Genomic DNA, 245,734 nt, shown 5'->3' with positions numbered 1-245,734 from the left:
TAACCAGACCCCTGACCGGTTCGGTTTTAAAAACCATGCAAAGGCTGGCAAGAGGAACCATGATCTTGATATGAGAGGGAGGTCTTTTATGGTTAGACAAACACATAGTATAGGGATGGCAATTTTCCCCATCCCCGATAGGTACCCGACTACATGGGGTTGGGGATGGGGATTGCTTTGGCGGGGCAGGGACGAGGACGAGGATGGGGACGGGGATTAATAGGGATCCCCGACTGAGATCGAGGTTGGGAATGGGGAATGAGGCCCCTGCCCTGCACCGACCCCGATTATATATATATTAAATATTATTCGTATTAAATATGTACTGCTATATATATGATATTATTTCTATTATATATATCAAAATATATTTAAAATATTCTTTATATTTTAAAATTTTTATTTATTTTAAAAATTTACTGCCAACTAAAAAAGTTCGGAGATTTGGGTCCTCGTTGGGGATTGGGGATAGAGGACAATATTTACCCCTGACAATAGGGTCGAGGTCGGGGACAGGGACAAGGAATATGATCCCCGCCTCAAACCCACCCCATTGACATTCCTAAGATAGTATGGAATTTGGTGATACCATTTGTCTTTATTTTTGAAAATTCAAATAATTAATAGGGTAAAAGAGACTTTTTGATGATTATGTTAGGGTTAACTTTGACAAGGGAAGTGATCTTAGTCTAATTTGAAAAGAGCTGAGAGGTTTCAACATTTAGGCCTCGTTCACTTTTTGGTAAGTGTGTTTACCTATGTTCTTTTATTTCTTAGGTAAATAAGATAATGACCGTTTTAGCCATGAAAAAATCATTATTAAAATGAGCAATTTTGTCCCATCCATGTATTGACAACTTTTCTCCTAAGTTTTAAAGTTACTTACCCACCTATGTAAGTGATAACCAATGAAAATATTTTTTTTCCATAGACCCTATATAAATATAAAAAAATAGAACCAATTTTCCCCATTTCAAAATCTAAAAATACGAACTGGCCCTTAGGAGAAACGTCAAGGAAGGTTTACATGTTTTACCTACCTACAAGTCAGTGAATTACAATAAGCTGAAGTTTTGCCTACCCTATTAACCCTACTATGGCTTGTATGGGCTTTAGGTATCATTCTTCCTAGATTGATAGCCCACAATTGCTGAAAAAATAAAACATTCCAGCCTGGCCAATAGTGGGTTGGGATCGCCTATACCCATTGTTGTCACTTAGTTACCAAGTGTCATTCATTTCCCATTCCCAACCATTTTCCTTCCAACCAAAAGCATAACCTAAAGGATAATCTTCAAGGACAGTGCAAAAACTATTATAGACCTCCCATTGGTGGGCTCACAGCTTCGCAAACTAAAAGCACTATTGTTAATTGTAGTGATATACTTGGAATTAGACTAGATTTATCAATGAACTTTACTTATCGTGACAATAACGGTGCAATGCATTTTATAGCTAGACATGCTTTAAAATGTTCTAGGTTGGTCATTTGTTTCTCTTCCTTTCCATGCCTTTTCTTAAAAGTTAAAACCAAACAAACCTAAAGGGTAGTGCAAAAACTATAGTAGACCTTCTATTGGTGGGCCTACAACTTGGCAAATCAAAATCACTATTGTTGATTATAGTGATATACTTGGAGCTCGATCAAATTTATGGTGAATTTTACTCAACGTGACAATAATAGTGTAACATATTTTATAGCTAGACATGCTTTTGAATGTTATGGGTAATGGTGGATTCGAGCCAATATGAGCTGAAATACCTAGCTATTTGAAATGTTAGGCTCGAGCTTGAAACTTGAACTCAAATTTGGCTTGGCTCAAAAGCTCATAAGTTTGAGCTTGTTTCGGCTTGAATTTGACTATGAGCCAAGCTTGGTATAAAAAAATTAAAATTAATCATATAAAAAAATATTTTTTTAATTTTGCATATACAAAATTAAGAATTACAAAAAATATTTATTATCATACATATAAAAATAAAAAATTTATATATAATATTTATGACTTTTTACAATAAAAATAACAAGGTTTACTCAATTGGCAAATTCAGTTAACTTTACAAATTAATGTTGAATTACGTTAGTGGGAAAAAATATTTTTTTAGGACAAAATAATCCCTACATTGTGACTTTTGTCTTGCTCGTTATCCTGCCTTTCTATTTGTGAATTACTCATTCACAGGTGCGCACCGAATTTTAAAATGTGTCTCTTCAAATTCAAATTTAATTTTTAAATAAATTGTTTTCTTTTTTCGTGTCTCTTCTTCCTCCTTGTGCCTCTTCGAACAGGTGCACTGTTCTGAAGAGGCTCTTGTCTGAAAGGACACATCTGTGTCCATTCGGGTCTGAGACCAATCTATAAAAGGGTGATGGTCGACCCAGTCTACACACACACACACACCATTTTTCGACATTCTTGTTTTCTCTGAGAAATCTAAGCATCAATCTTCAGTGGTTCACGGAGGTCTGGTAAGCGAGTGCACGCCTACCAGTGGCCTATGGGCTGTTTTATCTTGGCGACTGGTTTGCGATCACCCGGCAGCACCATAGGGGGAAAATACGGTTTTAAGGAGAGTGACCAAGTGACACGACTCAGCCTTCCATCTTCCTGCAATTCCCAGTTTCGAGTTCCTGCAACAACTTCACACCACTGCAACTTCTGTTTGGAAAGCGATTATCGATAAGTTCCATCTGCTCTCTTTACTGCTTTTACAACATTCTTAAAACCGTATTTATGGAACCTATCTCTGCTAGCCCCTTCATGAGTATACCTGTTCATAGGCCGGGTCGGGCCGGGCTTTGACTCTTTATTAACAGAAAAATGTTAGGCCCGAGCCCGAGCCTGGCCCGACCAACGGGCCTACAACTTGGGCCTGAGCCCGGCCCTGATAAAAGCCCGAAGCCCGAGTCCGAGCCCGAAGCCCGACCTAATAAAAGAAATTCAAAATTTTCCCTATTCAAATGGACATTTTCTATTTTAATTTAGATGTTTTTTTCCCCTATTTAAATGAACATGGGCCTATAAGTGAATCAACAACATTCTCAAATCAAAAAATTTATTCAAATGGACATCACATAAGGTTTTTACTTAGGTTTAACTATAGGTCGGGCCGGGTTTACTTAGGTTTAACTATAGGTCGGGCCGGACCGGGCTATTTTGGCAAAGCTCGAGCCCGGCTCGAATTTTATGCGGGTCGGGCTTTTTGGCCCAAGGTTAAGCCCGCAGGCCAAAAAGCCTGTTTAAGCCCATCTGGGGGTCGGGTCGGGCCGGGCCGGCCCGTCAAGCCACCCGGCCCATGAATAGGTTTATCATGAGGAACCAGATACTGTTAACAGTTCCTGATTTCTCTAAAATTGAACCCTTCAATGGAACCAACTACAAGCGTTGGAGACAACGCCTGTTGTTTGCCTTAGAACAATTAGGGGTAGCTTTCGCTTTGACTAAACCGAACCCATTAAACATGGAAGAACCATCCCGTTCTGTTGTTGCAAAACATTGGACTACAGTCGACCACCTCTACACCAACCATATCCTAAATTACTTCTCCAATGAACTGTACAATGTTTGTTCTTCCTATAATTATGCTTATGAAATCTGAAATGCATTGGACACTAAGTATGCTCTAGAAAATGCTGGAAATAAAAAATATGTAATTGTCAACTTCCTGCACTTCACCATGAAAGAAGACATGGACGTGTCTACCCAAATAGATGAGTTCCAGGTTCTTGTGGGGGAACTGGCAAAGGAAGGCATGGTACTGCCAGATGAATTCATTGTTGGTTCTCTCATAAAGAAACTGCCATATACATGGAATGATTTCAAGACCAGTATGAAGCATAAGAGAAATGACACTACTTTGGACCAAGTAGTGGTCCGAATTAAGATAGAAGAAAAGAACAGAAAGAAAGATGATGACCAGTTTTCCAAAACCAATCTGGTGGAGGAAAAGACTACAAAATTCAAAAAGAACATGAATGTGAAAAATGATCAAAAATTCAAGAAACAACAAAAGAAAGGAAACTGCTATATATGTGGCAAACCCGAACATTACAAGAATGACTGCCGGTACCGAAAGAAGAAGGACTTTGGGAAACCGAAAGTCAATCTGACTGAGGATGCTATCACAGTAGTGGTAACTGAGGTAAACTTAGTTGATAAGCCGAAGGAGTGGGTACTGGACATTGTTGCTATCAAGCACATATGTGGGGACTGCAATTCCTTCTATGAGTATACAACTCTGTTTGAAGGAGAGCAAGTCTTCATGGGAAACTCACAAACTTCGAAGGTCATTGGCAAAGGAAAGGTGCTCCTGAAACTAACTTCAGGAAAAATCCTAATGCTGAATGATGTACTGCATGTGCCGGAGATCCGACGAAACTTGGTATCGGGAGCACTCCTCAACAAAGTATGACTAAAACTCACATTTGAAGCAGACAAGGCCGTGTTGACTAAAAATAATGTATTTATTGAAAAATGATACAATGTAAGAGGGTTTTGTACTGAATGTTTTTTATATTATTATGAATAAAACCGCTTCTTCTGCTTATATTGTTGAATCTTTTAATATTTGGCATGTTAGAATAGGACATCGTAGTGATCCTTATTTAAAATGTTTATATAAATTAGGAGTTTTAAATGTTCCTATTAATTTTACAAATGAAAAATGTTAAGTATGTGTAGAAACAAAATTTACTAAGAAACCTCATAAAAGTATATAAAGAGAAACTGAATTGTTACATTTTATACACAGTGATCTAGGAGACCTTAAATGTCATGAAGCTAGAGGAGGAAAAAGATACTATATAACTTTTACAGATGACTTCTCTAGATACCAGTTAAGAAAAAAACTGAAGTAGAAATAAAAAGACTTAACTGAAGTAGAAAATCGGTTAAGAAAGAAAATAAAAAGACTTAGAACAGATAGAGGAACTGAGTAAGTATGATGGACAAGCCATTAGAAAATTTTTTGAAGAAAATAGAATCATACATGAAACCACAGCTCCCTATCAACCAAAATCTAATGAAGTTGCAGAAAGACTTAACAGAACACTAAAAGAAATGATGAATGCAATGCTAATTAGTTCAAGTGCACATCTGAATTTGTGGGGGGAAGCAATACTAACGACTTGTCACTTATAAAATAGAATACCACGTAAGAAGAAATGACAGATTCCCTTTGAACTTTGGTATAACAGAAAACCTAGTTTGAACTATCTAAAAGTTTGGGGCTGCCTAGCAAAGGTTTGACTACCTGAACCTAAAAGAAAGAAATCATGACCGAAAACCTATGACTGTGTGTTCATTGGCTATGCACAAAACAGTGCGGCTTATCGGTTCCTTATAATTAAAACAATTGAAAATGTTGTCGAAAATGACACAATAATAGAGTCCTGAGATGCAGGGTTCTTTGAGCACATCTTCCCTTGGAGAAAAGAAACATTAAATAGGGAACATTCCCAAAACCAAGTTAGAAACCAAGAACAAGTGAGTACTCAAGGAATCAATACTTCACTTAGGAAAAACCCAGACTTAAGGAGGAATAAAAGACAAAGAAAATAAACAAACTTGGGTGACGGAATGTTCACATTTCTGGTGGACAATGACCTAGTAACCTATAAGGAAGCTGTAACTTCACCTGATGCAGTATTTTGGAAAGAAGCCATAAAAAGTGAAAGACTCTTTAGTCATTAATCACACTTGGGAACTTGTAGATCTCCCACCTGGAACTAAAGCACTAGATTATAAATGGATTTTTTAGAAAAAATTAAAACCAGATGGCACAATAGATAAATTCAAGGTCAGGTTAGTTGCTAAGAGGTTCAGACAAAAGAAAGTTGTAGACTTCTTTGACACCTACTCCCCGGTTGCAAGATTAACAACAATTAGGGTTTTGTTTGTTATAGCATCCATTTACAAACTAGTAGTTCATCAAATGGATGTGAAAACATCTTTCTTAAATGGGGAATTAGAGGAAAAAATTTACATTAGGCAATATGAAGGGTTCATAATGACAGGACAATAAAATAAAGTATGTAAATTAATTAAGTCTCTGTATGACTTAAAATAAGCTCCCAAACAATGGCATGAAAAATTTGATAATGTGTTAGTAACTAATGGATATAACAGAAATGATTTTGATACATGTGTCTATAGCAAATTTGAAAATAATATATGAGTCATGATCTACCTATATGTTGATGATATGTTAATAATGGGAACTAGTATAGATGTAGTAAAGGAAACAAAACAATTTTTTATGTCCAAATTTGATACCAAGGACTTGGGTGAGGCTGATGTAATCTTGGAGATTAAAATCCATAAAGAACAAGGAAACTTTATTCTCTCCCAATCACATTATGTAGAGTATTCTTAGGAATTTTGGACACTATGATTGTAAACTGGTTAAAACACCTCTTGACTGTAGTATTCACTTAAAGAAACATGTAGGAGAACCTGTTTCACAAAAAGAGTATGCAAGTATAATTGGACTTGTATCTTATTTAATGAACTGTATAAGACCAGGCATAGCTATAACTGTGGGAAATTAAGTTAGCATGCTCATAATCTCGGAAATGAAGCTTTAGTAAGATTATTAAAATATTTAAAAGGAACCATAAATTTTGGTTTACACTACTCAGGTTTTCCTCCTGTTTTAGAAGGATTTACTGATGCGAATTGGATTTCATATTCAAAGGATAGTACTTCTATCAGTGGATATGTGTTTACTCTAGATGGAAGAGCAGTATCATGGAAATCGGTAAAACAGTCATGCAATACAAGTTCAACAATGGATGTCGAGTTCATTGCACTAGAATTGGTGGGGTCCGAGGCAGAGTGGCTAAGGAACTTGTTGGCAGATATATCACTTTGGTCGTGGCCGGTTCCATCCATATTTCTCCATTGTGATAGCCAAGCAGCAATAGCAAGAGCCAAGAACCAGACGTACAATGGTAAAAGAAGGCATATCCGCTTAAGGCATAACCTGATAAGACAATACCTCAGTGAAGGTACAATCGCTCTGAATTTTGTAAGGTCTGAAAAGAACCTAGCAGATTCATTAACCAAACCACAAACTTTTAAGGTGGTTTATGAGGCATCGATAGGAATGGGGTTGAAGCCCGTTACGAAGTCATTAGTGACGGACACCCAACCTATGTGAAAGGAGATCCCTGGAATTAGGTTGAATGGGTAAAAATGAATCACTAGATGACTTGGGAAAGCACTATCATTTGTGTCCCATTTCAGATGTCGAGGTAAGGTCGTGCTCACTACAGATTGAGGAGGTTGAGCATGAGGCTCTTAATCAGTTAGGAATAGTGTGAGCAGTGCACACTAATAACTGACCTAAGTGAGTGTGAAGTTCTAAGAGAGATCTAGGGTTGACTCTCGAAAACACTCATAATTCCAGGAGGGGAACAAGGCCAAAATGTTTCAAAACAAAAGAACCACTAAAGTACTGGTGAGTTGAGTTGGTTGCCGGTTAGCTAGTTACGATAAAGAGGAAAGATTGAAGGAGTCTGACTCCACCCGTACTCAATAACATAGCCTGTCATACCTAAGTGTTGATTGAAGTCCAAAAACAACACCATGAATACTTTTATCACTGCGATGCTCAAATTGTTCGATCTTCTTGTAATTTTGAATTTTGTGGGGGATTGTTGGAGGAGGATTAAAATTTACAATAATCTCTCTCCTCCCTCTCTTGTTTTTTGTCATTTTCTTCCTTGAATGACTCTTTATCCCACATTGCTTGGGAAAGGAGTGGGAATGGAGTATATTTGTAGTTTTGCTCCCTCTATGGGTATGGACCCATAGGAAGAGAGGACTATAGATATTCCATGCATGTAAGGGGGTGCTTTTCACATCCGTGCCGCCGAATCGGGTCGGGGCGAGGTGTGGGCGCGTGTGCGTGTACACGCGTTGTACCAAATCATTTTGTTTTATCCGAATTACACCTTTTCAATTTTAAAACGTGTCTCTTCTAATTCAAATTTAATTTTTAAATAAATTATTTTCTTTTTTCGTGTCTCTTTGACGGGTTGTCGAAGCCCTCAAAATTAATACTAGTCCCACAATAAAATATTTGCAGTAAAAGTGGTACTAGGTCGAATCCCACTGGGAGCTAAACAATAATCTCTTAGCCGAATGGATAATATAATTGAGTGGGAAAATTTAATAACTAAAATTAAAAGAATAAGAAAGCAATAACAAACTAAACAAATAAGAGAAAATCAGTCTTACCGAATTCTGGTTCAAGGGTTTGGGTTGAATCGATTGGCCATCGATCCTAGGTAAATTTCAGCATTCTTGCCATTCAAGCATTTAACCTTAGATTTATTAGGATAGCCATAATAAACCTTGTGTTTTCCTAATTCAGTTGGCCAAACCCGGCATTCGATTAACCTTTATCACCACTCAACTGGGTACGATTGCGTTCCATGTTAAACAGTGATAGCATTAAGATTTGTGAAAACAGTTAAACCAAAATAACAATAATTGAGATAGCTGCAATTACTGAATCTTGTTCCATCGATTTCTTTAGGTTGAACCATGTTAAAACATTGGTCAAAGGCTGTCACGAACAATTGACCCAAAAAGATATCAACCTAATTGCTACTTGTACCATTATTCGTGACAATTACGGATCACCGAAATCATGGATAGCAGTAGGAAAATCAACATTAATTCAGTTTGTCAAACTAATTAACATCAACATCCAATAAAGATATGCACAAGAATCAATGAATACTTGAATTAAAGCAAGAAAATAAATTAACTACAGAACCTCACGATGACACAATCGAACCTCCCCCTTTGAACCAGAAAAAAGAAGCTTAGCTACTCGTGATCTGCGCAATCTCCATGCTTTGCTTCTCCATAGCCGAACTGCCTTCTTGAGCTTCTTAGTCTTCTTTATGATCTCTTGGATCTGAGAGTGAGTGATGCTAGAGCTGGTTCGCCCCCCTCTTTATATAGCCAAAGGAGATGGCTGTTTTCCAACTCCTTCTAGGAGATCATCTTATCTTTAGGGAGTATTGATCTTCTTTGAACTAATCCTATCCTATCTCTTATCTAATCCCCAACCTTCTTATCTTTATAAGATTACATTCAAAGTTTAGATCTAATAAGACTCTCTCCCTCTTGGGAGATTACATTCGAATTAGGACTCTAGACTCTTGCATCCGAGTTGGGCTTCTCTGCTACTTGGGCTGCTTCCAGGTTCTTCTGCGAGTTGGGCTTCAGTTGTTAAATGGGCCTGGCTGCGAACTTGTTCCGACTTCATGCCCGGTTTCGTACTCGATGCGGATCGAATCAGTCAAATCCCAAAACATAAAAGTTGTGGGCCTTTCTTTCTTCTTTCTAATGCTTCTTGAATTGCCCAATTCGGAGTCCGGAATTGTGAGTTAGGCCCAGATCACTGATTGTCGCCGAAACTGTGCAAAATCACTCGAATTGGCATGTTTCCTTCCAATTGCCTTCTTTATTGCCCTGAATCGAAATACAAGAATAATGAGTGCATTTAAGTATTAAAATAATGTAAAAAGATGAAAATTAGGGGACAAAAATAGGGTTCTTTTCAGTCTCATCACTCTTCTTCCTCCTTGTGCCTCTTCGAACAGGTGCACTCTTCTTTCTCCTTGTGCCTCTTCGAACAGGTGCATTGTTATGAAGTGACTCCTGTCTGAAATGACACATCTGTGTCCATTCGGGTCTGAGACTAATCTATAAAAGGGTGATGGTCGACATTCTTGTTTTCTTTGAGAAATTTGAGCATCAATCTTCAATGGTTCGTGGAGGTTTGGTAAGCGAGTGCACACCTATTAGTGGCCTATGGGTTGTTTTATCTTGGCGATCGATTTGCAATCACCCGGATACATCATAGGGGAAAAATACGGTTTTAAGGAAAGTGACCAAGTGGCACGACTCAGCCCTCCATCTTCCTACAATTCCCAGTTTCGAGTTCCTGCAACAACTTCACACCACTGCAACTTTGGTTTGGAAAGCAATTATCGATAAGTTCCATCTCCTCTCTTTACTGTTTTTACAACACTACTCCATCCAAATCAGAATAGTTGAACAAATAATAAAATCAATGTTTCTCTGTACCTGGCGAAATAAATGATGGGAAGTTTTTCATTGTAAGTCCCGACAATGGTGTTGAGAACACTTCAATGCTATGGTGGCTACCAATGCTAAAATCGTCATGGACAGAAAAAAAGAAGACATCAGTGACATATGATCCAATGACCACCGAATTCTAAACAATCGACACCAAGTTGTTTTGAGCCTTTGAGGTAGGGATCTATGTCGTTGTGGACTTGCAGGTGGGTTTTATGTCCCAAGGAAACGAACAGAGGGAATTGGGGAAGGATTTTTGAGAGGGATAATCTTCTCCAATATAAATTAGTTTTTGTCTTGCTTACTTGAGTTGGCATTATTTCCAAAAAATAATTGATTTGTCAATTTTGTAAAATTTATCACTTGTTTTGTAAAATGTCCTAATATCTATTATCATACATATAAATTTGTTTTTTATTTTATATACAAAAAATAAGAATTATAAAAATCATTTATAATATATGTATGCATACATATAATAAAAATTATGTTATATATAGGCTTGATTAGGCTTGCAAGTCTCACGAGTCGAGCTCGAATAGCTTGTAAAAAGCTCAATTCATTTGCACCCCTAGTTATAGGATTGTTACATGGTCTTCTTAGCCATAAGCAACCCATAGTAGATTGCGTTATTTCCAGTTCAGCTGAAGTCCCAAGAACAGTGGAACCATTTTGGCATAGAGAAATCATTAGTCATCATCTTATTATATGGTGGAACTGAGACTTGCCATGTTAGGCTCATTGGACAAGTCTATTGAGCAGTATTTTGTTTGATATTGCCATTACTATATCTATACTATATATAAAAGTGTGAATGCAATGTAAAACTATTTTGGACTAAAATTACCCTTTACTTATTTGTTTGAGAAAGGGTATAAAAGTCATTTTATTATATATTTAATGCCAACTTTAATGGCTACTAAAATGCCCATAATTGTGTATTTAATCCATATCTAATGGTAATGTTGAAAATGTAACTTCAATTATTACTTCCCACCTCATTTAATCCCCTCTCATTAAGTCTTATACTTAAATTATTAACTCCCATTTTCTCTTATTAAATTAGATATGTGTCAATATTTTTAACAATGTAAATCGGTATATTTTACAACTGACTCAAAAATAAAACAATTTTTAATCCAAGTGATGGTAAGCAATTCAACCATCAGAATCAAATTGATCAACCAGCGTAGTCATAGTTAGGTAATAAAAACTTTAAAATGAAAATAAATATAGAAACTTACAAAAAATGTAGAAAAAATTAGACACATTTATGATATTTTATTAATAAAATAAAAAAAACAAGTGTAATAAACAATAATTATTTTTATTGGCAATGGAAATGAAATACATAGTTTAGAACTGATCATAAATGAAATTATTTTATTGTTTGGCAAATATCAACAGTTCAAATTTTGGGTGAAACATGTTAACCTTTAATGTCATAAATAAACAATAAAGGTTAATAAAATATAAAAATACATAAATTTTGCAAAAAAAAATTAGGCACATGCATAATATCATATTAAACAAAAAGTAAGTGTTATATATTGGAATTTTTTTACACACAAAAATAAAAAACAAAACATTATAGAAAAATTTGAAAACATCTATAATTCTATAATTACACTACTATTAAAAATATGAATAAGATTGTAGAACTTTCTTTTGAGTAAAATACTCATTTCTGAATTTAGTCCCTATTTAATTATGAGGTTTAAATTGTAAATTGAACTACTACTTTTCACCCATTAAATTCCCTCTATTTAAATCTTACATTTTTTTGACAAATGAACCAAAAAAAAGATACACAAAAAAGATTAAATATTACAAGAAGAAGAATCTAGCCAAGCAAGTAGGCCTATCAATGATACTTGAAACTTCACAACTCATTATCACATATTTGGATGAGGTGTTTATGCAATCATATTTGGATTTTCAATCAACATCTGATTAATAATTAAAAACAAAAAATAAAATACATAAAATTTATAGACAAATTTGGATACATTATTACCATCATTATCATCATCTAAAATTACCACGTGCACACTTACTAGTAAATAAATGTTTTCCAATGATTGACTCTTTATCACACATACATCTCTATATACAAATCTAATGGTCGTAGAAGCATAGACCCCTCTCTCTCCACCTAGGGGTGTTAATGGATCGGTTTTGGGTTGAACCTGATTGAAATCAAAATCAATTTGAACATATTGAATTGGAACACTCCACATTATTGGTCCAAAGTATTTATTGGATTGGATTGGATCTGGTCCATCCATAAAAGATTTATATTGGATTGGGTCATTGAGCAAATGTCTCATCCATTGAATAGATTGAATTGGACTGATATAAAATGGTCCAAAATATTCATCATATTGGACTTGACCTAGTCCATCTGCAATGGGCTCATATTGGACCAAATCGGGTCCAATTGACACTCCTATCTCCACCCCCTAACTAGGGTTTATGGGTATTTTATGGTGTATATCCATCTTTGTTGGCACGAGTTGCGCTGCAATACATTTATACTGTTATACACCACATAGGAAGTCAATTCAATATGGGTTGGACTATTATGTGGATCTAAGTATTCATTCCGTTGTTGATATATCCCTAGGGCAAGCCAGGCACGGGTCCATTCCACGGGCCCAAAAGTTGCTCAGTGGATCAAATCGGAGCAGACCCGGCACGAAAGCCACACGGGCCTGCCATTCATTCATATCAAGCACTGCCTTAATGCCTTTTACTTTCTCAGTTTCTTGCACAGAAAGTTTTTTTATTCCACTCCCCTGCTAATTTTTATCAGAGAAAAACGCAAAGCCCTAAAGTCTAATTACAGATCAAGGAACTCGACCATGAGTCGTGGAAGTGGATCTGGTTATGACCGTCATATAACGATCTTCTCCCCTGAAGGTCGTCTATTTCAAGTCGGTAAGCATTGTCGTCCATCACTGCAGTTTACTTTTGGAAATTTCACATAAAAAATGGTGAAGAAGTTAGGGTTCCCAACATATTGAACAAATGTATTTTATTTGATTTTGTTTGAGATCTACATTCTAGCATTTCGAAACTGCTTGATTTTCTTACAGGATTTGTAGCTCCCTCCCCAATCCAAAGAGTATAGAAATTAAATATTTTGGTATTTGTGTATTTGAATGGACGAACAGAGTATGCTTTTAAGGCGGTAAAGGCTTCCGGGATCACCTCGATTGGTGTTCGAGGAAAGGATTCAGTATGCGTTGTCACACAGAAGAAGGTCCCGGTAGGTGCTATTTGGTAGATTGTCTGGAAATTACCGAATTCACAGTCTGAAAGATTGTGTATAATTATTTATCAAAAAAAAAAAAAAGATTGTGTATAGTTCAGTTCTTGGTTTCTGATGCAGGACAAGCTTTTGGATCAGACTAGCGTTACACATCTTTTCGCCATTACCAAGTACCTTGGATTATTAGCCACTGGAATGACAGGTTTACTCCTTAAGATTTTTTTTTTTTTTTTTTCTGAATAACTAGTTGTTTGAAATTTGAATTATAAGGGATGGCCATTTAAAGCAATATGTTGGGGTTTTAGCGATGTCCTGAAGCACGAGACTGTTGTCGTTTCTGTTTTCCCATTTATTTATTTTTTCCCAATTGAAAATCGGAGGGTTCATAAATCCCAATTATTTGTGGATAGCCACGTGAATACTGTCATGTTGTGTGCTCTATCAAGTGCAATTCTTTTTCTTTTTTGTCAAATTATGTCTTTAAATCATTATTCAGAGCATATTTTTCTTTTGTCTTCCCATATAGAACATTCTTTTTGCACCAATTCACACCTTACCGGTGTAGTCATTGGTTGTCCATGCACATAGCCAAATTAGTCAACTTTCCCTCGCATTGTCACTAACTCGAGTTACTTCCAACTCCTCTATTATGCATTTATTTCTGATTGTGTCCTGTCTAGTCTTGCCATTCACCCTTCTTAGCATCATTGTATCAGCTACACTCATTTTTGAACATATTTTTTGTTACTCAACACTCTCTCCCATATGGAAATGCTGTTCTTTCTCCTTTTCTATCCTAATGATATCAATTTTCCTAATTGAAATCATTTCGTTCCCAAAACCTGCCAGATGACTTCTATAGTGACCCTATCGCGTGTTCTTTTTAGGTCAATGAATACTGAGTGGAGTTTTCTCTTCTGTTCCCTGTCCCCTAAATTTTCTGTTGATATCCTAAGCAAAAAGATAGCTTCCATAGCTGATCTCTCTGGCATGAATCTAGATTTATTCTAATATACTTGTTTCATGTTTTAACCATTTCTGAATCCTCCTAATAGCATGACATAAAAAATTTAAAATATGCTCCCAGGAATAAGACATAGCATGTCTAACTACAGTATTAGACTATTAATAAGTACAAATAAACAACATAGTCAGTAACCAAACAAGAAAGTAAAATTTAAAATTTGTATGTTGCCTATAAATTATAAGATCAAATTAAAATTTTGTACTGGGTATTGCTTGGTGAGTTGAACATTTTCTTTTTCATTAATTATATTCTCATTACCAGCTGATGCAAGAACCTTAGTTCAACAAGCAAGAAATGAAGCAGCTGAGTTCCGTTTCAGATATGGATATGAGATGCCTGTGGATGTATTGTCCAAGTGGTATGCTAACATTTCTCTGTATTGCCAAAAAAATTACATATTGTATTCTTAGCAGAACCATTATTTGGTGTTCAGAATAACTAACTATCTTCCGTTAACCATTTTTTCTACTATTGAGCCTAAAATACTTGTACATTTGAAGGACTTGTATGATTGTCTAGAATGAGATTATGAGAAATGAATTCTATCTGTTTCATTATGTAGACTGACCAGCTGGTACATCTTTTGTATGAATGTTGTCCTTTTAACTTTATACTCCTACAAATATGATAACAATCTTTTACCTACCAAAGAAAAGGAGATATGTATTTTAGAAAGAAAATGATCACTGGTGAAAGTTCCTCTAAAGACCAACAATAATATGCAAAAGCTATTATCCATATCATTTTCCATCCAATCATATAATTATGATGGTTAGCTAGATGTGAGTAATGCATTGTATAAACCAAATCACAATACTTTTCTTTTATATGTGCTGTGGCTGATCAATGCTTGTCAGTGGCTCATGTCCAAGTGCCCTTTTGCATGTCTCATGTGTTTACATGTTGGATATTCCTAAGTTCCTAATGAGTAGCAAATTCCATAACTTGCACATGGTTTGCTTCTATAAAGTTCTTGTAGGGTATCATGGATGACTCACTTAAATGGCCTAACCAGCCAATTTTGTCAGATCCTTTTTTAAACAATTATGGTAGATTACTTTTGATGAATAACCAAATAAATCACGTCAGGAATCATCATTTATGGTAAATTGACAGTCCCAGAAGGTTATATGATTTTTGGGTTCTACAGAAGGTTTGATTTCTAGGATTATTGATCTGTCATATGGTTGGTCTCCAGATTTCCAACCATTTGGTCCATGTTAGATTTTGCTTTCTGATGATCCTGACAACTAGATGCTGAGACTGTAAATGTCAGAAAAGGTCCAACCTTTTACCTTGACTATAAAAAAGAAGCTCCAACCATTTTTACATGTGACCATGCTATAGGTGCTATGGTAAAATCTCAGGCTGAAAGGCATGAATAACAGGTTTGAGTCTGTTTTGTGCAAAAATATCCAGGACCAGCATTGGATAATGGCCTTTTTTACCATGCTATTGGTAAATGTCCCAATTGTAGCATGTCAATCAGCTAAAATTTTCACAACAAATCACCTGATCGAATGAATTACCTCTTGCTAATATTCATAGGAAAAATCTGCTGCCAATTGCAAACAACCAACATGAAAATATTGAGCTGCCATTAGAGTGAGTGGCAAAATTGAGGACATGTTTCTGTTGGGATAAGAAACCACCACAACATACCAATATAAAAAAAAAAGAAGCCACCACAGCATTACTAGATAAAGGGAATAGTGAATCACTTCTTTCAGTTATGTTTGAGAGGGGGGTTGATTGAGTTATGTTAGAGAGAGGAAGGGGAACCAACACTTGTGAGCTATGGGGTTGAGAGGGGTCCACTTTAAGAAGAAAGGGTCGGTGGATTTAGGTAGGAGAGATCTGTGGGCTAAGTTGAAAGTTTTAGGGGGGGGGTTAATTTGGGAAGGCTTAAAAGATTTTGGAGGAGTTCAAATGGTTTGATTAGGTGGAATAGGGGCAGTAAAAAGGAAGGGGATGGCAGATTCTTTAGCAAAACAGGGAGTTTATAGACAACAACTTTTCTCGGCCTTGTTGTAACACATTGTGAAGGATTAGCTGTGTTTTCTGTTTTTTCTGCAATCCTGTAACTGTTTTCATCACAATTATTAATAAAATTAATCTTTCCTTGCTGATAAAAAAGGAAGGGGCCTCATGTGAGAAGAGGGTTTGGGTTATAACAAGGGTTGGGTCTGGAGAGAAAGAAGTGCAAGTGGCAAAGAGTTCTGAGGTCATGGAAGATAAATGATCTAAGTCTATAGCAATGTTTAGTGCTTTAGAAGTCTCTGCTAGGAAGGATGAAGAGACCACTCTATGTGGAGTTTCTGGTGGTTCTAGATCACGAGACCGCTGTCTGGCCTTGATCTAGTTGGGCTTTTTCCTTTGGATTTAGTTGCTTGTTGTCTTGAATGTGGTTCAGCTTCTTCAGAGATATCACTGAAGCAGGTGAGGGAGGATATCACATGCAATTAAGGGAATGATCATTTTGACGTGGAGGACAATGTTGTCGAAGGAGTATCAATGAAAACCTAATTGAAGAAGTGATAGTTGGAACTTCTAAGGATTGGAGTCGATTTGGGTAGGAAAAGGTTGGTGTCTAATTGTGTAGTTACTGGTGATTTTGGTGGCTGTGAAGAAACCTAGTGTAAGTATGTAATTTGTCATCATTAGAATTGTAATAGAAACCTTGGATAAGAACCACATAGAGAAACCCCAGACAAAGAGAGCGTTGTGATCAAGTTGGGGAAGACGATAAACACAATGTCCAAGGTACCAAAGCAACCGAGACATCTCTGTAATAGCATGACGACACTTTACAAAGGCAATGTAGGGCTAATACACTTGCGATGAGCACAAAATGCTATCCCAATGTTTTAAAAGTGTAAGGCACAAAAAAAGCGCTAGGGTCAATTGGTGCTCGAGGCACGTGCCTTTTTGAAGCAAGGCGCAAAAATAAAAAATATGCTAAAAAATAAAAAAATGTCAAAAAAATCAAAAAACAAAAAATATTAATAAAAATATAAATTTTAAATTTTAAAATTTAAAATAAATGTTTTAAAAAGCCTTTTATCTAAAATTAAAATACATTAACATAACATGTAAAGCATATTCAAATGTGAATTTAAAAAAAAATCAGACATATAAAACATTTTCAAGCATGTAAAACTCACAATCTCTTTTTTCCCCTCAATTGCATTACTTAAATTAGCTAATGTGGTGTAAAACATGTTACATTCTTGATTCTACGAGCCACCTTTATGCCACGCCCCTTGAGGCAAGCCCAAACAAGTCCATGTTAGAGTCCTAAATTCTTAGTTCTCACACAAAAAATAATGATTTTATAATTTTAATTGCTTTTTAAGAAGATATTTTAGTAGGATGAATGAATGAACAACATTACCAAATTATAAAATCATTATTTTTTGTGTGAGAACTGAGAATTTAGGATCCTAACATGGACTTGTTTGGGCTTTCCTTGAGGGGTTTGGCACGGGGGTATCCGCCCCCAGCCCAGCTGCTAGGTTAAAAAAAGCGACAAACTGGTGCGCCTTTTGAAAGGACTACACCTTAGGACTTGGGTGAGGCACCTACCCTAAAGTGTGCCTCACCTGTGCACCTAGGCACGCCTTTTAAATCACTGTGCTATCCAGGACTTGCGATGAGCACAAAACGCCATCCAAGATTTGCGATGAACATAAAGTGCCGTTCGAGATCTGTGATGAGCATAAGGTACCATTTGGGACTTGTGATGAGCATAACACGACATTACAGGTTTGTGATGGACACAAAACATCATCTGCACCTTGCGATGAGCATAAAGCATCATTCAAAACTCACAATGAGCATAGAATAGTAGCACACGGTTGTGGTGAATGGTAGATGAAGCTCAAAACTGGCAATACCTATTCACAGTCGACTTACGCCTTTCCTGGCCACAAGCTATGACGAGGCGCCTCGAGGATGACTAATGGGACGCTCGAATATGTCAGCTGATCAAAGACCTTGTTCTCGACATGTGGTCGTGAGAGAACCCATGAATGGATGTAGCCAACACGTGCTATGTGAGAATCCTCAAGAAAACAGAAACTTTATTCCTAGAGGATCTCGTTGGACATATGGCGAAACCCTAGTGGAGTTCGTTAGATAGCTGACGTTAGAGCAAAAAGATCGCCTTCCCTAATAGGAAAAGTTCTCTTTTGGACTCTTCTCTTTATAGTCTCGGGAATCTCTCTATAAAAAGGGGAAGAGACAAGCACTAGGACACGAGAATTCTCAGAATTCACTAATTGAAAACCCTTTAGCCTTTTCTCCAGAGAATTAAGCCTACCTGCAATCCTGACTTGAGACCAATCCCATCTTTGTCATTCAAGGAGACCAATTTCTATAAGGATCAAGTAAGTTTCATCTTGTGCATGTTACTTAGGTTTTCTCACAGTTGAAAGATGGATTTGTTGGGGCTGGCCCTAGTAATAGGTATAAAAGAGTCTTCATAAGAGCCATGATTCATTAACTCTCGACGAGTCCAGGAGTCAGAATATCGTTTCTCAGAGTTCTAATGAAGGGGAGTTGAAGAGGAATGGAATTCTAGAGGTGAAGGAAAAGGAGCATATTGGTGAAACTGTGAGGACTGATGGAGAATTGAACTCAGATGTAGAGAAGAGGAAGAATGGAGGATTGAAATTAAGGAATCTCATTGAGAGGGATGTGGAAGTGGGAAAAGCTTTGGGTCTTTTCAGGCAGTGAGACCTTTGTAAGAAGGGTTTTTGAAGAGTTTAAGAAACAGAAAAAGGAAGAAGGTTGTAATAGTACCATTCCAAAGGAAGGACAGGAAGAGGTTCTTGATGTAGAGGAGTAATATTGGTTGATGGAAGGAGGTTGAGGAGGTAGTTTCTTCAGGTTTTTAGCGGAGGTGGTTGGATGCTTGTTTGAAAAGGTTTAAAAAGGGCTGGTTTGGAGATGATTTCTTCTTGAGAATGTATGTTTTTGCTTTTGTTTGGTTTTCGGAAGGTGGAGTTTGTTTTTGGTCTGGGTTTTATGTTTGTAAGGTTGCATTTTTGTTGGTTATTGTAGTGGTGATTTCTTATCACCTTTCTCTTATAAATGCTTTTTTCTTTTCAATGAAATATTTATTTTACTATAAAAAATCATATGTTAAATAACTTAAATTTGCTGTTGTTTTCTTTTTCTCTTTTTCTATGTTAGCACAGGTGGTTAGTGTCCTGTATAATCTATCTTTTGGACCCAAAAGATAAAATGATTATAGCATGTAAGCGGTTTACTTAAAGAAATCATTGCTGACTTGTCCTGCCTTTAAACTTCCACCCTCCCTTGTGAAGAAAATGACTACGAGTATCCAAGCTAAACTAAGCCAAGACATTCTCTCTTGGCTATTCTGTAAAAAAGTAATAGAAGCCAGGAGAAAGAAGGAATGACTTCCAACCTCTATTGATTGACTTATGTTGGATTCCTTGGATGTTTCTTCAGGATTGCAGACAAATCACAGATATATACTCAACATGCCTATATGAGACCTCTTGGAGTAGGTATACTTTTGGTCTTTTACACATGTGCATAATAATATGCATCCTATATCGTCAAGCTTTATTTAACAATTTATTCATGTGTTTAATTATTTGTTATCTGAATTTCCTATTTCTGTTGTTTACCTTCTTGACATTTCCTTTTTTTTTTTTTATTTTCCCTTCTGTATCTGCATTATGAAGCTGCTATGGTTTTGGGTATTGATGAAGAAAATGGGCCTCAACTCTTCAAGTGTGATCCAGCTGGCCACTTTTTTGGTCATAAGGTATTTGTGGTTTTGTTCCTTTCACTTAACAAGATACTTATTTCTTTCTTTATGTTTTCTTACTCTTTGGTATGAATTTATTTCAAATATGAAGCTGGGGGTACAATGTTTTGCTCTACTAAATCCGATCTTCATCTAGTTTCTTGTCCATTAATATGCTTTGGGGAAATATGAAAGAGCTACTTTGTTCTGCCATAAATCCAGTACCAACAAATTTCTGAGTAAGAGGCCCATAAGGACATGGGTAGAAGTAATGAGAAATGATTTAAGCGCCAATAATTTAACAATTGTTATGGCATTAAGCAGAATGGAATGGTGAAAAGGGATTCATTAGCCAACCCCATATAGTTGGGATAAGGGTTGAATGATGATGGTGAAACTGAATGACTTATTGCTTTTAGTTAATAATTGTCAAGGAAGTTGTGAGCTCCTTAGTGGCTGAAGCTGAAGTTGGGGTTGACTTTTATATCCTCAGTCATTATCAAATGGCCCCTCAATATCTATTGGCTGGCATTCAGCCTGCCAAAACAGTTATAATCAGTGTTTAGAAAACTGTGACCAGGAGCTTGGGCGGTTTAGTCATACCCAATAACTACTTTTGATAAAAAAACTGGGGAAAACCGGCTGATCGAACGGTTAACCGGAAAACCAGTGAACCAGTCCCGGTTTCATGAAAGTGCCCAGGCCCTTTAATAATTGAAATTTTAAAATGCATTTGATAAGACTTGAACCCTAGTCGTTTGCTTTAAAAATTAAGGAACTTGCGATCTATCAACCATATTTAAATGTATTAAAAGTTGGGGTAAATTACAAAGACCCCCCTGTACTATGGGGTATGTGACAAAGACCCCTCTGTACTTTGTTTTGCAACAAGGACCCCCTTGTACTATGACCATGAGACAAAGACCCCCTTCCGTTTGCATTCCGTCCAGAAAGGCCGTTGTAATATTTTTTTAATCTCTATACTACCCTTGTAATAACTATTCTGACGAGAAAAAATACTGTTTATCTTCCCCAACCTCACTTTCTCTCTCCTGATCTCTCTTCTTCTCCTTTGTCGGCCCTATCGCCGTTTTGTTTCTGTAATTTCGTTCCCTCTACGAGTTTTATTCTTCAGTACCAGGTCAAGATGCTCCACATTTCTCTCTTTTCTCCCCCCTGTTTTTCTTTCAAGTCGTTAACAGCAGTAGGAAACAACTGGTTCAGCGGTGACAGAGGTCGCGACAACTGTGGGAAGGAGATGAAATAGAAGAAGAAAACGAATCCTGGAAATCAGTGATGGGTTTGAAGGCAGAGGCGGTTGTGGAAGTGGAGGAGCCATGGAGGAATCGAAGGTCGACATGGATTAACAGAGGAGTCTTCAAAAGAGGGACGCAACTACTTTCTACCCTCTATTTCTGCAAGTACAAGAGTAAACATAAACTATACTCACAAGTTGCCGTTGTCGTTGCCAACCTTGCATCTATTACCACCTCCACCCGACGAGTATCCGCTGGATTTCGAGATGCAAGTGACCATTGCTCGCTATCCTACTGCACGGATGGTCTAATTGATGCCATCATGGGGTCCATCGGGATTACCATATCCAACAACTACTTTTCCCATCACAATGATGTAATATTGCTTGGACACAACGATGAGTATTTGCTGGATATCGGGATGCAAGTGACCATTGCGTTCAATCACTTCGGTGAGGGGCTCATACAGAGAATGCCTAGGTGTAGGCATGGCTACATCCACATCGTTAGCAACGATTTCACACAGTGGTAGATGTACGCAATCGACGGTAGTGCCAATCCCACCATCAACAGTCAGGGCAACCGCTACATTGTGCTGTCGAACCCAGATGCCAAGGAGGTACAGTAGTAACAGTACTACAAACTACAATATTAGGGATTTATCGATACCATGCGCCCTTGTTGCCGTGTTTTTGCTAACGTGCACTTTGTGGTGTGGGTCGGGTCGGAGCAGGTGACAAAGCGGGTGGATACGGATGAGGGCAAGTGGACGAGTTGGAACTGGAGGACGGAGGGCGACATAATGGTAAATGGAGCGTTCTTTGTGCCATCCAGGGAGGGTATGGGGGCGAAGTACGCCAAGGCGTTGAGGGTGGAGCCCAAATCGGCTAGGCTCATTGACCAGTTAACCATGAATGTCGATGCCTTTGGAGGAGGTATGCCTTTTCTCTCTTCTTGGGTTGTTCACTCCTCGGCGATGACAGAGGAGTCTTCAAAAGAGGGATGCCACTGCAATCCTCCGCCGGTGGAAGCGGAGGCGTCGGTGATGGGTTTGAATCCGCCGCCGCTTCAATCCTTTGATCTCATGTTTCCTTCCACTCTTTCAGTAGAGATTTCTTGCCAAAGTTATCGTTTTACCTCTTCATCAGAGATACTTCTTTTGGGTGTTATTTTCTTGCTGGAATTGAAAGGTAAGAGAGGACGGTGAGGGAGGGGAAAAGAAGAGAAGAAAGGGAAAACAATAGGTTAAATAGGTTTTAAGAGAAAAAGGGCAAAAAAAAGAAAATAGAAAAAGTTTAATGGGGTATTTTGGTAATTTAACGCATTCCGTCATCTGACTTGACGGTCAAGGGGGTCTTTGTCTCATGGTCATAGTACAGGGAGGTCTTTGTCGCAAAACAAAGTATGGGGGGGTCTTTGTAAATTGTAATTTACCCTAAAAGTTATAAAATATATTATATAGTATTTATATAATCCGTAGTATGTATATATATATATATACATGTCATCACGGTTCGACCCTGGTTGAACCTTTGACCCATGAACCTCTCCCTTCTCCAGTTCTATGTCCGGTCTGGTTCTCTGAATATTGGTTATAATTGTATATACCTTTCCAAATGAGCGTATAATCATGTAAATCTGTGTGCATATTAGTGAAGTGGTTAAATCCATGGGCATTTAATTATTTAAGCCCTTTTGATGAGCATATAGTTATATAAGCACATAACGTTGAGGCAGTGTTTTATACTTTCCATGATTTCACCCTAATCAAACATGGGTGTCATAGTTAATTATTCCTAACCAGCCCCATGATCCATGAGAAACGGATCTCATAGATGGACCTCATAGTTTCACTTGTTTCTTCCCCTTACAGGTTGGGGACTCTAGATCCTTTGTTACTTGGGAAAAAAGGGAACCAATGCCCGTACAGGAAGGCCTGAAATTTATATAAGGAGTGAAAGGGTTACAAGGAATAATTTGGTTTGTGGGGCTCTGCGGGTAAATTGTAATTCGGGATACTTACTCTTCATCATGCTGTCTTAATCTGCCATCCTGTGGACTCTCTGGAAGGAAAGAAACAACCAAATCTTTGATAACAATTATTCTGATGTAACTTCAGTTAGAAACAAGGTTTTAGGCTTTGTGTGTTCCTGGTTAAGTGTACAAAGGGCATTCATGAGTGTCCAGCTTCTCTCTCTTTTTTTTTTGCAAGCTGGACCTTTCTTTCGTTGAATCTTTTGTATATTCCCAATGTACAGGCTCTCATTCTACATGGGCTGATGTTTCTTGATTTCTCTCATATTTAATACAATACAATACAATACTTGATCTGTTTCAGAGAAGAAAAAGCTGTTGTAGTTATCTCCATTATTCTAAACATTCTGGAATGCTTTGAGTGCTTTCAATTTTCTACATTAATGTACCTATGATGATTTGCTGTTTCTGTTTAGAAGGACTCTATATACATTTCTTTGAATGAAATCAAGAGGAATTTCACATTTGTAATTGTTTTAAGTTGGCTACTAAGTTGACGCATTTGGAACCTTATTTTGATTTAACATGTACATAAGCACAAATGTCTGATCTACCTACTTCTTTATCAGGCTACAAGTGCTGGCTTAAAAGAACAAGAGGCAATTAATTTCTTAGAGAAGAAAATGAAGAATGATCCTGCATTCTCCTACGAGGAGACCGTACAGGTAAGCTGTCTTTCTTAATGAATTTTTACATGTATACTGGTCATTTAGGCATCTCCAAGGTGGCATCTTACAAGTTGAACAATCTAGAAGAGCTAGGGCAGGCCAAAATACATGGATTGAAGTAGTGAGAAATGATTCGAGGACACATAATTTAACAATGGGCATGGTCCCGAACAGAGTGGAATGGGTGGAACAGGATTCATGAAGCCAACCCCATATAGGTGGGACTAGATTTTTCGTCCTGGCATTTACCCAAACAATTGTACTAGTGAATTGGTGTTTGGATATCTACCATGTCCTGGGTTTTGATGGTTTTGAACATTTTGCCAGGGCAACTGCCTGGTTGAACCACCAAATCTGCCACCTGACCATCTTTATGGGTCAATGTCCAGTTAAGTTTTTAAAAGGCTGGTTGGGGCATGGCTTTGTTAAGTTGTTTGTTTCTTCTAAAGGGAGAAAGAAAGGCTTTGTCCTGATTCTTTCAGAATTATATCGGGAGTTGCCTTTTAGTCAAGGTTCAAAATTTCGATACGGTACACCCTGTATCGGGCTATCATATCGTATCTTTTGGGTCCCAATACACCTGTTTACAGGTGTTTCGGGACCCCACTTTTTTTAATGAAAAATAAATGTATTTAACTCCTCAAAAACCAATTTTTGAAAAAAAAACCATGTTTCCACGTGTATCAAAGTACCGATACACAGGCGTGATACATTGAACCATGCTTTTAGTTTCTTCAGAACTTTTTTATTTGAATAAGTAATTCATTTCCTTATTAGAAGAATGCTGTTATTACATAGAGCCATCATACAACAAGGTGCTATATTAGGAGCATTACTTCAACATAAAAGCTAGAGTTTCCTCAGCTGTCACCCCTCTAAGGTCTGCTTAACCAATCCTGAACAACACCATACGACTTCCAAAAATCTCCAGTCCAATATCTATGAGCTGAAATTGCAGTGCTGAAAAAGCTGATGGGATGACACATCTAGCTTCCTTCAAAGTGCATGACTCAGGTACTGTAATTCCATACCTCTTGCTATTGGTTTGTCTTTGATTGGGCTTTTGAATACCTCTTTATATTTCTCTCCTTCATACCTCTGCTATGAATAGTCCATAGTCCATACCCCTTCATATAAAAGAGGTATGGACTTACAGGACCTGACTCCTGAGTCATGCACTTTGAAGGAAGGTAGATGTTTCATGCCATGATCTTTTTCAGCACTGCGATTTCAGCTCCTGCTATTAGACATATGGACTATTCATAGCAAGAGGTATGAAGGAGAGAAATATAAAGAGGATATACAAGAAAAGGAGGGTTTTGATACAAAAGGCCAAAAGCCCATTCAAGACATATTTAAGCTGTTAGAACTATTCAAACAATTTCTCTCCAGACCCAATTTAGCTAAGAAATCAACTATTTGATTCAGATTTCCCGGAATCCATCTATAGTAGCAGCCAAGGGAAACAGTATTTAATGCAGGAAATGAGCCAGCCTCCATGGACTTGTCCCAATATTCATTGCCCAGCCAAACACAATCCTAGAATCCCCCTCTACAAGCAAGGGACCAGAGATAAGATCTTTGGCAAATCTGAGACCTTCAAGAAGGGCTTGAACTTCAGCTTCAGATACATCCCTTGCAGTGACAGAACCACTAATAGCCCTAATCAGAATTCTATCAGCTCTCAAGATAACCCCTCCCAATTCCAGCCTTCACCAGTGTTTCTCAAACTACCATCAAACTGCAAGATGAAAGCAGTAGGTCTTGTGGGAAAGATCATTAGTTCTTTCATATAATACTTCATTTGCATGATACCAAGATCTTCTTGCTGATGCACTAGCAAGAGAAGGGGCTGGTTGCTAGTCAGGTTTTACCTGGTCCAATAGCTCATATGATTTTGTAGTAGTCTTGTATCTTTTTTTCTGGCATGTCAGAAGTTGATGTTTTCTATTTTAAAGAAAGTCTTTCATTTTTTTTTTTGATATCTTCTGAAGGGCTACACAATGGGGGGGTAGCCCATCCCCCAACCCAGGTGCAGGCAGGATTCGATCCCAAGTCTCCGCTACGACCAGCAGGCGATCTTACCAACCAGCTGGTTGGCACCTTTCCAGATGTTTTCTATTTCCCCCTGCTATTTCTTTTATCAGGGTCTTTTTCTGACTAATACAATTCAACAGGCGTTTTAGTGATGAAAAAACAAGTAGTTTGAATTTTCGAGTATACTGGACATGCCATTAGATCCTTGAGTAATTGAGCTTTTGGCCAATTAAACTTGATATTTCATTCTTGAGTGAACTCAACAAAATTTCCATGGTACTGGGTTTTCTTTTTTAGAGAATATGTGTTGGTTCTTAGTCGTTTTTCCCGTAAATGGTTCTTTATTGAATTACACATTTTATTAGCTTTAACTTTTAATTGATATTTTACTAATATTATTTTACATATAAATTGTAGTTCATTTATCAAGTTATACATGACTATCTAGTTGTATTCAAGCATCTAATATTGCCACTTTTTCTATATTTCAGACTGCAATTTCTGCTCTGCAATCAGTTTTACAAGAGGATTTCAAGGCCACTGAAATTGAGGTATCAACTTCTTTTGTTCATTCAACTCATTGGTAGTGTAAGCAAAATTTTCATGATCCAGTTCTTTGTATTGGTAATATTACATTTGGTGTTATGGACTCCCCATGATTTATGATTCCTGTGAAAAGGGGTATTAATGCTCTGTCTAGGTAGTTGTCTTAAAACACTGAGTAGATTATTCACTTATTTTCTGTTGCAAAGTTTTTCACCACTTGTTTACTTCTTTATCTCTTGCTGGATAATGATGCAAGTCCTTATGTTGTGTTTCTTGTTTTCTACTAGACAAGAGTTTGTTGAAATTCTGGGGCTATCAATTTAGGCTTTCTCAAAAAAACTTGTCATGAATAATCTGTTTTTTTTTTTTTTAATTTTCAAAAACTGCATCCACTCAATGCTCCTTCTGTTTTGTTATACAGTTATGTATCATAATATGCTTTTGCTGATGCGGCAGATTATTTTTTGTTTTTGAAAAAAAATCGTACATATTGGGGACCACATCTAAATTTCTGTGTCAACCCGTCAATCCAACACCCTTTCCCTGCATTAGGTTCTGGGTTTCTTTCCTTAATGCTGACATGATGGTCGTCCAGATGCAAAAGGAACCTGTTGATGTGTTCCCTCAATTTGTTCTTTTTTGGTTTTTATCTTGACCTGTGCCTGATTTTCTAATTCTTGACCTTCTCATTTTTCAGTTCACATGGGTGGGAATCCCCACACCCCAAGAAAAGAAAGGGTTGGGGAAATGATCCAAAAGAAAATTTATGCCTGGTCTTAAAACTAACTAGATTGACAATTGTCTGATCAATGCTGTTATTTGGAATTTGGATGAAGGAAGAAATTGTTAATTGTAGCAACTAGCAACAAGCCCTATTGGTTCTAAAGATCCAGTTGCATCTCTTGTTCCGTTTGGATCAGTTCCACCCATTCTCGTTAATGGGGAAGTCATGATGTACATATGTAATATGACCTACATGGGCAGATAATACACTGGATTATTCCCTAGCATCACTACTAGTAGGTGAATGATTATAGAAATGGAATATTGTCTTGAATTTATTTGCATGTGTGCGTTTTATGGAGAAAATTACATGCAATCACCTTGGACATTTGGATGTTTATAGGTGGGAGTCGTTAGAAAGGAAAATCCAGTTTTCAGAGTGTTGTCCACGGAGGAGATTGATGAGCATTTGACAGCCATAAGTGAGCGTGACTGAGTCGCTGAGTATGTACCAGAGCTACATGGCATAAACTCTCCTGCAGGTTGATTAAAGACAAATCTGTTATTTTTTTGTTGTTACCATAATTATTGATGTTGAATCCAAACTGGCAATTTAAGATTTCCTGATCCTATTATCAGAGAACATTTTCATGATCTTCGGGCATAACCCTTCTGTAAACTTGTTCACCGGAAATTTTACTTTTGGCATAGGCGATTGCATTAGAATCTAGTGGTGCAAGTCTTTTGGGCAATGCGTGGAAAACGAAATCTACCAAACTCGGTGGGTTTCTTTCTTTGATAAATAAAAAGACGACACAAACTGTTCTATACATAAAGCTGGGCTGCCCCTCCAAATACAATCCTGACTAGTAACTTTTTAGAATAAGTCAATGCTGCAACAACATTCTTGGCATTAGACAAAATAGGGATGGATTTCCTTTGATTATCCTTATTCATACCAAGGGCTTTCCATATTGTTCCACATTCAGACTCCGCAGGGTCATAAGAACCCAAAATACTACTTGTAGCCAAAACAAAATTTTTATTTTTATCAAAAACACAAATTCCACAGATAATAAATCCCATCTATCCACACCCTCATTACACTTGGGGCTTGTTCGTTTGTTCTCAAGTTTGATATCTGAAAGTGTAATAAGTACATTAAGAGGGATATTGGTATTCGTGAGTTTTTTGTTTTATGAACTCTAAATGTTGTTTTGAATTCTAAATTTTGAAAATTACTAAATATCCATTTTGACCCATATATGAGAATTTTTGTTTATCTTTTTTATGGGTTTCACTAGAAAACAAAAATTGTATGAATGCATTTTAAGAGATAAGAGGAAATATACAATCATTTTTCTCTTATGTTGCGTCCTGTAGAGATGTAAAATCAAACCAGGGTAAAACTTTACACTCCGATTCGATTTTGTATGCATTTGGTAGAGGTGTCAAAGTCCAATCTTGTTAGTGTTTTCATCGAAAATCAGTGGAAACTTTACATAGATAAAGTCGATGTAAAACTTTACCTTCCTCTTCCTCTATCCAACGGTTACCTTGCGTTTCCTATCCAACGGCTACATGTCTTTGTTCGATGGAAGAAGAGAGTGAACTAGTTCAACGGTAGCATCCCCTTAACCCTTCTGTTTTCGTTCTGCCTCGTCTCTCTTCAATATCACTCATTAGTCTTTAGTCATCGAGAACATATATTTCATTTTTTACAGCTAAATCCGGCCTCGACAGGCCGCTTCTTAACATTTTGTCTTAAACCAGCATTCTCCGGTCAGTGCGTCGTGCAGCTCCGGACCCGAATGTCACGCCTTTGCAATGAACTTTTTTCGGCGAAAATGACACTTTTCATTTTTCTCCTTGTCTCATTGGAAGTTTGCTTTTCGGAATCTGTCAACTCCTTGCCTATTGATGCAATGTCGCTTCTCAACTTCAAGAGCTCTATTTCTTTCGATCCATTGAACCTCCTTTCTGACTGGAATCCTGTGACAAACCACTGCGATTGGTATGGAGTTCAATGCAGTCCATTTTCTAGTAGTCATTGCTCTGGATCTTACGAGGACTTTGACTACCCCTTCAAGGGAGTTCTACAATTCAACCACAAGAGACAATAGGCTCGTGGAACCCTGGCTCCGTCAATCGGGAACCTGATGCAACTTCGGGTGTTGTCCATTCCTTATAATGCATTCCATGGCGAGATTCCGACCGTGATAGGAAGACTTGCGTTTCTTGAAATCCTTGAGCTTCAAGGAAATAACTTCTTTGGATGGAAGATTGGTGGCAGTCACCGTCGGGTCTTGAAGTTGAAGGTAAGAAAAGGGAAGAGGATGTCGTGGGAGTGGCGGAGATGTCAGAACATAGCTCACCGGTATCTATGGCCGTTGCTCACTCATGCCTATTAGTGCATACAACATTGCTTCACCTTTTTCGGTTGAGACCTAGATTGAAAATTTATACCATAGAAAACCAAGATCAATGTAAATTTTCAAAATCAACTGGTCTTAATTTCTATCCATCACTAAACCGATTTATATTTTTTATGTAAGATTTGAATTTACACATTAAACAAATGCAGCCTTAAAATTAAAAGATTTTTTTTTAAAGATAAGAGTTAAGAGCACTTAATTATGTAATCCTAACGATCCAAATCCAAGTCAATATTAGAATACTGAAGAGCGGAAACCAAAACAGAATCCTTTAATTGCACCCTACCATTAAACAAACACCTCCACCTATAATGTTAATATTCGTTCATATGCATTGACATCAATTCTGAGATGACACGTGGAGCTGAGATTTGTTGGGGGTGGATTTAAGAGTAAAAACCCCTAATACATGTACGGATAATATTGATTGTAAGTGGCCTTGAATATAATGTGATCACGATCTTGTGAGAACTGATACATGTACGGATAATATTCTCACTGCACGGCTGAACGTGATGCGAGGTTTAGTGTGAGTGAGGATCAAATCCGGTCGGCGGTCTCCCATTAATACGCCGCGCTATGATTTTAATTCGGTCATATTGACCCATATCCACCTACATCATTGTCCCACAAGCGACAAGGTGAGATGATTATACAGTACGAAGCTGCAGTCTTCTGATGGAGAAATTTCCGGTTTCCACGATGCTACTGAACTTCGAAAAGTTCGTGTATCAAGTATCAACCCCATACGGAGCTACAGTAATTTTGTATTAGGTTTGGGTAGCGTGTATAAGGAGCTTGCATTTCATGCGCCACCGTCGTGCATGATAAATTCATAATTCAGGAAATGTGAGTACTTAATGTTTGCAATAAATTCAATTCATTACATCAGTTGCTTTTTTAGTTATTCATGATAACATCTTTTCAATGCAAAGGACTGAATTCGATCTGTTGGTTAGTCATGAAAAAATATTTCTAATGCAAAAATTCGGATCCAGGCCATATAAAAAGGTTTTCACACTGTATTTACAACCACTTGTAATTATTTTTTCATAGATGATCGGACCTCGATCCTATTTTGTCTTTATTTCGGAAATTTGGATTAGATAAGATAATCGGATTCAATTAAAAATGATATAGGTTTCTCCATATATATATATATATATGTTATTTATTTATAAATATGTTATTTTATTATTTTTTATATTCTTCATTTTTTGTATAAAAACATGTATATACATGATGAAAATAGTTGAAAAATGTTTTTTTTTTTGTTTTTCTTTATTTAAACTATTATATTTATTTTTTCTTTTAATAATTTATTAAAATTTTAATTAGATTGGATCGGATCATATTCGGTATCCGACATCTTTATTGGATTCAAATCCGAATCAATATTTGTGAGATTCGATCGGGTCAAATCTGATTCGATCCATTTGCATCCCTATTCATAGGGAGATATTTCCAATTCACAACTATAAGTGATTGCGAGTATGGTGTGAGCACCGTTTATGTGAGGACTGAATCTGATCTCCTAATACATGGTTCCGATGTTCTGTGAAGAAGGTATGAGGAAAGTGTAAATCCAAATTCTGGTAATGTTAAGTAGTGGGCTAACACAATTTATTGTACCTTGTTAATATCTTAGTGCCATTTTGATCATTAGACAAGTCCTCTGATGAGGTCCATTTGAACCCTAGCCTTTGAAGTTTGACCTAATGAATTTGGATTTGCTCCTCAAAGAGTCCTCCTAACACCATACTCAAAGCACATTGCAATCTTGTATTGAGAACATTTCCCTTGATTCTATGAATGACAAAATACATGTGTGAGAGATATTCCTAATTCACGGCTGAATTTGTTATGAGATTGGTCTAAGGAGCTTATGTGAGGAGCATATCCAATCGTTGGCCTAATCCATCAAGTCAAAAAACAAATGGGAAAATTCCTGAACAGTACCTTTAACTTTGGGGGTTGTGTCAAGTCAGTCTCCAAACTTCAAAATGTGTCTCTATAGTATCATGAACTTTAAAATTGTGTCTAATAGGTCACTACCATTAGTTGACCGTTAGTCAACACCATCACGTGACATCAGGTGCACATTAAATAATTTCAAGATGGCAAAATTACCAATTCGGTTACAGTTGATTGTCTGGTTACAATTGATTGTTGAATGGGGAAATGAGAGCTTTAACAGTTAATCAATGTCTAGTTTGATAACCCTTCTTCCCCTTTCCTTCTTCTAACACTTAAACGAAATGGGTAAAATGGTTAGAAAAATATCACAAGGAGTAATTTTGCCATTTTGAAATTATTTAATGCGCACCTCATGTCACGTGATGGTATTGACTAACGGTCAACTAACAATAGAAACTTATTAGATACAATTTGAAAGTTTAGGATACTGTAGAGACACGTTTTGAAGTTTGGGGACTGACATGACACAACCCCCAAAGTTCAGGTAATGCTTAGGAATTTTCCCAAAACAAATACATATTGCCTATACGAAAGACACTGTGCAAATTATATCTCTTAGGCCCCGTTCGCTTTTCGGTAAGTTACTTACCCGGGTAAGTGCATTTACCTATATTATTTTATTTCCCATGTAAATAAGGGAATGACCATTTTAGCCATAAAAATCTATTATTAAATGGGGCATTTTTGTCCCATTCAAGTGTTGGTAATTTTTCCCCTAGGTGGGAAAGTTATTTACCCACCTAAGAGATGGGTATCATTTACCTAGGAAAATAAACTTTCACTGATCCCTACATAAATCTGAAAAAAGAACATGGGATTCTTAGTCAGTGGGAATCAAAATCTCATTGACCAACTTTCCATCCTCTCAAAATCCAGAAAAACAACGCCCCCTTAGGGGGAAAAACTTCTCTTATTAAATTTGATTTTAATCCCTTGTATATAAAACACAAAAAGGTTCATTTCTAATCTGAATATAAACGAATTAAATTTGAACCCAAATAAAACCGATCCATTGTCCATTGTTAAAACTTCATAGTCTAGTTTAATAAAAAAAATTAGGGTCCATTTGGTGAATAGGGATCTTGAATCTAAATAAGAATGGTCCAATTATTTTGTTGAGTGAAATTGGAATCCCATTTCCATTTTTTATGTAATGATATAGAGCATTCTGATTTTGATTCCAATTCAGACTGTAAACCAAATAAACCCTTATCGGGGCTTAATTGAACACAAAGGTTGGAGGATGGGCTACGCGAGATGGAGTTTGCATCAACACCCCACAGTCGGGCACCCCACAGGTGCCCCACACAAGGTAACAGGGACACCTGTCCTCCCGCACGAGCTCAATCTTTATACATGCAGAGCTAATACATGCTAGCTAACGGGGATCCCATTCCTACTTGTCCCTCTTTTTTGACTCAAACTCGGAGGAGAACCTCTGTTTACCATCCTTCTGTCTCCGATCGAAATCTACTGATTTTTTCAGACGCCAGCATTCATTCCACCGTCTGAAGGTAATCATCACTCATGTATTCTTATTATTTTTCTTTCTTTCAGCTCAATCTGGAAGGAGTACAAATATAAATATTTTGCATTCTACATATTTGTATTTGTACTGCCTCCAAACTTGAGCCTTCACCGCAAAACATATGAGGGAAGGTTTTTTATCACCACCGGCAAGGTGGAATGAATTCAACCCCTGTATTGAAGCACCACTTGCCGTTGTTCCAATGATGGAAGCCGTAATCGAGAAAAGTGAGGAGAAACTAAAGAGCCCAATCCCATGTATCCAGTTGTGGCAAAGCTATGAATTGTTCAAATCTAGTGTTTTGGTTGCGATTGTGAAGTTCAATCTCAAGGTCTTCATCGGAAAAAATAGTAGATTTTGATCGGAGATGGAAGGACGGTAAATAGGGGTTTTCCTCCAAATCCAAGTCAAAAAGAGAGGGTCGGGTTGGGTCGATTTATTGAGATTTTCCAATCGATCCGACCTGGTCGGGTTACCTGAAATTGAAATCGAAATTGACCCTATGTTAAGCAAAACCGACCTAGTCAGTTTAAGTCGAGTTGGGTCGGTTTCGGCTCTAAGTTCAACCATGGTAATAAATTGGTAGATTGGAGAAAGAAGACTGAAATTTGATGTAAAAAATGGCACCTAATTCTATTAGAGAAAGAAGATTGAAATTGGTAGGGGGCGGACCAAGTTAGAATAGAAGTTATCAGGAAAATAGAAAGTCAAACTGTATTAGAGAAAGAATACTGAAATTTGTATATTTCAAGAAACCTTCTAATTTAAGTAAAAAAGGACACATAATTCTAATTGTAATTAGTTGCCTATTTGGTGTAAAAGACCATAAAAACTAGGATCCTTTGATTATTTTGTTTATACTTTTCCAAAAAAATTCCTTGTCTAGTTGTCTTACAATACTTGCCATTAATGTCATTCCTAACTAGAAGACTAGAAATTAAGTTAGGTTGTAACTAGGATAGAGACAACTTAGTTAAGTAGGAACTAAGTAGATTGTCACTACTAACTACTAAGTCGGTTTGGTTTCAGTTTTCACATATGAAAATCGAAACCGACCCGAACCATCGGTTTATGATTTTTTTACAACCTGAAACCGACCGATGCTAAAGAAAACCCGGACGACTCAGGTTGGGTCGGTTTGGGTCTTCTTATGAACAGCCATACTTCTTTCATTGTGTGGGGCACCAGTGAGGCGCTAGGCAGTAGGGCACTGATGCAAACTCCCTAAGATTGGCTTCAGTCAGGGCAAGCCCATGCTCACACCATCTCAACAGTCTTTTGCAACCTTGTATTAAGAATATCTCCCCATGAAATAAATCACAATAGAACAGAGATATTTCCAATGCAAGGCTATAAAGGCTGTTCGAACGGATGTTGCATGATGGAAGCCGAACTTAGGCTACCCGCATTGTGTGAAATCACATCAGTGCCCTATAGTGTGTGCCCCACATACACATCTCAACATGCCCTGGGAATATCTCCTATATTTATCATCGGAAGATGTTTATAATACAAGGTTGGGATGTACTATGGGACGCTAATGTGAACTCCCACTGTGTAGCCCTTAAAAAAGAAATTAAAAAGAAAAAGAATTGAATGATTGTGAGAAATGTGTATTTTATGACTGGTTTGAGACATTTCGTAGCTCGCTAAACCACCATTGAGTTTAACTAATCCACTATCTTCAAGTTCAAAGCATCGGTGCATCCGTATGATCGCCTTTAGTGAACCACTAAACGGAACTGAATGGTTGAAATTACAGATGAACTTGCAGATACGTGGGAAACCTAGGTCACGTGCCTACTGTCAGCAAATGCACGTGCAACATGAGTGTAAATCGGACCGGGCCGCTTGGGGCTTGGCACAATTTTGGACCGGCTTGGCCCGACACAACACGAAGGCTAACGGGTTGTGCCAGGCCTGGCATGGAGGTCCATGTTGTGCTGGGCCAAGGGTTCGAGGCCCATGGGCCGGCACAACACAGCCTGCGCAGGCCCGTAATGGGCCACACTCGGCCCGCTCAAGAATATAGCAGTTGGGCCCCCCTCCCAAAGGGGCCCAACGACTAGTTTCAACTTTTGGGGGGGTTTATAGAAATACCCCCCAATAGCTATAAACAACCATATTAGGCGGGTATTTCTGTATTTTGCTTATGGAGGGTTGAAAAATGACATAAATGCCCCCCAACAGCTATATAACAACTAGTTTAGGGGGGCATTTTGGGTAAAGTTGTAAGTAACTTTACAATGACCAAAATACCCCTCCCAACAACTAAATAATAGATAGTTTTTTGGGTAATTGAATTATGTTCAATTCCTATAAATAGCCCTATCCTCCACCATTCTCATCACACCAATTTAACAATTCTCTTAATTCTCTCTCCCTCTCTCTCTCTCTCATACTCATACATTCTCAATTATCTGCAATCTGAGAAATTCTAATTAGCTAATTGTTTGATTCTGCATTCTCCAATTCTCAAGTCCCAACTTTATCGAAGTTTTCACTTTCAACAAGAATAGTGCTTGCTCAAGTAGCTTAAGTATCTCAATTCAAGAGGCTTGGACATTGAAAGGCTTCAACCGTTGAAATCAAGTTGGGATTTTGAACTGGCGATTCAGGTAAGTCGAATTAGATTAATTTTTATCTTTTTAGAATTTAAAAAAAATGGTCGGCCCTTTTCAAAACTGATTCCCTAACATGTTCACCATGGTTGACATTCAATCGCATCACGATAGTATTAGTGTTAGCACTGATGCCAATGTGTTTGATGTCGATGGAAGTGGAACTCTCACCCCCAATAGTAGTAATACTATGGGAAAAAGGAGGGCTTCTAAGCTAAGTAGCCTGGTTTGGAAAAATTTCAAAGTAGAGGATGTTGAGGGGAAGAGGAAAAGGGTCGTTTGCCAAAAATGTAGGAAAGACTTTAGTTATTGTAGCAAGGGTGGTACGAGTCATTTGAACAGACATCTGTTCACACGTAAGGAAGAGGAAGATGAAGGGAGAAAAACAACTCAAACACAGATTGGGAATGTGACTAGTTTTGGTACTTTTAGATATTTACAAGAAAAAATGAGACAAGAACTTGCTAAGTATATTGTACATGCAGAACAACCATTTATGTTAACTGAAGATCCAAAGCTAGAAACATGGTTGCGTAGTTCTGTAAACCCACAATATAAAAAAGTTTATAGGAATACTATAAGAACTGCTGCTTTAAAATTTTTATGTGCATATGAACAAAATTTAATTTCTTTGTTAGCAAATCTTAATTATAAAGTTGCAATTACTTCGAATATTTGAACATCCAAATTTAATATTAGTTATATTTGTGTTACCGGCCATTTCATTTATGAAAATTGGCTTTTGAATAAAAGAATTTTAAGTCTTACTAGGCTTGAATGGCCACATAGTGGCCCAACTATCACTGCAAGTATTTTAAATACTTTGCATGCTTATGGATATTAGTTTTGATAATGCTAGCAATAATGATTTTGCAATAAATATTTTAAAATCTCAATTAAAATCATGCTTAAATGTTAAATTATTTCATATTAGATGTGCATGTCACATCTTAAATTTATGTATTCAAGATGCTTTGAATATTATTTCAAATTATATTTCAAAAATTAGAAATTGTATTATATAAAAAGCTCAAGGGCAAGAAAACAAGAATTTAAATATTTATGCCAAAATTATGGTTTAAAATATAAACATTTTATATTAGATGTAATACCTATGCTATGTTAGAAAGTTGTATATCTCATAAACAAATTCTTTTTTATTTTTATAATTTAAAAATGCCTAATGATATGATATTTGAGGAAGACTGGGAAATGGCAATCTGTATAAGAGATTTTTTAAAATATTTTTATGATGCAATAAATGAATTATCTGGAATTTATTATCTAACTAGTTGTAATTTACCATATCAATTAATGATAATTAGTGGTTGTTTTGTCAAATATAAAAATAATCCATAATTTCAATGTATTGTTGAAATTATGGAAAATAAATTTAAAAAATATTGGGAGAACATTTCTCCCCTTTATTGTTTAGCTACAATATTAGACCCGAGGATTAGGAAAGATGGTTTAGATATTTTACTTGGAACATATTATGAAAATATGAATATTGATATAGGAAATAAAAAAGAATAAATTAATAATTTATTATTTGAAATGTATAGTTTGTATGAATATGAAGTTGTAAGAAATATTCCTACAACTTGATCATCTTCTTCTTCCTCTCCTTCTGACTTTGAGTCCAGTAATAGAAGAGAAAAGCTTTTTTATTTAATAAGTAGAAGGTAGAAATTTGCTAGTTCTACAACAAGTTCATTTACTAAACTTATTTTTTATTTGCAAGCAAATTTTTCTAATTGAGGTGAAGTATCAAATAATTTTGATATTTTAGCCCGGTGGAGTGAACACTTAAAAAATTATCCGGTTCTCGCCGCCATGACACGTGATCTATAAACCCCTTCGGTGTCTACAGTTCCATCGGAGTCTTGTTTTAGTACAGGTCCCAGGGTGCTGGATGACAAAAGAAGCTGCATGAACGATGAGAGCATAGAGATGTGCATCTGCTTTAAGGATTGGCTAGATGCTGAAGATAGATTACAAGACAAGGGAGGGCATGATACAACACTAGACATTTCACCCGAAGCAGATGATGAAAGTCATGAATGATGATTCCTGAATTTGACTACTTGTACAATTTTTCATTTTTTCAAATTATTGTCAAATTTTTAAATTTTATTTAATTTATTTGATATATTTTTTAATTTTTTAACAATGTAATTTTGTAATTTCAATTTGTAACCATATTGTACTTTTTATATCTTATTAACTTATTCCATTTTTACATTTCATTCATCCAAGTATGCAATGATCCAATCATTGTATTTGTAATTCACTAATTTGTACCATTCAAATTTAAATGAAATAAAATTCCTATTTTTTCTTCCAGTTTGTTATCCCATCATTCTTATTTCAATTTGGTTAAGTTTTTTTTCATTTATATATTAAATAACTTAGATTTCTCGTTGCTTAATTTTTTAAATAGTTTATAATTCTCAAAGTTCATAGGAAAGTTAAATATTTTAGTTTTACAATTTTACTTAGAAAAAAAATCAAAAATTTCAAAAAAAAAGAAAAAGAAAAACAATGCAGCTCGGTTCGGCTTAGGCCCAAGGTCCGCCCTGTGGCCCAGCCTGGCACAGTCCAAATCCACGGCACGGCCTGCAGCCCAGCCCAACCCAGGCCCGCTGACCCCCAAAATTTTTACCGGAAAGAACGTCATGACCCACTTTACACATCTAGGTCTAACTCTTCTGTATCTCCGGGGCTCGGTCCCCAAGCGTTAGTCGCTTGGCAAGACTGTGACGGTGGACCCGGGCCTTTTCCTAAAGCAACTGATCCACACCCATAGGAAGCTGCCGTGGGACCCGCACTGCAAAAAAAGCCCAACACAACGAGGACTGTATTGTTTTAGGGAAGCATCTAAAAGAGGCCCCTAATTTCCCCAAATTATCCATTTTACCCCTGACTAAACAAAGAAAATCATTTCGCCATTAATGTACACCGTTCGTTTTTATGCAAAACCGATTGATTCTTAACTCATTTTCAAGAAGCAAATAGAATCTGATACACCGAGGCATATTCAGTAATTACTTCGTACAAGAAATCTCCAAACAAAAGATTCAACATCATTCCCCGGAATTCAAATGACCCAAAAGTTGTAATAAAGCCTAAAGCGACAAAATTCCGTCGTCGAAACGGATTTGCAATACCCAAATTGCCCTCATTTCGTTGAAGTAAATGTAGTGCCCCGTACCCCATCTTATCCGGTTTATTTCTGTCCTCCAAAGGAATTCCAAATGTTATCGATAGAAGATGGATTAAAATTTTAAAAGAAAGGGAAAACTTTCTTGGGTTTCTTTTTCCATTGCATGTTTTGGGTTGAACTCAGGCTTATCCGATACATTCCAAGAAGAGAATACGTCCAAATATTCAGTAAAATAGATGCTAAGACAAAAGATTCTCTAGAAATTGTTTGGTGGCAAGAAATTTGTGGACCGATCACTTGTCCTCAACTCTTGGTGACCTAGCACCTACCTGGCTGTTGATTGATGTGAATCCCTGATTGGATTCACTCTGAATCTATCGGTTGTTTTAGGTCACTCCGAGATAAATGTGATTACAATAGACGTTACAAGGCCTAAATATAGTTAAGGATTAAAATATTGATACATCTTTAAATAGGAATTGGTATATATTGATAGGGCAAATATCAATTTATTTTATTTTATAAGTAATAGAAGATTTCATCTATTATTATAAAGTTTTAAAATCGTATATGTATTAATATATTCAAGCATATTTAAGTACATTGTATATACGGTATATTTTAATCTTTGAGAGAAGGGACACCCAGGTTAAAACTTTATATGGTATGAGCTTTTTAAAATTTAATAGAAAATGACAGGGAATTGATGTATGTGGTCTTGATGTATGTTCCTATTTATTAACCAGTTGAAAATATGGCCCTTTAAAATAATTATTGTGAGACTTTGACTGCTTAGGCCCTATGACTCTTTAGTTCTAAAGTAAACATACTATATTGAAACCAAATTTACTAATATTAATTTTATGTAGATACAAACAGACATTATTGTATGAATATCTTACTTGGGTAGATCTATATATTAAATCTAATTATAAACAAAACATATTAAATTTGAATTGCTATTCAGACTCGAAATCAGACAAATGAGTGCAATTGTTGAAGGAATTATTTACTTATTGTCGTCCCATTCACATTACCCCCTGCACGGCTGCACCCATGGACGATGTCCTATGGTCAACCTTATATTAATGTTTTTAAAACTGGCTTGCGTGTTGACCCACACAAAGCCTCCCGGTTCATAATTGGCCTGATTTGACTGTCATATTAGCTCAAAACCATAAATAGATCGCTAATCATAGAATACAGGAAAAATGGCAAAATAATAAAACAAAACCGTTAAACTGTTCAAGCAATTCACCATTCAGCCACCATTTTGACAAAAGTCATTTCTATAAGGAATTATATAAACTTTAAAAACAATTTATAAGGATTAAAGTATTGATATGATATTTACATCGTTGTATCTAGACATATATGAATACATTCGTACAGAGATTTTATTTTTAAATATTGAATACCCTTTAACATCTATAAAATTAAAGAAAAAAAGGAAAAAGCATCAATTAAATCGATATACATTACCAACTGGTTTATTCCAGCATTAATGTGGAATCGAATTAAAGGGATGAAGAGGGAGGTTTATTATTAATAGCACCGAATAAAAAAATAACATTAAATACCCATTTGAAGATGTCAAAATCACTGTTTTTAAAATCGGATCGGATCGGATAGTTGGACTAGAAAACCGGGAATTGATCATTTGATCGGTTCTATTTTCCTCTAAAATTGCTTTTTTTTTCCTAAAATCGTTGATTTTGGTTAGTAAACCGTTGAACTGGCCGGTTAACCGTTTGAATGATTTTGATCGTTTTTCAATTTTTTATTTTTTTTTGTCAGAACAGGCCAACCGTTCAAACCAGTAACCGGACCCCTGACCGGTTCTATCACCGGGTTGTTTTTAAAAACCATGGTCAAAATAATTAGTGAGAAACCACCACTGTCTTAAAAATTTAGGATGGATGATATCTCCTACTACAGCATTTAAAAATAAGGGTTTTTAGCAGAAAATGACAATTTTTTGCCTTGAATATCAATAAAATATAATATTTTTATAAAATAACCAAAGTAGAGTAACTTTTGAAAAATATTAAGAAAGGGCAATGACACTGTTCATTGTCTTCCTCTTCTTCTGCGTCTGTGATTATTTTGAAAAATATCACCGAAGCTTCAAAAGTTTCAGGCCTCTTATCTCTCTTATGAAGGTTCAAAAGTTTCATAAAGATCCAGGAAGCTTCAAGTTCTCAAAAGTCCCACATTGGGTTTGAGGTCATCTCGAGCAGGTCCCCGTCTCTCATGGCGTCGCGTGTTGAAGCTTCATGATTCATAAATATCTCGCGTGCTGAAACTTCCTGATTCAGAAATTGGAAAACTCGAAACTTCCTGGATCTGAAAACCAACTTGCATTCTTTACACCACGTGTGTTGTAAGATCTGTTTTTCCTCTTCAGTCTTCTCCTCTGCAACAACATCGAATCCAGGGAGAAACGAAAAGAGAGAGATAATCTCACACCCCATGTGATGCTCAACTTCAAGAGAATGGTGTCACCGCGATTCCGGAATAGTAACCGTGAAGATGAACGCGCCTGTGCCCTGCTCCGCCTCTCGCATGAACAGTGTATTCGGATAAATAAGAGGCAGAAGAAGAAAATGAACAGTATTACTGTCCTTCTTTATATATATATATATTTTAAGTTACTATATTTTGATTATTTTATAAAAATATTACTTTTTATGGATATTCAAGACAAAAAATTGCTCTTATAAAAACCCTTAAAAAAACAAAAGAAATAACATTTCATGAAAAAAATATTCGTATTGAAACTTGAAAGGTCCTGATCCAATTGAATCCGATTCAATTAACTGGTCTGGCCGGTTTTCAAAACATTGCCTTGGGCGAGTGGTCAGTGAACGCCCATTATTTAATCCATATCCAGCTACGTGGATTAATGCAAGTCCATGATTTCTAGTTTGTCCACCCATAAGACACGTACTTAGGTATAATATTATTTTCCACAATCAAATAATAAAAATTAGAAATGTTCCAACTCTTAAGATCTGTTTGTTTGAACTTTTGAAGATCTACGATTTCTTTTTTATTCATTTTGTACTACGTAGGGTGTCAATTGGATTGGATTTGGTCCAATCCGATCCACTCCAATGTGAGTCTATTATAAACAGATCAGGTCCAATCCAATCCAATGAATGTTTTAGACTAATTTGAACCGGTCAAATTTAATGTCTGGACCATCCAATCTGTTCAAATTCATTTTGGTTTAGATTAGTTTCAACCCAAACCCAATCTATTGACATATATATTCTTATCTTATATTAATGGACCAGATATCGGCTTAATCCAATCCAATCCAATATAAATTTGTTATAGACGGACCAGGTCCAATCCAATCTAATAAATGTTTTGGACCGAATTGGTCTAATTCAATATGCCTTATCGGTTCGTTCAATTCATCCAAATTGATTTTGGATTGGATGTGGTCCAATCCAAAACGGTCCACTGACACGTATATGCACGTGAGTCACGTCTTCAGTTACCTTAATTAAGCAAAACTTAAATGCGTCTAAGCTACCATTAAGCAACAACATCATATCAACTCTTACACGTGGATCAAACGTCTATAATTCATGGAGTCACCACGTGTACGGCTAATGTTAAACCAGATTTAATAATTTAGTCGCATGTAACTAAAGTGTGAATCCTAGGAATTGGTATCTGCGGCTCACATCGCTCCTCACACCGACCTCACGATATATCCTAACCTTACATCGGAAACATCTCTCGTTTTTGTATTATTATTCATGGTATATATTTCCAATATACGGTGGGATGTTGCTTACTGGCTTTGAAATAGGTGTGAGCAGCGTGAAAAGCAGATCCGGACTCCGATCCGAGAACTTGATAGCTGTTTACTGTTTTTGTAGCCGAAAACCATTCATTTTCTCACTTATATTCGTGGCTCCCACAGTTTTAAAAACAGCTATCAAGTTCTAAAGATAATCTTGCACCGCATATTTCATACGTGGCGGGTCTAGTTTTATGATGAGTGATGAGACCCAGTTTCGTGATGAGATGTTCGAAGGTATTTGGTGAGACCGGATCTGCTCCTCGCATCTGGCGTCTCACAGGCGCTTTACACACACACGGTGGATGTGCCTGTGAGGCGCCAATTTATCAGGAGCAGATGCCGCTTGATTGGCAGAGATCGCAAGTCCCAACTCATCAAGTTAAGTTAATGCGATATTGAACTAGCTTAGGTTGGAAAGAGACTGACAGAATTCCAGATCGTTATTTACCGTTTTTACCGGTTGGTAACGGTGGCGCCGGATTTAATGAGTAGGGTTGAAGCTAATGAATTCCATTATTTAATGGAACCGAAAACGGAATAAGCGTGGCAGTACCGAAATATTCGGGTATTAGGAGGGGACTTCCGGTAAAGCACTGGGGTATAAAGGAGTGGGAAATTTCAAGAGGAGTCCAGCGAAGCATACGTTGTTGGACTTGTCGAGACTGTGTTGCCCAAAAGGAGAAAGCGGAGCAAGAAAAACTATTAGACATTTAGACCGTCTAAAGGTGGAAGAAAGAAACTGAAAGAAAGATTAGGAAGAGATACACAGAGAGTGAGTGGGAGCTCAGTGGATTCAGAAGAACTATCTATACGCTTCATCGTTCGGTCTCGAGATTTTGTTGTACGCTTTCTGCTCTGTTTAATCTACCAAAATTTCCTTATTTGTTCAATTACAAGCAATTTCTTAGAGTTTTGTACGATCTATTGGTGTAATTGAACTATTTTGATCTTCGACTCTCAATGGAAGTTTTTACTTTGAAACCTGTGATTAAGCGATGCTTTCAAGGATCAAATTTTATTGCCTTCTTTTCTTTTCTTTTTTTTTTTGTGAAAATGTGAACTCCGACAATGAGAATGATAGATCTCGTGACTGTTGAGTAGGTAATTGTCATTTGTCAAAGTCACCGATATTCTTGAGATTATTTTTGTTTCTTTTTTTACCGATATTACGAGTGTTTCGAATTTAAAGTTAAGCAGAACATTCATGAGTAATTCTTTTCCTATGAATTAGGTAGGAATTTTAAATGTCTGATCTGCAATGCATGGGCAGCTGGACTTCTAGTACGAATCTCATGGTTAATACTACTCTATGTGCATTGCGGATTGGCTTTTGTATCTTTTGCTCTCCTTCTCAAATACGCTTATTTCTAGTGCTCTACAGTTCTTGACAAATTTCAATTGCAAAGGCAATAACTGATAACACACAAACAAACAACATGTTCTGAGATTGCAGTGGACAAGATAAGGTTCAATGTCTACATTATCTCAGGCCATGAGATTTGAGCTATAGTGAAACCCATTACTCATCCCTTGTAATGATGGTCATTTTACCTCAGGATGCATTTATGTATAACTCGCCAGGTGTGATAAATCTCATTTAGTCTCAAGGAGGCAGAATAGGCAAAGATCTGCAATGTTTATCCTGTATTTGTGGTATTGGTGCTTAGTATACTTACATAGGTTGCTCTTAATGTTTTAAAAGCGCAAGGTGCTACTGCACAAGAAAAGCACAAGGTGAGACGCTTTTTTGGAACAGAGTACTGATTTTTGAAAAAACTCCAAGAAAATATAAAATCAGTAATACGTAAAAAATGCAAACCTGAATTTTAAAAGAAATTAAATGTTTTTGAAAAAGCCTATTGACTTTAAATTAAAATAAATAAGCATGACATATAAAACATATTTAAAGTGAAAGCAGATATATATGGACCGCACCAAAGTGTTTCAAGTACTCAACAATTCAAGCATGTGAAACTTTCAATTTGGTTATTTATTTCCTAGTTGCATTACTTCAAGCAACTAGTGTGATGCTAAACATCTTGCATTCCTGATCCTAGGATGTTGGCTCACCGCTTCTATTATAAAGGCCCCTTTCTCAAGCAATTTTATGCAGGGGCTTGGGGGCAGCATCCCTGACCTAAATTTTTGTCCTGTATATATAGAAGGGTTGATTTTGTGAATTTAGTTGCAGTTCTATTATAGGATTAGGGAATCAGATATTAGTTATATTATTGCTGCTTTTTTGTAGAAATTTTGCTATTGAGATCCTGTTAGCAAGAACTAAGGCTCTAGGTCTTTGAAAGGTCTTTATTTTTGTTTATTTTAAAATTTAATAGACCACTGTTAGTGTATAAACAACAATAAAAAGTTATCTAGAAGTTGATAACTCATTGCAAAGTTATAAAACATAAAGGAATCTAAAAACTAACAAAGAAGGCATATTTAACAAGGCATATGCACTTGGGTTGGGGCGTAAGATGCACCAAGCATGTGCCTTTTGAAAGGGGCTGCACCTAGGTTCAAGTGAGGCACATATCTTAAAATATGCCTCACCTGTGTGCCTAGGGGGGCAGGTGTGCCTTTTAAAATACTGGTCCAACTTATATACAATAATCACAAGATGACTTTCTGCTGAAGTTGGGTCCATGGGTGAGTTCTAAAATAATCATTTGATTGACTAGATAGATGGAATTATTGTCCAAATTCTTTTTTGGTATAATTAAGATATTTTTTTGAAATCTTAAGGTAAAAAAAAAAGACTAAATCACCCTGAATATATAATTTAGAGGTTCACTAACTATACAAGTGGTGTTGTCTCATTATTTTCCATGAATTATTGCTGAAAGGGGCTGAAACTTGCATGGGTTATTCAATAATTTTTTTGGGTTCCTCTAAGAGGATTAGTCCTTGAAGTGTCAAAGCAGATTGTTAACCTTTGAACTTCCAAGTTGGAAATGTTTCAGAACTAATGGAAATGAAACATGGGAAAGGAGAATATACAAAATATAGTACACAATCTAACATCTTTTTATGCATGCATGTTATAGACTAAATGTCTAAGCATACCCACCATAAACAAAATGGAAGAACTGGAACAGAATAGGATGCATGGCTCTATGATATCCATGAAATTTTGGTCTTCCATGCTACACGAATTCCAAGATATGAGAAGCAATGGACTTTCAATTTAGTTTGTAAGAGATATTGAACATCTGATCACTGTAGACAGATTGCTTGTTGAGAATAGCTGATTTTAGCTTATGAATTTTCCCTCCTATCTAACAGTGAAATTCTTTTGCTATTATTTAAAAAGGGTCATTTGATTTTAGAGTATAAGCCTTAATTATTTAATTTTTATATTTGTCTTTTTTTCATTAGTGTGGTACTCATTAGTCCATAAAAAGTTTCTTGTATATGAGATTTGTAGTTTCAAAGTTTCATTAAAAAATTGGATTTATCTGTTTTTTCCCGTCCAAGTGGTAAGGCCAAGCCTATTGGCCCAATTGTTTCCTACTTTTTTTCGTCTAAATTTCTATGTTTATTTTTTCTTTTTGTACTTGAATGGGCTATGTTCATGTTATGGGTTTGAAAATAGTTTGTACTTGATACTATCTTTAGAGTATAAGCCTTAATTATTTAATTTTTATATTTGTCTTTTTTTCATTAGTGTGGTACTCATTAGTCTATAAAAAGTTTCTTGTATATGAGATTTGTAGTTTCAAAGTTTCATTAAAAAAATGGATTTATCTGTTTTTTCCTGTCCAAGTGGTAAGGCCAAGCCTATTGGCCCAATTGTTTCCTACTTTTTTTCGTCTAAATTTCTATGTTTTTTTTTTTTTTTTTCTTTTTGTACTTGAATGGGCTATGTTCATGTTATGGGTTTGAAAATAGTTTGTACTTGATACTATCTTTAGAGTTAAGCCTTAATTATTTAATTTTTATATTTGTCTTTTTTTCATTAGTGTGGTACTCATTAGTCTATAAAAGGTTTCTTGTATATGAGATTTGTAGTTTCAAAGTTTCATTAAAAAATTGGATTTATCTGTTTTTTCCTGTCCAAGTGGTAAGGCCAAGCTTATTGGTCCAATTGTTTCCTGCTTTTTTTCGTCTAAATTTCTATGTTTATTTTTTCTTTTTGTACTTGAATGGGCTATGTTCATGTTATGGGTTTGAAAATAGTTTGTACTTGATACCATCTTTAGTTTTGACATTGTTATCATCTGATTAGTGTTTGTTCCATTTTGTAGGCTGTGGTCAGTACTTGCATCCTTGGTTATGCTATTGTTGCAACTGCAAATTTTAATTTTTTTCACTGGATGTCTTAATTGAAGGATACATGCTGCTACAAATGGTACAAGGGGATTGTAGCCTTAACAACTTCACTGTCATTCTCAGATCTGTCGGGGCCTTCTGTGGAGATTGGTTTAAAATTACTCCCCTGCATCAATGTAGATGTTAAGTAGTGCAACTGTTCTGAGTCTGAATGGAGACCAATGTTTATATGTTGTTTTGTATGCGTGCAAGTGAAATAGTTAGACTTCTGGTACTTTTGGTGTTCTTCTGAACGGTAATGCATCCAGTGCTGAACCATGGGTACTTCTGTTTCTACATTCTGTCAGGTCTTCTTCTCATCTCCATGCTTTTCCTCAGTTCAGGGCATTATATGAGTGAAGGAATTGAAGTAGAAACATTGTTGCATGATTATTTTGAATCATTTCTAAGCAATGAATATGAGAGAAGATCCTTTCACTATATGAAGCTGTCAACATCTCTTTCTCCATTGAATAATTCAGTGTCTTGTGAGGATTTGAAAGGCGTTGGATCGTTGAACACGACCTGCCTGCTAAGTTCAAATCTGTATCTTGACAATGATCTTCATGTAATTGGAACGGGAAACCTAGAGATCCTCCCTCATGTTTCTATTATCTGTCCTATTGAAGGCTGTTTGATTAGTTTCAACATATCTGGAAATGTTAAAGTGGGCCAATATGCTGCTCTTATTGCCGGCTCTGTAATTGTTTATGCCACAAATCTGACTCTGGATTACCATTCAACTATTAACACAACGTCCTTGGGAGGGTCACCACCTTCTCAAACTAGTGGTACACCAATTGGCTATGATGGAGCTGGTGGAGGGCATGGAGGTCGAGGTGCTTCCTGTCTGAAAAATAACAGGACAAATCTTTGGGGTGGGGATGTTTATGCTTGGTCTACTTTGTCTCATCCATGGAGTTATGGAAGTAAGGGGGGCAGCACATCTGCTGAAAAAAAATTTGGAGGGAATGGGGGAGGCCGAGTCATGCTTAAAGTGAAGGATGTATTATATGTGAATGGATCTGTTACAGCTGATGGAGGTGAAGGGGGGCTTAAAGGGGGAGGTGGGTCAGGTGGAAGTATCATTATACAGGCTCTGAAGTTGTAAGTGTACTGCCATTTTTTCTAAGATCCTTGTCATGCTTGTACTTCTTGGTATCTACCTATCTATTTATTTACACTCAAAGTCTTTCTTTTTTTTGTCTTTTTATATGTATGGTATTTTTTTATTGGAAACGATTACTTTCATTAAGGAAATTAAAGAAATACAACTGTCAACCACCCAGAACTAGGTGTTGACCCCATGATAAACAAATAACAACACAGCCCAGAACAAATTCTCCCTAAAAACCCCTTGTTAGTTGGAACTACATCCACTGGCCATGGGTATATTTGTAATTTTATATGTATGGTATGAGCATAGGTATATTTGTAATTTTATATGTATGGTATGAGCATAGGTATATTTGTAATTTTTTGTGTTTATTTTCAGAACTACAGATATTAGGGAAAGTTGGAGTATGTGTGTGTTGAAGGTGGGATTCGATCTGAGGTTAGTTGGAACTATATCTGCTGACTTTACCAGATGAGACAGCTAGCACCTTCCCCTTTATATCCCTCCACATACACACAAAATAAAAGCTTGCCATCTGGAGGCTAAAGAACACTGGAACATGAAACATGTCAATAATGCAGATGCTAAATTATGGGCAAAACATTCTTGGTTTTATGTATGGGATTGCAGCATGCAAGTTGTTGCAAACTATAATATCTTAGACTTGACGATTATCCAAGGTTCAAAATATTGATATGCCCTGATATGGTGGAAGGGGTGTATCAATACTTTTAACCTTTTGCTTTTTATTTTTTATTTTTCTCAAAATTTCAAAAATGGTTTTTTTTTAATGTTATTCAACTATTAGAAAAAGCTTTCTTAAAATCTACTAAAATCAGCATATCGGTCATGAAAATATACGATATGATATGCCTGATTCGGCATATATTGTATCGAAAATTTGAACTTTGAGACTATCATACGTCATTTTATGAAGCTGCCAAGGATATGGAAGTAGATTTTACTTCTTTTTGGGGATGTAGAAATTCATAAAGTTGTTATAACATTACATGTAAAGACGAATAATCAGAATTTGTAAAACTCTTGATAGTAGTTGACATCTTGATGGAAATCAAACTACCAGCACTGGTAGGGAACTAGGGATAGGAAGAAAAGGAAATAGAAGAAAAATAAGATAAAAAACTTACAAGAAAATGATGGGACTTTGACTCATAGAGTTTGTCTTGATTTTTGCTTTATAACCTATCATAACTTCGTCAGTTGTGTGAGTTAAATCTCATCAAGTGGTGTTAGGTTCAGCAGGTAAGGAGAAGAAGAAGAAGAATGGCCTATTATTACTTCCAATTACAACAATTGCCCCTCTTTGCAAAGCTCACATAATAAAATATAAAAATATTAAAATAACAGCTTCCTAAAACTCTACAAACTCTTAAAACAAATTCTATAAACTACCACGGGACATCCCACACTAACTGTTTTTTTGGTACTAAATAAAAAAGAAAATTTTATTAATCAAATAAAAGATTACATCCAAAGCCAATGATGAGGAATCACCTCAAGACAAAAGAAACAAAAGAAAAAGTACAAGATTTTGATCTCCCAAGATCAAGATCTAAAACAGACCAAAATTACCAATTTAATGCCCTAATATACCCTTACAATGGTTTTATAAAGAACAAACAGAAAACTTGTCCTCTTTTTACCAGAATGACACAGGAATTAGAATCCGACATGTGTCCAGGAGTCTGACTCAGCAAGATGAAGAAACAATTACTCATGAATAATTGGTTATGTCTATTAGAAAAGTATGGACTATTAAAATAGTCCATATTTTATTTTGAATTTTAACATTATAAACCCTATAGAAAAAGGTATTAAAGATTATCTTTGTTACTCGATAACATTTAATAAGAAATATGATATTTATTATGTATGCTAACTGTTCATTTATGTTGAATAAGCAAGGAGAATAAAGAAACATGTCAAATAGGAGTTCCCTTCTGGAATTCATGGAGTGTCAGAGTTTGATGCATATATGGAACAAACATTTCATCCACTTGGGAGAGTGCATGCAACACTGTTTTTACCTAATTGAAGACTTAACTAAACGTCACTTATTCCTCAACCAAAACTGATGAAACTGGAACCAATAATACTATACCCTTGGGAAATTCAACCTGTGTGGCCCACTGATCAAACAGTCGACTTTAACCATTGACCAAAACCTGCAGTCTTCAAAAAAGCAGCTCCAAAGGTATGTCCAGAAAACGTACTTGTGCTCATTTGATTTGGCTGAAACTTGGTGAATATTTAGTAAATCAAGAGTTCTAACCTGTGAAAAAATCCACCAAAACCTTACTGCTTGGGACTATTAGGCTGGACTGTAGGAAAGACTCCTGTGCAACTTCAGCCACTCTTCTCAACCTTTTCCCCTGGGATTTAATTGAGACAGGACTAAACCCACCTGCAACATATACCTTTGTCTTTAGGGAGTTTTTTTACCAATATTTTCATGACTTCTTTTAAGATTCAGATTTTTTGTTTTTGGTTCTAAAAATGTTTCTGTATGCATATTTACTTTCGATAGATGTCTAGATTACTAATGGCTTGAATTAGAACATTATTTTTCATATTTTGTGGTGGTGGTCAATTAATTTCCAATCTATCATTTCTTGAAAAATAATGTTAGAAATTCAACTTGTTGAACTGAAAAGCTATTATTCATACACACAACATTTAAGTAACAAGTGTGACTACCATAGGACTATAACAGGAATGTCATAAAATTTGATTTCCCATTACCTGATTCATGCAACTATGGAGTGATGAGAAGTTTTGTAATCTGACATTAAGAGGAGAGAAACTTAGCTGCTTGTTTATGGATATCTTTTTCTTTTTAACTTTAAATGTCCATGTTGTTCCTCTCATCTTTCATTATCCAACCTTTAGTATTGTGTTCTAGTTTGCCATTTCCTTTATATTACTAATAATGTAAGAACACTTTGATTTTCCAAAGAACTTCTGATTCACTTGGTTCACTATTTGCCTTGCTTTAATTTGTGCATTGTGTTAAATTGGTCAGGAAAGGAACTGGTACTATTAGTGCAGCAGGTGGTAGAGGATGGGGTGGAGGTGGAGGTGGAAGAATATCTCTGGACTGCTACAGCATACAAGATGTAAAGATCACTGTGCATGGTTTGTATTGACTACAGAAATGCCATTTACATACACACGTATATTTCTGGTTACCTATCATAAAAGGGTAAATTACAGGCAGCCACCCTGTACTTAGGGTCTAGTTACACTTAGCCCCCAAGCTTTGTTTTGTGACAAAGACCTATCTATTCTTCTGGATTCCAGCACTTTGCCCCCATTCCATCAGTTAACTTCACAGAAGATTCCCATGTGGCTGAAATGTGCTTGTTTAAATATTTATAAAACCCCAAACTACCTGTGTTATTTTATGAGACTATTTTGCCTTGTTATCTAAGTTTTTTTTTTTAATAAAATCCTATCTCTTACTTGTTTCTCCCATCTTTCTCTCAGCAGAATTCACCTTGAGAATGATTAGCTCTGTTTCTTCTTTGATGAGGGTTTGGAAGCACAGCAACCCAGTCCAAAAGTGATACTGTGCTTTAGCATGCCCATTTTTGTCATTTTGATAGCTTTTACTCTTAGCCCATTGAATCTCGATTTGGAAATTTAGTAGCTTTACCTTCACTGTGAACCCCATTAATGGAGTAAGGGGAAATTTGGGGGGAGGAGGGTCTTTGTTGCAAAACAAAGTTCAGGGGGCTAAGTGTCACCACCCCCTAAGTGCAGAGTGGCAGTTGTAATTTCCCCCCAAAAAAGGAAAAATAGTTGGTGGTATAAAGAGCATTTTCTTTGCAAAAGGCTTCTATTTCTGCCATTCTTATCTAAGTAGTTCTTTACAGAACCTTGTGGTTTCCCCGAAAAGTTACATATTAGAACTTGATAACTGATCTATTGATTTACTTAATTAGATCTATTTGTATCTTTATCTCTGATAGTCTGATTTTGTAAATTTGTGGTTTTTTGGGTATTTGTTTTGTACTTCTTTGCTTTGAACTTGTTGGGTTGGATCTCCTCTGTTTGAGAACTTTTGTATTGTATTATGTCCTTATTTTCATTCTTATTATAAAATTTTCAATTATCAATTAAAAACAATAACACATTCTGTTGTAAAATTGTTATCCCTTGACTGATAAAAACATAAAAAGTATATTAAGACAGAGGTTTTTATCCTTCTCTATTTGGCTTGTTCTTGATCTTTCTTTAGGAGATAACAGACATCTAGCTGCGGCTAAGCTTTCTGTCTTTTGGGGTTAGAGGTAAAACTTTTAGGGAGTTTCTCCTTTATTCCCTTTGGTGGATTCTATTTGGATGAAGAAGGAATTTCCATTTTTTATCCATAACATATGATCAAAACTCAAATGTAGTACAGTTATTTTCTTTCACTGGGTTCCTAGAGTTTGATGCCTTAGCAGAACAACTGGCTAGAGGAGGGGTTTGTTGGGGATAATTGTATTGGGGTTTAAACCCCTAGGTAAAATCTGGGTTTTTGGGACTGGTTGTGTGCACTTATAAGGGAAAGTAGCATGAGGTCTAGCTCTTAGTTTCTTCTTTTATTTTCTACATTTGGGATGATTAAAAGTCTTTCTTTTGTTTCTGTGTTTTCTTCATCTTATATTTTCTTACAAGATTCTGACAGTCCACTTGATGTATGGAACTGTTTGAGATTAGATGCAAACCAGAAAATAAACAAACAAGAGAGGAAGAGAAGAGAGAGCTGGCGGCAATGAGTGTTAGAGAGTAAGAGGTTCGAACATAACCTCCCTCTAACACTCTAAACATCTTATTAAGAAGTTAATCTTTGACAAATTACAGAGAGGCCCTTGAGTGGGCAGGAAAATACAAAAAACAGAACATTACAGAGTATGGGCCCAGAATAAGGCCCATAACAGAGAGAAACATAACATAACATAACATGAAATGACAGTCTATGGGCCATTCGGCCCATCTCCTCTACAGGACATATAAATGAATAGTTGATTTAATTCAAGTAGTTGGGCAGTGTTTTAAAATTTTAAGGCATGCACCTTGCTTCAACCCAGGTGCAGCCCTTTTCAAAAGGTGTGTGCCTGGTGTGCTTGGTGCTTCTTGCACCTTGGCTAGGTTCACTCTTTTTATGAGTTTGCTTGTTTGGTTATTTTATACATTCTTCTATGTTTTACACCTTTGTAATGGTCTATTAACTTCTAAATTGCCTTTTATGTGTTTCATACCTCCCTTGCAATGGCTGATTTGGCCTTGCCACAAGGGGCCTTAAAGAGATCAGTGTGAAGGCCCCAAACTCCTAGGATTAGGAATGGCCGAATGAAAGACATCTAACATTATACTAGCTACTTGAATTAATGCAACTAGAAGATTGACAAACAAGTTAATGGTTTCACACGCTTGAATTGTTGAGTGCTTGAGGTACTTTATTATGGTCAGCATTTGTTTGCTTTCACTTTCACTTGAGATTGTTTTATATGTTATGCTTACATATTTTGGTTTGAGTTAATAAACTTTTTGAAACATTTAATTTCTTTTAAAATTCAAGTTTCCTTTGTTATGGTCAGCATTTGTTAATAACATTATTCTGCTTTCTTTCATCCAAGTGTGTGCCTTGCCTTGCACCTTGTATGCTAGTTCTAGAAGGCCCTCGTGATTTTCTTGAGCCTCTTGCTTTTAAAGCACTGGTGTTGGGGTTTAATATTTTTTTATTTGTTTGTAGTATATATATTATATATATTGTATACATACATACATACACACACACACACACTCATCAAAAAATTCTGTTGTTTCTACCTATTTCCTAAAATTTTCATGTGTTTCCTAATTGTATTTCTTGTATTCCAGGCATTGATCCCATTGGCAAGTTCTAATGTTTTAATGGTTGAAGATTGGTAGTAGTACTATGCCAATGAGTTCCTAATTATGTCCGTGGGTTCATGCCAACACCATCTGACTTCTGTTTCATATGTTTTTATCTATCTTATATGAGACTAATATTTCCATGTGGTTTGCATCTGCAACTATTTTGCCTTTAACTGGATGTCTCTTTTGATTTGTGAGAAACATATTTAATTCATATGCATCTAATATCAGGTATACTTTTACTAGGCCATGCTATTTAGAATAAAGTTTTATCTCCAGATATTTTTCTTTTATAAATAAAAGTTTCTGTTGTTTTGATTTAGAGTGTGTATATTTTATGTTTACTCAGGTGGTGAGAGTATTGGCTGTCCTGGGAATGCTGGTGCAGCAGGCACTTCCTTTGATGCGACTTTATTGAGTTTAAGGGTTGGCAATGACAATGTCACAACACAAACAGAAACTCCTTTGCTGGATTTCCCTACAAGTCCACTATGGTCAAATGTTTATGTTGAGAATAATGCAAAAGTTTTGGTTCCTCTTCTTTGGACCAGAGTTCAGGTCATCAGTCTCTAGTCCCTTATGTTATTTCTTAATCTATCACATGATTTTATTAATGTGCTTGCTCTCTTATAAATTGTCTAGACAGTGGTGCACAATTAGATGTTGTCTCATGGGATGATGGATATGGCACTGCACAGAACAGAATGGTGAAACAGGATTCATGTAGCCGACCCCATATAGTTGGGACAAGGTTTAGATAATGATGATGACTTTTGATCAGTGACAATGAATTTCATTGATCACCAAAAGGCAAGACCTGCAACAGGCTGAGCTACAACCAGTCCGAAAAAAAAAAATAAAGCAGTTAATCCGTAACCTTAAGGGTTAAGGCTACTCCTGGAGCTTATTTTTATTATGTCATCATACTGATCATTTGTTTGGTGTTTCAGTATTGACCATAGAACTTAGTGAGTGCAGGATTGTTCATTTTTCTTTTACCCTTGGTATACCCCGTTTGCAGTTTCTGTTTTATTTTATTTTTTTAAAATTTTTATTTATTATTAAATCATATCTTAGTAGTTGAGTGTTTCCTAAACATATACCGAAGGAGGTAAGGCGGTGTATGTTTTTTGCTGATAAAATAGTAGTAATTGATGAAACTAGAGAAGAATCCAAAGCAAAATTGGATATATGGACAAATGCCTTATAAATAAGAGGTTTTAAAACAAGTGGGACTAAAACAGAATATATGCAATGTAAATTTAATAATAATAGGAGAAAAAATAAGGTACAATTAGGATTGGAGATCAAGAGATATTTCAATGTGATCTTTTTACATTACCTTGATTTGATAATTCTTAAGAAAGGAGAGATTGAAGTGGATGCCGCCCATAGAATTAGAGTGAGATGGGCGAAATGTAGGGGTGCTGGGTGCATCTGGAATTCTATTTGATTGGAGATGACATTGGAGAGTGGATCAATGGTAGTAATTGAACTTTGAACATGGGAGATATAGGTTCAAATCTTACTAACTGAATATCCTATGTCATAGGAGAATGCCACTTAGGCAAAAGGAAGATTTTATAAAATGGTAATAAGGCCAATAATGTTGTATGCAGTGTTTTAAAAGCGCAAGGTGCAAAAAAGGCGCAGGGGTCAATTTGTGCCTGAGGTGCAAGGTGCAAGGTGCAAGGCGAGGCGCGTGTCTTTTTGAAGCAAGGCGCAAAAATACAAAAAGATCGCTAAGAAATAAAAAAATGTCAGAAAATTCAAAAAAATGCCAAAAAATATTAAACATAACATTACTAAAAAATATAAAGTTAAAATTTAAAATAATGTTTTAAAAAATCTATTATATAAAATTAATATACATAAACATAAGATGTAAAGCTTATTCAAATGAGAATTTAAAAATAAAATCAAACATATAAAACATTTTCAAGCATGTAAAACCTCTAATCTCTTTTTTCACTCAATTGCAGTACTTCACATAGCTAATGTAATGTAAAACATATTACATTCCTGATTCTACGAGCTGCCTTTGTGCCATGCCCCTTGAGGCAATTAAAAAGCAATGTTGTTCATTCATTCATCCTAATAAAATGTCTTCTTAAAAAGCAATTAAAACTATAAAATCATTATTTTTTCCGTGAAAACTAAGAATTTAAGACCTAACAAGGACTTATTTGGGCTTGCCTCGAGGGGCGTGGCATGGGGGTCCGGGGGCGGAGCCCCTGGCCCAGCCGTTATGTTAAAAAAAATCAAAAAAGCGCCAAATTTTCAAAAGGTGCACGCCTGGGCTGAGGCACAAGGCGCATCAGGCGCACGCCTAGGCGCACCAGGCGTGTGCCTTTTGAAAGGGCTGCACCTAGGACTTAGGCGAGGCGCATTTCAGGTATGCGCCTCGCCTGTGCGCCTAGGCACGCCTTTAAATCACTGGTTGTATGAACTGAGTTTGGGCTAAGAAAAAATAACATGTCCAAAAAATGAGTGGGAAAACTAGAAAAGATAAGATCAGAAATGAACTTATTTGAAGGAACCTAGGAGTAGCTCTGATAGGTGATAAAATGAGGGAAAGTAGTCTAAGATAGTTGGGTCACATTAAGAGAAGATCATCTACAGTATCAGTGAGAAGAAGTGATTTATTACAAGTTGAAGGGTTTAGAAGAACTAGGGGCAGACCAAAAAGGACATGGGTTGAAGTAGCAAGTATTGAGTGATCTTGGGCTGTAGGGACATTGTGGGCCTTTAATTTATTTTATTTTTTGTTATTAGTTATTGGGCTGATTGTATATGGGTCCACTTGGGCCATTTTTGTTCTTTTTTATTGCTGTTATCTACTAGGGGCAGATTGTTCAGTGTACTTATTTTTATGATCAGTTCGATAATAAGGGAGTGGGGACTGCTAGACAGCCCACAATCGGATTTTCCCTCTCAACCTATTCTTTTCTTTTCTCCTCTTCCTCTCCTGTGCTCTGTACCTTTTTCTTCTTACATTTGTGCATCAATCTCTGATGATTTGAAGGATTATTACTGGTCTGAATCAAATCGGTAAGAAAGAATTTAAGGGCCCATAACTTAACAATGGATATGACAGTGGACAGAGCAGAATGGAGGTACAGGATTCATGTAGCTAACCCCTATATAGTTGGGACAAGACTTAGTTGAATGTTTCCTGGCTTAAAGGCCTTATGTGTCTTTCTTGACAAATTTCAGCACACAAATTTTGTGGGAAGTAACATGAAAAAGGTGTTGAGTTAGTTTTCAGATCATGTTTTTGCTTTTCTCCATGGTATACCCCTTCCTATCTAACCAACCATTTGTTAGTAGTTGAGTATTGCTTGGGTCAAAGGCTTTATGTCTTCCCCTTTTCTGTCATAGTTCACTGCCCCAAACATTTCTGGAAGCAATATGAAAAAGGTGTAATTTTTCTTCCTCTTCCTTAGATATTTACAATCGTCCTGGTTCAAGGTTCTTCTATGTATTCTGTATAAATCAGAAATAAAGAAGAAAAAAGAAGGAAAAGAAGAGAGAGAGAAGAAGAATGTGGAATAGAGAAAAAGAGAAGAAAAACCAGTCCAATCACAGGTTGAGAGAACTAATTTTGAATTAGGGCTGGTGTTCCCCTCTAATGATAATCAATATATAAACACGAGTTACAAAAATACTAAATTACCCTCATAAGGAATTAAATGTTAAGGACCCAGATATCCTTACCCCTAACATTTGTTTCTCTCTGTTAGAGTTAGCCGAATAAGGGTAGATTAGTCAACTCACCTTGGTTAAGTTATGAGCTCATGTGGCAGTCTTATTAGAGGTTCTCTGTCCCATACTTAAGTAGGGGCAGTTTAGTCCTTGTACATTTAATTAGAAGCCTAATCACTATTAAGAGGTCGACTGATAGGGTTTAGCTATCAGGTTCGACAGTTCTTTCATCTTCTTCTTCTTCTTTTTCTTCTTCTCCTTCTCTTTCTTCTTCTTCTTACTGGTTCGGACTACTGTAGCAACAGTAGAAACATGGTATCAGAGCGTGACAACTTCAGTTCGTGACCTGTTTCAGTTCGTGACAACTTCAGTTCGTGCTTCAGTTCTCTCCTTTTTCTTCTCTGGGCTGTCAATGGAGAAAAGTGGTTCGTCCCAGGCCTGAAACATCACAACTCTTCTTTTTTCTGGTGCACAGAACCTCATTTCCTAAGAAAACAACTTCAGCAGTGAATGGTTGGCTGAAGCTCTCAAACGAAGGTTGGTTATCTCTCCTCTGTGTGCTGTTGGTATTTCTGGGTTGAAAATCTTCAAGAACTTGAGAGGACTGATCAGAACCTAGAGAACTAGGTTGGTTGTTGCCCTGGTTCTTGGAAAAATTCCAAGAACAGGCTGTTTTACAGTGACCAAATGGTGTAAGGGCTGCTACTGTAGGTGGCCGAATGGTGCAAGGTGTAATGCAATGGTACTAGTTGAGTTTTTGTTGGTCTTGTGGTGCCCTCTTAAAAGCGTTAAAGCAGGTCTGTATTGTGTGTGACAGCTATGGCTGTGTGGTGGTGCTTGTGATGCACAAACTCTGTTGAGTAGTTGTAAGAGAGCTTGCATGTGGTTAGTAAGTGCTGAATTAATGTCGGTGTAGTCTGTGTTTTTTTTGTGAAATCAGTAGTGGTGTGGATAAGAACAAAGGTGTGTGTATCTATCATTGTGTTTAGGGACTGCTGTAGGTTCTGGAACATCAAACTCTTGACAGCAACACTTAGTTGGTGATTGGGAATTCAGATTAGAGGCAGCATTGAAAGAGTATCATGGCAGCAATGGGAGATGGCTGTAGTGATTAGAAACCTAGTGTGGTGGTTTCCTCTGACTATCTAGGTGTACAGATGACTTCAATTAAACTGAATGGTGAGAACTATGTTCCATGGGCCAAGTCGGTGGAAGTTTTTCTCAAGGCAAAGAGAAAAGTGAAGCATGTGAAAGAAGATAAACCACCGGCTGACTCTCCAGGGTTTGATGATTGGGAACAGGAGGATGCTCAAATCATGACATGGCTATGGAACAGTATGGAACCCAAAATAAGTGCCAACTTCATGTTCTTAGATACAACTAAGGACATATGAGAACATGCCAAGAAGCTGTATTCTGGGCAAGATAATACTACAAGGGTATATTAGCTCTATCAGGAGTACTTTGGTCTGCAACAAGGAAATAAAACCCTAGAAGAGTACTATGCCAGTATGAAGAACCTCAGAAATGAGCTCAATGTCTATCATCCTCTCACTCCAGATGTTAAGGTTCAGCAACAACAGAGGGAACAACTAGATGTCACAAGGTTCTTAGTGGGGTTGAAATCAGAGTATGAACCAGTTAGGGCCCAAATATTGGGGGGCTCTACCCTTCCTACACTTGAGGAAGTGTTTGCTCGGCTTTGCAGGATTTCTTTGGGACAGACAGAGAATCCCACACAATCTGATAGATAAGCTTTTGTGACAGTCAGAGGAGGTGGACGTGGTACGAAAGGGGGAGGACATGCCTCCCGAGGAGGTCGTGACTTAGGGGGAGGCCGTGGCAAAGAAAAAGGCATCTCTACAAGGAATTGTACCCACTGTGGCAGGGAAGGACATTTCGTAAATTTCTGTTATGATCTTCATGGCCGCCCTCCCTCTAAATGGGCCAATCATGCTGTTGCTGGTGGGGTTGATGTCAGTGATAATCAACAGGCAGACCTAACTCCTTCCACATCTACATCTGTTTCCGGAAGGGAGATGGTGAGTGTACCGCGTGATGAGTATGAGCGGTTCCTTCAGTCCATTTCACAGCACACTACTGCTACTCTTGCCCACTCAGGTATAGCTTGCCTGTCATCTAAAACCTCTCCTTGGATTATTGACTCTGGAGCCTCTGATCACATGACCGAGACTCCAGGTGTGTTATCTTCTCTCTCTGAAACTTCCACATCTCAAACTGTTACCCTTGCCAATGGTTCCTCCTCTCCCATCTGTGGTGTTGGCATTGTTGACATGGCTTCTCTTTCTTTATCATCTGTTCTGTATGTCCCTAAGTTTCCATTCAATCTTATGTTAGTAAATTAACCAAGACTCTTAACTGTTCTGTTACTTTTTTCCCTTCCTCTTGTGTTTTTCAGGATCTCAGGACGGGGAAGAAGATTGGTGGGGGGCATGAAGCTGGTGGATTGTATTATCTTGACGGTAGTGGATCGTCAGTTGCACTTCAGACTTCACTCACTCCTCTACAGTGGCATTGTCGACTGGGACATCCTTCTCTCAAGGCACTCAAGATACTAGTTCCGTCTTTGAGTCATTTGTCAGTGTTACAGTGTGAGTTGTGTCAGTTTGGGAAACATCGTCGTGTTTCCTTCAGTCCTAGAGTTGAAAGTCGTATGTTGAGTCATTTTTCTTTGGTTCATTCAGATGTTTGGGGCCCGATCAAAATAGAGTTTTATAATGGTTACAAGTATTTTGTCACTTTTATTGATGATTGTTCAAGAATGACATGGATTTATTTAATGAAAGAAAGGAGTGAATTATTTTCCATTTTTCAAAAATTCCATGCTGAAATACGTACACAATTTGGTGTTCCAATCAAAGTTCTTCGCTTAGATAATGGTCGTGAATATTTTCTAACTTCCTTTCAACAGTATTTAGAACAACATGGCATCATTCATCAAACTTCTTGTGCATCCACTCCTCAACAAAATGGGGTGGCTGAACGGAAGAACCGTCATCTCCTTGAAACAGCTCGGTCTATTCTTCATCATATGAGTGTTCCTAAACGGTTTTGGAGTGATGTTGTACTTACTGCGTGTTTCTTCATTAATCGGATGCCTTCCTTTATTCTTCATGGTCGGTCTCCCTTCTCTATCTTGTTCCTCACCTTGTCTCCCTTTCCATTAACACCTCGTATCTTTGGCTGTGTGTGCTTTATTCACAATCTGAGTCCTGGATTAGACAAGTTGGATGCACGCTCCATTAAGTGTGTCTTTCTTGGCTACTCTCGGACTAAAAAAGGGTACAAGTGTTACAATCCCATTACTCGGAAGTGCTATGTCTGTCCTGATGTCACATTTTTTGAGTCTGCTCCCTTCTTCTCAGGAACTGAAGCATCTTCGTCTCCACCATTACTTCCTCTTCCTCTTCCGGTCAATGATCCCGTTCCGGGTGTTCCTGTTGGAGTTGACTCGTCACCTCATCCAGTGCAGATCCCTACTGAACGACCACCAATTCGGCAAGTGTATACACGTTGAACGACACCGGCCCCTCCTCCAGCTTCTACCTTGTCCGCAGATCCTGTCGTTGCTCCTGTTGCTGAACCCTCAGGACTTGACCTACCCATTGCCTTACGGAAAGGTAAACGTAGTTCTACTCTCCATCTCATTTCCAATTTTGTTTAAGTATCTTGCCTTTCCGCCTCACATCGCCAGTTTGTTTCACTATTGTCATCTATTTCCATACCTAACAATGTCCAAGAGGCTCTTAGTTCACCTGGGTGGAGGCAGGCAATGGAGGAGGAACTCTCTGCTCTTCAGCATACTCACACGTGGGAGCTCACTACTATTCCTCCTAGTAAGCATGTTGTGGGTTGTAAATGGGTGTATACTGTTAAATACTTGCCAGATGGTAGTGTGGAGCGTCTGAAAGCCAGACTTTTTGCTAAAGGGTATTCACAGTTGTATGGAGTGGACTATATGGAGACCTCTCCAGTGGCTAAGATTAGCTCTGTCCGTGTGTTAATTTCCCTGGCAGTTATGTATGATTGGCCCTTATTTCAACTTGACATAAAAAATGCCATCCTTCATGGTGACCTTATAGAGGAGGTATATATGGAGCAACCACCTGGGTTTGTTGCTCAGGGGGAGGCTGGTAAGGTGTGCAGACTGAAAAAGGCAATTTATGGGTTGAAACAATCGCCTTGTGCTTGGTTCGGGAAGTTTAGTGAAGTGGTGAAGAATTTTGGAATGAAACAATGCCAGGTTGATCACTCAGTGTTCAGCTATGACTCAGAAGCTAGAAAGATTTTATTAGTGGTCTATGTGGATGATATTGTCATAACTGGTAGTAACAAATTGGGGATCGACAAACTCAAGGTCTTTCTGCAAAATCATTTTCAAACAAAAGACTTTGGGACATTGAAGTATTTCTTGGGTATAGAAGTTGCTAGATCAAGACAAGGTGTAAACCTGTGCCAAAGAAAATATGTTCTCGATCTATTGGACGAAACAGGACTGTTAGGTGCAAAACCGGTTGAGATTCCTATGGAACCAAATGTTAAGTTGAGCAGTGATACAGGGGAAATATTTGATGATCCTGGAAGGCATAGACGACTAGTGGGGAAGCTGAATTATTTGACTATCACGAGACCAGACATCTCCTTTGCAGTCAGTGTGGTGAGCCAATTTTTGCAGAACCCTCGTATATCTCATTGGGATGCAGTTCTTAGAATTGTAAGATATTTGAAGGGAGCTCCGGGCCTTGGGCTATTGTATAAACCAGGAGGAAAACTTGAAGTAGTTGGGTACACGGATGCAGATTGGGCGGGCTCTGTGTCTGATAGAAGATCTACTACAGGTTACTGCACATTTCTTGGAGGAAATCTTGTGACGTGGAAGAGTAAAAAGCAGACGGTTGTGGCTAGAAGCAGTGCTGAAGCGGAGTACAGAGCCATGACACACACTACATGTGAATTAGTGTGGTTGAGGAATCTCCTACAAGAAATCGGGTTCTACATGGATAAACCTATGAAGTTGTACTGTTACAATCAAGCTGCGCTCCATATCTCATCCAACCCTGTTTTTCATGAGAGAACAAAGCACATAGAGATTGATTGCCACTTTGTGAGGGAGAAGGTTCTTACTGGAGAGATAAGCACAGAACATGTAAGCTCAGGTGATCAGTGGGCAGATTTGTTTACATATATATGTAACAAGCTGTAGGCTCAGGGAGAGTGAACTATATATGTAACAAGCTGGGATTATATGACATATATTCTCCAGCTTGAGGGGGAGTGTTAGAGTTAGCCGAATAAGGGTAGATTAGTCAACTCACCTTGGTTAAGTTATGAGCTTATGTGGCAGTCTTATTAGAGGTTCTCTGTCCCATACTTAAGTAGGGGCAGTTTAGTCCTTGTACATTTAATTAGAAGCCTAATATCACTATTAAGAGGTCGACTGATAGGGTTTAGCTATCTGGTTCGACAGTTCTTTCATCTTCTTCTTCTTCTCTTCATCTTCTTCTTCTCTTCATCTTCTTCTTCTCCTTCTCTTTTTTCTTCTCCTTACTGGTTCGGACTACTGTAGCAACAGTAGAAACACTCTCCAAATACCCTCATTCTCTCTACAATCTCTACATTCTGTTAAGTTTCTCCCAACAAGTTTGTTTTTTTTTTTTTTTTTTTTTTTGGATCAGTTTCTTCCAACAAGTTTCAGTATACAAATTCATTTCTGGTTCTCACAAATAAGACTTTATGCAACACCTGAAGTTTCTTTTAGGTTTTATGTGCTATTTAATTTATTGGTTTTTCTTAGTGGGCTAAGTGATATTAATCCTTCAAAACGGTTAAGGCCACTTTAAGTGGGTCAACAAATCAGCAAAGGCTTTGGCTAATGCCTTTATCCAAGCAAGGGGTGTCAAGGGAGAAATATTTATTGGGTTAATTTGTACTCATAAGATGATTGTGGGGTTTGGCTCCAGTTTAGATCTGTGCACTGCTAATTAAATTTTCTCAATTAATACAAGCTATCTATTACCAATCAAAAAAGGTTATATTTTATTATTTACTATTTATTATTAGACTTGGGAGGGCCCAGATTTGTTTCATATCTCTTCTTTAGATAACTAGTCATATTTTAGATGCCACCATGTTTTGTATAAAGAGGAATTTTTCTTAAGATTAAACAAGGAGGTCCAGATTTATTGTCATTATGCAATGTAGAAATGGTATTGTAATGTTCTTTGCATGGTTGTTATTAAAAAGATAATACATAAATCCTCTCATTTTAAGCATCCTTTTATATGCTTCAGAATCTTTGCAGCTTCACTCCACTTGTTGTAACTGGTAATATAAATAAGCGATTCTAGGTCCTAGAGGCCGAAGAACTGGATTCATTTCTCCATATGCTGTAAGCTCTTGTACTCCATCTTGATGAGTAACTTTATTATTATTGAATTCAATTCTTTTTATCTAAAGGTGAGAGGCCAAATCAGTGTTCTCTGTGGGGGTAGCATCAGCTTTGGATTGTCTGACTATCCAGTGTCAGAATTTGAGCTTGTAGCAGAAGAACTTCTAATGAGTGATTCCATCATCAAGGTATCCAACCTTCTTTATTGTGTTCTATTTTTCTTAATTGTTCGATAACTTAAATGTTTATTGTTTGGTGTTTATATAAAAGTTTTCTATATGGTCTATTTCTATTATTAATTATTGCATTTTGTGCCGTCATATAAGATGCAAAGATCCTTGTTTGAATTGAAGTCATTTGTTTTATTGACCACTCCTCTTGAGATCTTTTAATCAATCCATCCAACTTAATATGATTAATTCACAATAAATGCTTCTATTTTTTTAGAATTAGTGACAAGATCAAGCAATTTTAGTCCGCCTTTAATTTGTTAAAGAAGTCATCCATAAATTCTACATCAGTTATATTCCTTTTTTTTTTTGATAATTGAAATAATTTTATTAATCAGCAATAGACAATAGTACAAAGTCCCCAAGGAAAGGCACGAGTTGCAACCCCTCCGGGCTAGTTAAGTACAAATTTCCAAATTAATAACAACTTGCATAGAAGCACAAAAAAGATCTTCCCTAGAAATCCCCTGTTTGGTTAAAGCATCAACCAAAGAATTAGCAGACCTACTAACCCATTTTACCTCAACTCTCATATTGCTATCTTTGTAGCCCCAAATGGTGGTATCCAAGTTTAGGATTCACCTTGTTACCACCTGAGAGTCCCCTTCAACTAGGAGATGCTCCACCTCAAGCTGGTTGGTGATCTGAATTCCTTGTATTGCAGCAAGGATTTCTGCCCTTGTGGAATCCCCCACTCCCACCGGTCCTGAGAATTGGGAAATTATGTTGCTGTCCTTATTTCTCAGGATACCCCCTATACCTGAAGGCCTGGGGTTGCCTTGGCTGTTTCCATCAAAGTTCAGCTTGATGACACCTTCCAAAGGTGGAATCCATTCTGACAGAATTCTATCCTTCTTTGTTGAAGTGTTAGCTATTACTAGCCAATTCCTCCACAAGTCATTAAAGATATCCACAGTTTTCGGCCATTGGATTGCTCTTGTTAGGATACAATCCTTCATTTCATCTAACCCTCTTTCCTTCTCTAAGAAAATTCTTGCCTTCCTTTCCTCCCAAAGAGTCCACTGAGTGGCTGCCCTGACACATTTCCACATGACCATACCTCTTCTAGTGTGCCAAACAAAGACAGATGGGTTGAATAACAAGCTTAAATCAGAAGGCATAGACCACCTACCTCCAAATAAACAAAGGCTCCACCTCCATATAGCTGTAGCAAAGGAACAAGAGATAAGCAAATGGAAACAGTCATCGTTCTCGGCCTTACACAAGGAACACCAATTTGGGGAAAGACAAAGCGAGGGTCTCTTTTTCTGTAAGTTTTCCAAAGTATTGATTTTCCCATAGAAGACTTCCCAGTAGAATACAACAATTTTTGGGGGAATAGGTCACGCCCAGACTTCTTTGACAGGGAATCCTTGGGAAATGGGGTTAGAACTGAGGGATTTTAGAAAAGAAGAGCAAGTAAAAGTACCTTTTGGAAGAGGAGTCCAAACCCTTTGATCAGAAAAAGTGGGGTCCAAGCAAACGGATTCTAGTAAACGAATTAGCTCAATAACACAACTCGACTCACCATCCCTTAACCCTCTACGAAACCCAAAGTCCCAGTTTAAAGATAAGGGGTTTAACGGGCTCGGGAGAAAGTCCTTCCATATGCTACAGTGGAAACAAAAAGAGTTAGGATTTGTAAACAGTAGTGTCTTGTGTTGCAAATCTTCTAAGAAACCTGAGGAAAATGGATAAGAAAGAAAAGGAAGTATAAGAGAAGAAGGGAAGGAAGAGAAAGAGAACCAAGTGATCGAAAAATGCACAATCTTTCGCCTCTCCAAAAACAACCATCTATTGATTACTTAATGCGCAATTACAAAACTACCCTAAAAGTAGGAGAAAATACATTTGCAACCAACTAGGGTGTATGACATGTGTACATGGACTTAAACATTGAGCTGAATTTGCAAAAGATTGCCAATCTCAGTCCTTTTAATTGATAAGGTTTCTTTTGGACTCCAGATAATCCTCTTGCAATCTTAATTTTCAAATTAAGGAAAACTACACAAATCTCTCTACGAAACCTATAAGAATCATTCAAATAGATCAAGAGACATCTTTACATTCTCAGGGAGTCTAGTGGTTCTTTTTAGTGGGATTGTTATTCTTTGGTTATACTTAGTATCTTCTTTTTGATAGATTTAACAAAAAGAAATTGTTAAATACAATTTATCACATTTCTTGTAAAAGCTATAAAGTTAAAATGAAAAAAAAAAGGAAAAGCAAACATGCATGAGATATTTGTTTATGGATGTAGATAAATGATAGTATAGGATCTAGTATTGAATCAATTCAGTTTTTGAAAATTCATTTTGACCAAAGATGCTCTAAGTACAAGATACCTTGGAGGACACAAAAACGGGGGTTGTTTAAACTCAAATTTGCTTTTAAATGCTAGGTATTGTTGCAAAAGAATATGCCATCCTTTTCTTTATTGGTTCTCTGATTCTTTGTTTTTTAATGGATGAAGGTATATGGTGCATTCAGGATGGCTGTCAAGATGTTACTTATGTGGAACTCAAAAATTCAAATAGATGGTGGGGGGAATGATAATGTTGCTACATCTGTTCTTGAAGTCCGGAATCTTGTTGTTCTCAGGGTATTGTAATTATTGATTTAGATAAATATACATGGTCTGTTTTTCTCTTAGCTTTTTAAGTGCTGTGATTTAAAATCCTTTTTTCTGGCAGGAAAATTCCATCATTAGTTCAAACGCAAACTTGGGCGTCTATGGTCAAGGGCTTTTGAGGTTGACTGGTCATGGTGATGCAATCAAAGGCCAGAGACTTTCCTTGTCACTATTTTATAACATAACTGTAAGATGTTAATCTATGGGAAGGCCTTGGTACTGGTTCAATTATGACATCAGTATGTCACACAGTTTGCCATGTTTTTCTGAAATAGTCATAATGAAGCATCTTGTTTCTGAAATGCTAATGCAAATGTATTTTGCATTAGATTATTATACATTTGTATTCTAATGCTCTTAACAAATAGAAAAATGGAAAAAGATGATTAATGAAAGATCTAGAAATCACACAAGGTGAGATCTCTGCAATATGTTTCATACAGAGACAAAATGAGAAGTTGAGAATTATTGTATACAGAATGTGAAAGGTATATGTACATGTCTGTATAGATATCTATGGAATAGGTTTTTTAGTCAGGTCATGGAGTATACTTTTTTTTTTTTTTGATAAATATCATGGAGTATACTTTCCCTAAACAACATAGGAGTCTTGCACATGGAAAATGAGTTTGGAGCCCAAAAGGACTCCCCATGATCCTTTGACAATACTTTGTGCATGGAGCAACTTTTGGTGTAAAAGACCTAGTACATAAGCCCTTTTTTGCAAGCCTTAGGAAAAACAATAAAGAACTTGGAAGGCATTGAACTAAACAAACAGCAAAAAAAGGGGGACCAATGTTGAAAAAAAACAGAAATGTTAAGATTAACTTGGGGGCTCAATGAAAAGGCGGGTAGTGTTGGAGGCCCCTCAAGGGGAGGGAAAAATTTTAAGTGAGGTTTAGGGTCCTGGGGTTTTCTTGATTTTGTTTGAATGGAGTTGAGAATCTTATCTTGAAATGTCAGAGGTTTAGGGTCGGGAAGGCGGAGGATGGTAGTGCGTGATTTTGTCAAGCGGTTCAAATCTCAAGTAGTTCTCATTCAAGAATCTAAATTAGATCAGGTGGATGCCTCTACAATTCACAGTATTTGGTGGAATGGGCAGGTGAAGTGGCTTTCAAAACCAGTGGTTGGGGGCTTGATAATCATGTGGGACCCGACAAAATGTAGTGTCAAGTCTCACAAAATTGGTACCTTCTCAATCTTGGTTGTCATGGAACTGGAGAATGGGGGGGGGGTATGTCAAATCACAAATGTCTATGGTCCTACAGAAAATAGCCAAAGAAGTGAGCTCTGGGAGGATTTAGCAACCTCTAGAGGGCATCTTGATCCCTGGGGATTTTAATGTGACTTTGTCCGCTGAAGAGAAAAACACAAGGGGTAGAAGATCAAGGGCAATGAATATGTTTGCTGATTTTATTAACAGGTTTGAGTTAATGGACTTGCTGCTGGTGGGTGCTAATTTTACCTGGACAAACAACCAGGATTCTCCTACATTGGTCCGATTGGATAGATTTCTGATTTCCTCTGATTGGGATGAGTTGTTTCCCTCCTTCAGTTGCTCTTCCCAGTCCTGTCTCAAACCATAGCCCAGTTCAGTTAAATTATGGCTCTCTAGAGAAAATCAAGGTCCCCTTCAGATTTGAAAATGTCTGGTTTGAGGAAGAAGGTTTCCTACCCTTGTTGGACAAAATATGAAAGAATGTCAAGTGAATGGCACTAGTTCCACATTTTAGCCCCAAAACTGGGGATAATTAAAGAAAAAATCAGAATTTGGAATCTGGAGAATAGACTGTCTTTGGAAACTGAAAAAAAAAGCATGTCTCAGTGTGATTGAAGAGGTGGATAGAGATGAAGAAGCTGGTCAGATTTCTCAAGATCAAAGGCTGAAAAGGTGTCAAGCCAAGGTAACTTTTGATAAACTAGCTGTTAAAGATGAAATTAGGTGGAGACAGAGCTAAATCTACTTGGCTTAAGGTGGGGGCTAAGAATAGCGGCTTCTTTCACAAAATGGCCAATGCTCGAAATAGAGTTAAGAAGATCTGTAAGTTAGAGAGTGGGGGCAGAATAGGTGACTTGGCTGCTGAAATTAAAGCTTTGGCTTCTTTTTATAAGAAGTTATATAAAGAACCCTGGCCGGTTAGACCTCTTCCTGTTCACACCCATTTCAAAAGGCTCTCTGATGAACAGAAAGCTTTTCTAGAAAGACCTTTCACTGAAATGAAAGTTAAAGAAGCAATTAATAAGATGGAGGCAGAGAAATATCCCGGGCCAGATGGCTTGACAAACCTGTTTTATGTGAAGTGTTGGGAGTTCATCAAGCAAGATGTGCTGAATGTGTTCCATAATTTCCATAGTAGTGCCTCCTTGCAAAGAAGTTTAAATGCCACTTTTATTTCTCTCAATCCTAAAGTGGCCAGGGCTGTTAACATCAAGGACTTTAGACCTGTTAGTCTTCTCAATAGCTTTTATAAAATTCTGGCATAAGTTCTGGCTGAGAGGATGAAAAGGGCCTTGTCTAGTGTGATATCTGAAAGTCAAAGTGCTTTTGTTCCTGGTAGACAGATGCTGGACAATGTTCTTATTGCCAATGAGCTCATTGATTCTAGGAGAAGATTTGGGACACCAGGCCTGATTTGTAATTTGGATATTGAGAAAGCTTATGACCATGTGAATTGGAGATGTTTGGACCAATGTTTTAAAATGTGGAGGTGTTCCATTACCTAGAGGTGTGAGGCATAGTTCAGAAGGCAAGAGGCATAAGCCTCCCGAACACAAGGAGGCTTTAAGAGGAGGGGGGTTAGGAGGAGGAAGGGGGATCTCATTTTTTTCTTTATTTTTAATAAAAGTCTTTTATATGAAGAAGAATAAAGATGCATAACATTAGTTGAAAGGGGGGGGGGGTCTTGTCGAAGCGGAGGTGAGCTTGCTTCGCTTGCTCGCCGGAGTGGAGCAAGACCCTCCTAACTAAAAAAAAAACAAATTGGGCTGCATTGAAAAGGGGGTGGGGAGCTTCGCCCCCCAGCCGAAGGGGCAGGGGGCAAACTGTTATGGGCCCGGGCGTAGGATCTCGTCACGGGGAGAACCTCTTGCTTCCCCTTGCGCCTTCCCTTGCGTGCAGACCCTACTGTGGAAAACCGAATGGGTGATTTGTCCAAGAGACCACCCGAACTCTCCTCACTCTTCTCTTCACTGGAAAACTGAATGCTTTATTCCAATTCACAGCTCCTTAAATAGGAGATTACAAGAGGGGGGTTCCTTGTTGTATTCGGCTAGGCTAGGATAATCCCTCTCTAAATCAAACTCAAACTCCTACTTCTAATGGTAAACAAAACTCTTACTAAGATCATAAGATAAGATAAGGATATGGGATGAGCTGTCCTGTGGGCCCCTCCTTATTGCTGCTGCCGGCGGCGGTGGTAAGCCTTTCTACGAATGCATCCATAACACAAACCACTTTCTTTCCCCTTTTCTTTTCTTCCCTTCCCTTTCCTTTTCTCTTTTTTTCTTCTTTTTCTTTCCCTTCCCTTTCTTTTCTTTTCCTTTCCTTTCCTTTTTTTTTTCTTTTTTCTATCTTTTTATTTAAGATGTGCATGAGGCGTACGCCTCTAGCACGCCTTCCCCTTTTCAATGCAGCCCAATTTGTTTTTTTGAGTTTGGGGGGGGGAGATGTTGCACATGTTACCGTTTGCAGATGGCACTTTGTGTTTTATTGACGTTTCCCTGTCCAATTCAGCAGCAACAGTGTTGTTATCAATTCGGCAGATTAGATCAAATTATCTTATCTTATTAGATTAGATTGCCTTATCTTATTAGATTAGAATTAAGAGAGACTTATCTTATCAGTCTTATCTTATCAAGATAGAATAGATTGCCTTATCCTATTAGATTAGAATTAAGGGAGGCTTATCTTATCTTATCAGTCTTATCTTATCAAGATAGAGTCTCCCTAATCAGCAAGGAGTCTCCCTAAGAGCAGGACTCTTACCTCTTGTAATCTCCTATTTAAGGAGCTGCTATTATTCAATAAAGGCATCGAATATTCAGTCAAGAAGAGAGTAAGGAGAGTTGGTGATCTCTTGAACAAATCACCATCAAGGCGCCAAGATAGGTACCTCAAGAAAAGGAAGCGACAAAGGGGAAACAAGAGGGTTTTCCCGTGGACCGACCCGTGACGAGATCCTATTCCCGAGCCCTTAACAATTTGGTATCAGAGCAAGGCGTCATGGGTGATCTGGAGCAGTTGCTGTCCAGGGTCCACGAACTAGAGCACTGGCTCTTGGAGACCAGCTTGGAAGTACGTGAAATCAAAGACGAAGTCATGGAGTTACGACGTCTGATGGAGTTATTCCTTTCTTGCAAGGAGAGGAACACAGAAGGGGCGGCAACCACTAGCGGCTGCCGACCGAATTTGTCCGAGTCGTTCGATGAGCAACAGATCATTACCCAGGGGGCCACGGTCATTCCCAAATATAGCAGATTGGAATTTCCGTCGTACAACGACACCGGAGATCCCTTGGGTTGGCTGTACTGATGCGAGCAGTTTTTTCGCAATCAACGGACGGACAACCGAGACAAGGTAAGCCTAGCTACTTTTCACCTGACGGAGGAAGCACAACTCTGGTTCTATCGATTGGAACAAGAAGAACCGGGCTCAGTTGGACCCAGTTCAAATCCTACTGCCTTCTTAGGTTTGGGCCCCCACTGACAAGCAACCCCCCTTAGGCGAGCTGATCAACCTTAAACATGAAGGAATGGTAGGATCCATCTAATGGATGCCAAAAAGGCGGAATGGGTGGGCGAATTTCAAAAAATTTTCTACCTTCCTCCAATTGGAAATCGTATTCCCTAAATTTAGAATACCATATTCAAGGATCTTACTTGAACCACAATCGAACCAGATCTGAACCAAAAAGGTAAAAGGGAAGAATATACCTGATCCGGAGAAGCAGTATCTCCCAAAGTTGGTGTTCACGCCCAAAGAAGAAACCAAGATCCGCTCCTGCTGAAGATGACATAGCTGTGGATGGAACGGAACCAGCAGGGTGCGTCCTACACACTGGATCCTTTGCAAGAATCCTCTGGAAACTCTGAACACCGAATATTTTTCAGTCTTTCCTGCAAGACTGATGTCAAGAACTGATTTCTTGACTTCCTATTGCTGCAAAGATCGAATCTTGCAAGAGGGAATGGCGGCGGCAGGAGGAGAACTCCAGGGACGAAGATGGCTGAACTGCTTCTCTTCTCTCTGGAGTATGAATGAGATCTAATCTCAATTCGCAGGGAGTTTTTTTTCACACAAAACCCTAGTTTGAATTCTTATGTGTTTCTATCTTTTCTCCTCCTTTTTTCTTGATTAAGAAACCTCCTAATTAGGAGTTATCCCAATCCAAATCTGTATTTGGATAGGGGATTATCTTAATCCTTTCTGCAGATTAAGTTAGTTTACTCCTGATCTTATCAGGAGGTTACCAGATTCAAATCTAATTTGAATTTGGTCTACTGGAGTGGATAAGGTTAAAGGCCCAATCCTTTTACTAACATTAATTTCAGATTCGCCCCATAGATGGGTGATCATATCAGCCTAGCTCGAAATGGGCTTTTGGCCCATTAGATGTTCAGTGTTTAATTAGTTTCCAATCTGCTGCCCAGTTGGGCTTCTTTGTGGGACCCAAGCATTGATCTACACACCAGCCACATGGGTTCGGCCCAGCCTTTAATACAAGGCCCAGCCGAATTCACTTAAAGACTCAGTAAACCCCTGAGCCCATCATATGGACCCTATGGGCCCAACACTTACATTAAGTGGTCCCTGGGCCAAGCCATCTTATAAAAACCCAGGGACTGTGGGCAGGTGCAAGATTAGCCCATTAGGTACTATCCTAAATGGTCTTACACTTAACCACTCAACCCTTAATGATCAAGCACTGCCCGACAAGAGAGGACCTCTCCCTCGGCTGCAAGGAACTGTGCCACACTCTCCACTCACATGGATCCCGGGAATTAAAACCATTTGCAAACAATTCGAAACCGTACATATATATATAAATATATTAATTTTGCAAAACAAAATTCCAACGATTGAAATCAACTGTCGGCAGTTTGGTTTCCATCAGAGAGAGTGCATTCCCGATCATTACCCTTTGTCCGACAAAGGGGCTGATCTTGTCACTATGATCACCCACTCAGATGAATTCTCAGACTGTCCCAACATACCCAGGTTTTGATCCCCATCTAACGATCTCACTGATTGGCATATCAAAGACAGCCCGATCCGACACCTAGTGAAATGTCATAATCTAGTCTAGGGGTCAGGTGTAACTTTCCAATTTTGCCCATCTGTCTCCAAGGTTCAGGGCAATACTGGAAATCTGGTCCGATTCAAGGATTCAAGTAATCCCATACTGCGTGTGCCTCGGGTCTTACCCTGGTGGCTGAGACAGGCCATCCCAACACTTGGTGGCACACCAGTATCAGCCTTGGCAGGATAAATCTCCCCAGACTTATCCAACGGCTATGAATATTTAAAACTAACACGAGTCTCTATAAGTGTCCAGTTTTAGGGTCTTACACAGAATTAAACCAAACAACATGAATCAAACATGCACTTTATTTATTTCCACTAAATAACAAAAGTACATCAAATCGGATTGAAGCTAAGGGCATACAAAACTGTCTAACAAAACAAACTGGAACGGTGGCAGAATATCAACGCCAGTTTCAGACCCTTATCGCCAGGGCATCATCAGTGCGACCGGATCAGTAGGTAGACATGTTCACCGCAGGGTTAGCAGAACCCCTGAGGGTGGACGTGGAGATGCAGAATCCCCCAAATCTAGTTACGACCATGAACCTAGCCCGTGCGTTTGAACGCAAGCTGCAACTCAGCTGCGGGACCTTTAGTATGGGACGACTGCCGTCATCATGGGCACCCCCGAAATCATCTGTAGCGACTCCTTCAGCAACGAGCCAAGAACAAAAGTCTCATATGAGCTACATTCCCAGATCGACAACGAGTGTAGGGAGAAGCATAGTGGCTGCCCCCATTAAGCGTGAGATGGCAGAACGCCGGGCGCAGGGTCAATGTTTCAACTGCGACGATCTCTACTCGGCAGGACATAGGTGCAAGAGGCTTTTCTGCCTTCTAGTGGATGGGCAAGAGGAGGACGAAGAACCCTCAGTGTTCAAGCCGGAGATCTCTCTCCACGCAATCACCGGGATAAAAACCACTCAAACCATGCAGTTGCAAGCACAAATAGAAGGAAGACCGGTGCGCATACTCGTTGATTTAGGAAGCACACACAACTTCGTAAGTGAGCAAGCTGCCCTTCAGTTAAAACTTCCAATGGAACTCAGGCCACGACTACAGGTAGCCGTCGCAAACGGTGAGAGGGTTCACAGTCCAGGAATCTGTAAGGACGTCCAGATACAGGTCAAATCTGAACTATTTTCTACTGATTTATTCGTACTTTCCTTGGATGGATTCAATATTGTTCTTGGGGTCAAATGGTTGATCACCCTAGGCCCAATTTTATGGGATTACAGCACCCTAACAATGACATTCCACTTGAATGGAAGGCAAGTCTCTTGGCAGGGTAGCCGGGTAAAAGCAAGAAAACCACAGGTTCTTGCACTCCAGGGAAAAACGACGCATACGGCAGCCATGGAAAGACTCCTTGCCGAATTTTCAGATGTGTTCCAGGAATCCAAGGGACTCCCTCCTCCCCGAGTATGTGATCATCGAATCCCTCTGGTGACGGGTTCAGAACCAGTCCTCATCCGGCCTTACCGCTACCCACATCTACAGAAGGACGAAATAGAAAACCAATGTGCTGAAATGCTGAAACAGGGGATCATACGCAATAGCCGCTCCCCCTTCTCTTCGCCGGTCCTGTTGGTAGCAAAACGGGATGGAACTTTGAGGTTCTGTGTCGACTACAGAGAGCTCAATAGCCGGACGATCAAGGATAAGCTTCCCATTCCCATTGTGGACGAATTGTTGGACGAATTGCATGGCGCCCAGTACTTCTCCAAGCTAGACCTCAGGTCTGGGTATTTCCAAGTCCGAATGGTTCCCGGGGATGTTGAGAAAACTGCCTTTCGAACTCATCACGGCCACTTGAATTTTTAGTCATGCCGTTCGGTCTCACAAACGCCCCATCCACATTCCAGTCTCTGATGAATGAGGTATTTCGGTCTCATCCGCGCAAATTTGTTTTAGTGTTCTTTGACGACATTTTAGTTTACAGTAAATCATGGGTAGAACATATGCACCATCTGTGGACCGTTTTCGAGCTCCTGCGCCAACACACTCTTCCTTAAACTGTCCAAGTGCTCCTTTGGGGAGCGACAAGTTCTTTATTTGGGTCACATCATCCACGGGCATGGTGTGACAGTAGACAGTTCCAAAATTCAAGCTATCAAGGAGTGGCCCAAGCCTCAATCCGCCAAGGCTTTACGCAGGTTCCTAGGTTTAACAGGTTACTACCACAAATTTGTGCAGAATTATGGTCTGTTGGTTGCCCGTTAACCAACCTACTAAAGAAAAATTCCTTCCATTGGGACGACGCAGCCGATACAACTTTTGCGAATTTAAGAGATGCCCTGTCCTCCACCCCAGTTCTGCAATTACCGAACTTCGCTCTCGAGTTTACAGTTGAGTACGATGCATCCAGAATGGGTATCGGGGCCGTACTACAGCAGCAAGGGCACCCGATTGCCTTTTTCAGCCGCAAACTGGCCGACCAACATTTAAAACTACCAGCCTATGAGCACGAACTAATCGGGCTAGCTAGAGCTGTCCAACACTGGAGACCGTACTTGTGGGGGGCGGTCATTCGTCGTCAAAACCGATCACTACAGCCTCAAGTACTTGTTGGAGCAACAACTCACCACTCCTTAGCAGCATTGGGTTAGCAAACTGCTTGGCTTCGATTTTCGGGTGGATTACATGGCGGGATCCTTGAATCCCGCCGCTGATGCTTTGTCTAGACGCGATGAGGACATTATGCTTCTGTGCGGAATTTCCCAACCCCGGTTCACTTTATTAGACGACATCAGGAAGGCAATACCGCAATCACCAGAATGGTCGCTCCTTGTACAAAAAATTCAGTCTGGGGCCACCGACTCCAATTGGTCCCTTCATGATGGGTTAGTACTGTATAAGGGTTGGATACATCTCCCACTAGACTCCTCCTTGATTCCCTCCATCATCTCCAGTATTCATAACTCCACCCATGAAGGCATTCAGAAAACGCTACATCGCGTCCGGGCTGATTTCCATTGGCAAGGTATGAAGGCTTCTATTCGGGACTTTGTCCAAAATTGTTCCACGTGCCAACAACATAAATGGGAAAACCTGCACCCAGCTGGTCTCCTTCAGCCCCTTTCGATCCCAACACAAATCTGGGCTGACATCTCCATGGACTTCATTGAGGGACTACCCAAGGTAGGCAGCAAATCAGTTCTGTTCGTGGTGGTGGATCGCTTCTCTAAATATGCCCACTTCATTCCTCTATCGCACCCGTACAACGCCATTTCAGTCGCCCACGCTTTCTTTACACATGTTTTCCGCTTACATGGGTTACCGGAATCCATTGTTAGCGACAGAGACCCGGTTTTCACTAGTGCCTTCTGGAAGGAACTGATTCGGCTCCATGGCACCACCTTAGCTTTTTCCTCCACGTATCATCCTCAGTCTGACGGTCAAACGGAGGTGATAAACCGCACGATCGAGATGTATCTTCATTGTTTTGTGGGTGACCAACCGCGACAGTGGGTGGATTGGCTTCCTTGGGCTGAGTACTGTTACAACACTGCCTATCATTCTTCCCTCGGCATGACCCCTTTTCGCATCATCTATGGCCGAGACCCTCCCCGCTTGTTATCATATGAACCCGATTCTACTCGTTTGGAGGAGATTGATCGTTCCTTACAAGAGTGCGATGCCCTTCTAGCTGACGTATACCTTCGCTTACAGCATCGGGAATTGTCGTTCGAACCGGGCCAGTTTGTTTGGTTGAAGCTTCAGCCCTACTGGCAACGCTCCTTGCGCCACAGGGCTGCCCCTAAACTAGCCCCTAAATTCTATGGCCCCTTCAGGGTTTTGCGGCAGATCGGCGCAGTTGCATACCAGCTAGAATTGCCAGAGAGTAGTCGGATTCATGATGTTTTTCACATCTCTTTGCTAAAACCATTTACGGGTGCTCCTCTGGACCAAGTCCCCTCCCTACCACCCTTGAAAGAGGGCAAACTCATTCCCCAACCTAGGACTCTTGTTCGCTCCCGTATCAATCGAGGTATTCTTGAAGTTCTGGTAGAATGGGACAGTCTACCGTCAGCCGAAGCCAGCTGGATCCCCTTGACCGAATTCCAAGCCACATATCCCGAGTTCGAGCTTGAGGACAAGCTCTTAGTCCAGCAACAGTGATCCGGTGTTCTCACCCTATCCAATTCGGCAGCAACAGTATTCTTATCAATTCGGAAGATTAGATCAGATTATCTTATCTTATTAGATTAGATTGCCTTATCTTATTAGATTAGAATTAAGAGAGACTTATCTTATCTTATCAGTCTTATCTTATCAAGATAGAATAGATTGCCTTATCCTATTAGATTAGAATTAAGGGAAGCTTATCTTATCTTATCAGTCTTATCTTATCAAGATAGAGTCTCCCTAATCAGCAAGGAGTCTCCCTAAGAGTAGGACTCTTACCTCTTGTAATCTCTTATTTAAGGAGCTGCTATTATTCAATAAAGGCATCGAATATTCTGTCAAGAAGAGAGTAAGGAGAGTTGGTGATCTCTTGAACAAATCACCATCAAGGCGCCAAGATAGGTACCTCAAGAAAAGGAAGGGACAAGGGGAAACAAGAGGGTTTTCCCGTGGACCGACCCGTGACGAGATCCTATTCCCGGGCCCTTAACAAGTGTTCTTTTTCCATTGGGTCGAGTTGACTGCTTAGATGAGTTGGCTGAAGTCCTTGCATGTAAGGTGGGCCATTTCCCTGGGAAATACCTAGGGCTCCCTCTCGGGGCCAAGTGTACCTTGAGTGCTATTTGGGATCCGGTGGTAGAAAGGATGGAAAGGAAACTTGCCTCATGGAATGCCAAGTATCTTTCCCTGGTGGGTAGAGTTACTCTCCTTAAAAGTACTCTTTCAAACCTACCCACCTACTTCTTATCCCTCTTTCCCATCCCTTCCAAATTAACAAAGAAGCTGGAGTTCCTTCAGAGAAATTTTCTGTGGAGAGGTTGGGAGGAAGAAAGAAAAATCCATCTTGGTAAGTGGGATCAGGTTTGCCTCTTTGTGGAGGATGGAGGGTTGGGAATTAGGAAGTTGAAGGTTTTCAACTCTTCTCTTCTCAGTAAATGGCTTTGGAGGTTTGGTGTTGAGAGGAATGCTTGGTGGAGGACCCTAATTGCATCTAAACATGGGGTGGATTGGGGTAATTGGAAATCTTTGGATCCTTTTCAGAGCTGGGGGTGCTCACTTTGGAAAGGAATTTTGAAATCCTTTCCGGTTTTTTCTGATGGTCTAGCTCTCAAGATTGGTAGGGGATATAGGTTGAAGTTCTGGAAGGACTCCTGGTGTTTAGACATCCCCCTGGCTGAAGCCTTTCCGCTGCTTTTTCATTGTGCCCTCAGTCCTGAGGCCTCAGTTGCTGATATCTATGATGTGGTTGGGGACTCAATCTCCTGGTGCCCCCTTTTTAGACGAAATCTTTTTGATTGGGAGATGGATCAGCTGTTGGCCCTTCTGCAACTGTTACAGAGGCAATCTATCTATGTTAATATGGATGATGAATGGAGGTGGAGATGGTGTTTTTACTGTTAAATAATTGGCCTCAAAACCGTCTCTGGCAAGAGCCCACACAGGTGACAGGCCACAGCTAAGATCTGAAAGCTGAACCCCTCTCCTACCCACACAGGCCAATCACCTTGCTCCCCTTAGCCTGATCAATACACACCCTACCCCTTTGTCCTCAGCAATCAGCACAAATGCATGCATATAATGCCATTATTTTTGGTAATAGATAAATAAAAAAAATTCATTAAAGAAGAGTAAATATATACAGTAGGGTGATAAGATGCCACCCATAAAAGTCAAACACCTAAAGCCCACTCACTAAACCTTCCAGCCCCTCTTAGTACAAACAATATTTCCCTAAACCTGACTCACACCCTTCATTTTCCCCAAAACTTGTTCCAGGCCCTGTTTCCATCTCCTCTCCATTCTGTTCAGGTATTTCGACCTCTATTACTGAAGGAGAAGGATCACTGATGATCTGATAATGCCATTACATATTATGATGGTTTTCAATATTTACATATAGAACTATCCCATTAATTATAGATAAGATATTTAGCTCTTAAGGAAAGATTCTTGAGTCTCAGAAAAAGGTGATGAGAAAGAAAATGGAGAAGGAAGAGTTCTCCTGGGTGACCAAGTGGAGAAAGATCTTCAATATAGAAGCCAAAAGGTTTCTAATGGAGGACCCTTGAAGAAGGCTTTATCAAGCTAAACTTTGACAGTAGCAGTCTTGGTAATCTCGGGCCTTCTGGTATTGGAGGTGTGTTTAGGAATGCAGAGGGTCAGGTTGTTGCCTTGTTTTCTGGTCCAATAGGAGTGGGGGATGCAGTTAGTGCAGAGGTCCAAGCAGTCGTACAAGGAGCACAGCTAGCAAAAGATTTAAACTTCACGAGATTGGTCATTGAAGGAGACTCTAAACTTGTAATTGGGTGGCTGAAAGAGCCAGGGTAATGAGAAAATTTAGGTGGCTAACATCCAATTAACACATAGAGTTCAGTGGGAAAGGAGATCAGATAATGGGATGGCAGATCTTCTTTTCCAAGCAAGGGGTGCATAGGGATCAATTATTCTGGACTCAGTTGTAATTTTGCTTTGTTTTTTGAGGCAGCATCTCACACCTCTCTGTGGGATCTCTGTTATGTAATTTTTGTTGGCTCATATTAATCATTCTTAATAAATCACTTTATTACTTATAAAAAAAAGGTATCAGCATACTCAGGATTGGTTTTGAAGGTGAGAGAGAAAGGAAGAGGAATGGTGATGCTAAGAGAGGAAGGAATCACATGGAGCAGTTTATAAAGAGAGAAGAAAACAAAAATAGGAAGTTAATACAACTCATGGAGTTGTGTGCAAGATATAGAAGGCAAGTTATCATCATATACCAGCAGGAAGAGACTTGGGAGGAGGGCAAACAATCTCTAGGACTTAGCAAGAGTTTATCATTATCAAAGATAGAGGGAGAGCAGAGAAAGTATGGAGAATGGAGGGTGAGAACTGTGCTATGCATTGAACTCTCTCACCATGTAGAAAACTTAGGACGGGTGTCAATGGCAGTAGAAAAAGATGAGAAATCTGGAAAGCGATGGTGGTGTAGTAACAGAGAGAGTTAAAAATTGGAAGGAAGTAGAAAACACAGTAAAAAGGAGTTGAGTACTAATACAGTGAGGATTTTGGGGAGCATGCAGTTCAAAACTTCAAGGTCCTCAATTGTTTTGTGAAAATATCCAATTTAAAGCTAAACTTGGGGAATAGGACCTTTACACGCATCAATTTAACTAGGTAGTCATAAGAGAGTTAGTTGCAAACATCTTGGCATGTGTGGTAGCTAACTGGCCTTTAACCTACATAAGACTAACTTTAGGGGGAAACCCTAGGACAAAAGGCTTTTGGAACCCAGTGTTGGATAGATTCTCTAAAAGTTGTCCACTTATAAAAAGAAATATATATGCTTGGGAGGAAAGATTACATTTATAAACTCTACTCTTTCAAATCTTCCAGTATTTTCTCTAAGTTTTTAAAAGTCTGGTGCTAGTGGCTACAAGTACAAGGTTAGGGAGGATTATGTGGGGGTTTTTGTGGAAATTGGGTGAATCCAAAAAGATCTATTTAGTGAATTCAGATTTGATTAAAAGTAGGAAGGAGGGAGGATTAGGTTTGGAGGATTGGTGTATAGGAATGTTTCCCTTCTTGCTAAGTGACTTTGGAGGTATTGGGCACTAAGTTGTGGCATAATGTGATCAAAACCATTCATGGTTCAGTTGTGAGCGATTGGGATGCTGGTGTGGCGGTTTATGCTACTTTGGCCTACCCTTGGAAATTTATTCATTCTATTTATGGATCTTTCTTGGCTTTCATTATGATGCCTTCTACAGGGATAAGGTGAGATTCTGGGAAGATTTATGGTGGGCCAACTTACCTCTAATGGATAATTCCCTTTCTATTTTTTTGGTAGATAAAAATAAATCCCCTTCTATTTATGCCACATCCAAACATAAAACCAACCCATTGCTTTCTCTGTATCTTTGACTGAAGCTAGTCTAACTTGGAATTTGGGGTTGAGGGGTTCTAAATACTCTCTAACTCTTACTTTTGCACATATGGATGGAAGTGTATCTGATACTTGTGTTGCAGATAGGAGTGTTTGGTCTCTCTAATTCCAGGTCCTTTTATTGCGCCTTGTTCTTTCATTCTCTTTTTAGTTTCTTCCTCTTCCCCTCTTAAGCAATTTGGCAGGCCAATACCACCCAAGATAAGTGCATTTTGGTGGAGGCCTTTCATTCAAGTCTTAACACTTGTGAGGTTCTTCAAAGGAGGCTAAACTGGTGCTTGTGCCCTCATCTATGCTTTGCAAGGGAAGTTCTGAAACTATATACCATCTACTCTTCTCCTATAATTACGCCTCTAGCATTTGGGAACAATTTTCTTTTCTTTTTTCCTTGTGCTGTTTGGATGCATGTTGGCCCACCAAGGGACGTAAGTGGTTTATTTGAAAACTCTCTCCTATCCCCAATCAAAAGAAGAGGAAAGATCTTATGGAGAAGCACAAAGATGGCCACCTTATGGAGAAGCACAAAGGGTGGGAAGAGATCAGTTACTTTGGGCTACATTGTAATGTTGTATCTTTTTTGGGGGGAGTTAAGAGAGTTTACCTCCCCCCTCTTTTGTAATTGACTATTTCTCATTAATGAAAATTTTTGTTATTGATAAAAAAAAAGATGGCCATCTTATGGCCAATTTGGGAAGAAAAAAATGCTAGACTCTTCAAGGAAGAGGTCCACCCTATAAAATCCTTGATTTAGAATATCATGATAAAGGCAGTTAATTGGGTAAAAACCATTCATGTTTATAAATGCTACTTGGTGGATGATCTTCTTAGAGGATGGCAGCACTTAGCTTCCTCTTCAACCTTGGAAATCAGGAAAACCAGGACAACCTTATCCACATAGTCCCCTCCTAGGGCAGGCAGCACAGAGCATGTCTATTTTTTTTTTGTCTATGTATTATGCATGTTACTTGTGGGGTTGACCATAAACTATTTGGTTTTCCTATGCACTTCTGTTTATAACTTGTTATAATCAGAACTTTGCAATTGCTTAATTTCTGTGTTATTGTTAATCTGTCTCTATTTATTGAGGTCATTTTAGTCTTCATCCTTGTTTGATATCTTTGTTTTTTCATTTGATAGGTCGGGCGAGGTGCCTTACTTCAGGCTCCACTGGATGATGAAACTGGTCGTAATTTGTAAGTTGTGTGATTTTGTTCACTTGTTTGGAGCAGATTGTGTACATTTATGAGCATCATCAAAAACTTTAAGAATATCTAATTATTTAGATTTGTCCTCATCAGGGCAACTAAATCCCGTTGTGAGAGTCAGACATGTCCAATGGATTTGATAGCTCCTCCAGAAGATTGCCATGTTAACAATACATTGTCCTTTTCCTTGCAAGTGAGTAATAATTTATTTCCGAATAATTTGCTCCTATGATATCGGAATAATTTGCTCCTTTTGATCCTTCCTCCCACATTTTCCAAAATTTGGTTGTTTTTCCCTCCATTAAACCTTCCAATTACCCATTAAGATTTCCCTCCTATACTTATATTTCTAGAATTGCCACTCATCTTCTTTAAACCAAATTCCCTCCCTCTTTTTTATTTAATTTCATATAATAACATTATTTTTTGTGGTCAAGAATGTTGCATTTAAGATGACCATGTGAAACAATCATTGCATGTGTCAGACTAGAACGTTGTACTTTATTTAATCATTCATGTGCAGGGCCTACCTAGAATATATGAAAGTACCTTTCTTTGTGTTTTTCATGATGTGATATTAGTTTTATCTGTTGATAATTATTATATAATATTTATGAGAGTATATGGACAACCTGGTGCCATCTCCTTCTTCTCATTCTTTACAAAGAATGATGTGTGTATGCTGTGTATATATATTGACATTTAAGTAGACAGAGATAGAAGGAAATACATTAAAAAATGTTTTTTGGAAGGAATTAACTACACTAGGCCCCCATGCAATTATGGGTGGTGAGTACAGTGCAGTCTTCCAACTGAGGGACCAAAAATATGGGTCACTATAGAAAAGTATAGAATTGAGCATGACTAACTGCCAAAATAATATATACATACATACATACATACATACATACATATATATAGTTTCATCAAGGTTGATGGGCATATTCTTTGGATTTTAGTTGGCTCATAGGAGATGAAGATTTCATGAGTCTAAGTCAGAAATCCTCCCAGATAAGCTTCTCGAGTTACACAGCTTCAGAGCTTATTGGTTATTGTAGAAGATGGTTTTATAAATTCCATTGAACAGTTTCAAGCTATGGGGGAATGGACCATGGTGACTGGCCAACTTTCTAAATGTGATTAGGGAAATAGTGTCAGCAAAAAACACTTGAATAAGATGGATATTGAGGAGTTTAATTTCTATGGTGGATAAGCTGGATAAATCAGGAATAGGGGGAGATTTGTGAAGTGACAGTTCCTTATACATGTAGTTTTTATATGGGATTAGGACTATCTGTCATAAAAATTAGGACTATCTGTATTTTATGAAACCTTGTATATCTTGTTATGAACACATTCCTTTTTGTTATATAAACTAGTTACTTTTTCACAGTAAAATGTTTTTTATTCAATTATTTCAATCAGATTGAAGGAATTACTATGAAGCCCTTGTCATAAAAAAATTATGAAGAATTCAATTTAAAAGAAGCAATGCAACCCTTTTTTCGGGTGTTGTGGACTGGTATTTAGTTGATTGAGTATATGCAGTGTTTAGATTACTAGGGATAATTATTATCTGTGTAAAATTTTTCTACAGAAAGTTCCTACTTCTTGTGCATTGGCTGCATTCATCTACTTTCCTCTAAATCAGATATGTTTCATCTTAGTTTTTTTACCTGATTATTAGTTGCATCATTACCTACCAAAAAAGTGAAGACAAACTCTGCTTGTCTAAGATCATGCATGAACAATAACAATTTAGACAAACCACTTGGTATGTTGTTTCAAGTCTTTCATTGAAACAATTTTTACTGTTATGCTATTTAAAATCTAAACATCAGTAATAATCTTACATGTCACAATTATGGATGACAACTCTTGTACGCAACTTCCATCCAATATTTCCAATCATTGTAAAACATTGATTGCCTGTCACCCATTCATCTGAAAGGCCTTATACGTCTAATTCAAATATGATATTTACCTGTTGTTATTACTGATAAAAATATAAAAATATTTACGGCTGTTACTAAATATAGTTTGCTTCATTAGTAAGCTTATTGTATCAGGCTGTAATTTTTGGCAGATTTGTCGTGTTGAAGACCTCACTGTTAATGGCCTTGTCAAAGGTAGCATTCTTCAAATTCACAGGGCAAGGACTGTTGTTGTTGACACAGATGGCATGATAAGTGCATCAGAATTAGGTAATCCATAGCCTTCAATGCCTGATTTTTCTTGAAATGAGACAATGCCCATTAATATATTAACACAGAAGGTATATGTACAAGGCTTAACTATCTGTGTTTGTGTTTCTACCTTGTTGGAATTGTCTTTTAGGTTGCAATGAAGGCCTTGGTAGAGGAAATTTTTCAAATGGAGCTGGAGGTGGTGCTGGACATGGGGGGCGAGGAGGATCTGGATTTTACAATGGACGGTTTAGTGAAGGTGGTAAAGAATATGGTGATGCTGATCTTCCTTGTGAGTTGGGAAGTGGAAGTGTGGGGCCTAGTAAAACGTATGGTCATGTTTCTGGAGGGGGGATGATAGGTAACACATTTTCAAAAACTTTTCCCTTCCATCAGTTTTGTCTGCATTAGTGGCATAATTAAAGGCTTCCATTGGTAGTCATCATCGTGTTTTTATTTAGGATTAGGTTGTAATGCAACGAACTCCTCAAAACAGTAATATAGTAGAAGAATAAGATGATCTTACCAGTCATATATGGAACTTCAAAGCTTTGTTTATTGATTAGAAAGCTGAATAATAACAATAAGATATACATTGTGTGAATGGTTTTAGGGGCCGTTTGGCAAGTCTTTTTGGGAAGATCTTCTGGTAGCTCTGACAGTTAAAAGACGCATTGAGCTTTTGCATTAAGATCTGAGCAGCCTGAAGCCCATTTGGCTAAGGTGTGTCTTTTTGTGCGTCTTTCCGCGCAAAGATGAATAGAAAAAACGCAAAAGCTCCATTTAGAGCTTCCCGAAAATCGCCTGTTTTGGGCTTGCATCTTTTCAGTGCATTGGCTTTTGGCAGCTAGATCTACCGCGAACCAAACGGGAAAAGGCCGAAATCACGGTCTACCGAGCTTGTAAATAGCCAGCAGACCACACGGAAAGACGTGCCAAACGGGGCCTTAGTAACTTTTATTGTCCCCTTAAACCTTATGATACTGATTAAACTCTGTAAATTGCCCTTGATCAACCTGCTAATTTTTTATTTAAAAACAGTTAAATTGAAATAACAAACTAAAAAGACAAACTGACCTCTTTTTCCTATAACTGTAAGTTCCACTCTAACTCACTAAACTACTAGACTCAGATTAATGAAACTCCAATAGAAACTACTAGATTCATGGGCGACTCAGCTGGTGGGGTCCACATGATCAACATTTGGCTGATTTTTGACCACTGTTTATTTTTCTGATGAATAACATGAATTTTATTAATTGGTAGAAAAGAGTGAGTTAGCTATATATAATACATGATCCGTCAATGTACCATTTTAGTGAGGCTGGTAAGTGCCATCTCTTCTCCAAGATCCTTATTTGTTGTATTTCAGGCTTTTCAGCCAGGTAATCACTACCTTTGAATCTCCCTCCATAGCAAATTTCGTAGTAGAGTTCCCATATCCTTTGGGTCCCAAGTACAATGCCAAAAATGCATCCATTATTATCTCTAGACTCATCCAATGCCTGAAGCTCCTGGGTTATCTAAACTGCAGCTTATCAAAATGTAATTAGATAAATTCTTCACTAGGAGGGACCCAATACAAGGTAACCACAACCTCATGGGAAGGTCATGAAAAACAGATTGATGAAGGACACCCACTTTTTCTGAACATCTTGATATTTTTAAGGCCTATTTTCCTCGAACTTCAACATATCCAAAATTCAATTCAATCCAACAGTTGATTGAGAGAGGAATTTGGTATGCAGCTTTTTCCCAGAAACCGGATTGTTGACTTTGACAATCCCTTCTGCAGCCTTCTCTTGAATTTCATCTATTGATTCTTTGTCGTCACTGTCTTAGACCCATCTGTATCAGGTATTCAGGTTATCAAACGTCTCTTTCCTTTCTCACCCCTAGATCTATTGTTGTTTTACTTCACTGATATAGATGCTTACATGATCTGTTTCGATGATAATATGTAGATGTAGCCCTGTTTTAGGTAGAAGAGGAAGTATCTTTAAGCAGCTTTTATGGTCTCAGCATACTGACAGAACTGCAAAAGGACAAAAGTGTCCTTTTACTAACAGAAACCATGATGTTTATTTGGTGTCATGCACATGTACATGCACCATTTAACATCCTTCATCTGAGTATATATAAATGTATATACATATACATTTCAACACTACACATCAAGTTGGAGCAGAAGTATCACTCATGCTCAAGTGAATATGAAGCAAAACAAAACAAATAAGAACTCTCCTAATTCAATTTATCTCAAGAAGGAAAAGAAAATTCTGTCCAACTTTGTATGACACACTCCATGAAGCCCTTGTCAAAATTCAAATATTAAATTTTGAGCAAAAGTTGTTCATTGGATAAGTACCATTGACAGTCCTCGAATATCACCCTCATTCCCCTATATGATCAAAGGAGCAGTGTAGTTTAAGGCATCTAGGTGATGCCTAGGTGTATTGGCCTGGCAAGGTGAGTTGATATCTAGGTGACAACTAGGTGTTGCCTAAGCAACAAAAATGAATAAGTAGATATATACTTGTTTTATAATGTGTGTATATAACCACAGATTAAATCAGTAAACGATGAAATGACAACTTATTCTTGATTTTCAGAAATAATCACAAGTTTTCTGAATGACCTCCCCAGTCCAAAGGAAAATACAAATATACACAAAGATTTTTTTTTTTGGTCAATAACTCTGAAAATTTTCATTAATTAAGATGCTTTAAGATACAACAAGAAGTTGCAAAGATATCAGCATAGAAGCTGACCCAGGACAGAATTACAAATGTGACCAAAACATATCTGTTCTTTGAACCCCTTGCTTTGCTAAGCTATCAGCCAAACTGTTGGCCGATCTCCTAACCCAACCCACCTGAATTGACATATTCCTAGACATCCATTTGAACCTTCTGAAATCATTCTTCAGCTGCCAGGTCACTCCTTCCCCTTTCTGCAACCATTTTATCACAGTTTTTGAGTTTCCCTCGATGATCAGTCTATTAATCCCCCAAATATACACAAAGATTAAGAATGACATTTTGACTATGGGCTGGCCTTGGATCAGTGAGAGGAAATGTGGCATTTTTTACCATCAAAACAAGGTTAAGAGCCCTAATTTTTAGATCTACATATACTCCTATCAACTGAAATTGGGTTACACGTTTGTATAAATATATAAATGAACATAATTGGTTACCTAGGCGATAAGTCTCCAAAAAAGCCTAAGCAATAGTTGATGCCTAGGTGACGCTTTGACTACACTGGGACGATAAATTTGTTTCATGAAAATGGAGGGAAAGAGGAAGAATTAAATAGAGTAGAAAATTTATAATTAGGAATACAAAGGAGAGTTTTAATGCCTAGAGTTTTGCCACTACATACTCAACCTTGGATTGAATCTTACCACCCAAAGTTTACATGTAGATGTAGTTAAGATTTTCTTTTTGGCTAAGATATTCTAACCTGCACAGAAAGTATCTTTTCAATATAGACTCTGAAAAGAGAAGAAAAATAATATTTTTTTGGGAATCTACTTGCTTCTGTGCTAGTTGCTCTTAAACATGTCCATCAAAATTTGAGACTGCTGGAAAAACCTGCTTGCCATTCAATCTAGTAATCCATTCCATAGGCTTGAAATTGTTGGTACAAGCATTAGGACTTTCATCTGGTTGCATCAGTGCCAACATCATATAGGGGACCTCTTTATTTTGTGAGAAGTTGCCACAAGGACTTTCATTCTCTTCAAAGATATTACTATAACTGATGCAATGAAAAATTATGAATTAACAAGAAGTTGCAGCTTACAAATTAGGGTCACAAAGACAAAAGTTTAACATGATAGGTTCATTTCATTGAATATATAAGCAAGTTGTTGTGCTTTTCTCACCATATTCCATGAACACATTTCTTTTCTTTTTTGTCTTTTGTGACTTGAATCACTTTTCTCCGGTTATCTGATGTTCTTGATATAGTAGCTTGCAAGCAGCTTTGTTTTTTTACAATTTTTATTGGATGGAATGAGATCCAAACCTTGCCTACTAATGTCTTTTTTTTTTGGATTTTCTAGTAATAGGGTCCATTCAATGGCCCCTCTTGAAGCTTGACATTTATGGATCTTTAATGGCTGATGGTCAAAGCTATGGTAAAGCAATAAGAGACCACAATAGTAACTTGGTGGGTGGAATTGGTGGTGGTTCTGGTGGGACAATTCTTCTTTTCCTTCAAGCACTTACACTTGGTGAAAATTCTTCTTTATCGGTTTCTGGGGGCAATGGTGGTCCTGTTGGTGGCGGTGGTGGAGGTGGTGGGAGAGTTCATTTTGATTGGGCTACGATAGCCACTGGAGACGAATATGTTCCAATTGCAACCATAAATGGTGCCATTGACAGTAGGTATGAATGGAGTTATTCAAGTATTTAATATTATTAGTCATACATGCAATTGATGTGATATTTCTACCAACAAAGTCTATGCATATCTAACCATTAATTATGCTGAGAATAAGTTAGTATTTTATATTTGAGTGCTTTGGGGTATTTGTATATTTTTATCATTGGTTATTTATGTCTGTTTGTATATTTTAGTTATGGAGGGTATTGTTGTCTTTTATTGAGTTTTTTGTAACCCAACATATAAATAGAAAAGAAGCAAATGATGGTTGCAAGTGTGCTACTCTCTTTCATGTCAATTTCTCTCTTCTTTTATTCTCTCCTTTTTTATTCATTCATAGTTTCCAGTCTTCATTTATTGATTTGAGAATTAATATTTTCAAGTTGGTGTCAGAGCTCTAATCCAATAGAACTGCTCCACAAGCACACGTGTTAGAAGCCATATGACTTAAAGGTCAGGAGTCATGGTGGATTTGTTAGACAGTTTTGTATGCCCTTAGCTTCAATCAGAATGATGTACTTTATGAGTTTATTGTAAATGAATAAAGATACATATTTGATTCATGTTCCCTTGGTATGTTTCTGTGTAATACCCTTAAACTGGACACTTAATGAGACTCGTGTTAGTTTAGAATGTTCACAGCCGGTGGGTCGGTCTGGGGAGACCTATCCTGACAAGGCTGACACTGTGGTGCCATCAAGTCGGTTGGGGTGGCCTGTCTCAGCTGCCAGGGTGAGACCCTAGGCACATACAGTGTAGGATTAATTGAATCTTTGAACTGGACCAGATTTCCAGTATTGCCCTGGACCTTGGAGATTGATGGGCAAAACTGGAAAGTTACACCCGACCCCTAGACTCGATTATGATACTGCACTAGGTGTCGGATTGGGCTATCTTTGATGTACCAATTAGTGAGATCCTTAGCGGGGGTCAAAACCTGGGTATGTTGGGACAGTCCGAGAATTCATCTGAGTGGGTGATCATGGTGACAGGATCAGCCCCTTTGTCGGACAAAGGTAATGATCGGGGATGCACTCTCTCTGATGGAAACCAAGACTGCCGGCAGCCGATTTCAACCGTTGAGATTTGTTTTGCAAAATATATTTTATATAAGATATAAAAGTATATATATGGTTTCCAAAATGTTTGCAAGAAGGTTTTAATTCCCGGGATCCATATGAGTGGAGAGTGCAACACTGTTCCTTGCAGCCGAGGGAGAGGTTCTCTCTTGTCGGGCAGTGTATGATCATTATGGGCTGAGAGGTTAAGTGTAAGACCATTGAGGATAATGCCTGATGGGCTAATCTTGCATCTGCCCACAGTCCCTGGGTGTTACAAGGTGGCTTGGCCCAGGGACCACTTAGTGTAAGCGTTGGGCCCATAGAGCTCATTTGATGGGTTTCAGGGGGTACACTGTCTTCAGCAGTGCATTCGGCCAGGCCTTGTAACAAAGGCTGGGCTGAACCCATGTGGCTGATGTGTAGATCAATGCTTGGGTCCCACGCCATACAAGGAAGCTCAACTGGGCAGCAATTTGGAAGGTTTTTGAGTACATAACCTTAAATGGGCCTTAAGCCCATTTCGAACTGGGCTGATTTGATCAGTCATTTAAAGGGGGCGAATTCTGAAGTGGGTCAGCTAAAAGGATTGGGCTTAGACCCTATCCACTCAGAGAGTCCAAGATCTAAATAAGATTTAGATCTGGAAACCTCCTAATTAGATTAGGAGACAGCTGATCTGATCTGCAGATAAGATAAGGATTATCCCTTATCACTAAGGGACTTCTAACCCAAATATGATTTGGATTAGCAACTCCTAATCTGATTAGGAGCTGAACCCTTTAAGATTATAAAAGGGGAAGGGGGCGGCAGCCTTAAAAAAACACAATAACATCAATAGCATTCTTCTCTTTAAGAAAGAGAGATTAAGAGATTTCCTGCATACTGCGAATTCTCTTCTGTCGCCACCTTCCTGCCATTGCCATTCCTTCAGTTCGATCTCCAGTTCTTGGGAGCAATGAAGATTGGATCTTGATTTCAATCTTTTGGGAAAAGATTGATTGGAGCTGTACTCACAAGCCGTCCAGTTGATTCTTGCGAAGGGTCAAGTTCTTTTGAAGAACATTGCTGATTTTGCTCCATCCTTCACTGCGCCATCTTCAGTGGGAGCAGATTTTGGATCCTTCCTTGGGCGTGAACACCTCCATTGGGAGATAGTATTTCTCCGTATCAGGTATAATCCTCTCCCACTCCTTTTGGTTCAGATCTGGTTCAGTTTATGGTTCAAGATTGATCCTTGAAAATATGATTTTCTAAATAGGGAATACGATTCCCAGTTGAAGGGAGAGATAAAATTTTTGAAATTCGCCCCTTATTCCGCAATCTTTGGGCGTCCATAGGATGGATCTCTCATCCCTTCAGGATTAAGGAAACTGACTAATCAGACTATCAACATCTGAATTACCTTATTATTAGGGGCCTTCTTACAGATTTTTTTTTGAATTTTTTCTGCTCAAGTATGATTGCCTAAAGAGATGTGTTTTCTGAAATTCCAGAAAAAAACAGATCTGAAGTTTTTGGATTGGTAATATTTGGCGAGAACAAAATGTGTTGCTAGGCCAGTAAAGTCCAATCCATTATCTATCTATACCAATGTTTAAAAATGCGGAGGTGTGAGGCGTAGTTCAGAACACAAGAGGCGTAAGCCTCCTGAACACAAGGAGGCGTAACCTTAAGAGGAGGGGGGTTAGGAGGAGGAAGGGGAGGAGGATGAAGAGGAAGGGGGGATCTCATTCTTTCTTTATTTTTAATAAAAATATTTTATATTAAGAAGAATAAAGATGCATAACATTAGTTGAAAGGGAGGGTCTTGTCAAACCACTTGCTTTCCCCTTATCTTTTCTTCTCTTCCCTTTCCTTTTCTCTTTTTTTTTCTTCTCTTTCTTTTTCTTTCCCTTCCCTTTCTTTTCTTTTCCTTTTCCTTTTCTTTTCTTTTCTTTCCTTTCCTTTTTTTTTTTCTTTTTTCTTTTTTTTTTCTGTCTTTTTATATAAGTAAGATGTGCATGGGGCGTACGCCTCTAGCATGCCTCATGAAAAAAGCACATGAGGCATATGCCTCAGAGGTGTCAATGCCTCTGGCGTATGCCCCAGGGCGTTTTGGGAGCGCCTTGCCTGGAGGCACACGCCTTTTAAAATACTGATCTATACATACATGTATGTCACATGCACATGTATATATATTAATTTCCAGAATCAAATGAAGACCATTCTAAGAAGTATTGCGTTCTATTTTAGTGCTATCTATTCTTGGTAATATCAAGGAGTTTTTGATCAGTACTTCTGGTGAAGTTTGTTATTGTTTTGGTGTTTGGTGACTGATTGTATTTAGGGCTGTCAATTGGACCAGATTTGGTCCTATCCAATCCAATCCAACATGTGTCCATTTACAAATGGACCGGACCCAATCCAATCTGAATCCAGTACAAACCAAATCTAAACTATCCAAACTGAATGAAACATTCGAAATTAACATAAAAAATCCAGGAAATATAAAAAAAGCAGTACATTAGAAACTCCACAAAAAATATATAAAAATGAAGAAAAACTCTGGTATAATTAATTGTTCATTGACATGACTCTCTGTATCCACCATACAGACCCTAATTAATATCATAAAGAAAAATTAAAGAAAGCTAAAAATAAACCAAATTGAATTCAGATCAAACTAAAAATTAATATCTTGCAATCAGGATGTTTAGGGCTGTCAATGGTTCGGGACAGGATGAAACCGTTCCGAACCAACAAGAAATTAGGTTGTCTGGTCCTGAACCAGGCCCTATCGGAACAATAGTTTGGGACCTAGAACTGAACCGATTATTAATCAGGATAATTGGGTCTGGCCCGATAAGAACAATTCAGAGGGTTTTCCTTCAAAGATTAAGAGGTAAAGCTGCAAGTCTGCAATTGAATCTGCCCTTATGGCTGCTGGAATCAAATCGAATGTAGAAAATACTTGGCAGAGTTGTTAATAGGAGCTAAGGCAAAGAGGCAATGATAACCCTCTATTATTGGGCCATCAAGCATCCCCATGTACCAAAAGAAACAAAAAATAAAAATAGAATCACATAGAGAAAGAAAACACAGCTCAAAGTGCTTCCTGCTACTGCAACATGTTTCTGCCATTCAAGAAGAAAAAACAACCGATATAAAACAAAATATAGTGGGGATTCAAGAAGAAAAAAACCATAGCTCAGATGAGATGGTCATTTCCTGCTGCCGTTCAAGAAGAAAAATCACTGGTTAGTGGTTACTTGCTGCTGCTGTTCTTTCTATTCTTGCATTCTCTGCATAGCCATCACTACACTTCCCAACAAGGAGATCTGGTCTTGAGCCTTATCGCCTACAACTGCAACATCTCAAAGTTTTCTGACTGGTTTTTGGTTTTGGTGTAGGTGTCTCCCTTAGTGGGCGGCAGATGAGATGAGAATAGTTAGGGTTTAGAACTAGTAGTCAATAATAGAAAGAGTGAAAAACGAAAGGGTTTAGGGGTGCATAAGATTTCATTAAAGTACTTCTACTAGATGGACAATTTTAGACATCTACTATAATTGTTATTACGTAAAATACCATTAACATCATAGATGTTATGATATTTAATCGGTTCGGGACAGCTAAGACCGGTCCCAAACCGATAATAATCGGGACACACAATAAAGAACCAGAGCCGACCCAACGGGATAGAACTCTGAACCAGAACCAACATAATTGGTTCGGTCACTTTGGTTCTATCGGGTAGACCTGACCCATTGACAGCCCTACATAAGTTGCTTCAGGTCTAAGAATAAATGTATAAAAATGACAAAATGCTATAAGTTGCAATTCCTCATCATTACTCTCTGTTCTTAGCTGAACTCTGGTATCGTTTTTTTTTTTTTTTGATCAACAACAAAACAATTTCATTAAGAACAAATTAGATGGTACAAGAGAGGAAGGAGGGATAAACTCTCCTAGTCCTCCCCAATAAATACACAAGTTTACAGTACAGCCCAGAACAAGTTACCCCCTTTGTTTATCAAGTACAATCAGCAAAGGAGTTAGCACTTTTCTTCACCCACTGAAAACTCACTTCCATATTCTGAGTGAGCCAATTGAACCTCCTTTTTTCAACAATCAGTGTACTGATATTGAGTTCTTTTGCCCTTTGTGTTCCTTCTACAACAGCGATAATCTCATCCCTAAGAGATCTGCCTGTACCAATTGGACCTGAGAATAGTGCAACAACTTTTCCTTCATTTCTGAAAACACCTCCAATAAATACCTGACGGGCCTGGGTTACCTTCACTACTACTGTCAAAATTCAACTTAGTAAGACCTGCAGCTGGAGAGACCGAATAGGCCCGACTTCAGTCATAGAGGGGGCTGAGTCAGCCACTTACTTTCAATTTCTAAGTAAAGCATCTGTAGAAACAACCTCAAAGATTTGCAGAGGATTCATCCACTGCACAACTCTGTTAGTAATAACTTCAATTAAAGCTTCGTTGCTTCTCACTTTTTTCCAAGAATATTCTCATATTCCTTTCTTCCCATATAGTCTAGCAAATAGCCACTCGAGTGCATCTCCATAGAATCCGACCCCTCTTCCTTGGCCACCTGACTAAAAAGGAACCAAACAAGCTTTCTATATCCGGCGGAGAAATCCACCTACAGCCAAACAGTGAGAGAAATCAAACCCAAATAGATAGAACAAAGGGGTAGGAGATTAATAAATGATAGCATGTCTCACCATTAGCCTTACAAAGAATGCACCAGTGTGTGATACACATCAATTTGCTCTTTTTCTTTAAAGTAAGCCACAAGAGTTGAACCTTTCCAAGTTAACAACTTATTGAGCACCAAAACTTTGGCTTCATTCAACTGCATCCCTTCACTTGGTATAACAGATCCTATGTCATTGTAAACTTAAAATCAAGCTTCCAAACTGTCTCTCACCATACCAAAAGACCACCTGCAGCATTATTAGACATACAAAAACCATAAGAACTTGATATCTCACATGATGAGATAGTGTGCCTATAGGATTAATCAGAAGCAAGCAACCGGAAGTAAGGCTAATTAATCAGAATAAATAAACTTCTGTTGTGTTTGGACATGTAGAAGCTGGGAAAGCTGCATAGGCTAATTATTCAGAAGCACCTCTCAGTGTTGGGGCAGCTGCACTGCATCTAGGTCCCAACTGAAAGAACCATCCTGTATTCTTACAATGTGCACTGAATTTTGTGTTTGGCTCCTCATATCTTCATCCTTGGGTTCATTTTCCATTAAAAACAAATTGTACAAATTCTGGTTGAGTTCATAGCTATCCCAATCAAATAGCTATCTAGCATCCACCACCAAGTCTGGTCTGCACAGGCACAGTTATGTCTAGGGGTACAAGCTTATTACATGCTAGCAGGGGCCAAATCTGGTCCAAAAAGCCATATGCCAGATGGTAGAAATCAATGTGCAGGTTTAGCAACTCCAACAACCCTTGAAGCTTATAACTGTAACCTCATAAGGCAAAGCTGAAGCTCTAGTGGAAAGAATAAGTACAATTTAAACATATTGACTCTTATATAGACTAGAAAGCTAGGGTGAATGTCATGTAGGTGAGCAAAAGATTATGACAGAATTAGCAACTTATTTTGGGCCTGTGAACCCAATTGAATGAGGTATTCAGCCTAGATGTGAGAAACTTTGACTCTCTAATGGCATGGTGGTGCAGCCAAAGACTAGAGAGTCCCTCCCTTATCCAGCCTATCACCACTTTGGAGTTTGGAGTCACCTTCAGATTCCAGGTTTGCAAATTCTTTGGTAATTGTCACTTTCAGTCATTGAAATAATAAGTGAAATTCTGTTTGTATTGAAGGTCCATCCCCAGTTACTTGAATAAAATGAAATGTCATATCAATTTAACATTTTTTACCTAGTTATGTCAACCAAACTCAATCACTCTTTATTAGTTTGCAGCATACGCCCTGTCCAGGGATGATTCATGCTGTTCTCATGGTTGAAGACCAAGTTGCTTATTGTCAATAAGAGATCCTACTCCATTGTTTAGTCCATGTTGTTACTTGTAATATCAGAGATTGAATTATAGTATGGTTCAATTAGGTGGGAGGACACAGGTCCATGTTGTTACTTGTCAATAGGAGAAGTCTTTTGTCAGCCTCTCAACCCATTGAGCTCGCTATCTTCTCCGTTGATGGAGGACACAGGTCTGGAAGTGCATGACCTGGCATTGGCGAGGATGGAAGAGAACATTGTTGAAGTTGAGCCTATTGTGGTGGTGGATTCCATTGATCTGTTTGAAGATAGGGGCGAGGATCCTCTCCAGAAGAGTGTTCAGGTGGGGAGGGGAAGAGAAGGTGAGACTCGAAAGGCAAATGGAAGCCCAGACCAGATGAAAAATTTCAAAGGAAAGACTCCCAACTTGTTGCTCTAGGAAGGTATGCAGTCTAATATCTCTGCGTCTTCTTCTTGGGTCTCATCAAAACTTCTGGGGTTGGGCAAGTTTCTTGGAGTTTCAATGGAGGGGATGAAGGATGAAACAATTAAGCTCCTGGAGGGGATTGAACATAGAGTTCTTTTGGAGATTGGGAAGTTAGCGGCTAAGAAAGGGGGAGCTAATTCAAAGAGGAGTAGGGAGATGATGAGGTTGACTTGGGGTCTTAACAATAAGGCTGTTAGCAGTGAGGGGATGCTGCTTCTGTTCTGCTCTTGTGACTCAGATGGACTTAAAAATATTATCGTGGAACGTCAGGGGTTTGTGCTCGGGAAGAAGACGTGTAGAGGTGTGTGCGTCTCTGAAGAAATCTGGTTCGAAGATATTATTCCTTCAAGAAACCAAACTGGAGTATATGGATGCTGCTACTGTTAGAAGTATTTGGGGGGAGGGTGAGGTCAGATGGAAAGCAAAAATGGCTTGGGCAGTGCAGGGGGTTTGTTGACTCTTTGGGATCCTTCTGTCTGCAGTCTTATCTCCTCTCATGTAGGAAAATTTTCAGTTTCATTGGTTCTGAAATTTCCTAATGATAAGGTTTGTCAGGTTACAAATGTCTATGGCCCTACAGATAGGAGTTGCCGGGATGAGTTTTGAGAGGAATTGACCGAGGTGAGGGGTAATATGTCTTTCCCTTGGGTTATTGGAGGTGATTTTAACATTATTTTATCCGCTGAGGAAAAAAATACCAGAGGTAGGAGATCAAGAGAGATGCTTCAGTTTGCCGATTTTATTAACAGATTTGAGCTGATGGATCTCCCTCTTCAGGGTAGTCGTTTTACTTGGACGAATAACCAAGAAACTCCTACTTTAGTGAGATTGGATAGGTTCTTGGTCTCTCCAAACTGGGAGGAGCTATTTCCTGATTTTAGGCAGATTACTCTCCCTAGACCAGTTTCTGATCACTGTCCAATTCAGTTGGTTTGTAGCTTTCGAGACAAAGTCAAAGCCCCGTTCAAGATGGAGAAATCCTGGTTTGAAGACGTGAGTTTCATTCACTTGTTGACGGCTGTGTGGAGAGAGTTGCAGGTGGAAGGTACTTGTTCTTTCATTTTGGCAAGAAAACTTGGTGCAATTAAAGAAAAATTAAAATCTGGAAGAAGGAAAATAACTTGAAGACAGAAACAGAAAAGAGAGCTCTATTGAGTATTATTGAGGAAATTGATTCAGCAGAAGAGGTTGGCCCTCTTACTGAGGAAAGCAGACTTAAGAGATCCCAAGCAAAGCTAATGTATAACAAATTGGCAGTGGAAGATGAAATTAAGTGGAGGCAGAGGGATAAAGTGATGTGGCTGAAAGAGGGGGACAAAAACACCCATTTTTTTCATAAAATGGCAAATGCCAGAATGAGAGTCTCTTCTATCAGTAAGCTGGAGTGGGAAGGAAGTGTGAGGGAGTTTGATGCTGAAATGAAGGTGGTGGCAACTAATTTTTATAAAAAGCTATACACAGAAACTTGGACTTTCAGACCTTTTCCCAGAAATCTTCCATTTAAGGAGTTGAGTGGAGATCAGAAATCATTCATTGAGAGGCCTTTCACGGAGGAGGAAATTAAAGCTGCTATTACCATGTTGGCAGATGATAAATCGCCTGGGCCGGATGGTCTTACCAACCTTTTCTATGTTAAATGCTGGGATATTGTGAAGCAAGATCTTGTGAATGTCTTTCAGGCTTTTCATGCTAATGCCTCTTTTCAAAGAAGCCTAAATACTACTTTTATCACTCTCTTCCCAAAAATTGAAGGGGCTGTTAATGTCAAAGATTTTAGGCCAATTAGTCTCCTACACAGTTTTTATAAGATTCTGGCCAAAGTCCTTGCTGAGAGAATGAAAGGGGTGTTAGGAAGTATTATTTCATGCAATCAAAGTGCCTTTGTCCTGGGGAGGCAGATGCTTGACTTGGTCCTCATTGCAAATGAACTAATTCACTCAAGAAGAAGAGAGGGTGTTCCAGGTTTAATCTGTAAACTGGACATTGAGAAGGCCTATGATCATGTTAAATGGAGATGTATTGATTTGGTGTTGCAGCATATGAATTTTGGGCAGAAATGGAGAAACTGGATACAAGTTTGTACAACTTCTCCTAAATTCTCAGTTTTGATTAATGGTCAGTCAGTGGGATTTTTTGAGAGTTCAAGGGGGCTGAGGCAGGGTGATCCCCTTTCCCCTTTGCTCTTCATTTGTGTTATGGAAATCCTTACCCTGTTTTGTAAGAAGGCAGCTGATGCTGGCAGTTGGGAAGGTTTTGCTATCTCTCCGAAGGGGGAAAATGTCAATATTCTCCAGTTTGCAGATGATACTTTGTATTTTATGGACACTTCTCCTACTCAGTTGGATCTTATTCTTGGAATCTTAACCTAGTTGGAGGTGGTTTCTGGGCTTAAAGTTAACATGAACAAAAGCCAAATCATTCCAGTGGGGCAAGTATGCAACTTAGAGGAGTGTGCTGAGGTTTTGGCTTGTAAGACTGAATTTCTCCCTTTGAAATATTTGGGCTTGCCTTTGGGGGCAAACTGGTTTTCCTTGATTTGGGATCCAGTCATTGAAAGGTTGGAGAGGAAATTATTGTTTCGACTGCTGCTACAGTAGTCCGAATAGGAAGAGAAGAAGAAGAAGAAGAAGAAGAAGAAGAAGAAGGGTCAGTCGAAAATCTGATGGTTAACCCATCCAGTCGACCCCCTTAATCTATATTAGATTCTAATAGTGTTTACAAAGACAGAAATGCCCTTACTTAAGTGTGGGGCAGAGTAACTCTAATAATACTGCCACATAAGCAAGTGACTTAATAAACAGAAGAAGACTAAACTACCCCTATTCGGCACATCTTAACACTCCCCCTCAAGCTGGAGAATATATGTCATATAATCCCAGCTTGTTACATAGATAGTTCACTTTCCTTGAGCTTAGAACTTTTGTAAACAAATCTGTCCACTGGTCATTGGAGCCCACATGTTTTGTATTTATCTCTCCGGCATGAACCTTCTCTCTCACAAAGTGGCAATCAACCTCTATGTGCTTTGTTCTCTCATGAAAGACAGGATTGGATGAGATATGGAGTGCAGCTTGGTTGTCACAGTACAATTTCATAGGTTTGTCCATGTGAAACCCAATTTCTTGTAGGAGATTCCTCAGCCACACTAATTCACAGTTAGTGTGAGCCATGGCCCTATATTCGGCTTCAACACTGCTTCTGGCTACAACCGTCTGCTTTTTACTCTTCCATGTCACAAGATTTCCTCCCAGAAATGTGCAATAGCCCTATAGTAGATCTTCTGTCACTCACTGAGCCTGCCCAGTCTGCATCTGTATACCCAACTACTTCAAGTTTTCCTCCTGGTTTATACAATAGCCCATGGCTTGGAGCTCATTTCAGATACCTCACAATTCTAAGGACTGCATCCCAGTGAGGTATACAAGGGTTTTGCATGAATTGGCTCACCACACTGACTGCAAAGGAGATGTCGGATCTCATGATAGTCAGATAGTTTAGCTTTCCCACTAGTCGTCTATACCTTCCAGGATCTTCAAATACTTCTCCTGTATCACTGCTCAACTTAACATTTGGTTTCATAGGGGTTTCAGCCAGTTTTGCACCTAACAATCCTGTTTCTTCCAATAGATCAAGGACATATTTCGTTTGGCACAGATTCACACCTTGTTTTGACCTGGCAACCTCTATTTCGAAGAAATACTTTAATGTTCCAAGGTCCTTTGTTTGAAAGTGATTTTGCAGAAATACCTTTAGTTTGCCAATCCCCAATTTATCACTACCAGTGATGACAATATCATTCACATAGACCACTAATAAAATCTTCCCAGCTTCTGAGTCATAGCTGAACACTGAGTGATCAACCTGGCATTGCTTCATTCCGAAACTCTTCACCACTTCGCTGAACTTCCCAAACCAAGCACGTGGAGATTGCTTCAACCCATAAATTGCTTTCTTCAGCTTGCACACCTTACCACCCTCCCCCTGAGCAACAAACCCAGGTGGTTGCTCCGTATATACCTCCTCCACTAGATCACCATGGAGGAAGGCATTCTTTATGTCAAGTTGAAGGAGAGGCCAATCATACATAACTGCTAAGGAAATTAGGACATAAACGGAACCAATTTTAGCCACCGGAGAGAATGTCTCCATGTAGTCCACACCATACAACTGTGAGTAACCTTTAGCAACAAGTCTGGCCTTCAGATGCTCCACACTACCATCTGGCAAGTATTTCACAGTATACACCCATTTACAACCCACAACATGCTTACCAGGTGGGAGAGTAGTAAGTTCCCACGTTTGAGTATGTTGAAGAGCAGAAAGTTCCTCCTCCATTGCCCGCCGCCATCCAGGTGAACTAAGAGCTTCTTGAACATTGTTAGGTATGGAAATAGAAGACAAAAGTGAAACAAACTGGCGATGTGAGGTAGAAAGACGAGATAATGAAACAAAATTGGAAATGGGATGGAGTGTAGAACTACGTTTACCTTTCCGTAAGGCAATGGGTAGGTTAAGATCTGAAGGTTCAGCAATAGGAGCCATGAGAGGATCCGCAGATGAGGTAGAAGCAGGAGGAGGGGCCGGTGTCGTTCGACGTGTATACACTTGTCGGATCGGTGGTCGTTCAGTGGTGACCTGCACTGGATGAGGAGATGAGTCTACTCCAACAACAGCCTCTGGAACTGAATCACTGACAGGAAGAGGAAGAGGAGGTAAGGGTGAGGATAAGGGTGCTTCATGACTGGAGAAGAAGGGGACAGACTCAAAAAAGGTGATCAGGGCAGACATAGCACTTTCGGGCAATGGGATTATAACACTTGTACCCTTTTTGAGTCCGAGGGTAGCCAAGGAAGACACATTTAATTGAGCGTGCATCGATCTTGTCTATTCCAGGACTCAGATTATGAACAAAGCACACACAACCAAAGACACGAGGAGTTAATGGAAACGGAGATAAAGTGGGAAACAAGATGGAGAAGGGGGATCGACCATGAAGAATAAAAGAGGGCATCCAATTAATGAGATAACATGCAGTGAGTACAACATCACTCCAAAAACGTTTAGGAACACTCATGTGGTGAATCATAGACCGAGCAATTTCAAGAAAATGACGATTCTTTCGTTTAGCCACCCCATTTTGTTGAGGGGTGAAAGCACACGAGGTCTGATCAATAATGCCATGCTGTTCTAAATACTATTGAAATGCAGTAAGAAAGTATTCACGACCATTATTTGAACGGAGAACTTTGATTGGAACACCAAATTGTGTGCGTATTTCAGCATGGAATTTTTGAAAAATGGAAAATAATTCACTTATTTCTTTCATTAAGTAAATCCATGTCATTCTTGAACAATCATCAATAAAGGAGACAAAATACGTGTACCCATTATAAGACTCTATTTTGATTGGACCCCAAACATTTGAATGAACCAAAGAAAAAGGACTCAACATACGACTCTCAACTCTTGGACTGAAGGACACACGACGATGTTTACCAAACTGACATGACTCACATTGTAAAACTGACAACTGATTCAATGATGGAACCAACATCTTGAGAACCTTGAGAGATGGATGTCCCAGTCGACAATGCCATTGTAGAGGAGTAAGGGAAGTCTGAAGTGCAATTGAAGATGCACCGCCGTCAAGGTAATACAATCCACCAGCTTCATGCCCCCCACCAATCTTTTTCCCCGTCTTGAGATCCTAAAAAACACAAGTGGAAGGAAAGAAGGTAACAAAACAGTTAAGAGCTTTGGTTATTTTACTAATAGACATAAGATTGAATGGAAACTTAGGTACATATAAAACAAATGATAAGGGGACAGAAGCCAAGTCAACATTACCAACACCACAGATGGGAGATGAGGACCCATTGGCAAGTGTAACAGTTTGTGATGTGGAGGTTTCAGAAAGAGAAAAGAACACACTTGGAGTCCCGGTCATATGATCTGAGGCTCCAGAGTCAATAATCCGGGAAGGAGTTTTAGATGACATGCAAGCAATACCTGATTGGGCATATGTGGCAGTGGTATGCTGTGAAGTAGTTTGAAGGAACCGTTCATACTCATCACGCGGAACACTCACCATCTTCCTCCCAGAAGTAGATGTAGAAGTGGGAGGTGTTCGGTCTGCCAGTTTACTGTCACTAATAGCAACCTCGCCTGCTACAGCATGATTAGCCCATTTAGAGGGAGGGCCATGTAGGTCATAACAAAAATTCATTGTGTGTCCATCCCTACCACAATGAGTACACTTCCTTGTAGAGTTATTTTTTTCTTTGCTACGGCCGACCTCTGAGTCACGGCCACCCCGTCCAATCATGGAATTGCCACGGCCCCCTCTGGAATGACCTCCCCCTCCTGTACTATGTCCACCACCTCTAGCTGTCACAAGTGCTGATCTATCATACTGTGTGGAGTTCTCTGTCTGGCCCAAAGAAATTCTACGAAGTCTTGAGAATACTTCCTCAAGTGTAGGAAGAGTAGAGCCCCCCAATTTTTGAGCTTTAACTGGTTCATATTCCGACTTCAGCCCCACTAAAAATCTTGTAACATCTAGTTGCTCCCTTTGCTGTTGCTGACCTTGAATATTTGGAGTAAGGGGATGATAGACATTGAGTTCATTCCTTATATTCTTCATGCAGGCATAGTACTCTTCTAGTGTTTTGGTTCCTTGTTGTAAATCAAAGTACTCCTGATAGCTGATGTACTCTTGTTGTGTTATCTTGTCCAGAATATAGCTTCTTAGCATGTTCCCATATATCCTTAGCTGTATCAAGGAACATGAAGTTGGCACTGATTTTGGGTTCCATACTATCCCACAGCCAAGTCATGATTTGAGCATCTTCTTGTTCCCAATCATCAAACCCTGGAGAGTCAACCGGTGGCTTCTCCCCATTTAGCTTAATTGAGGTCATTTGTACCCCTAGATAGTCGGAGGAAATTACTACACTAAGTTTCTGATCATTGTAGCCATCTCCTATTGCTACCATTGTACTCTTTCACAGTTGTCTCTAACTTTACTTCTCAGCTACAAGCTGATTGATGTTGTTCACAGTTTGATATTTCAGCACCTATTGTAGCCTCAAAACACCACAGTGGAAGCACACACTTGTTCTTATTCACACTACTGCTGACTTCCCACACTTACGTCCCACATAAGCATCAGTTTACCATTCACTAATCACAAGTAGAGGCCCTCTTACAACCACTCAAGCACCACAACACAGTCAAATCTGCTGCACCCAGTTCAGACTTGTTTAACACATTTAAGAGGGCATTACACAACCACAACTGCATTCTACCTTACACCACTCGGCCACTTACAGCAGCCCTAACACCATTCAACAACTTACAGCAGCCCTACACCATTCGGCTACTGCACACACAACCCTTCCTAGGGAAACAATGAACCTAGTTCTCTAGGTTCTACTCAATACTAACAGCTTCTTGTAGGGTTTCTACCCAGAAATATAAGTGACACTAGAAGAAGAGAGAACCGACCTTCCTTTGAGAATATCAATCAACCATTCACTGCTGAAGTCACTTTCCTTGTTGAAGAAGGTTATGCGCAGTAGAGAGACAAGCTGTAATGTTTCTGACCTAGGGCGAACCAGTTCTCTCCATCGACTGACCAGAAACGAAGGTGAAGAGTCACGAACAATGCTGAGGTGCTTTACCAACTGACGTAGGTCAGGAGCATGGCTCTGATACCATGTTTCGACTGCTGCTATAGTAGTCCGAACAGGAAGAGGAGAAGAAGAAGAAGAAGAAGGGTCAGTCGAAAATCTGATGGTTAACCCATCCAGTCGACCCCCTTAATCTATATTAGATTCTAATAATGTTTACAAAGACAGAAATGCCCTTAAGTGTGGGGCAGAATAACTCTAATAATACTGCCACATAAGCAAGTTACTTAATAAACAGAAGAAGACTAAACTACCCCTATTCGGCACATCTTAACAATTATCATCTTGGAAGGCTAAATACCTCTCTTTTGGGGGAAGGGTGACCTTGATTAAAAGTACCCTTTCAAATTTGCCCACTTATTTTCTTTCTCTTTTCCCTATCCCAAATAGAGTAGCCAAAAGATTGGAGCAGCTTCAAAGGAACTTTCTATGGAGGGGTTCGGATGAGGAGAACAGGATTCATCTAGTCAATTGGGACCAAGTTTGTCTTCCTAAGGCTGAAGGTGGCTTAGGAATAAGGAAGTTGAATTTTAATACTGCCCTTTTGTATAAATGGATTTGGAGATTCTTGGCTGAGAGAAGTGCTTGGTGGAGATCCCTTATTGCTGAGGAGTATGGGGTGGAGTGGGGCAATTGGAGAACTAGGGATCATCCTCCAAATTGGGGCAACTCTCTTTGGAAAGGTATCATGAAGAATTATTTTATCTTCTGGGAAGGGATTTCAGTAAAGTTGGCAAAGGGGATAGAACAAAGTTTTGGAAGGATACTTAGTGTTTGGATGATGGCCCTCTAGCTGTCTCTTTCCCTCTCCTTTTTCGGTGTGCTGTTAACCAAGATGCATCTGTGGCTGAGTACTTTTGTCTGCATGAAGATTCTGTGTCCTGGACTCCCCTCTTTAGGAAGAATCTGTTTGATTGGGAGTTGGAAGAGATTTTGGAGCTGATGGTTCTTCTTCAAAAGCAGAAGATAAACTTGCTCCTGGATGATAAATGGTGCTGGAAATGGAATCCGGGTGGTGCTTTTTCTGTGAACTCCTTGGCTTCTAAGTTATGCAGTTTGGGGCCTACTGATTTTCCAGCCACACAGATATGGAATCCTACAAGTCCTTCTAAATCCAATTTTCTGGTTTGGATGATGGCCCTTGACAAATGCCTTTCCAAATCCAATCTTTTGAGGCGGGGCATTCAAATTCTGGATTTAGCTTGTTGTCTTTGTGGGTCTGCTACAGAATCTACAGATCATCTGTCTTCACTGTCTGTTCTCTTCTCAGGTTTGGATGCATTTTCTCAAAGCAATGGGTATCAGTTGGGTCGTGCCTAGGTCGGTTAAGGAGCATCTCTGCAGCTGGAGTACAAAAGGTCTAAGTAAGAAAGGGAATTTGATGTGGAAGACGATCTCTGCTACTGTCTTTTTTTTTGGATCAATAACAGATTCATTAAATTCATTGAAACATCAAACTAATTACAGCATGGAAGACAAACACTCTTATCTTCCGAATACAACTTAAACCCTCCAAAGAGGGAAAAGGAAAAAAGAAACAGTTAAGTTACAACATAGCCCAAAACATTGCTTCCCTTTCTATCCCTTGTTTAGCTAACCCATTAGCTAAAGAATTAGCTGATCACTTAACCCAGCCCATCCTGATTTCCATCCCCCACACCAGCCACCTGAATTTCCTCTTCTCATTTCTGTAGTTCCATAAGCCACAGTTGCCTTTAATCAGCCACCCTATCACCACCTCCGAGTCACCTTCAATTAAGAGTCTTCTAACATTCATCTCCTTGGCTTTCTGAACTCCTTCCATAATTACCAAGATATCAGCTCTAAGGGAACCCCCCACACCAATTGAGCCTGAGAACAGGGCAGAGATGATCCCGTTCTCATCCCTAAAAACACCTCCAATCCCTAATTGTCTAGGATTCCCCCTACAGCTCCCATCAAAATTTAATTTTAAGAAGCCAGCAGGTGGGGGAGTCCAAGACACCCTTATTATTGGTTTGATCTGTGTGCAATTTGCAATCTCACCCCACTTTCTCAACATGTCTTCCACTGTGTAGTCTGTAAATAGCTCTAGTGATTTCAGCCACTGTACAACCCTTATATGGATCACAACCATAAATTCTTCATCCCCTCCCTCCTTTTCTGAGAAGATCCTAGAATTTCTTTCTTCCCATAATGACCAGCATACTACAGCCCTCAGCCCTCTCCACGTAGTCCTTCCCCTTTTCATGTGCCACCTAAAAAAAGAAGGGGAAAAAGGGCTTTGCAAGTCTGATGGAGGGTTCCACCTGCACCCAAAGAAAGAAAAAGGCCACTCCCAAATTGACTTCACAAATTGGCAAGACACTAGTAAGTGAAAACCAATCTCCCCATCCGCTTTGCAAAGAACACACCAGTGAGGTGACAAGCAAGTATTGAGTCTTTTCTTTTGGAGCAAATCCTTAGTGTTGAATCTTTCCAAATAGACTTCCCAACAAAAACCACCCACCCTAGGAGGAATTGGTCTGCACCAAACCTCATTAACTGGGAAAGGGGAGGTTGCAGGATTGGTGGGCTGGCAAGGGACTTTGAAGAAGGAAGCACAGGAAAAAGAGCCCGTGGGGGTAGGGGTCCAAATTCTAGAGTCTCATTTGAAGGGTCAAAAACACAATAGAAATCTACTGAATTAAAAAAATATGAAAGAAAGTAGTTTCTTGAAGAGAGAAGGAAGAGAGAAGGAGAAGAAGAGAAGAAGAGAAGTTGAAAGAAAAGAGAGCAATAATCTGGCCGCCCCCTTCACTTATTATTTATACTAAAATAATAGAACAGTACAAAGACAAACTATGCCCTTATAGGGTGGCAAAACATAAAACAGCATATATAACTCAAAAAACATAATAAAATTTGGACTCACATAACTACTGTGGTCCCCACCTCCTATCTAACAACTAACATAAAACATCTACTCATAAAAGCATCATAAAACTAATTAATCTTCAACACTCCCCCTCAAGTTGGGAGTAAATGTCACACATTCCCAACTTGCGTAGATCATGTTCAAGCTTGTTCCTTGCCACCGCTTTAGTGAGAACATCAGCCAATTGCAATTCTGAAGAGACATAAGGCAAACAAATTTCTCCGGTTGTTACCCTTTCTCTTATAAAGTGTATCAACTTCAATGTGTTTTGTCCTATCATGTTGAATTGGATTGTGGGCTATATTGATTGCAGCCTGATTGTCACAATATAACATCATAGGTTCCTTTGCTTTCACCCCAATCTCACGCAAAAGAGATCTAACCCAAAGAAGTTCTGAGACACCATGAGCCATGGATCTATACTCAGCCTCTGCACTTGACCTTGCTACAACCTCTTGCTTCTTACTCTTCCAAGAGATCAAGTTTCCACCTACAAAGGTACACACTCTTGATATAGACCTCCTGTCATCTAAGCATCCTGCCCAGTCTGCATCTGTATAGGGTTCTAGCTTTAGATTCTCATGATTTGAGAAAAGAATGCCTCTGCTAGGGTGCTTTTTTAGATATGCAAGTATTCTCTCAACAGCTTCCCAGTGCTGAACCCGAGGTGCATGCATGTACTGACTCACAACACTGACAACATAAGAAATATCTGGTCGTGTCATACACAAATACAACAGTCGGCCCACCATTCTTTGATATCTCCCCACATCCTTTACCAATTCACCATCCACACCATTAATTCTGTGATTTGGATCAATAGGAGTGTCTGCTGGTTTGGTCCCCAGCTTCCCAGTCTCTCGCAGTAGGTCAAGTACATACTTTCTTTGTGAAATGAAGATCCCATGCTTGGATTTTGCTATTTCAATCCTTAAGAAGTATTTGAGCTCACCAAGATCTTTGATCTCAAATTCTTGCTGCAATGATTTTTTGAGATCATCAATCTCCAAATCATTTCCTATCACCACTATATCATCCACATACACAATCAGAATTGACACCAAAACATCTCTCCTCTTCACAAAGAGGGTGTGATCAGACTGTGTCTGTGTGTATCCAAAACGGATGAGTGTCCCTTCGAACTTGTCAAACCAAGCCCTAGGTGACTGTTTCAGTCCATACAAAGATTTTCTAAGTTTGCACACCTTTCCTTTACCAACATTTTCATAAAAGCTTGTTGAAATGTCCATATATACCTCCTCCTGTAAGTCACCATTGAGGAAAGCATTTTTGACATCAAGCTGGAACAAGGGCCATGAATAGGTGGCTGCTAGAGATAAAATGATACGAACTGAACTCATCTTAGCTACTGGTGCAAAGGTTTCCAGATAATCAACACCATAGGTCTGAGTATATTCTTTTGCTACCAACCTTGCCTTGTACCTCTCTATCTTACCATTAGCCTTATACTTCACTGTGAATACCCATCGACATCCGACTGTCTCCTTGTTTGGGGGGAGATCAACTATTTCCTAAGTTTGGTTTTTTGACCAAAGCATCCATCTCATCTTGCATGGTTATTTTCCACTCATGTTTGGAGAGAGCCTCAGTAACATTCCTGAGTATAGACACAGATCCAGGGAAGAAAGAAAAGCACGGTAGGAGGGTGATAAGGCACTGTAGGAAAGATGGTGTGAAATGCAGTGGGTTGTACACTTTCTCTTCCCCTTACGAAGTGCAATGGGAAGATCAAGGTCAGTGGGATCAGCTGCAACAATGGTGTTAGGGACAGAAACATTATCATCCGAAAACATAACATGCTCAGGTTCAAGAGGAATACCTAGAACTGTATCTGCCGAATTTGGAGTTTCAAAAAGACTGACAGAGAGTGGTGTGGGTCAAGGATGTGTGGAGTCAACCATCATCTGCCGGCGCTGATATTGCTGTGAGGCTGCCCGTAGTGGCTCAGGTAATGAAATTGGAGGTGCAGGTGCTGGCTGAACTGATGCTGCAGGTGGTGGCTGAACTGATGGTGGCACCACAGAAACAGGAAGAAGAACAGATTATGAGTTCTCCTCCCCAAAACTCTCCCCCTAAGGAGAACTATTCGAGAAGAAGAATGTGGATTCAAAAAAGGTAACATCCATAGTGACAATCTGCTCCTCAACACTGGGGCCCTCTTTTGGTTCTGAGCATGCCCAAGAAAAACACATTTCTTGGCCTTAGGATCCAATTTCATGCGATGAGGGCCAAGAATGTGAACAAAAGAAATACAGCCAAAAACCCTCGGAGGTATATGAAATATCTCTCCATCTGGAAAAAGAAGGCTAAATGGAACCTTAAACCCCAAAGTCTGTGAAGGAACACGGTTAATCACATGTACGGCTGTAAGAACTACATCTCCCCAGAACTGCATAGGAACTGAAGCACACACCATAAGACTCCTTGCCACCTCCACAATGTGTCTGTTTTTCCTCTCAACAACTCCATTCTGTTGTGGTGTATATGCACAACTGCTCTGATGAACTACACCATGTTCTAAGAGATACGTGGTTAGGTCGTTCTCAAAGTACTCTCTGGCATTATCTGATCTAAAAGCCTTAGTTCTCACTCCAAATTGTGTGAGAACCATCTGGTGGAATTGTCGTACTAAGTTAGGAACTCATCACGTGATCTCATCAAATATATCCAAGAATATCGTGTATAATCATCCACAAACAAGAGAAAGTAACGGAATCCTATCATGGAAGGGATTTGATATGGCCCCATACATCAGTGTGAACAATATTAAAAGCAGAGGTACTTCTTCCTAACTGACAACTCTCACATGCCAAAGTAGATAATTGAACAGACTCAAACAAGTTTGGAAAAAGACATTTCAAATAACTAAAAGAAAGATGTCCCAAGCGATTGTGTCAAAGCATAATCTGGTTTACTGACTCTGACCCACTACTACTGCTGCTGCTAACATGATGGCCCTGATGTCTCGGAATCTCATCCAGAAGGTAGACTCCATTCACCTCACGACCACTCTCAATCATCTTCTTTCTAGGGGAAGTGTCACACCCTCCCTAGAAAGAATATGCTACTTAGCAATGTCAAATTCAGGGTTTAGCCCTGCCAAGAACTCAAAAACCCTATTCCTCTCTACCAGTTTGTGATAAGTTGTTGCATCATTTACACTTTCCCATACCACAATTTCTAAGTGATCTATTTCCTGCCATAGGGTTTTCAGCATGGAGAAATACACAACAAGAGGTTTTCTCCCTGTTTCATACTTATCACCTTATTTCTTAACTGATAGGCTCTGGCTTCATTTTGCTTATGAGATTAGGTTTCAGTCACTCCATCCCAAATCTCCTTAGCAGTATTAGCTCATAGGAAATTTTTTGCAATATGAGGTACCATAGAATTACACAGTTAGGACATTACCTTTTTATTCTCTTGCACCCATCGGGAAGAGTCGGTATTAGGTTTTTTCTCCTCCCTAGTGAGATACCCTAATTTTCCACGGGCACCAATAGCCATCTTAACTGATTGTGCCCACTCCAAATAATTTGTACCATCAAGTTTTACTGTAGTAATGATCCCAGACCAAAAAATATCACTACTACCTCCAACACCCAATCCCACAGTACCAGTAGATTTTATCTCGGTATTCCAACTCTCCATTTTACTTCAAATAGTTCAACAGTAAGAAAAAATAGATTGGAGACCTTCAAAAAATAATTTAATACCACACACGCAGAAACCAACCCTTCTGGAAGAAGAAAACCCTAGATGGAGGGAAATCTTTTTCCTCCCCACGCCTCCCAACAGAGAGAAAAGTGAATTGATCACTCCGAGAGGCCTAGAAAATTTTAGAAACCAAACCGCCCTCTTCACAAAATCAAAAGAAAACTAACAATACCTGGGCGCCCAAGATCAGATCAAAAACAAAGAGTCCAACTTTTCTGGGACTCTTCCTCGTACTCTAGTTCTTCCCGATTTTGATGCCGAACAATAGATCACCTTCTTGATGTCTAGATCCCACCAAAAACTCCAAGAACTGGGCAATCTATAGCAGATCGATCAGCCCTTTACTACTTCATGCAATCGGCTGATCTAGGACTGCATGAGAATGCTTTAAGAAACCCTAGCCGATGCTCTGATACCAAGTAGAAATCTGCTGAATTAAAAAAATATGAAAGAAAGTAGTTTCTTGAAGAGAGAAGGAAGAGAGAAGGAGAAGAAGAGAAGAAGAACAGTACAAAGACAACTCTGCCCTTATAGGGCGGCAAAACATAAAACAACATATATAACAATCAAAAAACATTATAAAATTTGGACTCACATAACTACTGTGATCCCCACCTCCTATCTAACAACTAACATAAAACATCTACTCAAAAAAACATCATAAAACTAATTAATCTTCAACAAACACATTATCAAGAAGTTCAAGGAGACTCGAAATACTATCAAGGTCTGAATCCCTCACAGCCCTCCTCAGACCCAGGTTCCACCCAAACCTCGAATTGGAAGAGGAATGCGCGATGAAAGAAGAAATTGGCTCATGTTTAAGATCAAAAAGAGCATGCAAAGAAGGAAACTGGTCCTTAAGAGGAGCATCCCCCGCCCAAATTTGTTCCCAGAATTTTATGGAATTACCTGAATTCAAATCATATTTGACAAGAGGGGAGAAAACTGGAAGCAGATCATGAATGGCTTTCCAAGGTGAAGTGCTTGTGGTCCTTGCTCTGATTCCAGCATCCCATCCATTTTGCTCCAACCCATGTATGCTTGCCACTATTCTAGCCCATAGCTTCTCCCTTTCCAAAGGAAACCTCCATAACCACTTCCCCAAAAGGGCCAAGTTCCTTTTCCCAATATTCCCAAGCCCCAAGCCCCAAACCCCCAAAATTTTTACTCCTAGTCACCACCTTCTAGCTAACTCTATGGTCCCTCTTCTCCCCTCCTAGCTCCCAAAGGAAATCTCTCATCAACCTCTCCAGCCACTACAAACCTTCCTTGGAATCTTAAACACTGAAAGGAAGTAAATGGGTATGTTTGCTAACGTGGCCTTGATCAGTGTAATCCTACCACCCACAGAGAGGTAATTCTTTTTCCAAGGGATAAGTCTTTTTTCAAATCTTTCCACCACTGGATTCTAAAAGCTCTCTCTCTTAGGAGTATCACCTAGGGGCAACCCTAGATAACTCAACGGCCACCCTGAGACTTCACACCCAAGTACTTCTGCACTCTCTCTAATCTCTCTCTCCTCCAGATTCACACCCACTACACAACTCTTCCCAAAGTTTTTTTTTGACATTTGCTCAAATAGATGGATCACAAGTTTTAGATTCCTGATGAAGCTCACTTACCTCATTCACAAAACAGGATCGTATCATCAGCAAACTGTAAGTGAGTGAGTGGGATGTCCTCCCTTCCAACCCTCTAGCCTCCAATGAGACCCCTAGAGTCTGCTCTGTGGCAAAGGGAGAAAACAACTAATATGCCTTCTAGAGGGACAAGCTAAATAGGGGTGGAAGATGGTCGCAGGTGCACTTGATGATTTCAACCAGAAAAAATGGGAGTTCTCAAATACTTAAGAGCAAACTATGAGGAAAGAACAAAAATCTGGGGAGGTGAGTGAGAGCCAAACTGGGAAAGCAAACCAGCAAAAGCAAACTAAAAAGATTACTCCTATAACAGTACTTTCGACAGATAACGAGTTCAAAAATAATATGGGATGGAAGGAATGGGGACTGGTTTAAGAGGAAAGTTGTGAAAGTGAAAGCAGATGTTAAGGATTGGGAAGAAGTATTGCAAATCTTACTGGAGACGCTTCAGCCAAAAGAGAAAATCACCCTCATCCCATTTGAAAAGAATAAGGCAATACTTGACATGGCCGAACTTTAGACTGTGAGCAGAACCCTTGAAACCAAACTTGGCCAGATTGCAGTGGAAAATTGGTCGCCCTCCTGTAACGAACTGAATATATCGCAGAAGACCATAGTTATCAAGATTCTGGGTTTACCCTTCAACCTCTGGCAAGAGCACATATTCCATAAGATAGCAGTGGCTTGTGGTGGGGTCTTGGAAGGTTTTTGCATGCAAAACCTTCAAACGGCAAAGATTAAAGTTGCAGGTGGAAGATTGGAAAAAATCCCAAGAAGCCTGGACATCTTCGCGGATGACTGTTGGAGAAAGGTGTGGTTGGCGTCGGAAGTCAAAGCAAGGCTGTGGTACAGTGGAGGTAGAAGAAGATGATGGCGTGGACTGTTGGAGGCCATGTGGTGAGAGCTGGGTGGAACGTCCAAAAGGTCAAGTTGACAAGGCGTTTACGGAAATAGAAAATTCGGGCAATAGATTAAGGAGACTGCTTGGCCATCTAAGGGAGATTTTTTGAAAAAATGCGAATGGGATCCAACGGCCCAAAAGAAATCCTATGCTGAGGTGCTGCAATCGAAAAAAGGGCCACCTCGCGCTCAATTTACAAAATCAATTAAAAAGTCCGACCCGGGTCTACATAACCCGATCCGAAAGTCTAATCTGGGCCAGGTCTTTCAAGTTGGGTCACGTGACCCTTTTAAAAGTCATGCGCAATGCTCCCTTGCGTCGATGGGGGACGATGATTGTGGTCTATCATCGTTCCATGGAGTGCCTATCCGCTCGAATCATCCCCAAACAGGAACGATGATCAGAAAACCCTCCCCTCCTCTTCCTCCGGCTGCGGGAAAGACATCGGCGACTGGGTTGAAGCTGCATTGGAGGCCGACGACTGAAGAAAACTCCATGACGCCTGAGAAGCCAAACCCTCGCTACAATAGGGTCCCACAAGGAGACTCTGAAGATGACTCAGATTGGGAGGCGTTAAGAGACGTGGAAGAAGACGAGGGTGATCTGTTGTCAGGTATTGGTAGCATCAATTCGACAAAGACCTGCAAACTTTTAGACTCTGAAGCTTTCGGAACTGAACTGCTCTTCTCTGAAGATGCTGGTACGGAGATTCTGGAGATATAGGATTCAGGGGCTGGTAACCTTACTGTGGAAAGTGGAAGGCCTACAAGTGATTCTTAGAGAGAGAAGAAAATGGATACAAATCAAGAGCAAAGATAGGGTGGCAATTTTGTGGAGACGGGTTTCCATAGCAAACCGACTTTGGAACCACTTGAGGAACAACTCCCCCCAGCTGCACAGGTGGACACTGTACCTGAACTTGAACCATCTGGTTTTGTCTTTGGAGGAATCGATGAAATCCAAATTCAAGATCAGGGAGTCTCTTCCCCCCTTCCTCTCAATCTAGTTCTTTCTTCGCCTCAACTTTTCTATCAAAACTCATTTGATTTTGATCCTTGTAGTAATCTTCAGCCTTTGGATTTTGCAGTTCCAGCTGTTAAAATGTCACCGGTGGCAGATAATGACCCATGTGCAATAGAAAAAGGAGGGGATGGTGGAAAAGACAATGAGGAGAAATTGTTTAATGTGATGGTTTTGGAAAAGGATGAGGGGGGGAAATGAAGTTATTGCAAGTACCCAAGAGAAGGAAAAGGAAGACTGCCGTTTGGATGAGGGAGAAGAAGGCTGTAGAGAGATACCCAAAGTAAAAGGAGAGGAACAAAAAGAAGCCAAAAGGAAGTTCACCAAAGGAAAGGTCTATCTTAGAAAGGGGGTAAAAGATGATAAAAAAAGAAAGAAGAATGAAGGAGGTGGAAAGGCTAGCCTGTGGTGTGTCCTATGAGAAGACTGTAAATAGGAAAAGGGAGAAGAAAAGAGGATAATAGGATTTGGGATTGAATTAGGGTCGGGGAAAAAAGAGTGAAATGAAAGTGCTTTGCTGGAATGTAAGGGGTTTAGGAAGTGCAAAGGAAAGGAGAGTCATCAGGAATGTGATAAGAAAGGAGAGACCGGTTATAGTCATGTTACAGGAGACAAAGCTTTCGGACTTGGACAAAAGATGGATAAGAAGTATCTGGAGTTGCAGGGGTCTAAGTTGGTCTTTTGCCCCGTCGTGGGGTGGCTCGGGTGGAATCCTTACAATGTGGAAGAATGAGGAAATTGACTGTCAGGAGGAACTAATAGGTCAGTACTCAGTATCAATAAAAGCCAAGAGGATGAATGATGGAAGGGAGTGGGTCTTGACTAACGTGTATGGGCCGAATTCATATAGAGAGAGGAACTCATTCTGGGAAGAGATAGCCGCAGTCAGAGGCATATGGGAGGGTCTATGGTGTTTGGGTGGGGATTTCAATGTAATAAGATATACAAATGAGACAAACAACCCCAACCAACCCTTAACATCTAGCATGAAACACTTCAATTCCCTAATTGAGTCCCTAGAACTAAAAGAGCCTACCTTGTTACAAGCCTCTTTCACCTGGTCAAATCTCCAAGAAAATCAAGTGTGCTCAAAACTGGATAGATTCCTGTACTCCATTGATTGGGAAGAGCTGTGGGGCACTTTGACACTAAAAGCCCTACCTAGAGTGACTTCTGATCATTGCCCTTTAAGCCTTTACCAAGAAAATCTTATTGGTGGCCCCACACCTTTTAGATTTGAAAACATGTGGCTAGAAGTTCCAAACTTTTTGCAAAGGGTAAAAGAATGGTGGTCAGAAGATGGGATTAGGGCTAGAAACAAAGTGGTGAGATTCTCTAAGAAATTGAAAAGATTGAAGGAAAAGGTCAAGGAGTGGAACAAAGAGGAATTTGGAAAAATTGAGGTCATAAAGGAGGATTTAGCCAGGAAAATAGAGGAAGTGGACCAAAAGGAGGCCAAGAAAGATTGTGGGGTGGAGGATAGAATAGAAAGATGGAACTTAAAAGTGCAATTGGAAGAGATTCTAAGAAAAGAAGAGATTTCTTGGAGGCAAAAATCTAGATGTAAATGGCTTTTGGAAGGGGATGGAAATACCAATTTTTTCCACTCTCTAGCAAATGGGAGAAGACAGAAAAACCAAATTTCCAGTATAGAGGTGGATGGAAGAGTGATAACTGCAAAAGATGCTTTGTGGATCACTTTATGTCAATCCTAGCATCCTCTGATGAAAACATGGCAGAATTGGGAGATTTATAGTGGGATAGAGTGCCAGAATTCGAAGTTAACCTCCTAGAAAGAGCCTTCACTATTGAGGAGATACACGAAGCAATATTCTCGATGATAGATAGTTCTAAAGCACCGGGGCCAGATGGATTTTCAATGGCTTTCTATCAGGATTGTTGGGAAATTTTGAAAGATGAATTAATGGATGTATTTGTGGAGTTCTATCAAGAAGGGAAATTATCGCCTGGAGCAAATGCAACTTTTGTTGCTTTAGTGCCAAAAAAGGAGGCCAAAACCCCTAAGGATTACAGACCGATAAGTCTTGTGGGTAGCTTGTATAAATCATTGCTAAAGTCCTGGCTGGTAGGTTGAAGACTATACTGCCCTATATTATCTCTCAGAACCAAGGAGCTTTTGTAGAGGGGAGACAAATTGTGGATCAAATTTTAGTGGCAAATGAGTGTGTGGCAGCTAAGAGAAAACAAGGTGATAAAGGTTTGATTTGTAAATTGGACCTTGAAAAAGCTTATGATATGGTGGATTGGTCCTTTCTGTTGAATTTCATGGAAAAGATGGAGCTAGGTGAAAGATGGAGGATGTGGATTAAAGAATGTATTAGCTCAGCACATTTTTCTATTCTAATGAATGGGGTAGCAAAGGATTTCTTCCAGGCTAAAAGGGGACTAAGACAGGGTGACCCCTTATCTCCATTCTTATTCACCTTTGTGGCTGAGGTTTTGAGTAGACAAATCACCAAAGCTGATCAAGAAAACCAGTTTAAAGGTTGGAGAATGGGTAGATTAGAAGTGGTGGTGTCTCATTTGGAATTTGCTGATGACATAATTATTTTTTGTGAAAGCTGTGATGAAGCCAGTTTAAGGAATCTAAAAAGATTGGTGGATGAATTTCAGTAGGCCTTCAAATTGAAAGTCAATTGGGGAAAAAACTGTGTAGCTGGAATCCACATTGAAGGGGGGGATATCCAAGCCATGGCTAATCTACTAGGTTGTGAAGTGAAAAATTGGCCTTTGGAATACTTAGGAATGCCCTTGGGTGGGAATCCAAAAGCTGAAAGCTTCTGGAAACCGATGATAGAGAGGTTCATGAAGAAGTTGGCAATGCGGAAGAGAAATTATATTTCCTTGGGGGGAAGAATCACCTTGATAAAATCAACCCTTGCAAACCTTCCCACTTATTTGCTTTCCACCTTTAAGATCCCGGTGAAAATAGCTAGGAAATTGGAGAAGATTATGAGGGACTTTTTGTGGGAGCCAGGTGAAGAAAAGAAAGATCATTTAGTGAAATGGGAGCAAGTTTGTTACCCTAAGGACCAGGGTGGATTAGGTATAGGGAACCTAATAAAGAGAAACAAGGCCCTCCTAGGGAAATGGCTATGGAGATTCCCTTGTGAGGAAGAAAGGTTGTGGCACAGGGTCATTAAAAGCCTACATGGTGATGCAGATAATGGCTGGGGTGCAAAATTGGCCCCCAATGCAGCTTCATCCTCTCCTTGGAAGGCAATCTTTGAGGTATATCCAACTTTTCTTCAATTTATCAGGTTTGATGTTGGTTGTGGCAACAAAGTTTTATTCTGGGAAGACCTTTGGGTTGGGGATGTGCCTCTTATGTTCAATTTCCCAGACCTCTACTCTTTATCAAACTATAAAAACAAACCTTTTGCTAGTTTTGGTGTGCTTTCAGAATCAGGGATCTCTTGGGATTTTGGCTTTAGAAGAGGGTTGAGGGAAAATGAGTGTGAGTCTCTAGTGCTGTTGATTTCAACACTTGAGAGGGTCTACTTAGACCAATCTATAGCTGATTGTAGAGTGTGGTCCCCAACTTCTGATGGTTTTTTTTCCTGTGCATCTTTCTTTGGTTTGCTCACTCATATTAACCCTATGGGGGTGAACTTCCTAGTGAGAGAAATTTGGACTAAACCAATCCCTCCAAAAGTACAAGCTTTTTGTTGGGAAGTGTTTCTAGGGAAGGTAATGGGGGTGAACTTCCCAGTGAGAGAAATTTGGACTAAACCGATCCCTCCAAAAGTACAAGCATTTTATTGGGAAGTGTTCCTAGGGAAGGTAAACACTTGTGATGTGGTGAAACTCTAACCCACTTGCTATTATCCTTCTCTTTTGCTTGGGATGTGGTGAAACTCTAACCCACTTGCTATTATCCTGCTCTTTTGCTTCTGGTATTTGGATTTTTGTTTGTTCTCTCTTTGGATGCAGTTAGGCTCCCCCATAGGATGTGGTAAATCTATTCAGCCCCTCTTTCCCGTATCAACAGAAGAAAAGGGGAAAATGTATATGGAAGGCAGTGAGAGCAACTACAGTATGGACTATTTTGGAGGAAAGAAACCTAAGAATCTTTTCAGGAAAAAGCAAAACAATGGAGGAAGTTATTGAAGCCATAAAAATTAGAGCTGCACATTGGGTGAAGACCATGGAGATTTTTAGAAACTACTACACGAATGAGATACTAAGGAATTGGGCTGAAATAACACAAACAGATGTACCCAAAGTTTTTGTAAGTATGGAATGGAAGCCACCAGCATGGAACAAACTAAATCTGAATTTCGATGGGAGTTCTCTTGGCGACCTTGGAAGGGCAGGCATAGTGGGTGTGTTTAGAAATTATCTGGGTGTGGTGGTGGCACTCTACTCTAGACCAATAGGTTATGGTGACTCAATACAGGCTGAATCTCTAGCCCTACTTCAAGGTCCAAAGATGGCTGAGCAAATAGGAACAACAGACTTAGAAATTGAAGGAAACTATCTATTGGTCATCTCTTGGGCCAAAAACATCACATCAGCACCTTTGAAGCTCAAGTTTATTTTCAGAGAAATTGACACACTTGCAAGGAAGTTCAACTCTCAATTTGGTTGGGTTAAAAGGGATGCAAATGGGATGGCGGATACCCTAGCAAAACAAGGGGCAAATAGATCTTCATTGTATTGGGCAGAATTGTAACTGATTGCTGGAGATTTCAATTTCCTTTGCAATCTTTAGCTATTATATCTTAATCTCTCTGTTATTAATGAAAGATTTTTACTGATAAAAAAAAAACAAAACAAAAAAGGAGATAAGGGGTCTCCTTGTCTTATACCCCTAGTGGCTGGGAAGAAATCTACCATTGTCCCATTCACTAGCATTGAATAATGACAATTCCGAACATAGCCCATGATCCATTTGCACCATCTAGCCCCGAACCGCATTTTGGACATAACTTTCCTTACGAATTCCCAATCCACACTCTCCACACTCTCATTAGCAATGGGGATTTGAGCTGTAATCTATCTTCCACTTACAAAGGCACCTTGATTGTGTTTAATTATGTCTGGCAATACCTTCTCTGGCCTCAAAGATAACACCTTTGCTATAATCTTGTACAAACTGTTTACCAGACTGATTGGTCTGAAGTTCCTTGGATGTGAAGCTTCTTTCTTTTCGGGAATCAAAGCTATAAAAGTAGAATTTACCCCCGGATTAACAATTCCTCTCCTATGAAATTCCTCAAAAACCATCAGAAGGTCCTCTTTCAAAATATCCCAACAGTCCTGATAAAAAGCCATTATGAACCCATCCGGCCCTGGAGCTTTTGTTCTGTCCATAGAAAACACAACCTCCTCAATCTCTTCCAAGTCAAAGTTCCTTTCCAAACTCCTCCTATTATCCCCCTACATCTGGCCAATCCAAACCTTCTACCCACACCCTTACATTTACAGGCCTTCTTAGAATGGATTTAAAGTGTTCTACACATGCCCTGGCTATCTCCTCATGTTGATTAGCTCGGTTGCATCCACAACCACTTTGGAGATGAAATTTCTCCTTCTTCTTCCATCTGCTAAAGAATGAAAGTACTTGGTATTCCTGTCTCCCTCTTGCAACCATTTACATCTAGATTTTTGCCTCCAACTTATTTCCTCCTTATGTAGGCAATCCTCCAACTGCCTTCTCAAGCCCTTTCTTAGTTCATTGTCTTCCTCTCCAAATTCTCCCCTTTATTCTTTAGTCGAGGCTTTCAAGTTGGTCCATCAAATCTCTCTTTTTTTCTTCTAACCTCCCAAACTCCAGGACATTCCACTCCTTGGTCTTTATTTTAAAAAATTGTAGTTCTTATGAAATCTCATCCCCTCTCATTCCACCAATGGGTTACACTCATTCCACCACTCCCTTACTCTATTGGTAAACCCGGGATGGAGTAACCACATATTTTCAAATCTAAACGGGGCAGGTCCTCCGCTCCTTCTCTCTTCCTTGCATAACACTATGGGCCAATGATCCGAGGTCACCCTAGGTAGAGCTCTAGATGTCAAGTTCCTGTAGTGTTCTTCCCATTCCACAAAAAACAGGAACCTATCCAACTAAGAGCATATGGGACTAGCTTGGAGATTTGACCAAGTAAATGTCTTCTGGGCCAACGGTATCTCCTTAAGCTCAAACAAACCTATTAAACTTCCTCATGCTTGTTGTCACCCTCTGATTGGTCTTATTAATTTCCTCTGGGTATCTAATCACATTGAAGTCTCCACCCACACACCAAGGCCCTCCCACAGTCCTCTTACATCAACCAATTCCTCCCACAAATCCTTTCTCTCTCTGTAGTCATTTGGTCCATAGACATTTGTAAGTACCCACACATATCCATCCTCCTTCTGTTTGAACTTAATGGATACTGTGTATCTTCTAATCAAGGTTTAAAATGTCGATGTCGATGGAAATGTTGCTTACCAAAATATAGGACATATGTCGGAAATGTCGTGGGGAAATATTGTAAAAATTAGAGACATTGTGGAAATATGCAAAGATATTTTGTAAAATGATAAAAGAAGCATGAAAACATATTTCTAGACTATTATCTTATTCCCAACCATTATATAAAGCTAAGAAACTAAGACCAATAACAAATTAGTAAATGATCATTTACTGATTTATTATGCATTTTGATGTTTTTACAAGGTTATCTGATATTTTCTTTTCTTATTTTTAATTCTGATTTATTATAAATTCTAATGTATTTATTTCACACTAGTAAATAGAAATACATTTATTCTGATTTTTTAAATATTAAAGTTATAATACATTATGTTTTATTATAAATTTAATAAACTGATTCTCCTTTTTGTAGTATTAAGATTATGATAAATTCTGATTTCTTATAAAACTTAATGAATTTATTATGATTTTTAGTACTAAATTTATAATAAATTATGATTTAGTACAAAATTTATTAAATTTATCCCGATTTTTTATATTAAATGTAGAATATGATTTATTATAAATTTTAATAAACATTTTCTGATTTTAATAAATATTTTAAAAAATACTAACTAGTTAATATTTTATTACTTGAAAAATATTTTATGTTTTATATTATAAAGTAATTAATATATTCTTTTGTTTTTATATTTTGTTAATTCTTTTTTATAAATGTTTTCTTTGAAATATTAAATAGAAATTATTAATGGAAATATTATTAATGTACATTAGTCGACATCTTGTTGAAATTAGTTGACATCCTATTGACATAATAGGAAAAACTGCATTTTTTTTGTTATTTGGACCGATTTGGTCGACATTTTCGAAATATAGGAAATGTCGACCGAAATAATGTAATTTTTATATTTCCATCCATTTTCATGTCGGTGAGCCTCGACATCGACATATGTCAGGCGACATTTGAAACCATGCTTCCAATTAGTTCCTCCATGCCTTCAACCACTTCCCACTTCTACATTGTCACTATCCCCCCTGAAGCACCCCAAGAAGGAGCAGCCACCCAACTAATCCCCCTGGCTTTTCATACACTCCTTGCCCACCTATTATTAACCTATTATTAAACTCCATTCTCTTGGACTCCTGCAATAGAACAATGTTTGGGTCGAAACTCTTTATTACCTCTTTTATTGTTGTTCTTTTCCTCGCACTTCCTATCCCCTTCTCATTCCAACTTAGTATCTTCATTCTCATTTCTTTCTTACTTCCCTTCTACCCTTGACCACTACTTTCCCCATTTCCTTCTCTCTCATTTTGCCCCGAACTTCTTGTCACCTTCCACATCTCTTTTCAATCTCTCAACTTCACTCAATTTTCTCTTTTTTGTTCTAACCTCCTTCATCTTCTGAAGTCCATCTTTTAGCACATTCAAGTCTTCTAATCTGCATCCCAACTTCCCCACAAAATCCGCTATCAAATCCTCTTGCTTAGATTCCCCCCCCCCCCACTCCCCTTCCTACACACTCCCCTTCAACCCTATCCTCCTCTCCTTAGGTTCCTCCCCTCTTCTCTTCTCTCCATCCTTCCTCCTTATGATAAATACCCCCCACCTCCTTTGTGCACTCCATATTATCTTTTCCACCCCCACCCTCCTTTCCTTCCCTCCCCTCCCCTGAGCCCTCCCCTCTTCTATCCTCTCCACCCTCTCTCCAATTTATATGTCCTTCCACTTCATTAAATATTCTTTCAATAATCTCCCAAACTTTCTCATTTCTATACCTTCCTTCCCGCACCTCTCCACTAACTTCCAATCCCCTTCCCAGAGCCTTAGAGGTCTCACCACTTTGACTGACTGCACATACATGGGCTGCAAGACATGGAACGGGAGCAGAATCTGGAACAAAGGACACAGAAGACTTGTTAGTAGCATAAACTAAATTCACTCGGTAACTTGGGTTTGAGAGAGGGGTTGGGACCTCCCTTTCTAGTTCCGGAGGTTGGTACAAATCTGTCTCCTTGAGTTGGTTGGGAAGTCCATCTGTCCCTTGGTTAACATGGCGATCGTTCCTTTGTACCCCTAATTCACCCTTGATTGGTGTGTTCATGCTCTGCTTTAGGTTTTCCTGATATGCCCTTTCTTTTGTTGCTTGCCCAATCTGGAGTCTTAAGAATGGGCTATTCCGTTCACTGTCTTCAGCCTCACCTATTTTATGGAATCCCGAGCTTCTTTCTTCCTCTAACTAACCTTCCTGGTCGCCTAATTCATGCCTCCCTTTCTTCTCTAAGTCCCCCTGAAACAGCCTTGCAATGTTCCACTCTTCCATGTCACCTGCACCGTAGCCGCCTTCATCGTTCACGCTGCCAATACTGGTACCATCATCTGTACTGTCTTCTGAATATTCTTCATCTACACTACACAGTACCCATCCTTCATCCGCCGCCTCCTTCTCTTCGGCTCTCTCCCTTGCATACCTTGGGTTTGGCTTCTCTGAGAAGTGTCGCCCTGGGCTCAACTCCTCACTGTTACGATGCGGGACCCACTGGAGGTTCCCTTGTTTGGTCACTTGCCGCTGATGTGAGCCTTTCTCAGTGCCCCTCGCTATTTGGGACGATGATAGACCCAAGTTTCTATCTACCATCCGTCCAAAACTCCTCTTATCCCGACCTATGCGACCCTTTAAGTTGTCACATGGGTCACTTAAAATAAACCCCGGTTTATCCTTCGGCCCGCCCAACCCTCCTATCAAGACCGGCTTGGACCGGACCAAACTGCACCCTGGGCCACTCCACTTCTTCGCCACGTCAGCGAAAGATGAGCCCACCTTAGCTTTAATCCTTTCAAAAACATTTGAATTATTTCCTTTAATTAGATGACTTGTCGTTTGGGTTACCCCAGCCACCCCATTAAACCTTTCCTTAAATTCCGCCTGCACCCCTTTTTGACCACCCACTCTCTTCCCTCCACGTGTCCACCACCCTTCTAGCTCATCGTCTTCAACCTTGGGCCCTCTTCCCCGCCATGCCTGTTCCACTTCTGTAGCTACCCACACCTTATACCAGACTTCATCCGAGCATATCTCGAAGCACCTAGGCATATCTTCGTGCTTAATCCCAGCCACCTTTACCTTGACGGCGACCAAGCTGCATTTATTAGCTTCCACCAAGACTCCTCCTAAACTCTGTACTATATGTTCAAGAACAGAGTCACGCCAAAGGTGGAAGGGGAGACCTACAAATTTCAGCTGAACACAATCATCTTGTACTGCAACTTCATTACAGATGGGACTCCAATTCTAGACCTGTATCAGACCTCCGTCCACCTCTACAGCTTTGAAGCTTAGTTCCTGGTCGCCAACATCCAGAACGGCTTTTGAGTCTGTAAATGGAACCAACAATGCTTCGTTTCCAATTCCAATCTCTCCGGCTACTGCATTCAACACTTTCTTCCAGTCTGACACTTCTTTGTCAGCCACCAGAACCATTCCTTTCTTCCAAACATCCGTCCCTGCTCCCACCAGAATTCTTTGATGCACAGAAGAACAAACCACCACCACACCAGCAGTCGAGGTATTTTGAGCTTCTCTACTCCCGGTAGTTCCACTCGAAACTGACTCTTCCTGATCCTTGACTGCAACACCTTCACAAAAATCCTCCACCCTTTCTGCATTCTTCCTTCCAGCACACAGAGCAATTGTTTCCCAGCTCTTCCAAAGAACTCCTCCAGCGTGATGAACCACCCCTTCCAATTTCTTTTCAGTTCAATTACATATTTCTTGCCTGGAACTGACATTGAGTTCTTCCAGCCATTCACATTATCGGAGTTGATAGCCCTGTCTATAAAGCCTTTCATCCATACCGTGACCTCCTTTGGTACCAGTATTGTCACCCTGCTGTTCTCTCTAATCTTCAGTGCTTCCTTACCTTTGATCCGTTCCTCTTCAAACTTGAAGGTCTTAGCTTCGATCACCACCTCAGTCCTCCATTTTCCTACGGTTCTGAATCCCCTCTTCCCCTCAATTTTCCGTTGCGATCTGCCCAGATTTCTGCACCACCCAATCTTGTATTTTGTAACCCCAAACTAAAAGTTTAATTCACCAAACCAATGTAGGACATGCTTCTACACATTACTCCCTGCTGCTGCCTTGTGGTCCATTTGGGCAGAAAGGAATAGTAGAATTTTCTGTAATAGATCTAAAAGTCTTGATGATGTAATTCAGAGAGCAGTGGGCAAATTGATTTCTTGGATTTCTACTTCTGAGGAATTCAGAAATCTAAACTTGTCTTACTTGTTTCAGTCTTGTTCCTGGTGGAGGTTGTAATTCTGGCTGTTTTCAGACTACCTTCATGGGTCTGATTTCAGTCTGTATTTGAGCTTGTTTTGAATAAAGTTACATTACCTTTTACAAAAAAAAAAAAAAAAAAAATTAGGTGGGAGAATGAGGTAACCCTGCCAAAACAGGAAAAAAAAAGGATCCTGAGAAAATAAAATGCAAAATCAAGAGTAATCCACTCGGAACTAAATAAGGGAAATAAAAGGTACAAGCATGAGCATAGAATTCACCTTCAGCTGGAAGAAGAGAGTTCGTTGAAGAGAATGAATGCTCGTTGAAAGGAAAGGGCGACGAGAGAGATAATTTGCCTACACTGGAGATAGATTGTTTGCCAGAGAGAAGGGCCCTCGGAGAGTGAGAAAAACCTGGTTCCAAATTTCCAGAGTTCTAGTTGAAGAGAATGAAAGCTCATTGGTTGCTGCTTCAGTGCTTTGAGATTGTAGAGGAGATGGGCCGAATGGCCCATAGACTGTCATTTCATGTTATGTTATGTTTCTCTTTGTTATGGGCCTTATTCTGGGCCCATATTCTGTAATGTTTTGTTTTTTGTATTTTTCTGCCCACTCAAGGGCCTCTCTGTAATTTATCAAAGATTAACACCTTAATAAAATGTTTAGAGTGTTAGAGTGAGGTTAAGTTCGAAACTCTCACTCTCACTCTCTAACACTCATTGCCGCCAGCTCTCTCTCTTCTCTTCCTCTCTTGTTTGTTTAGTTTCTGTTTTGCATTTAATCTCAAACAATTCCATACATCAAGTGAACTGTTTTCAACTTGGTATCAGAGCGGGTCATTGCTTGGCGTGTCCCTCATGTGGTTCTAGTTCAGCCAACTGCATGAGGAGGTTCTAGGGCTGAATGTTTACAGTCATTCGCCTGGTTCTTGGAGGTCATTGGAGGGTGCCCAAGTTTCTATACACTTGGAGAAGGGTTCGGTGACCAGGAAGAATCAGAGAGCAAGTTTTTCAGCCTGATTTGAAATCAGAAAAGGGGGATTTCGAAGCTAGCTCAGAGAGCAAAGTGTTCAGCCTGGTTTGAAGTTCAAACCAGAGATACTGTAAGTTGTTTTCTCAGTTCTTTGCTGAGTTATTTTGTTATTTGGGAGGACTGTTAAAGCATTCAAAGCACACCTCCATTCGGCCCACTGTTGCTGGACTGATTTTACTCAGAAATTTCTGGGTTATTCTAGAAGTGTGGTTCGGCTGTTATTGGACTTCCAAAACTGCTGAAAACTGATCTAAACTAAGTGGTACAAGCCTCTACTTTAGTTCAGCTACTTCTTGGACCTAGACAAAGTGTTCTTGAAGTGATTTCTGCTGGGTTAACAGTGAAGTGTTGACTGTTGCATACATAGTGTTTGTAAAAAGTCCTCTTAGGTACTGTGGACTGTATTTTTTGTTCTCCTTGGGAAATTATTGTTGGGAACCAAGGATACATATTGTTTGGAGGCCTACTGATTGTTCCTTGAAGGCCGAATCAAGGTTTCTTCTCCTTGAAAGTGCTGCCACTGAACTTGGTTCTTACGGCTATCAGATCTGAACTGAGTTTGTGTGCTGCTGTGTTTGCTATTGTTTCAACCCAATCTGAGTTCTTTGAAATCAGGTCACTTTTGGAAGGCTTGCCGAAACCCTAATTGAAGCTGTTACATAATGGACTTCTCAGAAATTGAGAACAAGAGCACTGCTGAATATGGACATAATTCGGGAACTACAATTGATTCCTTGTTGGCTGTAACTACAGTTAAACTGGATGGAACCAATTATTTGGCCTAGTCACAATCCGTAAAAATTCATATTTGCAGTAGAGGAAAGTGGGGGTTTATCTCTGGGAGCAAGAAAGCTCCCCCAGAGGAGGATCCCTCTTATGAGAAATGGGTGCCGGAGAATTACACAGTGATTGGGTGGCTTGTGAACTCAATGTAGCCACAGATTAGCCAACATTATCTGTGGATGAACTCGACTAAAGAAATCTGGGATAGTGTTATAGAAACTTACTCCCAGAAGTTGAATGTTGCCAAAGCCTACAAACTGAGAAGTGATGTGAAGAATCTAAGGCAGGGGGAGAAGTCACTTGCAACATACTTCTCAACCCCGAAATCTCTATGGCAAGAGATTGATTTGATATAGGCTGTGACATGGAATACCCTCAAGGATGCTGAAACATACAGGAAATTGGTTGAAAGGAATAGGGTCTTTGAGTTCTTGACAGGGCTGAACTCCGAATATGACATTACAAAGCAAAACATCATGTCCAAGGAAGATGTTTCATTGTCACAAGCATATGCTTTGGTCAGTAGTGAAGAAAGTAGGAGGCAAGTGCAGGTTCAAGGAGTCAGTATCAATGATCATTTTGCAAATATGGGAATTAAACCCAAAGGGGTTAAGGAGCTCACAGTGGCACAAGAAAGGAGGTGGTGTGTGAATATTGTAAGAAGCCGAAACACACAAAGGACAAGTGCTGGAAATTGCATCCCAGTCTTGTTCCTATCAGATTCTAGAAGAAGAATGATAGTAGAAAAACAGGAAGTGCACATGCAGCCACAAGCACAGATACAGAGGTTGAGTCTACCAGTGCACAGTTGGCAGCCATGAAAGCTGAATATGAGAAGTTTGGAAAGATGATCAGCTAGCTTGAAGGTGTAACTTCATCATCCAACCCTTATGGAAGTCCAACCACCACCGCATTTGCTCACTCAGGTATAAGGGCTTCTGCTAACCATGCATCCACCTCAAGTAATCTCAAAACCCCATGGATCATAGACTCAGGTGCTTCTGATCACATGACCAACCTTTCCACTTTGTTTGTTTCATATGATTTACTTCCTGGTCGTGACAAAATCACCTTAGCTGATGGTTCTTTTGCCCCTATTTCTGGCAAGGGAACTGTCAAGGCTACAGACTCCTTACTCTTATCTTCCACTCTTCATGTACCTAAATTAAATACCAACTTATTATCTGTAAGTAGCTTGACCAAGTCATTGAATTGTTGTGTAACATTTTTCCCTTCTCACTGTGTGTTTCAGGACCTGAAGTCTTAGAAGGTGATTGGGAGTGGCCATGAAGCTTTGGTTCTACTTTAATCATCCCTTGGCCAATGCTTTAATCATCCCAAGAATGTTGCTTTTGGTTCTACTTTTCCAAAGTCTGTCAGTCAAATTATGTTGAGTCATTGTCGGTTGGGTCATTTACCTTTTTTCTGCTTTAAGTCATTTGTTTCCCAAACTGTTTAAGGGAGTCAGTGTGTCCAGTCTCAATTGTGAGTCTTGTCAGTTGTCAAAGCATTGTAGAAAAAATTATCCTGTGAGCAATAAAAGATCCTCTTTTCCTTTTCATATTGTGCACTCTGATGTGTGGGGGCCTTACCACTTATCCTCTATGGGGGGTTACAGATATTTTATCCTGTTTATTGATGACTTTTCTAGATTCACTTAGATATACTTAATGAAATCCTAGGATGAAGTCCCAAGACTTGTGAGGCAATTTCTTGAGCTTGTTTTAACTCAATTTGAGACCAGAATTAAAGTTTTCAGATCTGACAATGCAAAAGAGTATTTTGAGAAGAGTTTATCCTTGTATCTCTCTGACATGGGGGTTATTCATCAAAGCTCCTGGGTTAGAACCCCTGAACAAAATGGAGTTGCTGAGAGGAAAAATAGACATATTATTGAAGTTGCAAGGAGCCTTTTGTTTGCCTCACATGTTCCCACAAAATTTTGGGGTGATGCTGTACTTACTGCTACCTATCTCATAAACCGTATGCCATCCAGGGTTTTAGGGTTTAAATCCCCCTTCTGTCTTCTTCATCCAGACAAGGATCTCTTCCCAATTCCTCTTCGTGTGTTTGGTTGTACCTGCTATGTTCACATTCCAAGTGTGCAGAGACATAAGTTTGAACCGAAAGCCCACAAATGTATCTTCCTTGGTTACTCCCCCACACAAAAGGGTTATTGTTGTTTTGATCCAAAGACTGGCACTCGACATGTTTCTATGGATGTTACCTTTGATGAATTTTCTCCTTTTTATGGTTCCTCTCAAGAAGGACATTGTCCACAGGGGGAGAATCTGTCACAAGTTTTTGCCCTTCCTCTTCCTGTCCCAGTTGAGCCTCTTGACAAACCTGTATCCTCACCAAATGAATCAAAGGAGGATCAATCACTTCATACCTCTTATCCTAGTGCCCCTATTTCTTTACCTCCTCGTCCTACCCATAATCAGAGATCCGGGAATGAGCAAGTAGTTTCCCTTACAACAGATGAGGCTCATGCATTCCCAATCACAGATGAGATAACAGGTATTGCTTCAGCTCCTTTGGAATCATCCTTCCCAGACCTTGATGTCCCCATTGCTGTTAGGAAGGGAAGCGGAAGTGTACTGCACACTGTATTTCCAAACACCTTTCTTATGACCTGCTTTCTCCTTCATACTTTGCCTACCTCTCTTCTATTGCTTCTAACCCCATTCCTAGGTCTGTATCAGAAGCTCTTGGGATTCCAGAATGGAGAGATGCCATGAAGACTAAAATGGATGCTCTACATGCAAATGGTACTTGGGAGGTGGTGGATTTGCCTGAAGGGAAGGATCCAGTTGGGTGCAAGTGGGTTTTTACCATTAAATACAGGGCTGATGGGATTATTGAGAGGTACAAGGCCAGACTTGTTGCAAAAGGCTACACACAGACATATGGGATTGACTACCTGGAGACTTTTGCCCCTGTTGCCAAGATGACATCTGTGAGGGTTCTCTTATCTCTGGCAGTTCACTTTGATTGGCCTCTCTATCAGTTAGATGTAAAGAATGCATTTCTGAATGGTGACTTACATGAGGAGGTCAACATGTGTCTTCCTCCAGGAATGTATGGGAGAGATATGCAAGGAAAGGTATGTAAAATGAAGAAATCACTTTATGGTCTCAAACAATCTCTTAGAGCTTGGTTTGAGAGATTTAGAGCTGCACTTGTTAAATTCGGCTATGTTCAGACACAGTCAGATCATACTCTGTTTGTAAAGAAAAGTAGATCTCTAGCAGTGTATCTCATTGTGTATGTTGATGACATTATAGTGACTGGTGATGATGCCTCAGGCATTCTGGCCCTTAAGTCTTTCCTCCGTACAGAATTTGGGATTAAGGATCTGGGGGAGTTGAGATACTTCCTTGGCATAGAAGTTGTCAGATCCAAGGATGGGATTCTTATTTCCCAAAGGAAATATATGTCCTTGATTTGTTGTCTGAAACTGGAAAACTGGGTGCAAGACCAGCTGCAACTCCCATTGATATGAGTCACAAACTTTCAGCTTTGGATGGAACTTTGTTGGAAGACAAAGGGGTCTTTTAGAGACTTCTTGGGAAGCTTCTGTATCTGTTCATGACTAGACCAGATATTGCGTATGCTGTCAGTTGCATTAGCCAGTTCATGCATGCTCCTAGAGATACTCATATGGCAGCAGCATAACGGATTTTGTGCTATCTGAAAGGCTCTCCAGGAAAAGGAATTCTATTTACCAAGCATGGTCATCTGAAACTTGAAGCCTATACTGATGCTGATTGGGCTGGAAATATTGATGATAGAAGATCTACTTCAGGGTATTGCAGTCTAGTGGTTGGTAATGTTGTCTCTTGGAGGAGTAAGAAACAATCTGTTGTGGCCCGATCCTCCGCAGAAGCAGAGTATAGAGCCATGGCACATGGAGTCTTGGAATTGTTGTGGCTAAGGTCCCTAATGGAAGAACTTGGGATTGATCATGACAAACCCATGATGTTGTATTGTGATAATCAGGCTGCCATCAACATTGCTCACAACCCGGTACAACATGATTGAACCAAACATATTGAGGTTGATCGACACTTTATTCGAGAAAGAGTCTCCTCCAGTGAAGTGTGTCTTCCATTCATTACTTCTGAAGGACAATTGGCAGATTTTCTCACCAAGGGCATTTCCAAGGCAAGGCTTCAACATGACACTGGCAAGCTGGGCATGATTAACATCTATGCTCAGCTTGAGGGGGAGTGTAGAGGAGATGGGCCGAATGGCCCATAGACTGTCATTTCATGTTATGTTATGTTTCTCTTTGTTATGGGCCTTATTCTGGGCCCATACTCTGTAATGTTTTGTTTTTTGTATTTTTCTGCCCACTCAAGGGCCTCTCTGTAATTTATCAAAGATTAACACCTTAATAAAATGTTTAGAGTGTTAGAGTGAGGTTAAGTTCGAAACTCTCACTCTCTAACACTCATTGCCGCCAGCTCTCTCTCTTCTCTTCCTCTCTTGTTTGTTTAGTTTCTGTTTTGCATCTAATCTCAAACAGTTCCATACATCAAGTGAACTGTTTTCAACTGAGACTTCAAACAAGGGTTTCAGACTTTGAGCCTTTGATCAAAGAATTCTGTGGTTTGGTTCATTGAACTAGGGTTTTGGCTTTGTATTGATTGGTTTATTGGATGTTCGACTTAGGTTTGACTCAAACCAATAAGGAAGCAGACCAATTGATGCTGCTGATCCAACCCAATATATTATACTGGACCGTCCAAACCGATTTGATTAGTTTCGGTTCAGATTGGGTCCAATCCAAAACTGGTTCTTTAACAGCCCTAGTTGTATTGCCATAGTGACTTAGTGAAGACATAATCAAGTGGCCAGTCTGGTTATGCTAGTTCAAGCACAGTAGGCCAAAGACTGGATATAGTAATGCCCTAAATATGAAGAAGACATCATTGAAACTATACGGAACAAATTATCTTGAATGGGATCAATCCACCAATATGTATATTAGTAAAATGAGTAAATTGGAATATCTGACAAGGAGTCTAAGATTATGTCAGAAGATCCCAAAAACTCAAAGTGGGAACAAGAAAATTTGATGGGAGTTCACATCTTCCCCCCACAGAACACACCCCAAAAACGCCCCACATGCACATCTTAGCATGCATTGAGAACATCTCCCGTACTTGTCATTGGGAGATGTTCCCAATACACGGTCGGGATGTGCTGTGGGACATTTTTGGGGCACATTCTGTGGGGGGCAGATGTGACTTCAATTTGATGGTGATGTTGTGGCTTGTTAGCTCTATGCAGCCATACATAAATAGGAATTTGTTTTTGTTCCTCTACTGCTAAAGCAATTTGGGATGAATTCAGAGACATTCACAGGCTTAGGACTCTACCAGAATTTATCATCTGTGCACAGAAGTAAATAATACTTGGCAAGGGGAAAAATTACTTTCCATGTATTATTCATCACTTCAGGCTTTTTGGGAAGAAACTGACTACCATAAAACTACCGATTGGGATACTGATACTGATAGGTAAATGTTTAGCAAGCTGAGAGTAAAGGAATGGTGTTTGAATTTTGAGTATGATCTAACGTGATAGCAGGTCGCAACATTGTCAGTCCCCATCATGCATATGTTCTTGTTTAGTGGGAGGAGAGTTGAATAGCTGCTATGACATTCTCCACAAGCATGGTGCATTATGCACTATTATCTTCTAAGTGGAAGGGGGCCTTTGAGAAGGTTATCAGGTGGATGTAAAAGATGAAGTATTTGACTATTATGGGAAACCAATACTCGTAATTTTTTTATAAAATTTCAATCTTACTCATCAATTAAAAAGATGGAATGATTATATAATTTCAGAAGGTATATGCTCCATAACATACCACCATACGTATAAATGCTTAAAATAAAATAAAGATAATAGCTTTTATGGTATAATAACTGTGATATCTACCATAGAAGCAAGTGTTCAGATCTTGGATTTTTTTTTTCCAGTTCAGAATTTATCACTAGAATTTTATTTTATACATTTATTATCTTGATATCCAATATAGGAAAAAAAACCTCGTCTATAATATCTCTTTCTATCAAATCTCTTGGATTATAATTTTTTTACTTCACTTCTAACAGTGGAGGAGTTGGGGATAGTGGCGGTCATTGTGGAGGGGCAGGCTCCATTACAGGGAAGAAGTGTCCCAAAGGACTTTATGGTACATTCTGCAATGTATGGCTATTTTGAATTTCTTCTTTCATGGCCTTTATTTCATTTATGCCCTATTAATTCTTTTATTATCTCCTTTTTAAATGACTTCTTACTTGAACAATATTAAACTTCAATATTTTAGGTTTTCCATTCCCATGTATTGGTTGTGACAAGGTGTCACCACTGCTCACACAACAAACTAACTGTTAATAAGAGCAGACAATAATCCAAATTACAACTGCTGAATTTCTAGAAAATTCCAAAAATTCCTCCCAATTTCAGATCTACTGATTTGATCAAATTCTGGTAGCACCCAAACCCAACCCGCTACTAGCTTCCCAACCAGAGCAACTAGTGTTTCAATGTTCTTTGATCTGTCTTCAAAAAGTCTTCTATTTCTTTCATTCCAAAGAACCCAGCACACTGCTAAAGGAATGCAGCTCCACATTATCCTTGCTTTCCTGCTTCTGTTTAAGTTTGGCCAGGAAGAGAAGATTTCTGCTGTAGAGCTATGTTGGAAAAACACTCTCCCCAAATAAAGAGAGGTAGAATCTCCAAATGAGCTTTGATGTCTTCCAAGAGTAGAACAGATGAAAGACAATTTCTTTGCCCTCTCAACATAATATGCAGATATTTGCCAGGAAAATCCCTCTGCTCTTTAGATGGTCAGCAGTAAGTATGCTGTCGAAAGCCACTAACCAAGCGAAAGCTTCCATTCTGGGAGGAACTGGATTCCCCCAAATCCCCTCCACTTGATCTTATTGTCCAATCCATTGCTTTCCCTACAGATATTTTTGAGAATTGAGAGTCAACAGTCTTCACTTTCTATTTGAGTCCTTTATCCTCTATTATTTCCCTTTTTTTTCCTTTTTCCTTTCTTCTTGGTGCTTAATTGGATATTTAGACAAGAATTGGCTCCAATTTAATGTCTTTTTTTCTGCCTGAAACATATTCTCAGGAATGCCCTGTTGGGACTTACAAAGATATTGAAGGCTCTGATGTATCTCTTTGCATTCCTTGCTCTCTTGAGTACTTACCGCACCGTGCGGAATTTATATATGTACGAGGTAATTCTGCAATGGAATCCATTTTCTTGTAAGGTAGTCAGTTGGGCACATGCTCAAAAGTGCACTTTTGAAAAGAGAAAATTTCCTTTATTTTAGGTATATTCAAATTACTACCCCTTCTTTTAATCAGAAACATGATTGACAGAGTTTTATTCATATGGTGAATGAACAAAATCTCCTGGAGTGCTGTTTGAGATTACAGGAGACATGTACAGCAGCTAAAAATTGGTAAACCAGTCTCATGAATTTACATGAGAATCTTATATATTAGCCTTTGTGCCTGGAACCCCCTAAACCACATCAGACCTACCTACACCATCCCTTGTCAAGGAGAATTACTACCTTTTGCCTTTTATTTTATTCAATCTTTTCCTTGTCTCATGCATCGTGTTGACTATAACTGCAGGAGGAGTTACTCAGCCATCTTGCCCATATAAATGCGTATCTGACAAGTATAGGATGCCAAATTGTTATACACCTCTTGAAGAGCTTGTATATACATTTGGAGGGCCATGGACCTTTGCCCTTACCCTGTCATTCATTCTGGTGCTTCTAACTCTTTTATTAACTACTTTGAGAATTAAATTAGTTGGACCAGATTATCCCTATCATACTGCAGATTCTATGGAACACCACAATCATCACCAATTGCCCTATCTCCTTTCCCTAGCAGAGGTATATTCTATAACTTCATACAGGCCACCTCTTTTGAAGTTTCTCCATTTCTTGGAATAGAACAGTATGCTAATGGTATCATGTAATGAGACTCTTGTACTTGATGCATGCATTAAAACCCAGGTGCGTGGAACGAGCAGAGCAGAAGAAACTCAAAGCCATGTGCATAGAATGTACTTCATGGGTCCCAATACCTTCAGAGAACCATGGCATCTTCCTTACTCTCCACCTGATGCAATAATTGAGATTGTGTAAGGAATCATTTCAACTTCTAGGGAGTGGAATGAATTCATAAATATAATAAAATGAAGGGATGGTACAAGGTACTGTAAGAGCAACTATATATCTATACCTAAGCACATGCAATGGGGCCTGATCTATTCAAACAATAGGCATTCCTGAATATCATTTATTTTAGCCTGTCATCAATAGAGAAGAAAGAAATAGCAAGAAAGATAAATCAAAGAGAAAAGAGAACATATTTAATGCAGTTTGCCTCTATAGCCTACTCTTAGAGTTTAGAGGACAATTTCTCAGCATATTGTTGTGTTTATTAACCTAGCTTCTAAGCTTTGTTTGATGGTTGAAACAAGTTAGTAATTTAAAAAGGTATACCTATGCTTATTTTATCAATTCACAGAATATCATTCTATGTTTTCACATATTTAACAATGTTTCCGTTATTTATATAATTTTTATTGTATTTCTATATGATATATTCAACATTTCCGACATGGCTAATATTTCCACTGACACTGACATTCTAAACCTTGGATGAGATAGAGAACAAGAAGAAAAAGGTATACAAATTTAACATGGTTCAGCTTTGTATCCTACATTGTTAGGAGAGGGGGGGGCTAGATCCATTATACTAGAAAAATAACTGAAGATACATTCATGAAAATCCAGCCATCTCATTCACTCTCTCAACCATAACCTGAACCAATCATGGCTTAAACAAGCCTCCAATACATAATACATTGAAATCATAGAATAGCCACCATACAAAGCTAGAATTACACTTTAATCTTTGCATAAGGAACCACTTTACAAAATACACCCTTGTATTCTCCAAAATAGCCATCTGATGGAACTTTCTTTCTAATGATTCTTCAGTGTTTAAAAGAACAACCTTGTTCAAACAGCTTGCTTATCAGTTCATGATGCCCTCTTTAGCATACATACATACATATACAGTGGAAGTCTCTTGTTATTTCCTTTCATATGCCCTACAATTCATTTAAAATCCCTTGACAGGTATGAAGATGCTTTCAACAGATTTATTGATGAGATTAACTCTGTTGCTGCATATGAGTGGTGGGAAGGGTCAGTGCACAGCATACTTTCAGTGCTTGCTTATCCTTGTGCCTGGTCTTGGAAACAATGGCGTCGGAGAAATAAGATTCATCGCCTTCAGGAATATGTGAAATCAGAATATGATCATTCATGTCTTCGTTCTTGCAGATCACGAGCTCTGTACAAAGGGATGAAGGTTCGGCTGATAATGCCCCTCTTTCCAACAAATTAAATATCAAATAGTTTTCTATAAGTATGTAAATTGCTTTTAGATTTTGATTGATGAATGCTAAATTGAAGCATTTGGTGCATTACTATTAGATATTCTTTATCAAATAAACAACTTGAGACACAAAAATGCATTTAATCCTGCCATAATTATCTTTTTGATATCGTCAGATATAATTGTTATGATTATTTTTCACCATCGCCCACACGTAAATAACTTAATACAGCTATAATTGTCCCACGTTTTATGGACACATGAGAGGAATGAAATGATAAAATCTTCCTAAACAAGACAAAACCTAAGATGTGATGATAGATTTTATCAACATTAAAGTCACCCACAGGTTGTGCAACAGAGATGAGTATAGATATTGCACTATTGCTTACATGATCATCTACAGATAGGCACTAGGCAGTTTAGAAGGAGTCTGGATCTGCTGAGCTTGATGGGTTGAACCCTGGGCTGTTTAACTATTGAGAACCCTGGGCTATTTATAGAGAGGTAGCATCTCGTGCCTCTCTAAGGGATGCTTGTAAAGTTTTATCTTAAAGATTAATAAAAGTTCATTTTATTCACCCAAAAAAACTATTGAGAACAATCCAGATCATCACCATACAGGGAGCAGTTTTAATGGTGGGAAAAGATAGATTCATTGGGATGTCTTCCGCAGTCACTGGATTTTGTAATTTACTTTTCAACGAAATAAATAAAAATTAACTAAAAGCAAATACAAAATTTTTAAACCCCTATGAACCCCCTTCCTCTCCCCCCCCCCCCCTCTCTCCTTTGCTTCCTCCACCACTGCCACTTTTTGATATAGTGGATTTCTGCTCCTCCTCCTGTAGGCATAGGCAACAGGCTGAACCACATTAAATTTCTGTGTGTTCTTGAGTTGCTGAGTTTTTTGTTTCTATATTTGCCAATCATTCTAGATCTTGGGTTTGCTGCAACAATTCTCTTTTTCTTTAGTTCTTATTTTCTTTTTCCTTTGTTTTGTCCTTCTAGCAAGCCAATACATTCAAATATTAAACAGTCCAGATGATTCAGATATTTATGAAGGGCGATCAATTACCAAAATCGATATAACTGTTTTGAAATGGTAAAAAACTGATCTTATCATTCCATTGCCAACCAGCATATTTATACAGTAAGCTGCTGCAATAAATAGAAAACATCATCCTAAATCAATCCCTATAATTAAGGGACTAACTATTTTAATCCCCATATTTAAGGGATTATACTCTTCCACAATCCTAGGAATACATATTCACACATTCCTATTTTTACACAACTACCAAATATAGATGCTAACTACCAAATATGCATCTACACCAGTAACCCCACGTTTTCCAACACTCCCCGTCAAGCTGGTGAATAGAGATCCTCCATTCCCAGCTTGGCTACAATTCTACGAAAGTCTGTACTATTGAGCCCTTTCGTAAGTACATCGGCCAGTTGTCCTTTTGTAGATACATAGGGAGTGCAAATCAACTTGCTGTCCAGTTTCTCTTTTATAAAGTGTCGATCAATTTCAATGTGCTTCGTCTTGTCATGTTGAACAGGATTGTGAACGATATTGATGGCTGACTTGTTGTCACAATATAGTTTCATAGGCTCTTCTCGTGGAATCTTCAAGTCTTCTAAAATTATCTTCAACCAGAGTAATTCACACACTCCTTGTGCCATAGCCCTGAACTCTGCCTCTGCACTCAACCGAGCCACTACATTTTGCTTCTTACTCCTCCAAGTGACTAAGTTTCCTCCCAAGAAGGTACAGTAACCAGAAGTGGACCGTCTATCTACTGGAGATCCTGCATAATCGGCATCAGTATATGCTTCAAGAGCCAGTCCCCCATTCCTTCTGAATAAAATTCCTTTCCCTAGATTGGCTTTCAAAAAATGCAGAATTCGATGAGCAGCCTGTAGATGAACTTCTTTAGGATTATGCATAAACTGACTTATTACACTTACAACATATGCAATATCCAGCCGTGTATGTGCAAGATAAATGAGTTTTCCAACCAGTCTTTGGAACATCTCCTTGTCTACACTTGCATTCTCGCTGGATTCTCCAAGTTTATGATTGGGATCTATAGGCGTGGAAGCTGGTTTACATGCCATATTTCCTGTTTCTCTCAAAAGATCAACAACATACTTTTGTTGAGAGATAAAGATGCCTTGTTTAGATTGTGCAACTTCAATTCCGAGAAAATACTTTAGTCTCCCCAAGTCTTTTATCTTAAATTCTCTGGCCAGGCAGTTTTTCAATGCTTCCTTCTCCTTTTTATCATTCCCAATAACGATTATATCGTCCACATAGACTAATAGAGCAGTAACTACCCCTGAGGCTGTGTGTTTGAGAAACAATGTGTGGTCACCTTGACTTTGCTTGTAACCTATACTAAGCATCACCTTTGTAAACCTTTCAAACCATGCTCTCGGAGACTGTTTGAGATCGTATAGTGCTTTCTTCAACCTACAAACTTTGTACCCTTTAATGCCTTCTCCAAAACCCGGTGGAATGTCCATGTATATCTCCTCTTCTAGATCACCATGGAGAAACACATTCTTTACATCAAACTGTTGCAAATCCCAATTATAGTTAGCAGCCAAAGACAACAACACCCTTATTGTATTCATTTTAGCTATTGGGGCAAAAGTCTCCTGATAATCTACCCTATAAGTCTGTGTATATCCCTTGGCTACCAGTCGTGCTTTGTACCTTTCTAATGACCCATCAGATTTGTACTTAATCGTGAACACCCATGTACATCCTACAACCTTCTTGTTTCTCGTTAGATCCACAACTTCCCACGTGTTGTTCTTTTCTAGTGCCTCCATTTCCACTCTCATGGCTTTTCTCCACTCCTTATTAGAAAGTGCCTCAGCTAGAGTATTAGGAATTGGATGGTGTTAAGGCTGGCTAGAAAACTTTTATGGGGTTCAGAGAATCTTTGGAACGACACAGATTTGGCTAAAGGGTACAATGGGCATTTGGTACATTCTCTGGTTCCTTTTCTCGGGGCAATAGGTAGGTCATACTCATACTCAGACTGTGAAGGTACAAGTTCAGGTTCTGAACATCCCTCGGTTCTAGGATTAGGAATTGAATCTTGGACTTGCACAAGTTGAGGATCTGGATTTCTTCTCCTAGAGTAAACCTGCATATATCTCACATCATCATGCACATCATTGGTGGGGTTAATAGTGTCTAGATTTGGTTCAATAGTCGGGTTGTTTGACTCTTGTTGAGGCTCGGAAATATGGGGCTCAGAGGAATGTGACTCAAAAGGATGTGATTCTTGACAGTTGGATGACTGTGTGGAGGGTAATACATCTAGGGAGAGTAGATCCAAGGCCTTATCTTCCATTAATGAGGGCTCCCTCTAAAGATAAGGTTGAGTGAAAAAGGATTGTCTCTCCTCAAACGTGACATCGATGGAGGTGTAGAATTTTCTGGTGGCTGGATGATAACACTTGTAACCTTTCTGAGTTGGGGAATATCCCAAGAAGACACACCTGATTGCTCGTGGATCTAATTTTCCCTTATTATGGACATGAACAAAGGCAGTGCAACCAAAAATTCTTGGTGTGAGATTATTTGAGGTTCGAATATCAGGGTAGAATTGAGAGAGGACTTGTATTGAGCTTCGGTTGTCAAGAACTTAAGATGGTAGTCTATTTATGGTGTATGCAGTGGTAAGGACAGCTTCCCCCCAATATTGTTTTGGGACCCAATTTTGAAAGAGAAAGGCTTGGGTGGTTTGCAATAGATGGCCATTTTTCCTCTCAAATACCCCATTCTTTTGGAGAGTGTTAACATAGGAGGATTCATGCACAATGCCTTCTTTCTGGAAAAATGGGGACAAATTCTGATTAAAATAATATGTAGCATTATCAGATCGAAACCTTTTAATTTTCACACCAAACTGAGTTTGGACCATGTTATGGAAGTTGGGAAGAATGGTGCCCACATCAGATTTAGACTTAAGAAGAAAAATCCATGTGACCCTAGTGCAATCGTCAATCAAGGTGACGAACCATCTAGAACCAGTAATGTTGGGAATTTGAGAAGGGCCCCATATATCCGAATGAATCAAATAAAAAGGGATTGAAGATCTTTTATTGCTGATTGGGAAAAATACCCTTTTGTGTTTAGCAAATTCACAAACTTCACAATGAAAGGTTTCAACATCAATCCCTTTAAACAAGGAAGGAAACATTGTTTTTAAAACAGAAAATGAAGGATGACCGAAACGAAAGTGATGACGCCAAATTAAATCTTTATTGGAGGTAGATAAGAATGACTCGTGTGTGACATGCATAACAGTGTGAGATGGTTTGCTGGTTGCTTCAAGGTAGTAGAGTCCCATCCCTTTTCTTAGCAAGTCCAATCTTCTTCCCCGAAACCTGGTCCTAAAATACACAGTAAGAAGGAAAGAACACAACATTGTAGTTCACATCCTGGGTGAGTTTATGTATAGAGATAAGGCTAGTGGATAACTTAGGAACACGAAGCACATTTTTAAGTAATAGGGATAGAGTAATCTAAATATTTCCAGTTCCTGCCACTGTGGTGAAAGAACCATCAGCAACAGAAATTTTCCTACTACTAGGACAGGGTGTATAGGTGAGAAAATGTAGTGAAGAGGGTATCATGTGGTCAGTAGCTCCAAAATCAAGAATCCATGGAAAAACACTAGCCGAGACATGTAATCCTAGAGATAAAGACTCACCCGAGAGAGCAAGAGAGGGAGAACCACTTCCTGGTTTCAAGGATCCCAGGAAACCCCTTAGTCTTTCAATTTCTTCATCATTAAATAGCCCCTGACTTGAGTGCTCTTGTTGCGGGATTGTGGAGACGTTATGGGCCTGTTGAACTACTTTCGAAACTCCTCGATTGCCCCATTCCTTGTTGGATGTGGGAGGTTTCCCATGAAGTTTCCAACAGCGATCTTTTGTGTGTCTGGGCTTCTTGCAATAGGTGCACCAGAGGTTATCGTTAGAGTCACGGGTGGTTGTGTCACGAGTCAAGTTGTGATTGTTCTCACCCTTTGAACCACGGTAATTTCCTTCCCTTGTCACCATAGCAGAACCTTCGGGATCTTTAGGCTCAAGCATGATTCCACGACGGCTTTCCTCAGCTCTGACAAGGGCTATAACTTCATTCAATGGAGGCACTTCTTCTTTGCCGAGAATTTGTATTCGGACCTGATCAAATTCAGCATTCAGTCCGACCAAAAAATCATACACCCTATCTCTTTCAATAAAATTCTTCAAGATCACAGCTTCATCGGGGCACTTTGTCTCAAGAACCTGATAATGATCAAGCTCATGCCACAAATTTTGCAGCAGATTTGCATACTCTGTAATGCTTCTGCTCCCTTGTTTGGCCGCCACTGTCTTCACTTTGACCTCATAGACACGAGCAGCGTCATGGGCTTTGGAATAGGTTTGTCGGACAGCGTCCCAAATAGCCCTTGCAGAGGGAAGAAACATACAAGTATCGCTAATCTCGGGTGTCATTGAACTCCACAACCATGACATAATCATGGAGTCTTCTGTCCCAAGCATCAAAATTTGGCTCGCCCAATTTTGGTCCTGTTCCAAGAAGGTGACTAATTTTTCCTTTTCCCTTCAAATAGGTACGCACTAGTTGTGACCACTTCAAATAGTTCTGGCCATTCAGTCTATATGTTGCCTGAATATTCTGCAAATCACCAGTATGAGGATGAGAATTAGTTTCTCCTTCATCAGTTTGGACGGGAGCACTTATTGCAGTCACGTCAAACATTGTCAATGGAGGAAGAGAAACACTGCTGATTACAGATCAGCACTAAAGGCCAGAAAAACACGAAAAAAAAAAAAAAACTGGCAATGAAGGCCAGAAAAGCAGGGGAAAGATTTGGCAATGAAGGCCGGAGAAAAAAAAAATCTCAAGGTTGGCAAACCTAGAGCTCTGATACCATGTTTTGAAATGGTAAAAAACTGATCTTATCATTCCATTGCCAACCGGCATATTTATACAGTAAGCTGCTGTAATAATTAGAAAACATCTTCCTAAATCAATCCCTATAATTAAGGGACTAACTATTTTAATCCCATATTTAAGGGATTATACTCTTCCACAATCCTAGGAATACATATTCACACATTCCTATTTTTACACAACTACCAAATATAGATGCTAACTACCAAATATGCATCTACACCATTAACCCCATGTTTTCCAACAATAACCATAACAGATTATGGTAAGGCACTATTACAAGACTACGGTAGTTTTTCTCACAAGGGAGCTGGATGCAAAAGTGTATTGGTCTAGGAGGTCAGCAAATGCTTTAGCTGACTACCTAGCAAAACAAGGGGTGAATCGGGAGTTTTTGTTTTGTGCAGTGTCGTAAGCTTTTTGTTATTCAGGGGTCACCTTTTACTTTGGAAGGTGACAGTTGTTTCTTATGGTTTTATCTAATGAAAGTTACCGTTTCCTATCAAAAAAAAAAAAAAAGACTACAGTAGTTTTTCTCCCCCTTCATTCAACACTACCTGTAATTAATCACAAAATATTCTAGGAGAGAAGAAAGGAAGAGAGGAGAAGGGAAGGAGACAACGAACAGAATGAAGGAAAATTGAATGGTTTAGTGGCGGCTCCCACTTCACATTAATATAATAATAATAAAATAAATAATTAAAGAGTGGTCCTTGGAAGAAAGAAAATGACAAGAAACCCCCTGTGCCTGAAATATTCATAAAAACACCCCTTACAACACTCCCCTTATGTTGGGTTGTAGATATCATGCATACCCAACTTTTGATACATAACTTTTCATGGCGCAGGGTATTCAGTCCTTTTGTAAGGACATCCACCACTTGTTCCCTTGGTTCAACAAAAGGTATACAAATTTCACCCCTTTCCCCTTTTTCACAAATGAAGTGCTTGTGAATCTCAATGTGTTTGGTCCACTCATTGAGAACTGGATTATGAGTAATACAGATAGTGGCCTTGTTATCACAATACAATGACATAGGATCTGAATTCCATATACCCAACTCATTTAGGAGGTTTTTCAACCACAACAATTTTGCAACTCCTTGAGACATAGCTCTATACTCAGATTCTGCACTTGACTTTGTCATCACAGACTGTTTCTTACTTCTCCAAGTGACTAAATTTCCTCCTACAAAAGTGCAGTAACCAGTAGTAAACCTATCATCAATAGAACCTGCCCAGTCAATGTTAGTATAGCCTTTTACTTTGTGTGACCATGCTTGGTAAAGAGGAGGCCCCTTCCTGGGTGCTTCTTTAAGTAAGCTAGAACCCTCTCAACAACCTTGAAGTGAGTAGGTCTAGGTGAGTGCATACACTGGCTCAGAACACTCACTACCAAGGCAATATCCTGCGAAGGCATGAAAAGGTATAACATCCTCCCAATGAGTCTTTGATATTGATGAACATCTAGAACTGTCTAACTCTCACAATTTCCAGGTTTATGACTTGGATCCACAGGAGTATCGATTAGTTTACACTCTAGTTTCCATGTATCCTTTAACAGATCAAGGATATACCTTGGGAGATAAAATACCCTTGTCAGACCGAGCTACTTTAATACCAAGGAAAATATTTCATAGGTCCAAGATCTTTTACTTCAAATTGTGAAGCAAAAAATTTCTTCAACTCTTGAATTTCTTCCTCCCAATTTCCTGTAATCACAATATCATCCACATATACAATCAGAATAGCAACCAGCTCACCTCTTCCTTTTACAATGTATTATCAGCTTGGCACTGTACAAAACCAATTTGTTGGACAATACTATTGAACCTCTCAAACCATGCCCTGGGGATTGCTTCAAGCCATATAAGGATTTCTTCAAACGACATACTTTATCCTCACTACCCTTTACCTGAAATCCAGGAGGCTGAACCGTATATACTTTCTCATTGAGATCACCATTCAAGAACGTATTCTTTACATCCAATTGACGAAGATGCAAAGAGAAATGACCTAGATATTTAGGGGATAGTTCTTATACTAGAAAAATGGGCCATACATTTATGATCATGTAACTGAATTAATTTTGGATTTCAAGATCCACCTAATGAGACCACCAAAGCATAATTGTGAGGGCGACGCGTAGGCAACAAGGTGCCCTTGGAGGCTTGCCTTGCCTAATCGCCAAGCAGTTTTCTATAGTGTGTTATAAAAAACTTTTATATTCTTAATTTTTTTAGGTTATAATTATAAAATAGACAATTTTAAACTAAATTATTCATTTTGTGTGTTTATATACTAATTTCTTTTTATTATTTTCTTATTTGTTAGGGTTTAAACAACACAAACATTGCTAAATGCTATATTGAACCCTCAAAGACTTCAAAACCTGAACCAATAAGTAAGGAAGAACATAAAATGCTGTCCAATCAACACATTTTCTTCTTTTCTTTTCTTTTCTTTTCTTTTCTTCTTTTCCTGTAACAGAAATAGCGGTTCAGCCCCTATATTTTTTGAATTTTCTTTTCTTTCTTCTTTTTCCTCTCGTGAATATGTTGGAATATGTTGATTTTCTGTACTTCAACATGAAGTTTATACTTTTCTTATGAAAATAATGGATATTTATTAAGGAAATATGATTATGGAACCTAGGGAACTACCCAAGGATACATGTTTTTACTTAAAAAAATCCACCGCCTAGGCGCCCCCTGTCGCCTAGCCTCGCCTTGGCGCCTTGAAAACTATGCATAAAAGGTAACTCCCTCCCTCTCCTCCATTTCTGTGTATCATACATGTGGAAGCTTCTTCCTTCCCTGCCTTTTGTGAATATATATCCACATTTAAAAAAAAGACTCCCCTCAAGTATTGTGAATTGTCATTTGTTCTTCCTCTGTCATGTAACAAATGCAGGTTGGAGCAACACCAGACTTAATGGTTGCATATATTGATTTCTTCCTTGGTGGTGATGAGAGACGATTAGATGCAGCCTCCAGCATACAGAAGAGATTCCCTATGTGCATTATTTTTGGTGGGGATGGTAGCTACATGTCACCATACAATCTTCATAGTGATATGTTGTTGTCTAATCTTCTCAGTCAGGTATTAATCTTGCTTTTCTTCTATTTCGTAGGTATTAGTAATATCAATTAAATAAATCACCTCACATGTAGAAAATATTTTACCAGCACATCCCTACAGAAATCTGGAATCGCTTTGTTGCTGGTTTGAATGCTCAGTTGAGGACGGTGAGACAGGGATCAATCCGTTCTGCTCTACTTCCCGTTATGAATTGGATAAATAGCCATGGAAATCTCCAACTTGAGTTCCACGGTGTTAGAATCGAGTTGGGATGGTTCCAGGCCACTGCTTCTGGTTATTACCAGCTGGGTATCTTGGTAGCGGTTGGTACTTATTCTCTCCACAACATTAGCCAGTCTGATTCATTGGATACCAGTTATGGTGACCGTCAAAGGTACTTATGAATCGTGCCATTAAGATTTTTCAAAGTAGAGAACTTAGACATGGTTTATTATACAGTTCTTATAGCATCTTATTCCTTTTTATTCATAAGCTCTTAATATACTGTATTGTTTTGGGCAGAAAAAGTTGCCTGGAATTGTTGCTATAACTATACATCTGTTCCCAAAGACAAGATGTAACAAGAATTTCAAACTTTTTTTTAATCCCCAAAATTTACTCTTGGTGGAGGAGTGGCCACTGTGGATTTTATTAATATAATCTAAGTGGGAAAAACCTAGGAGGGGGGGGGGACATAAAAACCTTACCCTTCAAAGAAGCTATACAAAGGGCCATCAGATCATATAAATAAAGGCATCTGATGCACCGTAAATTATCTAAGTCTAAAAAAGGGTAAACCAAAATCATCATTACTTAAAAGACACTGAATGCTGGAAGGTAAAACAAGAATTTTGAACTTGGACTAGGAAGAAAAGAAAAAAAATAGAAAAAGGGCATTGCTATTTTAATATTAAGTATCATCAACAGAGACAGAAGACTTGATCTTAATTTTTGGCTTTTTATCTAGAGAGAATCTCATTATTATTTATTGACGACTTGGCAAATAAAATAATATTTAATAGTTTTTTTTTGCTGAGCTCATTACATTTGAACAGATGTATGATAAAGAGATTGAGACATTGGCAAGGGATGGGAGCTCACCTTCTTGCTTGAAGGGTTTGAATTGAAGGGGTGACATCTCCCTTGCAGGTGAAGGTAACTCTCAACATGCAAGAAAAGAAGGGGATGGATCAGAGTCATAGATATGCTGCCCTTACTAAATTCTTCTTTTTAAGGTGGATCTCTAGGGGCTAGGAGCTAATTGAGAACTCAGTTGAGATAAGTTTTTTAGCCCATTGGAGGAGCACAGAAGGGGGTTTTAACCAGTTGGAGGATAGCACTTTTCAGACCTCTGAAGTCTGAAAATGTTGCTTTTTAGGTGCCACCTATGTTTGGGTTGGGTCTGATTAGCAGATCTGAAACCCAATTTCAGATCTAAATAGAAAAGAGCCTCCCTAGGTTCTTAACGCACTAAGAGGCATTTCAGACGTGGGCGAAAGACAAAAGAGCCCCCATAGAAATTTGAAATGACCTGTAATGCCCTTCATATAAGCCAAAAATTTAGGCCATTCGACTCCTCCACTCGACGGCGTGGCGCAAGCTTCTCTCTCTCTCCCCCTCTCTACATCCTCTGCTTTACAGACCTGCAGATCCATCCGAAGAGAATGCCGATGCTGCTCCCGGTGATGCTACATTTCAGATCTTCTTCTTCTTTCCCGCCATCGCCGCTGCAACTCTCAGTAACAGTGGCGGTTCTTTCCAATTTTATTCTTATTTTAATAAATTATTTTTTATTTTTTATAAATATTTGTATTAATTATTGATTATTAATTTTTATTAATTATTAAATATTTGAATAGTTTTAAGATATTAATTTGATAATTATTAATTTTTTATTGCTTCATGGTCTTTATTACTATTTTCATTATTATTTTAACTCAATAATTTATTTTTAATTTATAAATTGATATATATTTTTCAATTTTCTTCTTATTTTAATAATTTTTTTATTTTTTATAATTTATTCATATTTTTCAATATTATTTTTAATTTAATAAATTGTTTTTATGAAATAATGCAAATTGAACTCAAAATTACCAAATTGTCATTTTAGGGGTAAAATGGTAAAATCAATGGATTTCAGATTCTGAAGGTTTGATCCAACACAAAAACCTTCTTTATCAGAGCCTCTAAAAAGTCGAAAAGCAACTATGTCTCTTTTCAGATTTCAGACACTTTTAATATCTTTTTAACTTTTCAGATTTATCAAACGCCACCTAAGAGATCCACTTTTTAGGGCTGGAATATAATTGGAATTTTTTTGGGGATCTCATAGGGAAAGGTGGTGGATTAAGGGTATAGCTTCAGTACTGGATTGTTTGCAAACACACTAATTTCAAAATCTTTATTTGTTTCTAGTTAATGACCTTGTTATGAGTATGGGACAACTAAACATGCATATTTTGTTTGGGCTTATCCTGGGTGGAGGAGGATAACAACCACTTGTTTACATTGCCCTGTTTCTGCTGCAATCTGGGGGCATTTTATTTCTTCCTTGGGTGTATCATGGGTCTTGCCAAATGCTGTGTTGGACCTGTTATTGGTGCCGGGAGCTCCAAGGCCTGTCCAAGCTGGCAAAAAGTCAGTTCCTGCAGTGGTGATTAGTACCATCTGGGCAGAAAGAAATAGAATTTTCCAAAACAGATCAAAGGATGTAGATTGTCTAATTTCCTGTACCTTTGGAAAATTAGTTTCTTGGACTGCAGCTGCAAAAGGTCTCCAGACCAGGGTGTTTGGAGCCCAGCTGAGGATCTAGAAGCCTGTTTGAGTTGTAATATAGTTTGGGGTTCTAGCCCCTGTTTATGACACCTATAGTAGGGCCCCTCTGTAATCTTATTCTGATTCTAATAAAATTACTTTACCTTTCGTCAAAAAAAAAATCATGCATATTTTGTTTGGGACCCACTATTAGGAATAGGCAATGTTTTTAATCTGATTTAGGAGGCCAAATTAGGTTGATTTGTAATTAAACAACCCACTTTATCTAGAATAATAGGACCAACACCAATCTAATGTCTGGAGTCTTTGTGGTGGGATTTTTTATTGGAATTGAGAAACTAAATTAGATTTGATTTGCTGTTAAAGTATATGAGATAAGTTTCTAATTTGAATTAGAAAAATCAACTTTGAAGTTAGTGTCGGACTTAGACCGCCTTAAATATATTTGTTTTGAATTAAATTTTGGGAAAATTCCCAATTAGTACCCTGTACTTTGGGCCTAGTGCCACTTTGGTCCCCAAACTTTAAAATGCGACAATTCAGTACCCGAACTTTCAAAACGTGACAATCCAGTACCTACCGTTAACTAGCTGTTAACCAGCTGTTAACCAGCTGTTAAGTGGCATTTGAAAAAGGCACAGATGCCCTTCAAGTGTCATTTAATTTTGTTTATCAACCATCTAAATGTTGGCAAAAAATTAACAGTCCCAAATCCTTGCCTCTTCCGTTCAAGAAAGTTGGGGTCTCATTTGAGTGGGCATTTTGGTGACCCCAACTTTCTTGAACAGAAGAGGCAATGATTTGGACTGTTAATTTTTTGTCAATGTTTGGATGGTTGATAAAGAAAATTAGATGACACTCAAAGGGCATTTGTGTCTTTTTCAAATGCCACATAATGGCTGGTTAACAGTAAGTTAACGGCAGGTACTGGATTGTCATGCTTTGAAAGTTTGGGTACTGAATTGTCACATTTTAAAATTTGGGGACCAAAGTGGAACTAGGCCGAAAGTACAGGGTACTAATCGCAAATTTTCCCTTAAATTTTTTTATCCCCTGATTCCTGAGTGGGTGGCCTGACAATGTCTTTGAAGGGGAAACCCTCCTATTTGTGAACTTTGCTTTAATACACACACGTATAGGTAATGAATAAGTGATGTTACAATTATGTTAAAATAAAAGTTTGAGAAAAAAACTTTTTACTCTACCACTTCTATGGCCCATATTACTTGGAACCAGTGCATATCATTGGGATCTTCAAGATTAGTTTATTGATCTTGAGACATGGGTTCAATCAATGGTCTAGATCTTGGCTAGAAGATCATAAATAGAAATATCCATGTGCATTATTAAATATTTCTGAAATTCTGAAATGCCCTTGTCTTGTTTTAGAGAACAATACTGTCACCTTGTCTGATGGTTTTAGTGACAAAAGGTATCATTTGTCATGATATGAAAGTACAAGGAGCTAAGTTTCACCAAAAACATTACTAGGTGGTCCCTGTAATTTACCCTACCATTAATAATAGATAAGAGAACTGCATTGAGTACAAATGGATACTTTGTCCTAATTTTACAAAATTTATGATTCAAGAATTAGATTTTAGGGAGATGAAAGGTGTGGCATTGGAAATATTTGTAAGATCTCTTCTAAACTGTATGCTCATAGTTTTAATATACAGGTTGAATGGCAGAAGGAATATGCTAATCTATTAAGCAAATTGGAGTCATCCAGCTTCTTTGATCCAGATGCAAGATGGTGGAAAGAATGCATCAGAAGATGCTTTTAATTAAGTTAAGCCTTTTTTATGATGTAGTTGTATGAGTCCAAGTGGAGCATTCACAAAGGGCTTTTTTGGGTAGTTCATTCCCATCAAAGGTGGAGGTAGATCCATGGCTGCTTTGTATGGTATTCTGGCCATCAATTCATAGATTAGTGGCCTTTGTACAAACCAACACATGTTTTATGTCCATCAACCATTTAGAAGATGACCCGGGTTTATTCTTCTTTTAACCCTAAAATTCTCCTAGAGGGGAGTAGATGTTCAAGACTGACAGTCTTGAACCCTAATAGATTTCAGGTTTGTAAATAGAAGAAAAAGTATAGAGAAGAGAGGAGAAAGAGAAGAGAGAGCAGTAGAACACAAGAGTTGAAAGGAGGGACAGAATCTTAATGTTCTGCCGCCGCCACTTTATTTAGTATTTATAGGTTATGCTCATTACATGGAAAGGACAGATCTGCCCTTAGTATTTATATAACAAATAGAGTAAAATAAAACTGAAATAACCAACTGACCACCAGATAACCCTAGGATGACTAGAACACATTCTACCCTACGAACACAGTGGGACCATATCTGTGGGGCCCACATCAGTGTTCTCTACACTCCCCCTCAAGTTGGGAATAAATGTTTATCATTCCCAACTTGGAGAGATCTGCCTCTAGCTTCTTCCTTGGTACAACTTTGGTGAGGATATCTGCTAGCTGCATGTTGGATGTGATGTACAGGAGACACACTTCTTGTGATGAGACCCTCTCTCGTACAAAATGTCAATCAACTTCAATATGTTTAGTTCTGTCATGCTGCACCGGATTGTGTGCTATATTAATAGCCGCTTGATTATCACAATACATCAGGGGCTTCTCATACTCAATACCCAACTCCTCAAGTAGTGATCTCAACCATAGAATTTCAGCCACTCCGTTAGCCATTGACCTATATTCAGCTTCAGCACTAGATCGAGAGACAACACTCTGTTTTTTACTCCTCCAAGAGACAATGTTACCTCCCACAAGGGCACAATATCCAGAGGTAAACCTTCTGTCATCAACACTCCCAGCCCAATCGGCATTCGTATAGACCTCCACCTTCATGTGGTCATTGTTCTTGAACAGTATACCTCTACCCGAGCATCTCTTCAAGTATGTTAATATTCTTTCTGCTACAAGAAGGTGTGTGGTTCTAGGAGAATGCATGTACTGGCTGACAACATTAACTGCATAACTGATATCTGGTCGAGTGACGCAAAGATATAGGAGCTTTCCCACTAATTGCTGGAACATAACTTTGTCTTCAAGAGGCTCCCCACTCTCTGCACTAATCCTGTGGTTCTGTTCAATGGGTGTATTCGCAGGCTTGACACCTAACTTTCCAGTTTCCGCCAACAGATCTAGAACATATTTCCTCTGAGAGACAAAGATCCCTTGTTTAGATCTAGCAACCTCAATACCCAAAAAATACCGTAGTGCACCAAGATCTTTCACCTCAAACTCTTGATGAAGGAGCTGTTTGAGGGACTCAATCTCATGGCTATCATTTCTTGTCACCACGATATCATCAACATATACTGCAAGTAGTGTCAGAGAGGACTCCACCCTCTTGATGAACAATGCATGATCTGACTGGGCCTGTACATAACCGAACTTCCCAAGGGCTAGTCTAAATCTATCGAACCAAGCTCTAGGTGACTGCTTCAAACCATACAATGCCTTATTGAGCTGGCAGACTTTCTTACCTATCTCTGTATCATAGAATCCAGGAGGCAACTGCATGTAAACCTCTTCCTACAGGTCTCCATTCAGAAAAGCATTTTTAACGTCCATTTGGTACAAAGGCCAAGTGTGGCTTGCTGCAAGAGATAATAGAACTCGAATAGTGGTCATCTTAGCTACCGGGGCAAATGTCTCCAAGTAATCTATACCATAAGTCTGGGTGAACCCTTTTGCAACTAGCCGAGCTTTGTACCTCTCAATGGAGCCATCCGCATTGTGCTTCACAGTAAATACCCATCTGCATCCAATCGGTTTCTTTCCTTTGGGCATATCAACTAGCTCCCAGGTATTATTTTTCAACAGGGCATCCATTTCAACTTGCATTGCACCTTTCCACTCCAGGACTGATAGGGCTTCTTGCACTGTTCTTGGAATAGGGACATTAGCAACGGAAGTAAGATAGGACCTGTAGGAGGGAGATAGGCGATCATAGGATAAAAACTGGGAAATGCAGTGGGTTGTAGATGTGGTGCAATGCCGTTTTCCTTTACGGATGGCAATGGGAAGGTCAAGGTCGTCTGCAGGAGGTGAAGTGGCAACAATGGGTGAAGTGGCAACAATGGAAGGAGTCTCTATGGGCCCTGGAACTGTAATACCTGGACTTGGAGCCGCAGAAGAGGTTGGAGTTGGCCTGGACTGTTGACGACCAGGATCAACCTGCCTGCATCGCCTGTGATAGACTCTCAACTCTTGATCCCTCTGACCACCCTCACTACTGCAGCCCTCATCACCCAATGGAATAGGTAAAGGAACAGCCCCAAAAGTATTAACCCTACCCTCACTACGCTCCCCCTAAAGAAAAGGATCCAAATCCCCACTCTCACTGCTCTCCCCCTGAGGAGAAACCCGAGAATAATAGGGTTTCTCCTCAAAGAAAGTAACATCCATGGAGACAACTTCTTCTCTGAGACAAGATCATAGCAGCAATAACCCTTTTGAGTGTGTGCATAACCAAGAAAGATGCATTTGGAGGCCTTTGGTTCGAACTTGGAGTGATGGGGTCCGAGAAGCTGAACAAAATAGGTACAACCAAATGTTTTAAGGGGAACAGTAAACAACTCCTCATTTGGGTATAGAAGGGAAAAAGGAGGTTTCATATCAAGAACTCGGGAAGGAACCTGATTAATAAGATATACCGCCATGAGGATAGCATCACCCCAGAAGCGAATAGGGACATTGGAGGTAAACATAATACTTCTAGCCACCTCCAAGATGTGCCTATTCTTCCTTTCTGCAACCCCATTGTACTGAGGTGTATGAGGGCAAATGCTCTGGTGGATAACCCCATGATTAAGAGGGTAAGATGCCAATGGCTTAGCAAAGTATTCCTTTGTATTATCAGATCTAAGAACTTTGATCTTGGCATCAAACTGGGTTAGGATCATTTGGTGGAAGTTTTGGGTCAGGGCGGGAACCTCATCTTATGAACGCATAAGATAAACCCAAGAAAACCGAGTATGGTCATCAACAAATTACAAAAAATATCTGTATCCACCCATAGAAGGGATGTGATATGGCCCCCAAACATCAGTATGCACAATATCAAAAGAACTATTACTCCTTTTATTACTCAATGAATAAGAGTTTCTACAATGCTTAGCAAACTCACAACTTTCACATTTCAACTGGAACAACTCAACAGACTCAAACAAAGTAGGAAACAGACTCTTTAAGGACCGAAAAGACAAATGACCCAATCGGTTCTGCCAAAGCATAACCGGACTCACAATCTGAGAAACAAGTGACTTCTTATCCACCGACTCTTCCCGACGAGAACTCTCCCCGAGCAGATAGATCCCATTTGTCTCACAGCCAGTCCCAATCACCTTCTTCGTCTCCAGGTCCTGAAAAACACATCGGTCAGGGAAGAAAGTTACTGAGCAATTCATATGTTTGGTAATACTACTAACTGAAAGAATGTTAGTATCAAGCTTAGGAACATGCAAGACAGAAGACAAAGAGATAGTATCCGACAGTTTGATGTCACCCTTGCCAGAAATGGGGACAAGACAGTCATCAGCAATAGATACTTTATCCCTACCAAAAGATAAATGATAAGTGGTAAACAATGAAGGCAAGCTAGTCATATGGTTGGATGCACCTAAATCTATTACCCAACAGGGTTCAGTAGTACCTGGAGCTGAGGCATGGTAGACTGAGGCTCGAGTACCTGAATGTGCAGAAGCAGATGTGGCAGGGGCTGATGGTGACTGCGGTGACTGAGCTGAGTTCCCAACTTCCTTTTCCAACTGTATTAGAGCAGCCCGAACTGCAGCTAAGGTCTCTAAGGGTGTGCCTCTTGTGCCAGACGAGGATGTTGAATCAGTAGTCACGGCCACATGAGCATTACCCTTCTTGCTTCTCAACTTTGCCAGGACCAAATGAGGATGCAGCTTCCAACATGTTTCTTTTGTGTGTTTAGGTTTCTTACAATGCTCACATACCACAACCCTTTTATCTTCCTTCTTCCTGTCCCTCTCTGAATCACCCCCTGATTTGGCTTTAACAGCTACAAGGGCCGGTGTAAGAGGCTGAGGTTGCATCATGGCTTTCCTCCTGGTCTCTTCACTATGCACTAAGGAGTATGCCTGAGAGAGGGTCACACTATCTCTGGTCAAAATCTGTTGTCGCACAATATCATACTCTGAATTAAGGCCTGCCAAAAACTCAAACACCCTGTTTGGCTCGATGTACTTTCTACGGGTCTGTGCATCTTTGGGACTCTCCCACTCAAGAGTCTCTAAGTGATCAATCTCATGCCACAGGGACTTCAAGGTAGAGAAGTAAACCGAAACCGGTTTCTCTCCTTGTTTAAGAGTATTCACTTCACATTTCAATTCATATGCTCTAGCAACATTAAGGGGTTGGGAGTAAGTTTCTTTCATAACATCCCATATCTCTTTGGCTGTCTTTGCCCACAAGTAATTTCGGCTGATATGAGGCTGCATAGAATTACACAGCTATGTCATAACCAAGTAGTTTTCTTGGACCCACTTGGTATACATGGGGTCTCCCTTGGAGGGTTCTTTCACATCTCCCAAGAGATACCCTACTTTACCCCTTCCCCCAATAGCCATCATGACTGATTGGGCCCATTCCAAATAGTTTGATCCATCAAATCTTACGGTTGTAATCTGAAAACCTGTCTCAGAAACACCACCATAACTGCTGTTCCCAAAACTGCCTTCTACTTGATTCTTAAACTCCATTTCGGTGAAGAACCAGTAGTCTCAAAAAATAGGGTTACTACAGTCAAAAACAGCACTTGGACTATCAATCACAATAAAAAATCAGTATAGAACCAATCTGTATTCACGGTATATGTGCATGAAACAGGTATAAGTTTGATCTGAAACCAATTAGCAAACACAACAGCAACAGTCCGTACAGTTTTCACCCCTTAGAAGAGTTTGAAACCCCAAAAAAGATCTGAAAACAGCTTGGAGAATAATCTGATATGCCGAAGCAGAATTAGGGTTTTAATCAGTCCTTAAAAGAAAATTCTCAGCCGCACATTCTAGGCAGTATCGTACGGATAAGACTTGTAGTAGGGTTAATATGAAACCCTAAAACTGATCAATGTTGAGGAGAGAACTTAAGAAAAGCTTCACAGGTAGATCACAAGGTTCGGCCGCCCTTTCTAGATAGGTCCAACCTATCTTCTCTGATAGTACTTCTCTCAGAAAATAAGAAACTTACAAGAGAATGTTGTTCGTTGCCTTCCAAGGTTACCCAGACCCTAGCCTTCTCTGATTCTTCCTGATCACCAACACTCTGCAACAGTGGAAAATCTTCAAACAGCTGCTAAACCCTCTGGCGATCTCCAAGAATCATTCAACGAACTCTACTTTCTCAGTTTCCAGCCTTAGATGGTTCTCATGTGGTTGGCTGGACTAAACTCACATGAGAAACCCTAGCTCTGATACCAAGTAGACGTTCAAGACTGCTATCAATCTTAAACCCTAATAGATTTCAGGTTCGAAAATAGAAGAAAAAGTATAGAGAAGAGAGGAGAAAGAGAAGAGAGAGCAGTAGAACACAAGAGTTGAAAGGAGGGACAGAATCTTAATGTTCTGCCGCCGCCACTTTATTTAGTATTTATAGGTTATGCTCATTACATGGAAAGGACAGATCTGCCCTTAGTATTTACATAACAAGTAGAGTAAAATAAAACTGAAATAACCAACTGACCACCAGCTAACCCTAGGATGACTAGAACACATTCTACCCTACGAACACAGTGGGACCATAGCTGTGGGGCCCATATCAGTGTTCTCTACAAGGGGAAAAACCTTACCCCTCTAAAAAGCTATACAAGGAGATCTTCCAGCTCATAAAATATACAATAAAACGTTTGAAGGTCTAAAGAAAAGAACAGCAAGATCGCATGTGAATATAGGACAAACACAACCTGTTATCATGAACAAGCAAGGAATTCAAGTCAGAAAAAATAAATTGTCCTAAAGCTCACAGGCCAAGTTAGCTAAAATGTCAGCTACCCTATTTCCTTGTCTACATTTATGTACAAAGAAAACTTGTGTGTTTTGCATGATATTTCTAATCAATTTATTCATGTATTCTGTTGGTTCGGCTGTCTTAATTTGTATGTTTATCTTTGTTGGGTCTTAAGTCATTAGTTATTGGGCCTTAGTTACTGGGCCTAATCTTATTTAGTGTTTATTTTGACTAGGTGTCCCATCACTAATCAGGGGCATTCTGGTCTATTTATGTAACATTATGTAATGTTCTTATATATAATAGATTAGGGCTGGCTGAGAACAATTCTGCCGCCCATCTCATATCTTCCTCTTCTTCTTCTTCTTCTCCTTTCATTCGACAGCTTTATTTCAGCAAACATGGTATCAGAGCGCTAATCTTTCGACTGGTTACAGCAGCCGCCTCTTCTCCTACTCGCAATTAACTCACTTTTTTTTTTTGGTTGCTGCAATGAAAACCCTAGGGTTGGTCATAGAACACAGCTGGACCTACATCTAGGGTTTCCCTTGGTTGTAGGGCCCAAGGGGAGTTAGACCCAGAGGCTGATGCCCTAATAGACGCAGTACAGCAGACTGTAGCCATTCGGCTAAGATAGATCTGTGTAGAACAGATCTTGGCGGAAGGACTAATCTCAGCAGTCCTAGAACCGTTCGTGGGTGAGGTTATAACCTGCGATAGCAGTGCTTAGCACACAGTAGAAGCCAACATAGCAAGTTGCAGGCTGCGGCAGCAGTGATTAGAACACAGTAGAGGGTAGTACAACAAATTATAATCTGTGACAGCAGTAATTAGGGCACAGTGTGCAGTGTAGTATTCGGTGTTTCAGCTCTGTGTCGGGTTCTCAGGACTGAGCTTACAGTGCAGCAAGTTCCATAAGTGTGAAACAGTTCACTATATATTGTGTTTACAGTCTTGACATTTACGAGTAAGAGAAGATGTCTTCCATATCCGAGGAAGTGTCTTCTAGAGATGTTAGGGCTTGTGGGAGGTCTCCTAATTTGGAGAATCCAAATCTGCACAGCCTACAAATCACAAGTGTGTTGTTGGATGAGTACAACTTCAGAGAATGGTCTGTCTCAGCCATGCTTTTCATCACATCCCGGGAACTCACTGGTTACTTGGACGGGCAGAAGAAGGAACCCGAAGTGGGGAGTGTTGAATATGCAGCTTGGCGCAAGGAGAATGCTACAGTTATGTCCTGGCTACTTGCCTCAATGACTCCAAGAGTAGCTAGGACTGTTCAACATTTCTCCACGGCTGCCAAGATATGGGAAAAAGTTTCTAAAACCTATGGGCAGAAAAAGAATAATGCCAGAATTTACAGACTGAATCAAGACATTGCTGCCTTAAGGCAAGGAGATATGAGTGTTGCAACATATTTTGCTACACTAGAAGGACTATGGGAAGAGTTAGATCACCACCTTATTATTGATTGGGAGAATGCCAGAGACAAGGAAAAGCATGACAAACAAGTTGAAGAGGGTAGAGCATTTAAATTTCTGGCTGGCCTAAATCCTATATATGAGAGCATAAGGTCCCAAATTCTGGGAAGGGATGAAATGCCAGACTTACATCATGTTTACTACCTTGTGAGGAATGAAGAGGTGAGAAGAAAAGAGATGCAGGTTGATACTCAAACTAAACTAGCTGAACAGTCTGTGGAACATTCGGCCCTAATCTCTACAAATCAAAGGGGAAACAGGCACTCTGACAAGAGACATCTGAAGTGCACCCACTGTGGAGGGGAAAGGCATGTGAAAGAGACATGTTGGGTTCTCCATCTGCATCTGAAGTCAGCTGCATTGAGGAAAGATAAGAAGCATCAGAATGGTCAATCTGCAAGTGTGAATCTGGCTACGGGTCAAAGTGATGATGGTTCAAAACACTCATCCACAGTTACTTCCTCTTCCATGGGACAGACTACTAATTCCCCTGGAACCGGGTCCTTGGGTTTTACTGCCGATGAGGTAGAGGTACTTAGCCGGGCCCTAGCCAGTCTAAGGACCAATTCTCTTCCATCCTCCTCCCTTGCCAGATCAGGTATTGTCTCTACCTTTAGTGCAACTAGTACTATTGATCCTGCCTCTTGGATTATTGATTCTGGTGCAACTGACCACATGACACACGTCTTCTCTATTTTCTTCCTATCATTTAATGTCTGGCCAAGATAAAATGAGGGTTGCTGATGGTTCTCTCTCTACCATCTCTAAGAAAGGAGTGGTTGACCTAAGCAAGGACCTCTCACTCAAATTTGTCTTGCATGTTCCCATTCTTTCTTCAAATCTCTTATATGTTTCAAAGCTTACCAAAAATTTGAATTGTAGCATAACCTTTTTTCCTACTCATTGTGTCTTTCAGAACAGATTGACGAAGAGAACAATTGGGAGTGGTCATGAGTGTGGAGGTCTCTACTACCTTGATGCAGACATCAGTTCGGCCTTACAAACATCTGCTACTAGTAGTCAGTCCAATGTGGAGTTAATAGCTAGGTTACATCTGTGGCATGCTAGGCTAGGTCATTTACCATTTTCATCATTGGAAGTGTTGTTTCCAGAATTATTCAAAGGTGTTTCAAGTCAAGAGTTAGTTTGTGAAGCCTGTCAACTATCAAAGCAATGTAGAACTGTTTATTCAACTTAGAGTAATGAAATTCAAGCTTCTTTTGACTTAGTCCACTCTGATGTTTGGGGCCCCTCTCCCATTATTTCTATTGATGGCTTTCGGTACTTTATCAGTTTTATTGATCACTATTCTCGATGCACATGGATCTACTTATTAAAAACACGAGAAGAAGTACCGCGGGTAACCATGACATTTTGCAAAATGATTGAAACACAATTTGGCACGAAGATCAAACAATTCAGGTCAGATAATGCTGCAGAATACTTTGAAAGGTCCTTGAATCTGTTTATGGAGGATGCTGGAATGATTCATCAGTCATCTTGTGCTAGTACCCCCCAACAGAATGGGGTTGCTGAGCACAAGAATAGGCACCTATTGGAGACTGCTCGAGCCTTACTATTTCAGCACAAAGTTCCAAAAAACTATTGGTCTCAAGCAATTCTTACTGCATCATATCTGATAAATCGAATGCCATCCAAGGTATTGGGGATGAAAACTCCTTTCTCTGTTCTTTGCCCTCATCTTCTTGACTTTTCTCTTCCATCGAGAGTCTTTGGTTGTGTATGCTTTATACATGTCAAGGATCTGAAGAAGACCAAATTGGATCCTAGGGCTACAAAGGGAATCTTTTTGGGGTACTTCCCTACTCAGAAGGGATACAAGTGTTATGATCCAGTCACCAAGAAAAAATATGTCACAAAGGATGTGGTATTCTTTGAGTCTCAATCCTATTTTCATTCTTCCCAGAATCCTCTTCAGGGGGAGACTAGTGGGATGGAAGAGGATTCTTCTGTTCCCCCATTCTTTGTGCCTCTCTCTACCTCAGGCCTTCCATCTTCTCCTCCTGATCCACCTAGTTGTGGTATCCCGGGTGAATCTAGTGAGGCTCCCATTGTACCAGCTACTACTAGTGATGTTGCAAATATTACTAAAGACTCCAGCAGGCTGCAAAGAGATATCAGACTCACCTACAACAGAAGGAAGAAGGGCCCTCTAACTCATGACAGCAACTAATTGGACTCGGATCAACCTGTCTCAAAAACTCAAGGTAATCCTATCAGTTCCTCTGACTTGGATCTTCCTATTGCCCTTCGTAAGTCTACTCGTTCTTGTACTATCAGACACCCCATTGCTGATTTTATGTCTAACTCACATTTGTCTCCTCGTTATTGTTCTTTTGTGTCTGCTCTCTCTTCTGTGCATGTTCCTACCAGGTATTCTGAGGCAGTATCTGACCCAAAATGGAAAGAGGCTATGGACGAAGAAATGAAGGCCTTAATGAAAGCAGGGACTTGGGAATTAGTGGATCTACCAGAAGGGAAAGGCACTGTTGGATGCAAGTGGGTGTTCACTGTGAAGCATAGGGAGGACGGGTCCATTGAAAGGTACAAGGCTAGACTGGTAGCAAAAGGGTTTACTCAAAAAGAAGGGATTGACTACAAAGAAACCTTTGCTCCGGTGGCAAAACTCAACACAATCCGAGTTCTATTATCATTAGTTGCAAATTTCTCATGGGAGCTACATCAGTTGGACGTGAAGAATGCTTTCTTGAATGGCGACCTGCATGAAGAGGTGTTCATGGATCCTCCACCAGGTTATGGGTTTGGCAAGAAGGTATGTAGACTGAGAAAAGCCCTATACGGCCTCAAGCAGTCCCCTCGAGCTTGGTTTGAGAAGCTATGTGGGGCCATGAAGAAAGGGGGTTACACTCAAAGTGGGGCAGATCATACCCTATTCATAAGGAAGATAAATGGCAAACTTACAGCACTTGTTGTCTATGTGGATGATATGGTAATTACAGGGGATGATCAGGAAGAGATTAAAAGACTAAAGGAGGTCTTGGCTGCTGAATTTGAGATCAAAGACCTGGGCCAACTGAGATACTTTCTTGGGATTGAAGTTGCAAGATCCAAAGAGGGCATCTATATATGTCAGCGAAAATACATCCTTGATCTTCTTCAAGAGACAGGTATGATGGGGTGTAGGCTAGCAGATACTCCAATAGAACAGAATCATGGTCTACAGGAGTCAGTAGGAGAGGACTACCTTGATAAGGAAAGATACCAAAAGCTGGTGGGGAAGTTGATTTACCTGTCCCTCACTCGCCCTGATGTTGCTTATGTTGTACATGTTGTCAGTCAGTTCATGCACACTCCTAAAATCCCTCACATGAAAGTTGTGGAAAGGATCCTCAGATATTTGAAGTCTTGCCCGGGGAAAGGGATTTTGTTCAGGAAAAATAGTAAAATTGAAGTTGAAGGATATACTGATGCAGATTGGGCTGGCTCTGTTGGGGACAGGAAGTCTACTTCTGGGTACTGCACCTTTGTTGGAGGAAATTTAGTTACATGGAGGAGTAAAAAACAGAATGTGGTTGCTAGATCTAGTGCAGAGGCCGAATATCGAGCTATGGCTCATGGTGTTGCTGAACTTTTATGGCTTAAGATTCTGCTTGGTGAACTTGGAATAAAGATTGAGTGTCCTCTCAGGTTGTACTGTGACAACAAGGCTGCCATCAACATTGCAAATAACCCAGTGCAACATGATAGAACAAAACATATTGAGATAGACCGTCACTTTGTCAGAGAAAGAATTGTCTCAGGAGAACTCTGCATCCCTTATACTCCCTCCGAGATGCAGATTACAGATGTTTTGACTAAAGGGCTAGCTACAGTGAAATTCATGGACTTACTTGGCAAGCTAAACATGATTGACATCCATGCTTAGCTTGAGGGGGAGTGTTGGTTCGGCTGTCTTAATTTGTATGTTTATCTTTGTTGGGTCTTAAGTCATTAGTTATTGGGCCTTAGTTACTGGGCCTAATCTTATTTAGTGTTTATTTTGACTAGGTGTCCCATCACTAATCAGGGGCATTCTGGTTTATTTATGTAACATTATGTAATGTTCTTATATATAATAGATTAGGGCTGGCTGAGAACAATTCTGCTGCCCATCTCATATCTTCTTCTTCTTCTTCTTCTCCTCTCATTCAACAGCTTTATTTCAGCCAACATATTCAGTTTTTATTTGGTGTTTAGCTTTGTTTAGAAATCCACTATCTATTGAAAATGAAATAATAGAAAAGTAATCAATTAAAAATATTTGACTATTTTTAATTTTTCTTTTATTTCATGCCTATACAAACTTGTTTACCACATCCGAAACAGAATTCTTGAATAGAAAAAACCAATGTTTTAAAAACAACCCACAAATGGAACCATTTTTCCTTCTAGGTCACAGTTCGGCAGTTCAACCGTCTAGGTTGAACGGATTACCCCATGATGAAATAAATATAATAAAAATATTTAAAAGCGCAATGGGGTTTGCCTCCTTGTACATCAGAAGAGAAAAAGTACAATTCGTTAGAATTTGCTAAACAATTGGATTAACCGAATAAATAATTTGTTTATTCATGACATGGTTCTCATAAAGACATGGCAGTGTAAAGGGTTGTTCCAATGATCTTCAATGAATAATTTCTTTAATTTAGTTAAAAATTGTAATATGATTAATGGGTTTTGTCAAATTTTGAGTCTTGCAACCTTTTCACCTTTTTGACTTTTTGTCAGATGCCATTTTAGTCTTTGATCTGAGAGAGGAAGCAAGTGTAGTGGGGTGGGAATTCATTTTTAACCTACAAACCATTGTTCGGGCCGAATGATTTGACAGTTCAAATGGCTGGGTTAAGGGTTTTCTGACATTGTCAATGGTTTTTGTTATAATACTGGGTTATAAGACAAACGGAACCAGATTAGTGACTGGTTATCAGGTTGAACGATTCAACCATCCGGATCAATGGTGGTTTAAAAACATTGAAAAAAACTGTTAAATTGCTCGATCCAACGAGCCAGATCAATTCCCCCAATGGAAGTCACATTACTTACTTTACAACTTTTCAAGACTCAGTTCTAGATCTATTGGACACCAAAAAGTGTAGATTGAGGTCACCTAAGAGGGATGGTTGAGTTGCACTCCTTTGAGCTCTCTAATAACTTGTATATTAAGAGAAGAAAAATATAAGGGGGGTGCGAGATCCTATTAGGGTTTCCCAGGAGATAACTTATCTCTCTACTCTTGGATTGGAATCTTCCAACTACTCTTTCTAATCTTTGGTCAGGATTAGAAAGACTTCCTAAAACTGCAAAGCAGTCTAACAACACATTTGTAGTTAAGTCCTTGAGTCTTGGAAATTATCACATGAGCCCTTTCATGCAAAGTAAATTTATAATTCAATCCTTTTGCATTACAATGTCCAAATTTGGTTGGGATATCGTACAATCATAGTCTAGATCAATCACCATCAAATGGGATTTAATCAATAGTCATACTCCAATTGGGAAACCATCTAAAACTTAGTCTTTTGCTTTGAAGCTCTTTCAATGTTATTGTTAGAATGTGATCACCTAGGCATGTTAACGATTCCAGTTCAATCAAGACACTACAAGACAAGTCCTAAGAAACTTTTTTGTGACTACTAGTGCTACAAAGGCTCTTCCCATATCCACTCTAGACTCCTCTAGAACCAGATTACTAGAATTTTGGTGCAACTAGGGCTCCTCCCCAAGAGTCCTAGTTCAATTAAGATTCTTCTTGATGTTACTTTGAGACTTATGCAGGAGTCCTAGCTTCACTGGGGTTCCTCTAATAGAGTCTTGGTCTAACTATGATGAGGCAAAAAAAAACAAAAAACAAAACAAAACAAAACAAAAAAATGTGTGAATATATTCTGTTTTGTATGTTTTTTAGTAGGACCCCAAATTGTTGTTTTGGGTAGCTTTGTTGACAGTTCGGGACCAGGGATATTTTCGTCATTTTATAAGTCAGATTTTTGGTCAGGGGCAGTTGGGTGCATATCTGTTGGGTTTTGGTCTCTTGGGTCTTTTTGTAACAAAAGTTATCTTTTGAGGGTTCATTTGAAGTTAGTTTTGTTCTTAAGGTGAAGACATTGAACAACCTGAATGTGATCAGCATGGAAGTAATAACAACCAGCGGTGGGAAGATCGAATAGTGCAAGCTTTACAATCCAATCAAGGTCATGGTGTTCAACTTCATATTTCTGAGTTTGATGGTGAGTTGGAACTTGAAGAGCTTCTAGACTGGTTGGACAGCATTGAAAATTATTTTGATTGGAAAGAAATGAATGAAGAAAGAAAAGTGAAGCTTGTAACAGAAAAGATGCGTGGGACAGCCTAAGATTGGTGGAAAAATTACCAAAGGGACAGAGAAAGGAAGGGGAAAAGAAAGGTTAGTTCTTGGGGAAGAATGAAAGAGAAGCTGAAATCCCAATTTTTACCATCAGACTATGAGCAAACTCTTTACCAAAGGGTGCAGAATTTAAGGCAACGGGAAAAGAGTGTGAAGGAGTACACAAAAGAGTTTAATAGATTAACTCTTCGGAGTAATATGTCAGAAACTGAACAGCAAAAAGTTAGTAGATATATCAATGGGTTTGAGGTTGCCAATACAAGATCAAGTCTGCCTACATTGCCCGTATAAGGTAAAGGATGCATATCAGCTAGCTCTAAAGGTTGAAGCTCAATTGAGTCGGAGCTCAGGGCGGAGGCTAAGTTCTGTCCAAGGTACATCTTCATCAGTAGGTCGAAGTGTTGGGGCTGTTAGGGGTTGTGGGATCAACCAAAACACGACCTACGGTCCAAGGGACTTCAAATGCAACAAAGAGCAGTCAAGGGCAGCCTACTATTAGATGTTTCAGGTGTATGGAGTTGGGACATCGTTCAAATGAATGTCCTAAGAGAAGGATTGAAGGACAAACACATTTGGTTAATGAAGTCACTAATGAACAACAAGATAATATAGGCCATGTTGAGGATGGGCAAGTGGCTAAAACTATTGGAGCTAATGCTTCAGAGGAAGAAAACTTGGATGGGGATATTGAGAGTGAAGCTCTAGTGATACGACACTTTATGGTTGCACCTCAAGAACCACTACCAGGGAACTGGTTGAGAAAGAATATCTTTAGAACACGTTGTACAGCTGGCAGGAAGTTGTGTAACCTGATTATTGACAGTGGGAGTAGTGAGAATCTTGTTTCTTAAGAGATGGTGGATAAATTACAGCTCAAGACTGTTCAACACCCCCAACCATATCGTATTCTGTGGTTTAACAAAGGAAGTGAGGTAAGAGATTTTTCTAAATGCCTAGTTAATTTTTCTATTGGTAATATATTTGAAGAATCGATACGGTGTGATGTTGTTCCAGTGGATGCATGCCATATTCTCTTGGGTCACCCTTGGCAATATGACTGTAAGACCATTCATTATAGAGACAAGAACACATACAACTTTGTGAAAGACGATAAGAAGACAACTCTTAAACCAATGCAACTTGATTCATTTCCAAAGAAGGAAACAAAGCCAACCACTACTCTCTTCACCTCAAATAAATTGAATCAAGAAGATGGGAATTTGGATGTTGTTTACTTGCTGGTTACAAAAGAAAGCAAAGAAACACATGTTCCAGAGTTGGTGAAGAAGCTCATGAGTATGTTGATGTGATGCCTGAAGAATTACCCGATGGCCTTCCTCCCCTAAGAGATGTACAACATCATATAGATTTAATGCCAGGAGAAGCATTGCCTAACCTACCCCACTATAGAATGAGTCCTAAGGAGCATGAGGAGCTCCAAAGACAAGTAACAAAGTTGTTGAAGAAGGGGCTGATCCGTGAAAGCTTAAGCCCGTGTTCTGTACCAGCTTTGCTCACACCAAAGAAAGATGGTAGTTGGCGTATGTGTGTTGACAGTTATGTCATTAACAAGATTATAGTGAAATGCAGGTTTCCCATACCCCACCTTGATGACATGTTAGACACATTGGCTGGCTCACAAGTCTTTTCAAAGGTAGATCTGAAGAGTGGATACCATCAAATTCGTATCTGAGAGGGGGATGAGTGGAAGACTGCATTCAAGACTAAGGAAGGTCTTTATGAATGGCTGGTTATGCCATTTGGGTTGTCTAATGCTCCTAGCACCTTTATGAGGTTCATGAGCCAAGTTTTAAGGCTGTTTATGGGGAAGTTTGTGGTAATTTATTTTGATGACATACTCATCCATAGCAAAGATCATGACAGCCACTGAGAACACTTGAGAGCAATCTTAGAAGTCTTGAGACAAAATCAGCTATATATAAATTTGAAGAAGTGTAATTTTGTGACAGGTCGGTTGGTGTTTTGGGGGTATGTTGTTTCAGCCAAGGAGATTGAAGTGGATCAAGAAAAAGTTCAAGCTATTCAAGAGTGGCCAACACCAAAGACCTTAACTGAAATTCGTAGTTTCCAAGGGCTAGCAACACCAATACACCCCGTATTGGGCGCATCGTGTTGAAATTTGAAACCTTAACTGTAAATAGAATGCCTTGTAAAGAAAAATCTCATTTTATTATTAAAGAGAACAAAATACATTGTACATCTGGTTTTGAATGAGCACATGGAAATCTCATTTCCAAAATTTATGCCCAATGGTCTTCATTTCATTGTAAATATGCTTTCTTAATATATTTGACAGTGACATGGAAGTTTTGTTCTCCAGAAATAAAGTTACTGTAAAATGATGGAAATATATCTCATGCAAGTTGGGTCTTGATTGTGTTCTCTGAGTTTTCTTCCCCATGTAGACACTTTTAATCCCCTTGGTTCTTATTTATTCCTTAAGTGATGAAGCTGTTATTTATTTTGTTGATTTTGTTCATGTGGCTAAATATATTCAATAAGAATTATGGTTGACTTGAATGGACTTCACATCTCAGGAAAAGTTCTGCTATCGCACGGAAGAGCCTCAAGCAATTGCCACAGGGTCAGCCATTCATTGGCCATGCATTGTCTCGTAAAAGAATCACTGGAGGAGTGAGTGGAGGGATTTTAAATGAAGCAACATTAAAATCCTTGGATTATAAAAGGGATTTCCTATTCCCATTTTCTCTTTTATTACACAACACCAGACCTGTTGGTCTTCAGGTAAGCAGATGCTGCTAATGTATTTTTCATATAATAAAATGGGTAATCGGATTTCTGTTATTTACTCATTTAATATTTGGATATCTATGTGTTTCAGGAAAGTCTTCAATTCCTGATCTCTATCATGCTTTTAGGAGATCTTATCATCACTCTCCTTACATTGCTTCAGTTCTACTGGATTTCTCTTGGAGCCTTTCTTGCTGTCCTTCTTATTCTTCCTCTGTCTTTGCTCTCTACATTTCCTGCTGGTTTGAATGGTCTTTTCAGTCAAGGTCCTAAAAGAGCTTCACTCTCGCGTGTTTATGCATTGTGGAATGCTACATCTCTGTCCAACATTGTAAGTTATATCTTAAGTTTGTTACCTCAATAGACATGAGAAGTGTCAAATCATTGTTTCTGCATGTTAAGAGTGTAATTCTAGTTGATGTATCATACAATTTCCTATGCTTTCTATCTAGGTTTTTATGGAATCCTGTTTTAACTTTCTGTTTCTAGTTGACCTCTCTGCCCTGATTTTATTTCTGAGCGTTCTTATTTCTTATTTGGTATCTGAGATGTCTGCTGCTCCTGCGTCCTATGAGTGTTTAGTCGGATGCTAATTGTTCTTTTTCCCTTTTTCTTGACATATAAAATGTTATGCAAGAAAAGAAAAAAGAAAAACATATTTTACTTGACATGTTTTCATTTAACCTTCTTTGGTGTCCATGTTTCTTTTTTCTCTTTTTTCCCTTTTCTCTTTTCTGTAAATAGGGTATGATTTTCAGTTGCATAGGCCTATTTAGAGGTTGCATCTCTTTCAAGAAAGAAGCCCCATGAAACCTTTCAGTGATATTTTTTCATAAATGTTTGTTTTGAAGTAAAAATAAGAAACTCACTGAATATTCATTACCACTTTTGATTAGCTGAAAGAACATATATGATTTTTCAACTACTTTTCCCCCCTTGAATTACTTTTTCTTCTTCTAAGGTGGATTGTTATTGCTAGGGGTGTCCATGAAAAACCAAAAAACCGAACCAAACCGAGAAAACTGAACCACAAAATGCGGTTAACTGAACCGATCGGTTCAGTTTCAGTTTGGAATTTTTGAAAAACCGAAGGACCGGTTCGGTTTTCAGTTAACCTACAAAAAAAACTGGCAGTTAACCGAACCAACCGGTATATATATTTATATGTATATTTTATATTATTTTTAATATATGTCACATATTTTCTATATATTATATATAAATATATATTCATTATATATATATAAATATATACTTATATTATATTTATAATAATCTATTTATAAATATATTATATATTATATATTTTTTAAATATTTATAATATATTATATATCATTTATTATTTATAATATAATATTATACACATAGTTATATAATATATATTATAAATATAAAAAACCAAAAAACTGAAGAACCGAACCGGTCAAAAACCGAAACCGGTGGACCGGTTAACCAGTGGTACCAGTTTGGTTTCGGTTTGGAGAAATGGAAAAACGGGTACCACCTGTTCAGTTTGCAAAATATGCCCATGGTTCGGTTAACCAAACCATGTGGACACCCCTAGTTATTTCCTTGTATGCACTGTTTATTTTGTTCAGTTGTGCATAAAGGTGTGTGTTGATGTTTTATCATGAAAATACCATAAAATTAAGTACAAATCTCTCTAGATTAAGTTGCAATGGCATTGTTGGCGACCTTTTTGTATCTTGGGAAGTATGGATATAGTGATAAGGATCTTACAGCTTCCCATGGTTAATTTTCAGTATTTATTTGGGGTACATATTTGTCTGTTTGATGAGATTGTTGTGGGAATCTTGCAGGCTGTGGCTTTTGTCTGTGGCATTTTGCACTATGGTTTCTCCTCTTTCCAGCCACCACAAAAGGAAAATTCATGGAACCTTAGAAGGTGTTGCTTCAACTTCTCTTTAGATGATGTGAGATTTAGATTTTGAGGCTGATTGACCAAGTTATATTAGCTTGCAGAACTTTCAAAGAGATTTCTGTAAAAGAGCCTTCTGAAGTTAATAATATTGCTTCATTTAATGGTCTAGCCTACTTTACATAGATAACACAACTTGTGGCAAACCATATATTCCTTAATGTAAACATTTTTCGGCACTAGATACCTCAATGTCGAGACGACCACTACCATATTTATTTATTGTTTTTTGATAGGTCATGTTTATTTTATTGTTAACCATAAACTTCATCAATTTATGAAAAAGAATGGGTAACAATGCACCCTTATAAGTGTTACGCTAACCCAGCTACCTAATCCCCTTTTCATCATGATTTATGTATTACATTCAGCCTCCATGGGGGATAATTCCCCAATACAAACTATCTCTGCTCATCCCCTTTTGAGCCAATTCATCCACTAGGTTATTTTCCTCAAAAAAAAAAAAAAAAACACTAGGTTATTGGCTGACCTTTGTCATCATCATCATCTAAGCCTTATTCTAACACAAATCCTGTTTTTCCATTCCATTCTATTTAATGTCATATCCAACGTTAAATTATGAGCGTGTAAATCATTTCTTACTACTTCGACCCATGTCCTTCTTGTCTGCCCCTAGCCCTTCTAGAGTTTACGAAAGTACATGTTACTTTTAATATTACATAGTCCTACTCCCATTTCTTCTTTTTGTCTTATGTTGTCTTGTTTTTATGGACAGGGAGGATGATAAATGGTGGATTCTTCCTACTTTCCTTCTTCTGGTCAAGTCAATACAAGCACGCTTTGTTGACTGGCATATAGCAAATCTGGAAATTGAGGATTTTTCTTTATTCAGTAGAGATCCTGAGAGTTTCTGGCTCCATGAGAATCCTTCGTAGCATGGCAGAATCAGAGGCTTCAGAATGAATTAGCAAGCATGACCATACAGTCTAAAAGATTCAAATGAAGGTGGAGAATTTTCTTCAAGCCCAACCATATCATCCTTACTGTAAATATGTCTAAATTTGTAAAATGCATTTGTTATTGCGTGGGGTTCTTTCTGTTCAGCTTGTATTACCACCGAAGGGATTTCGAAGAAAAAGCCATGTGAATAAGTAGGTAGAAGAGAACTCAAAGGTCAAAATTCTTTTTTCACTAGTTATTAATTTATGAGTGAACGGGCAGTCATTTTTCATCCAATCTGCCAGCAGATAAGGAACACAAATTAACTGGACAACCTGTAGCCATCCATTGTATTGACCTTCATATATATTTTTTTCTACCAGGATACCTTTACATATGATAAAAAATGTTGAGGATTTATGGTGCATTAGCGATTTGATTGAGCTGTAATGAAAAAGTTGGGTATGTAAGTGAGTCTATGAGCATGAAGCTTATTCAAACTAGAAGAATTTCTATCATTCTATGGTCTACCATTATGTAAGATCTCAATTTTCTGTAATAGATTTTTAATAATCTTTTTTTTTTTTCTTCTTACCATGATTTAAGAGTGTTTCATGATGGCATTTATAAACTGTACAGGGCAATCGACAAGTATGTCGTATATGTGAAATGAACACCAAGGAATGCCGCTATCCCGTGACATTGGGATTGGTGATATTTCAACAGCCTTTTTTTTTCACATTGCTTCCATCAAACAGACCTTATTAACACAATTTGGAAGGTTAGCGCTGAAAAGGGCACATGGTTGTTGGCCCCCAAAGACAAAACATCTCCCGATCCATCGCTGATAGATTCCACTGTCAGGGTACCCTACCTATGAAATTTGATAAAAACCCCAAGAATCTTACACGAATCCGCTGGTATTGCGGAAGCTAATCCACCAGCTCCTATCTGGAAGTCCCCCCCCCCCCGGGCCTTGCGGTTTCCGATGTAGCTTTTTAAAACGTTTTCGGCATGGAATCTCTTCATTGAAAAGGGCAAGTTGGGTGATATAATGTTCGATGTTGTAAAAAAGCTGTGTTTCAGACTTTAAGTCCGACCATATTGGTAATAAACTAAACAGAAGCTTCACATTAACGCAATACTATTATCTGCAAAAGCAATACCGTAACCCCAGCATTTTCAAGACTCCAAGACTCGAGTGGCATTGTCTTCCCTAAAGACCCTAACTAGTAACTACTCTATGGCCAAGTGTCAAATCAGCAACCTTGTAGTCGTATCGTATTCTGATTTCAACAAAAAGACGAGAGAAAACGGGAACCGTTTTGTCTTTCTTTTTTTCCTCTTCTGTCTCTTGGGAATTGGAATGCATTTGCGACGCAGAAGAAAGGACTTTGTGCCCTTCGAATTAAGCCATTAATCGACTGTTGCGCAGAGACCTCAGGCTCAGAGAGTCAGAGTAGGTTTTCAAGATTCAACAAAGCCCCGGGAACAGTGCGAGAAGCTTGCACCAGCTCTGGCGAAAAGCATGTTAATGGTAACACCAATTTTGCTGTTCGTAGCCCTTGTTTGATTTCATCAATACCAATACAGTTTTTATATTTCCTCGTTCATTTGAACAAGGCATTAAGCACGTAAGATGAAGAGCTATCTTGACCATTGTAATGTGATAACTCTAGAGGCTTTAAGCAATTCTCTTACCAAAATTTGACTTGTGCTTTTTATTCTAATCCATATTACTATCCCATCGAAAAGAAAGAATTTAATGTGCATTTATGATCCATCTTCATTAAAACTTAAATTTACCAAAGTTTTAGGAACAAAATCCCACTTCAGCCTATCATACATTTTCAAGCGTAGCTCGTAAGACGCAAATCGTTCCATATATCTTTTCTCTCTTCTATTTTTTTAAGAATTCAATGCCTCGTATTCTTTAAGAATATTATCATTCATCTGTTAATTTTTATTAAATTACACTTTTCAAGGAAAAGTTATTTTATCCAGTAACTGCCTAAAGTGATTGACGGGTCTACGAACCAACTTATACATGAAGTTACATAGACTAATGAGCCAATTGACTCTAGATCGGTGCCTTCATGGATTAAACGATTGATTATTTAATTTCATTCTTTGGTCATCCCCCAAGACAAGCTTCAATAGCCACCCATACCAAGGTTCCAGTGCTATCAAATACTGAAAGGTTTCAAGCTTTGAAGCTTATTGATAGCTTCGTAGCAGCTCATCTGCAAGTTAGGAGTAAAGACAAAGATATTGCATAGACACAACAAAAAATAAGCATATAATATATGGTATACGATATATACTAATATCACTTATAATTTATTGAATAAAATGAATAGGATGCATCTTATGATCCATCTATAACAAGTTTTAATAAACCCTACTTTCACACCAAAGTGGTATTTAAAAAAAAAAAAAAGAAAAAGGAAAAGGAAAAGCCTCACTCCAGCCCATCATAAGCTTTTCAACATCAAGTTTAGCTCGTAAACAGTATACCTAGCTTTATTTTAAAAGAACTCAACGCTTTATAGGCTATATTTTTATTATTTATTTGCCCATTAAAGCACAAACTCCATTTGCAAGGGAAGGACAAGGACCTAATGCTATTGACCCAAACTAACAATCAATTTATACACAAAATTACACAGATTAGTAGGTTGATAGTGACTAGAGGACCCTTGCTTGGAACCACAGATCAAATCAAATAAATACGTATTTTAATTCCTCGACCCCCCTCAAAGCTGAGCTTTTGATAGCACCCATACCAGGGTTCTATCCCGGAATTTCTTGACCAACTACCAAGAAACCTCCCCCACCCCCATTGAAGCTGATAGATTGACGACAGCCTCAATTTCCTTACTGTTCACCTGAAAGTTCCTTAGCGAAGTGTGAAGACTTGATTTGGTAGGGACGACTACAAGGCGACATAGAGACACAGACTAAATGTACAGAAATACGACATATGATACACTTACAGAGTTGATATCAATAAACATATCATACAGTTTCTACTTTCTAAGTTTGGCCAAAGAAAAAATAAATTTAAAAGGAACAAGCAATTGATCATTCATTTGAGAAACTTCGATCCGGACAAATTGCTAGGGACCTCCCATTTGGACCACCACGTAGAGGGTCCTGTTTCTAACACATATACTACACATTTAAACAACTCACAAGCTAGAAAATCACACACATGAATATGATAAATTGATAAAGCCGCCTATCTCCCATGAGAGGTCACGTAATGAAACCAGTTATCTGTGACTTCTCATAAATGGGGGCCCATTTAATACATACCCCTTCCTCTCTGATCCATATAATTCATTAAACAATCTCTCTCTCTCTGAGTCTGGACCTAGCAAAAGTGAGTTTGGTTTGGTCGCTCTCTCTACTCCACTCAAATCACTCCAATTAATGTTTGATGAATGATGATCTCACTCGCTCCTTTTATTGACCTAATCCTCCCAACTTTTAATGCAAACCGTTTGATTGTCGCAACTCGCAAGCCAATTTTTACAAGTTTCAGAATACAATTCTGTCCTATAGGGGCATTTCAGTAAAATCATTGAAATGCTCACCTCTTAAGTTGTTATGACGATAATGCCCACGAAAGTAGGATTCCAATTCCAATGATCCAATCCAAGTCTCCAAGTCTCCCAGACCATTGAGGGCGTTTTCGCTTTTCTGTTTCACTGTCCTTCGCCTCCTAATTAACCTCTGTACAGGATAATAAAACCATTCGAGGAGAGGCTATTTCCGTCATTTTGACCTCGAATTGAAGTTGCTCTCATGTTGATAGGAAATTACGAATCATACCCCCGATAACCACCGGAAAAAACTACTGATCTCTTCGCCCACCCGGTTTCCCTCCAAATCCCAATTCCCGCCATCAAAACCAGCGGTGCCATCGTCACTTCGTCGACTACTTCCCCCGAAGCCTTCGCTCCGGCGGCTGCTGCTTCCGCTAAAAAACCTGCCGGAATGTCCCAATGAGAGAGTGCGCGAGGAGAATGAAGACGAGGCCGAAGAAGCCAACCTATCCACGTAATCCTTCAACCAAGCTCTCCCGCCTGCTACTTCTGCTGCCAATTCAGATCCCGGTGGTGCAGGCGTAAACAAAGGCGCAGGAGCAGGCGCAGAAGCAGGAGCATGTGCAAGCGCAAGCGCAAGAGAAGGCGTATTCACAGGAGGCTCTCTGCCTCCACCTCCGCTATCTTTCTCCTTCACGTTTGAAATGCATTCCGAAGCTCCCCGCCTGTGCGTCGGTGGCACCACAACCTCACACTCCTGCTCCACCACATAGTTGAACTCTCCCATCGAGTACGACCGCCGGGAGGCGTTGTGATCCGTCGGCGTTCTGTCGCGGCTGACGCTTCCAATCTCAATCCGGAAACTATCGCCGCGGGCGGACAAAGACGACAGCTTGGAAGCAAGTTCTGATTCGGACACGTGGATTGCAGATCGGCACAGGGGGCAGGTCTGATGTGAGGCGAGCCACGTATCAATGCAATCAGAGTGGAATGCGTGCAAACAGAGAGGCAAACGGCGGAGCAGGTCGTGCGGCTCGAATTTCGACAGACAAACGGCGCACTCAGGCGAAAAGGAAGAGCTGCGGAGGCCAGAGACCGAATCGAAGGAGAAGAGAGGGAGTGACTCGATCAGCGACTGATTAGCCGGCGACACTTGGCGGTTGGAGACGCGAGAAACCGGATGCGGCTCGGCGGACGCGAGGACAGCATCGTCGGAAGAAGAGGATCGCTTAAGGCAGCGGAGCAGGAGATGGAGAGAAAGGGAAGCCAAGACGACAACGGCAAGGATGAGAGACAGGATTTCAAAGCTAGGTTTCACGTTACTGGATGAAGAACCGCCTCCATGACTGCGAGCTTGATCGAAGGTTGCTTCTCCCGTTCTTGCTACATTATCCTGCAATGGCGGAGGTGGAGGCGGTGGCGATGGGAGAGGAGCGAAAATGAAGATATCGAGCCGACGAGACATTTAAGCTCGAGAAGCAGAAACTAATTGCCTCGACCGCGAAGATCCAGTGTGAAAGAGAAGACGATGGAGCTACGATGCTTCAAAGCTTCAGTTTCAATTGCAGGAAGAGAGAGAGAGAGAGAGAGAGAGAGAGAGAGAGAGAGAGTATGAGTTTAAATGCTGCGCAGCCTTCAATTCATTTCGCCATTTAAGAGTTGGGACTCTGGTCGATAGCGTTTGTTTATTATGCTTTAAGTTTAACACGAGCTTAGTTTGCTCCGCACGTGCCACCACCTCCCTTCTACTCAGTATGCTAGGGCTACGAGCAATTAACAGTGCGTCAGGGGACGTGAATTCTAAGGTTACATAGAAAAGAATAATTACTATGACTCTATGAGGCAATTTGAAGAGGGGATATGACTAATATGCGCCCACGGGGATAGCCTACTCCCAGTTAGGGGTGTCGATTGGACCCAATCCAATCCAAACTTTATCAAATTGGATTTGAATGGTCTAATTATCAGATTGGGCCAATTTAAAATAAATTGGTTCATATTTTTATTTGTCTAAATTGGATCTAAACCAAATTTCTAATAATCTAATCATAAGGATAAATCCTTATCCAAGTTGAAATCAATCAGAACTGAAGCTTACATAAAATCACTTTTATGAAAGTTCTTTGATGAAAGCACTCTTATAAAAATAATTTTATGAAAATACTTTTACAAAAGTACTTTTATGAAAATATTTTCAATAATCTAATCATAAGGATAAATCCTTATCCAAATTGAAATCAATCATAACTGAAGCCAGCATAAAATCACTTTTATGAAAGTTCTTTGACGAAAGCACTTTTATAAAAATAATTTTATGAAAATACTTTTACAAAAGTACTCTTATGAAAGCACTTTTACAGAAATAGTTTTATAAAAATACTTTTACAAAAGACTTATGAAATCACTTTTATGGAAGTACTTTTATAAAAATGCATTTACGAAAACACTTTTATGCAAGTACTTTTATAAAAGCACTTTTACAAAAGTACTTTAAAAGCATTTTTATGAAAACACTTTTATGAAAGTACTTTTACAAAAGCACTTCTACGAAAGTATTTTTACAAAAGCACTTATATAAAAGTACTTTTACAAAAGCACTTTTATGTACTTTCATAAAATTGCTTTTACAAAAATGCTTTTTCAATACCAAAAGGATATATTTGTCATTTTCATATTTTCTTCATTTAAATATATTTTTATAATTATTTATATGTTATATTTTTATATATTTTTTTATATTTCATTCAGTTTGGATTGGATTTAATTTGTATTGGATAAGATTATGGAGCAATAGACCCCCCCTCAACAACTATAATGGAGGTTGTAGAAAAAGACTAAGCGGACTTTATGAGAGGCATCTTTAGATTCTTATCCATATGATGATGAAGTTTAAAAGTAGGGATATTTATAAAAAATCGAACCGAACCAAAAAATTTGTTTAATTAAATATATGATATATATATATATATATGTATACACTACATATAATAAATTATATATTATATACATTTATAGTATTTATAATATATATTTATTTGTAATATATATTATGAATATGAAAGGTGAAGAACCAAAGAAATGACTTGATTAATCATCAATTAACCAATCAATTTTAATGAAGTCAGATTTGCCCTCCAATGACATTGTGACACATGGCATCTCAGAATAGATAGATGACACCTAGACACCATCTAAGTGATGATTTGGAGTCCCATATCGCAATTCGTCTTTACCCCGACCTGGTGACTTGCCTTTATGCCGACCTAGCGACCTCGACCACAACTTAGGTTGGCTTGCAGAACCTCGTCCAGGGTTAACCTGTAGTACCTCGTCCAGGGTTAGCCTGTAGCACCTCGTCACTGGCCGAAGTGACCTCAATTAGAGGAGCGACATCCCTCGAGGGCTTGCCAACCTGAATGGGGACCAGGCGGTGACATGCGAGATGTGCTCACCGACAAATTCGGCATGCATATCCCGACGCTCCCAAGTTTCTCAGAAGTTGGCCCACGTATCGAATGTTTCGGAGGATGGTCAACGTGCATGGCGGTTACCTCCGAGGATCTCAAACCGGTTAAGCACGACCTCTCGAAAATCTTAGATGCAATGCATGAGGCCCAAACCAAACAATGCCTATATAAAGACACCAACCCCAATAACACAAGAGAGGCGAGTAAGCACATTTTAGCTCTCGTACTTTATGATTTTTTAGCTCACGATCTACTACGAGAGTACTAACTTAATCATCGGAGTGACCTCGCTGGATTAGCCACCCTGGGTCCTCTAACATTGATTCCTTGTAGGTTTCTCTGAAGAGTTATCCAGCTCAACAATCAAACTAGCTTGGCACCCAATCTACCCCTAACTCGACATTCAAGTCTTCATCCAAAAAAATCCTCCACTTCGACCTCTGAATTATCGACCACCTAAAAATAGTCCAAACAACATGATACTGCCAAAAAAACCTTTCATCAAATTCAATTCGGCATAATACAAACAACCATTGGAGTCGGTTCCATTTCAAAATTATGTTCACGGTTTGATTAATCCCTAGCTTTCTTTTTTGAAAGTTCAAAGGATTGGATTGAGTCATTTAATGGGCACGGCCAATCTCTCGTATAAAATCAAATCAAATTCTTGACCTTGATTGATCATTTATTCAGCAGCTCTACACCACAAACAGTTTATCTACCTCTACACGATTGGTCTCCAAAGAGTGCGACGTCTACTAGGGTCCCGGATTTCAAGCTTATTGTCGCTGATTCTTGTCTCTAGCTCTTCTACATTGAAAGCACATTCTTAGCATCTCTTACGTTGAACTTGAGCATGGATGATGGATCCCCTTTATCAATTAGCCCTGCTATACACATGGTGTGTAGTTGTCCCTTTCCATGACCAATGACGAGTAGTTTTGTTTTAATTTCCGTTTGCCTATACATTAAACTAATCTGTGATTTGCATGGTTTTCAAACTAGATCGAACAAATTAGGAATCGGTCAGGTGATCGGTTCCATTTTTCCTCAAAATTAGATTTTATCTAAAAACCATTGATTTTGGTTAGCAAATCGCTGACCCGGACAGTTAATCATTTAAATGGTTTTCACTGTTTTTATTTTTTAAATGATTTTATTTTTTTGTTAGAACAGACCAACTGTTCAGTTCGAATGGTCGGACCATTCGACCTAATAATCGGACCCCTGACTAATTCAATCTCCAAATCGATTTTAAAAATCATAATATTTTGTTAATTATCAATATCTTTGATTTTTATATCTTAATAAGATTCAAAATTTCACAACTTATCATTATATATCATATCAGGTTTTCATTCTATTAAAATGCTGTATATACTTAGAGGGTTTCTATGACTTTAAACTCTAGAAACCCTCTTAGTAATATCCTCATGGGAGTTTTGCTAGAACCACTGTAGCTTTTGTCCAATTATCAACGCAATTGATGCTGATATGCTTTGGAAAGCAATGTTGGGGGGTGTTTGGGCATCTGCACCATCTACCCGAACTCTCACTTTTCAATTTTCAATTCTTCATGGCGCTTGTTTTGCTATCTTTCTATATAATTTTAGGTGACCTAACCAATAACCCATAAATCAACTTCTTTCACATAAGAGTGGGACCCATATTTGGAAGCTGACTTGGCGTATTGTGATTTGGCCATATGTTACAAGTAGAACTGTAGAGGATTTAAACTATGAAAAGTCAAGGATTCTTTTTACTTATTAAATAAAACCTAAATGCCATATAGGATTAAGTCTTGTCACATCGCTTGTATACAAAATCTTTTTACACTTTCTTCCATTCAAACTATAACTAATACTTATCTTGACTCACTCAAAGAACGGCACCCACTTTGTTTCTCGGAGAAGGAAAAGAATACATTAGAGCTAAAATTAAAGATCCTGAAGTTGACTGACCCTAAATTGTCTCAAAATTCAAGGAGATCTGAAAAGCAATCTATTTAGAGAGCGCCAAGTGTCTCGTCTAATTTGCTTTAGCTAGGGACCATTTGTCTAGTGATCTAAGCAACACTTGGGACCAACATTTGTCAATGTGATTAGTGTGGATCCTTCTCTCCATCTTTTTAATCTAAAATTTTTGACACATGGCTAGAAATTTTAATTTTGGGTCATTTACTAGAATACCCTTTATAATTTAACGGATTTATTTAAACTTATCTTATAGTTTTTATTTTACTAAAATATCACTTATAGTTTACAACTTATTTACTTAATCTACCTTTCACTAGAATGTATTTAGGGTCCATTTGGTTCGTAATCAGAATCAGAATGGTCCATTCCCATAGTCTGTTTGGTTCAAACAAGAATGGAAATGAGAATTAAAATCAACACGAATGGGATTTCATTCCCAAGAGAGGGGCAGAGAATGACCATTTCCTCAAATGGGGGAATGCCATTCCAGTAGGAATGAGAATGGGATTCTAATTCCACCCAACCAAACAGTTGGAATCGGAATAGCCCATTCCAATTCCGATTCTAAACCCCTATTCCAGCAAACCAAATGGACCCTTATTTTGCCATCTGAAAGTTGTACCATTATCACCTAAACTAAGTGGAAAATGTTTAGGTTGTGTTTGGAAATGATGCAAATGGAGTGTAAATCCCGATTCAGGGTAAATTTGCACTCTAGTTCACTTTTATATGTGTTCGACAACATTACATTTATGCATTGACAAATGACAAAAAACATATTTACCGATGCATATTTACATTGATAATAAGATATAAAAGTACATCAATAAAAAAGAAGTAAATTTGCATTAGTGGCTTTTGATAAAAAATGCATATGATTTATTGGAATTCATGTTTCCATCCATTACAGCCAAGGCTGCATTTGGAAATGATGCAAATAGAGTGTAATTCCCGGTTCAGGATAAATTTGCATTCTGGTTCACTTTTCCCTATGTTTGGCAATATCACATTTATGCATTGACAAATGACAGATCAATGCATATTTACATTGATAATAAGATGTAAAACTACATCTATAAAAAAGAAGTAAACTTGCATTCAAGTGGGTATTTGATAAAAGAAAAAAAGTATATGCTTTATTGAAATTCAAGTTTGCATCTATTATATCTAGAAGTCTGTTTGGTAAGAAGGTAAATTTGTAAGTGCAAAACTTGCATTCAAGTGGGTTTTTGATAAAAAAGAAAAAGCATATGCTTTATTGAAATTCATGTTTGCATCTATTACAGGTAGAAGTATGTTTGGTAAGAAGGTAAATTTGTCAATGCAAAACTTGCATTCAAGGTAAATTTGCATCTTTTCCAAACAGAGCCTAAAAGTTTGTTCAGTAAGAAGATAAATTTATCAGTGCAAAACTAACCCAGCTTTATAATTTATATGATTATATGAACCATTTTACACTCTACATATTTACATTCACACTTATTTGCATCGTTTACAAACACAGCCTTAAAGACATAGTCCCATGGTTGTTTATAATTCCAAAAACACCCCCATCACACCATACAAAAAAAAAAACAAAATTAAAAAAATAGAGCCAAATAAAACGGAGTTAGACCACTCTTCTCAAATTTCACTCATGTTGAACTTTGATCATCGGCCCAAAGCATGTCTCTCTTTCTTCCCGACTAAAGAAAACAAAAGAGAAAGTGACAAAGACAGCAAACAGAAGACAAAATCAGGTCAATCAACTGAGTTGGAAAGAAAATTTCACACTTTTCCTATTCCTTCGGATGTAAATGGAAAGAAGAAGAGCAACTTCAAAATCCCCCTACTCGAGGGTTAACAAAGAAAAAGCCTTTCAGAGTCTAAGACCCTAAAGTTGGGCAATAAGCGTTATTTTTTTATTAATATAACCCCTAAATCACTCCCACATTCAAACACTTCACACTTCGGATGAATCCACAGGCCCTCAAAATATACGGAGAATGGTCAAACAATTAATATTTTACCTTGACCTGATCCTTATTAACTCGTTGGATTCCTAAAACTAACTATAAATCTCTCCCGGGAAAAACCATTTTCTTCCACCCCTCAAAGTCTCAGACATATTTTACGCTTGATCAAACAGGTAAAATATTAATAATCTTTGGTTTTTCTTCTTCTTATATTTCCTCTTCCTCTTATTCTAATATTCCTATTGCCGCCCACTACAGTTTCTTTACTGCGTATTTAAAAAGAAATTGAAAAACAATTTTAATAAAGCTGTCAATGGGCCGGACAGTGCAAAAAGAATTTGGATTAGCAAAAAGAATCAATGATAATGTTTTACTCTAAACGATGTTTTTAAAACCGACTCAGATAATGAATGGATCAGGAGTCTGGTTCCTGATTCAAATCAAACAAATTAGTTAAACCATTGAACAGTTTGAATAATTCGATCGCCCAGTCAACAATTTACTGACCAAATCAATAGTTTTAAGGGAAATAATGGTTCTAAGGTAAGATGAACCTGACCGATTCCTAATTTTCTGATCCCACTGTCCAATCCGATCCGATCCGATCCGATCTGATTTTGAAAATTATGGCTGTAACAAAATGTATAAACCCACACTGACAAATATAGTTGTGAACCTCATGTATTTTATGACTGGCATGGCGTATTATTATTGATTTCGTAACTATTGCCTTCAGCTAATCATATCTCTCCCAAAAGACCCAAATTGAACCGACCCAGTTAATATAGGGTTTGGGTCTGTGTTATTATACAATTTATACTTTCTCTTTTACCATGATATTTTTTTCTCACAATCTAATCGTAATGTTATTATATTATACGTCCAATGCATCAATTTAACAAATAGGTAGGTTTATTAAAAATTATATATAGGGGCCTTTATTTATCAAAATAATTAAAATCGGGTCTTATCGGACCACAATTATTGGCCCAATATTGTCCGGTTTGGAACTGGTTCTACACATTTACAAGGTCAGGTCTATTTACGGCCTGACCTAAACCAAACCCAATCCATCGGCAACACTACTTCCATTGATAAGCACCTCATGAGGAATTTCAAAACATCTTAGGCCTGTTTGGTTTGTGGGAATAGGGGTCTGGAATCGGAATAGGAATGGACTATTCCAATTCTAACTGTTTGATTGGATGGAATCGGAATCTCATTCCCATTCCTACTGGAATGACATTCTCCTATTTGAGGGAATAGTCATTTCTTCCCCTCCCTTAAGAATGAATTCCTATTCTTATTGATTTAAATTCCTATTCCCATTTTTGTCTGAACCAAACAGACTATGAGAGTGGAGCACTCCAATTTCGATTCCGTAAGATTTTGGTTCCGATTGCAATTCCCACTGCAAACCAAACGGACCCTTAATTCTTTATAACAAAAGCAAAATTCAGTTATTCAGATCAACATCTTCAATGGTTCATCAAACGACCAATGGAGAGAGAGAGAGATGGTGACCATCGTGGTATTGGTAAATGACTTTGCTTCTGCTGTTCTGCACACAAAGACTTTATGGGCTATGGAGTTGGGCTGTCGGATATCTGTGGACCCTTATTTGAGTTTGAGTAGTTGAGCATCCATGGAATAATGCATGGCGCCAAGCAGACACTAAAGATAATGCTCAAATAAAGTTATTGTTTGGCTGCATGTATGTACTCTTTTAGTCTTAACCAAGGATCATTCTGTTTTTTGTATTCTAACAAATTTGTTCCTTACGCAGGGAGGCTCATTGTATATCGTCAGATTGGAATCTATATAACATCCATATCCCCGTTCGATGACACCAATCCAGTGGTCGAAACTTGAAACTTGCAATTGAAGTGCCCCCTCAAGGGAAGTGTTTCCACTAAATGGGCAAAAGGCTGTTTAAGTAATTTCCACCCTGAATTAAACAAAAGGATAGAGAATGATCACCCATGAGATCAGATTGCTACCTGAAGTTAGGGCAGCAAGCGTGCATGTCTGTTCCGGTAGAGAGTCGTGGTATTATAATATTGTAGTACCACAGCTAGCCCACCATCCTATTTTTTATAAGAATATGATGATCACGATGATGATGATAATTCTGTTGGTTGTAGTGGCGATGGTACACTGGTACCATCTCTCTCTCTCTACTGTCCAAATTGCTTATTTTGCAATCAAGGCATGCTCTTTGAATCCATGATTATTAGGGCTCTGTCAACACAAGAGGGTTTTAAGTTTTTAATTGTTTAGTGATGGTTTGAATGCCCATTAATTAAAAGCATTAATTAACAACTTAAAGCTTAAAATCCAAACAATATAATATCAACAATCCCTTATTTTTTTAGTGAAGTAAACCACATTTTCTATTACCCATTTTTTATAAAATCAATGTGCTATCTTACGCCCTCACCCCATCTACACCCATCATAATTACAGTAACATGATTCAGTTCTAATAAATTAGAAGCTTGTGCAGTGTTTTCCAGGGTCCCCTACTTCCTACCTGGGTTCCCATGATACCTTAATCAAATGCTTATCCTAATCACAGAGCTTCTTCTTCTTCTCCTTCTCACGTTATCATTTTTTATTATAATTTTATAATAATCCTATTTGCTATCACCACTCCTCTTTCACTAAGGTGGCATTTGATAATACTTTTCAGACCTTTGAAGTTTAAAAATGTTATTTTTTAGATACCACCTATTTTTGTATTTGAATCTGAAATGTATTTTCATATCCAAAATTCAAAATTCTAAGACTGTAGTCCAACACTTAACACACTTGGACATGTTTCAGACCTGGTGTAAAGTCCAAAATGCCCATGAGACTGTGTTTGGAAATGATGCAAATAAGTGTGAATGTAAATATGTAGAGTGTAAAATGGTTCATATAAATTGCAAAGTTGGGTTACTTTTGCACTGACAAATTTATCTTCTTACCAAACAGGCTTTTAGTTGAAATGGATGCAAACACGAATTCCAATAAAACATATGCCTTTTTTTATCAAAAGCCTACTTGAATGCAAATTTACTTCTTTTTTTTATTGATGTACTTTTACATCTTCTTATCAATGTAAATATGCATTGGAAAATGTGTTTTCTATCATTTGTCAATGCATAAATGTAATGTTGACAAACATAGGCAAAAGTGAACCAGATTGCAAATTTACCCTGAATTGATATTTACACTCCATTTACATCATTTCCAAACGTAGCCTGAATAATTTCAAAAAGACAAGGTATGTCCATGTTTTAAACCCCAAATTATCTCATTCGAGTTCTTCCTCTTGAACGATAAAGGGACTTGCAAGAGATAGACGTACGCATTTCTTCAATAGCCTGGTGCTGCTTCTCAAAATCTACGCTACCAAATCGTGTTCAAGTGATGCAAATTTCTCTATTTGGACTAGAGAAATTTTTTCCCAAAGTGAAATCCCTCAATGTTTTCTAGGTTTTTGTTAAGTTGATTCAGGTGGTAGAGCTGAATTCTTCTTCTTCTCGAATCTTATTGTTGTAATTAGGGATTTCACTTAAGACATAGGAGTTGTATGCGCTGGTGTTCCTAGCCTGGTACTTGGACTTTTCGATTTGGGTTTAACGTGTTGTACTTTGTTGTGTTGTCTCTATTTGGGAAAAAAGGATTGATGAACAATGGTGATGGGATTCCACAATTCTTTTAGTCTTAAAAATATTAATTATTGATTATTTCATTTTTTATTAATTATTAAATATTGTTTAATGGATTTGTGGAATTTATTTGTATTTTTCAATATTATTTTATTTTTTAATAATTCATTTTTTATTTTTTTAAATTTATATGTATTTTTAAATTAATTTTAATTTTTAATAATTTATTCATAAATTTAAATATTATTTTGAATTTAATAATTTTTATTTTTTAAAATTGTTATTTGTATTAATTATTAATTATTTAAAATTTTTATTAATTATTAATGATTTTAATAGTTTTTATTAATTATTTATTGATCATTTTAACTATTAATTATTATTTATTCATATTTTTCAATATTATTTTAAATTTAATAAATTATTTTATGAACTAGTGCAAATTGAACTCAAAATTACCAAATTGTCTATTCTAAGGGTAAAATAGTAAAATTAGGGAATTTCATATGCTAAAGGAATGAACCAACACAAACAACCTTAACCATTCAAAACCTCTAAAAAGTAGAAAAGCATCCATGTTGCTTTTCAGATTTCAGACAAAAATAATATTTTTTTAACTTTTTAGATTTATCAAACGCCACCTAACTTGAAAGGCTAAATTCAATGAAAATATAGAGTGAGAATTGGAAACTAGGGGAGTGGCAATAGGTTTATCCCTATCTTTTTTCTATTAATTTTTTGGAAAAATCTATAATGCATCAGCAAAAGACGTGATGGATTATTATACATTTTGTGAAACATGAAGCAATATTTTATTAAGAAACCTTTAATATGATTGGTTGAAATCTAGATTCAATATGCAATCAATATTAATGAATTCATCGTAGTTGAATTTTTGTTTTTTTATCTATTTTTATTGACCCAACTTATTACAATTAATTACACAGGTTAATTTCCCATTTCCATCTCCAAGGCAATGGAAGTGATGAAGGCAGGATTTTTGGTCTTTCATGTATATTGTGAATGGGGACAGTTCTCAGAGGCTCCATCAACTGTCCACTTGATCTTTTGAAATTGTATTAACTATTACCTGGAAATAGTATAAAGTTTATACTATTTTGGGCATCCAAAGTTCAAACATAGTACATTGGATCACTACATATACAACACAAAATGTCGAAATTTTTACTAGATTTTTGACACCAAAGCTCAATTCAATTGGGCAAATTTAATCAAGTACAAGATGAATAATTATTTAATAGTTATAAAAAACATGGATACTATTCTTCAGAAGTAGTTATTTATTTTTATAGTTTTCTGATCAAAGCTATGTCTTGTGTGTACTGAGAGATTAAGAAGGATTTTAACAAGTTGTCTCAAAGAAAGTAGCTACTAACATACTCCTATTTGTGCCAGGGCTACCCAATATTTAAGGCAAGGCCCTTCACATGATTATGTATACATCTGCGCGTGGGAGCACATGATTGTTGTACTCAGGCAGAAACTGAATTAATGGATTAGGAGACAGAGTTTGTAACCACCCAAATGCCAACCAATATTTCTTATAATATTTGAGACATGAGAACATGGTTTTAGACTTCTCATATTTTCATATTTTCAGATTGTTTCAGTTTTTATGAGTTATATTGAAATGTAAAGTTGAATATTTTGCCATCTTCATTTTGGTTAAAATTTCAAATGATTCAATTTATGTTAGAATATTTTTAATAGAGACTTCAAAATATTTGGAGTTTCATTGATTTAATTATTTTAATGATATTTATTTTTTGGGTAAAACACAAAAACTTTCCCTGAAATTTCTGACCATCATAAAAACCTCTCCTATAGTTTCATTTTAACAAATACCTCCCCTGAACTTTTGAGAAACTTGACAAAAACCTCCCTTCTGCCACCTTCTCAGACAGAAAACGTTAGATTGATGCATGTAAAAATACTTAAATAACTCTGTTTTAATTTGACAAAAACCTCCTTTAACAGTCATCTTCTAATGTTTTTGTCGAGTTAAAATATGGTTATTTCAGTAATTTTATGCATAAAATAATTTATAAAATGGTAGAATGGGTATTTGAAAAAACTGGTGCATTAGTCTAACGTTTTCCATCTGGAAAGGTAACGGAAGGAAGGTCTCAAAAGTTCAGAGGAGATATTTGTTAAAATGAAACTATAGGGGAGGTTTTTATGATTGTCAGAAACTTTAGGGGAGTTTTTTGTATTTTACCCTTATTTTTTTATGTGCAAATATTCTTAAGTTTTATTGCTATGTTTTTTATGGTCAAAATAATTAATAAAATTTGATTTTGGTTAACCACTATGGCATTTAAATTGAATATTTCTATTATTGATTTTTTTTATATTTTTTTTGCAATTAAGCTTTGACTAACTACTTTAGGGGGGTGTTTGCCAATATGTATCATGTATGATTTTGTTTTTCAAAATTAAAAAAAAAAAAAAAAGAAAAACTGCCACATCAGCAAAAAAAGCAATATGATTTTGCTGAGGTGGTAGTCAAAATAATTAAGGGACCCAATAATTAATGAAATTTCATTTTGGTTAACCGTAATGATATTTAAATTGAATACTTCTATTACTGATTTTTTTTTCTGTAACTAGTTAAATGGATTTTTACCAATATATATGATTTTGCTTTTCAAAATAAAAAATGCCACATTAGCAAAAATAATATGATTTTGCTGATGCAGCAGTTGTTTTGTTTTGAACACATTAACACTAAGTGGTATAATATGTCATGTAGAGGAAGCTCCCAAACATCCCAGGCCTTTTCCTTCAAATAGCTAATGATTTTACAACAAATACACCCTAAAAGCATATTGCTTTTAGGAATGGCAACGAGGCAGGAATCATATTCCCCATCCCTGACCCCGACTATGAAATTAACCCCTGCCCCCGTCCCTGATACCCGCTGGGGATAAAATTTGTCCTCCATCCCCGATCCCCGACGGGAATGGGTTCCCCGTGGGGACCTGAATCCCCAAAATTTTTTTAGATAATAGTATTTATTTGAAAAATAATTTTACTTAAAATAAATAAAAAATTTAAATTATAAATAATTTTTTAAATATATTTTTCTATATATATATAATATAAATAATATATATATATATAATTGGGGTTGGGGCGGGGCAGGGACCTCAATCCCCATCAAGTCAGTGAAGTCGGGTCCCCATCGGGGATGGGGAAAATTGCCATCCCTAATTGCTTTTTTTACTTCTCAATGTGCCATATCAAAGGGGTGTTGTTGTAGCATCCCCAATTATAAAAATGTCAAGATGGTCTTTTTGTAATAAACCTCCCTCTTCACATGAAATTCCAGATGAGCATCAATAGGGAGAAGTATGGTCTGTTTTATGATAGCATTGTTTAGGTGGCAAATTTTTTAAATGCAATGACTTTAAAATTTTAGTTCACTAAGGCTGCGCTTGGAAATGATACAAATAGAGTGTAAATCCCGGTTAAGGTAAATTTGCACTCTGGTTCACTTTTGCCTATGTTTGACAACATTACATTTATGCATTGACAAATGACAGATCAATGCATATTTATATTGATAATAAGATGTAAAAATACATCAATAAAAAAGAAGTAAATTTGCATTCAAGTGGGCTTTTGATTAAAAAAAAAAAAAAACATATGTTTTATTGGAATTCATGTTTGCATCCATTATAGCTAAAAGTCTGTTTGGTAAGAAGGTAAATTTGTCAATGAAAAACTAACCCAACTTTACAATTTATATGAACCATTTTACACTCTACAAATTTGCATTCACACTTATTTGCATCATTTCCAAACACAGCCTAAATATCTCGTGGAAGACTTATTTCTCTAGTACTCTCTAATGGAGGAAGGCTCACAAAAATGTAACCAGCAGCAATAACACTTGATAAGGGGTAAAATGACCCTCCAATTATGTGCTGCCACATGGTGACCAAAACCATCTTACAATACTTTAGCTTCACATATCAATTTATGTTGCCTAGAGTAACTTCGACCTCACTTAAGAGCAGATCGGTAGATTGACTTATAAGACCTTTACGATGCACGTCCATTGATTGCTCCAAACATCATCGGCCTACCTCTCCAACCTGGGCAAAACACGACCTGAGGTGTCACGCCGCCTATGTGGCACATCTCTCCTCATCTGTTTGCACCACTTAGCGTCCCCGAAACGTATGCAGGCATAATGCTCACCTAGCAACAATAAACTCAAATCCTTCTACTTTGCGAAGAATTAGATTAGGGCCACCACAACGCCGTGCAAGCATACTTCACAAGCAACAGACGGATAAGGCCTATCACTTTCAAACGTGTCAAACACGCCTCAACCGGGTTTCAAAGTTTCTATAAGGGTGACCCTTCACCCTCAAATGGTACGCTCACTTATTTGAGCACTTTCTCTACTCTGATTTCCTGCCAATTAGCTCTCATTCACCTCATCAGCATAGTGTAATAGTGCTAAGGCTAAAGACCTAGGCTAGATAGTCAGGCCGGGCTCGGGCTTGGGCCAGAATGCTTGAATGAGTGAATGAGTGAATTTTTTCTATTGACACACAAACAAAACCTGACTCGGCCCATGAATATGTCTACATGTGATGGGTCCTATTTCCTTGCTCAACACTCACATCACGCCTACTCCTGGTCTTCATCGCATCATGCGCTAGAGTCTCCTCATATGTTAAGGCCTCGTCGTAGTTCCGGCCATGCGCTAGAATCTCTTCGCACACTGGAGTTTCTTTGCAATCGGGATCCTCCTCTTCACAGCTATCCTCTACGTTGCAGAACTGGTAATCCACCACTACATCAAAGACCATCAACTTATAAAAGACTATAAACATGGTTGATCCAACTTGAACCCAAATCAAGTCATCCTGGTTCAAATTAGGATAACAAACCAAGCTATTTGATTGGCGACTGATTGTTTGTCACTTGCAAAGACTTAAATGTTATAAAGTTCAAGAATCTTGACAGAATCATGACCAAGGAAACAATATATGGAGAGTATGGGTTCTGAGATAGGGGGACCCAATACCTGAAACACATGAGGACCCAAGTCCTCTCTCTCTCTCTCTCTCTCTCTCTAAAGTCCACCTTGCTTACAATTTTTACACTGAATTTTAGCTTTAGGAGATTGGGCTCACCCTAAAAAACTATATAAGCAATGTTTAAAAAAAAAAATCCAAAGGACCAAATTTCGGTGGCATTTGGTAACTTGGTAGGTCTTTCTAAATAGATCTTTCATAAGCATAGCAAATCAAAAGAATTGTTAAGTTTTTGAGAACAGATCTGTGAAGACAAAGATAATTTGGTAGCGTGGATTTTCGTTAAGGGTTGTCAAAAAAACCATATGATTGTGTATGAGGTACAGCCATTTAACTGGCTCTCCAAAGTCCAAACAAGCCTCTTCCGGTAGCTTTCTCTAAAGCAGCCTATTTATGAAACTAAGCCCTCCCAAACGAGCCCTAAAACATTTTGATGACCCACGATCAATGGTCTCACTGGGTGTGGCAACTGGCAAGATATATAGGGCATAGCTTTCCATGTGCCTCCTAAGCCTAGCCTAGGCACTACAAAAGAATCACATCATAATTAGTGTGTGTTTTGTCTAATTACACATTTAATAATTGTTAATCTTACTTGAAACATGCAGCTACTTACTTTGATAGCAACTAAGATCAATAATTAGAGGATTATATCTGTGGGCCCATCTCATTAAAAAGCTTTGATGCCAACTGACTACATCTAATCAATCCAAATCATGTACTGAATCATCATAGTGACTTCAAAAACCACCACACTTTGTGACAGTGCCCTCTACTTTTTAGATGCATTAGAACCCCAAATAAGCCAACTGAGGAACTTTCCTTTCCACCTGATTTGTTTATTAAGTGGACCCATCTTTTAATAAGCATCACATTGGCTTGAGTATGGACCAGAAGGACCCCTCAAATGGTCTGGGGCCCTATAACTTGCCACGTGTTCTTTATTTAGAGGAATATCTGATGATGGCCCTGATTTTATAGATATACAACAAAACGGGTTAGCAGGGCCTACACGGCTGCACCTGCTGACTCTAGCCTCTAGGTCCAGTGCCCTGCCCATAACCCAAGACACCCACTTCAATAAATAGACCTCCTCTGATCTGTAACCCTAAATTCCAAAAAGATCTACTTAGTCAAATTTTGACCTAGCATAGCAATACCCCCTAGGCCTAAGAGCCCACATGGCCACATATGTTGTTTCTTTTTTTTTTTTTTTGATAGAATAACATATGTTAAATTGTTAGGTTTATATTGAAATGAATCTAGTAAATAGGAAAACTGTTTTAGAACCAAATCAGGTTAATAGCTTCCCCAATCCATGTAGATTAGGCCTGTTGGTCTGGCTAGATTGGCTGGTCCAAAACAAAACGGGCCCACTTAACAGGATCAGCATTGGACGAGTTAAGATATGCGCCTCACAAGGGGGTGCCCCACAACGTCCCACAGTACATCCCTGCCATTTCCCGATGATGATATCACCGATTCTGATACTATCATCAGGATATATTCTCAATATACGGTAGAGATGTGTTGTGGGACGTTGTGGGGCGTAGATGTGAACTCACATTGGATTTGCCAAACTTTACCAATTGAATAGGTCAAGCCAATTTGTTATTAGTAAATAGAGGTATAATTATTTGTATTAAATCCTGATATATTCAGAGCTATGGAAATTATTAATTTTTTTTCATACAATTTGAGATAGTTCATTAACAGAAATATGAAAAAAACATGGAAATGTTTTATTTTTAATATTCATATAAATAAATAAATATGATTACCTTTGTAAAACATAACCAATTTTTTATTCCATATTTCTAAAAGATAGTGTACAAAATTTCCAAGTCTTCCCTAAAATTTTGGGAGTTTTTATATACATTTAATCCATTTTTTTTAAAATATAAATAAGATAACTTGAAATATAGAAAACAAAACATTTTGTTGGAAATTTTTAAATTTTGTTCTCAGTTCCTAGGTCGAAAGTAGACAAAATTTTCTGGATTTTAAAACATTGCGTTTAATTAAACTTAATGTGAAAAAAAAAAGAAAAAAAAACTAGGCCACGTGGTTAGTTATGAGCTCTATTAGACCTTAAACCAAGTCATTCATTGGTAGAGTAGTTTCAAGCTACAATTGGCCAAAGTATGGAAATTATGAGTGTGTAGGACCGGCAATTTTGACCCTAACCCATCTGATCCATTCAACCCACCCACTTGTGTAGTAGGCCAAGAGAGGTCAAATAACCCATTAGGGTCAAGTGAAAAAGGGTTGGGTCAGGGTGGTTTAAGGTGGGTCATGGGTAAGCATGGGTTACCCCATTTCTTGTTTAGGCCTTAGGGTTTGAAAATCAGAACACTTAACATAAGTACATAACCCTCTACCTCACCCTCTCCGCCTCCATCCTCTCTGTCTCCACTCCTCTACCTCCGTCTCTCCGTCTCTCCGTCTCTCCGTCTCCCTCCCTTCACTGGTAAGTAGAGATGTTGTCTCTGACAATACATTTATATTTGCAATAGGCGTCGCTGTTGACTTCGACTTAGGCTGCGTTTGGAAACGATGCAAATGGAGTGTAAATCTCAGTTCAGGGTAAATTTGCACTCTGGTTCACTTTTGTCTGTATTTAAAACATTATATTTATGTATTGACAAATGACAAATCAATGCATATTTATATTGATAATAAGATGTAAAAGTACATCAATAAAAAAGAAGTAAATGTGCATTCAAGTGGACTTTTGAAAAAAAAAGCATAATCTTTATTGGAATTCATGTTTGCATCCATTATAGCTAAAAGTCTGTTTGGTAAGAAGTTAAATTTGTCAGTGAAAAACTAATCCGATTTTACAATTTATATGAACCATTTTACACTTTACATATTTGCATTCAAACTTATTTGCATCGTTTTAAAACATAGCCTTAGTACAGATCAAGTTGCAAATCAAGTTTACAACGTTGCCGGAGAAACCCCATTAAATAGCTAATCAAGTTGCAAATCTCCAATCTCTAGCCGCTGCTCTTGGATCTAACGAGAGTGAGTGACAGGATCACTTCCTCCGCTACTTTTGATATAATAGACTCAAGATCCAAATTTCCAGATCCACAACTATTGCGTGGTCATTGCCATTGTATCGTCTGACACATGAGAACCAAAAAACGCAAAAAAGATCCTCTTATCTTCTTCCCAAGTTTCACTTCTATGAATGAAATTAATGACAAGAACCACGATATGAATGATGAGATTTGGATTCTTATCTAGTTATCTAATTATCTTACAAGTTAATTATATCTTCTCTTTTGGATAAAATTCCTTGGATTTCCAATCTTTCTTTTCGGTGTAAATGTTGATGTTCCCGGTTAAATGGTGGAGCCAACACCATGAGACATCCTATGAGTCATAGGATCAACTAAACTGTAATCTTGTGTTTGTATACATTGGTAGTGAACTACAAATTTATGTGGCAGATCAACAATTCAAGCTCCAAAATTTTCTACATTATGTCTTACAACAATGGGCGTTCACCTCACACGTTCAAAAAGCAACCTCCCAATTTTGCATTTTCTACCTTCTTTAGCAAAAATTTCTGTATTTTTGCATTGTTTTTGTAAATTTATACAATTTGCATTTTCTATAATTTTCTACAATGTTCAATTAATTTCTGCATTAAAGCATTTTCTCCAGAATTTTCCATTTTCTTATTTTTGGTTGAAATATGTATCTTTGGAATTTTTTAATCATTTGATTTGTTTTATGCATTTTTTATCACTCAATGTATTTTCTATGATTTTTTACTTTTTTGGTTATATATATTAAATTTGTACCATTTTTTGTATTGTTTGGCATTAGCTGAAATATATAATTCTCTTTTGAATTTTTTTACCATTTTTATGTATTTTATGCAATTTCTTACTTTTGGCTGAAATATATATATATATATATATATATATATATATATATATATATATATATATATATGTTTTAATTTTTTTATAGTTTTATGTGTTTTCTGCAATTTTTATCATTTAATGTTTTTTCTAAAATTTCTATATTTTTTCTTGTTTTTATGCAAATTCCATTTTCTTTATTTTTTTATTTTTTTTTTGCAAAATTCTTGCTTTTTTCTGAATTTTCCTTAAACTTCTTACAATTTTCCTATGTTTTGTGCAATTTTTTTATGTTTTTCTACAATTTCCGATGTTTTACACAAAGTGTATAAACCATCTTCTGTGTTTTAATATTTTTATTTTTTATTTGAAAAAAATGAATTTTTCTGTTTTTTAATTGAAATATATAATTTTATGTTTTTATGGCTTGGATGGTCACACGGTTGTCTGATAGACTTCTCTCTTTTTTACCGTCTTAATTAGCACACGTCACACGTTTTACCAATGTGAACGGCATAGGTGTTTTGTTACTTTTGGAATTGGAATGTTTTTCATGATTATTATAGTATTTATCACTAATTTCACGTTAAACATAATAACGGGTGTTAATATGTTACCATTTTAATTTTGAAAATATAAAATATATACAAAATAAATTAACGGGTGTTAATATATTACCATTTTAATATTTAGACATGAAAAAGAGAAAAAGTTCAAAAATTTATTTTCAACTTATAGAAACTATAGAAATTGAAAAAAAAAATCAGAAAATAAAATTTGTAAAAAAACATCAAAAATTATAGAAAACACAGAAATTGTAAATAAATGACAACAATACAGGAAAATTTATAGATTGTAAATAATAGAAAAATGTAAAAAAAAAACAGAAATTATAACAAAACACTAAAAATGCAAAAAAAAAAAAAGAAAATTGAAAACTGAAAAGACCAATTTTTCTCTAACTCACCATTCAAGGGTAATTTGGTTATGAAATTTGTTAGTTATGTTGACATGGACACCTCTGTTAAGAAGCATTAATGGTGCACTATCGGAATGTGAGTTTTGAAAAGTAAAAACTTACTAACATAGTGAGTTTTAGACATTTTGAAAAGTTGTGAATTTAAGAGAAATGTCGAAAACTTGTGGTGAGTTTTAGACAATTTCCCTATATTTAATAATATTTTATTAATATTAAGGTTTGAGGACATTTTTGTCATGAGTTCTTTACTTCCTAACAAACTCTAGAATGGGAATCGCATTTCCTAGGGGGAGCCTAGAATGGCTATCTACTCGTATTGGGGAATACCATTCCCCCAAGAATGGGAATCAGAAAACAAGCAGTTGAAATCATGACATTCTGTTTCCAATTCCAAGCACTAATTTCATTCCATGGAACCAAATGGACCCTGAGCTTTGACAAAGCCAAATAGCTTTATATGTATTCAGATTTTGGCCATTGTTTTTAACTCAGTCAATTGAGTCATCACTCAATCATGATTTTAGGTCCGATTTTATTAACAACCATTGATATGTAAACAACCATGTTTGACTTGGGTGGTTGGATTATTGATTCATTCAACCTAGTGATCGGGTCACAGGTTGCATACTAAGAGGTTGTTCTACAACATGAATGTTTTTGTTTTCATTTGTTTTTGAAATAGCCACATCAACAAAAAAAAAAAAACATGTTATTGAACTCTATTTATGTTTTCAAAAGGAAAATAAGTTGGTTTTATTTCAAAAACCAGTACATGTTTTTGGAACCAACAAAGTATTGGTTTTTAAAAAAAAATAAAGTTATGGAACATGTAGTTGAATAAATAGATGAAAACATGTTTTTAAAACTAGATTCAAGAACATATTTTTTGTTTGAGTTTTGAAAATAGAAAACAAACACACAACCAAGATTTTTTTTTTTTTTTGTATTTTTGTTTTAAGAAACAAAATCTTTTCAAACCAGATGATTTTGATTTGTTTTTGGAACCGGCAACAAGAAAAACAATTAATGTCATAAAACACCCCCTAAATGTATTTATAAACTTTCAGAAGCCATAACTTTGCACTCTAATATTCGATTAGAGTGGTCTTTTTTTATTATTATTATTTTGAGTAATTTATTGATATCTATGCACTTAGACCTATTCATGCCTCGGTCACAAGCTTGGCTTTTGCCAAAATTTGAAGCTGATTAAGTCTGTCAGACACCCGTGCGACCATCTCAGCCATCAGATTGATGATGAGTGAGAACAATCCTCTACTGCCGGAGAGACCCGGATCATGAGACCCAGCTGTTTATCACGTTCTCATCTCACGGTCCTAATTCATCTAATGGGATTTAGTGCATTAGCTTCACAAAAAATCGGTTTCAATGATAAAAGTTAGAGTTTTATAAAATGCAGACAGCTAAAAAAAAGCTGTTTCGGCTGTCAGTTCCTAGTTAACGGTCCAACCATCTGGTCCGTTTTGGTGTTTAAAAAAATAAATAATAAATAAAATAAGAATGAAACTCATTCGAAAGATTTTTAACTTTGGTTAAGTAGGTGATCAATTGAATTCTGTATGCCTTTTGGGCTTTTAAACATGGGCTAACAGGGTTTGATTTTCATGTGCCACTTGATTTGCAATAATGAGTAAGCCACAGTGGCACACTGAAGCATTCAAAGGTATACTGGTGAAATAGGTAGGTCCGGAAAGGAAAGCCAGATTGTCAGATCTATTTTTCCAAGTGTTCAATTGGGAGTGCTCAAATCAATTCTCAGTCATTTGCAACGTTTAAGGGGTCGGTTTAGAGCTCTTCCACCCCTTGAACCAGTCAAACCCTCGATACATCCACTATAAGAGCATATTGGAGAGATCCCAGAACGACACATACTAACCGATACGGACCAATACATGTCGATACTTTGAACCTTGATCATTTGAGGGGCTATCCACTTCGACCTCTTTAAATAACTTATGTTCATTTTGATTTAGTTTATCCACAGAGTTCCAAAGCAGCTGAAGCTACTTAGCTGAATTTTCAGCTCAGTGATCGCAAAGGGGCCCGAAATTGAGACAGGATCTTCTCAAAGCGAAGTGTACACATATGCTAGACAGCATGAGCCGCATGACATCAAACCACATAAAGAAACATTTCCCCAACCACAAAGAGCACTGTGCTGTCAGCCATGCATTAATCATGGATTGGGTTAGGCTTTGCACCTATGATAGGGGCAGCTCCTGGGCCAGCCTAACTCAAGCTCCTGACCATAAATATAAGCCCATGTATATAACATTATGGCCATATTTAGAAGTGCTTAAAAATAAATGCTTACTTGAAATAAGTGCTTATTCGGGTGATAACCACACCATTAAGCACTTGTTGATGTGAAAAATAAACCCGAAAATTAAGTGTTTATTTTAAAAATAAGGGTTTATATTACAAATTTTCAGCTTATATTACAATAAGCACTTATTCAATTTTTTTCTCCCATACTTGTCCTTGGTAAATTTTTAGAATATAATACCCTTTTATAAAAGCACTTTCACAGACACTTTCATAAAAGTAATTTTATGAAAAGTATTTTTACAAAAGCATTTTTAGGAAAACACTTTTACAAAAACACTTTTACAAAAGTATTTTTACATGAAAACACTTTTATAAGTCCTTTTTATGAAAATACTTTTACAAAAATACTTTTATGAAAGCACTTTTACAAAAAAATACTTTTATAAAAGCACTTTTATAAAAATATGTTTAGCAAATTAAATTTACAAAAACACTTTTATAATAAAGGTATGGAAGTCATTTTATTACATATTTAATGCAAACTTTTGATGGCTACTAAAATGTGCATATTTGTCTACTTATTACATATCTAATTGTAAGGGTTAGAAATATAATTTCAATTATTACTTTCCACTTTTCATTAAGCCTTATACTTAAAGGTATTAATTCCCATTTTCTCTTATAAATCCTATATTTAAGTTATTTTTCACCAATAAATGGTACAAATTAGATCTATGTCAATATTTTTAACAATATAAACCCATATATTTTAAAACTAGCTAAAAAGCAAAAACATTCTTTATCCAAGTGATAGCTAAGCAATTCAACCATTCAAATCAAATTGATAAACCTATGAAGTCGTAATTAGGTAATAAAATTTTAAAAATAGAAACAAATATAGAAATTTATAAAAATGTAGAAAAGATTAGACACATTTATGATAATTTTATTAACCAAATTAAAAAAATAAATGTAACAAAAAGAATTATTTTTATTAATAATGAAAATGAAATGCATACTTTAGAATTGACCAAAAATGAAATTATTTTACTATTTGGCAAAGCTCAATAGTTCAATTTTTGGATCAAATGTATTACCATTTAATGTCATAAATAAATAATAAAAATTAATAAAATAAAAAATGAAAAAAATACATAAATGATGCAAAAAAACATTTCGGCACATGCATAATATTAATTAATTATCATATTAAACAAAAAGTAAGTGTGACATAACGGAATTATTTTTACATAGAAATATAAAGAAAATATAGAAAAAATTAGACACATCTAAAACTTTATATTTACACTACTATTAAAAATATAAGTAAGATTGTGAAACTTTCTTTTAACTAAAATACTCATTTTTTAATTTATTTTCTATTTAATTGCAAGGTTTAAATTGTAAATTGAACTACTACTTTTCACCTCATTCAATTCCCTCTATTTAAATCTTACATTTTTTTGGTAAATGAACAGAAAAAAAAACACCAAAAAGATAAAATATTATAAAAAGAAGAATCTGACCAAGTAGGTAGACCTATCAATGATACTTGAAGCTTAACAACACGATCCGATTATAACATATTTAAATGAATGTTTATGTAAGCAAATTTGAATTTTGCAATATGCATCCAATTAATAATAAAAAGCAAAAATCATATAGAAACAAAAAATAAAAATATGTAATTAGAGAAACTTTTGGATTCATTATTATTATAATTATCATCATTACAAAATCACTTTTATAAAAGTATTTTTACAGAAGTACTTTTATCAAAGTACTTTTATGAAAAAGCACTTCCATCAAGTACTTTTATTCATTCACTTTGGATTGGGAATTTTGAAACTTTGAAAAAAAATGGACAAAAGAGTTACAATTGCTTATCGGAGAAAAACTACCAAATGCCCAATATGAAATAAGCATTTGAAAAAGCTAGGTGCCAAATGCAAATAAATATCTCATCATTTTATATACTTATATGTAAATATACAATATAACATGAAGCATATGTACATATGTATAAATCACACACACACACAGGGTCAAACCTGTAGGACCAAGCCCAGTCCTAAAATTTGCGGGCCTGATGCAGGCTCAAGTCGGGCCTGAGGCCGGGCCGGGCTGAAAATGATCACCCCCTAATAGCACCATTGGTCGATTACTAATCTCAATCTGCACCATATAATGCCAATGCTTGCCTTGGCTTAGCGTCTAGGCCATACATGTAAATCTAAATATTTCAATAATATCATAACAATGTAAGTTGTTCAAACATCAAATATTTTAATATGTAAATCTAATCACTGAGGCTTTTTATTTCTTCAAGGGCTACACAAACACAACGGGGGTAGCCCATCCCCAACCCCATTAACCCCACCCCCCACCCCCGGGGCAGCCGCATTTGGTCCCAGATCTCTGCTACAATGAATCACCAACTGAGCCAACATCAGATCAGTTGGTAATTACTGACTTAAAAACTTTCAAAATATATATGTATTTTAAGCTCTTTTATCTTACAAACATGCATAACACTTGAGTGACCAGATCTACTACCCACGTCCAGAATCAGCATGTGCCCTTACAATAGTTACATTGAATCTACTATTAGCACAGATCAAGGAAAACTACACACACGCAGAGGGAGAAAGAGAATTCAAAAAGCCAATGAATCATGGGCATCTAATGATAAATCTTAGCTGCCAAATCCAAGAATACATGATCCCTAATGCACAATATATTGAGATCAACATAAGGGGTAAAAATGGAAGTTTGTCACCAAGAAGGTAATGGTGTAGAAACTGACCCCATACTTCAACAAACAAAAGAACCAACAAATAACAAATCCTAACCCACCCAACAACCAACCCACCACCCTTGGCAGCAACCAGGCCTTCTTTAGATCCCATTTTCTCACCTTGTTGCTTTGTGGACACCACTGTGGTCTTGCTGAACTGTGAGGAAAAACCTACCCACGTGAGAAGGGAATGCAGAAGCAGAAGCAACACTTTTATTGAATACTCATCAGCTTCAAATAGAAGAGGGAACAATGAGTAGCAAGACACTGCAACGTGTACAGAGGGGGAAAAAACATCAGAATCTTCGAAATGGAAAAAGTAGGCAAATCCAAAGAATTTAGATTCTACGTATTTCTATTCTCAAATTGATTTAAAATATGCAGCTCAAGGCACCCATCTCAGTGTACCATGTGCTTTAATAAAAATTCGATGAAGAATAAATCATGAACGCCACAACACCATTTTGGACTAATGGAAGAGCAGTTCAAGTTAAACACTACATTCACTTAAAAGAGGTAGACAAATGAACACTCATGGACTATCAAACAATACACTTCAGGGTCATCACGTTCTTGAAACATTACGGCATTACGACATTAATGAACCTCATCTGAGAAATAGCTCTCACTGAAGGGAGTCCTGAAATACCTGGATATCTATACTGCCTAGTGTACTGGTATCAAATATGATATGTACCCAATACAACACAACAAGCTGCATAAACATTTCTAGATCATATTAAATGCACATTTCTAAAATACGTAAAATGGTATTGCTGATCAAAAAATAATATGTAAATAAAAAAATCATACTACAAAAGCCTGCCTATGTTAGGAGCAATGTTCATAGAACTGGACCGGGTATAGAACAAGAGAAGGGAGAGGTTCACGGGTCAAAGATTCAACTGGGGTCAAACCGGAGGTCGAACCATGATAACATGGCATATTTGTATATATACATATAATCATATTACCAAGAGTGTCTTGTCTTTAAAATGAGAACCCTTCTCCTCACCAGTAGGAAAATGATCTCGTGAGGTAACTAAGACTGTTTTTGGTTTTATAGAAGATCAGAGAGACAGAAAGTTGAATAAGGAATTTTGTGAAAGATCTTGAGAATTCCTCAATTTTATGTTTCTCTCCTATTTTTTATCAAACCAAATATAGCCTAAGGCAAACATCCCTTGGTTGACCTTCAGTCAGCATATCCTTGGTGTAACAGATTTTAACCAATACAGTTCAAATGTGCCCAAGACAACTCATGAAACCATGCCTTTTAATAACATGCACATGCTCCCTTAAAAAAAAAATTAAAAAAAAAAATTAAAATTTGAGAGGGGGTGGAGAGAGACCTTTGCAGAATATTGCAAACCAAGGAAATAGTACCAACTTATTTTACCAGGTTATTAGATAATTCAAAAAAAAATCACAATAAAATAATAATTAAAAAAGTAGAATTTTCACTGATAAATATAACAAAAAAATCCTTGAAAATAAAATTAAAATAAAGAAATTGAAGTGAGATAGGTGGTAAATAGTACAATAACCAAGATGTACAAACAACCCAACAACTCAGTCGTGGAATTAAAGACTTGTGAGTGGGTTTGTATGAAGGTGATAGAAGAGGGAGTGATCCCTGAGAAAGTGGAGATTGTGGTACGGGAGGCCCTCTTTGGATCTAGCAGGAAAGTCGATTGAGGAAGTGTGATTTTAGGGTTGGGGAGAAGTAGCCAGTAATTAGAGGTAATTTGAGATCCAAAGTTGGTAAGACAATGGTGATTGTGGGGGTGGCAGAGAGTGGGGATTTTGGGGAGTTTCTATAGCATCCAATTGCGCCCCATTTGGATGGTCAGATTGGTTTGCAAGTCCAAAATTCAAATGGCTATTTGGGTCAGGCAAGAATTTCTAAGGAATCCCTTAAAGAAGCTTTAATGGAGTGTCTGAAGGCACTAAATGTGGTGATAGATGGCAAAGTGTTAAGGGAAGGGATTCAAAGGGAGGTAAGGGTACCCAGGTCAGAGAGATCTGAACCCCTTGTTGCCTAGCCAGACCACGTGATCCAAATGGTTATGGTTTAAGACCTAAGGTTGCTAGCAAACCAAAGGGGATGGGTCAGGCTAGGGACCAGCTCTCGGCTCTAAGTGAAGTGAACTAGTTGAGCCAACTGAGACAAATCTTGAGGGAGGATGTGAGGAGTGGGTCATCGGGGTTGGAGAAAACAACAAAGATCTTGGAGGAAGAGCGGAGCAGGGAGTTTTATCAACCTTTGACAGGTTCCCTGGAGTCAACACCCTAGGCTATGGTGAATGATGTCAGCTTGTCATCTCTGCTGCTAGTCTCGATGGAAGAAGAACCCGCTGAGATCATTCCTTTGGCTATGGACCTATGGTTGAGAGCCCTAAAACTGTGATGCCAAGGCAATTAGGTGTTGTGGATAAAGCTAAAGATCAGGTAAGTTGCCTTGCTTAGAAGGGGTTTAAAGTCAAGGAGAAGTCTGCTACTGCTCCGCCTCTTGTGCCTTCTAGGAGTCCGGGGGTATCTTGCGATAAAGGGACCTTTCTTAACGCATTTTCCTCTTGGGTTACTTCCAAACTGTTGGGGCTTGGGGATTTTCTAAGGGTGTCAATAGAAGGCATGGAGGTGAAGACCATCAGGTATCTAGAGGAGATTGAATAAAAGATGTTGGAGGAGAAAGAGAGGATGAATGTAATAAAGGCAGGGGGTCTTCCAAAAATAGCAGAGAAATGATGATGTTGTCTCGGGGGCTGAATGACAAAGCTGGAAGTGGGGAAGATTCGTCAAGGGGGGAGGGAAGAAGATATAGAAAAGATTTTGTAAGGAAGGGGGTTTTCCAGTTTTGGTTGTTATAGAGTTGAAGTTGCTTTCTTGGAATGTGAGGAGATTGGGCTCAGGAAGAAGGCAAATGTTGGTGTGAGATGTGCTCAAGAGGTGGAAGCCGGAGCTGGTGCTACTCCAGGAAACAAAGCTTGAGGTGGTGGAGCCATGGAGGTTGTGGTGGTTAGGAGTGTTTGGGGGTAGGGGTAGGGGTAGGTGAGGTGGGTGAGTAAACCGGCAAGGGGGCAAGGGGATTAGTAACCATGTGGGATCGGTCAAAGGGCAAATTCTTGTCTTCTCATGTTAAATCTTTCACTCTTAAGCTGACTGATTGGCTGATTGCAACTCTGGATCAGTTCCTGCCTCCAGGATTTTAAACCCTCTCTTTCCTTCAGAAGGGGAGTCCAGATTCAGGATCTTGAAGGCACTGATCATCTTTTCCTCCATTGCCCTTCTGTCTCTCGTTTCTGGTGGAACTATCTTAATGCTCTGGGGGTGGCTTGGGTCATGCCAAGCTTGGTCTTGGATATTCTGTGGAGCTGGAAGCTGCATGGCCTCTCAAATCTAGCTAACTGTGTCTGGGATTGTATCCCTGTGGCTGTAGTTAGTATGGTATGGTCTGGTCTGAAAGAAATAGAAGATTGTTCCACCAAACCTCAAAGGATGTGGAGGATCTGATCTCTTTGTCTTTAGGTATATTGGTGTCATGGATCTCAGCTGCTAAAGGACTCCATCAGCAAAATCTTGCAAGGTTGGCTGATGGTCTAGGAGCCTTTGAGATTTATAGCTTTGTTGTATTGTATCATCTCTGCCCGGCCAGGGGGTTTGTCCTTATGCAATCAATAAAATTTACTTTACCTTTTTCCAAAAAAAGAAAAATACATTTGAAGCAAACAACTGAACACACACGTTTTCTTTACCCTTTTATTTTTTTTTGGGGGGGGGGGATGTTATGGGAACACACTCAAGTGCAATAACTTTAAAAAGACGGAATTGGTCAACAGAAGCATACCTATTGACAACAAGAAATAATGCCTTGCATCTTCCAAGCTGCGCACTGCAACAACAGCAAGGGGGATAACAAAATGGAGAGATGCCTTCTCATGAACATGCCACCCAAAGAGAAAACCACAGGTGTAAGCATAGGCTACCCATCTAGTGATCATTCCTGGCCGAGGCTCTCTCCATACCTTAACAAGACATGGAGATAAGGCAAGTAAAACCAACATGAAGGTTACCAGAGGAGTAACCTGCCATTCCATAGAATTTAACAATACAAGATTAGTCGGTCATAGATGTTCACTGCATATAGTGATGCATACAAATGCATAAACCACCAAATCATTAATTCAAAAGGTTTAATCCACTTTTCAATTTTGGGCAGGCAAAAAAACAAAAGCAACAAAACACTTCTAAGAGATGCATGATATTTTTTTCCTTTATTCTTTTTCACATTGTTCAACCATATTATTGACAGAGTTTATTTGCATGTGTAGATGCCTGGGACAGAATTAATGGAGAATGATAAGCATGCAGTCCAGCATTTAATCAACCAAGTAGGATTACCCTAGGAAGCACGGCAAAAGGTGAGGAATCCCCTACTAGCCCACCAGTGAAAGAAGCTGCTGGTGTCTGAATGCTAAATCCAAGTTTTGCAAGAACAAAAGCAAGCCCTTTGTCCGAAATTATGTAGAACACCCAGAAATTGGGAGCCCAATATGCATGACAGAGTCCCCTGCCAAAAGGAAACATACGGCGGAGGACTTGTTGTATCTGCAAGGAAAGATATTGAAAAAATAAGGATAGAAACATACACTAGTGGAGAAGGATAGAAACATACACGCAATACCTTATGACAAAATATTGAAAAAATAATGGGGCCATAAATTATTCAATTTAAAAATTAGAGGGAATTAACCACCAAATGTACAGCATAAAAACAGAGAGAAGGTCCATGGGCCATATGGCCTGTTTCTTTTTTTTATGAGTAATAGTAAAATTTTATTAATTCAGAACCTGATTTAGAATTGTAATTTGGTACAATATCCCATATGGCCATCGCCACAGCCATTTCCCCAACAGAGCTTGATTTTTTTTCAACCACCCTCTGTTGGGACCCAAATACCTTCCCCTAACCCAACACAGGGAGTGGAGCAGGCCACTACCCATCAGCAGTACTCAAGGAAGCAGAAAGGACAGGCGACAGAGCCTCAGGGACAGGCAACAGAGCCTCAGAATTAGTTATACACAGAGAGGGTGATTCTGTCGACAGAAGATATTCCCTCCATGATATTTCCAGAGTTTGTTGTCAGTTAGTTATTCTGCCAATCAGAGGATATTCCCTCTATGATTACACCTGTAGGCCAGATATATAAGGCCCTACTCTTTTAAAGAAGGAATGAATGAATATCCCCTGTTTTTCTCTTTCACTGCATCCCTCTTTTCCTACCTTCCCTTCTCTTCTTCCTCCCCATTTTCTGTTTCAAGAGGTTAAGCCACCCTCGAAGGGGCTTCCGAGGTGAGCGGTATCTCACCAAGTTGGTATTAGAGCAAGGTTGTAGACCAGCTATGCCGCAGACAAGATCCTCTACCATGGAAGGCAGAGTCGACCAACTTGAGATTGGATTCCACCAAGTACTGAACGAACTCAGGGATCTCAAGGTGGTCATCGCTAACCTCGCCTCCCAACAACAGTCCGGTGAGACCAGTCAGCCAACAGAGGTCGACGCCTCTGTTTCTGGAAGCCAGGGAACTCAGGGATCCCAACTATTCCGGTGGAGATCCCATTCCTTGGATCTTCAGAGCAGAGAGATTCTTTGAGTACCATGAAACCCCTGCACACCAGCGCGTCGCCATCGCCTCCATTCACCTTGAAGGAGACGCTATTCTCTGGCTTCAGTGGTATCGACAAACCCATCCTCAGGTAGCTTGGGCGGAGTTCACGGAAGCTCTGTGCATCCGTTTTGGGCCGACAGCGTTCGTGGATTATGACGAACTTCTAACTCGATTAAAACAGACGGGGACAGTAGCAGACTACCAGCTCGAGTTTGAAAGAATGGCGACCAGAGTACACGGATGGCTGGAGAAGGCCTTGGTTGGGTGTTTTGTGGGAGGTCTCAGAGAAGACATCCGCCTAGAAGTGAGAGCTCTTCGACCAGCGACAGTCATGGCGGCGGTGGGCATGGCTCGCTTGCAAGAAGAGAAGATTGATAGCATGCGCAGGACTAGCAAGCCATCCTATCCGAATGTGAGGGCTCTCCAGCGGGCTGAACAGCAACCCCAAAAACAAGTTGGGGATCCTCAGAAGCCCATTTTGCCCAAGCCCACTGTGCCTTTCAAGCGCCTCTCGTGGGCTGAGATGCAGGCCCGACGCGAGAAGGGCCTCTGTTACAACTGTGATGATAAGTTTGGGCCGGGCCATAAGTGTCGGGTCCAGCGAGTATTCCTCCTTCAAACAGAGGGAAAACCGGAGGGGACAGAACCAGAGCACCTCGAAGACTGTGAGCTGATATCAGGCGAACCAGAACCGGTTGGAGCCGAGATCTCTCTACACGCTCTCATGGGCCTCAACCCTCTTCAGTCCATGCGAGTAGAAGGAAGATTGGGTGGCCAATCTGTGATGGTTTTGATTGACAGTGGCTCTACTTTGAATTTCATCACTTGCCGTTTGGCAAAGCAACTAGGTATGACTATACACCCCACTCCTCTCTTTTCAATCCATGTGGCTAATGGGAATCAGATGTTATGTGATGGTGTATGTAAGAAGGAAAGGATCCTCGTACAGGGCCATAATTTCGTGGTAGATCTTCACCCATTGGAATTCTTGGGGGCTGATATCATTTTGGGAATCCATTGGTTACGTGGCCTAGGTCCTGCACTATGTGATTGGGCCAGAATGACAATGGATTTTTGCCAAAATGGACAGACCTGCCATTTGCAAGGGGTGCGGCCCCCTAGTCCCCGAGGTGATACCTTAGCCTCTATAATATGGGCCTCCAAGGATACTGGACAGCCCTTGTTTATGCATTTGGGCATTCGGCCCACAGTTCCAATTTTAAACAATCAGGACTGTGACCAACCTACTGAAGCCCAACACCAGAGCCTAAGATCGATCCTCGATCAGTTTGGTGACATATTCAAGGAACCGAACCAGTTACCTCCACCCCGAGCCCATGACCATCAGATACCCCTCTTACCCGAATCCAAACCAGCCAATGTGAGGCCATATAGATACCCTTATTTCCAAAAGCTGGAAATTGAGAAGGCAGTAAAAGAGCTACTGGACAAGGGGCATATACAGACCAGCACCAGCCCGTTTTCATCCCCCATACTCCTAGTGAAGAAGAAAGATGGTAGTTGGCGGTTTTGCGTAGATTACCGGGCCCTGAACCAGATTACAGTGAAGGACAAGTTCCCAATACCTCTCATTGACGAACTGCTGGACGAGTTAGGGGAAGCACAAGTGTTCTCCAAACTGGACCTACGGTCCGGGTATCATCAGATCCGGGTTCACCAGGCTGATATCCACAAGACAGCCTTTAGGACCCACGATGGCCACTATGAGTTTCTGGTTATGCCGTTTGGTCTTACCAACGCCCCCTCCACCTTTCAGGCCCTCATGAATGACATCTTCAGGCCTTTCTTAAGGCAATTTATTCTGGTATTTTTCGATGACATCTTGGTTTACAGCAAGGATTGGGGCACCCATATGAAACATCTCAAACTTACCCTCACAATTCTGAGAGAGCACCAGTTGCATGCCAAATTGGCAAAGTGCTCCTTTGGACAAAGACAGATTCGGTACTTAGGCCATGTGGTTGCTGTAGGCCAGGTCATGGCAAACCCAGAAAAGATAGGTGCCATCCAAAATTGGCCCAAGCCCACCACTGTAAAGGCTCTCAAGGGTTTTCTTGGGCTTACCGGTTATTATAGGCGCTTCATTAAGGAGTATGGGCTTATGGCCGCCCCTCTAACACGCCTGTTAAAGAAGGATTCGTTTGGGTGGGCTGATGATGCCCAACGGGCCTTTGAAGACTTGAAGACAGCAGTCTCTAGCCCTCCAGTCCTCACTCTTCCGGATTTCTCTCAACCCTTTGAGATAGAGTGTGATGCATCGGGTGTCGGAGTGGGGGCCGTTCTGATGCAGAAGGGGCAACCCATTGCTTATTTCAACAAAGCTCTCTCAGCAGCCCACCAAAATCAGTCCACCTATGTCAAGGAAATGATGGCCATGGTAATGGCAGTACAGAAATGGCGTGCATACCTATTGGGACACCAATTTATCATCAGGACAGACCAGAGAAGTTTGAAGTACATAGCAGAACAAAGGGTGCACACCCCGGAGAAGCAAAAATGGCTTAGTAAATTAATGGGATTTGACTACCACATCGAGTATAAACTGGGCCTGCGAACAAAGTAGCTGATGCCTTATCACGGGTAGAAGAGCTGACCCAACTAACCTGCTCTCAGCCCAGTTTTCCCTTATTTGAAGCTATACGGCAAGAAGCTAGATCTGATCCACAACTGCAAGACATCAGGGAAAGGTGGAAAAGTGACCCTTCTCAGGTTCCGGGTTACCAAATTGTGGGGCTTGATCTTTTCTTCAAGGGTAGGTTTGTGGTTGCTCCAAATTCCACCCACAAAACTGAACTGCTAAGGTTGTTTCATGATTCCGCATTGGGAGGACATTCAGGGGTGCTACGGACCCTAAAAAGACTCAGCAGTCACTACCATTGGGTAGGAATGCACAAGGATGTGTTGCACTATGTATCAGAATGCCCAACTTGCCAACAGCAGAAATACTCCTCACAGTCACCCGCGGGCCTTCTACAACCCCTCAAGATTCCAGAGCAAGTGTGGGAAGACCTCTCCATGGATTTCATCACAGGACTCCCTCATTCTGCAGGAAAATAGGTCATCATGGTAGTGGTTAACCGCCTCACCAAGTATAGCCATTTCTCTGCTTTGCCTCACCCTTACATTGTAGCGATGGTGGCCGACATTTTCATACGGGACGTGGCGAAACTGCATGGAACACCAAGATCCATTGTCTCGGACCGTGACCCTGCCTTCCTAAGTTCATTTTGGAAGGAGTACTTCAGATTGCAAGGAACCCGACTACACCCATCCACCAGCTATCACCCGCAAACTGATGGACAGACTGAAGTCATTAATCGATGCTTAGAAGCCTACCTTAGATGCTTCATAGGGGAGAAGCCTAGACAATGGGCTCACTGGCTTCCGTGGGCAGAATACTGGTACAACTCAACTTATCAGTCAGCTACAGGGATGACACCTTTCAAGGCCCTATATGGCAGAGAACCCCCTCCCATATTACCCTATGAATATGGGCCGTCCAAGGTGGCAGAAGTAGAGACTCGCCTACTGGAAAGAGACGAGATTCTTAGACTGCTCAAGGCCAATTTGACAAAGGCCCAGCAACGAATGAAGATCAGCTATGACTCTCACCACCGCCCATTAGAGTTTCAGGTGGGTGATTTTGCCTACCTTAAGCTCCAACCTTACCGCCAGGTCTCAATGGTAAGACGGGCTTGGCACAAGCTAGCTCCCAGGTATTATGGGCCCTACAAGGTGCTGGAAAGAGTGGGCCTTGTTGCTTACAGATTGGACCTCCCTACTACCTCGAAGCTTCATCCAGTGTTTCACATCTCTCTTCTCAAGAAGGCTGTGGGAAATCATACTCCTACCTCATCTAGCTTACCCCAATTCACTGAAGAAGGGGACGTTTACACAGAGCCCATCAAAATTGTGGATTTTCGATGGGTCCGACGAGGTGGGCAGGTTGTACCAGAAGCCAAGGTAGAATGGGCCAGGCTGCCCCCAGAAGACGCCACTTGGGAACCTTATCTAAGGCTGAATGAGAGGTTCCCGAACCTAGACCTTGAGGGCAAGGTCAATGCTAAGGAGGGAGGAATTGTTGGGACCCAAATACCTTCCCCTAACCCAACACAGGGAGTGGAGCAGGCCACTACCCATCAGCAGTACTCAAGGAAGCAGAAAGGACAGTCGACAGAGCCTCAGGGACAGGCAACAGAGCCTCAGAATTAGTTACACACAGAGAGGGTGATTCTGTCGACAGAAGATATTCCCTCCATGATATTTCCCAGAGTTTGTTATCAGTAAGTTATTTTGCCAATCAGAGGATATTCCCTCTATGATTACACCTGTAGGCCAGATATACAAGGCCCTACTCTTTTAAAGAAGGAATAAATGAATATCCCCTGTTTTTCTCTTTCACTGCATCCCTCTTTTCCTACCTTCTCTTCTTCCTCCCCATTTTCTGTTTCAGGAGGTTAAACCACCCTCGAAGGGGTTTCCGAGGTGAGCGGTATCTCACCACCCTCCCTATTCCCAAACCTCCCTCTTCTTTCCTTTTACAAACAATTTCCCATTTAATCAAATGATCTTTTTTTCCTTGTCCCGACTCCCACGAAAAATCTCTCATCAATTTCTCCAACTTCCTAGCTTCCCTAGGTGGCATCCTAAAAACAAACAAGAAGTAAGTGGGTAAGTTACCCAATGTAACTCTTATTAGGGTGATTCTCCCTCTCAAAGAGATGTAATTCTTCTTCCACAAAGCTAATCTCTTCTCAAACTTTTCTAGCATCGGTGTCCAAAATCTGCTCTCCCTAGGATTTGCCCCTGATGGAAGACCTAAGTAGGACATAGTCCAAGAGGAAATGGAACACTCAAGACACTCCGCTATGGCCTCAATCTCCCCATCCTCCAAGTTAGTACCCGCTATGCAGCTTTTTTCCAGATTTGTTTTCAAATTAGATAGTCTTTCAAAACCTTAGATTAGCTCCTTTAGGTTGTCTACCTTCTCGCTAAAACCTCCTTCACAAAAAATCATCAAGTCATCTACAAACTGAAGGTGGGTGACTGGAATCTGGTTTCTCCCCACTCTCCAACCCCTAATGGTATCTTCTCTATCTGCCTTAGTAATGATTCTACTAATCACATCAGCTACTAAAGTAAATAGGAAAGGAGAGAGTAGGTCCCCTTGCCTAACTCCCCTACAAGCTGGAAAAAATCCTTCACCACACCATTAACCAATACAGAGTAGTGACATGTACTAATACACCCAAATATCCAGCTACACCATTTGTCTCCAAACCCACAGTTCCTCATCACCTCTGATAAAAACTCCCAATCCACCAAGTCATAGACCTTTTCAGCTGGACTCCCCCTAATTCTGTTATAGAGCTTATCAACTCTTGGCAAGGCCTAAAGATGATTTCGGGCAAGAGAGGAAGCTGTTTCTGAAAAGCAATTGTTCATGCTGTTATGTGGAATATCTGGGAAGAAAGAAATAGAAGATTATTTGAGGAGAGCTACTCCTCCTTGGAGGCTCTTCGAGATCGCATTCTGGCCAACATTAGCAGCTGGATGGTGAATAGAAAAATCTTCGAGGGTATCAGTCGGAATGACATTCATAGTAACTGGCCTGCTCTACTATCAGCCTCTCCTTTTCACCCTCAACCTCCTCTTATAATCACCCCAAGACAGGACTGTGAATTCATTCTAAACTTCGATGGCAGTTTTAGGAGAGCCACTGAGGACAGATCAAAGGCGGGAATTGGAGGGCTGATTCGAAGAGCAAATGGAGATTTGATTTGGGCCTATAGTGGCCCAGCCAAGGCAGAAGATGCTTCTGATGCAGAGGCAAGGGCCCTCTTGGAAGACCTCAGAATTGCCAAATCACAGCAGCTCAGCTGCATTGCAGCGGAAGGTGATTCAAGACATGTTATTAACTGGGCTTCAGGACAGATTCTAGACCTGTGGAAGCTATCCCATCTGTTGTTAGAAATCAGGGAGCTTGCATCTTATTTACACTGCAGTTTTAGATGGATTCCTAGAGAATTAAATCAAGTGGCTGATAATCTAGCTAAATCTGGGCTGGGAAGGGATTTTTTGTATAGCTCCAATACGCTGCCTTCCTAGAGGGCTGTCTCTTTGCTTTTGTTGTGCTTAAAAGGCTTGTGCATCCTCTCATGTACCCCCCCCCTTTTTGAATACTTAATGAATTCAGTTATCTTCTCTCAAAAAAGATCCAATTTACACATAAAACTTCTTTGCCTAGACCTTTCCATTTCCTCCACACATTCATTCGCAATTAAGATCTGATCTGTTATTTGCCTAGACCTTTTCAAGACCATATGGCTTGTTTCCTCATATCAAATGAGTACATGTTGGCTAAAACCATTCTTCTCCCTTATGCTGTTGTGCACCATTGTCAGGCTGACTTTCTAAGTACATATGCTGTACTCAATCCATAGTCTTCACATCATCAACTTAAGTTTTGATTCCTTTGACTAATTGGGCTTAGGCAATGACTAGTCAATTCAATAGTTCAGCTCTATGATACCCAGGTTACTTGTACATGCCTATCATACCGTTGTCAGATATGATACTTATCGGATATAACAGCAGATACTACAATACTTCCAGATGTACTCTATATAGCATTAACACATAAATATGTAAAGTGATATGTTTCAACAAATTATACTATAAGAAATCTGCACACGTTAGCTTCAAAAACTTGATATAAGCATACTACATGGGATACATGTACTTGTGTCCATGTCCATTTCAAGGATTTTAGGCAATGGAGAGTTATATCCTCATTTCCCATATCCATGTCCGTGTCCATGTTTGTGTCTATATCCATATCTGGACATCATAAGTTTGGCTGTTTCCCATGGTCATCCCTTAGAACATGGAAGTACCTTCACCACCACAGCAGCATTTCAAATAAGAAAAAAAAAAAAAAAAAAAGAAAGAAAAGATCTAGGATGCTCAAAACAGTTTTTTAACTCTCTCACAAACAGTTCAAAACCCTTTAACCCATGTCAACAATTCTATATTAAAAGCCATATCTCACGTCAAAGCATAAGCCCTTTAACTCTTTTCTCACCCTTTAGATACCCAAGGGGACTAGAAGTCTTAACATCAGAACAATTGTTATGGGCCCGCGCGTAGGATCTCGTCACGGGTCGGTCCACCGGGAGAGACTCCTGTCTTCCCTTGCCCTTGCCCTTGCGTACAGACCCTATTGTGGCAATCGCATGGGTGATTTGTCCAAGAGATCACCCAAACTCTCCTAACACCTTTCTTGGTTGAAAACTGAATGCCTTTACTTCAATTCGTAGCTCCTTAAATAGGAGATTACAGAAGGAAACTCCTTGTTGGATTCAGCTAGGCTAGGTAATCCAACTTAACTCAAACTCCTAATTACCTACTCCTAATGGTAACACAATTCTTACTTAAGATAAGATAAGATAAGGATAAGGGATGAGGAATGGAGTAGCTGGCGGCGAGTTGGCGAGCAGAGCTGACGTGGTAAGATAAGTGCGGACCCACCCTGATGAGCTGTCGTGTAGGTCCCACCCCACTGCTGCTGCCGGCGGCGCGCGCGTCTCGCAGTGCTGCTGCCGTGCGGTGCGTGCTGCTGTCGTGCGGCGCGTGCTCCTGCCGAGTGCTGCTGCCGTACGGTGCGTGTTGCGCGCTGCTGGGCGGCGCGTGCTGCTGTGCGGTACTGCCGGGCGGTGCATGCTGCTGTGCGGCCTGCTGTGCGTGCCGCTGCCTATGACTACGCCACAGTGTGCTGACGGGACAAGGCATCTGCGGCACGGTTCAAGGCCCCCGCCTTGTAGTCTACCCGGAAGTCGAATCCAAGGAGTTTGTTGACCCAATGCTGCTGTAGCGAGGTGGTGAGCCGTTGTTCCAGCAGATATTTGAGGCTGTAATGGTCCGTCTTGACTATGAAGGATCTGCCCCACAGGTACGGCCTCCAGCAGCGCATGCTGCTGTGCAGTACTGCCAGGCGGTGCGGCCTGCTGTGCATGCCGCTGCCTATGACTGCGCCGCAGTGTGCTGACGGGACAGGGCATCTGCGGCACGGTTCAAGGCCCCCGCCTTGTAGTCTACCCGGAAGTCGAATCCAAGGAGTTTGTTGACCCAATGCTGTTGTGGCGAGGTGGTGAGCCGTTGTTCCAGCAGATATTTGAGGCTGTAATGATCCGTCTTGACTATGAAGGATCTGCCCCACAGGTACGGCCTCCAGTGCTGCACTGCCTTAGCTAGGCCAATAAGTTCTCGTTCGTAGGCGGGCAACTTAATGTGGCGGTCGGCCAGCTTGCGGCTTAAAAAGGCGATTGGGTGCCCTTGTTGCCGTAGTACCGCGCCTATGCCGGTACCGGAGGCGCCACACTCCACTGTGAACTCAAGATCAAAGTTTGGCAACTGCAGAACTGGTGTGGAGGAGAGGGCTTCTCTTAATTTTACAAAGGCTGCTTCAGCTGTACCGTCCCAGAGGAAGGCGTTTTTCTTGAGCAGACTTGTTAGCGGGGCTGCCAGCAGTCCGTAATTGTGAACGAACTTGCAGTAGTAGCCAGTCAGCCCTAGGAAACCACGGAGGGCCTTGGCGGATTGTGGTCTGGGCCATTCTTTGATGGTCTGAATCTTGGAGTCATCCACAGTGACCCCTTGACCGCTAATCACATGTCCTAAGTAAAGGACCCTGCATTCCCCAAAGGAGCATTTTGACCGTTTGAGGAAGAGTTGATGTTGCTGCAGGAGTTCAAGAACAATTCGCAGATGCTGCACGTGCTCTACCCAAGATTTGCTATAGACTAGGATGTCATCGAAAAATACCAAGACAAATCTGCGGAGATGGGAGTGAAACACCCCGTTCATCAGGGCCTGGAATGTGGATGGCACGTTGCTAAGACCAAAGGGCATGACCAAGAACTCGAAGTGGCCATGGTGTGTTCTGAAGGCCGTTTTCTCTACATCTTCTGGGGTCATTCGGACCTGGAAGTATCCTGATCGAAGGTCTAGCTTGGAGAAGTACTGCGCTCCATGGAGTTCGTCTAACAGCTCATCTACGACTGGGATGGGAAACTTATCTTTGACCGTCTGGCTGTTAAGCTCTCTGTAATCCACACAGAATCTCCAAGTCCCGTCTTGCTTGGGCACCAAGAGAACTGGGGAGGAGAAGGGGGAGCGGCTGGGGCGGATGATCCCTTGCTGTAACATGTCTGCGCACTGCCTTTCTATTTCATCTTTATGCCGATGTGGGTAGCGGTAGGGCCTGACAACAACGGAATCTGATCTAGTTATCAGAGGGATTCGGTGGTCGCAAGCTCTGGGAGGGGGAAGCCCCTTGGGCTCCTTGAATACTGCAGAGAAGTCCGTAAGGAGCCTTTCCATATCTGTTGAGCGTGAGTCCCCACCTTGGAGTGTATGTAGCTGCGCCCTTGTTCGTATTCTGGTTCCCCGCCATGTGACTAGTTTGCCATCCAAGTGGAAGGTCATGGTCAGGGCGGCGAAGTCCCATAGAATTGGTCCAAGCGTGATCAGCCATTTAACACCTAGGACGATGTCAAATTCGTCCAAGGATAGTACGAATAAATCTGCTTGGAAGGACCCTGTTCCGACCTGAATTCTGGTGTCTTTGCAAATTCCAGGGCTGTGAACTCTTTCCCCGTTTGCCACGGCCACCTGTAATTGTGGTCTTCTTTCCATGGGCAGTTCTAACTTGCGGGCCGCCTGTTCGCTGATGAAATTGTGGGTGCTACCCGAGTCTACCAGAATACGGACTGGCCGGTCTGCTATCAATGCTCTCAGTTGCATGGTTTGGGAGGTCTTGACCCCCGTAATGGCATGGAGGGAGATTTCTGGTTCTAACGTTGCAGATTCGTCCTCTTCCTCTTCCTCTTCGGGTTCTTCTACTAGAAGACAGAACAACTTCTTACACTTGTGGCCGGCAGAGTACAGGTCATCGCAGTTGAAGCACTACCCCCTTGCGTGCCATTCCGCCATCTCGGCTCAGGTCAGCCGCCTAATGGGGGGTGCAAACCTACTGCTTCCTATGCTTGACGCTGATTTGGAGGGGTTGCCCGCAAGCAGACTTGGCTCTCTGCTGATGATCGAAGAGGAAGTCACTCCTGCTGTCTTTGAAGGCGTCCATGTTGCTGTTGGCCGTCCTATACTGAAGCCCCCGTGGGAGATCTGCATCTTCCTTTCGAAGGCGCGTGCGAGGTTCATAGCTATGACTAGATTAGGGGGGTGTTGCATCTCGACGTCCACCCTTAGGGGTTCCACCAGCCCTGCTGTGAACATATCGACTTGCTGGTCTAGGCGTACCGAGGCTGCTCTGGCGAGAAGAGTTTGGAACTGGCGCTGATAATCCGCCACAATCCCGGTCTGCTTGAGGTTTATCAGTTCGCCCAGCGAGTTGCTTGTCAGCGGGGGTCCAAACCGGAGGAGGCAATAGGATTTGAATTGTTCCCAACTAAGCTCGGGTTCTTCCTGCTCTAGACGGTAGAACCAGAGTTGTGCCTCTTCCGTGAGGTGGAAAGCAGCCAGACTGACCTTGTCTCTGTCATCGGTGCGCTAGTTGCGGAAGAACTGTTCGCAGCGGTGCAACCATCCCAGTGGGTCTCCAGCGCCATTGTAGGACGAAAATTCTAGCCGACTGTATTTGGGGATAACAACGGCCGTCGGGGTGGCCGTCTGATGTTCGCCAGGCGTTTCTGCCCAGTCCGGTCTATGGCTGTTGTTGGTGGCGGTTCCTTCTGAGTTTCTTTCTCTATTGGCTAAGAATGTCTCCAGCAAGCGTCGAAGCTCCCGGACATCATCCTTGACCTCACGTACCTCCATGGTGGTCTCTGCAAGTTTGTGCTCCAATTCGTGGACCTTGGAAGACAGCGGCTCTTGTTCCCCCATGACGGTAGGCTCTGATACCAGAATGTTATGGTCCCGCGCGTAGGATCTCGTCACGGGTTGGTTCACCGGGAGAGACTCCTGTCTTCCCTTGCCCTTGCCCTTGCCCTTGCGTACAGACCCTATTGTGGCAATCGCATGGGTGATTTGTCCAAGAGATCACTCGAACTCTCCTAACACCTTTCTTGGTTGAAAACCGAATGCCTTTACTTCAATTCGTAGCTCCTTAAATAGGAGATTACAGAAGGAAACTCCTTATTGGATTCGGCTAGGCTAGGTAATCCAACTTAACTCAAACTCCTAATTACCTACTCCTAATGGTAACACAATTCTTACTTAAGATAAGATAAGGATAAGGGATGAGGAATGGAGTAGCTGGCGACGAGTTGGCGAGCAGAGCTGACGTGGTAAGATAAGTGTGGACCCACCCTGATGAGCTGTCGTGTGGGTCCCGCCCTACTGCTACTACCGGCGGCGTGCGCGTCTCGCAGTGCTGCTGCCGTGCGGTGCGTGTTGCTGCCGAGTGTTGCTACCATGCGGTGTGTGCTGCGCACTGCTGGGCGGCGCGTGCTGCTGTGCGGCCTGCTATGCGTGCCGCTGCCTATGACTGCGCCGCAGTGTGCTGTCGGGCGGTGTGTCCATAACAACAATGCCAGCATGGGATCTTAAAATTAAATACTAGTTCCATGGGCCACATAGATAAAGACTAGATCTATGATATCAGTGTGTTTTTTAGAGAGTCTACATTTTTCTTAGATATATTCCAAAAAGTTGCAGCAAGAGGCAAGAAGGCATGTCCACATGATCCTTCCTCTCTTAAAGAAAGGAACGGACCAGCAACTCCCGAGCATGTCCAATGTATCACAAGAGGACCTATTAAGTATCAATATCATATAGAGACAAAAAAAATAATGATTGCAGAGTTTTGAAGAAAACTGGTAATGGATTAAAAAAGGCAGTTATCTGACCCGGAACCTCCTAAGCACAAAATGCATAGGAGAAAGTTCCCACCGTTTACATTTCCATTGAAGAATATCTCAAGTGTTAATTAAGGGTCCGTTTGGTTCACAATCGGAATCGGAATCAGAATGATCTATTCCCATAGTCTGTTTGGTTCAGACAGGAATCAGAATGGGAATTGGAATAAACTGGAATGGAAAAGGGAATGGTGATTCCCTCAAATGGGGGAATGCCATTCCACTAGGAACGGGAATGGGATTCCGATTCTGCCCAACCAAATGGGCCCTAATTTCCTTGTGAACTACCTCCGAAGAAAAGCCCCCTCAAGGATGGGGATAGTGTTATTCTTTAACAACTTGAAGGGAAAGTTTGAAAGGACACCAGCTACCTCATCAAGGACCTTGAAGGAATAGGAACATAAATAAATACAATAACACATCAATGATCAAAAGTTCAAACCCAACTTTCTTTGACCATTAGAACTCAAGAAGGCATCCTTGAGGCCATTAAGAACTCTAACACCTCATACTCTTTTCAGCCTCTAAGGCCCCTAAGGAAACCAAAGTTCCAATATATACCAGAAGAAGCATCCAAAACAAAGGAAGCAATAGGAAGATCTGTAAAGTGGGAAGTGGAAATATAAAGTCTAGGAAGATCTCTAAGATGGGAGATAGAAGATATCTTACTGGAAGAGGAATTCTCCCCAACAATGATCCTCTCAAAATTTAACCCTACTGCTAGAGTAAGTGTTAGTGTCGAGTATGTAGGGGTATTTCTGTCTTTATACTTATGTTGAGGTTGCTGATCTGTAATATTATATTAGAACTAGTGTCCCTCACTTAAGTAAGGGCACATGTGTCTTTTCCATTATGTTAGTAATATAAAACATGTCTGGCCGAATGGGAGAGGTAATTTTTCTCTCATTCGAACCAGACCTTTCTTCTCTCCTTTTCTCCTCCTTTCTCTCTCTCTCTTTCTTTCTTCTTTCTTCTTCTCTCTTCTTGGATGTTATCAGACTAACAGAACTCAAGGGCAGGCCGAATCATAATATGGTATCAGAGCTCAATTAAGCAACTCGGATCTGCCCAGATTTCTGTTTTCTGCACACTCAGTCTAGGGTTTCTCTTGATTTCTCTGCCATCGATTGGAGATAAGGGAAAGAGCTGAAAAGGAGTGGTCGCCCTCTTCCCTTGGAGGTCTCTATGCCTCCAGTTGTGTTGTTCATGGTCGGTTGCTGTGGTTTCTAAGAAGCCCTCCCCTAATCGATGAAGAGAAGAGGGTTGATTCGTGTGGTGCAGTGGGTGTCTTGTGTGGTCTGATTTTTTTTTTGTGTGTGTGTGGTTTGTTTTTTGGGTGATGAGGTAAGAGATTTCTATGCATATTTTTGTTATGAATCAAATAAGAAGTATGTTCCAGATCGTATGGTGGGATTTCAGACTGTAGTGTGCTAGGGTTTATGTTGTTTTTAGTGTGATTCGAATGGGGACTAGTCCTCATATAGTGTGGTGAGATTTCAGGTAGTCGTGGGGTAGGGTTTGTGGTGTAAAGAGTGCAATCTTCAGCAATAACAAGTGTTGAAACCAGTGTGATCAGTGTGATCAAGTAGTGTGCAGTGTGTCGAATTCAATAATAACAGAATTCAGCAATGGGAGATAGTAGTGATAGCAAATCTAATGTAATGATACCTACTAATTACTTGAATGTTCAAATGACCTGCATTAAACTGAATAGAGAGAATTATGTACCTTGGGCTAAATCTATATAAGTTTTTCTGAAGGCAAAGAAGAAGGTGAAACACATAAGGGAGGAGAAACCTTCCACTGATTCTCATGAGTATGATGACTGGGAACAAGAGGATGCACAAATTATCACGTGGTTATGGAATAGTATGGAACCCAAGATTAGTGTAAATTTCATGTTTCTTGACACTGCCAAAGATGTGTGGGATCATGCTAAAAAGTTGTATTCTGGTCAAGACAATACAACCAAAGTATATCAGCTGTATCAGGAATACTTTAATCTGCAACAGGGTAATCAAAGTCTTGAGGAGTACTATGGTAGTATGAGAACCATTCGTAATGAGTTGAATGTTTATCACCCCCTCACTTCTGATGTCAAAATTCATCAACAACTGAGAGAAAAGCTTGATGTGACTCAATTTTTTGTGGGGCTGAAATTTGAATATGAACCAGTGCGGTCTCAGATACTAGGAGGGTCAGCTCTCCCTTCGTTAGAAGAGGTGTTTGCTCGACTTCGGAGGATTTCCATTGGATCTACTGAAAACTCTAATGTTTATGATAGATCAGCCTTTGCAGTATCAAGGGGTCGTGGTGTTAGAGGTGGAGCTCGGGGAGCTCAGTCTAACCGTAGTGGTAGTAGTGGTCCGATATATGGCCAGAGCGGTGGTGGTGGACCTACATATAACCGTGGTGGTGGTCGTATTGGAGGTAGAGATTCAAGGGGAGTCCGTGGCAAAGGACGTGGCTCGGGTCCGAGGAGGTGTACTCATTGTAGTATGGATGGACATACCATTAATTATTGTTATGACTTGCATGGTCCACTCTCAACTTGGGCCAATCATGCCATGACTAGTGACACCAGTTTCAGACAGGAGAGTCGTTCAACTGATCAGATGCCTCCTACATCCACAGATGTTCTCGAGAAGGAGATTGTGAGTGTTCCCCGTGATGAGTATGAGAGGTTTGTCCAATCCACATCTCAGCAGAACACGGCTACTCTCGCACACTCAGGTATGGCTTGTTTGGCATCCACACCCAATCCCTGGATTATTGACTCTGGAGCCTCCGATCACATGACTGGAACTCCAGGTGTGTTTTGTTCCCTCTCTCATTGCTCAACATCACAATCTGTTACCCTTGTTAATGGTTCCACATCCTCCATTTGTGGTGTTGGCAATGTTAACATGACCCCCTTATCTTTATCCTCAGTTTTGTATGTCCCTAAATTTCCGTTTAACCTTATGTCTGTTAGTAAGTTGACCAAGTCACTTAATTGCTCTATTACTTTTTACCCTTCTTCGTGTGTTTTTCAAGATCTCAAAACGGGGATGAAGATTGGTGGAGGGCATGAAGCTGGTGAATAGTATTATCTTGACGGTGGTGGAAAAACATCAACAACTCTCCAGTCATCTCTCCTCTCCAGTGGCACTGTCGATTTGGTCATCCTTTGTTGAAAGTTTTGAAGTCTTTGGTTCCTTCGTTGAGTCAACTTTCTGTTTTAGATTGTGAGTCGTGTCGGTTGGGGAAACATCATCGTGTTCCCTTTAGTCCTAGGGTTGATAACCGTGTGTCGAGTCCTTTTTCTTTGATTCATTCAGATGTTTGGGGTCCTTATAAAGTGATGTCATACAATGGATATAGATATTGTCATTTTTGTTGATGATTATTCAAGGATGACGTGGCTCTATTTAATGAAAGAAAGGAGTGAATTGTTTATCATCTTCCAAAAATTTCTGAGATTCGCAACCAATTTAGTGTTCACATTAAAATTTTTCATTCCAATAATGGCCGTGAATATTTTATCTTCATCATTTCAAGAATACTTTGACCAACATGGCATTATACATCAGACCTCATGTACCTACACCCCACAACAAAATGGGGTGGCTGAGAGAAATAATCGTCATCTTTTGGAAACAACTGGTCGAATGGGAGTGTTAGTGTCGAGTATGTAGGGGTATTTCTGTCTTTATACTTATGTTGAGGTTGTTGATCTGTAATATTATATTAAAACTAGTGTCCCTCACTTAAGTAAGAGCACATGTGTCTTTTCCATCATGTTAGTAATATAAAACATGTCTGGCCGAATGGGAGAGGTAATTTTTCTCTCATTCGAACTAGACTTTTCTTCTCTCCTTTTCTCCTCCTTTCTCTCTCTCTCTTTCTTTCTTCTTTCTTCTTCTCTCTTCTTGGTTGTTATCAGACTAACAGAACTCAAGGGAAGGCCGAATCATAATAGTAAGCGTTGCTAAAATGTTGGAATATGATTTATGGATTCCCAAGGTACATAACCAAACCATTTCAATCATCTCTTCTCACTTTTTTGAGAGAGAATGGTTAAGTGTTTCATGAAATAATCTAGACATGAATACAGGCCTTGTTCAGTAAGGCACTAGACAAGGAAGGTATTAACTTTGTACAACCCGAAAACAAAAACCACTATTCATCCAATCATACAAAAAGCTTGCAATGATAAAAAATAAAAAACAAAAAATAAGAGCTAAAATATTCTTGAATAACTTGTGTGTTGCCACCAATGAGTATATCCTTCCCCAAATGCCTTTTAAACTATCTCTTCTGAACTAAACTTGTCTTCAAAAAGCCTCATCTTTCTTTCCTTCCAAATTGACTACAGCACTGCTGTTGGCACAACCTTACAAACAATCTTTACTTTCCTTAACAAACCACCCACATTCCAGCTCTTTAGCAGAGCCAACAAGTCCCTTCTCATCTTCTCACTTGCCGGGGCTATCTCTAAATGCTCCTATAGTGTACCCATTTCTAACCCAACTCCTACACTTCCTAGCCTTAATACTTATCTACATCAACATCCCCATTTTGACTAGACTCGTTCTAAAAATGTATTGTTCCTAATTACTGTTCCCATATCTTGTACTATAGACATTTTTCTTTTCCTTCCTTTTATCAGTAACTTATTTTGGTCTTATAGCCATCAAGTTATCTTCTTCCCTCATTCCGACTGTTACTTCTACTAAAAGTTGCACTGCATTTTTCATTCTTAATTTCTGTCATAAAAGAATGTACTAGTGAAAATGAAAAATAAAACTTTGAGAAAATTGAAATCCGTCTGTGTTTGTGAATGACAGAGAAAGGGGTACCTGCCCATGATACAAGAATGGCCCAAATGCAACCAGAAAAACCGACCCGACTACTGTACCCATCATCAAAAACTTCCCGATAGAGTTAACCAGCCCTCCCCGGCAATAATGCCTCAATAAATACACAAAATACACAGGCGCTGCAACCGCAAACAAGTGCTTGAAACACAAAAGCATTGCAAAAACAAAACCTCCCATCAAATCCCTTCCTTCCTCCAAATACGAAAGAGAAATCAGCAGAAACCCCAGAAGAAACCCATTGTACTGAAAATGCACATGATCCACGATAATGAGCGCCGGCGACCACACAATCAAAACCCAAATCATCCTCCGCTTGGCCGAATCAAGGCTTTTGGTCAATCTATAGACTCCATAGAAGAGACACAGATCGGAAACCATGACGCTAATCCTCTGAAAATAAACCACTGAATCTGCACTGTAGTTCAACCCATTGTGTAGGTCTACGATCTTTGTATCGACGAGATTAGCGAAGATAGACAGAAACCGTTCGAAGTAAGCGAAGAGAGGGGGGTAATCGAGTGTCCACGGACTCGTTTCATCATAGTACCATTGAGAAAGGGGAAGAGAGGAGGTGAGCGCAAGCCAATGACGATGAACTTCGAAGTCTGTACTTCGGTACGAAGGGATGAGAAGGAGCTTTATGCAGGTTGCGACTCCTGCAAACCAGATCAGCTCCTCTATAGCAGTCACAGAACCAGGAATCCTATTTTTCTCTTTTTCAGTTTCTTCTCTCGTAGAGCGGTGGGCAACTCTTCTCGAGCTCGTTAGTTCTCCTTCCATGGCGACTGCTGTCGGAGCCAAAGAACGACTGCTGCTACTGGAGCCAAATAACTGAAATTAGAGCTGTTGCCTGTTCGGGTATAACTTTAGGGCTGGAAACGGATCGTGATCAGATCGGTAATTAGGTAGATCCAAATTCATTAATATTCGGATATCGAAACTTATCCGTTGGATACTCGGATTTTTATCGAATCCGGCTTGCATCTTATCTCGACTATCTTACTCTTACCCATTAATAAAAATAAGAATGGCTCAATCAAACGACCCTGATTTCATTCTTTCATTTATACCCCTGCCATTAAAATATATTTTCATTAAACTATATTTCCATCTTATTACATTTTCAGAAATTTAGTAATGTAATTTTATTATTAATGTAATAATAATTATTAAGGTACATTAATTATTATAGTAAAATTTGTTATTTTCAAAATACTGTAATTACAGTAATTTTGAAATAACTGTAATTCCAATAATAATTATTAGTGTAGTTAAATTAATTATTTCTGCAAAATAATTATTACACTAATAATTATTATTGGAATTTTGATGTAATAATTAAATAGAGTAATCATTATAATAAATGTTTTACTATAGTTACAATTTCTTAAAATTAATTTTATTCCACTAACAATTAAATTGTGTTACTTTCCAAAAAAAACTATTAGAAATCAATGAATAAACAAAATTTTCAACCAATAATTTCTTTATAAATGTCATTTAAAATTAATTAAAATTTATAAAATTGAAAAATAAATTCAACAATTATAGCTCCAAGAAAGAGTTGGTGGAGTTTGCAAATTGGCAAACAAAATATCATAATTTTGGAGAACAAAATAAAAAATATATATTAATGTAATTTTGGAAATTTTCTTTAAAATGTAGTAAATAATTATTGAAACTTATTGGAATATTTTGGAAATTTGGGAATTTTTATTACATTTGATAGATTTTGGAAAATTATTTAAAATTTGTGTGATTTTCATTTTAAATTATTAAAGATAAATTAGTATTGGTAAAGGAAAACATTAATTTGAACCAATAATTACACAAATTATTTTTTTATTAATATAAATTAGTATAATATTGGAAATTTTTAGAAAAGGAAATTGATGAAGGAAGATTTGGTCCGACCTCGTCATCAATTAACACGTGGCAAAGGGAAACAGCTCAGAGCAACAGCGCGCCCAAGGCGCGAGCACCAAAGGGAGGAACCAGCAGTCCGAACTCCCTACTAGGAGCTCGAGCTCCCTACTGAGGACCCGAACTCCCTACTAGGGGCCCGAACTCTCCCTTAGGCCCCAAGCCTCACGAGGCAAATGACCCGAACTGGACTGCGTCATGGCAGTTCGGGACACTCCCCTATCCGAACTCAAGACTTCACCTCGCTCACAACTCCAGCACTTCGCCTCCAGGACGCTAGATTGAACAAACGTGCCATACCTAAAACCGAGGATGTCCGTATCCAAGGGCGTCACACCTGACTGACTTCGGATCTGACGCTTGACAGCCGCACTTCAACGGCCACCTGCCGCCGCCACCTGCCACTGTCGTCACCAGCCGCAGAGACGGCTCCGACAATGAGAGTAGTGACGGTTCTGCCTAGCAAAGATCACATCCGAACTGGTAGGAGCTCAGAAATAATCATGCCCGATCTGACAGAAGCTTAGAAGTGAGTGCGCGAGGTGGTTATAAAAGGCCCCCTATCCCCCAAGAACAAGGTATGCGAACTTTGCGCCATCTGGTTTTATCTTGCCTATGAAGAATTCTGACTTGAGCTTCGGAGCATTCATACCGAGTTCCCCCCAGAGCTTCCCCATCTTCTCTGTTTCAGGTTCCCTGTAGTTCTGTTCAGAGGCAAGGTCATTGACAACTAGGACCAGCCGGATTGCGCACCATCAATTGGCACCGTCTGTGGGAAAGCTTGTAAAAGCCTCCCTCTAAAACTCTCATAACCTCTTCTTCCAAAAATCCCAACACTCATGGCTTCTTCCAGCAATGTCGGACGTGGCACAGAGATGAACACCACCGGGGAGCAACTCCAAGCCCCCATGGTGTGCATTGGACAGTTCCCCATCCCCCTTCCGGTGGACGGGATCCCCAGCTTGAATGCGCCTCAAACAGTGGCGCCCGTAAACCTTCCTGCCATGAGCATCCCTCTTCCACTCCGTGTCGAAACAACTTTTGCCGAACCAACTACAACTCCCCTGGCGACCCGCCAGAGCCAGTTTGACGACCTGATGCAATGCATGCGGGCAATGCATGCCCAAATGCAACAATTCCAGCAACATCAACTCCAGCAGCACCAAGTACTACACCACCTCTCTCAACAGCACTACTAGTAGCAGTTCCCCCAACTACCCCTGAACCAATCACTGCTTCCACCTCGGCACCCTGCTCCAAAGTCGGTTAAGGCCTCCCCTCAGGGTGGACGCCCCCACCAGGGAGAAGCCTCCCGCCCCCAGAACCCCCCTAACAGCCAGGCCTCCTCCCCAGGCCGAAGGGAAAGAAAAATCACCCCCTCCTCGCAGCTCACAGGCGGGTCAGGAACCTCGCCCGCAAGGTCAGCACCCCGGCGCTCCAGGCCCGAGTTCCCGCTCACAGAGAACCGATTCAGCGCCCTGGCAGCAGACTACCAACATTCCGGGCCCATCGAGCTCGGCAACACGGAGGCCAGCAGCGCCAGTACCAGGCCCACTTAACAACGAAGGTGCCGGCGAAGTCGCCGAACTGCCACCCGTGTCTTGCCCGAGCTCAAAGGTAAGGAAGAGACGAGCTCGGACGAGGTAAAAAATGGCCCGATTCTCTCAGTTCCTTCCCCCCTCGCATCAGAACTCCTGGCAGTCCCCATGCCCAGAGACTTCAAACTTCAACCTTTGGACAAGTATGATGGGTCCTTTGACCCCAATGACCACGTCGATGCTTTCCAATCCCAAATGCACCTCGCTAGGGCCAGTGAATCATGCATGTGCGTGGCCTTCACCACCACCTTCAGGGGGGTGGCTCACACCTGGTACAGGAACCTAGCCCCAAGGTCAATAAGAAGCTGAACCCAATTCATACAGGTTTTCACAGCACACTTCGTTACCAGCAAGCGGTGCCCCAGAACTAAGGAAAGCATCTTCGAAGTAGTCCAGAGAAAAGGAGAATCCATCTGGGGCTACATCAAGCAGTTCAATGAAGAATGCTTGCAAATACCACGATTAGACCCCGTAGTACAGCTCGCGGCGGCCAAGAGAGGAGTAACGCACAAGGAGTTTAAGTGGCACATGGTAGCCAGCCAGCCCGCGACCGTGGCCGAATTCCTCAAACTCGCGGACAAGTTCATGAGAACAGAGGAAGAGATAAACCAAAGGATCGAAGGCGGGGTCGAGAAAAGGAAAAGAGAAGGTGAGCCCTCCAACCCAGGTGACAGAAGAAACCCAGCCCGGGAGGCGAAGCCGAGCCAGCCATCCCGAGCCCCCTTAACAGTTTGGACGGATTACACGCCGTTAAACGCGAAGCGGACCGAGATCTTGATGACGATCAAAGACGCCCCGTACGTGAAGTGGGCACCTCGCCTAAAGGGGAATCCAAACGGGAGAAATAAAAATATGTACTGTAGTTTTCATAGAGATCACGGTCATAGTACCGAACAGTGTAATAATCTCCGGGACGAGATAGAGGGACTCATCTGTCGCGGATACTTGAGAAATTTTGTACAACATAATAATAAGGGAAGTTCATTACCCGAGCTGGGTGGCCAATCCGGTGCTGGTGAAAAAGGCAAACGGCAAGTGGCGCATGTGCGTCGACTACACCGATCTAAACCGAGCTTGCCCAAAAGACTGCTTCCCCCTCCCCAGAATTGACCGCCTAGTGGATGCGACCTCGAGACATGAGCTGCTAAGCTTCTTGGACGCCTACTCAGGTTATAACCAAATCAGGATGGACCAGTTCGATGAGGAAAAAACCAGTTTCATAACCGAGTTTGGCCTGTACTGTTACAAGGTCATGCCCTTCGGGCTGAAGAATGCCGGGGCGACCTTCCAAAGACTTGTAAATAAGCTATTTCGGCCCTTGATTGGCACGAAAGTAGAGTGTTATGTAGATGACATGGTCGTCAAGACGCAGTTCTCACAGGAGTTAATACAAGACTTAGATTTTGTTTTCCAAATTCTGCGTCGATTTAGCATGAAACTAAACCCCAACAAATGTGTCTTCGGTGTCACCTCGGGTAAGTTCCTAGGGTACATTGTCAACCGGCGCGGTATTGAGGTCAACCCGGACAAGATAAAAGCCATCCTAGATATGAGACCACCCCAGAAAGTGAAAGAAGTTCAGAGGCTAAACGGCCGCATAGCCGCTTCATGTCCAAATCGGCAAACCGCTGCCTGCCTTTCTTTAAGGCAATCAAAGCCAAAGGGTTTGAATGGACCCAAGACTGCCAGCTCGCGTTCGACGAGCTAAAAAGCTACCTCGCTACCGTGCCAACCTTAGCCAGACCCGAGGAAGGCGAGGTGGTCAGTTCAGTACTAATAAAAGAAGCAGATCGGGTCCTGCGGCCCGTCTACTATGTCAGTAAAATTTTGCAGGGAGTAGAGACGAGATACCCGCAGATAGAGAAGCTAGCGTATGCACTGGTAATTGCAGCTCGGAAACTCCGTCCGTATTTTCAGGCTCACACTATCGTGGTCTTGACCGACAAACCCCCAAGGCAAGTCTTACTTAAGCCTGAAGTTTCCGGTCGGCTAACAAAGTGGGCCATTGATCTCAGCGAGTACGACCTCCAGTATAAGCCACGAACTGCTATTAAGGCCCAAGCCTTAGCAGATTTTATCATCGAGTGCACGTTCAGCCTCGAAGCCCCTGTGCGGGTTGAGCGCGGGATCCCCAGTTCGGGCGAGCCCGGAGCTCCTAAGCCAATAGAGTCTGAACCCCGTGAAGTAGCAGCCAATAGAGTCTTACGTGGCCCAGGTGGCACGAAGTTGGAATACGCACTACGCTTTGAGTTCGCGGCATCCAACAATGAGGCGGAGTACGAGGCACTGATAGCCGGGCTGAACCTAGCGCAAAAGGTAAGAGCAAAGCACATAGTTATCTCCAGTGATTCTCAGCTCGTGGTCAACCAGGTTACAGGCGAATACGAAGCACGCGAGCTCACTATGATTGCATACTTGGCCAAAGTAAAGGAGGCTCTGCTCAACTTCCAGTCACACTTCATCAGGCAAATCCCGAGGTCAGAGAACACTGAGGCCGACGCCTTGTCTCGGTTAGCCAGCACGAGTCACAACACCATGAGAACCGTGTATATAGAGGACTTACCTCGGCCCAGCATTCTCTGTGGGGCAGAGGAGGTCGCTCCCGTCCTTGAAGCAGAGCCGAGCTGGATTGACCCACTCGCGAGCTTCTTGCTAGATGGATCCTTCCCTGCGGACCGCAATGCAACCAAGAGGGTGCAACGCCGGGCAGCCAAATACGTCATAATAGACGAACGGTTGTACCAACGGTCTTACATGCTCCCCTACCTACGTTGCTTGCGACCTGCCAAAGCCGAACTCGTACTACGCGATACCCATGAAGGTCTGTGCGGCGGACACCTGGGGGCAGAGCCCTCGCCCAAAAGGCACTTTGACAAGGATACTACTGGCCAACGATGAAGGCAGAGGTGGTCGAGCTCGTCAGGAAATGCGACAAGTGTCAGAAGCACGCCAATATCCACCATCAACCTGCTACCGACCTCAAGTACCTCACCAGTCCATGGCCCTTTGCGCAATGGGGCATCGACCTCCTGGGGCCTTTCCCGCCAGCAACAGGTGGGAGAAAGTTCCTAGTGGTGGCAGTAGATTACTTCACAAAGTGGATAGAGGCTGAACCTCTAGCAACAATCATAGCCTGAAACATACAAAACTTCTTTTGGAGGAACATAGTATGTCGCTTCGGGCTACCTTGGGTACTGATCTCCAACAACGGCAAGCAGTTCGAGGATATCAAGTTCCAAGAATGGTGCCAAAATATGGGAATTCGTCAGAACTTCACATCAGTCGCACACCCTCAAGCAAACGGTCAGATAGAAGTAATGAACAGAGCCATCCTCCGCGGATTAAAAGCACGACTGGACCATGCTAAAGGGTTGTGGGCGGACGAGCTACCAAGTGTTCTATGGGCTCACCGAACTACGGAAAAAACCGCCATGGGAGAGACCCCCTTTAACCTCACGTACAGCACCGAAGCGGTAATCCCGGCGGAAATCGAAATACCTACACTGCGACTAGAAACATATGATGATCAGACAAACGGAGACAAGTTACGCACCAACCTCGATCTACTGGATGAGGTAAGAGACCTCGCGCACATCCGGACAGCGGCCTACCAGCAAAAATTAGCTCGGTACTACAACGCCAGAGTAAAGAAGCAGAGCTTCCGCGTCGGCGTCCTGGTTCTCCGTAAGATCATGGTACCCGAACCCGGCGTGGGCAAACTCGGACCAAATTGGGAAGGGCCCTACTGAGTAAAAAAAGCACTCGGGGGAGCCTACGAGCTCAAAACCTTAGAGGGTAAGCAAGTACCCCGAGCATGGAACATCGTCAACCTAAGGCGATACTACCTATAGACCACCAAGCGAGGTGGATACCGAGCTAACGAAAGTACCTCGGCACAGGCAATTTAAGAAAAGTGAGCCAAAAGCAAAGCGGAGACAAGCTAATAGGGACATCGGCATCTCAGAGTATTCAACACCAAAACAGGTCGCGCGAATGTGGTAACCCGGGCAGGAAACAGACCGGGCGCATGGTCAGCCCAGCAAATACATTCAGTTCGGGAGAAAGAACAACCAACACTTAACCAAAAGAAGAGCCATTCCATTTCAAATAAGGGAGTGTACATTTCAAAAAAAAAAAATTTACAGGCCCGAAGCTACTTCTTCATTATCGGAAGGCACTTCAACGATACCCAAAGGCCCTGCCTCGCCCTCGGAATCTGGCTCACCATCAGCGGCATTGGCCATCTCTTGAGTTATGCGCGAAGTGGATATAGCACTGATGTCGAGCTCGGGGTACGTATTCCGGATCATCCACCGGCTTAGTTTAAAACCCCTTCTGTACGAATCCACCATCAGATCATCAAAGTGCGGCGAAGCGATGTACTCATCGACGGCCTTCTTCTTGGCATCTTCGATACCTTGAGAAAAGATCTGTGTCCTCTCCCTAATGTCCTCCTGAAGATACTCAACCTGATGCTGCAGATACTCAACCTGATGCTGCAGATACTCAACCTGATGCTCCTGAAGATACTCAACCTGATACTCAACCTGATACTCAACCTGAGACCTCGCCTGCCTGATCTGAGCAACACGAACAACCTCCTCGGCAGCACGAGCAGCCGCTTCAGCAGCTCACGAAGTCGTCTCGGCAGCACGAAGAGCCTCTTCGGAAGCTCGCGCCTGCCTCGAGCTCCTTTCCACCTGGGCCGCCAGGGCATGGATAGAAGAGTTCACCTACCAAAAAGAACCAAGTGATCAAAAGAACCAACAGAATAAAAGCAAAAGAACCAACCAAGGGGAGATCACTTACCACCATGGCATGAGTAACAGCATGACAGGCAACCTGGTGCAGAGGGAGATCAGTCCACGCCGTGACCTCCTCGGGGAAAATGGCATCCTTACTCTTCTGAAGAGTGTGGGTCGGCGACAACACACTCTTGAAATCCCCTGGGGCCCCCGAGCCTGAGGGCCCAGCCCGCGTGTGAGCAGAACCAGAGTAAGCAGGAGCACTAGAGTAGGTAGGAGCCCCGTGTAAGTCATCTCAGCATAAGGGCCCCCTGCCGCTTCTTGCATTGGAGGAGCCACCTCAGGCTCCCTAGGCAAATCCTCTGACGGGTAGTCCGGCACCTCGGGCTCCGCATCCTGGGGCAGCTCGGCGCGAGTTCGCTTGGCGACTCGCTTCCTCCTCTTCATGCCTTGGAACAAGTGCCCACCACGAGTCCTTCCTGAGTCCATCACACCTGCAAAAAAGAGTTCGGCATCAGTAAAAAGCAAGAAAGACAGCAAAACAAAACCTCCAAGTGAGGAACCTACCCGAACTCAGGCCGGCCACAATGAGCTTGGCCTCCATCAGATACTGTTGACACTTTAGCCCAAGCCGCACCCATTGCTGAAGGCCCTTCACCGTCTCTTTGTCAAGCGTAACACCGGATTCAGGAGCGGCCATCCCCCACCCGATCTGAAACGGCCACCCCAGCACACTTCGCACCCCAAAATAGTCCCGCTTCCACGCCGAGACCTTGTTAGGAAGTTCGTGTAAAAGCTTAAAACCCGGGCGAGGAGACAGGTAATACGCCCGCCTACACCCGGGAAGGGGACCCGCTTGCTTCTTAAGCATTAGGATGGAAGAGAAAATCTCCAAATCTAAAGGAAAGCCCTCTTCGCAAAATAAGGAGATTGTCCCCACCAAATTTCGAATGGAGTTCGGGTGAAGCTGGCCGACCGTCACGCCGAAGTGGTTCAAGACTTCGACAAGGAGGGGGTGGAAAGGCAGTCGCAGCCCCGCGGCGAGCTGCTCCCGGAATATCACGATCTCATCAGGACCGTGTTCCCAAGGAAAGCTACCCAAAGGTATGAAATAAGCGTACTCCCCAGGCAAGTTATAGTAGGTAATAAGGGATTGGAGCCCCTTAGGCGTCATGGTCGAAGGGCCAAACTTGTCTAACATCCGACCCTGACGAGAGGTGGACGCCAAACTACCTGAGGCGCCTCGGCCTACGAGTTCAAACTCTTCCTCGAGCTCTACCTCCGGCTCGCTAGAACTATCAGGGGATGCAACTCAGTTCGTGGAACCTGCATCGGACCCACTTGAAGGACCGCCTGAGCTATCCGAGCTAAACATCGAGGAGTAAGGTAGATTCCAGGAAGGTACTCACCCGGAAAAAGGTTGAAGCAGACTACGAGCGAAAACCTTGAACGCGAACTAAAAGCCTGGACGCGAGCTGAAATTCGAACGCGAGCTCGAGAGAAGCACAGAAGTGACAGCGATTGGGGTCCCCCCACTATTTATACCCACAGTGACCAAGAAGCAACTTTTCAGATCAAAACCAATCTAACGGCCCGCAATCACACGTTCGCAAAAACCAAGACGTGATTGACGCATGTCTTTCCGAAACTGATGGAACACCGACGCACGTCTTTCTGAAACTGACGGAATGCCGGCGCACGTCTTTTGAAACTGACAGAACCAACGCACGTCCCCTCGCATTAAAAGCGGCAGCGACGCGTTTTTTCAAAATTTGAAAAGACCTGCTGCCACGTCTCCCAGCGGTGTGCTATTTTTTTGAAATTTGAGATAGGCGCGTGCCGCCACGTCTGTCAACGTTTTTTAGATAGGTTGGCGCGTTGTTTGCCTCTTTGGTGCTCGAAGAAACCCAAGGAACCCTGACAACGCACCTCGCGCTATCAGTCAACCAAGATTCGAAGTACGGGACAAATCCACCTGCCACTTTGCGAACTCCCCGCACCAGGGTAGGACCCTTAGCACGAGGAGTGGGGGGCAATTGATGAAGGAAGATTTGGCCCGACTTCGTCATCAATTAACACATGGCAAAGGCAAACAGCTCGGAGCAACAATGCGCCCAAGGCGCGAGCACCAAAGGGAGGAACCAGCAGTCCGAACTCCCTACTAGGAGCCCGAGCTCCCTACTGAGGACCCAAACTCCCTACTAGGGGCCCGAACTCTCCCTTAGGCCCCAAGCCTCACGAGGCAAATGACCCAAACTGGACCGCATCATGGCAGTTCGGGACACTCCCCTATCCGAACTCAAGACTTCACCTCGCTCACAACTCCAGCAATTCGCCTCCAGGACGCTAGACTGAACAAACGTGCCATACCTAAAACCGAGGATGTCCGTATCCAAGGGCGGCGCACCTGACTGACTTCGGATCTGACGCTTGACAGCCGCACTTCAACGGCCACCTGTCACTGTCGTCACCAGCCGCATAGACGGCTCCAACAAAGAGAGCAGTGACGGTTCTGCCTAGCAGGGATCACATCCGAACTGGCAGGAGCTCAGAAATAATCATGCCCGATCAGACAGAAGCTTAGAAGTGAGTGCGCGAGGTGGTTATAAAAGGCCCCCTATCCCCCAAGAACAAGGTATGTGAACTTTGTGCCATCTGGTTTTATCTTGCCTTTGAAGAATTCTGACTTGAGCTTCGGAGCATTCATACCGGGTTCCCCCCGGAGCTTCCCCATCTTCTCCGTTTCAGGTTCCCTGTAGTTCCATTCAGAGGCAAGGTCGTTGACAGCTAGGACCAGCCGAATTGCGCACCATCAGAAATTATTAATTAACTTATATTGAAAAATAAAAGATAAATTAGTGTAATTTTGGAAAATTTTGTAAAAATATATATTAATGTAACTTTGGATAATTTCTTTAAAATGTAGTAAATAATTATTGAAAATTATTGGAATATTTTGGAAATTTGGGAATTTTTATTACATTTGATAGATTTTGGAAAATTATTTAAAATTGTGTGATTTTCATTTTAAATTATTAAAGATAAATTAGTATTGATAAAGGAAAACGTTAATTTGAACCAATAATTACACAAATTATTTCTGTTATTAATATAAATTAGTATAATATTGGAAATTTTTAGAAAAGAAAATTATTAATTAACTTATATTGAAAAATAAAAGATAAATTAGTGTAATTTTGTAAATAATATATTTAAAAAAAGAAAATAAATTATTTAATATATTTAAAAATATTAAATAATCCATTTCTAACTGTTTACACTGGTGTCGTGGTGGTCTCTAGTCCTTACTTACTTGGCATGAATGTGACAATCAAAGCTCCAAGCTCCAGCACCCCAGTTGATTCCTTTCTCTTATTGCTCAACACCCCTCTTCCCCAATATTTCTAGACTATATACTCCACTAAGTGGTATGAAGCTTTAGCTGGAATTGACAAGATTCTTACTGGAATTTATTCATTCTAGCTACCAAAAAATGTAAATTTCTAGATGCTATGATGTAGAGACAATGAACAAAAATATTCATTCTAACTACCAAAATACACCTTAGATATCTTTGGATGGAGATCTGAAGCACCATCTCTATTATGCAATTCTAAAAAGTCATATGAACAAAAATTTATGCAATTGGTAAGGCTATGGAGGGGAAAGAAATAATTGTTTCCCAGTTGATGACCTCCATGGGAGAAAAGATATGGTATGATATGTTATTGGCTTCTACATGTTAACATGTCAACGATATGGCATTATAGAGAGATAATTGTCACAAATCTGATTTTCAATATTAGACTTCAAATGCATTTAAATATACCTCTTGGCATGACCTTTATTTTTAATCTAAGAACTTTTGACCATTTTGAACTTTGGATCCAGAATGAAAATTTTTGAAATTTTAGAAATTCAGACAAGTTTTTCAAAAGGTTTTAATATTATATTATTCTGTAATAATTTTAAATTTACAACATTTATGTTTATAATTTTGACAACATAATTTCTGAAATTCAAATTATAACTACCAAGTAAAACTTGTTTGATGTTTAAGGAATGTTCAACCATTTCGTAGAAAAAAGGTCAAGTGTTACCTTTAATGAGAGGAGTTAAGAACGTGCTCCTAATAGTTCTATTTCTCGACTAGAATTTTATATGTGTTGTCATAATGGAAAAGTCAAATTGCCATTATTGCCATAAACTCCTACATTTTTACAAGAATTGTTCGAGGGAAAACATGGCATTCCATTGTCGAAGTTTTACAACAAAATCCGTGTTTACAATTTAATGTTTGCATTCACATCAATGGGTGGAAAGATAGATTACAGTCTTATGGATGGTAGAGGACATACATGCATACATACATATATCAAGGAACAAGATTCATAACATAATGGCTATTATTGGTAGAGATCCTGATGATAATGAGGTTAATGCTACAATATTAGAGGAATTGAAGTTAATGTCAAATGCAATAAATCCGTACATTAAGATATTTCGAACTGCCCGAGATATTAATGAGAATAATTTGCAATTTTACTTGAGGATATGGATCTTGGAAAGATGTGACCAAAATAGGAAACAGTATAATAAACCAACATTTGATGAAATTACAGTTCTAATGGTTGGTGATGGTGATGATGTTATAGTTTCAACAATTGATAATTGATTGCAACGGATTCATGGGACTAATCCTTCTTATATGGCACTTCAATACCCACTTTTATTTTCTTGTGTTGAGAATGATTGGGGACTTGATATGCATTCTTAAGATAGTTCATCATGATGCCGTCAGATCAAAATTTCAATTAGGGAATTTTGTTCATCTAGGATTCAAGATTGCCTTGGGGAAAGCAAGACACCTTTACAAGGTGATCGAGCTTTCCAACAATATCTTGTTAATGCCTATGCTACCATCAAGGATTAAAAGATGTTGATGCTCTATGGTAGGTCAACGTTTGGTTCTCCTTTCAAGGTTTACAAGTGAATCACGTTATATGGTTCAACATGCAATGGCTATTTGTCGAGCCCTAGGAGCTCTTGATTTATTTATCACATTTACTGCAAATTCTAATTGACCTGATCGACTAGATATTGTTGCTCGTGTTTTTAGAATAAAGATAAAAGATCTATTACATGAAACCAAAGAATGACAATTATTTGGGAGAGTTGTAGCAAGTCAATAAACTTTTCACATCTTTTTTTTTTGGTTTATAAATTTTCAATCTTACTCGATTTTCCTTTTCATTACTATTTTAATATTTTTTTCTTCTCTTGTATTAGATCTCCATGTGATAGAATTTCAAAAGTAAGGCTTGCCTCATGCCTACATTCTATTGACACTTGCCAATGAGTCAAACCCCATGACAAGGTCTGATATAGATCGCATTGTTTCAGTCGAAATTCCTAATGAAGATGAGGATCCCTTGTTGTATGAGAGAGTAGTGAAATTTATGATACATGGGCCATGTGGACGCATAAATCCAAACTCTCCCTGTACAACTAATTTTAGGTGTTCTAAACATTATCCTCGAGAATTTTGTGAAGAAACTCAATTGAATGAAGATGGACACCCTATTTATAGAAGAAGAAACGATGGAAATAAAAGGTAAATGTAGGTAGGTACGAGGTTGGTAATCATTGGATTGTTTCCTATAACAAAGAACTATCAAGAAAATATAATGTGCACATAAATGTTAAGATTGTTGTGCATTTTTATGTTGTAAAGTACCTTTACCCTCAGCATGAGGAAACTTAACAACTTGATTGAATCTTTTGAGCTAAAAGAACCACCTTTGTTACTTGTTGAGTTCACCTGGTCAAATTTTCAAGCAAATACAATTTTCTCCAAGCTGTACAGGTTCCTCTTTATGGTAGGCTGGGAAGAATTGTGGGAAAACCTCATATCTAAAGCTTTGCCTAGGGTGACTTCAAACAATTGCCTATTTCTTTAGGACAAGAGGCGCTTTTTGGTGGTCCTTCCCCTTTCCGGTTCGAGAACATGTGGTTGGAAGATCCCTCTTTAAATTAAGAGTAAAAGATTGGTGGGAAGAGGGAAGATCAAGAAATAGAAAAGGGGGGTCAAATTTATGAGGACTTTGAAAGCTCTAAAGGGGAAAATTAAATATTGGAATAAGGATCAATTTGGAAGAATTGAAGAGGATCAAGAAATGATTTCTTATAGGATTAAGGAGTTAGATAGAAAGGAAGCACAAAGGAACCTTAGTGAGGAGGATAGAGAAGAGCAGTGAAAGCTTAAGGTGGAGCAAGAAGAGATTTTAAGGAAGAAAGCTTCAGTGCAATGAAAAATGCATGTAGATTTGGGTGTTTGGTTCTGGAAAGCAGAGACAAGTAATAATATGTCTTCTAGGACATTCCCAACCCAAGAAAATCTTCGTAAGCGCCTCAATTATCAATGAAAAGCTTTATTAAAATGAGTAGGAATACCCCTGAAGGATGAATTACTATCTCTTCTTTAGGGTCTAAAGCTAATATTCACATTGGATTGGTCTAATTTGATTGTGGAAAGTGACTGCCAAGTTGTGAGTCGTTGTCTCTCCTTAACAGAAGATGGTCCTTGGACCCTTGGTCCTATCATTAAAGAAGCAATATCTCTATCAGCAAAGTTGAACTGTAATTTCAGTTTAGGTGGATTCCTAGGGTAGGAAATTTTCTAGTAGATGTTTGCAACTTGCAAGGGAGGATTTATTTATTTATTTTGGCTGGGGGGTATACCTGGCCCAGGGTCAAACTCATGAGGGTGTGATGTTTTTCTATTTTGCAGTAGCACCAACATAGTAGTACATAGTTAGATATATGATAAGCAAATTTTCTAATTATAACCACAATAGGAGGTCCTCTAATTATTTGAAGAAGCTTATGTATTCAAAAAGTTAATGGGTGTTGAGCTTAAATTAAATAAAGGAAGCAGGTTTTAAGAAACTACCAAGTTGGTGATAACTGTATCCCAAATCTTCCAAAACAATTGACAGTATAAGGTGAGTGTCAATATCATTAATTCTTGAACAGTTATAGGTTATAGCTCATTGATGATATTGATTTTCTTATCCATCTTCCATTAGGGATAGATGAGCTTTGGATGTCCACAATCTCCTTTCCCCTTGGTGTAGCTCATAGGTTTTCCCAGTATATATCAGTCATCAAACACATAGCTGTCCTTTCTTGTAGAAAGAAGCATCAAATACGTTGTTACCTCACACTCAAAAAGAAAGGGAAAAGGGAGGTAGTTATCTCTAGTTCCTAAAAAGGTACTCACTTCAAATGGTGTGGGACCCATTGCAAATGATGACCAACCGTTTAATTTAATTTCCTAATTTGAATAATAGACTCATCGTTCCAACTAAAAGACTCATCGTTCCAATTCCCTTGCTTTGCTTACTCACCTTCACTTTGACAAGACCCCCTCTTTAGCTACTGTTATGCATCTTCATTCTTCTTAATACAAGACATCTTTCATAAAAAAGAAAACAAAAAGATGAGATCCTCCTTTCTCTTCTTCCTCCTCATCCCCTTTCTCTCAATGAGGCTTATGCATCTCTCTTTCTGTACCACGCCTTGCATCTCTAGGCAATGAAACGCCTTGCGTCACACCTCTATGTTTTAAAAGATTACTACAGAGGCCACTTGTAGAATTAGGAATGAAAGATATTTAACATCATATTAGTATTTGAAATAATGTGATTGGGAAGAAATAAAAAAAAATGAAAGTTCAACATGCTTGAATGTGTTTTATATGTGTTTGAACTTAAGCTAACAAGCTTTTTAAAATATTTAGTTTAAAATTAAATTTTGATTTTTAATTAATACTATTTTTTAATATTTTCTTAATTTATTTTGTTTATTTTCTTTTTTTTTTTATTTTGTGCCTTGCTTCAAAAAAGAGCATGCCTCGCCTTGCACCTTGTGCCTTTGGTGCCAAATGGCCTTTGTGCACTTTTAAAACACTGGTCTTGGTATCAACAAAATTTTAAGAATTTTAACCTATCAAAAAAAATAAGGGTTTTAAATGTGACTTTACTTAGGAAGTGGAATTGGCGGTTTGGTGTTGAAAAAGAGGAAGGTGGAGGAAGATAATAGCAACAGTTTAAACAGGAGATTGGACATCAATTAACCCCCTCCCCCCATTTTATGATACCTCTGTTTGGAAAGGTACTATCAAAATCTATAATGTGTTCTTGAAGGGGAGTTCATACAGGTTAGGGGATAGGATCTGGCCAAGTTTTTGGCATGATAATTGGTGCACAGAAAGGTCCTTTGAGCAGATGTTCATGCAACTCTTTCAACTAGTTTAGACTTCCAGTTTTAGAAGACACCTCCATGACTAGAAGCTTGGGGAGGGGGGGATATGCTTCAGGTCTTCAATGGGCAAGTCATTAGTGAGTGGCAACAGGACAATGGTGTTGGAAATGGGACAGCAGTTGGTTGATCTTAATCAGATCCTTTTCTAGGAAATCTAGACCTTCATGGCAAAGCAACTTCCCCTATAAGCCTAATTGGAAAACAACAAATGGCCCGATGAAAAGAGGCCTCTAGATCCATGACCAAGCCTATGTGATGTGTGGTCAAGATCCTGAACAGATGGACCATCTGTTTATCCATTGCCCTGTGGCTCTTGGAATTTGGCTGCATTCATTTCATCAGAGATGCAAAACTCTATTGGGTTACTTGTCGGACTGTTAGTGATCTACTAGCAGGTTGGCATATTTTGGGGACAAGCAAGAAAGGAAAGATGATTTTGGTTTTGGCACCAGATGATGTTATGTGGACTTTATGGAGTGAGAGGAATAACAAATAAAAGTCTGAGGAGGATCTCTCCTTTATTGCCACTTTGTAGGCTTGGTTCCTGAGTTCCTGCTACTGAGGAACTCTCCCATTAGTCCGCCAAATGGTTGAATTATTTCTTTGTCCCCCTGGAGGGAGGTATTTGCTTGTGCCTGCCTTGTGTTGTTGTAATCTATTGTAATTGTTTGTTGTTAGCTAAATAAAATTACTTTTTTTAAGTGACCTTTCCTGATATCTTAGTTCAATAATTAGCAATGAGAGGGGTATTGAAGAAGATTTCACCCATAGGATTAGAGCATGATGCATGATTGGCATGAATCAATCAGGTCCAAAGGGAAGTTTATATGATAGATAACAAATTCTCATTCTATGGATTAAGGTGTTGGATATGCAAGGAGCAACATGTACATAAAATAAAATTAGTAAAATAGAGATAAGGATATTAAGTAGATGAATGAAAAGGCTTATAAAGCTGGAATTAGAAATGAGCACATTCATGGACATCTAGGGGTAGCCATTGATGTTACAAATAAATTTTAAAGTAGTATACTAACTAACGAGCTCCTTTCAAAGAAGAAAAGCTGGGGCCATCAATCTATCTAGCTAATGAACAATTCATCACCCCCCAAAGGTCTACCCAACTAGAATAGAATCCTAGTTGTGGGTGAGAAGGTGATCTTCCTTTCTCTCACTTTCTTAATCTTTCTTTCTAATGTTGTGGTCCTTCCCTTTCTTATTTAGATCTGAATCTCTTTATTTCATAATCATAAGTTCAAATCCTTAGTTTCCCTTACCTATCACATACACCTTTGTGTGATGTTCTCCTTCCCATCCTACAAGGCTACAAGGCAAAGTTGCCATTGTCTTCTCTACCCAAGTGGTCAAGTGGACTCCATTACTGCGGAATGAACAACCATAGTATGTAATATGGACAAATTTTTTGTCAAAGGGGATTGAACTACTCATACATACAGTATTTTGAAAGAGAGAGTGCAAACGCAAAATCTATATTAGGGTCCTGATGTTGTTCTCATCGTGTTTTGTCATGAGAATTAATAAAATCTACTATGATGTTGATCCTCCTCCTCCTCTAAGCATTGTCTTAACTCCCAACTCTATTGGGTCAGCTACATGAATCTTTCATTCTATTCAGTGCCATATTTGTTGTTAAACTATGAGCACTTAAAACATTTCTTATTACTTCCATCCAAGTTCTTTTCGATTTGTCCCTAGCTCCTTCAACTTGTAACAAATCATTTTTCTTAACAGGTGTTGCAGATGGTCTTCTATGTACATGACCGATCTGAATCTACTTTCTCTAACCCTGTCCTATTTGTATTTGAGTCATATTTTTTTCCATTCCTTGTCATTTACATCAAAACGAATCGAAAGATCTGACGTAACTGGCTAATTGCTGAAATGTTTCAATTTGAAATAAAAAAGCATCCTTAAGGCTATAATTTGGTTTGATAGAAAATCAAAGAGACAAAGAAAGTTGAGGGAAAATTCCTTCACAACTTTCCTATAACGTTCTGTCTCTTTTGTTTTTTGTTTTTTTCGTTTTTTTTTTTTTTTTTTTTTTTTGTGTGTCAATCAAAATAGCTTAGTGGTGTATTAGAAGCTAGAACAAATAGCCTATAGTTGAAGGTTTGAAGCTAAAGGTGATCATGCGCTGGGCCCGGGCCGGGCATTGCACTTATGATAAGGGCTATAGTTTAGGCCCAGGCCCAGCTCGGCCCGGGGTTTTGGGCCTGAAATATAAGCCCTAACCTAGGTCTATATGGGCCCGGGCCGGGTTGGGCCTAATTCTGGAATAATGTCTTTCATATATATAAAACATTACATATCTATAATATTTTATATTAAATGATGTAACATGCACATAAACTTATTTTATACATTATATAATATAAAATATCATATATAATATAAATTATACATGTCATATTATAATATTTATATATACATATATAATATAATATAAAATAACTTATATATATACATTATATACAAAATATATAAGTTTAAATATATAGAAGTCGGGCGGGGATGAAATGATCACCCCTATTTGAAACTATTATTTTATGCAAGTCCAAGAAAATAACTCATACAATCAAGGTTCAACGACTTATTGAATTCAAGATTGTCATGCAGCAATTCGTGGACACGCGAAACTCAGACCGGGCCGGCATATGATCAACCTTCTTATTTGTGGGGTCTTTTTGCTAAGGCTGGATAAACGAAATTTAAATAGAGATGCATGTTTGGGCACTTAAATAAAGTGGTTAGTGATCAAAAACATCTTCTGTCAATGAGTTTGGATGCAAGGTCTAAAATATCGATACACGAATCATGAATTCACGATATAAAATTCAGTTCATTTCAAACCATAAAATTGAGTTAATTCCACCTAAACTTTGTTTTGTGACAAAGGCTCCCTCAACTTTTATATTTTGCCCCTTGACCCCTTAACATGTTAAGAGAGTTGGCGGTGTATGTAAAATTATTAAATTGCCCATTCATGATTCTAGACAATAATAATAAATATCAAAATGATGAAAAATAATCATTGATGAATTAATCATGAAATTTGCTAAAACAAAGTTGAGAGAGAGTGTGTGTTGTTAGACAGTGTATGCCCTTAGCTCCAATCAAAATGATGTACATTATGACATTTATTGTAAATTGATAAAGTACATATTTGATTCATGTTAGTATGGTGTGTTTCTGTGTAATACTCTTAAATTGGACACATATGAGACTTGTGTTAGTTTAGAATGTTCATAGCCGTTGGATAAATCTGGGGAAATTTATCCTAATAAGGCTGACACTGATGTGCTGCCAAGTTGGTTGGGGTAGCCTGTCTCAGCTGCCAGGGTGAGACCTGAGGTACATGCAGTGTAGGTTTACCTGAAACACTGAACCGGACCAGAATTCCAGTATTGCCCTGGACCTTGGAGATTGATGGGCAAAACTGGATTGTTACACCTGACCCCTAGACTCGATTATGATACTGTACTACGTGTCGGATTGGACTGTCTTTGATATGTCAATCAGTGAGATCCTTAGAGGGGGTCAAAACCTGGGTATGTTGGGACAGTCCGAGAATTCATTTGAGTGGGTGATCATAGTGACAAGATCAGCCCCTTTGTCGGACAAAGGTAATGATCGGGGATGCACTCTCTCTGATGGAAACCAAGACTGCCGGCAGCCAATTTCAATCATTGAAAATTTGTTTTGCAAAATATATTTATATATGGATATATATTATGGTTTCAAAATATTTATATATGGATATACATGTATATATATATATATATATATATATATATATATATTATGGTTTCAAAATATTTGCAAAAGGTTTTAATTCCCGTGATCCATGTGAGTAGAGAGTGCGACACTATTCCTTGCAGCCGAGGGAGAAGTCCTCTTTTGTCGGGCAGTGTTTGATCATTATGGGTTAAGAGGTTAAGTGTAAGACCATTGAGGGTAATACCTGATGGACTAATCTTGCATCTGCCCATAGTCCCTAGGTTTTTATAAGGTGGCTTGGCCCAAGGACCACTAAGTGTAAGAATTGGGCCCATTAAGAGCCCACGGTGATGGGCTCAATGGTTCACTAATCTTGTAACAAAGGTTGGGCTGAACCCATGTGGCTGATGTGTAAATCAATATTTGAGTCCCACACCATACAAATAAGCTCAACTGGGCAGCAGTTTGGAAGGTTACTGAGCATATGGACTTATTGGGCCTAAAGCCCATTTCGAACTGGTCTAATTTGATTAGTTAAAGAAGGGGTGGATCTGGGAGTTGGATCAACAGATAGGATAGGGAGTTATCCCTATCCACTCAGAGAGACTAGATCCAATTAGAGATTTGGATATGAAAACCTCCTAATGAGATTAGGAGAGTTGATCTAATCTACAGATAAGATAAGGATCTATCCTTATCACTTAAAGAGAGTGCAGATTCAAATAAGGATTTGAATTAAGAAACTTCTAATGGGATTAGGAGTTGATCTCTTTAAGTCTATAAAAGGAGGAGAGGGCGAATCATTCAGAAGATATCTCAAAACCCCAGACATTAGATTTTAGATCACACAGAGAGAAGACAACAACAGTGTGACTGTGCCATCTTCTCCCCGCGTTCTCCTCCAGTTGCCGCCAATTGCCAGTTCGATCTCCATTCTTGTAGGAGCGATCAAGAATAGTTATTGATATCAGTCTTTGGAGAAAGGCTGATCTGAAGTCGTGCTCACAACCTCCATCGAATTCTTGTTGAAGGGTTCGGTTCTTTGGAAGAACATTGTTGATTCTGCTCCACCCTACACTGTGTCATCTTCAGTGGGAGCAGTCTTTGGATATTTTTTTGGGCGTGAACACCTTCATTGAGAGTTACTGCTACTCTATATCGGGTATATCCCTCTCCTACCTTTTGGTTTCAGATCTGTTTCGGTTCTTGGTTCAAGATTGATCCTTGAAAATGCAGATTTTCTAAAGCAGGGAATGAGATTCCCACATGGGAGAGAGAGAATTTTTTGAAATTTCGCCCTACCTACCTACAGGGTTCGGCTATCCATATGATGGATCTCTCATCCCTTTTATAAAAGCATTTCTACAAAGCACTTTTATAAAGTACTTTTACGAAAGCACTTTTACAAAATACGTTCATAAAAATGCTTTTGTATTGGATTATATTGAATCCGATCCGATCCATTTATATTAGATTTGGGATGGATTGGATCCAGTCCATTTGTAAGTGGACTCACATTGGAATGGATTGGATTGGATTTGATTTATATTAGATTTGGGCTGGATTGGATCCAGTCCATTTGTAAGTGGACTCACATTGGACTGGATTAGGTTGGACCAAATCAAGTTCAATTGACACCTCTACATACAACCTAGGCTAGATTGTTGTGTTTGTTCAGTCATAATCATTCCAATAGTCGTCTTTGCATTTTGCTTCCTGGGGACTCCCATGAAGGCTTCAGTTTCGCCGTTGCTGAGAAGCACTGATCGCCGTCTCATGCAGCACACTGGACTATTATAGCCATCTTCCCCTTTGTATCCCTTCCATTTATGTTGCAGGTTTAGAATCTGGTAAATAATATTCGAGTACTTAATACTCACCTTGAATAGAGAACAAAATTAAAAGGGTACATATATCTTAAAACAAAGAACAAGAACAAAATTTAGGCTCAGTTTCAGTTTGGAAAGTGTACTACAAATACAAATTTGTACAGTACTGTATATACCTAGGGCTTCAAAGTTAGTAGGGGTCTCCCAGCCCCGTGCATGAGAAGAAGGCCTCCCTTGGGACATGTCTTCCTTGAGTAGTTATCGACTCGGAAAGCCAACTTGCCCTCGTCATTAAACACCGTAAACCCATCTGTGCCCGGAAAAGTCAGCGACTGTTGGTAAACACAAATGGAGCAAAAGCATTGACAAGTTCTTCTTCTGTGGGACTAGTACTACTGCTACATCTATTCTGATGATCAGCTACTGTTGGATGTACCCTTGACATATCTTCTCTTCAGTTTTCAGCTACACTTTATCAAACTAATAAGTAATATTTTCTTTTCCCATTTAAAAAATTCCTCTTTAATTTTCTCTCTGATTTATTTATTTATTATTATATTGTTTATTCTTTATGTGATTTTGATTTTTTTTAATGGGAATTTTGATTTTTTTAATTTTTTCTGTTTTTTTTTTTATTTTTCTTTCTTTTTTACCTGTTATCTCTTTTTTATTTCACTTTTTTGACTTAAATAAATTTTTTGATTTGTTTTTTTTTTATTTTCTTTATGTACATTTGTGCTTAACTAAACCTCACTACTCTTTTTTTTTTATTTTTTTACCTATTTTCTTTTTATTATTATATGTATTTTTTATTTTTTTAATATTTGGTTTTTTACTTTTTTTTTTTATTTTTGGGACTCTTGATTTTTTTTTAAAGCGAAGGTGGCTGACACCCTAACTGATTAGGCTGACACGTGGATAGTGATGCATGAGAGGAGAGTTTGACACCTAGGCTCAGTGGTTCCAACAAGGTTGCCAGACTTCAAACATCTACCCATTAGACAAATGGACTTCTCGGGTTGGTGACTGGTTAAAGGATTTCAACGCAGTGTACAGGTACATTGGTCTCGAGGCATAGGCGTATAGCCCTCTCCTCTAGGACAATAGGACCTTAAATCTAATATAGGATGATGTGCAAAGTGTGCATAAGCATATAAGGAATAACAGAAATGAAACAATAAATAACTATCTAATAATCAACAAGAAATAATCAATTATTATTCTAAAAAAAGAAAAGCAACATAGAAGCATGCATATATACAAGAAAAGGCTATCAAGCCAAATGAGCCCTGTGTGGGCCC

General features: G+C 39.3%; 4 protein-coding genes, 1 long non-coding RNA gene and 1 pseudogene across 10 annotated transcripts; 3 read left to right on the top strand and 3 right to left on the bottom strand.

Moving 5' to 3' along the window:
* The first annotated feature begins 12,871 nt into the window (after window positions 1-12,871).
* LOC104609863 (proteasome subunit alpha type-6) lies at window positions 12,872-28,194 on the top strand. The gene is made up of 9 exons (XM_010276268.3): window positions 12,872-13,061; window positions 13,298-13,392; window positions 13,516-13,597; window positions 14,684-14,780; window positions 19,901-19,959; window positions 20,140-20,222; window positions 24,064-24,159; window positions 26,691-26,750; window positions 27,872-28,194. The coding sequence occupies exons 1-9, from the start codon at window positions 12,986-12,988 to the stop codon at window positions 27,962-27,964; spliced, it is 741 nt and encodes a 246-aa protein (XP_010274570.1). The 5' UTR covers window positions 12,872-12,985; the 3' UTR covers window positions 27,965-28,194.
* Window positions 28,195-43,643: 15,449 nt separating this feature from the next.
* LOC104609862 (MraZ) lies at window positions 43,644-170,813 on the top strand. 4 transcript variants are annotated; one of them, XM_088895917.1, is made up of 23 exons: window positions 43,644-43,856; window positions 47,263-48,433; window positions 51,487-51,599; window positions 54,700-54,908; window positions 64,533-64,652; window positions 67,168-67,296; window positions 67,388-67,513; window positions 82,821-82,876; window positions 82,982-83,081; window positions 84,975-85,092; window positions 85,226-85,435; window positions 89,144-89,468; window positions 133,550-133,643; window positions 134,581-134,689; window positions 135,096-135,364; window positions 135,488-135,615; window positions 136,622-136,856; window positions 145,792-145,980; window positions 146,067-146,353; window positions 167,170-167,377; window positions 167,475-167,714; window positions 169,206-169,319; window positions 170,061-170,138. In XM_088895917.1, the coding sequence occupies exons 2-23, from the start codon at window positions 47,586-47,588 to the stop codon at window positions 170,067-170,069; spliced, it is 4,236 nt and encodes a 1,411-aa protein (XP_088752043.1). In that variant the 5' UTR covers window positions 43,644-43,856; window positions 47,263-47,585; the 3' UTR covers window positions 170,070-170,138. The 4 variants fall into 4 exon arrangements, with proteins under 4 accessions (XP_088752043.1, XP_088752044.1, XP_010274567.1 ...); XM_010276265.3 differs by having other exon boundaries at window positions 43,645-43,856; window positions 47,347-48,433; window positions 169,206-169,291; window positions 170,061-170,813; XM_010276264.3 differs by having other exon boundaries at window positions 43,645-43,856; window positions 169,206-169,291; window positions 170,061-170,813.
* Window positions 91,017-113,911, bottom strand: LOC104609861 (uncharacterized). 2 transcript variants are annotated; one of them, XR_737337.3, is made up of 3 exons: window positions 112,944-113,911; window positions 95,248-95,469; window positions 91,017-95,165 (listed from the first exon to the last, which is right to left on the bottom strand). It is a non-coding gene; the product is annotated as an uncharacterized LOC104609861 (long non-coding RNA). The 2 variants fall into 2 exon arrangements; XR_737336.3 differs by having other exon boundaries at window positions 91,018-95,165; window positions 113,399-113,908.
* On the top strand, window positions 114,186-118,042 carry LOC109114273 (uncharacterized). The gene is made up of 2 exons (XM_088895919.1): window positions 114,186-114,762; window positions 114,950-118,042. The coding sequence occupies exon 2, from the start codon at window positions 115,386-115,388 to the stop codon at window positions 116,595-116,597; it is 1,212 nt and encodes a 403-aa protein (XP_088752045.1). The 5' UTR covers window positions 114,186-114,762; window positions 114,950-115,385; the 3' UTR covers window positions 116,598-118,042.
* Window positions 170,814-173,282: 2,469 nt separating the features above from the next.
* On the bottom strand, window positions 173,283-175,472 carry LOC104609860 (E3 ubiquitin-protein ligase ATL4 pseudogene; annotated as a pseudogene).
* Window positions 175,473-199,707: 24,235 nt separating this feature from the next.
* Window positions 199,708-223,125, bottom strand: LOC104609859 (ALG6, ALG8 glycosyltransferase family). 2 transcript variants are annotated; one of them, XM_088895916.1, is made up of 4 exons: window positions 222,255-223,125; window positions 204,251-204,457; window positions 203,697-203,874; window positions 199,708-200,116 (listed from the first exon to the last, which is right to left on the bottom strand). In XM_088895916.1, the coding sequence occupies exons 1-4, from the start codon at window positions 223,053-223,055 to the stop codon at window positions 199,725-199,727; spliced, it is 1,578 nt and encodes a 525-aa protein (XP_088752042.1). In that variant the 5' UTR covers window positions 223,056-223,125; the 3' UTR covers window positions 199,708-199,724. The 2 variants fall into 2 exon arrangements, with proteins under 2 accessions (XP_088752042.1, XP_010274564.1); XM_010276262.3 differs by having other exon boundaries at window positions 203,697-203,934; window positions 222,255-223,123.
* Window positions 223,126-245,734: the final 22,609 nt, after the last annotated feature.

This window comes from Nelumbo nucifera, chromosome 1, assembly GCF_055504915.1.
Source record: "Nelumbo nucifera cultivar China Antique chromosome 1, China Antique-T2T, whole genome shotgun sequence".
Lineage (NCBI taxonomy): Eukaryota > Viridiplantae > Streptophyta > Magnoliopsida > Proteales > Nelumbonaceae > Nelumbo > Nelumbo nucifera.
The sequence above is the reverse complement of the archived record's forward strand: the minus strand, read 5'-3'. Positions and strand labels throughout refer to the sequence as shown.

Coding starts and splice junctions, on each gene's coding strand:
- LOC104609863 (XM_010276268.3), top strand. CDS start 12,986: ATGAGTCGTGGAAGTGGATCTGGTTATGACCGTCATATAACGATCTTC. Junction 19,960..20,139: donor TATGAGACCTCTTGGAGTAG/GTATACTTTTGG, acceptor TGCATTATGAAG/CTGCTATGGTTTTGGGTATT. Junction 26,751..27,871: donor TCAAGGCCACTGAAATTGAG/GTATCAACTTCT, acceptor GGATGTTTATAG/GTGGGAGTCGTTAGAAAGGA.
- LOC104609862 (XM_010276265.3), top strand. CDS start 47,586: ATGCATCCAGTGCTGAACCATGGGTACTTCTGTTTCTACATTCTGTCA. Junction 82,877..82,981: donor GATGAAACTGGTCGTAATTT/GTAAGTTGTGTG, acceptor TGTCCTCATCAG/GGCAACTAAATCCCGTTGTG. Junction 85,436..89,143: donor TTCTGGAGGGGGGATGATAG/GTAACACATTTT, acceptor TGGATTTTCTAG/TAATAGGGTCCATTCAATGG.
- LOC109114273 (XM_088895919.1), top strand. CDS start 115,386: ATGAAAGTGCTTTGCTGGAATGTAAGGGGTTTAGGAAGTGCAAAGGAA.
- LOC104609859 (XM_010276262.3), bottom strand. CDS start 223,055: ATGGAAGGAGAACTAACGAGCTCGAGAAGAGTTGCCCACCGCTCTACG. Junction 204,458..222,254: donor CATTCTTGTATCATGGGCAG/GTACCCCTTTCT, acceptor CTTTCCTTGCAG/ATACAACAAGTCCTCCGCCG. Junction 200,117..203,696: donor TTATTTCTTGTTGTCAATAG/GTATGCTTCTGT, acceptor TACACGTTGCAG/TGTCTTGCTACTCATTGTTC.